The sequence below is a fragment of the Glycine soja genome, chromosome 3 (assembly GCF_004193775.1).
Source record: "Glycine soja cultivar W05 chromosome 3, ASM419377v2, whole genome shotgun sequence".
NCBI classification, from domain to species: Eukaryota; Viridiplantae; Streptophyta; class Magnoliopsida; order Fabales; family Fabaceae; genus Glycine; species Glycine soja.
In genome coordinates, this window is record NC_041004.1 from 45,128,613 (window position 1) to 45,368,872 (window position 240,260).

At 31.3% G+C, this 240,260-nt stretch overlaps 27 protein-coding genes, 4 long non-coding RNA genes, 2 other non-coding genes and 2 pseudogenes across 51 annotated transcripts; 17 read left to right on the top strand and 18 right to left on the bottom strand.

Moving 5' to 3' along the window:
- Window positions 1-7,145: 7,145 nt before the first annotated feature.
- LOC114407537 (transcription factor bHLH149-like) lies at window positions 7,146-8,051 on the bottom strand. Its single transcript, XM_028370671.1, has one exon. The coding sequence runs from the start codon at window positions 7,892-7,894 to the stop codon at window positions 7,310-7,312; it is 585 nt and encodes a 194-aa protein (XP_028226472.1). The 5' UTR covers window positions 7,895-8,051; the 3' UTR covers window positions 7,146-7,309.
- A 7,041-nt stretch (window positions 8,052-15,092) lies between these two features.
- Window positions 15,093-16,723, bottom strand: LOC114407539. Its single transcript, XR_003665654.1, has 2 exons — window positions 16,328-16,723; window positions 15,093-15,425 (listed from the first exon to the last, which is right to left on the bottom strand). It is a non-coding gene; the product is annotated as an uncharacterized LOC114407539 (long non-coding RNA).
- An 843-nt stretch (window positions 16,724-17,566) lies between these two features.
- LOC114407538 (protein SUPPRESSOR OF QUENCHING 1, chloroplastic-like) lies at window positions 17,567-25,373 on the bottom strand. The gene is made up of 14 exons (XM_028370672.1): window positions 24,699-25,373; window positions 24,568-24,624; window positions 24,380-24,474; window positions 23,952-24,051; window positions 22,196-22,254; window positions 21,918-22,042; window positions 21,620-21,689; window positions 20,805-20,892; window positions 20,583-20,661; window positions 20,120-20,180; window positions 19,769-19,844; window positions 19,578-19,688; window positions 19,212-19,307; window positions 17,567-18,964 (listed from the first exon to the last, which is right to left on the bottom strand). The coding sequence occupies exons 1-14, from the start codon at window positions 24,804-24,806 to the stop codon at window positions 18,767-18,769; spliced, it is 1,323 nt and encodes a 440-aa protein (XP_028226473.1). The 5' UTR covers window positions 24,807-25,373; the 3' UTR covers window positions 17,567-18,766.
- Window positions 25,374-27,388: 2,015 nt separating this feature from the next.
- On the top strand, window positions 27,389-31,825 carry LOC114407540 (rab9 effector protein with kelch motifs-like). 3 transcript variants are annotated; one of them, XM_028370673.1, is made up of 9 exons: window positions 27,389-27,776; window positions 28,743-29,270; window positions 29,395-29,460; window positions 29,787-29,953; window positions 30,049-30,205; window positions 30,289-30,385; window positions 30,538-30,878; window positions 31,088-31,192; window positions 31,294-31,825. In XM_028370673.1, the coding sequence occupies exons 1-9, from the start codon at window positions 27,645-27,647 to the stop codon at window positions 31,606-31,608; spliced, it is 1,908 nt and encodes a 635-aa protein (XP_028226474.1). In that variant the 5' UTR covers window positions 27,389-27,644; the 3' UTR covers window positions 31,609-31,825. The 3 variants fall into 3 exon arrangements, with proteins under 3 accessions (XP_028226474.1, XP_028226475.1, XP_028226476.1); XM_028370674.1 differs by having other exon boundaries at window positions 30,292-30,385; XM_028370675.1 differs by having other exon boundaries at window positions 31,152-31,192; window positions 31,294-31,368.
- Window positions 31,826-43,344: 11,519 nt separating this feature from the next.
- LOC114407541 (homeobox protein knotted-1-like 1) lies at window positions 43,345-49,518 on the top strand. 4 transcript variants are annotated; one of them, XM_028370679.1, is made up of 6 exons: window positions 43,345-43,703; window positions 43,947-44,216; window positions 44,367-44,477; window positions 44,733-44,883; window positions 47,841-48,097; window positions 49,052-49,518. In XM_028370679.1, exons 2-6 carry the CDS (start codon window positions 43,965-43,967, stop codon window positions 49,202-49,204), a joined length of 924 nt encoding a protein of 307 aa, XP_028226480.1. In that variant the 5' UTR covers window positions 43,345-43,703; window positions 43,947-43,964; the 3' UTR covers window positions 49,205-49,518. The 4 variants fall into 4 exon arrangements, with proteins under 4 accessions (XP_028226480.1, XP_028226477.1, XP_028226478.1 ...); XM_028370676.1 differs by having other exon boundaries at window positions 43,346-43,703; window positions 43,922-44,216; XM_028370677.1 differs by having other exon boundaries at window positions 43,346-43,585; window positions 43,922-44,216.
- Window positions 49,519-53,691: 4,173 nt separating this feature from the next.
- Window positions 53,692-54,945, bottom strand: LOC114407543 (nicotianamine synthase-like). The gene has a single exon (XM_028370680.1). It carries the CDS (start codon window positions 54,864-54,866, stop codon window positions 53,901-53,903), a length of 966 nt encoding a protein of 321 aa, XP_028226481.1. The 5' UTR covers window positions 54,867-54,945; the 3' UTR covers window positions 53,692-53,900.
- Window positions 54,946-64,410: 9,465 nt separating this feature from the next.
- LOC114407544 lies at window positions 64,411-66,555 on the bottom strand. The gene is made up of 2 exons (XM_028370681.1): window positions 66,344-66,555; window positions 64,411-65,258 (listed from the first exon to the last, which is right to left on the bottom strand). The coding sequence occupies exons 1-2, from the start codon at window positions 66,411-66,413 to the stop codon at window positions 64,672-64,674; spliced, it is 657 nt and encodes a 218-aa protein (XP_028226482.1). The 5' UTR covers window positions 66,414-66,555; the 3' UTR covers window positions 64,411-64,671.
- A 3,692-nt stretch (window positions 66,556-70,247) lies between these two features.
- LOC114407547 (AT-hook motif nuclear-localized protein 17-like) lies at window positions 70,248-71,860 on the bottom strand. The gene has a single exon (XM_028370686.1). It carries the CDS (start codon window positions 71,004-71,006, stop codon window positions 70,494-70,496), a length of 513 nt encoding a protein of 170 aa, XP_028226487.1. The 5' UTR covers window positions 71,007-71,860; the 3' UTR covers window positions 70,248-70,493.
- A 1,781-nt stretch (window positions 71,861-73,641) lies between these two features.
- On the bottom strand, window positions 73,642-75,347 carry LOC114405330 (annotated as a pseudogene).
- A 3,045-nt stretch (window positions 75,348-78,392) lies between these two features.
- On the bottom strand, window positions 78,393-79,838 carry LOC114407545 (AT-hook motif nuclear-localized protein 17-like). Its single transcript, XM_028370683.1, has one exon. It carries the CDS (start codon window positions 79,184-79,186, stop codon window positions 78,623-78,625), a length of 564 nt encoding a protein of 187 aa, XP_028226484.1. The 5' UTR covers window positions 79,187-79,838; the 3' UTR covers window positions 78,393-78,622.
- Window positions 79,839-80,527: 689 nt separating this feature from the next.
- On the bottom strand, window positions 80,528-82,440 carry LOC114407546 (universal stress protein PHOS32-like). Of its 2 annotated transcripts, none has more exons than XM_028370685.1 (4): window positions 81,894-82,440; window positions 81,449-81,555; window positions 81,150-81,268; window positions 80,528-80,903 (listed from the first exon to the last, which is right to left on the bottom strand). In XM_028370685.1, exons 1-4 carry the CDS (start codon window positions 82,099-82,101, stop codon window positions 80,804-80,806), a joined length of 534 nt encoding a protein of 177 aa, XP_028226486.1. In that variant the 5' UTR covers window positions 82,102-82,440; the 3' UTR covers window positions 80,528-80,803. The 2 variants fall into 2 exon arrangements, with proteins under 2 accessions (XP_028226486.1, XP_028226485.1); XM_028370684.1 differs by having other exon boundaries at window positions 81,449-81,570.
- A 2,434-nt stretch (window positions 82,441-84,874) lies between these two features.
- Window positions 84,875-85,459, bottom strand: LOC114405331 (annotated as a pseudogene).
- Window positions 85,460-88,589: 3,130 nt separating this feature from the next.
- On the top strand, window positions 88,590-90,968 carry LOC114407548 (GTP-binding protein SAR1A-like). The gene is made up of 3 exons (XM_028370687.1): window positions 88,590-88,871; window positions 89,445-89,576; window positions 90,502-90,968. Exons 1-3 carry the CDS (start codon window positions 88,743-88,745, stop codon window positions 90,820-90,822), a joined length of 582 nt encoding a protein of 193 aa, XP_028226488.1. The 5' UTR covers window positions 88,590-88,742; the 3' UTR covers window positions 90,823-90,968.
- Window positions 90,969-91,645: 677 nt separating this feature from the next.
- TRNAA-AGC lies at window positions 91,646-91,718 on the top strand. Its single transcript has one exon. It is a non-coding gene; the product is annotated as a tRNA-Ala (tRNA).
- Window positions 91,719-92,789: 1,071 nt separating this feature from the next.
- On the bottom strand, window positions 92,790-97,759 carry LOC114407549 (zinc finger matrin-type protein 2-like). The gene is made up of 10 exons (XM_028370688.1): window positions 97,601-97,759; window positions 97,442-97,522; window positions 97,314-97,341; window positions 97,153-97,235; window positions 96,914-96,946; window positions 95,820-95,898; window positions 95,671-95,723; window positions 95,454-95,514; window positions 94,667-94,746; window positions 92,790-93,217 (listed from the first exon to the last, which is right to left on the bottom strand). Exons 1-10 carry the CDS (start codon window positions 97,619-97,621, stop codon window positions 93,128-93,130), a joined length of 609 nt encoding a protein of 202 aa, XP_028226489.1. The 5' UTR covers window positions 97,622-97,759; the 3' UTR covers window positions 92,790-93,127.
- Window positions 97,760-97,816: 57 nt separating this feature from the next.
- Window positions 97,817-97,888, top strand: TRNAP-CGG. Its single transcript has one exon. It is a non-coding gene; the product is annotated as a tRNA-Pro (tRNA).
- A 4,802-nt stretch (window positions 97,889-102,690) lies between these two features.
- LOC114407550 (probable protein disulfide-isomerase A6) lies at window positions 102,691-106,224 on the top strand. Its single transcript, XM_028370689.1, has 11 exons — window positions 102,691-102,961; window positions 103,061-103,145; window positions 103,234-103,331; window positions 103,464-103,519; window positions 103,968-104,085; window positions 104,200-104,227; window positions 104,343-104,434; window positions 104,533-104,689; window positions 104,770-104,894; window positions 105,050-105,149; window positions 105,902-106,224. Exons 1-11 carry the CDS (start codon window positions 102,798-102,800, stop codon window positions 105,965-105,967), a joined length of 1,089 nt encoding a protein of 362 aa, XP_028226490.1. The 5' UTR covers window positions 102,691-102,797; the 3' UTR covers window positions 105,968-106,224.
- Window positions 106,225-109,280: 3,056 nt separating this feature from the next.
- Window positions 109,281-110,608, bottom strand: LOC114407551. Its single transcript, XM_028370690.1, has one exon. The coding sequence runs from the start codon at window positions 110,441-110,443 to the stop codon at window positions 109,481-109,483; it is 963 nt and encodes a 320-aa protein (XP_028226491.1). The 5' UTR covers window positions 110,444-110,608; the 3' UTR covers window positions 109,281-109,480.
- Window positions 110,609-114,329: 3,721 nt separating this feature from the next.
- LOC114407553 lies at window positions 114,330-118,977 on the bottom strand. The gene is made up of 6 exons (XM_028370691.1): window positions 118,605-118,977; window positions 118,342-118,446; window positions 118,146-118,204; window positions 116,078-117,841; window positions 115,641-115,785; window positions 114,330-115,213 (listed from the first exon to the last, which is right to left on the bottom strand). Exons 2-6 carry the CDS (start codon window positions 118,433-118,435, stop codon window positions 114,537-114,539), a joined length of 2,739 nt encoding a protein of 912 aa, XP_028226492.1. The 5' UTR covers window positions 118,436-118,446; window positions 118,605-118,977; the 3' UTR covers window positions 114,330-114,536.
- A 9,333-nt stretch (window positions 118,978-128,310) lies between these two features.
- On the top strand, window positions 128,311-132,861 carry LOC114407554 (calmodulin-binding protein 60 D-like). 2 transcript variants are annotated; one of them, XM_028370693.1, is made up of 9 exons: window positions 128,311-128,595; window positions 128,680-128,755; window positions 129,315-129,367; window positions 129,683-130,176; window positions 130,334-130,500; window positions 130,648-130,851; window positions 131,027-131,192; window positions 131,729-132,257; window positions 132,614-132,861. In XM_028370693.1, exons 1-8 carry the CDS (start codon window positions 128,513-128,515, stop codon window positions 132,220-132,222), a joined length of 1,737 nt encoding a protein of 578 aa, XP_028226494.1. In that variant the 5' UTR covers window positions 128,311-128,512; the 3' UTR covers window positions 132,223-132,257; window positions 132,614-132,861. The 2 variants fall into 2 exon arrangements, with proteins under 2 accessions (XP_028226494.1, XP_028226493.1); XM_028370692.1 differs by lacking the exon at window positions 132,614-132,861 and having other exon boundaries at window positions 131,729-132,479.
- A 2,823-nt stretch (window positions 132,862-135,684) lies between these two features.
- LOC114407555 (calmodulin-binding protein 60 B-like) lies at window positions 135,685-138,871 on the top strand. 2 transcript variants are annotated; one of them, XM_028370695.1, is made up of 8 exons: window positions 135,685-136,121; window positions 136,203-136,239; window positions 136,377-136,423; window positions 136,517-137,031; window positions 137,099-137,253; window positions 137,380-137,571; window positions 137,672-137,807; window positions 138,170-138,871. In XM_028370695.1, exons 1-8 carry the CDS (start codon window positions 135,994-135,996, stop codon window positions 138,541-138,543), a joined length of 1,584 nt encoding a protein of 527 aa, XP_028226496.1. In that variant the 5' UTR covers window positions 135,685-135,993; the 3' UTR covers window positions 138,544-138,871. The 2 variants fall into 2 exon arrangements, with proteins under 2 accessions (XP_028226496.1, XP_028226497.1); XM_028370696.1 differs by having other exon boundaries at window positions 137,672-137,798.
- Window positions 138,872-139,714: 843 nt separating this feature from the next.
- Window positions 139,715-145,780, top strand: LOC114407556 (calmodulin-binding protein 60 B-like). Of its 8 annotated transcripts, none has more exons than XM_028370701.1 (10): window positions 139,716-139,860; window positions 141,893-142,019; window positions 142,176-142,277; window positions 142,832-142,910; window positions 143,066-143,100; window positions 143,244-143,746; window positions 143,985-144,139; window positions 144,274-144,420; window positions 144,940-145,084; window positions 145,284-145,780. In XM_028370701.1, exons 4-10 carry the CDS (start codon window positions 142,887-142,889, stop codon window positions 145,496-145,498), a joined length of 1,224 nt encoding a protein of 407 aa, XP_028226502.1. In that variant the 5' UTR covers window positions 139,716-139,860; window positions 141,893-142,019; window positions 142,176-142,277; window positions 142,832-142,886; the 3' UTR covers window positions 145,499-145,780. The 8 variants fall into 8 exon arrangements, with proteins under 8 accessions (XP_028226500.1, XP_028226502.1, XP_028226501.1 ...); XM_028370700.1 differs by having other exon boundaries at window positions 141,893-141,991; XM_028370702.1 differs by having other exon boundaries at window positions 141,893-141,991; window positions 142,189-142,277.
- A 931-nt stretch (window positions 145,781-146,711) lies between these two features.
- Window positions 146,712-148,044, top strand: LOC114407557 (chaperone protein DnaJ-like). The gene is made up of 5 exons (XM_028370706.1): window positions 146,712-147,070; window positions 147,178-147,265; window positions 147,361-147,431; window positions 147,512-147,568; window positions 147,645-148,044. The coding sequence occupies exons 1-5, from the start codon at window positions 146,960-146,962 to the stop codon at window positions 147,807-147,809; spliced, it is 492 nt and encodes a 163-aa protein (XP_028226507.1). The 5' UTR covers window positions 146,712-146,959; the 3' UTR covers window positions 147,810-148,044.
- A 2,857-nt stretch (window positions 148,045-150,901) lies between these two features.
- On the top strand, window positions 150,902-156,335 carry LOC114407558 (importin subunit alpha-2-like). The gene is made up of 11 exons (XM_028370707.1): window positions 150,902-151,352; window positions 151,714-151,810; window positions 151,901-151,992; window positions 152,082-152,213; window positions 152,503-152,688; window positions 153,455-153,618; window positions 153,715-153,793; window positions 154,772-154,900; window positions 155,032-155,159; window positions 155,262-155,640; window positions 155,794-156,335. Exons 1-10 carry the CDS (start codon window positions 151,137-151,139, stop codon window positions 155,635-155,637), a joined length of 1,599 nt encoding a protein of 532 aa, XP_028226508.1. The 5' UTR covers window positions 150,902-151,136; the 3' UTR covers window positions 155,638-155,640; window positions 155,794-156,335.
- Window positions 156,336-158,404: 2,069 nt separating this feature from the next.
- Window positions 158,405-159,169, top strand: LOC114405571. Its single transcript, XR_003665270.1, has 3 exons — window positions 158,405-158,602; window positions 158,708-158,828; window positions 158,900-159,169. It is a non-coding gene; the product is annotated as an uncharacterized LOC114405571 (long non-coding RNA).
- A 2,834-nt stretch (window positions 159,170-162,003) lies between these two features.
- LOC114407559 (exonuclease DPD1, chloroplastic/mitochondrial-like) lies at window positions 162,004-166,380 on the top strand. Its single transcript, XM_028370708.1, has 4 exons — window positions 162,004-162,188; window positions 163,290-163,923; window positions 165,697-165,902; window positions 166,014-166,380. Exons 2-4 carry the CDS (start codon window positions 163,355-163,357, stop codon window positions 166,226-166,228), a joined length of 990 nt encoding a protein of 329 aa, XP_028226509.1. The 5' UTR covers window positions 162,004-162,188; window positions 163,290-163,354; the 3' UTR covers window positions 166,229-166,380.
- Window positions 166,381-169,981: 3,601 nt separating this feature from the next.
- LOC114407560 (kinesin-like protein KIN-14G) lies at window positions 169,982-176,485 on the top strand. The gene is made up of 19 exons (XM_028370709.1): window positions 169,982-170,470; window positions 171,066-171,232; window positions 171,342-171,485; window positions 171,638-171,871; window positions 171,959-172,030; window positions 172,253-172,321; window positions 172,428-172,505; window positions 172,620-172,784; window positions 172,875-172,956; window positions 173,050-173,145; window positions 173,251-173,427; window positions 173,526-173,632; window positions 173,714-173,889; window positions 173,999-174,160; window positions 174,327-174,580; window positions 174,669-174,832; window positions 174,922-175,107; window positions 175,405-175,892; window positions 176,018-176,485. The coding sequence occupies exons 1-19, from the start codon at window positions 170,356-170,358 to the stop codon at window positions 176,139-176,141; spliced, it is 3,060 nt and encodes a 1,019-aa protein (XP_028226510.1). The 5' UTR covers window positions 169,982-170,355; the 3' UTR covers window positions 176,142-176,485.
- A 1,736-nt stretch (window positions 176,486-178,221) lies between these two features.
- Window positions 178,222-179,126, bottom strand: LOC114407562. The gene is made up of 2 exons (XR_003665655.1): window positions 178,738-179,126; window positions 178,222-178,663 (listed from the first exon to the last, which is right to left on the bottom strand). It is a non-coding gene; the product is annotated as an uncharacterized LOC114407562 (long non-coding RNA).
- A 274-nt stretch (window positions 179,127-179,400) lies between these two features.
- On the top strand, window positions 179,401-183,100 carry LOC114407561 (probable protein phosphatase 2C 5). The gene is made up of 8 exons (XM_028370710.1): window positions 179,401-179,765; window positions 180,292-180,557; window positions 181,101-181,272; window positions 181,347-181,564; window positions 181,649-181,756; window positions 181,859-181,984; window positions 182,072-182,307; window positions 182,461-183,100. The coding sequence occupies exons 2-8, from the start codon at window positions 180,348-180,350 to the stop codon at window positions 182,669-182,671; spliced, it is 1,281 nt and encodes a 426-aa protein (XP_028226511.1). The 5' UTR covers window positions 179,401-179,765; window positions 180,292-180,347; the 3' UTR covers window positions 182,672-183,100.
- A 6,426-nt stretch (window positions 183,101-189,526) lies between these two features.
- On the bottom strand, window positions 189,527-198,655 carry LOC114407563 (topless-related protein 3-like). The gene is made up of 26 exons (XM_028370711.1): window positions 198,456-198,655; window positions 198,220-198,352; window positions 196,612-196,791; window positions 196,402-196,515; window positions 195,997-196,155; window positions 195,485-195,659; window positions 195,240-195,369; window positions 194,851-194,966; window positions 194,572-194,704; window positions 194,379-194,488; window positions 194,150-194,219; window positions 194,007-194,080; window positions 193,840-193,935; window positions 193,673-193,765; window positions 193,136-193,263; window positions 192,782-193,016; window positions 192,531-192,698; window positions 192,358-192,441; window positions 191,814-191,966; window positions 191,613-191,723; window positions 191,334-191,513; window positions 191,127-191,255; window positions 190,938-191,033; window positions 190,442-190,624; window positions 190,172-190,350; window positions 189,527-190,037 (listed from the first exon to the last, which is right to left on the bottom strand). The coding sequence occupies exons 2-26, from the start codon at window positions 198,297-198,299 to the stop codon at window positions 189,821-189,823; spliced, it is 3,393 nt and encodes a 1,130-aa protein (XP_028226512.1). The 5' UTR covers window positions 198,300-198,352; window positions 198,456-198,655; the 3' UTR covers window positions 189,527-189,820.
- Window positions 198,656-209,037: 10,382 nt separating this feature from the next.
- LOC114407565 (probable protein phosphatase 2C 34) lies at window positions 209,038-212,461 on the bottom strand. Of its 3 annotated transcripts, XM_028370713.1 has the most exons (7): window positions 212,188-212,461; window positions 211,770-211,808; window positions 210,828-211,140; window positions 210,306-210,620; window positions 209,829-209,946; window positions 209,508-209,731; window positions 209,038-209,383 (listed from the first exon to the last, which is right to left on the bottom strand). In XM_028370713.1, exons 3-7 carry the CDS (start codon window positions 211,068-211,070, stop codon window positions 209,168-209,170), a joined length of 1,116 nt encoding a protein of 371 aa, XP_028226514.1. In that variant the 5' UTR covers window positions 211,071-211,140; window positions 211,770-211,808; window positions 212,188-212,461; the 3' UTR covers window positions 209,038-209,167. The 3 variants fall into 3 exon arrangements, with proteins under 3 accessions (XP_028226514.1, XP_028226513.1, XP_028226515.1); XM_028370712.1 differs by lacking the exon at window positions 211,770-211,808 and having other exon boundaries at window positions 212,188-212,460; XM_028370714.1 differs by lacking the exons at window positions 211,770-211,808; window positions 212,188-212,461 and adding an exon at window positions 212,009-212,151.
- A 9,272-nt stretch (window positions 212,462-221,733) lies between these two features.
- LOC114407566 (CST complex subunit TEN1-like) lies at window positions 221,734-225,301 on the bottom strand. Of its 2 annotated transcripts, none has more exons than XM_028370716.1 (4): window positions 224,968-225,301; window positions 224,453-224,804; window positions 222,728-222,880; window positions 221,734-222,580 (listed from the first exon to the last, which is right to left on the bottom strand). In XM_028370716.1, exons 2-4 carry the CDS (start codon window positions 224,605-224,607, stop codon window positions 222,532-222,534), a joined length of 357 nt encoding a protein of 118 aa, XP_028226517.1. In that variant the 5' UTR covers window positions 224,608-224,804; window positions 224,968-225,301; the 3' UTR covers window positions 221,734-222,531. The 2 variants fall into 2 exon arrangements, with proteins under 2 accessions (XP_028226517.1, XP_028226518.1); XM_028370717.1 differs by having other exon boundaries at window positions 224,453-224,559; window positions 224,671-225,301.
- Window positions 225,302-225,765: 464 nt separating this feature from the next.
- Window positions 225,766-228,795, bottom strand: LOC114407567 (cation/H(+) antiporter 15-like). Its single transcript, XM_028370718.1, has 3 exons — window positions 228,351-228,795; window positions 227,235-228,239; window positions 225,766-227,137 (listed from the first exon to the last, which is right to left on the bottom strand). Exons 1-3 carry the CDS (start codon window positions 228,540-228,542, stop codon window positions 225,890-225,892), a joined length of 2,445 nt encoding a protein of 814 aa, XP_028226519.1. The 5' UTR covers window positions 228,543-228,795; the 3' UTR covers window positions 225,766-225,889.
- A 6,291-nt stretch (window positions 228,796-235,086) lies between these two features.
- LOC114407568 (F-box protein PP2-B15-like) lies at window positions 235,087-236,613 on the top strand. Its single transcript, XM_028370719.1, has 3 exons — window positions 235,087-235,652; window positions 235,763-235,881; window positions 236,013-236,613. The coding sequence occupies exons 1-3, from the start codon at window positions 235,365-235,367 to the stop codon at window positions 236,467-236,469; spliced, it is 864 nt and encodes a 287-aa protein (XP_028226520.1). The 5' UTR covers window positions 235,087-235,364; the 3' UTR covers window positions 236,470-236,613.
- A 1,280-nt stretch (window positions 236,614-237,893) lies between these two features.
- LOC114407569 lies at window positions 237,894-238,470 on the top strand. Its single transcript, XR_003665656.1, has 2 exons — window positions 237,894-238,019; window positions 238,218-238,470. It is a non-coding gene; the product is annotated as an uncharacterized LOC114407569 (long non-coding RNA).
- Window positions 238,471-240,260: the final 1,790 nt, after the last annotated feature.

The following is a 240,260-nucleotide window of genomic DNA, read 5'->3' on the forward strand; positions in this document are numbered from 1 at the left end:
AACTTATCCAATGTTGGGACTTCATACAAAAAACTTTGTGATGTAATGATCTCTACTGTTTATTTAATATTATTTAAGTATTATTGCTTCCCTTTTATGTTTATTGTTTGATCAACCATATATATATATGTTATAGTGTTTTAATTGTTGGGAAATGTTTTTAAACTAAGAACTTGAAGTAACTTCTAAGTAACCCATGTCTAAAGATGAAATGGTGTTGGTCAACCTTCTTTCCAAGGGAGCATGAGTGAAATCAATTGACTCAGACTCTTTCACATGAGAGATCATGGTTAAATGAGATTAGTTGATAAAGGTAATAGTTGAAATAACTTTAAATGTTGAAATCAAGAATACTTTTGTATTAATATACATGCATATATACATAGTGTTACATCAAGAGTACTTCTGTTAAAAAAAATCATGCAAATTTTGTCCCTCCTTAATTTAAAAAACATACTTGCATGCATACATTTTTTTTTGTCTCATTGAATTATAGATCTAACATTAAAGTATCATAAAAAAATGACTTAATTAATTAAATTATATATAAAAACAAAATTAAAAATTTTACCAAAATTTAAATTTTTAAAAAATAGAAGACTAAAATTACTAAAAAAAATAGAGGGATCAAAATTAAAATAATTAATACAATTTAGCCTATTAATATATATTTTTATAAAATAAAATTTTAAAATACATTGAAAATGATTATAATATATAAAATTTATAAATTGGAAACTTAAAACTTGTAAAATTATTTTAAAAATTAATTTTTGGAAGTGTTAAAATTTTAATATTTCAAAAAGTATATAAAAGAGGTATATTAGTAAAATTGGGACGTGTAAGTAACAATTGCTTGTATATATTGGTTGGATGGCTGTTAGAGGAGGCCCTTTGCAACGTAGGTTACTGCTTTCTGCAGTTCGCGTTTTATGGAAAGGTTTAGGAATATTTTAAAATATTTCCAAATTATCCTTCCTTCTTCACTCACCTCCATTAACCTCTACCTTGTAACTCCACTCCATCTCAAACCCTCTGCCGCCACAGTTGCTCCCTTTTCCTTTGTCACAGTAGTGGTAGGTAGAAGGCATGGGCCCTGATGCATTCAGTGAAACCATTCATAGGGGAAAAGGCATAGAATGTTTTGGGGTGCGGGTTGGTATCAAAAGTAGTTACATCCATTATTTTGGATTTTTGCTTGATTGCAACATGTTTCTATGTTTACGGTTCTTGACACTCAATAACCAAATCTTAATAAATATATTTAGTTTTTGCCAAAAATAAATAAATAAATTCTTGTCCTAATTCGAAATGGAAAAGGTGCAGTTGCGGTGGTATATATTGTTGTATACAAGCACAGAAAGATAAAAAGGAGGAGAACAAGGGAAAGGAGGTGTGATAAAGGGCATTTTTGTCTGTTTCGATTGTTTTGTTTTCTATGGGGTGCAAGAAGTTAAAAATAGGATGCAGGAAGGAATGACATGCAACGTATTATACCTAAAGTCTACCATTGCATGGACCCGACACTCCTCCAACCCAACTCCTTGCCTTCTAGAAAGTTCAATCCAAAATGCAATAGGGCACAATAGAAAGCAACATCCCTTCCAAGAACATTTTTAAAAGATTTAGAACTAACATTAGCCTTAGCAAGCTGAAACATTCATGCATTAGAATAGATAATGTATTTATATATTTCTAAAGTCCTCATTTTTGGATATATATAATATTGTAAAACACTTAATTAACATTTTTCATTTTTTACATCATTAATCATATCAATTATCTATTTCTCATATTTTCTTTTACTTCTCTGAGTATCTACACTCCTAATGCCGTTGAATATTTTTCCACATTTCTAAGCATGCATATAATTAACAAGTTAAAAAATATTGTTTAATTATCAAATACTCTATTTACTATTTTTTAATAAGCAAAATTTTTCTATTGATTCTAACTAGTAAGTATTTTCTTACTGATTAGTTGATGATATAAACTATCTTTATACCATTTGTAGATTCTAATTAAAAACCTATTTTTTTTATTACTTTGAGTGAAACATGCAGATTTTCAATAATTGTCGAAATAACAAGGGCATTGCCCAGCAGGCCAGCACGAATTAAATCAAACTTCATGCCGACAAGGTTAATTTATAATTTTCATTTTATATTTGGTGGAAGGTAGAGAATGGATGCAACTTTAGCCTGGAGAGTGAAGAGAGAAAGAGTATCACTTCCACATGGTTGGCCCTTCCTTTCTCTAAGTGTCATAGAGACGCAAAGATGAGACTCATAATGTTACAAAAAAGTGGTGGGTTATTCATGCTGAATATACCCTGTGCCGTTTTCCTTCCTCTAAGAGGCCACGTGTGTTAATTCACACTTTTGGCCCAGTCCATTTTTGTATTTGTATTAATTCATTTTTATGGCAACCTTGATTATGTCTCTTGTCTCTTCTTCTTCTTTTATGAAAAAAAAAAAGTTTAGGTGATTTGGGTTCCTAAACCTTTCCAGGATCAAAAGAGGTCTTAAACTCAAAAAACGATTACAAAAATATTTATATATATTATTCACCAATAGCATTCTTCATACTCATGTTTTTATAGAATATAAAATTATTTTTTAGCAACTGAACCAACTTTTATTACTCTTGTCTTTTCTTTTGATCTTGTCATATTTCTCAATTTTCCATCACCAACAAATTGCATGTTTTATGAACACCCATCTTTGTCGAAATAGTTACAGTTTTCCAAAAATAGTTATAAAAAATTAGAAAAAAACACTAATATATATATTTTAGTTTTTGCACAGGTCATTCACATTTGATCAGTCATGCACTAGAATTATTTTTTCCTACGAAAGATTACCATAAGCTGATTTATACAAGGATCGTTAATGCATAATAAGTGAGTACATTTGAATATAAAAAAATTAAAACAATGATAAAAAAAAATGACCAAGCTGCTAGTTCTGTAATTGTGAAAATTAAATTAAAATTAACATAAAAAAGTGAAACGTAAAATCTTATTTCAGCTACAGTTTTTCTAATTGGAAAAAAAGTAATAAGTTGTATGTGGCGGTGCCACTATTGGAATTTTTGCAAAAAATTAATATAAAGTGAGTGTGGACTAAATTGGATCTGTATCGAACATGAAAGGTTTATTATCCAAAAGATTCAGTCAATTTTTATTCAATATCTCTATAGCCAAAGTGTAAGTGAGAAAAATTTCCATAGAAATATTTAACTACATCACCCATACAAATGAAAAACGTAAAAGTGAGGGTATAACAATGAATTAATTAATTTTAAGAATATAATAATAATGATGTGTAAACAAGTAAAATTCTAATTTAACTATCTATATATAACTTATTCATTTCTTCAGCGAAAAAAAAACTTATTCATTTAACAGTTTACATTTTAACCTACACTAGTCCCATCATCTTTAATTAGACAACAAAGATGAAAGAGCTCAATACCCAAATTATGATGTTTTAGGTCCCAAGGCTCTAACATCTTTAATAAGTACTTCACATGCTTACGTAGCCACCATGTGCACCAAATCTGTCTAAAACACAAATCCAGAGTTTGGAACCCATGACACCAATGATGCCGTCAAGGCAAATGCACAAAAAAGTAATGGTCGCATTTTTTGTATGTGTAAAAAAAAATATAATATAATATGCGGCCGCATTTAGTACCATATGTTAAGGAGTTTAATCCTGTATATATGGACATAAAGTAAACCAAATTCTAGAAATGCTGTCAAAGAAACCCGATTTCACATTGTACCTGCATATGTATTTGAGATGAGGCTGCATCTTTATTTGGAAGAAACCATCCTGAACGAAACGAACACTTTGTATATAATATAATTCTATAGACAAGCACACATGTCACGAAATCTCTTTTTTTTTTTTTTATAGCTATAAAGAAATAGTTATCGTAATGTGTCTGTTTTTTATTTTTCTTTTTTTTATCGGCTATTGAAATGTGTCATTATATAAGGTCAAAATGGAGTATAGTCATGGTATATTTAAGTCAAAATACAATAAATATTCTTCCTATTTTTTTCCCTTAACAAAGATTCCATAAAGTAAGGCCGTCGTGTTATATTTTTAGGGCGTCGTTAGAGAATATTTTAAAGACAGTGATCGATAAATATTTAGTCTATTTTATTAAAATTTTAATTTGTAAAAACACATTAAATATTTTTTTTATTTTTATGTAATATGTTACAAAATTGTTAATATTTATTATAATTTTAACGTGTTAACGATAAATTTATATAAATCTTCCTTTACACGATGAAATGAAGGGTTAAAAATGAATCTTGAATTAACAATAAAGGGACGAGAATTTCTCCACAGAAAAATTAGATACACACACTTTGTACCGACTCTGTCCCCCCCTTCTCCTGATTCTCTCCATATCAATTAAAAAAACCCTTAAATGGAAGCACATGGATGCATGTGGAATGTGATGGCTAAGGGAAACGACAAAGAACAAATGAAAACACACAAAGAATGTAATTATGTAGAAAGAACGTGGTCAGTTTACCATATATCAATGTAAGGTATGAAAGGAAATTTATATTTTCATATATATTATTATTAAGTTTATTTAATTTGAATACAACAGCATATATATAACCAAACGTTTAACTAGAAATCAATTGACTTTAAATTATTTCAGTTTAACAAAAGAGATTTAGGATTCAAGTTGAATAGTATTAAAAATAAAAAAACATATATGAATTTGTTGTTGTATATTGGGAGTAATTGGCAAAAGAAAAGGAAGGGTGATGAGTTTGGCACATGGCGTGGGATGTCACTATCCGAAAATTGACAGTTGAATTGTCAAGGTTCCACGCGTGTCATGGCTTAATAAGGAAAAAGGTTTGTTGAGTGGTGCCCTGGTGGGGTAGGCCCCATCCCAATTGTCCAGGATCTGACCCATGTTTGTCTGTTCTAATTAAGGAGATCAATGTGGATGCAAATACAAAAGCCCACTAACTATTCTACTTCTTAAAATGCCACGTTAAACTTTTTTCCTCATTTTCACATACTATCACATGCAACCCAATGTGTTCAATGCCTGTGGGACATCCAAACCACATGGCATGACTTGTGTTTTGTAGTGATAATTCATAGTGTAGTCTTACTCTTAATTAACGATTATGATTTCATAGTGTACTCTCAAAACTACACTGCTCAAGAGATTCAAATACCCCACTTAAACACACCTAGCTAAAAGCACAAAAAGAAGACGACCGAGACATGTTCTCAGCCATGTTTTATTATCATTTTTTGGGGGGGTCCTTATTAGTTGTTGTTATAAGAGCTTTAGCTCAGTAGTCAAGAGGACAGAATAGTAGTAAAGCCTATTTATAAGATCACAATTAAAGCCTTCCTTGTCAGTTAATGACATTTCATCACTTTTGGTCTGACTTGGTAATTTAAACCAAATGCCGTTATTGTTAAGTCCCACCTACAATCTATATATACAACCATTTATCAAAATTAAAAAAAAAAATCTATATATACAACCAAATGAGGAGACGAATTGCGAAGCTGTGATGAGGATGCAGAGGATTACTATTCTATAGTTGAGCCAAGCACTAACGTTTCACTTTATGGATGATTAGTTAACTGTCCATCATCATTATTGTCTCTCAGGTAGGACGCATTGTCCATTTCGATAAATACTTTGGTTGGGAAATTGCTTCAATTGCATCCTTTTATTCACTTTATAATTTTTTTAAAAAGTGTTTTTAATTAAAGTTATTTAAATAACATAAAATCAATGGATTATTAATGACAAAAAATACTGCACTTAAAAACTGTAAGAGAAAAAAAAAATTATATTTTCGAACATAAATTGAAAATCTCACATTAAATTTTGTAAAGGTTGAAAGTTGAAACAAAACACCATCCCTTCTTTCCGTATACTATGGGTTCAGTTGGTTGGTAGTTGATTAAAGATCATGGCGAGCCGAAAGCGAAAGGTCAAGGATTTTTTTTTTTACTACTATCGAATTTGTGATCTATGTTTGTACGTAGCAAGAGATTTATCATGTTATTATTTTAAAAATATTCAATCTTTCCGGATATTACAAGACTTCAAAAACAGTATCAAGTTTTTAATCTGCGAGTAACAGCAATTAAACATTCAGGTTATAATTGGTTTCCGTTTGACTGATGTGAACGTGTATTTGTCTTGTTAAACTTAATTTAGGAATATGTTTATAATTCAGCCTGCAGGAATCTTGTAAGTTTAATTTATATCCAGCACTAAACCAAATTTCATTCATTATTCCCGGTGATGGTGATAGTGGATTACTGATAACATGATTAAAAAAAACAAATTTTAAATGAAAGTTATTAAGACATTAATTTATAAACTAAGTTCATTCAAATTTACGTTTATAAATTTCAATTATGCACTCATTATAACTCGGAGCAAAAAATATTAAAAGTATCATGCTTAAGTTTGCTCCTTTAGAAGGCTGCTATAGATAAATCTGCAGGTCTCACTTGGCTCTACTGAAAAATGAATGTTTCATTTTATAAAAAAAAAAAAGTCTCATTAATCATTAATTATAAGAGAAATGTATAAGGTGAATTATAATCTATATACATCTTCTTTTGATTTATGCACCGAGTAATTTTTTTTAACAAAATCGTAAAACAAAAAATAATAATATCTTCAATGTTTTATTATCAACTAAAGGCAATGTTCGGCATAACTAGTGAAAAAGTTAAAGATTGAAAAATTGAGTTATTAAATTAAAGTATTTAGTCAAATTAGATGTTAAAGTAATTAAAAATGTAAAATGACAAAAAAATCATAATTTATTTTAAAAAGTAACAAAATAAAATATACACAGAATAAAAATAAAAAAAAATAAAAAGCTATAAAAATTAGAAATTAAATAATTAAAAATTATTAAAAATAATTTACTTATCCAACATTATTCAAATAAATTTTTTAATTAGTAAAAAAATTAAAAATTAACTAAAATAACTTACCCAATATAACTATAAGATTTCAGTGTCAAATCTGATAATAACAAGCTTTATTCATCATGAAAAATATTAACGGTACAATTATATGTGTAAACTAATTATAGACCATATCATATCATATGTATAACAATATAGAACATATATTATTGTCTATTATAACTTCTTTAACTGAAATAATAAAAAATGAGGAGAGAAAAAAAAAAAAAAGTGGCGAAGATGGAACTGAAATCTGAAAACCAATATTAACGATATACCAAGAAACACCTAAAAATGAACAACTTGGGTCAACTTAAACCGATCGGATCTGGCGGCGGAGCACCGGTGGGGAGAAGGTCTGCGAGAGCCTTCATGGCTCGCACTTGCATCTCCAACGCTGAAATATAGTCACCGGCTTCTTCTAGAAGCTTCGGGAACGACACCTTCCGGCAACCAGGGATTAACTTTCCGAGAACGCGCGCCTTCTTCTGCACCGCCGGTAACCTTCTCCGAATCTCCGGCGTGGTCTTCTTCATACATTTGTTGGCGGAGCAGTTCTTGACCTTCTTGTGGTGCCTCTGCCTCTGCTTCCTCCACCGGCCGAACGGATTTGCGAGAATGGCGCGGCTCCAGCGAGTTCGGCCTTTGGCAGTGGCGGCGAGGACGCGGTCTGCGGCGGCGCGGACTTGGAGGGCGGCGGTAGGGTTGCTGTTGCGGCGGAGCGCGTGGAGGAGGTTGGAAGAGTAGAGGCGGTGTTCGGTATGGGAAGTCCAGGGAGTGAGAGCTGAGGAGTTTTGGTGTGTGATTTTGCGGCGCTTCTTGTTTTGATTGGAATGTTGCAGCAAAGTAAGGGAATGGAGGTTTGAGTGCAAAGAAAAAGACAAAGACTCCATTATTGGAATGTTTTTGAAAACAGAGAAGATTGATTGATCGCAAATGGGTAGTATGAGGAATGAAGAATGAGAACGAGCCAAGATGATATGATTATCTTGTTGTGAGAGACAATCCACCGCCTTCTTCTGTTACTCACATTTATTGCCTGCTACCCCCTTTTTTCTCTCTCTACTTTTTATTTTATTTTTGCTCCCTAATTATAATTTGTAATTTTGTTTGGTTAAATTAATTAGTACTGGTAACTGGTAAGTTACTAAAATCATTTGGAAAATTATAATTGAATTCAATATATTTAGAAAGCAACTTTAGGTTATATTTGGAGTTATTTTAATTTAGTCTAATGTTTAAAAAGCAACCTGTTTTTTAACTTTTGAATTATATATAATTTTAATTTTGATTTACTTATAAATTTATTCATGTATTATTATTCAATTATATTTTATATATGATTGGCTCATATTATAAATAAAAATAAAAAAGAAAAAAAGCTTACACATTAAACTCTTTAATTATCAAATTTGCACCTCCATGTCTATGTTTCTCTGTTAAGCAAAGACAACTTAATTAATCAGTGATGGATCAGAAAGGGAGGTTTGTTGTAAGGTGAAAAATAGGTACAAGTATAATATCAGTAAGGGGGTATTATTTTTTATTTACAATTAAAATTTTGTCTTGATAACATTTATGAACTTTTAATTGGTGACTTTTTTTGTCGTGGTTATTAAGGTGAATTTATAATTTTTTTATATTGAAAATGATAAAAAAAAAATCTATAATATTCTGCATATTTAGGTGAAGTTTTATCCTTTTTAGAAGACTGTGCTTATTGCAGTATATACGGAGTATAGCTTTTTATCATGAAAATGAAAGATAATAATTGAAATACTAGCACATTTGCATAGGAAGAATAAGATTTGATGTGATAATTTTTTTTTTTTGTGAATTTCACCATTTTCTTGTCATTTTTTTTTGGTGTAAATCATTTTTTTTCTTTCTTGTAAGAAAAAAAAAAGAAAACAATGATTTTTGTGGCCTTTATTATGAATTGAAGTTCGTTTCTATTTATTTACAATTGTATGCTTATTCTTTTCTTTCGTGAAACTAAACAAAAAAGAGATATATTCTTACATTTTTATATAACTATGCCAAACGAAAAGAATAACAACTAATTTACATTTTTTTCAAAAAAAAAATATTCCTATTTTCACTTTTGATTTTCCATCCATCTTACTAGTAAAATATAGCTTGGATATATATGGACAAAATTAACATACAAACATTTGAGAGATAGACTAGTAAATCAAGATAAATATTAATGAATAACACTGTAGTTTTGCTTAAAAAAACACTGTACTTTAAACATTAATTTACGATATATAACAAATTGAGAGGAAGACAGTGACGACACATGCCACCTTGGACGAGGAAAATTTAGGTTTATTTGACTGGACAACTTGCCTCATTAATACATAGGTTTTAAATTGCCCACAGTAACAAATTTAGGTTTGTTTAACAAATATGCCTCATTAAAATATGATATTCTCCTGGAGTCGTAACCAAATGCGATATTTTTCTTCAATTTGAGCACCTTACCCTCTCTTTCTATTCCATTTTGTTGGAGAAACATTAGGATTCAATAGTTTAACTTATTAACTGCAAAACCTAAGTATCTAACCACTATTAGTCTATTATTTGGTACATCTTATGGATAAGATCTCCCATGTTGGGTCAATCATCTTAACTTGCTTGCAAAGAAAGAGGAGAGAGACATTAAGAAAAAGAGAAAAGCTTGGAACATTATTAGACTAGTACTGTTCTAACTTTCGTCTGCTGCAATGTAATATATTAATACTAAATGGATTTGACTCTTTTTTTCATGACGAAAATGGATTTGACTCTATCAAAAGAGAGAAAAATACTTTTGAAGATAAAGTATATTTATAATTGTTAATAAATAATAAAATATTAATAGTTACTATTGTGATAAAATATAACCTTATAATTTATTAAGATATAAATCAATAAATTTTGAATCAACACTTATAACCTTATTTTTACATTAAGAAAGTTTAACTTAATTGATTGAGTGCAATGTGCTTAAGTTATCGTAAAGCTCTAATATGTGAGTTTGATTTCTATAGATAAAAAATGGTATATTTTATTTAAAATATATTCTTATTTTTTTTATTTTGGGTCAAAGATAATAAATATTCTTTAACCCACTAAGTCAAAGAATAATGTTATTTGATATGCGTAATTATCTTTGATTCAATTTTTTTATAAAAAAAATCAAACATAAATTTTTCAGCTAAAGAAATTTAAATAAGTCATTACCCTACGTATAAATATAGCAATCCTTATAGCCCCTCTAACAACCCTTAATATATCCTCATTTTAGCATGTATCTATACTTGGATAATTAAGCAATTATCATGTAATTTTTTAATCCCTATGTCACCTCACAGGTAAATTTTATCTCAAATTGCACCTCAATTACAAGCACACAAATGTATTTTTTACATGGCACATGCCAGGTTTACTGCTTACCCCTTGCGAGTGGGCTTCAAACTAGAAAGTATTCCAATCAAATAGTGCTTGGTCGTTGCCATCTCTTAACCATCGGCGTTTTTACCTTGGGGGGGAGGTTCGAAAAGCCTAATAAAATTGAATCCATGACAAATCAGTGGCATGCGACAAAAGTTATAGAAACTATTATTATAATGTTAAAATTCACTGTGTTTGTTACCTTTACCTGCAAGGATTGGATGCAGTTCACGCCTTGAAATTCAATTTAATTTTTTTGTGAGAAAATTGGACGTTGTTCATGGTTTGGCGGAAAAGGCAGCTAAAGTGGTGGCTTTTGAAGGCATTTAAGACATGGCAATGGTCTATTGGATGAAGAAATGGTGTTGGCATAGATTCATTTGTTCTGTGAATGGGGTCAGACTTGTTTGTTCCTATTCGTGACAATGATTAGAGACAACACACGCATGCGGCTGTTTTCACCCCACTTTCTATCACCTGGGCCTCTCTTTTTGTTTTGTTTTATGTTCTGTTTTTTTTTTTTTGTTACATAAACATTTAAGCTTAATTATAAAAATAATCATCTTATTTGTTTCAACTCATTAAATTGGTTTCTTATAAATTAATTTATCATTTTAATCTTTCATTTTTTTTTTCAAAACTATTTGAATCCTTAATCCCGAGATTGAACAATGACCGTTAATGAATAATATTGACTATCATAATCTTACTAAATATTAATTTTCGTACATCATCTTAACGTTAAATAAGATGATGACACGTGACATTATCCATTCATCGTCAATCTCTAATTTTGGAGTTAAAAACTCAAATAGTTAAATTGAAAAAATACGAAAGAGTAAATTAGTTAATTTAATTATAAATTAATTGATTTAATGAGTTGAGATAAACAGTAGAACTATTTTTGTAATTAAGCTAAACATTTAATATATTGTTATTTGACATCTAAAGAAATAAGAGAAAAAATATATAAACATGATAAAATTTATGATGTGATAATAACAAAAAATACTTAAATGAATGTTTAAAATAATAATATATTTATGTATCGTTACTTTTTATTTATTTATAAGAAAAACATCGGGGAAGCCATGAAGCTGGACTCAACCCCTTCATACGGTGTAGCCAGATTACATTCACATTGCCCGAATCTGTCTTTGCCGTCCGGAGAAGATTGTTCATTTGTTCTGTGCATAAATCATGCATTATTGGTTCACACTATGTTTCGGCGACGACTTCGTTCAATTACTCATTCAACTTTGAGAAAATTATACTGATTACTGAATTATTATTTATTATTAGCTTAAAAAAAATGAAAGAAGCTGACTCAGAAATGGGAAATCAGAAACGAATCTATCCAAATGACATGCAAGATAACTTTGCCTCCTTGAAAGAGACATACTTTACTGTCTATTCTCTTCACTCCACGAGTCAATAAATTTGGTCTTCTTTTTTTGTTGGACAATAAACTTGGTCTCGTACAATGATTTTCGCCATTAACAAAGAAATAAATAACCACAGTATGCTTTCATCATCATAATAAGAGAACTGTGTGAGAATGAGATCGACTGAGATCCCTTTCTCGAAAATCTCACTGCTTAAGAACTCTAGTGCATAATTTAATGTTGCATCCATGTTACAGGATTACTTACATGGTTAAAGTGAGGGACTCACGTGTATAGATATAAATCTAAAGCAAAAAAAAATGTAATTCTTTTTTAGTTATAGTTATGAAGATACCCTTAAAAAATAAAATACCAGGGTCCTATTAAGGAGCTCGTGGTCAAGAAACAAAACCAGATATGCTTTCAAACACCATATTGACTGCTTTCTGTCCCAGAGTAACTCTTGCATTTGAATATTTATCTTAAATTGGATACAAATCTTTTAAAATATATTCCGAGTTTGATTTTATATTGGAGGATTGATTGAATCCAGAATTAATTTTGGACCAATTTTGACATGTTTAGTTCCATGTTAAAAAAAAAGTTTACTCTTAGTTTCAAATAATTTTTTACGGTGGATTCAAAATTTTATATTAAATTTTACTCCTAATTTAATCTTGTAATAAAAATATTTAAACATAAATTATATTACTTTAAAAATAATTTTAAACAAAATTGATTTTACAAAGTCAATTTTGTTAATGTTCATTCAAAAACACCCTTTATGTTTCAACTAAGGCTGCTAAACGTACCTTTTGTGTTTTTTGTGTTTATTACCCACTTGGTGTGATTATCCTTATTGCAAACATATTTTTAAGTGCATGATTGTATTGTCATTTTATGCGTCTAATTTTTTTTTTTTAAATGATCTCCTTTATTACTTGTGAGTTGAAGCTATGAGGGTAGTTCTGTGACAGGTGGAATATTGTTCTGTGGCCGGACAATTTTATAAATACTATCAATAACAAATTTGACTATTCCAATAATCAAATAATTTCACACATACTTCCTAGTTCCTACTAACCATACGCAAAGACACCGCTTCTAATCTCACTTTCTTTTTATCAACGCTTCGAGGAAACTAGAAAAAGAAATATCATAGAAGTAATAAGAACAAAATAAAGAAGTTAATTAGATAGATAAAATAAGGGAAATTAGAAAGATGTTTTTTTTTTACTTATTTAGATGATTAAAATAGAAAATAAAACATATAAAAAACTTTTCAAGATATTAAATTTAAGTAAAAAATAATAAAAAATGTATTCCATTTTTTTCTAAATATAAATAAAATCGTCTATTATTTTTTATATTATAAAATGTATGTGACTTTTAAAACAATTATAAGAAAAGAAAATGATCTCACCCCTCACTTTAGACTCTGTTTGGCTTAAGAGTAAAATAGTGTGAAAAAAAATAGATTGATGAAAATAGAAGTGAATTGAAATAGAAAAAATGTATTGTTTAGATAGTGGAGAAATTTCTACCCACTTGTTTGGATGAGTAAAAAGGAAAATAAAAATAAACAAATAAATCATATAAAAGAACATTTTTGTACTGGCGAAGGATTGACCTTGATAATGTGACCAAAAGTCATAAGTCTTATTAAATAAAGAGATAAACTCTTTAGTCACTAAAACCTATATCAAATTCACTAGATGTTAAAGAATGACTTAGAATCAATACCATTACTTAATGCTAAATATACACGCCAATTTAGATGATAACGTGGAGCATTTTCCTATTTAGTTGTTTTTGCTAGGATGAAATTGTTGAACTAATACGCAACCTTACCATGGTGTGTGTTTTGAAAGTTATGAAATTAATTATTGATACAATTATCAATGCACTACAAAGTTTAACCATTGAACAATTCAAATTTAATAGTCATATTACATGCAAAATGCAAGCAATTATGCGACCAAATGATAAATATATTATCTGTTTAAAACAATATTATATTAGTAATGGTATATTAAGGGGATTGATTGACTAAGAATGTGAGTTATTATAAACTTCCTAACACCATCTTTAATTCCCACAAATAAAAATTTAGTGTAGTATAAAATAATTATAATTATAAAATAATGATAGATAGTTTTTAGATGTGCACCAAGAGTATATTTCTACGTCGACAACCATTGTTGTAGAATTCATAGATGAATTTTATCTGTTAGCAAAGTCCTTTGCATACAAATGACTAACATAATATTCTAAATTAATGATTAAAAAGTCAACTATAAATGATTTTATTTTGTTTAAAAATATTACATTAGTAAAGAATAAAGTAATTTTAAATTAATGAAAACTTCCCATTCAACAATAAACTTCGTCGAAATTTTATCTTGCACAAGATTGTTAATAAATATTTTTTATACTAGATATTTAACTAATGTTTGTGAATAGTTACAAGATGTCCCCATATGTGTTAAGAGAATAGGGTTATGGATGGGATATTCTACGTATTTAATTGTTAACTATTAAGGTGAATTTTCTCTAATAATCTGAATGCCCAGAGTTCCAGACCATTATTATCCAACAAAAATATGTCTTGCGAGATTTCCCCGTCGGTATAGATGATAATCAAGCCTTTGAAATGAACTCACTGAATCGTGCTTTGAAGTTGAACCAAACTACTAGACATTTTGATAGCCAGCGACTGCTTAATTTGGGATTTGGTGAAACTAACACGTTTGACTGTCTTATCTTTAATATTATAATCCATGTTCTACCAACTAAGGCTAACCTGTACACTATTAATTTGATTTGTTAGCAATGTAAGGGCCATTGAAAAAAGAATTAATTAAAGCAGGTTACTCTATGAATCAACAAAGAATTAATTAAAAAATATTGCCGTTATGTGCCACTGAACTGACGTTTTTAAGAGCAAAACAGGTTGGAGAGAAAAAAGAACAAGAAAAATAAATAATTCACAAGACACAATTTTTTTTCTTTTAACAAGTCATTTTCGAAACCACATGCTAAGCATTCGGCATTTGCTTTATATAAAAATATGTTCAATTATTGACCACCAAAGTGACCAAACCATCATAATATGGATAGGGATAGCTATGCACGACTGTTCGACTTGGTAGACAATCCATCCTAGCTTATCCACAAAACAAACATTATAATAATGAATATATGTATCCAATAAAATAAATTATTTAGCATGATTACACAATGATATCTTCAAAGAAGCGAGAAAGGGTAGACAAAAGCCTTAATTTTTGTTAGTTATGAACTTATGATGGATTGTATCAGAAAGAAAGATCATGACTCTCAAGCATTACAATATTACTAGTATATACAGAAAAATAAACAAAAGATGAGCAAGAGAAAGAAGCGGTAGAAGAACCTGGTTTAAGGTGCCACAGACTCAGGGGGTAACTGACAGCAGGAAGTTGCTGGTTGAAGTTTCGGGTTTCACAAAATGTGCAAGAGTGACGTCTGCTTTGGCAGGGTTAGAAACTCCCTCTTCGAAGGGGACCTCAAACAGCAAAGACTGGTACAAACAAACTTCATCTTCCTTGCAATAGTAAACCTGTAAATAGTGAATATAATTTTTTTTACATTCATGCTCGATGGTGGTCCACCATCACCTGAGGCTATATGAGGTGGATTTATAATCATAGCAGTTGAATACATAAAAAGGCTGGCCAAAAATTGAGGTGAAAGTCAGTCATTTTAGAATTAAACCTCCCAACATAAGAGAGAGAGAGAGAGCAACTGCCAAAGTTTCTAGCGATATTTCTAATATTAATTAACATTTTCTTCCTCCTTTTATCACTTGGTGCCATTAAAATAGAAGATCAAAGATCTGACACTTACGGGGGCGCGTTTAGGAATCATAAATCCTGAAAATCATCTATTCATAAATATTCTCATAAAGATTCCTGGGAATAAAATAGTAATAGTGTTTTTACCACAACTTTTAATTATTTATCACATTAAATGATTTAATAAGAATAATGTGATAATAAAACTTATTTTTTAACTCGCTAAAATTAGATTTCCACCTCCACCCATGAGAATATTTTTGTGAGAAAGGTAGCCAAAAAAATTTCCAAGGAAACTTTGTTTCTTGGGAATGTTATTTTTTTTTAAAAAAAACAAACCAAAAATGAAAAACAAACATTCTCAACTTAAGATCCCCAGAAAACTACAAATTTTCCTCGTACTAAATGTCCTCTTAAAAAAAAGGTTTGAAGGCTCGAAGCAAATGTCCAAAAGAGACTTTGTGTAACTCCTCAAGGGAACTCGAGGAATTGACCACAGCAGGGAAATTCTAGAAACCTGGCAACTGCCATCCATACTAAGTGGTGTTAAAATATTGCTCCAAATGGCTTGTATGAGAAATAAACCTAGTGACTCGTCATTTATGTACCAGATTAAACCTGTACAATTATGCACCAAGTGGTATTGGGAGGGAGGTAGAGAACTCACTATGCGGTTGTGGTTGCTGTCAGAAATAAAAAGCCTGTTATTAAGGACGTCAATTGCTAGCTTTCCAGGAAACTTTAATGGAGATGTGTAGGCAAAAACACTAAAATGGGCACTTTTATAAATTATTTATTAAAAATGGGCTCTTTTGCAATTATTTTTGGGGAGGGTCTATTTTTTTTATTGTAAAGAGGCGTCTCCACTGTGCACGTGACACGTGACACAGCAGGTAGCGTCCCTGACGCGGGCGCCTTTGGTAGCGCCCAGGGGTCAGGCACTACTGGTGGCGCCCCTGCTGCAGGCGCTATAGCTAGCGCAGGGCAGCCAGACGCCTGCCCCCCAGCCTCTTCTTCTCACACCCCCCAGTCTCTTCTCACACCCCCACCCCAAAATTTTATATTTTTTATATTCTTTATCAAAAATTTAAATTTTGTTTCATCTTTGTTATTAGTATTATTTGTTATTTTTTTATATTCCCACACCTCCCACCCCAAAATTTCAATAAGATTATTTTTTATACACATTAAATTGTATATTTTTTAATTTGTTTATCAAAAATTTAAATTTTTTTTCATTTTTATTATTAGTATTATTTGTTATTTTTTTATATTTTATTATTCTCTTTTTGAAGTATATATAAGTACATTTTCAATAAAATACATTTTCACCTAAAATACATTTTGAAATCCTAAAATGTTTTAAAATGCTTTTTGATTTGGTCAATTCTTTTTTTATTTGACCATTAAATTACGTTAGAGATCACTTTTGATTTATGTGTCATTAACATTATGGTTATTTATTTTTATTTATTTTAAAAACATTGCACGATAAGATTGAAACGACAAATAAATAACCATAATGTTTATTTGTCGTTTCAATCTTATCGTGCAATGCTTTTAAAATAAATAAAAATAAATAACCATAATATTAATGACACATAAACCAAAAGTGATCTCTAACGTAATTTAATGACTAAATCAAAAAAGAATTGACCAAATCAAAAAGCATTTTAGGATTTCAAAATGTATTTTAGGTGAAAATGTACTTATATATACTTCAAAAAGAGAGAATAATAAAATAACAAATAATACTAATAATAAAAATGAAAAAAATTTAAATTTTTGATAAACAAATTAAAAAATATACAATTTAGAGTGTATAAAAAATAATCTTATTGAAATTTTGGGGTGGAGGGTGTGGGAATATAAAAAAATAACAAATAATACTAATAACAAAGATGAAACAAAATTTAAATTTTTGATAAACAATATAAAAAATATAAAATTTTGGGATGGGGGGTGTGGGAAGAGACTGGGGGTGTGAGAAGAAGAGGCTGGGGGGCAGGCGCTTGGCTGCCCTGCGCTAGCCGTAGCGCCTGCAGCAGGGGTGCCACCAGTAGTGCCTGACCCCTGGACGCTACCAAAGGTGGCCGCGTCAGGGGTGTTACCTGCTGTGCCACGTGTCACGTGCACAGTGGAGACGCCTGTCTGGGGGGCGCTTTGCAATAAAAAAATAGACCCCCAGAAATAATTGCAAAAGAGCCCCTTTTTGATAAATAATTTGTAAAAGTGACCCATTTTGATGTTTTTGCCGAGATGTGTAAAGGCAAGGATCGTTATCTTTCTCCAAACTCAATGAAATTGGCGTATTGTCCAACATGTTCTGTTTTCCGTAAAACTGAAGTGCAGCCTCCACAAAATCATCTAGATCCTTTCCAGAACAGTAACAATGCAAGACTTGTTTTAATCACCATATTGTAAGAGAAAATAATAGCTATAACAACAATAACTACATGTATCAATAGATGTAATTGAGCACTATTCAATAAACAAATTTCAAATCAATAGTGATAGCAATACAAACCTTTAAAAAGATTCGTAAACATATTTATTATTGTCTTGGCATAATATATTTAAAGAAAAAAATAACTTTTAAATTGACAAATAAAAAATTGTATCACTGTAAAGCACAAATAGTTTGAACCTTTTATCTTCATGAATAACTTTTATCACCATAGTTTGTATCACTGTATGCGCAGCTTCATCATGCTATATTTAAACATGATATTTGAATATTATTTAGAACATTAGTCCTTCATTCCAATCCACAAAGCTACATGGTAAGGCAAATGAGTTAAAATAGAAATTCATGGCCCAAAGGCAATAGCTACACTGTGGCTGTGCAATAGATAGTTACAGGCTCCGAAACAAGACCTTTTGTTCAACAGATGGTATTATCATCTGTTAACGAGATAGTTGCATAGAGCTAATTTGTATGACAAATGTAAATATAAATATTTTCATACAGCTATCTAGCATAGTGGCATTTTCCTTTTCATCTACACTAAGTCTCTATGACCAACAGTCACAGTTCTGGCATTACACAAAACTAGTAACAGCAATGCAAAAGTCATAACATGCATGACCTGAGATACATATAATCCTAGAATTTTCTAGCATTATTTAAAAATATCACAATAAAATGCACGAATAGGATATTAAAAGCCGTCACCAGTACCTTCTTATGACCCTCTCCTGCAAGTTGTGCAAGAAGCTTACCGTTGGGGCCAACAAAAGCAAATGTTGGCCATGAGTTTATACCCAACTTCCGCCAAAGATACATGTCTCCATCATTGACAACCTAAAAGGAGGCAACAGAAAAGAATTGATGGAGCATGCTTTATTAAGCAAGAGTTCAAATCATAAAAAATTAAACATCTGATCAAAATGTCAGCAGAATAAACCATCTGATCCAAAACAGTTTTGGTTTTTCATAAACTGAACATCTGACCACAGATCCACAACCATCTTACCAGAGTTAAATTTTTTTCTGAAAAAAGAAAAAACAATACTTTGAAACATTGATTGAATTCCAAATTCAGGCTTACTGGGTGAGAAATGCCATAGCGCAGAACTGCATTGCGAATGGCTTCAGAATCTTTCTCATTATCAAACTTTGCAGAATGAACACCCACAACAACGAACTGAAAAAAGCAGACATCAAAGAATGCATGTTAACCCCTTTTGAGGGTGGGAACAAACCCAATTTTTCAAATAAAATATTAACTGGACAACTGAATGACTTTTCATGGAGAAGGGTGTAGAATAATAAAAAAAATCTAGAAAATTTTAAGCTTTATACCATAAAGTACTTTCTAATTGTATGACAAAATTGTGTAAAGCAGAGCCATACTTTATGCCACATTTGATAACTTAGAACATATAGATATATGAAATTGATGAAAAGAAATTACCGCCATATCTTTGTATTTTTTCTCCAAAACATCTAGGTCTTGCAACACATGCATACAGTTTATACAACAATAAGTCCAGAAATCCAGCAGTACAACTTTTCCTTTCAGATCCTGCCAAAAGATAGAATCAAAATCTAATAAATTATTGCAGATATTTTCATCAGATTATAATTCAGACTTAATAAAAGTACCCTGAGAAACTGAAGTGGAGCCGTATTCAGCCATTCTAGTTTAGACGGAAATTCTGGAACAATCTGAGCATTTCCCCTTGAATAGTGAAAACAAATTGATCATAATATATTAATAATAATAACACCTTCGACAGTGGCTCATGGATGTATCAAGCTTCAATGTTCAATTTATGTTTTTTTTCCAAGGAGGAGGTAATACGAGTTACAATTCTACACACACATGACAATAGAAATTATTCTCTTCAAGTTATTTTGGATAATATTGAGAAAAGTATATATTAATAAAATAAGCATAGGGTTAAAACAATCAGAAAATGGTTAAAAAAATAAATTTATCAAATCATTAATTACCTGCTTTCCAGATCAGATATGTAGTTCTCAAATTGCTGGATCCTATCATCTCTTGAGTTATCTGAGAACAAAAAAAAAATATTCTATGGCTTTAACTTTATCTTAGCATAATTCAAAAATGAAGAAAAAAAGCTAGAGACAACACCAGCATACTTAACCAGACATTTAACTTAACCACTAATCAAGATAAATGGTTTCATCTGTCCTATATAGCAGCTTAAGTTTTCAGGCTGGCTGTTTCTTTGACATGACCACAAAGCTTCAGTCACTTTATGATCCAAAGTTTGAATTTGGCACCCAGAGTAGAAATGAGATAGTTTATCCTTATCTAACATGCAGTTTTAAATTCAGTAGTCCTTTGTATTCGTATTATAGATAGCACCAACAAAGGACGTGAGATAGGAGATGGGAAAATACAAAAAATGGTGAAAGTCTACATAACAGCATAAAATGGTTTTGTTACCTTCTTTCTGCTCCAAGGGTGGCTGGGTAACACCAAAAAACTGATTCCAAACTGCTTTAGGGGAAGCATATTGCATTGCCTGCTGTATAGCAATCAGCTAGTTACACATGATTGACTTGCAAATCAATTTTCTGCCAAAAAGATTAAAATTTGAAGAGCTAAGATTCAACCAAAATTGTATAGTATATACTTTACAGTAAATTTTGTGCAACATCATTGTACCTTCCAGTTGCTTATGGTGAAGAAAAGGCAAGAGATAGCAATTCCCAGACTTCCAAATCTCAGTATATCTTGCCGAGAACCCTGCAACCTGCCCATAAATTATTTCTGCACCCTCATAATAGCAAATCAAACAAGAAGCTCTGCTTGTTGCACGAGCAAAAATACCAGAACAATAAATAATTTCATGGTATGAAGTTACACATATGGGAAAGCTATTATTCATCATACAGGATAATTTCATGGTATAAAATTACACATTGTGAATAAAGGCAAACAGATCTACATTACATAATACTACCTTACAGTAGCAACTTGTTTCAACTTTTACAATCAGTGAACCTTAGACTTATTACTTTTTCATATTATTTCCTTTTTAAATAGGAAAAATATATATTAAGAGCCAATTCCAGTTCAATACAGGAGCTAAAATCAGAAATTGACCTAATCAATCTCCGTTATCACCACTGCACCACCAATAGCCATGCAAACTAAATTTTCTAATTATGCATCAAATGCAGGCACATTATTGATTTACTATTAAATGGTTTAAAAGTTAAAGGAATTGAAGACCATGAAAAATATAAACCCTCAAAAAAGGTTAATAGAAATAGTATTGAATTACAATCTAAGTGTGATTCTCTATAGGTAGTAGTTATCTATCCATCACTATTCATTATCAACAGCATGATAACTTGCTAAAAGCAATGCAAATGATGCTAAGACTGCATACCTTACAAATTTACTTTTGGAAGAAAATCTTTAGATTTCAATAGAGAGAATGAGAACAGAAAAATACCAACATAAAACTGCCTTACCCTCCAGCAAGCACAGTAGATGAAGACTCTGCAAAATTATTTAGTGTTTCAGAGCCCTGCATCCTCTTATCTGCAATGGCATGTCTAATAAAAGAAACAACTTTACAAAATAGAGTAATTAACCTAGTAATAAAGTGTGCATTTCGCAATATGTGAGAAGGATTTGCAATACACGAAGTACTCAGAGCTCAGAGCTCTTAAAAATATGGAACAAAGGTGACTTTACCAATCTACATCATAGGCAACAGAAAATTTAAAGGAAAAGGTAGATTTACAATAAATTCCCAAGACTACATACTATATCCAACAGAGCCACCACTGAGAATATCATCAAGCGAAACACTTCCTATGTTATCTCGGATAAGTGTCGGGCCAGCTGGTTCTAGATTCTCATCTGATAATGTGGTCCTTACAGCTATGCATCTGCAAACAATCATGTAAATATTTTTTATGTCTACATTTGAAATACATAAACATATAGTGATTTTGGAGTCCAGAAATTGGTTTGGGTTGGTAAGTTCAAACAATCATTATTAATCTTCCTTTTTAACACAGGAAACACAAGTCAAAACTTACCTCATTTGTGCAGCTTTGGCAGCTTGCAATCCAGCTAGCGCATCTTCTATAACAATACACTGGGAATACGTAGAAGGAGATTACTTTTTGATGTTTAAGAGAAAATACATCCTTTTACATAAGGATATCAAATTCAATGGTATATTGATCTAAGCTTTGCATTAAAATTTAATAATAGGTGGTGATAGTCATTACTTATGAGAGTAAACTTGGAGTCAACACACTTAGGGAGTGTTTGGTACAAGGAACGTTTTTAGTTTCGTAGGAATATGAAGTTGGGAATGTTTGATTTATTGTTCAAATAATAACATTTGCAATTTGTGTAAAAACAAAAAATTCCCACAAAATTGTTTCCATGGGAAGGTGGGAATCTAACTTTTCCTAGTTGGAAGAAAAATTTTGATGCTGTAAAATGACGTGTTACCCTTTTACGGTAGAAGTGTCACGCTACCCTTATTAGCTCATTTAATACAATTATATTATAATTTTTTTGATTTTGAGGAAACATGTATAAACATTCACAAGAATGCTTGTGACAACCAAACAAATTTTAGTCCCTAGAATTCATGATTCCCAAAATTTGTGATTCCTAATAATCATGACTCAGGCATGAAAAAATTTATCTTCAACCAAACACCCCCTTAGTAACTCTAGATGCATCTTATCTTATGGAAGAAACAATTTTAAGCTATCATGAAAAAAATTCAAGATAACTTTTTGCTTAGAAGCAAATATTAAAGAAGTTTATCACCCAAAAGCAAAGTACCTGCCTCATTCATTTTCTTCTAGGTTCATGCTTTGTTAAGTATTACTGATACTGATTATTGATGGGGAACAAATGGGAATAAATTCAAGAGTACTCCTCTTGGCATGGTACTCCCCTGATAACCCTAGAATACTCCTCGGAGTGCAAAGTACTCATCCAACTTAAATTTCAAATAGAAGAGTGTTAACAACACACTTTTTAACACTCTTATTGGTTGAAATTTATATGGATCCTACTAGTTTGGGAATGAGACCCATCGAATGCGGAATGGGGCTCGCATGAATTTCACCCAATAGGAGAGAATGTGACAAAAAGAAAGTGTGTTACTGGGATTTCTCTTAAAAATATTCTCTTAATAGGGAAATTCAATATTATTCAATAATCAAAGCTACTCAAGGTTTGCAGCAAAGGACTATAGTCAAGAAAGATCAAACATAATAAAGTCCAAATACATTAAGACCTCAAACATAATAAAAGTATAAACTAACCAAGTCCAAAGATAAAATAAACTGACACTTTAAATTAAGATAAAATCCCAAGTAAAAGCCCTAGTTATGATATCTGAAGCCTTAAATAGTAACCAACTATCTGCATATTTTTGTTATCCTAATAATTAACAAACATTGTAACAAAACCAACAAACCCAAAAGCTTAAGTTGTAAGGTGAAAGCACATAAATAGTTTTATATTACATCCTTATCACATCTCCTCTGAGCATGGACGAATGCTAGGGCCAACACATCTTGTGCTAAAATCCAACTTTATTAGAAGCATGGGAGGAAGATGGATCAAACTCTATACTACTTGGTCTTAGAGGCTCCAATACCATGTCATAGACCAACTATCCCAAAAGCTTAAGATTTTAGATGAAGACACGTGATTGGTTTTATATTACATCTTTAAAAATAAAACACCACCACTCTACAAAGTCAATCATCCAAGAAATACAACTTAGGCCTCTAATGATAAGCGCAGTCTAGTAGCATATACCTCATTGGGGGGCACATTCAATATTCTTGATGCAGCTAAGAAAATATCAGGAGCAGGTTTCAAATTCTCAAAAGCATCTGCAGACACAATTGCATCGAACCTAATAAAACAAATGCAATTGTACAATTAAGAACAAATGTATGAGTGCAGGTTGCAATTAAAGTCAAGTTGATGAGTTCAGGCATGAAATGTAAGAACAAATGTATGATGTCTGTACCTCATTTAAATTAATCATCCTACAGATTAGCATATAATATGCAGTGGACTTACAATTCATCTTGGGTTATTGCTTAATACCCTAATGTTGTTATAACTAATTTAAGAAATAAAGTTAAAATTTCCAAAAAAAAAATTATATATATATATATATATATAGGGAGCGTATATCTCCATGCACATTCAACAAATCACTCAGAATGTTGGCTTACATGGATAATGGTAAACCAGCAGCAGCTAGATTGGCATCAACCTTTATACGATCAGCACTAGATGCAACAGCCACTTTAAGGCCTTTGCTTTTACACTGTTATGCAGTACCATGGCCTTTCTTAGTTACTTGATGAAACAGCAAAGCTATCAAAATCAAACCATGTTAATCGTGATTAGTCTTACATACCTGAGAAATGAGTTCAAGAGCACCTGGAAATCCTATTCCAGAATCTGGTTTTGCATACTGAGACAAGTAACAACACTTTAGGCAATATCGAATAGAAGAAATAAAAGTAGCATCAAGAGAAATATAAATACCTTATCCAAATAAATTTCAAAAAACCTTGTTTTTGCAGCTTCTGTGTCAAATCCTTTAATTCCCTTAACTGAAGCAACACCTCCCAAAAAGTTAGCTTCTCCTATCATGTTAAAAAAAAAACAAAATGAATAAAATAAAAGCTTAATAATCAAATTAGCAAGTAGCAACTCAACAAAACAAAATGGTGCCTATCTTCTTAGAGACTTTAATTGATACACTCATACACAGTATGACCTAGTTGATCCATGACATAGAAGCTCAACGAAGTTCTACATTAATTGTCGACGGTGACTTCGACGCCCATCTCGGCGAAAAAATCAACCCCGGCTCTTCTAGAAGGCTCTTCGCTGTTGCAGAGCACGCCTTCCCCCACTCTCCGGATTTTGCGGCGACATTCTTCTCCTGGACGTTCACCGCGCAGGCTTTCACGGCGAATCTCGGCGTCAAAACGAGGCGTTTCGATAGACAATGGAAGAATCGATAAGGAAGGGAAGCAGGTTTGGGTCGTGTTGGATTGGAGGAGAATAAGAAGCGCGTTGAGGTTGAGGCGGTTGGGCGCGATAGTAAAAAATTACGTGTTTCAAATGCCATGCTTATGCAGTCACGTTGCTTCACTCAAGTCATTTTCTGTTTGTCAGTGGCGGGGACGGGGTTTAATTTGTAATTTGCTACCAAAAGCATCCAATGTGTCACCTTATCCACTTATTCACCAAAACATTTATGCATCTTCTGACTCAGCAGTTAGCTCAAAGCCTGCTTCACATGGACACTGTAATTTGAGCAGGAGCAACATAAATGGGCTTATTGGGTATTATCTGTAAGGCCCACTGAGTGATGGAGGCCCACTGCAGTGGAAAATACCAAGACCAGTGCCACTGCTATCCCGTAAACTGTAAACGCGTCGCTTATCAGGTTTTGGAATTAGTGCGTTACCGCCGTCAACCACTGAACCGCGTAATATATCAAGTTTCGCATTTCGTAATGAGTCAACCACATAAAAATACAAACTAATTTATGTTTGTTGTAAATCATAAGAATCATTTTTCTTAAAAGAAACAACTGATTTTATGATAAACTATTCTAAATAATTTATAATTTTAATAAGATTTTTTTTAACTTCTAATAATTTGAAAAACTAAAACAAATATATGAAAAACTAAAAAAAAAAAAGTAACAATTAAGCATTTTCAAAAATAGAAAGTTTTTGTTGAAATTCACAATAGAAATCTATTATTGATGACGTTTTTTTAACATTTGCTTGTTGCCCTTATTTTACTATCATTGACAGAAATAGTGTGTGTCAACTTACCATAATTATGTTTCTTAATTAACATTTGTGTTTATGTTTGAGTCTATAATAAACACTTTAAAATAAAATATAAATTGTCTAATAATTTTAGTTTTATTTTCCATTAATAGTTTTAGTTTAAAAGTCTCTTCGAGTGAAAAATTTTATTCATTTTTCTATATCAATTTGTTCATAATGAAAAGAAGATAAGGATATGCAGTTTAAATGATTGTAATTAGTTTTAAACTTTTTTATTTTCTTAAAAAAAATTCTAAAAAGCGTGACTTAACTTATTCTAAGAAGAAAAAATCGAGTCAAATATTATTTTACTAAAAAAATCATTTTTCTAACGTGTATATTTTTTTGGTTTTTGTTCATGTATTATTTTTTGTGCAATTTTATTTGAAATATAGTTAGACATTAAACATGAATACTTCTCTTATTTATTGAAGATATTTATTGTATTAAAAATAATTTATATTTAATGTATTAATGTGCATCGCGTGTGTATTAAAAACAATATTAAAAATAGGAAACTCCTTTTCATACTTATTTTTCAAAGAGCTAAAAATATTTAATATAATGTATTTGATGTTCTTTAAATATTATTTAAAGAAGCCTATTAGACAAACTGATTTGAATAAGTAAAGTTAAAACAAAATTTTATTAGCAAGTATTCCCTAAATACATCTTAAGAAATAAATAAAAAATAAAAGCATTTAACTCATTAAAACTTTTAAAATATTATTTAATAAGCACGATAAAATACTCATTAACAAAATAAACTCTCTCTCCTCCCAGGTCATGTTCCATGATTTTACATCACTAATAAGTTTAGGTTCGTCAAGCTTATCCAGCCAAGTAAGGCAACACCAATACATTATACATGTTTCTAATACGTCACCCTTGTCTGGTATTTCTACACCATTTATGTGTATTGCTTCCACTGTGTCAAATGGTCAACGTACTTAACGAAAGTCTCCTTCCATTTTATTATTTTTTATTAATATCCATGCCTTGTAAATAAGTATTTGTTTAATGATATTAACTAAAATCACAGTATAAATACATTAAAATTATAATATAAGTATTCTTTTAAGAATCACATGTATTATTCAATAAAATAATAAGACAATTCAATTCGAACTAAATTAAAAAATTACTTTCTAAACTAAAATAATTTTAATTTTTACATTAGTTGATACATGCAATAAGGAATAAAAAAAAAGAATATCAATATAATATGCTTCAACAACTTTTTTTAATTGTAATTATTTAACCAGTTTCATGATAAATCATTTTGGTATTCTCCAATTGAATTTTATTATTGGTTATCTTTTTTGTTGGAATATTATAGAGGAGAATGTAATATAAGAACGTTAATGGTTTGGAAGAGAAAAAAATGTTGTTTTCACTACATCCATCACTTGCTGTTGGTTGCCACAGTGATTTGGACTTGAAAGCGCCCATCTTTTCATGTCTATTGATATTGATTGTTGATACATCACTTGGCTTGTTGATGTCCTCTTTGAATCAATCTCTCTTTCCATGCGACTCTTCGTCCTCGACTGTTTCTTCATCTGTGTCTACCACTGTTTTCAACCCATATGCTTTTTTAAGCACCCACATTCATCACCACTCACCATAGAAAAAAAACATGAGTTCTTCGCTACCTCAAGTTGCCAAGAACAAAGCAATGTGGCTGCATCCTAAGGTTTTGGGTTTTAATCCTCCTGAAAGATGGGGCCACTCTGCTTGCTTCTCCAACGGGCTTATGTATGTCTTTGGGGTATGTATCACTTAACTTTAAATCCCTTTCACTCATAAAACAAAACAAGTTTTTAGTTCCATGTAGTGATTAATAACCATTGGTTACTTTCTTAATCTCCTTGCTGGGTTGTCCTCATTAATGATGTCTGGATAGACACTGCTCCCCACATGTTGTAGCAGAAGTAATTCTTTGGAGCTGTGCCTTCCTGGGGATGCTTTTTCTGTATAGTTATGTCTCTTCATCTCTGGGAATTTTTCTCATTAATTTAGTTAGTCTCTAGTATTAATTAATACTTCTTTCTTTCTCGGGTTCAACGAGTTATTGCTATCCACATATGGCTAAGAACCAAGGCACTTTCTTCTCTGAATTTTAGTTTTTTCCTAATCTCTTTTACCAGCTGTTTTTCTTGGAGACAGTTAACTGAATTCATTTTTCTTACTGTAATTATTGGGACAATACGAGTTTGGGTTATCATCATCTTTCCGCTTTCTTAATATAGCAATATTCACATTTTTTCATTCTTCCCTTCTGGTTTTCTCATCCCTCTTCCTTGCGTAGTAAAACATGCACCTAAAAAGAAACTGTGCTACTTGACTACTTCATTGTCTTGGTAATGTGAGACTTCTTACTTTATTACCTATTATCTTTCTCTTGTCACTTGATAGATATTGCAAAAATTTAAGCACAATTAATCATAAAGACATTAACTTCAACAAAGTTTTGCCTGATTTTTTTGGGTTGAGATAGCTTGACCCATTAAACCTGTTAAGAAAATGCAAGGACATAATTAACATTTCCTTTCTTTTGCTCTATCACTTGCATTTCTATTCAAGCACGTTTTGTCCTGTCACCTTGCCTTGCAAACTGCAAACTAGTGGACAATATGAAATATTTTATATACTTTTACTGATTAAAATTGTGAATTTGGTAAGCTTTAAAGTTTTGTCTTTAAGATAATAAAGTGTTGTGTCTCTACTATTTCAGGGTTGCTGTGGGGGACTGCATTTTTGCGATGTTCTCACATTGGACCTTAACAAAATGGTTTGGAGCAAGCTTACTACCACAGGTGAAAAGCCAGGGCCAAGAGATAGCCATAGTGCTGTTTTTGTGGGGCATAAAATGATAGTGTTTGGTGGCACAAATGGCTTCAAGAAGATGAATCACATTCATGTACTTGATCTCGTTACCAAAGAGTGGGTTCGACCTGAGTGTAAAGGGACTCCTCCTTCTCCACGTGAAAGCCATACTGCCACACTTGTTGGTGATGAAAGAATAGTGATATTTGGTGGTAGTGGAGAAGGTCATGCTAACTATTTAAACGATTTGCATATTCTTGATCTTCGAACCATGAGTTGGACTTCCCCTGAGTTGAAAGGTGATTTTCCTGTCCCTAGGGACAGTCATAGTACCCTTGCAATTGGGAACAAGCTTATTGTGTATGGTGGAGACTCCGGTGATCAGTATCATGGCAACGTTCATATGCTTGATATGACAACAATGACTTGGTCTAAAGTATGATCTCTCCTCCTCCTCTCTATAATTGCCGATATTTTTCTTCGAAATTTGGAGAGGGAAAATGTTATATTTTTCTACTAAAAGGGGTTTAGTAATAGCTTTCTTGGCATTTTAATGACAGTTGTCTATTCAAGGTTCTCCACCAGGAGTCAGGGCAGGTCATGCTGCAGTGAACATTGGAACAAAGGCAAGTTAGTGATATGCATTTTTACTAGACCTTGCTTATTACTAAAGAGTAAATAGTATAGTATAAAGAATTTGTACACTATCATATGATATATTTACTTCAAAACTCCTTTCAGCGATGATTTCTGATTGATTCACATTCTAAAAATTTTCAAATTGTCAACGCATAAAAATTAATCTCCTTACTAAAATTATATGTAGCTCTTCTAAATTTATATACTCATTATATAGAGCCACATCATTTTCTAATTAAGATGCTCAGATTCTTTGTTAATAATTTTTATTAAAAAAGTATTTAGAGGTCTGTGAATTGTGCATGATGTACAGGTCTATATCATTGGAGGAGTTGGAGATAAACGTTACTATAATGACGTTTGGATCTTTGATATCTGCAATTTTACATGGACTCAACTTGATATAGATTTTCACCAGCCACAAGGGCGATTTTCTCATACAGCTGTTGCTGCTGGCATGGATATTGCAATATATGGCGGGTAGGATCCTATCTATGAATTTAGTATTTTTAACCAATGCTACAATGCTCTTCTATCTCTCGTGACAGTTTATTTATTTATTTTTCTGTTTGCAGGTGTGGTGAAGATGAACGTCCTCTCAATGAATTGTTAGTGTTGCAGCTTGGAGCAGAGCATCCAAATGGACGTTACTACATTCCCATGTGCAAACCTTTTGGAACTTATTGGAATCAAGAAAAGAAGATTATCCCAGGAGAAGCAGATACTCACTCGGTACAGAAGTTCATGTAACAATGCCATTATTAATTACCTTGTTTGTTTTCACCAAAAAGTAGAATTGACAGTGAGTTTTGAAGCAGAAAACTTTACTCGTGAGGAATAATGTGGAAACTTTTGGACAAGGAGCTTATGAGGTTGCATCAGAAAAATCGCCACCTTATCACTTTGATTCAGGTGGGTTGAGTTTTATGCCTTATTTGGATAAAGTTCTTAGTAGGTACTCCTATAAGTACTTATTGAGAAGTTATGCAGATAGATCATGCTTCTTTAGGTGTAAATGGAGACTCCAAAAGGGTTGATTGACTGAAAAAAATGATTATGTGTAGATACTTCACGACAGAAGAGGGGGAGAATTGCTGCTGCAAAGGTGTGGGATGTTAAATCAGAGCAAGAAGAAAACTTTCTTACATTGTCCCTTCATTCGTCTCCATGTCAATCCGATCAAGAACAGACACCAAGTCAAAAAGCAAATACATTATTTCCATCTACTTGCCAACACGACAATGGCTCAAATTATAAGAGAACTTTTAAAACTTCACAAGATCTTCATTTCCTACGACATCAACTAAAACAGGAACATTGCCTTAATGTTCATGAGGGTAGAAAAAGAGCTCAACTTCAGGGTGCAGAGCAGAAAACCATGGGGCAAGGATCCATTCAACACCTGGTGAATCCTTTGCCTCAGTCTTAGAATTCCACTCTATCATCTCCACCTGACACATAACCGAGTTTTTTAGTTTATCATATGAGAAATAGTTAATAACATTTATTATGTGTCTAGTATAGATTGATCGTGGTCATGGTGGTATAGGATCATGCAATAATTTCTTATTATTTGAATTTGAAAACTTGCTCATTATTGATTTTTAATACAAGATTGGTGCTGAAGTTGGGGGGAGAGTTGATGAACCCTTTGACTCAGTTTCCCTCTCTCCTGCAGCTGTGAATGGAAGGATTTTCAGGGGAGTCATATTTTCACCCGTAAGCTTCTAAACTTTGGTGCTTTAATTAACATGTCACATTATGATCATATAATTTATATGTTGTGCACATTTTAAGTAACAAAAAAATAAATGCATCAGGGAGCAGGAGTTGTCTCAAAAGTGGCCAATGTCAAACCAAATTGTTCTCTAACAAGTTCTTTTCCTTCTTCCTCTCAAGCATTTTTGAACTCTAATCATGTGGGTAATTCAAGGGCTTCCCAACAAGCACCTATTCGTTTGCGTGCAGAGCCATGTCATGGTTCACGGCAAACCCCAGTGGCATTACCATTTCCAATCATGCGAGGCACTTCAAATGTTGTTTCCAAAGAGCATAAAATCAATAGTGACCTTCAAGGGGGGTTGGTTTTAACACTTGGAGGACCTGCTAGTGCACATCCTCAGGTAAAGCATTGAGGTGGTAAAGAAAATAAAGGTTTATGTAAATTTCGGACATAATCCCTACGTACTTGAGTGGTTATGAATTTCCTGAATCAATCGTTATCTGTATAATATTTGATTTTCGCTTTACAGTGTAATCCTGTCTTCTTCCCTTTGCATGGGAAGATTTTTGTTTGATGATGATGCTTAATAAGATAATTTCCTCCCGATGGGTCAAGTTATCAAGATTCTCTATACATGAGCAAATTAAATATTCAAGAGGATGGATTCATTGAACATGACCTCTCATGTCAAAAAGTAACGTGAAAAGACCTTTAGATATAAAGCCACAAACAAGCATATAGAATTTGGATCCAGTAGGTTTTAATTAATTGGATTCAGAAAGAGGATATATACATATATATATTAGTTTATAGAAAAGATAAACATTTATGTGTTAATTAAATTTCACAAAATTTTGAAACAATTTAACTTTAGCACATGATCACTTACAATGTATCAATCAATATATGGGTGCAGCATGGCCACAACGTGGAGGAATAACTTTCGAAAATACTCAAAATGGGTACTACATTGCATTCTGGCTCCGCTACTTTCTTTCCCTAGTCTATAAGGTACAGTGATTAAACTATTACAGTAAAAGAAGTGCTACGCGTACTTACCACACAAAAGTGTCAGTGTCAACTAAAACAGTTGAAATAACAAGTGGTGGCACTAAGGCTAGGGTCGGAAATATACCAAAAAATATATTTGATACCTAACGTGGTAATTAGTATTACCATAAAATTTGTTATTTTTTCAAGTGGAACTAACCTTAATCACTTCAAATAAGAATTTTGATTTAAATTTTGTAAATAAAAAAACATGTTAAAAGATAAAATTTTACTATAAATGATTCGTGAAGTTATTTTCTGAAAGATTAATTATTGATAAAATTAATAAATATTTTATAATAATGTTACTTATGATGACTTAAAAACCACAAATTTTATGGATCTTACTTTTATCCTTAGTATTATAATTTCATATTTTGTAAACAAATTTGGATTAATAATAAACAATGTTTGTTAAAAGATTAGAGATGTATTATTATTTTCTATAAAAAAAAAAAAGGATGTATTATTATGCCAAGATTTCTCTTGAAGTAACCGTAGAGTGGTGCATTTAGGGTTTGTATGGTAAGAGAAAACGAGAGAAAAAAAGATAAAGTGAAAAGAAAATATGATTAACGAAATATATTTTTTTTTTGTTGGAAAAAAAATGAAAAAAAAAAGTAATTTTTGTACATATAAAAGTTAAAATTTTTCCTTCCTCTCGTTCTCTTTTGAATATTTTGTTCCATCCAAGCACGTGCAAAGTAAGAAGTAGGAAGGGAGTGGTAGTTGTACGAAGGATTTGAAGAGGAAGCGGGCAGGTGAGTGAGTGGGGCACAGTTCACAACAGAAAAATTCGCCCGTGCTTCCCGCGGGACGCTGTCGTTCTGTCTTCCAACGTTGAAATTGGGCCACACTGTCACTAGCCAATGGCTTGGTCTCTGTCACTTGTCTGATCTGTCTGCCACGTCTACCACGTCTACGGATACATACATACACACTACACCACATCAATCATGAAACTTTTTTTGAGTCCATATTAACACTTTTCTCAAAAAAAAAAATAAAATAGATTATGTATAGAAAATGATTGTTTGAATTAAAGTTGGTAAAAAATTTAAAATATTTACATTTATTATCTTTTTGATTTTTAAATCTTTTTCAATTCTAATATAAATTTTGATTGGTTAACTTTTTTGAACTTTTCTTACATAACTTTTAGTTATTATATAATGACTTATCTATGTCATAAACAAAATCTAATAAAATAATTGTGTGACTTTTTTTATAAAATATATTTTAATTCTTTGTTAATTAGTTTGACGCCATCAGTTAATATGAACAAAGGAAGAATTAATAACACAACTTACAAAAGAATTATACTTAATTATCCAATTAGATTTTTTATGATGCGATTACATCATCAATTAAAGCGATTACACAAATGTAAAGACTAAAATCGTGAGGGAGAAAAATTTTATTTACGTACTTTTATCCGTCAAAATTTAAACTAGGGATAAAAAAAAAGAAAATTCAATTTTTTTTAACCTAGTGTATAGAAATTCATTATTATGCATTGAAATTTGTAAAACCAAACTTTAATCCAAACATATCTTATATTATTATTTAATTACAAATTAGTAAGCAAAATATAAATATATTAATTTTTATAATAATTATCAGAGAGGAACAAGAGACAAACTAGGATCAATTAGACTATTTTTTTATTACCCCATCCAAAATCTTGATCGGATCATTTGTTTGAATCCAAACTCGAAGTGTATAAGACGAAACTAAATCAACACTACTTTTAATATAAAATATGATATTATATATAACTAAATTATAAAATAAAAGAAGAATATTTTAATAATTTTGGGTCATATATATATATATATATATATATATATATATATATTACATAATTGAATGAGGTAGGACCATTATTTATTAGTCAAAATATTAAAGTGGTCTATATAAAATTATGGCTAAGAACATATATGTGATGAAAGACTAATTATATAAATATCATTAGTGATATTATAATTTGATGAGGAGACAAATTATAATTATGAAATTTAGGATAATTGATGACGGTTAGTGGTCCAATACGTTATGGTCTTCATTTGTAGAGAGAAGAAGTAAGAGCATATACATATCATGTAGCCTTCTCTCATTTAGTTTTCATCATGGTTTTGAGTATGGGAACACAATGGAGTTTCATTCATCTTTACCCAGTAAATTTCTTTCTACATGGATAGAAAACATGTGGTTAAGATTAATGATTGACTGTTAGAATCAAATTAGGTTGATTGATTGAATCTCTACCTGATAAATATAAATCAAAATATATTTTGGACTAAAATATGTTTTCTTCATTCACAAAAAAAAAATTTGTCCCTAAAGAATTAAAATGTTCATTTTTTGTCCCTAAAAAATGTTTGTTTTTAGTCCTTATAAAAATGAAATATACAATTGTTTGATCTAAAGTTAAATTTGGCTTAATTGAACCTAGTTCCAAGTTAAATAATGATATATTTTAATTTTACATAGACTAAAAACATAAAAAAAATTACAATGAGAAAAAAACATACAATATAAAATTAATATTTTTTTACATAAAGTAAAAATATTTTTTGTATTATATAGATTATATAATGTCACAAAATAATAGAGAATAGTGTGAAATTAATTTCATTTAAAAAATTCAAAATTATATAATATATATATAAATTAATCTATAATATATATTATATATAAATTATATATATATATATATATATATATAAATTAATCTCTAATATATATTATATATATATATATAATTTCCACCCTAGTTTTTTTAACCTATGCTGGTTATTATTAAGTATAGTGGTTAAGAATTACTTAAAGGATATTCCAATGCTAGTTGTATATATTTATTATTCTCAATTTATCTTCAAATACTTTTTCTATTACCATCTATAAAAAAAAATATTATCACTCTTAAAATGTCAGCAACATACTTAATTATTTCAGGAACCTCAATTGCTTTCTTTTATAAACAGTGAGACTAATTTACTCCTAGTAACACAATAGTTATTTGTAAGCATTGAATGTCTTATACAATACAGTAATAGATCGATGATGGGAAAATCAGTTATTGTGGGTCATGGACCAAGTGGCCGACCCAATATCTCCATAACATATATATTTTAATAACTTTAAAAAAATTGCAATTACCTTTATAAATATCGGGAATAAATTAGTGGAGCTGGTAATAACATAGGTCATACGTCACTGGTGAGTAAATAGGGTTTTTAAAAAATTGATATAATATAATAAATGGTTGGCAATAATATAATATAATATATTAATATTATATTTGTTAGATGATAGTGGTGGCAGTGAACGAATGAAAAGGGAGGAGGGGGGAGTCATGAGTCAGGAGTGATTGATTTGAGTGATTGATTGAGTGAGTGAGTGATTCATTGTGAGTTTTTAAGATTGAGGTTGAGTGGGTGAGTGAACATCATAAACAAAAGAAAAGGCCCCAATGAGACCCTGTGCATGAGGAGTGCTTCACTCAAACTCTTGAAAACAAAACAAAACAAAAGAAAAACATAGTTGCAATCATGTTGACAAGACCACCACCCCTCCACTATTCAACTAACTCCGATTATCCACCACTCTTGCTCCGGTCATTTCCCCCGGATTCCCTTTCTTTTTCCTTTTATTATGTATTGCTATTCTTTTTCTATTTTCATATTTCACTTCACACTGATTGGACCTAGGTGCTGTAAACTTTTTCATAGGCTATAACCCAATTGTTCATCTACATATCTAATCTTGAGCCCAGTTGTTACCTATACAAATTCTTATATATGGACTATGTTGCATGGATATGGGCACTGTATTTATATTGAATATCGGTACGGGCAGGGGATACACGATTCAAAAAAAATAATTAAGATGCAAGTATGTTAATATAAATTTTAAAAAATATACATATATAAAAAGCAAAATTTTGTATGAATATGACTACATTGTATAAATGATAAAAAAATAGCAAACAACCATAATTTAAAACATAAAAGGAGATTAAAATTCTTCAACATAATAAAAAGTGTCTCACAGTAAATAGATACTACTATAATACAAAAATGTTATAATCATCGCTAATACATCATACTTCAGTAGTATTTGGTCCAGTTTTTTTTTTCTTCTCCTTAAAAAGAGAGGCTGAGTTAAACACACTTTATGAAAAGAAGTCTTAAAAATATAAAGACCTTGTTTTTTAAAAAGAAATTTTAGAAACAAGGAGATTTTTAAAAAGTTCCTTGGAGTGACTTTTCTCCAGCTTGTGAGGAGCTTTTTTCACGAAGACTCCACTTCGATCCTGATATGCCTCTTTTTATGTTTTTCTTTCTCTAAAACAGATACTACTCATTCTTTCTCAAACATCGTCATTATAAAAGCAATCTTTAACCATCTTAGAGTTGGGCCTATTTCAAAATTTAACTAGCACCACATAATAGGTATTGTATTTTATTCAGGGACTACATATATTTTGATTTTTGTGCATAACCTGCCACTTTCGCTTTCTGTTTTTCCTGTTTCTGCTTTATAAGCTGGATGCAGATTACCTGGATACGTTTCTGTCTGAGGCAGATGAAAAAATCTTGTTTGGTCCACAGTTGATTCTTTATGAGAATCTCATGGTTTTGTTTTGCATTCCAAGGAGTCAGTGTCACTAAATAGGGAGTTATCTTCGTTAAAATCATGCTCATTATATCTAAATGGGTGATTGGAAGTTGGAACCATTTTGAGCAGTTCCTGTGAGAATTTTTTTGTCCTAGTTGGATTTTGTCAAGTAATGCAGCGGTTCGGAACGTGTAATATCTCAGTTTAGTGTTAACATCATGTTCTTTAATTACCCATTAAAATCGACCTAGTGGTGAAAAGTTTGAATATTTTGTACAAGGTATTAGGTTCAAATTTCATTCAAAATCGCCAAATAGAAAAAAATAAAAATAATGTTATTTACTTGCTGCCTTTTCTGAATTGGTGATTGGTGCCCTAGGGCATTTCCCTTGTACTGTGCTTTTGTCATGGTTGAACTTGGTAGTAACAGTTCAAAATGTTTCCGAAAGAAAATAAAAATCGGGTAGCTCGCATGGCACTAGTCATGCATGGCCACTATAATGATGTGTGAGATATCATAGGTTTCCACCTTGTCCCATTCTCTTTCCTTCACTGGATCCATGAGGATTCCTTTGCAGCCACAATAATTAATCAGTACTTTCGTTTTGGTTGGTTATGTAGGATTTTCCATCAAATTTAGTAGCCAAAGTTGATACAAGAAGTGAAGCATCTGTTTCTTACCTATTTTTTAATTATTTGCTTCATGTTATCAGCATTTAACAATTTGATGTATGCATGTATTATGTGATCGAGAAGCATAAGTTGCTGCGAAGTCTGACCATATAAAGTTTTAATGTGTTGAAATCTATGTATGAAGTAAAGTCTCATACCGAATAGGAATAAGAATATTAAACATCATATAACAAAATAATAATCATAAATCTTAATTTTAAAATTTTGGATTAAAGTGTTATATTATATTCTTTTATATCATTGTTAATAGGTTAAAATATAATGTTAGGTTCAATGTAAATTACACAAACATAATTAATGAAAGACAATATAATTTTCTTTGTTTCTAAGAAATTTTCTAATATGAAAAAAAAATTGTGTGGCCGTTATTTTTTTGGTTGGGGCCGGGAGGAAGAGATGCTTGGGGATGTAGAAGTTCTAGTGTAGTTTGTCATTTGATGAATATTTTAATTGGCATTGAATTACACGATGCATACGTTCCATTATTATTTTTAGTATATAATCATGGTAACCAGGTTAAAATGACCTCATAGAAAACACTTAAACCCTTGACTAGTATGTGGACCATGGTGGGTTTTCATTGTTATTCCTATGTTTTTATTTTTAGGTGCTAGAGATAGCTGCTCTAGTGGCACGATGCATGCATAAAGTGTACTTATCCTAAACATCTAACTTTTATGTTATGTTTGGTAGAGGTAAAATAAGTGGGAAAAAACATTTTTTTTTTAAAATAATGTGGATCTTACATCTTTGTCATATTTCTTTAATTCAAATGTTTCTTTAATTTGATTTTCATTCTAGTGCATTTTATGTTACTCTACTAAGCACACGGCTTATCCGCACTCTGTAGTTCTATTTCTTTTTTTGGAGTCCAGCAATTAATTTGTTCTATTTAGAGTTTTTATTGGGCTTGTCCAATAATTCTTGTGATCGTCGGCAGTTGCTCAAAAACAAATGTTGTCGAGTTAAGAGTCCGAAAGATAGGAATAAATCGTGACAATAAGACACTTGATAGAATGAGATAAGCATTTACAATTGACCCTACATCTTTGCCTTAATATAAAAAGGAAAATGTACTTTATTATTTCAGTTTCAAGTAAATCCAACTATTAAATGTGACCCTCTATCCTTATCTCCTTGTAGGATTCAAATGGTGTTGGACACGTCCAAGTAGCTGCATTACCAAAGGACCCATTGCTGGCCATGAAGCTGACAACTGTTAGCCCAGTATTTGACAATTTCCTCAAGGTTGCTTGGTTCAATACTTCCGACTTGATTTCTTTCTAATCACCAACTCATGAAGTCTTAAGCATATGTAAATAAATAGAGTTAAAAGATTAGTTAAAGCAAAATTCAAATTGAAGAAGTCTATTAAAAAAAGTTTAAAGATAAATTGAGATAAACTTAAAATTAATTTAAATGTTTACAAATTAAAATTAATTTAAGAATAAACTGAAATGAAACTAAAATTTAAAATATCTATTTATAACAAGAATAAAGATAAAAAAGGTTGGGTTATTTAATTTTCCATGAAAAAAATATACTAGTTTGTTCAATTTCTATTTTTAATAAATTTAAATAATGGTTATTTAATTATGTAACTGACCTATTTATGAATATGATAGCCTTTAAGATTTAAGAATATAAATAAATTCATATAATAAGTATCTTTTCAAACTAATTAATATTTTTGTATGATGTTAAAATTATAAATAATTTACTGAAGTTGTTAATTGTTTATTGAAAATTTCATTAAAAAATTATTTATGGGAAATTATCATAAACTTAAAACATATACTAATTAAAATGCTTACATGTACAGTTAAATATGCCCTAGAGTTAATAAAAATCAATGATATATTTGTATAAAACAATATAATTAATTTTTACTAACTTTAGGGCATATTTATTATTTCTTATGTGATCACCATAACATAAAGAAAAATATAACATGTACATAGATTTTATATCTTTAAAATTTTAACATTTGATTTTTTTAAACTACATTATTAACTTAATATTTTAGAAATTCATTTGATATTTAGTTCAATCTTCTGAACATTTGTAATACAAATTACTACTCATTAATTATATTTGTCGACGATTGATTCTTAGACTTGAATTCAATTCAGGAGGTTATAATATGCGTGTTTGAAACAGAATAACCCCATATACGTCTTTATTATCTTTTCACGTAGCAGAAGCAATAAAACATCACTTCAGCATTATTTGACGTGGTTTTGTTGAAGGATTCACGTAGGAGATGAGTGTTGAAATACACTGATAATAGAGTGATTCGAAGTTGAACCAAATCTCATTATCCTTGCAATGTTAATTCAAACATAAGAAAAAAATAACATATAACAAATTCTAAATATATGAATATACACACCAAATAAACCAAATATATAAGATGATGTATTCATGAAAACTTAGTGGAGGGGACCTACCCCGTATACCTCATAAACAAGTGATGCCTACCCAAAACAAATTATTGAAAAGATGTCTGTAAAGTCCATAAATAGGGACCTAATAACAACTATTCATCCTGCAAGAGTTGTCTCATTTCCACATTTTCATTAGGCTTTGGACCCACGTCTTCTTGAGTTTGCAATGTTGGTAAAAAACTTAGTGCTGATAAGTAGTGTCGATTTGAATTGTATTTGCAACTGATTTAATTAAAATTTTGATTTTTAAAAAACTAATTTCAATGTTTTAAGTTTGTTTGCGTATTATCAAGTATTTAACATTTAGTGTGTGTTTATTTGTATCTTTGTTTTTTAGAAGAAAGCGTTTTTAATTTAAAATTAGTTTATAAAGCTCATGGGATCTTTTAAAAAAATTAAAATTAAAAATCAATGGTTTTTCTGATGAGCTAAAAAGATAAAGTTGTGAAGAAAGAAAAAAAAACCTCTAAAAAACTACCCTAATGATTTTTCAAAGTTTAAGTAAATACACTCTAAATTAATTAGATGTTCTCATAAAGAATAGTCTTTGTATGAAATTTTTTCATGATTACCATTTACCAACATATTTTTTCCTCACACAAGTATCCTCTTTGGAAGAGAAATGGGGGAGGGATTGTTTGTTTTAAGTTTTAACTTTCATTTCTCTTTACCCGTTGGAACAATCCAGTCCAAAGTGCAGTTGAGAAGTTGATCGACTAATTGCCGTGAAAAACGAGCGAAAATAACGGACTGGCTTGCGTTTGGCTTTGCATAACAGTATTAAAAAAAATCACAATTGTTTTCCAAAAAGTGGGGAACTCTTTGTCGTTGCATTGAATTTATTAGGCGCCTCTTTAGAATCTTTGTACCCCACCATCCTTTTTTATATCCTAAGTAAAACATATAATTGAGCTTTGCGTTCACTGAATATATCTATCTTCAAAAGCACGTAATTAACACCGAACCCGTCTCCTTCAGCTTAACTCAAGTTCTGAAAGAGAGTAGCATGCTTTCAAAACGGATAACTTTTCATATCAGATAGATTTGCCTTTGATTAGCTTTCCGGCATTAATTTCAAGATATCGTCAATTATATGCAAATAGTTACCTACTGAAAAAAAAAAACATTACAATTATTTTGTAAATCACTTAATACAGTCATTTAACCATTTTCCATAATTTATATTTTCTTCAAATATATGTAGAGCTTAATATTTATGTATTAACGATATAAAAATTTTATATCGTAATTCAATTACACATTAGTATTTAAATTATTTTAAGATGATTATTTTAAAAATTAATAAATTTATCATACATGATAAATTATAATTAAATGACTGATAAAATTTAAAACTCAAAATCTTGAGTGTCACTTTGGGCTACTCTAAAATTGTAGGCTGTAAGAAATTAATCGAATTATTCTGGAGTTCGATTTAATTTGCAATGTCAATATATATTGTTATGGTATTTTTCACAGGGTTACAAAAAAATGTGGTTCCCCTTCGTTACTTCTAGAGAGGAGCGTGAGAGACTGGTTTTTAGAGAAAGAGGATCTTCTTTTGTTAGTGTGTATTGTTGTTGTATCCAATAGTTAAAGGATCATTTTGGCGAAAAAAGTTAATTATGTAACCTGGGATGTGTTGGAAATCCATTTCTTTAGATTTATCATGTGCATTGGTTTCAATGTGATATCATATTATAAGATGAGATTTGTTTTTATTTTATTGGGATTAATATTCTTAAGGTGAGGCAACCCGTAGAAAAGTTGCCTCCAAATTGACATTACTATGAAAGAATAATGCTAACTTTTGATATGTTGCAAGCTTAATACAACCCCACAAAAACATACACACACATATATTACTACTTAATACTGTATTAAATTATCAAGTCAATAAAGGAATTTGCTTTTTAAGATAGTTAATATATAATAATGAAGGTTTTTTTTTGTGTAATAACACATTACATTTTTTTGGTACAAATGATGATTATTTTGGACACACTATATTATATATTGACTAACTCGATCATTATGCAATTTTCATGGTATTTCGCACCATTTCATAGGAGAAATATTTTGACGTGAGATTCACATATTTTTTATTCCTCTCCTCACAATATCATCTTAATCAAACAACATCAATTTGTAATATGTTTTATTTCCATCCTTTCATCTCAAATTTTCACCTAAATCAACTCTACCGAAAACAATAATAAGTAAAGAATCATTGTAATGTTTACATATATTTTTAGGTATAAATAACCAGGCTTAATATTTGAAATAAGATTCATAAGTTTGATAAATTTTCTTTACAAATAATTGAAATCATGTGTTGAATGTGCTCAAATAAATGAAAAATTTATTGAGCTTTTTCCTAGTTTACCATGGTGGCAATTTGTTGTTAATAAATTTCATTTGCTATCAGTGAAGAGAATGATATATATAAAAGGATACGTACTTGCCTCATACAAACTTGCATTTATGAGATGCAAAAACATCCATTTCATTATGCGTTTCAAAACCCTAACTTAAATTTCCATAAATTGCTTAACATTTGGTATGAAACAAAACCAAGTTTAAGAAGGACCAAATAAGCACTTAATAAAAGCATTAAAGCTTCAACTTCAATGTTTGATTTATTTTTTCTTTACACTTAGGGTTGTTTGTTTTAGTGAAAGAGAGAAGGATCAGTCGTGGATTGATGGAAAACAATGAAAATATAGATTTTTTACTATTTGGAGTTGTCTAACAACAGGAAAGAAAGAATACACATATGTGGGTCTCATTAAGAAATACCTTTCGTCCAAATTTGGATAAAAAAGGTAGAAAAATAAGTTTTTTTTTTATATGAAGACAAAGTACTTTTATTTATATCACATCGTACATGTCTTATTTAAGATAATTATATCATTCTATAAACAATTTTTTCACTTTCTATGTAACTAAACAATAGAAGAAAAAAATCTCTCTTTTCTTTTCTTTCGTGTTACTTTTCTCTAAATACCACAACTAGAGAGTAAACCCCAACTAAAGTCATTAATACTAGTAAAAAAAAATTCTCAATTTCCTTAGAAAATAAAGAATATAAGCAAAATTTAGTTTTCAAACATGTTGTTATCACATGAAAATGAAATGAAGCAAAATTTGAAGATTAATAAGCGTGCGAAACTTTGTGAATTTATTTTCCTCGTTTGTAATTCTAGGGACCCACGTATTAAAGCTGACCAATGAAAGAAGGTTACGTTGCAGTGAGTCATTTTCTCCGGTGAGAATCTCACTCAGTCACTGAGACAGTGTTCTACACATACGTACGGCCTACACTGACACCACCTACATGATGCATCCACATACCCAAATGACTTGACTTCACACACTTGATCACTGTTCAGCATTCACACTTCACAGTTCACATACAGACACACTCACTTCACTTACAAATTCCCAATCCGACACACCCCCACCTTCCTTTCTCTTTCTTTCATTCTACTGTTCACTCTCTCATCACTTTTATCTGTCCTCTTTTATTTTGTTCCTTTTCCCAGGTCTTCTTGGAAAAGAAAAGTCGTTGTGCAGGTACCTTCATGCTCCAACTACTTCCCCTTGCTTCCTCGTCATTATCATCATCTGTAATTTCGTATTAGCGTACACTACACACACTCCTCTTCCTAGCTGCCTTCACAGCAAAATACTGGTACTATTATTACGTATATTCTTCAAGTTTAAGTAAATTAATTAACATTAATCCTTACACAGGCTTACTCCTATTTGTTTCCTTAGGATATGATCTAATTAAAAACCTCATTATTTTGATTAGAAGTATCATATCAATATTGGAGCTCTGCTTTGTCCTAAAACTTGCTTTCTCTCTCTCTCTCTCTCTCTCTATATATATATATATATATTATATAGGGTGTAATATCCACTATATATACAGACCCCAGTGGAGGAAGTGATGGAAGCAGTTTACAGGTTGAAACCTCTTTTGCCTTGTCTAGAGGAGGAAGTGGTTAGAGTTGGGAACGCTACTACTTCTGAGATGCGTGTTGGATCAACGGCTAATTGTTGTTACCTGCAGCTGGAAGCTCCTCAACAGAATAATGTAACCGAGTCATCATCAGATATGTCAGATCGGATGATCAAGATCCAGATCGCAAATCACCCTCTTTATCCAGATTTACTCTCTGCATATATAGAATGCCAAAAGGTCATATATACTTTATAGAGTTAGTTTTCTTTTTCTTATTGTCTAAATTAAGTTGTAAGAAAAGATGCAAATTATATATAGTAATCCCCTTGTGAATATGAACTGTTGAATACTAATTACTAAATGGTGGTAATTGTTTTGAAAGCTAAGGTTGGAGCACCGCCGGAACTGGCATGCCTTCTTGAAGAAATAGGCCGAGAAAGCCACCGCATGAATGCTCGCCGTGAGATTGTGGAGGGTCCTGAACTTGACCACTTCATGGTATGCATGTTTTAAAATTTCTTTTACTTTTTTGAGTTGCTTCCAAGAAAGTAGAGAGATTGAAAGAAAATGATCAAATCGTGGTGCCAGTTTATTTATTTATTATGATTAATTTCTGGAAATCAGTTAGATGGATATTTGCTTTTCTTTTTCCTTAATATTAATATAGATAGATACATGCACATATGGGTCAGCTAGGAATTCTTGTGCTATTTCTGAAAGAAGATTTGTATTGTTGTTGTTGGTACCTGAAAGGAAACATTCTGCGAAGTTCTTCATAGATACAAGGAGGAGTTGTCCAGGCCCTTCAATGAAGCGACGTTATTTTTGGGTGACATGGAATCACAACTCAGCAACCTTTGTAATGGAACACTAACAAAGTCATCGGATAACAACAACCGCTCCGGTAAACACTCGATTGCCTGCTATTATCAGTGACTAGTGAAGTTAGTCTTTAGATGAAACTCAGGTTCTAAAAACTAACAAAGAGCTACCGTAGGTTTTTTCTCAATTACTCAATATATATATATATATATATATATATATATATATATATATATATATATATATATATATATAAATTCTGGACATGACCCCATTATCTTTCCTTGTTCATAGTTATTATTATTTTTTTCTGAGGTCTGGACCTAGATGGCCCCATTTTGTACGTCAAAGATATAGCAGATTCAGAAATATTTAATTTGAACATCCACCCCCGCTATTCTCCTATTAAATTTAATAGAAATTATATTTATATAATCTTTAAGCAGCTGATTGATGTGATTGAAAGAGTTAAAAGAAAAAAATATATATATAATTACTCTCTATACTTATACAACTTTTACATTTTAATTGATGCGCTTACAAGTAATTAGTTTTACTTCATATTACTCGTTTTAGTGCATATGTACATTCACTTTTTTAAATCAAAATCATTTTAGTTTCTGCTATCCAAATTGTAGAGGATAAAACAGATTAAAAAATGTATATTGCAAGGATTAACCCAAGTTAAAAAGCACCATATGTATAGCAATTCAAAAGATAATTTTTAAATATAGAAACTAAAACATAAAAGTTGTACAAGTATAAGGATCAGATTTAATTAAAAGAAAAGATAATGATGTAAAAACTTTTATTTAACTAGCACATTTATTATTAAATTTTAATTTGAAGAAAAAAAAAAGTTTTAGAGGAGTTTCATTTTACCCATAGGCGTCAATTTAAATAGATAATATCTTCTTAGTGAGATATTGATTTTGGTTCTGGAGATCTTAAGCCAGTGTCTCATTTGAGATTAGATGTTTAAGAATTGAAGGTAGGGAAAATTGCTAAAACAGTCTTCATGAATTAAAAGATTTTAGATTGAGATAAGATATCTTGGTGGTTAATTGAGAGTGTTGAAAAAAAAGTAAAAAGTAAGAAACAATGTAAAGGGTTTTAATGCCTACACGACACGAGTGCAATAATGTTAGAAATTGGATAAGGTATTGGAAGGTTGAAAATGAGATGAGAAGAGTTGTGAATTGGATACGATAGTTTTTTAGGAGTTTTACCGAGATCTACAAGAAAGAACGGAGAATGCAAGATATATAAGCTGACAAAAAAAACCTGTAATATGAAAGGATTGGAAATTCAAGAAGAGAAACAAAAATGTAGCTTATTATAGTAGAATTCAATTTGGAGTGGTAAAAGAAACCCTTAAGTTCAAGGTTTATAAGATATGTATGATGGAGTATCTATTAATGTGATAATTGTTAGAGGAAAGAATAAAGAAAGACTTTTCTACAAGAGTACATATATGTTTGTGTTACTTAGGGCTTAACCATAGATAGTATCAGATATGCTTTCTTGGGATATAAAAAAATATCTATATTTAAATGCATGCCTTTTGCCTATAATATAATTCTGATTGAGGAAATAAGGCAAGAAGTTAGATCCAAACTTGAGTTTTTGACACAAACATTGAATCAAAGGATTTTTACTTGAGTAGGAATAGATGAAGTATATGCATTGCAAAGAAAATGATAGAGAAATTAATAAAGATATAGTCACTCAAGTTGGGTGATTAAACTGGAAAACAACATTAAGGGTTTGTTGTTATTGGAAAGTATTTACTAAACTCAAAGAAAAGTTAGTTTTATCATACCACAAATAGAATATGACCAATTATATATTTTATGTAGTAAATGTTAGACTTTGAAGGGACCAATTAAAAAAAGAGAGTACAAGTAATAAAATTGAGTATATTAAAATGGATATGTGACTACGGATAATAGGATAAAATACAAAATAGTTCTATACCAGAAGAAATTGATGCGACACTTATCAAAGAAAAGATGATAGATGATCTATTAAAGGGATTTTGACACGTGTAAAGAAGGCTACTAGTTAGATATACAAATGAGGACTGTAGATTGCGTGGTTGTTAGTCTCATGAAAAGTAGAAGAAGACCACAGAGGATGTTAGATTTTTTTATTAAAAGGGATCTTATGCAAATAATATTGTTTAGAATTTGGTTTTTAACTAAGTTTAATGATATGGTGTGATGTATAAGATTGACTTCATTTTAAAAATAGTGTACAAATTGATTCTAACTTAATTATAAGAAAATTTTAATTCATTTTATTTTCTCATAAGTATTTATGGAGTAATTTATCGAAGACCGGATCCAAGGGTATTATATGATAGATTGGGTGTAAAATAAGTACATTAGGTATTCTCTCTATATCCATCTATGGATAGATATATAATGAAGTAGTAGGTGTCCACGAAAAGAGAAACGGCATTGTGCTTTCTGTTAGCTTTTTTTTAAGGGCAGCTTAGTCGAGTTGTTGTGTCCTAGCAAAGGAAAGTCAGTCCTAAGAAAACGTATATAGATCCCTATAGTTGAAAACATATATTGAGAACCATCTTAGTCCAATGTCATCACATATATGATGCTACGAGGAAGTAACAAAAAGGAGAAAAAAAGGAAAAACAAAATGTTAAAGCCTGACTTTACCATGTAATAATAATAGGGTTTATATTTCCCTGTATACGATCACTCGATCAGTTACTTTTTTTTTGAACCGCCACTCGATCAGTTACTTTTGTACGTACATGGTGATCTCGTTTACCTAAAGCCTTGCCTTTACTTCAGCAATTTGTTCTCTTCTGAACTACACGGCGTCCCTGTACTTGAGTTGAGGGAAATAACAAGTTTGTCTGTATATGTATGAAATTTCCCTCCAATTAATTAAGCTCCTTAATAACAAGTACTTGTATTTTATGTATGTGTTGGGAACCACTGAAAATCTAATTTTGTGTTAAGTGTCCTTTTTGACATACATACTGAGTTTCCTTTTGGTTTGTATTTTTGTCAGATGAGGTAGCTAGTGGGGCATCAGAAGAGGAATTAAGTTGTGGGGAGATGGAAGCATTTGAAGATCATGTATCTTCTTCTGTAACTTGCCCAAGTGATCAAAGGCTTAAAGAAATGCTCCTTCGCAAATACAGCGGCCATTTTAGCGGTTTGAGAAAGGAATTTCTAAAACGAAGAAAAAAGGGTAAGCTACCAAAGGATGCAAGGATAGCACTCATGGACTGGTGGAACACCCATCATAGATGGCCTTATCCTACGGTAATTGCATTTAATATATATCATGCATAAAGCACACTAATGTGAGATATTTATGTCATAACGAAAACTGTGCTCCTCTTTACTTTCCATCAGTCCAGATTAATTTGTGTGTGTGAGCAAATTATTGATCTTGATTTACGTTTTTTTCTTTCTTTTATAGTAAATTAACACTTTTTTTTATCAACAAATATTAGTTGGTAATTGTTTTTTTTTTGTTAGTGGGGGAATCAAATCAGCTACCTTTTACTACACAACTAATCTTGTAATTCCGTACATTAGCACTTATGGTAATTGTGTGGTAGGATGGGCTCAACTATGCTTGCTACAGAAAATGGGGATGAAATGAAATGATGAGTTTGGGGACATGGTGTTGGAGAATTTGATAGGAGCCTTTTCAGTACTTGTTCATCTGAACCTTGTCTTTTTGTTTACTTACGTTTACCTACCTAACTACGAGATGCCTGAAATTTTGTCTACCGGTCGTGTGCACTTGCAAAGTCACTACTCACTAGTCTATAATTGAGCAAGCATAGTTACTAGGTTTAATTGCTTATTTGATTTTTATATATGTAAAATCTTTATGTAGTCTTTACACTTAAAACAACTTTTTTTTTCATATATTCATTTTAACTCTTTTTATAGCTCCTACACATACATTTTTTAATCTGATTTAGTTCCTACAATTTTAGAAGACAAGGATCGATTAAAACAAATTAAAAGGTACATATACAGAAACTAAAATATTAAGATTGTACGGGTACAGGGACCGGATGAATGATTAGACATGCTATCTACAGCAATGTCTTTTGAAACACTGTTTTTAGCATTGCTATTATTGTTTGAATGAATTTGATGTGGGTATAACAAATTGCACTCTATAACATTTCTATTTAAGCAAAAGACCGATCCAGCCTATTTGATGTGAATGCCTTGAAACTGTTATCAATGATACAGGAAGAGGAGAAAGTGAAGTTGTCAGAAATTACTGGACTGGATCAAAAGCAGATCAATAATTGGTTCATCAATCAGAGAAAACGTCATTGGAAACCAACTGATGACATGCGATCTGCCGTTATGGACGGCATAAGAGGACCTATGTTGTTTTAATTCTGGAAAGTGGTCCTCAACGATCTGATTCTGAACTTGGAATCTTTGCAATTGCAGGAGTAATGTATATGTATTGCATTCCCTGTTATACATGATATACTAAATTTTGGAGTCTGAACTGATGATTGCCAGGTGCGTTTGGCTAATATACTTATCAAATTTGTAGCTATGGTAGTGTAATGCGTCATTGTAGTGCAGCATTTCTGAATCTTTTATTACTTTTTATAACAATGTCATGCTGAAGAAAGAAAAGAATGGATCTTCCTCTAGGTAGCAGCTCTTTCATTATAGTATTTCACAAAAATTATTACTGAGCTTAGTGATTATTAATTCTTGGGGTATAAATGATTTTACATATAGTACAGTAATGCTACTCTTAATTAAAGTTGGGTAGGGTGTAACATGAAGCACTAACAGAGTAATTTGGCTTCGGCCACCTCCGATTCTAATAAAAAATAAGAAAAGCACTAACACACCTAAAACATAAGACGGAAATATACCTTGACGGAACGAATAATTTATACTGATAACAAGATCATAGGTATTTCATGGAAATCTTCTTTACCTTTGGCATTTTAAAAATAGAGGGACTACAAATAGAAGAAAAACTTTATAGGGATTATAAATGATTTTTTGAAAATTTACGACGATCAAAAATATATTTTACAATAATTTTTTTTATTCTTAAATTTCGTTAGTGGAAGAATTTGAAGTCACCATCTATCCCTCATTCCTTCTTCTCCTTCCACCACTTTGTCACCTTATAACCCCTGCTCTGTAATTTGTGTTGATGTACCTGCAAATGAATTGAAATGAAGCGAAAAGAACCAAAGATGATGTTAACGTAAAATATATTTTTGATCGTCATAGATTATGTTTCTGCTTGAGGCACCGCTGCTTTTTGCTAAAGTTTCTTCTTCGCCTTTTATAAAATTGAGTTGAGATTGGAGCATTCTTTGCTGCAAAATATCATTAACTAATTGTATGAAAAATACTAATGATCAATTGATCATATATAGGACAGATGACTACAAGTTTTTTTACATTGAAAGAAATTTTCATTTGACAATTAAAGACTAATTGTTCTGATCAACACGACCCAATTGCTTGCCACGGGTGTCGAATTAATTTCTTTTTTTTTTTTTGTCATCTTCCTCAACTCACTCTTTCAACTCGAAATCTCAACACAAATTTTTCGGCCACCTTCCTTCTTCCTTTTCCACCCCCACTTTCTTCTAGCTACTCTTCTTTAATTTGCCTCATGGAGTTAAAAGGTTGGCTTAATAATAAAAGGAGGAGAGAATGAAAGGTTGTGGATTGATTCTCTCACTAACATACAAAACTAACAATTAACAACTTATATTTATGGATAAAAAAAATGCCTCATTCTCCCATCTCAAAACTCCAACCCTCCATTTTTTTAGATCACTCTCCTTTCCTCTCCCACTTTTTTTTCAGCTACCTTTCTCTATCCCACGCTCCTATCTTAAAATCCTGGTCACCCTCATTTTTTCCACTCCCCCATCTCAAAACTCCAACCTCCAATTTTTTTTTGTCACCCTCCTTTATCCCATTTTCCCATCTAAAAAACTAAGTTCCCATTTATGATTTGAAAATTTTATTTCTTTAATGGTTGCTATTTTTTCATATGATTCATCTTGCTATTCAGATGTTTGGTCACCTTTATCTTAGATTTATATGGTCTTGATTCTTGCACAAAAAGGAAAAAAATTATTTTGTTGGTCATTTTTGTATGGGCTTCGGCCCTTTAGTTTAGAACGGACATGGGATGGAAAAAAAAAAGGAGTTCTCTTTTTTAAAAAAAAAAACAAGAAACAAGTTTTTTCTTTTTGCAACACTTTTGATTTTTATTTCAAACAAATGAAAAGATGAAAGAAACATTAGCAGAATGGGTTGTAGGATAGGTATGGGCTTTCGGCCCTGTAGGTTCAAGTAGAGAAGAAGGGAATTTTTTTATAATATTATTGCTATTTATTATTATGATTATTATTATTATTATTATTTAATTAATTTTATATATATAATTAGAAGAAAAGAATGAACGGACGATTAAACCTTTAAAAAGGGCTTTGGCCATGTTAGACTAACTAGGAGACTGTTTTTTTAATTTAATAGATACAAAGAGTTTGGAAGGATGTGGTCTTTCGGCCCTTTACAAAAAAATCCTGATTTTTTTTAATATTTCATAATACTAACTTTAATAAATATTTTAAACAAATTATGTAATAAAATAAAATATTTTCTAAAATTATTTATATGTATTTTTTTAGTTCTAAAAAATAATAGAAAAATGTATTTTCTTCCATAATAATTAGATGTGATACATTCAATTTTTCTAAGTGTTTAAGAATTTTTGAAATTTTTAATATGTGTTTTTATAGATATTTTTCCAATTTATATACAAAATAATAGTTATTAGATAAATATATAAATAAAAAATTAAAATTATATATATATATATATTACACGAAGATTTATTTTATTTTAAATGGTGTCTGTTTAATGGTTAGTCATATTATTTCACACGGTATCTAATAATAGTCACTTTATTTTAATGTTTCTTTCATGAATGCGCCTACATCATTTCAATTTTTGTCTACTTATGTAAGAATTTATGCTTTGATTTACACGTTTATAACTATAATTTGCATAATACATTATATATCTATTAGAGTGAATCCACACGGCTGTTTAAATGGAACAAAGAAAACAAACATCAAATTGAATGATTTTTCTTTTGTTACAAAATTGAATGAATGAATACATGCAACTCTATTTTAAATAAAACAAAATAGCTCTTTTAATTTAAATGAAACTATATCACTTTTCGTGTTTTGAAAACATGTCACATATTGACACAACCTTGTCATGTCAAAGGTTGACTATATATATGTGAAGTAATGAAACATTTACAATAACTTCAAAACTTATATCTGAATCACTTATCTAATTAATATCTGGAAGCCCTGAGTGGTATATATGTGTTCTTTAAGCATTGACATAAAACATTGCCATCACGCGGCTTGATTTTTTGTTAAAATTAAAAGGGGACCAACTGTGAAAATATCATCAAGATTCACTTTTGAAGTATACCCATATGGACAACTAAACGACCATAGCGTCGTATATTCTAATTTTACTAACTAATAGACCAAGCATATAAAAGGAACTAGATACAAAAAGAATAACTTTCTTAATTGTCTTCTGATAAACTCAAAAGGCATACATGCATGATTAGAACCCAAGAAAAGTCCGGTCTTTCCATTTATGTGGATATTTTTTTATTCTTCGTCAATTTTCCTTTTAATTAACATGACATCATAAGCCATCATTTAGTATTGGACTATCAGAACGGATTGAGTAATCTATGAGATTATAAATTCAAATTGCAATCACCTCACCCCCATCAAAAGAAGAAGAAAAAAAAAGCATTAATTCGTATCTTAATGGAATATATGCCTCGCGAGATAGTTAATGATCAGAGGTACAGTGATGCGAAGATATATATGCTTATATATCGATTCCTCTCTTAGCTTTTCTCATGTCAAACTGGTATCTGAAAATGTCATCATCAACATATATAAGTATTACACCAAAGGCAAACTTTGATTGATCAAATACAGAGAAACGACATATAAGTAGGCATCCTTTAAAAGCAAAGTAATCTTTGATTTTATAGGCAATATCTGCTAATATGCAAGAGAGGAATTGGAGGACTTTCTCTTTTTGAGTGATTGCGATTTAGTGGATAATGAAGTAAAAGCGCTACGAAGGCAGCTTTACTGATATTCAAAAGAGGAAAAATTAGTTAAGAATCTTATATAATTAAGCACTTGTTTGATTCAAAAGTTAGAAAACTAATTTACAAAGTACACGAACCAGTTGGTGTAGACTTGTTCCAGTTTACTAGTTTGGAGTTCTAATCTTGAAAATATAGTTACATTAAATATTTTAAAAGAGTTTTGAATTTTGTTTATGGTAATCTTATTCAATTGATCTCATTCAAAAAAATTCTGGTATTAAAAAAATCATACTTTCAAATAAGAACACACATTCTAACATAAACATGTGATTCAGATTAATTTACAAATACATTTTAATCACATTCAATGATTCAAAATTAATTCGACTAATCTTTAAATTTAACCCAAACCAAGAAAAAGTCGTTGTTGCTATTCCATGACCATCCTTTTAATGTGATTCAGATTAGTTTAAATACGCATTTCAATCTCATTTTTTGATTCAAAATTAACTCAACCAAACTTTAAATCAAACTAACACATAAGCTGCTCTTGTTGCAATTCCATGAACATCCATTATGCCAATCACGATGACGTTACGCATAGTAGCTTGCTTAATGAGAACAATGAATTGAAGACGAGCAAAATAAGTGTACATGAAACCATAAACATGCTATATATGCTAGCATGCATGCCGTTATGGCTTTGCTCGAGGAAGAAACGATCTACAACACATAATAATCTCTTTTCATATTTATTGCAAATTTAAGAACAACATTATGTAAAACACTTAAGTTTTGCTCGATGTGATACAAAACAGTCGGACACAATTAAGTGGAAATATTTATGTAACTATAAGTTGCTACCACATGACCCCAGTAATCTCCCATCTAAAGCAAGACAAGGAGTAGATAAATAAAAGAAAAGCATGCAGTTCACGAGAGTTGCTCCTCAACGGCCAATTCCTCAATCATGTTCCCATGGTTGAGAGGGTTGAAGGCTTGAATCTCGGAACACTTGTTAGGTAGGATCATAGAGCCAACAAGGGCTTGCTGATCAAGAGAGTGCATAGGCACAGGATGATATAATTTACGTGCGATGACAACCGAATTGACGACCTCATCGGAAGGGTGGAACACAGAGAGAACCTCAAAGCCTCGAAGATCACAAGGCTCAACCACAGGGTAGAGAAAAGCCCTTGCCCCATGAGCACTCCTCAGCATAAGAAGTGCCCCAGGGTTCATGTGCTTCCCCAAGTGATCAATGATTCGGTTCTTCCCTTCCTTGTCCATCCCCACAAGTGCTGCCAAGTAAACAACCTCGTACTCCTTCAAAGCGGTCGACACTTCCAATATGTCGTTGGTGTGAAAAAACATGCGCTTGGACAAGTCAGGGTCTGAGGAAACCAAGCGCATGGCGTTGGAATTGGCAGAAGGGTCCATGTCATAGTTGTGGAAAGTGGTGGAAGGTAAGTGGTTCGATGCCAACACAATTGAGGTAAGAGGAAGGGGTCCCGAACCCACGAAGGCAACTTTGGTTGGAACATGGGTGCAGTGTTGGCTAAGGATAGTGAACTCAAGGAGACCAAGTTTGAGGTAGTTGGAATAATAGGGGAAAATATTAAGGTGGTGAAGAGGGTTTTGGTATGAGCCTAGGATGGTTGAGTAGTGGCTCTCTAAATGTCCCTCGGCTTCACCACATAGTTTTATAAGGTGGGATCGAATGTCTTGAACGGTTTTGTTTAGCTTTGTGACTTCGATTGGGCTTGGGGGTATGCATGTCAGGACTAGTTTGGTGAAAAGCATGTCGACATTCTTGCAAGGTTTGAGACTCTCGAGGCTTGAGATTTGTTCATAGATCGAGCACACTTTTTCAATCAACAACTCTTCCTCGCAAACCATGTCGACACTATGAGGTAAATTATGGTATGGGCAGACTCAGTCTCAGGAATAGTTAGCAAACACTTTGCAATGCTCAAAGGAATTCAAGGATCAATATTTATGGCCAACTGTGGGCTCCACTCACTTCAGGCTTTGGAATTATCTTCTTTTTTTTTTATTGTATTTTTCGGATATTGTTATGCGGTGAAATATGTTGCTTCTTCTCCTCCGCTCTATGATTTTTCTTAACATTATCATTCAGATTTTATAGGTCTTGTAAACATGAATTCTAACTTTTTAAAATATTACTGTAACTATTTTGGTGTGAAAAATGTTTATAATAAAAAGTAAGAACATTGAAGCTGTCCAGATTGTAGCCTAGTTTTTTAGTTTTTTTTACTAACATTTAATTGCTAGACTATCCGACAAAATTATGTAATTTTTGTTTAATATTTTTAAGACTTGTGTTATTTTTATACAACAAATTATATAATAATATTATTTTCTCCATCTTTCTTTATCATATCACTCATCACATTTTATACCTCTCTCTCACACACACATTAATGTAGAATTTGTTATACAAATAATAAGATTTATATCTTTAACTGATAAGAGAAAAATTAATGTTTTCGAATATCATGCATGAAGCACCAAAATATGAAACAAGTTCTAACGCCATATACACACGCACTCAAGATCATATGATAAAATTCGAACTCTCTTTTTACTTGGATAATTAACACACCTATAATGTATATTTCAAAAATAAGGCAGTGCTGCAACAACTTATATTATATTCCTCTTGACATTTCCTATAAATTAAGAGGATATGCAAAAGAAAACACACACATGCACACAGAGAGAGTAATGCAAAAAGAAACTATGTATTGTATCAAATGTTGTGTGGACTAACTTTGATAAATTTTTTTGTTCATAAAATAAAAACTATTTAAATCAAATACAAGGATGCTGTTTTGAACTTTTCAATACCAACAGGGATATGGGTATAATGTGAAAAATACAATGCGGGTTCTAAACTAAAATTTTAGAGAAGCTCTAGACTTCGTAAAATTGTTAGTAAACACAGAAAATGTTGATAAGATGGAAAATTAACCTTACGATATAAAAAAGGAAAATAAAAACAACATATATACTATTGTATTTAATTATTACAAATCTCAAACGTTCCATGTCCGGGGGGAAAAACTGTGAAATAAGTTTAGAATTCAATAAGTTCTTCAGTGTATGAAGTTAGCAATGATGATTCATCCAAGACCTCATATCCTAATGGCTTTTCTGAATTCAATAAGTAGTTATATTTATTGTGTATATTTAATTATTTATTTTCTTACAAGCCATAATGAACAACTAATGATAAAGAATTTAAATAATTTATTGGGTAAAATATGTTTGGGTTAAGTAGAATTTGAAAAATATTAATTTTATCTTTATAATCTTTTTATATTAATTTGATTCATAAATAAAAGTTATTTTTTTGTCTTTAATAATAATTACATTAGACGATAATCTGAAGTGACTAATAAACTTACACATATAATTTGATTATAAATAAATATTTTATGATTGTTAAAACACTCAAAAATGAATTAAATAATTTATGACAGTTAAACAATAAAAAAAATACAATTTTTTTCACTCTTTAAGCGATTTTTTCATAATTTTTTGATGAGATTAAAAAAAAATTGAAACAACAGTAAATTCTAGTATCTTTTAAATTCTAGTATCTTTTAAGTATACTTAAAAAGATAGAGAGATAAAATAATTAAATCTATTAATCATGTTAAAGACTAAATTTTTAATGAGAATCAATAAAAAAATGTTTTATTTTTATAGGGATTAAATTAGTATAAAAAATTTATGAGGATGAAATTAATTTTTTAAATTTTAGATGAATATCAAACATATTTTAGCTAGTTTATTTTTTGAAATATTTATATCATTGGCGTGTTGTGTGTCTCTATATATTCATTATTATACAGTGCGCCTAATTTGTACAATTGATTTAATTATTTATTCTAAGAATGTCCGTTTATCACTCCTTTTCTTTTCTAGCTCGCTCGCATCCAGCATGAAAGTATAGGCCGTACACTTGGAAAATGAGCAGTAAATTAGACTGTTGGGATTCAAGAGAATACCATTCATCCAATACTTACAAAAAGGGAATACATTATCATATGATGATTTGCAAGTTGCCGCTCATGCCTATTCAGCATTTTTTTTTAAAGGAAAACACATGTGATCTATGTAAGAAACTTGTGTTTTTAAGTTGAGTCATTTTAGTTAAGTTTATGATTTTAAAAGTAAATATATAATTTATCATGTAATCCTTTTCACAATTATGTCATTTTTCATGAGAAATTATATCTAAACAGTTTAATATTACTCACTGTTAACAAATAATAGATACTCTTATATGTATGGAAAAATGACTTCAAATTAAAAAGTATGGGTATAGAGCTACAGTTTCGATATTTGACCTCAACCTTTGATTCCGAAATGCTTTTGGTTTCACACTGTTACAGTTGCTTTTTGGTTAATTCATTATAAGGAGTCGAGCCCCTAATCAAAGTTTGATCGAGTAGGTTGTCATTTTCATTATAAATTATATTTATGATTTTAAAAGTAAATATATAATTTAACATGTAATCCTTTTCACAATTATGTCATTTCTCATTTGAAATGATATGTAAACAGTTTAATATTACTCACTATTAATAAATAATAGATACTCTTATATGTATGGAAAAATGACTTCAAATTAAAAAGTATGGGTACGGAGCTACAGTTTCGATATTTGACTCAACCTTAGATTCCGAAATGCTTTTGGTTTCACACTGTCACAGTTGCTTTTTGGTTAATTCATTATAAGGAGTCGAGCCCCTAATCAAAGTTTGATCGAGTAGGTTGTCATTTTCACTATAAACATGAAAATACCACTTACGTTAGTTGATTTAATAAGAAATAGATGGTAAGATCTAAGGCGATGAAAAACCATAAAGTGGACAATTAACATAATATATATTATTACTTACTCTCTTTACAATTCCTTTTTATTATTAAGTAAATTGTATATTGTTTATAAAATAGCTAGCTAGAGATCTAGAGTAAGATATATTAAACAAAAATTTAATTTTGCCTATAAAAATTAAAGAGAGAGTAAGATATAGTATAAATAAGAATTTGAATATTCCTCTAAAGTGAAAGCTAGGATGTACTTTACATAATAAAGTGCATTTATAATAATTAGTTATAAAATTAAATACACATAATAAAATTTAAAATAAACTACAATATCATTACACTTTTAAAATGCACTTCTCTCATTTTAGAGAATTCAAATCCATTAAATAAAGATTAAAGTCTCGTTAAAAAAATATCAGATCATTTAATAATAACTTCATTTAAATGAAAAGTCATATCCATTAAATAAATATTAAGCCTCCTTACTAAAAAAATCAAATTATTTACTAATAATAACTTTATATAAATTAAATGTGTAGTTTATCAGCATAATTTCAGTTCACAATACATTAACAATTTTTGGTTATTAAAATATAAATCACTCTTTAATAGATGAACAACTTATTCAGAAAAAAAAATGAACAACTGCTTCTCTCCCCCTTCTTTGTCCAATAAACAAAAACTTAATGCATGCCGAAGTTGATTTTACTTTCATTTGTTATTGATCAATTTTGCCATTGATCATACGCGCGCATCACGTACGCATAAATATTTTATTTAATGCGAGTACTTAAGAAAATCGACTACTTGTACGGAGGAAAATGGGTTCTTAATTTCATATGTAATGCTCATTTTTTTCATAGATTTTTTTTTTTTGGAAAGTCAATATTATAAATTTACTTAAATTTAAATCTCCATCGAGTTTTCAACTACCAAACGTCAACTAAGCAATAATGATCTAGAGCTAGGATTCTCAATTTCAATAGTATTGGAAAGATACAAGGGTAACAGTTTCGTATAATTATCATATACAACTGAACACATCAAAGTATTCTTCTTAATTGTACGTATAGCAAAGTATTGTTGAGGTTATTTAATTTGCTAACAATTAATTCTAAGGTTGATTATTTGGTTAAGTAATTACTATAAAAATATCATTTACTAATGCATAAAAAATGTTAAATATTAAGATTGCTTTTTTTAGTATAATATCACTACTAAAAAAGCGTTCCTTACCAACCCACCAAATCGGTCGCTATATTAGAAAAATCAGTCATTATTTAGATCACAGACAAAAATACTGACCGAAATTATATTATTTGGTTAATATAGATCTGTAATATGTATGTGTGTATATATATATATATATATATATATATATATTAAACTTTCGAAAATAATAAGCTATATATGCAAAGAGAAAAAAAAAATCAGAATATCAGATCATAAGTCTAGTTTTCCCATGCACCAATTTAATTTTCTCTGTTGTAGCTTAAGATTCCATGTGAAGCTGATTCTATAATTTGATGATGTGATTATCATGAAATGAGTACGGAAAACGATCTACTAGTTTTGATTCATGAGCTGTACACTATTTATTCATCAACACTAGATAAAACTTAGAAGTCAGGAAGGTTAATCCTTGAAGATAGGAAAACGACCTAAAAAGTCCTTGACCTAAACTGGGGAGACTTCTTCCAATTAATATATCTACTATCAACGTAAATGATTTCCTTTACAAGATAGCTATATAGAGAAGTTCAAAAACCAGTAAAACACTAAAGCAAAAAGTCGTATGCTAATAATGTCGAGTTAAATTATCTTGGTTGATATGGTTTTTGTTTAACAAAATTAAACAATTGGTATATATATAGAGCATCAATACATCATATATACTGTTCATGTAAATTCATAATACTCATACTATAATAATTTCTTTTCGTTAAATAAAAATTATATTTAATGATAATATTAACATATAACACTTTTTAGTTTGATAACTCTATATATGCCTTTAAATTTCTTGCCTTTTCAGTTTGTCTCTTTGTATCATAATCGAATATTGTGCCTTCTTTCATTTGTTCGACACACGTGTCGTGCTTGACATTCTTTGTTATAATTGTTCGAATTTTCTTTTAATTTATCACTAGATTTTATAAGATGTGTTTAGATAGATAATTTGATCCAACATTGATTTAATAAACCCTTATAAATGAGAGCTTATTTATTAGCTTTAATTATCATAAAGTTTATTGAAATAAGTTTAAAATTGTAGTAAAAACATTACAAATCACTTTTATAAGATAAAAAAATCTTATAAATACTCCCTTAGTCTTATAAAGAATTTGTTGTAGTCTGTTTCTTATACAAGTTTTTTAAATTTGATTTAACTTGCCCTGTGCAAATTATCTCTATATAAACATAGGTAATTTGAATCATTCACCTGTTCCCAAATAGCTAATCAAATTTATTCCCATTCTAGGAACCTTGTTTTGAGTTTATTAGTTTGTGTTCCCTCCAAGATTTTTAGGTTTAATTAACCCTGCCATTAGCTAGATGCCATTACAAAATAAATAAATAAACTTATCCAACACCTTGATATTCGATTTTCATTACGTTTTTTTCCATTTCTGATCATTTTTTTCCCCACTGCTACAGAATTTGTCTTTACAAAAGCTGTAAGGACACAGTATGGGCACTAACAAAATTAAAATATGTGAATCTGATCATGTTGATATTATCATGCAAAGATATTAATATATTAATTTATCATAATTTTGATTCCTCGCCTTTTCCATCTCCATTTGAATGGTTCGAATGAGACGTTTTCATAATTCCCTTTATTTCGTGCAAGCAATTTTCATTAGACGCTTTGCCTTGTACGTTTGAAGATTTCTCTCATACCACCTTCCTTACACGAAATAAACAAATGAGATTTTCTTTTTAAGGGTGAAGAAACATTTTATAATAAATAAAATCCACCTACTGTGTTATTGGAGAGTAAATAATAACATAATTGACGACGTATGTGGTAAATTTTCCTTTATAGATTCCATCTTCCATGTCCACCAGCTACAACACTATTAATCATGGCTTGATACATAATGTGTAATTAGTCATGCATCATCCTTATATTCTTCCCCAACCGTCCATGGGTTTTTGGGACCTCTGTGGCTCTTTTAAATTGAAAGTTGGACTCACTGAGGGAAGTGGCTCCTAAGATATAGACATCAGATTTAGATGTCTGGGGTGGGAATAGACTATCGAGTTTGGGAATGTGCATCAATTAGAGATATGAACCAGCAAAAGCTACTTTTGTTCACCCTATATTCTTTTATTTTTTTTATTTTTTTAGCTACCAAATTGGCCACTTCCACAATCAGATACCAGTAACACTGTAACAGCACCAAATGCGATTACTCGACGCTGAAACTAAAGGGGAATAGTGCAAAGGCACTTTTGCTTTTGCAAGAGGGTGGGGTAGAACATCAAAGAAAATGAAAGCTACAAGAGGGTGTTACTAAAATATAATAATTGACTACACACTCATATTTTTGTATTTTTTAGTTATAAAAACTTTTTTTTTAATTGAAAGTATCTAAAATGTTATAATAACTTGATACTTTTTTTATAAAAAAAAAAGACCAAATAAAGCTATTTTTTAGAAATTAAAAAATCATAATTTGTTATTTTTTTTAGTTTATCTAATAAACTAACTCATCCTAAAACTTAAATATTATTCTTGTTCCTTTGGACTGTGCTTCCTGACTTCACCTAGCTAGCTTTCGGTTGTGCCATTCCAATTCTATTGTTTAGTAAGACAAAGATTGTTTTAAATAATGGCAGGCATGTTGGTTGGCCATAAATGAAGTCAAATATACTTGATAGTTTGTTTTATACAGACACATGTGTGGCAACCACACGGTGGCGTGTGCCAAATAGAACCACGTATCCTAAGAGTGATGCCCTGGCGTAACACTGATGCATTCATATTCGTCTGAAGAATCAGCCACGCAACCTCAAATGACACGTAACCACGACGTTTTTTCATTGATTAATTCGTCTCATGAACTAACCACATAAAATAACACGTATTGTTGATATGAGTGTTTAGTTAGTGATGAAAAGAATTAATTTCTCACAAACAAGACGAACTGAATAAATTTAAAATTGTCTTGTTGGATTGCTGTGGGAATAAACAAATGACACGTAACGACGACAATTAGCAGTAATCTAGTAACTAACGCTATAACTCTAAAGTCAAAGACTTACATCTATGCTTATAGGGATAGAAAATAACCAATTTCATGGAATTATAAGGTCTTACTGATATTTTGCATATATTTTTTTATAATAAATATCTTTTAATCTATAGTCAGAAAGGTTTTTTTTTTTAATTTCATGGCGCGGAGATTGGTATTGTGTTCAAATAAAATCTTTTTCATAGATATGATGACTAATAAAACCCTAACAACATTCTTGAAAGACCTAACTATTCATGAACTGTGCCAAGTTTGTTGGTTATTTTGCATCTATGAACGCATTAACGTGCAGGCGCTGTACCCAGTGTTGACCATTTTCCTGGTCGTAGTAGGAGCGGATGCACGTTGGATGAAGGAGGGGCAGATGTACTGCTCGCCTTAAAACTGAAGAGAATAGTTGTTTTAAGGGCATTCAACCCTATTTCCAACCACTTATTGTTTATGAATTATATTTCATGATATTTACAATATTAGTTTATACTATTTTTTTGTTAGCAAGTGCTTTTTTTGTTTGACATTTTAGCAAACATTTTTTTTGTTTTATCTTGATTGGCGTTTTACAATGCTAATTGACTTTTTTTTTCAATTCCACCCTTAACAATTAATTAATGTATTTTTTAGAAATTAATTAATATAAGAGATAATAAGTATGGTATAATAAAAAATTAGTCAACCATTTTCAGAGAGCATTAATTGTATATTTTTAGCTCTTTTACTACAAACAAACGAGAATGGAGAGAGTAATATTATTTATAAAAGATTTTAAAATAATAATTATTAAATAAAAAAACATTGAATTTGATAAATTAAAGCTGAAAAAAATATTTAGTATTTCATTTTCAATATTAATTGAGTTAATAAAAGCTTTAAAACATTATGAAGTGTTTGCTCAAAGAATAAAATAATATATATCAAATAAAATTGCACATCCACGTGGGTATTCTAACATTAGGGACTAAAAGTATGGTGGAAAATTAATTGAGGATTAAAATTTGTCAAAATTAATATGAGAGACTAAGAATTAAATTCTGAAAAAAGGAGAAGCCAAAAACTTAATTAAATAAATTATTTATTATAAAATATTAAATAGTACACAATAAAATCCTAATTTAACCAATAATCTTGGGGGAAAACAATAATCAACATGCAATTCACAAATATCAAACAAATTACTTCCCCTTTGAAAAAATTAACTCACCTCAGATATCATTACAGACACCATAGTAATTGTATGTCGGATAATAATCTTTTTTTAAAAAAAATAATAATCACATTTCGAAAAATTCTTTAAGGAAGAAAATAATTATTCTCTTTAAAATAAGCTAAATTAAATACGTACTAGTTTCTAAAAGAACCTGACATAGAGCAAGCTTGTGAGTTAACAACATTACTTTAATACTTATTTTCAAGAAATTATTACTCGTGTGTCTTTTGAATTATTTTATTATACGGTTCTAAGAACATATTAAGAAATAATATATAAAATTATGAATAATAATACAAATATTTAATATCTTAAAAATGTAATAAATATGTAATATTTCATATATATATATATAGATAACTTAATGGAAACAAATTATTATTTTAATTTATAATAAACAGTAAAACTAAAAGCCGATAAATTATTGTGTTATTCTCACTAACCAAGGTCGTACTTAATTAAACCATTAATTTACTATGTTTTCGCTAATTATGGTTCTAAAATAATATGATACAATTTGGTAAAAAAAAGAAAGAAAAAAAATAAGTTAAAGTTTAAAAGACCAAATGTAATAGAAAGTTACCAAATTCAATCATTATTTTTAGTTACCAATAAGTATTCTTCAAAACTAATCTTATTTGAATATTAAATTTAAACACATCTCACATAAAAAAATTCAAACAATGATTTGTCATGTTATAAGAAACCTCTCCTTTTAGGCTTTTAATTACTGTACGTACTCAACTCTTGTCTAAGCCAAACCCTACCCATTAATCATAATGAAACATCAAAACAATTTTTTTTCTCTCCAATATAATTATATCTTATTATTCAAGAGAAAAAAAAAAGATGTATGTTCTCTTACATATTATTATCATTTCCTTTACAATTTAATTGAAAAATTAATTAGCAACAAGAATCCCTATATTTGAATTTAAGAAATGTAATGGTGGAAGGTTGACCAAGAAGAGAAAAGGAGAAGCAATGACATGTAACATGTAGGAAAGAAAACCTATGAAGTGAATATGCATTATATGTTTGAAAATTAAGAAGGAAAAAGCATGTTTTATACTTTTCGTTTGGTGAATTAAGAATGTTTTCATATACAACACCTGAGCAGAAACGTTAAAGAAAAACCAATTTATAAACACTTGTAAAATTACATATACATCCAATTAAATGTAAGAAAATGACAAATATCTCAATTGAGTAAACTTACCACTTACATATACTCAATTGAGAATCTTCTTTTGTGTCGTAGCTCTGCTAGATAGTAAATTCAAAATTTATGAACATAACCTCTAGAACTGAACATAAACAGAAGTGTCATGTAAAAAGGAACTTGTAGTTGCTTCAGAATTAATTTTCTTGATGGTTAGCCTAAGTTTCTTGAACTTGGATCACTTCCAAGTGATTGAACAGAATGCAACAAGAAATGCACTCCATTAGCCACATCATAGAGCATTAGCCCTATTCTACCTCCAATCCAACTACCCAAGTGACTCCCAACAAGGTAACCAAATCTCCCAAGCCTTTGCTCCCCAAGGAAGCCTCCAGCATAAGTACCAAACAAAGTGCCACTTCCCCTGAGGAACCCTTCAGTGAGAGTACCACCATAGTAAACAGCTTCAAAAAAATCCCACCCTGAAGAGATGATGGGACCTATAATGCGCCTGGCTTTACGGGAAGCCAATTTTGCTGCCTTGTCACCTTCTTTCTTAGCATATTTTGCTGAAGCACTTTGTGACATTCCCTGCTTCAAAGCATCAACAAGGGCAGACTGCAATGCATCATGCCTTGCTCCTTCAACATGAGCAGCTCTAATATTGTAGAAGTAGAGCTTCACACTTTCCTTCACACTACATGCTAATGTTCCAGAACTCATGTCAAAGCAATTTAGGAATGTAAACTTTCCACTCTGGGATGATGCCTTCTCGCCAACTAGCTGCCTGCATTTTTCAGCTGAAATAGGAGCAAAACTGTATATTGTCATGAGTAATAATAAGCAATAGAAATAAACATTTTTCAGCTTCAGGGTTATGAGCAACAAGCTACCTTAGTATGTATAAGTAATAAGCAGACACTGCTTCTGAAGGGCTTCCACAGTTAAAGATGAAAACAACTGTACTTGAATTGTTAAATTTATAGGAAGGAACAAGTTGCCATATTAGGATCTGGCTGATCTAAGTGAGAAATTTATTTTTAAAGGGTAAAGTAATTTTTGTGAGAAGATTAATTGTTGACATTACATGTACACTTGTAGTTGTATACATATAACAAATCATGAATGCATTGAAATATTAATCGTTGATTTTATCATCAATCACTGAAATTACTTATTTTAATCTTTTACCCTTGTTACTTTAGAGGAGGCAAATCTGCCATCTTCATGATGACATAATAAAAACAAAATATATACACAAAACAAACCATGCTAGAAAAGACAGATTTATGTCCTCAATCAATTGGGAAGTTTAAGTAAGTAAATTTTCCAAATTCAGCACCGAGAAATCCTCTAAGCAATGTTACTAAGATGGGAAATGGGAACAATCATGGTTGTCCCAGAATGATAACAAAACAGCGTATTTGATGGTCAGAGAACTGATTCCTTACTTCACCCAACAATATCTGCAATTAATTTAGATATTTCTAAAAATAAAAAGAACGCGATTATGCAAACTCCCCCAAATTAATGTAATTAATTGATCCCAAAACGTTCACGAAGATAAGTAAGCAATTATTGTTCACTGTTCAATCGAGCCTCATGCGAGATTGCGAGTAATTAGCATTTGAACGATAAAAAGGATCCGAATTTTCTTTCTGGTGGTCCTTCTCTTTCCCTGATTTTCTACGCAACTAAAAAGGGTGGAGATGCAGGAGTTAAATCATGCGATGTCTGCTATATATATGAATTATGAATCTCGTTAATGTCTGTAATTAGATGACATTAATGTCGAATGCTTCAAAAAGAAGGAAAAAGGAAATTGAATTGCAACAGCAATAATAGAATACATTGAATAATAGGCAATGAAAAGTTAGGTAAGCACCTGTAATGCTAAGAGCAATGATGGCAGCGACAAAGGCTAGAAACTGAACCCTCTTCTTCTGGAAATCCATGGCATGGCAATAACGGTAAAAGGGAATCTAACCGAATTATAAATTACTATAAAGTATAAACTATGATGATAAATTAAAGATAAAGAGGCCTTGAAGGCTTCGATGAGAGGGAAGAATCTTAACAAAACATTCTTGGTTTAAGGTTCAGGCAATCACTTATCAGTTGTGAAAATGCACTACATTGATAATAGGCTGTACAATGGCCCAACAGGAGTGTTAAAATGGGCTTATTTTGGGCATCAAAATGGGCTAGTCAATTCAGCGCTGTGCAAGTCGGTGTGGTTTTATTTATTTTTTTAGTTTTAGTTTTTTAAAAATACAAAAATACTCCTTTCATTTTTTTTTATAAAAACAAGCTATTTCCATTAAATTTAGAGATTAAAAAATATATAAAATTAAAATAACAAATATACATTTTTAAAAACTAAAACATGTTTAAACCTTTTACGAATATCACCCACGTGTTTTTTCCCTTATAAAAGTTTTACCTTCATCCTTTTCTTTCAATCAACTTCATCATTTTTATGAACCGCCAAAGGTGATATCATTTTCTCTTCTTTTTTTTTCTTTTAAAATAGTATTTAATTTACATGGTTTTACGGCAATTATTTTTGCTTTATTTGGTATTCAAAACAATTATCCTTAGTATTATTTGTTAGAAATTTGTGGAAAAGAATTTCTCTAAATTTCCTCCAACTGAGACTATACAGTATTGATTGCCACTACTTCAATCGTATGACATTTCCATCCTTAAAGATGTCTTTAGCATAACAGGCTTACCATTGCCAACGAAGAATTTTACTAAGGGCTAAGGATATTTTGTACTCACGTTAGATGTCCATTGAACGTAAGTTACACTTTCCTCCTGTCATGTTGAAAAGTGTGAAACAGAAAAGACAACGCATTCTTATACATACATTGAGTGCATATATGTTTCATGTTTGGATACCATATGAAAACTCCTTCAACACCCACATCCCTAGACACAAATGAAATGAAAAAATAATTAATTCCTTTATATTTTTGAGAAAACGGCCCGTTATGTTGAGAGGTGCACCTTACGGCATATCCAGGGGCACCTTAGCCCCCCTCAATTTTTTCAATTTGTTTTTTTATTGTTAGATAATGCTAAACAAACTAATATTAATTAATTATTTATTTTAAAAAATTAATTAAATATATAAATAACATCATTGGTATGTTCTCATTGTTATTATTATTTTAAAAATTATAAATAATTGTAGTTTGTAACCAAACGATTTTATTAACCTTTTTATCAATGGGTTAAACTTACAAACTATATACAAGATTAACAACTTAATTAAATTTTGAAACACATCAACAAACATTTCATCTTTTTATCATTATTTTTTATATTATATTTGTTTCTCGTCTTTGTTTTTAATTCTTACTATTGTAAGGTTTCATTGTGCTTTCAAACCCGTGTTTAATATAAATCTTAGAAAAATAAATAAGATATCTGTTACACTAAAGATTTGTTATAATTTGTTTTCAATTAAACTTATAGTCTTGATCATGATAAATGTTTTTCTTCTTCTATTTGAAAGTTAATTATTCTTTAATGATGTTGGTTACTATTTTTCTAAAAGACAATTTAATAAGTAACACAATTTATTCTAATTAGGTATATTTTTAGAATATAATTAATAGAAATTTTTGTAAAAAATATATGGTTAACATAAATACATTTTTTATTATAAATTCATTAAAGTTTTCGGTGATATTTTGAATCGGTAATTATCATTTGTAATTTTGGATCTTTAAAAATATGTTTAATATTTTCTATGTAAATTATTAAATATTCCTAATTCATTTTAAAAAATATTCCAATATAAATATTTTTTTTGAGTTTTAATGCTTAATTTTGGCCCCCTGCCATGAAATCCTGATGAATCCGCCCTGAATACGTTCAACGAAACGATTTCTCAAACCCATCAAACTTGTGACATCATATAAACCCCTTTAACGACTAATCCAAGTTTCAAAAAAAAGCACTTGCCGTTAAAGTTGATTTACGGTTAGATTCATGAGTGTAACAACAGAAAAACACAAATTCGTCCATATATTCATGGGCTCTTTATCAGATTTAGATGCTATCTTTTTCTGAGTCATGTGTTGAAACAACAATCGTTCAATCCCTTACCAATAACTGATGTTTCTTATCTTCTCTTTACTGCTCTAAAGTAGTTAAATACATGTTTGCTACGTGCTCTGGTAGCATGTGATCAAATTGCGAAAAAAATAATTCTATTATAATTTTACAATGCAAAATCTTATGTTTGCACAATGGTTATATGATAAAGTGTGAGCAATAAGTTTAAAATTTAATGAAAATGTTTTTTACCTTATAAAAAACATTATTATCGAATTAATGCAAAAAACTTGTTTAATTTCAACACATCTATTTTCAAACAAATCAAATATGTAGGCAAGTATATGAGATGTTGAAAGTCTTTAGATTTGTTTTTTAATAGCATGATATTGATGTGAAAAATTTAATTACTTTTTAGTGAGATTTTCTCTCTTAGTCACATTTTTTTAAGAGAAGAGTCAGATCAATAATTTGTTGATAGATGTCTTTAAATTTATTATAGTAAAAGTTATAATACTAAATAATGTGTAATGATATCTAATAATTTTAAAAGCAATAACATGAGTGAAGTTTGTTTTTAACAATAACATGCAAACATATAACATTACAGATCTTATACAATATAGAATAACACGGCATGTCTCTTTGGAATTAAAAAGTTAAGCAAAATTTATCTTTGATTGAGTCCCATAAAAATCCTAATAGAGAAGTGAGGTGAATGAGAATCCCCTCACAACAATATACTCAAATTTAATGTTTTCAAATCTTTTAAAGGAGACCAAGAGAAAAGGTAGTGTTTAAAAAAAGGAAGAAAAAAGGTATTTGTTGGAATTATGAAATAGAGATAAAATTGATTTACTTGTATAATTTTTTTTGGAGGAATTAAATAATCACAATCCTTGCATAAATATTATTTTTTATTAGCAATTGGCTTAGGTGAATTTTAACCCCTTCTCATCTTATACAATAAAGTTAATTGTGTGGTTATTTTGAGAGAGAAAATTCTTTGCAAATTGGTCAATAAAACAGAAATGAGACTGACAACTTGATATTTGGACCACTTTATAGTTTATCAATGTTTTTAGTTTGAATGATTTCATTACAATAACTTCTTTTACTATATTAAATAAATACTTAACATTAAATGTATTTGTCATTGAATCCAACAAATACGTTTTCTTTTTACCACATGAAATCCAGCTACACGTTACATAAAGAGTTTTAAAAAATCATACAAAATGAAGGGTAGGAGTTAGATTTATTATTGCAATTTGAACATTATATAACTGGGAAAAAAGTCAATAAATATAAGAAAAAAATGAAAACATGTATGGACTTTACATAAATGAATGTGGAAATCAATTTGAATGTGAGAAAATAAAATACCTATTCATCTATATTTTATGCCATGAAATCAACCTGAACTTTTATTTCCTTCTCTTACATTTATCTACACGTCAGCATTTCAGATAGCAAAAAAATATGTCTTCTATTTAGAATCTCAAAACCACACACAAACAAATTGGCACTAGTATCACTACATACATCATAAGCCCAATAATAAAATAAGTTATATCTTTTTAACACACATAGAAAATGAGGGTGTGTTTCAGAACTTATATCATCACCATCATCTAAGACTTCAACAAGATAAATCTAAAACTAATCATACTTTTAGAAATATATAAGACAGACCATAATGAGAATTAAAAAAAAAAAACTAATAAACAACAGTTGAATAAGATTGTTGTGATTTCTTAAACTCATAATCTCTTTTTCTGGTAAAGGTACAAATACATGAAATAGTAAAAGAAAAAACAAAAAAAGAAAAAAAAAAGCAGGTAAATTAAATCAAACAACAATAACTGAACCTAAACATATTCTACTTGTCATCTAGATGACATGCATAAGGTTTCTTGCTACTATCCCTTTCCTCACCAGCACCTTTGATACCAGCCTTGTGATTCTCAAAGTTCTTTGAGAATAGTAACCACCACATTAACATCATCGCCTGCAATAATCTTTCCTCCAACAATTCCAGTAAAGCTTTGACCTAAATTTGAACAAAAGGAAATCCTAAAAGAACAGTTATTATTAATGTATGTTCCGGTGAGGGAAATCAAAGTAAAGGGTCCAAAAACAACGAAAGTAGAAGTGTCAGGAAGAGTTTGGCAGAGAGTGGCTTCCAAGATAGACCCAGATGCACTTTGCACTGTGATGCTAACTTGACATTGGCGCGCAAATTGGACCACGGCCTCAATAACATCAGAATTTTTCGGGACTTGAATGAAGATGGGTTTCAAGGCAAGATCGCTATCTTGGTTAATAACGAGGGGTATTTTTGGCTTGTTCTTGGATCCAAGGGGCCTACCACGACTCTTGTTTGAGGATGGTGGTATTTGGTGAGAGGAAGATTCAATAGCATTATGAAAAGTGTGTTCTTCGGAGGATGGGGGAGTTATAGTACTTGGGTTAACCATTGTTGACGGGTGAGAAAGATGTAGTCAGATCTGAGATGGATAAAGGATGTTGAATGAAGAAAAAATACAAAGACAAAGAAATAGAGAGAGTGTGTTTGTTAATGAGAATGAAGTAGTTTTGTTTTCTAAGAGAGTAGTTCTATTTATTTAAGATAATCGAGATTAGTAGGGTCCACAAGGGAGAGAGAAAAAGTGTGGTCCCACAATTTCAAGGGAAAAAAGTTGTAGAATTATGAGAGGTGGGGTAGTGAGAGGAAGAAGAGGTGGAGGATGAGGGAATCAAGGTACCAAGTTGATATTTGTAATGGTTGAAAGATATTGAAAGTGATATAAAGAGTGAAGGACAAAATGAACAGTGAAGTTTAAGTCAAGTAAGAAATAAGATTGTGGGCCAAGAGGAAGGAGAGGATGCGAATATGGAGGATAGGTGAATTAAGGTGCCTAGTTCAATCATTTTTTAAGCGTGAAATTTAGATGGAAGAAAGATATTAAGAGGCTTATAGAGAATGACAAAAGTGGGAGAAAGAGAAAAATAAAGAAATTGAGGAGAGTATATGAGAAGGAAAAAGGTTTTTATTTTGATGTTCTCTTTGTAGGATAATTTACAATAATCAAAGAAAGTAGTTTCTTTTAATAGAAAAATTGAGGAGATAGCTAGTGTCCAGATTTAAGATTTAAGTAAAAATAAAAAAGACAAGATTATGGGCAACCACATGCCTTATTTGAGGGTTATGATTTCTGGTGAAAAGAAGAACCAATAATGTTATGAAAGACAATGTCATCAAAGGAAAGCGAGAATGGGGAGGAGGAGGAAGATGTAGTGGATAAGGGAATTAAAGTATTAGGTTGAACCATTGTTAAGAGTGAAAAGTTGTTTGAGATTTGATATGGATGAAGAATATTGATAGTTATATACAGAGTGTAGGAAATAGAGAAATACAAAGAAATAAAGAATGAGTAAAGGAGAAGGAAATAGTTTTTGTTTGATTTTTCATTATGGGATAATTTTTTGTGATTAAAGAGATTTTTTTTTCATTATCTAAGAGAATCAAGAAGATAGATGGGCACTATAGGTAAGTGATAAGTGAAAAGAAAATAAATTAAATTGTGAGGCTGTTTATGTATTATGTAACTAATGATTTAAGGCTCTAAGTTTTCCTTTGTTAGAATTTAAGTTTAGGTAAGCTAAAAAAAGTTTAGGATTAGTCAAATGGTATTAAATATGGTTTTAAGCTTTTTCTTGTCATTTACTACATTCATTGTATATCATCAATGAATACTATTAAATATTTTCCACTAAAAATGCTACATGCAATTTCTCTGATTTTTTATTTAAAAATATTTTAATCTATTATATCATTTAATTTTCTTTTACCAAAATATATGTTGTTTGACTTTTTATATTTCTAAACATTTTTTATGTTTTTATACTTATTTATTTAAAATAATTAAAAATAAAATAAATTATTTTTAATGAATAGGAAAAATCCATATTTAACTACACATATAAATATTAAACAGAAAATAATGTGTATATATATATATATATATATGAAAAATACATATTTAATTACACTATTAATACATCCAGTCTTAATTATGAAATTTATGTATGAAAAAGTCTTATTAAGAGAGTTGATTCCACAATATTGTAGTTATTCTCAATTCAAATGTAATGACTTTTTTTAGTAGAATGTCATTACTTCTATAACGAATACCTTAAATTTTAGCCAAAATGAATTATATTTCAGTTCTCTTTTTTAAAAATTTGAAAGAACACTTATCTAAATACCCCATAAATAGAAGATATATCTTACAGAAGAAAATAGCAATAGTGATTAGTAACACTTACGTTCACTAGTATATTTTGATATATTTCTCACAATAGCATGGATTCTAATTGAAAATTCTTAAAAAAAATATTGGTGAATGAAAATTCTTATGTATTAAACATGGAATGGAGCAATAAAATATATCGAATATAAAAGATAGAGAATTTATGTATCTAAAAATATAAAAAAAAATATTATACATGAGTAATGCATAATTTAAAAAAAAATTAATTGAGATTCATAAACCTCAATGACATGTTTTGATTTCTTAAGGATTTTTTCAATTTCTACGTTTATAGTTCGTTGATCTTTCAATATTGAAACCGTAAAAATTAACTAATGCTTGTAGATGCTTTTTTTTAGAGAGAAAGTGCTTGTAGACGCTTGACAAAGATATAAAAGTAAAATATATTAATGGGCAAAACTCATGAATATTTTACACCAATAATGACAAAAAATAAAAATAAAAAAATAATAAATAAAACAGTAAATAATTCATGATGGGATAGTTTATTTTTTATATTATAATCTAATCATAAATTATTATATTTATGATTATATATAACATGTTTATCAACTTTAATAACAACTATCTTAAAATTGTAAATCATCACAAAAAAAAATCTTAAAAGTCGTGTTTATCACAATTTTTTTTAATTGATTCAATGTATAGAAATTAAACTAAAAAAACATAAAAGTGTTAAGTGTTTATCTATCAAACATTATATTTTTAATATTTTTTAAGAACCCAAACAGAGGTATTGGGTGTTGTAAAAAAAAAAAAATAGGTATTGGGTTGGAGATTCTCTAAATGAAACTCTTGACATCACAGAAAACCCTTTAACCACCAACTCAAGTTTACTCGCCACTTGGTCACTTTGTAGATATTTCTAATTTTAAAAGGAAAAAAAAAATAAAGAAATGAAAGGTACCGTCTAGATCTCCCTCAAGAACAGAGTGAGGATCTGAAACCTCATAGTTAGTTCTAAGATCTTTCACCATACGATAAGGTCATCAAAGCCTACCAGAAAAAGGGGGAAGGGGGGATATGTACAATCTCAAAACTACATGGAGAACATAACTAGGAATCTGACTGCCCCATGTTATGTCAGTAAGAGATTGTGTATGTTGTGCATTCAACTGTGCCTGGCGTGCAATCTCCAGTTGGTCTTATCTTTGACTGAAGTAGTACAGCCATCGCTGAAGCCTTATTCTGATGCTGCGGTCTGTTTTTAAATAATACCCAAATTCAAAATCTAATAACACAACACAATCAATAAATGAATAAGTGCTCATATTTCATACCTCTCATTCTGACAAGTTGCAGTTACTCCTGTAGGAATATGAACTATTCTTACAGCACTCTCAGTTGTGTTAACATGTTGGCCACCAGCACGAAATCGTTCAATACGAAGATCAGATTCATTAATTTGTACATGGGTAGATCCATCACCAGGAATTGGAATCACTGCCACAGCAGCAAATGAAGTATGCCGGTGCTTATTACTGTCAAAAGGTGATATGTTTACCAGCCTGTGCACTCCTATTTCTGCTTTGGCATATCCAAATGCAAACTCACCATCTACTTTGATGGTAGCTCGCTGAAAAACAAATAGACCCATATATTCAGAAACTAGCAGTTCCCTTCAATAGAAAATATAACACACGGGAATAAGATTCAAAGGCAAAAACTAGAGGCTCCAAATGGAAACGGAATCCTAATGGTAATTATGTTTGAAGTTTAAATACTATGCAAGTTAAGCAACTTAGAACTTGAAAATCAGAAACAACAGTCACATTAGGGGAGGTAACCATGGGTCGTGCATCCAAGCATGCAATCCTTATGAGGAAAATTTGCAAAATAATTTTTAAGTAACTTATGAAGGATGGTATGAAGAAGAACCTTGATTCCTGTAATCTCACCAGGCATTTCATCCACTACAGTTACTTTATATCCACGTCGCTGTGCCCATAACTTATACATCTACATGACCATTGCAGCCCAGTCCATGCTCTCAATACCCCCAGCCCCAGCTTGAACCTATATTAAATTATAAAGCAGTAAGCTTCAACAGGCAGACACATACATAACCACAGCCCATGTTCACTGCTTTACTAGTTCTGGAAAGGGAAAGTAACAATATATTCCAGTGCAGCATGCCAACATTATGTTCTTAGACCTAGATTGCTGGCTTGTCCATGAATAAAGATTGAAGTACCAATTATGCAATAACAGAAACATTATCTACGGCAATGACCTCAATGTAGCATGAACAAGAATCTTGCTCCCCAGAAAGCAATGCTTCTAGCTCTTTCTCTTTTGCATTTCTTCTCATGTTAAGCAATGCTTTCAATGATTCCTGAAAAGGGAAACAATCAATGCATGATTATCTAACTCTAGAAATCTTGAACAAGATCTACCTCATAATATGTTGAGCCATATCTATTATCTAAGATTTTAATACGATGTTTCCATGTAAGATTATAGCAACAAAACAGTTGAGTACATGCCTAGGAGAAGATGAAGTGAGTCCCCAACGATTCCAAATCCGCATGATTCTCTTCGCGCGCAAGCTTTATCATGTCAATATGCTCAAGCAACTCTTGTTCGAATGCATTTACCTCTTTCATTTTTCCCAGGAGCGAGCCATGCTCTCGGCTTATCTTACCAACACGCACAGGATCATTCCAAAGGTCTTCCTTACTCAAGTGGAATGATAACATATCCAACATCACCTTCAATTTTTCTCACTGCCACCACAAACACATCTTATCAAGTTCTATCAAACAGTGCTAATTAACTAAAGCATGATTAATTAAGAGGGAAAAGACTATTTATTTACCTGTAAGCGCCGTTTGATCAAGTGAATAGATTGAGCTATGGCGCTGGCATGACTTTTCCAATCGCCTTCGTTTGCGTTGAGAATGTTCCAATTATTGGCCAGAATTCCTTGGCCCGTGAGAGCCCATCAGAGGTTGAGGGTTCAGTGCTGGCGGCGGTGGCGGCCTCAGACGTCCAAAACCGAATTTGGAGAGTAGATGCCACTTGAAACCAACCAAGGAAGGGAATGTGAAAAGTGGCGAAAAATTGATGAAAAAACCAGAATGTTAATTATGCGACTCGGACGAGTTTGTGCAGAAACAAGGACAACCCCTTAGTCCTAAGGGATTTTCCTAGGAAACGGGATATGCTCGTGTCGTGTGTGACAAAACAATGCAAGCTTCAGGGTGTAGAATTGAAGACGACCAAAATGCTTACTGCGGCAACCAAACATAGCCGCTTTATTCAGGGAGTTGCTTAACTATTGGCATCACTTTTGTTTCTTACTTTTCTCACTCACAAATCTTTTTTCTAGACTATCCCATGGTATCGCAATCCTTTACCCTCCTCTCCTTTTTAATACCCATCGTACCCGATGGTTTCCTTAAGGGCACGTCTGGTAAAACATAAGTTTTTTCATGTCCAAAAATTATGATTTCGGAAAATTATGAATTCTAAGAATAAACAAATTTTATTTGATTAGTCATGTGAATTTTTAGGTAAATTTTTTAATAATAAAAAAATTACGTAATATTTTTATCGATAATTTTAATTATTTATCATATTAAATTATTTAATATGAGTAATACGATATTTTTATTATAATAAAACAAAAGTTAAATTTTAAAAAATAAGACTCTCACCCTCCTCCACAGGAATATTTTGTAAAAATATAAGTTAAAAACGATTTAGAGGAATCATAGTTACTAATAATATTTTTTTAAAAAAAAAATGCGTACCAAAACTAAATTTTTCAAGTTCAAATTCCATAGAAAGTTAAAATTTTTCTCCTGCCTAACAAGTAACTCCCCCTAAGTGTTGAGTTTCTTCCTAGTCCCTCCATTTTTCTTCCCTCTCGATCAATGGATTTTTCTTTTCGCTTTAGAAGGTAAAGTAAGTATGTAATGTCGATCCACGAGGAAATCAAAAGTTATTACGTACACATACATAAAAATCACGCATGTATTGAAATATCAATCGTTAAATTTCTTACCAATAACCAAAGTTTCTTATTTTCCCTTCACTTGCTTTAAAGTAGTTAAATATATGTTTGTTACCTGCTCCGGTGAGCAAATTCAAAATAAATCTATTATTATTTAACAATTCAAAATCATATGATCAAGTGGTATACATGATCAAGTGTGAGCAATAAATTTAAAATTCAAGGAAAATGTTTTTTACCTTATAAAAAGCATTATTATCGAATTAATGAAAATTCTTGTTTAATTTCAGCACATCTACTTTCAAACAAACCAATATGTAGGCATGCATATGATTTGTTCATTTTGACAAATAGCCAAAAACTTAAGTTAAATACATGAGATGTTGGATGTGTCTAGATTTATTATAGTAAAAGTTATATGTGTGACGATATTTAATGGTTTTAAAAGCAATAACATGAGTGAAGTTTGTTTTTAACAATAATTATGACATTACAAATCTTATGCAAATGTAGAATAACACGGCTTGCTCTTTGGCTTTCAAAAAGTTAAGCAAAAGTTACCTGAATCCCATAAAAATCCCAATAGATAAGTGAGGTGAAAGAGAATCCCCTCACAACAATATACTCAAATTTAATGTTGTCAAATCTTTCAAAGGGGACCAACAGAAAAGGTAGTGTTTAAAAAAAGGAAGAGAAAAAGTATTTGTTGGAATTATGAAACAGATAAAATCGATTTACTTGTATAAATTTTTTTTGGAGGAATTAAATAATTATAAATATTATTTTTCATTAGCAATTGGCTTAGGTGAATTTTAACTCCATTGTCATTTTGAGAGAGAAAATTCTTGGCAAATTTGTCAATAAAACAGAAATGAAACTCACAACTTATATCTGGACCACTTTATAGTTTATCAATCTTTGTAGTTTGAATGACCTTCATTACAATAACTTCTTTTACTATATTAAATAAATACTTAACATTAAATGTATTTGTCATTGAATCCAACAAATACGTTTTCTTTTGACCACATGAAATCCAGCTACACTTTACATAAAGAGTTTACAAAATGAAGGGAAGGACTTATATTTATTTTTGCAATTTGAACATTATATAATTGAAAAAAAGTCAATAAATATAAGAAAAAAAATGAAAACTTGTATCGACTTTACATAGATGAATGTGGAAATCAATTTGAATGGGGGAAAAATAAAATAACCATTCATCCATGTTTTATGCCATAAAATCAACGTGAACTTTGTTATTTCCATCTCTTTCGTTTATCTATATGTTAGCATCTCAGATAGCAAAATAGGACTTTGCATAGAATTTCAAACTCACACGTCAACACTCTCCACACAAAAACAAATTGGCGTCACTGCATACATCATATGTCCAATAATAAAATAAGTTATATCTTTTACCCACACATAGACAATGAGGCTGTGTTTCACAACTTATACCATCACCATCATCCAAGACTTCAAGGACATAAATCTATCTAAAATTAAGCATACTTCTAGGAATATATAAGACAAACCATAATGAGATTTTCTTTTTTTAAAAGAAAAAAGAAACCAATAAACCACCATGGGAGAAGATTCTTGTCATTCCTTGAACTCATAATCTCTTTTTCTCACAGAGGTACAAATACATGAAATATTAAAAGAAAAAAAACAGGTAAATTAAATCAAACAACAATAATTGAACCTAAACATATTCTCATTGTCATCTGGATGACATGCATAAGGTTTCTTGCTATCCCTTTCCTCACCAGCACCTTTGATAACAGCCTTGTGATTCTCAAAGTTCTTTGAGAATAGTAACCACTACAGTAACATCATCGGCTGCTATAACCTTTCCTCCAACAATTCCATTAAAGCTTTGACCTAAATTTGAACAAAAGGAAATCGTAAAAGAACAGTTATGGTCAAGATTAGATGGTGATGATAAAGATGAAGAAGAAGCGGAAAGGTTATTATTAATGTAGGTTCCGGTGAGGGAAATCAAAGTAAAGGGTCCAAAAACAACGAAAGTAGAAGTGTCAGGAAGAGTTTGGCAGAGAGTGGCTTCCAAGATAGACCCAGATGCACATTGCACTGTGATGCTAACTTGACAATGGCGCGCAAATTGGACCACGGCCTCAATAACATCAGAATTTTTCGGGACTTGAATGAAGATGGGTTTCAAGGCAAGATCGCTATCTTGGTTAATAACGAGGGGTATTTTTGGCTTGTTCTTGGATCCAAGGGGCCTACCACAACCTTTGTTTGAGGATGGTGGCATTTGGTGAGAGGAAGATCCAATAGAATTATGAACAGTGTATTCTTCGGAGGATGGGGGAATTATAGTACTTGGGTTAACCATTGTTGAAGGGTAAGAAAGATGTAGTCAGATTTGAGATGGATAAAGGATGTTGAAGGAGATATAAAGAATGCAAAAGAAACAAGGGCAGAGAAATAGAGAGAGCGTTTGTTAATGAGAATGAAACGGTTTTGTTTTTTAAGAGAGTAGTTCTATATTTTTTAAGATAATCGAGATGAGTGGGGTCCACAAGGTTAAAAAGAGAGAAAATGTGGTCCCATCATTTGTCTTATCTAAGGATGACAGTTTCAAGGGGGGAAAAAGGTTATAGTATTATGAGATTATCAAAGTGGGGTTGTGAGAAGAAGAAGAGGCCGAGGATAGGGGAATCAAGGTACAAAGCTCACCATTATTGAGGGTGATATTTGTAATGGATGAAAGGTATTGAAAGTGATATTAAGATTGAAGGACAAAACGAACAACGAAGTAATATAAAGAGAGAGAACGAAAAGCAAATGATTTTGTTTGACGTTCCTTTGTTTGAATACTATGTAGTAATCAAATAGAGTAGTGTGGTTTTCTAAGAATACCGAGGAAATGGATTAGGTCCCCAAGTAAGTTTAAGTCAAGTAAGAAATAAGATTGTGGACCAATTACATGCCTAATTTGAAATGTAGTTTTTGGTGAGAAAAAATGTTTCGATAGTAGTATAAAAGGTGTGATCATTAGATGTAAAATGGTAGAATGAGGTGGAGTATATAGGATATAAGGTAATAAGTTCAACCATTTTGAAAGGTGAGATTTTAAATGGATAATGGATATATTGGAAGTGATATAGAATGTGAAGGATAAGAAACACAAAGACAGTAAATGAGAAGGAAGTGGTTTTGTTTTTATATTTTCTCTGTAGGATAATTTAACTTTCAGTTTTATTTCCAGTTTTATAAAACACGTCCTTGTCAAAACAATAAAAGAGTTTCTTTATTTCCAGTTTTATTTTTGTATTTTTAAGACAATTTTTAGATCTTTCAATTTTACACTGATATATCATAATTCATGCCGTAAAAGAGTTTCTTTATTTATATTTAAAATGACGCTTTAATATTAGAAAGGTAAAACAATAAAATGATACATCATTGTTCTATTGACACAAAACACGTCAGAATATTCTTGGCAAATATTTATATTAATCGGCATTTTCTTTTAATAGTGTTAGTGAATGAAAACATTGGTAAACCTTTCAATTAAAAGATTAGTAACTAAAAAGATTTTCTTCAAAAAAAAAAACTAAAAAGATCAGTTGGACCAAATTAGTAGAAAAGGGGGGTGGGAGGTCAAAATAAATGCCAAAATTATTAACATTTACAATTTTGAAAATCTAATTATGTCAATAAATACCTGAAATACGTACGAGTTAATATGCTTATTTATTTATCTAAAGTTACCTCAATAATTTTCTAACTCAAACTGCATTAGGCTTAGTTTAACTCTATGCACTTGGACATCCACAATTCTCAAAAATCTTCTCTAAGACTGAAAAGAAAGCCTGTACTTCCTGCGTTAATATCAACCACATGACAAGATCCTCCTAGAAGAACTAGCTACGCCATAGGGAAAAACAACACATACCCAAAACAAAATTCTACATAGAAAGCCCAAAAACAGAACAAAAGTGGCAGATCATTTTCCAGCACCAGCAGATGGTTTTGGCTTCTTGACTATCAAAACTGGGCACTTCACGTTCTGTGAGCAGTAATTGCTCACACTTCCAAGGAAAGCCCTGTAACTCAGGTTCCCAAAACATATTTCACTCTACTATTCACACATATATTCTGAAACATAAATAAAATTAAAGAAACAAACTAGGATACTTTGGAATATACTACTAAAATTAATGAAATAATAATCAAATTTAGTAATGGAAAATTATTTTTCCCTTGCTAATTCTGATATCACAAAATTTAAGAGACAAACTCTTAAAAAATTATATGTAAATTAATTATTCTGAGAGTAACTTGGTGCCTACCTCTTTACAACTCCATAGCCGTGGCTACCCATGATTAACAAGTCAGCACCTAACTTTTGAGACATATCACAGATCACATCCCTTGGGTCTCCACTTTCTACCCGCGTTTCCACCATGACCTATTCAAGACTCATAATAAAAGTGAACTAGAACTAGCTAGAGAAAGAGCATGATGATGATAAGAACAAGATAGATAATTGTTGAATCTCGAAGGGCATATAGGTCAAGACAAAACTACGTACACGCTACACTTTATCATCAAAACAAAACAAGTCAAGTGGGACAAATGAGCAACATACGTTTTGGAGATCTTTACACAATTTCTTGGCTTTCTCTAACACGCAATCTGCCACTTCTTGGCTGTACTTCTCGATGGCCGCACTTATGTCCGGCGAAAACAAATATCCTGAAATTAACCATCCTAACACCACCGCTTTAATTCACCAAAACTGAAAGAGAGAGGAATATGTAATACTAACTCTTTTTTTTATATATAAGAAACAAGTTATGGTTTAAAATACACTAAAACTTGATTCATATGAAAACAAGACTTATATTAAAAATTAATTCTTATAAAAAGGACCCGAACAACTAATGTTTTCTACGAGAAATAATGTTGTTTTAGTAAAAATAAGATTACTAAAATGATAAAGTTATCCTTTTGACGATAACCGATTAAAGTAAAATAATTGTGTCAGTTGATCTAATTATAGAAGAACGCAAAAAGAAAGAAAGAAAGAAAACCTGGAGTTTCAGGATCATCTATCCTGCCAGTGGAATCTAAGGGGGAATAAACGGCATGAGGGGGCTTGACGTAAAGAAGGATAAGGGTATCTCTGGAATTTTGGAAAATTACGTTCCTGAGGCTCCAAGAAAGAGCGTACATGCTCTCCTCGCCTTCGTCCACCGCCACCAGGACCCGCCGTTCGAATCTTGCCGTTGCTTCACTCATTTGAAACTGTCACAGGTTGAGTTGTTACTCAACAAGAAACAAAGACAAGTGACTCACGAGCTTTGACCAGTCTAATGGTATATGAGTAACTTTATTTCATCGGAGTAATGATGAAAACTACAAACCAATTCTTGGTCTAACTTTTTTCTTTAATCAATTAAAACTTATGGTTACTTTTAAGATATTATTAACAAAACTGGCAAACATAAATGTGCATTAAAAACTAATTTTTATAATAACTTTATATAAAAATTTTATAGTTTATTAATTTATATATTTTAGTTCATTACTCACTTTGTTTTGGTGCAGAAAAAAATCATTCAATATATATTTCCTCATCTCTCAAAAAAAAAAAAAAAATTGTTGCATACACTTCGTGTATGAGTATCGTTACCCATTTAATAATAGCTTGGGAACTAGCTCGTGGTTTATGGCCAACTTGAGCAGTGAAATATGTTATTTGGTAGAATCTGTTGGCGGTGTCAAGGTTTGCGCTTCTGGTTTTTATTATTTCAACTCGGTGGGCCTTTTGAGATTACTGTTTTAAAAGAGGAAAAAATTAGTATATTATATTATTATATATATATATATATATATATATATATATATATATATATATATTTAATTACACATCTACTTCTTATAATTTTTAAATTTATTAATTTTATTTCTTATAATTAATAAATAAATTTTTTAGTTCGTGAAATTTAATAAGTAAATCTTTTAATTCCTAAAATTTATATTTTAATTTTTAAAAGTTTTATGCTGTTAAATTTTGTTAACTTTATTAATTAAATAATTTTAATGGTAGAAATCTTTTAAGAATTAAAATATAAGTTTTAGGAATTAAAAAATTCACTTATAAACTATATGGATTAAAAAAGATAATTTTAAAAATTATAGAAACTAAATAAATAATTAAATCATATATATATCAATATATTATCACGTAATTAATAGATAATATTATGACTTTAAGTATGAAGTTATGGGTTTAATTCTTGACTTGTGTGTATAGAAATATTCATTAAAAAAGATCAATCAATGAATCTTAATATATCCAAAAATTAGTCTTTAATTTTAGCTAAAAAATACATTGGTTCACACAAAAAAAATATATAAACATTATAACATAATTAACAAGTAATTTTATTTGATTTGGAATTTCAATCTTTAAGTCTAAACGTATGAAAAAACATATTAAAAGAAGTTACCACTTTAAATGAATTTTACTATCTTGAATTATTATTCCTTAATTCTCAACCAAAGAACATTCTAGGTTAAAAAGAACTTATATATTTTTCTTTGACTTAATTATATTTTTTGTTCTCACATATAACATAATTAGTTCCATATTTTGATTGCAAAAATTCATAAACATTTAAAAGTTGAGCAAATATGGCATTGCATGAAAAATATTAATTTTTATTTGCACAAAAATAAATTAAGGTGAATTTACCTTTGGTTCGGTCACCTAAAATTCTCAAGAGATAGGTGAGGTGAATGAGAATCCCCTCACAATAATATGCTCAAATTTAATGTTGTCAGATCTTTATAGGGAGGCCAAAAGGAATATATGGCATTTTAAGACCTATTTATATAACACAGGGTATGGTAGGTCATAAATTAAGAAAACATTAAGAATTGTGAGTTTTTTTTTTAAAATATAGGTATTTGTTGGAATTATGAGGAATAAAACTTATTTTACTTGTACTAAAATTCTTGGAGGAAATAAAAAAAATCATAATGTTTGCATCAAAATTAATTTTTGATTGGTTATTGGCTGGAGTAAACTTAACTCCATAGTTATCTTATCAGAAAAAGTTAATTGTGTGGTTATTTTGAAAGAGAACATCCTTTGTGAATTTATCAATAAAACAAGAATGGAACTCCCAACTTGATATTTGGACCATTTTATAGTTTATTTATATTTGTATCTTGAGTGAATTTTATCAAATAATTTTTTTTATCTTAAAAAATACTTAACATTAAATGTATTTGTCATTGAATGCAACAAATACATTTTCCTTTGACCATATGAAATCCAAGTCCACTCCATTAAAAAGAGTTAACAAATCATACAAAATGAAGGATGCAAAGTTCGATTTTTTTTATTTTGTTTTTGCAATTTAAACACTTTGTAATTGAATATATATATATGATAAAAATATAATAAAAATAAAAAATGAAAATTTATGTACAATACCCATTCATTCATACTTTATCCTTAAAATCAACATGAACTTGTTTCTTCTTTCTCTTTCATTTATCTTCATGTTTAACATTCAACATAGTAAATACTTCATTTGCATGGAATTCGAGAATCACACACTAACACACACTCATTGACACTAACATCACCACTTACAACAAAAGTCAAACAATAAAATAAGTTGCACCTTCAACACAACATATAGATAGTGTGTGTAGTAACTTTTAATTACCATCATCATCATCCAAGATTCCAACTAGATCATTCTAAAAACCACTATGGTTACAAAAATAACTAAAGACAATACATAATAGGAATAACAATAATAAACTAATAAACCATCATTGGAAAAGATCCTTGTCCTCTCTTGAACTCATAATCTTTTTTCTCATAAACGTAAAACTATATGAAATATTTAAAAAACACAAAGAAAAATAAGTAAATTAAAATAAATATCATTAATTAAATCTAGATATTTTCCAAATGCCACTTGGATCACATGCATTATGCTTATCATTATCCTTTTCATCACCACTGTCATTGATATTAGCCTTGTGATTCTCAAAGTTCCTTAAGAATAATAACTACCAGAGTAACATTGTCGACTGCAATAGTCTTCCCTCCAACAATCCCAGTAAAACTTTGACCTAAAATTGAACAAAAATAAATCCTCAAAGAACAATAAAGGTCGAGATTGGATGACGATGATAAAGATGAAGAAGCAACATAATAGTTGTTATTAATGTAAGTGTCAATGAGGAAAATCAAAGTGAAAGGTCCATAAACAATGAAAGTAAAAGAAGTGTCAGGAAGAGTTTGATAGACAATGGCTTTCGAGATAGACCTAAATGCACTTTCCACTTTGATTCTAACTTATCATCGACGAGCAAATTGGGCCACTACCTAAATCACATTAGAGTTTTTAGAGACTTTGATGAAAATGGGTTTTAGGGCAAGCTCATTGTCTTGGTTAATCATGAGGGGTAGTTTTGGTTTGTTCTTAGAGCCTAAAGGCCTATCACGTGTCTTATTTGATGGTGGAAAGTTTTGGTTAAAGGAAGATCCTATATCAATATGAAAGGTGTTATCTCTAGAGGAAGAAAACGAGGCGACAAATAATGGAGTTACAATACTTGGTTCAACCATGGTTGAGGGTGAGAAAGATGTATAAGAGATTTGAGATGGATAAACAATATTGAAGGGTATATAAGGAGTGATGATAAAGACAAAGATGAAGAAATATATATAGTAAGTGTGTGGTTATGTTTTCTAAGAGAATAGTTTTAATTTTTTTTAAAAGGACTGAGATGGACGGGTCCACAACTAAGTTTCAAATAAAAAAACAAAAGTGTGGTTTAATTGTACACATTATTTGAGGATGGCATTTTCAAGGGAAAGAAATATCTGATAGCAATATAAGAGGTGTTGTTGTTAGAGGAAAAAAAAGGTGGATGATAATGGAATCAATGTATCGAGCTCAAACGTTATTAAAGGTGAGACTAGTAATGAATGGAAGATATTGAATTTGATATTTAGAGTGAAGGACAAATAGAAAGTTAAAAATGTGAGGTAACAAAAAGTGAAATATATAAAGAAAATAGAATGATTTTGTTTGATGTCCCTATGAAGAATAATTTACACTAAGCAAAGAGAATAACATGGTTTTCTAAGAGTTATGAGGAAATGGATTGGATCCACAGGTAAGGTTCAAGTCAAGAAACAAATAAAATTGGGGTCCAACTACATGTCTTGTTTAATAGTTGTGGTTTTAGATGAAAGAAAGGACCCAACGGTGGCATGTAAGGCATAGTCATTAGAGGTAAAAGAGAAAGATGAACCCTTGTTAAGGGTGAGAAAGATATGCGATGATGAAGGATATTGAAAATGTTATAGAGAATGAGTGAGTTAGAGAAAGACAAAGAAATTAAGGGAGAGTAAAGGAAAAGGAAAAATGGCTTTGGTTTGGTCCTTTCTTCAATAGATAACATTAAATTTTTTTCCACTAAAAGTGTTTTTTTTTATAAAAAGATTAGAAGTGTTTTTTTTTTATAAAAAAAGACTAAAAGTGTTATGTGGAGTTGTTTCTAATTATTCATTTAAAAAGTATTTTCATTTATTAAATCATTTAATTTTTGTTTACTTTCTTCCTACTACAATCACATATTGTTTGACTTTTTATATTTTAAAACATTTGCTTTTTAATGTTTTTAATTTTTTAAAATAATATTTAATTAAATATAAAAATATTAATTACAAAATAAAAATATACACTATTAATAAATGAAGTCTTTAGTATAAATTTTGTATATTAAAAAGTCTTTTTAAGTGTGTTAACTCCATAATAATATTACAGTATTTTGTAATTCAAATGTGATGACTTTTTTTTAATAGAATACCTTGAATTTTAGCCCAAACAAGTTATAATTCAACTTTTTTTAATAATATTCATTAATGACATAATAATGATGTTGATAATCTAATAACTTGTTAGGTGGTTAAAGTAACTAATGAGATAAGCACATGTATGTGTGTGTGAATGTTGTTAGTTGAATGCAATGATAAAAAATGGTGATGAAAAGAGTTTAGAAAACTTTGATGGATCAAAATTTAAATTTGAGACTAAAAACATAATTTTTTTAAAGAACCAATAATATAGTAAACCCAAATATTAAATATAAAATAAAAGACTAAATATGTTTTTATTCATTGAATAATTTTTTAATTTTGCATTTGATGGTTGATAAACTTTTGACTTTTGGCCTCTAGTTTTTTTTGTTTACATTTCATCCCTACATTATGTTAGTTTTATTAAGTGGTTCCCTAAAATATTTTCAAAATTTTCTTTTTACCCTTGTCGTTGCATGGAGTTAGTTAACTTGACATGTAACCGTTTAATGAAAAACATACCGACAATCATGATAAAATAAACAAATTAGGAATCAAAAGAAAAATTTTAAATATTTAAGAGACCACTTAACAAATTAAATAAATCAAGGACCACAAGTCAAAAAAAATTTTATTAGTGCGCAAATGCAAAATTCAAATTTTTTTCTAAGGATAAACATGTATTTAAGTCAAAATAAATATATATACTAATAATAAATGAAGTATTTAGTAAAAATAATTATATGAAATTTTTTTTAATATATCCTAATAATAGAAAAAAAATGTTCTTAAGAGGATTAATTCTACAATATTGCAATTATTCTTGGTTCAAATGTGAAAAAATTTATGTTTTAGAATGTGATTTTTCTTTAAAGAAAGATAGCCTTGAGCAAACAATTTTTTTTTTATCATTCAAGAATAAAAACAGAGAACGAACAAAAAGAGAGGGTTCCTTTAGCATCAGTAGTAAGCACATAGAGAGGGTTCCTGCCTGGACTCAATCCCAGATTCCCAGTTCTTGAAATCTTCATTCATAGTCGCACCGCAAGTCCGCAATCATGGTGAGCAAACTAAACAATATATTTTTGGTTTTTGTATTTTTAGTTAAACTTATTTTAGTTTCTATAATTTTAAATTGATTAATTTAAGAGTTTAATGTCTGTATGGACTTATGGTATAAAATAATTTTATATTATTATTTAATTATTTTTTTTATCATATATGATGAATTATGATTAAATAATGGTATAAATTTTTTTACACTATTATTATATAATCCTTTTCTCCTAATTTAATTCTTGTAAAAAAAAAAATTAGTTCTTATTCTCATTGATCATTAGTGTGCTTAGACTAAATACACTTATTTTTTAAAATATAAAAACTAGATTGATCAATTTAAAACTACATCAAATAAAACTAACTTTGAACAAAAGTACAATATACTTTACCCTTAAAATATACTTTTAAATTAACTTTAATTATAGCATTTACTTTAAAGCATAACATATATGTATTTGACACAATTTTTGTACGCTTATAATTATGTTATTTCCTTTTTTTATTCATAATAAAAGCATGCAGTATAATATGAAAAAGTCAAATTTATGTGATTTAATTGGATAATGAAATAGCTTATGAAATATTTATTTTATTTATATTTAAAATAATATACTATTTTTAAAAATAATTAATTATATTAAATTGCATGCTAGAATAACATTATTTTATTAAAATATTTTTATTTATTATAATAAAAGTTAAATTCACACATAATTAGTTTTTGGGTGAATTAATAAATAAAAATATCATTAAATAAAATAGTACTCCGATCCGAACCGGGTGAGGTAGTGACGGGTCTGAGACTCGACCCACCTATTAAAATTTGCAAGTTGCAGCAAATAAACGACTCTGATGCGAACGTAACCAGGCTCTGGTTTTGCGGTTAGGGTAGCTCTTTCTACTCAAAACAAAACAAAACATCAATTTCTGTTTCAGTTCGCGGAGATCAATATTTGTCGCTGAGGTCGATCGTCGATAAAAGGCAATGTTTTTGTGGGATTGGTTTTATGGGATTCTAGCGTCGCTTGGCCTGTGGCAGAAGGAGGCCAAGATCTTATTCTTGGGCCTCGATAACGCTGGCAAAACCACCTTGCTTCACATGCTCAAAGATGAGGTTCCTCTTCAATTTCTTTTCCCTTTTTTTTGTTTCCCCAATTGTTTAATATTGTTTTTTCTTTTGGATTCGTTAATAGTGGTGGATCTGCCCTTATTTGCTTTTCATATTCCGACGCTGGTTTTAATCTATACTGCGAACATTATCCGGTTAGTTGGAAAAAATAGAGAAAAAAAGGGTTATTATGTTTTTTATGTCTTTCTGAAAGAAATATAGCAGTGTTACTTAGACACTCGAATGAACATAATTTATTTGCTATTAGATGTGGAGCCCTTTGCTTGTTTTAGCAAGGCATGTTGTTGACATAGACTTGTTCAAGTACTCAGCTTCCTTACATTACCTTGCTCTATGCATAATTGGCTATTGACATTTTTGGTCTATTGCATTCTCATTGGCATCGAACATCTGATTAAATTTGATTGGTTTTTTCTATTTTTGCACTGTGGATTATTTTCTGGTTTTGGCAAGCAAGACATTTTGACCGCAAGTGTGTACTCTTAGTCTATAGTAGGTTCCTGAAATTGCCATGGTCTTGGTGTGATGTTTTTTTTATTATAAGAGTTGTTTTTGCAGAGATTAGTCCAGCATCAGCCTACCCAATATCCTACATCAGAGGAGTTGAGTATTGGGAAGATCAAGTTTAAAGCTTTTGATCTCGGGGGTCATCAGATTGCTCGAAGAGTTTGGAAAGATTACTATGCCCAGGTCTCTCCCTTTTACTTTTTTTCCCTCAACATACTTTTGTGGCATGCATAGACTCAGATAGATTATCTTAGCCACGCATTGCATAGACTCAGATAGATTATCTCTAGATATATTGAGATCTTAGTCTTGCTCCCCAAATGTTTTTTTTTCTCTCTTGTTTACATGGCTAGACATGATTTGGTCTTTAACCGAGCCAAATGGTGTTGTGTGATTCATGTAGCTGTCCTTACATAAGGGATAAGGATTTTTTTGTTGTTGTTGTTTACATAGCTAGATATGCTAATATGTGTTGGTAGTGATAGCAGTTATAGACTGCATGAAGGGTTTCACTTAGAAGCTGTTAGATAAAAAGTAAAAAATTCTTGTGTATAATTGTAAAGTAAAAACTACTCTCTGGTGCAGAATGTTCTAAAAGATTAACATGTATGTGACTAAGAATTTATGCCTTCCTATTTTATATGTACTAGTTGAAAAAGAGGCACTTCATGCCTATATCTTTATTTTAAAAATAGAAAAAAAAGTAATTAAAGAAAGTAGTGGTAGCAGTGTTTTTAGGGGAAGTGACAGTTACATCTTGAAGGTTTAGGAAGGAAATAATAATAGTTATATATATTAAAGGGTAATTTAAGAATAAGAAATGTGCACACCAAAGGAGGTAATTGCCTTTATTAATAGTTATAGATTAAAAAACAATGTTTATTACTTCATGGTGATAGCTTACTGATAGTGCCATTTTCTCTTAAGAGGGCGTGCTAAAGTATCTGATATTCTGATAAAGATATCTGCTTCTGATGACTGGAGCAGTTTCTGATTTAGTATTGTGATATTTTAACTAAACCATTTTTTCTTGACCAAGATCTATTATTATTTTGCTGTTTATTTAATTTTTATGATCATGAATAACTTGAATCCATCTTTGATTCAGGTGGATGCAGTGGTGTACTTGGTTGATGCTTATGACAAGGAAAGATTTGCTGAGTCAAAAAAAGAGCTGGATGCTCTACTCTCTGATGAATCTTTAGCGAATGTCCCTTTCCTTGTCCTTGGGAATAAGATAGATATTCCATATGCTGCCTCTGAAGAAGAACTGCGTTACCATTTGGGCCTGACTAACTTCACCACAGGCAAGGGTAAGGTAAATTTGTCCGACTCAAATGTTCGTCCCATGGAGGTATTCATGTGCAGTATTGTGAAGAAAATGGGTTATGGGGATGGTTTCAAATGGGTTTCCCAGTACATCAAATAGTCCGTTAGCAAGAGATGGCTTGGTATCTGATTTCTAGAGGTTTGTTTTTCTAGTTAAGATTTGGAGGTGTTGTTGGTACGAAATTGCAGTATATTTCAATTTTATTTATATAAAATGACTGGGTTGATTTGTGGTGATTGATGATTTTTTAGGTGAAAATTTGAGGTGGCCCGAATTATTACGCATGCTGAAACTTGTTTTCTACATTTACGTCTGCAACAAAATAAAAGAAGAATTTCTCTTTGCTTAGTATTTGTTTGAGATTTGAGACAAATGATCAAATCAGTGAAGGGCTAGATGCATAAAATGAATGTCAAATTATTGAAAACATTAAAGAGACAACTAATTTTGACTAAATATTTTTACAGGAATAGTTGGAATTAAAAATTACTTATTGCCACATAATTTTTAATTTAGAAGATAGTCAACTAATGCTTTCTTCTTTTGGGTTCGAAAATGTTACGCAACTTTCATTAATAATTTTAGTTGATTTGAAATATTACAGTAGGAAAAAGAGTCCTTCAAATTATCACATTTTTTACGTATTGGAATTATACGTTACTTGCTATTGTTTCGATTTTTGTATATTACTGAGTGAATGAATACATCAGAAGACAACAGCAATACGAGTGTGAAGAAAAAAAATTGATGTAATTTGTATATCTATAATATTAATAATTATTTACTCAAATTTTTTATCTTATTTTTATTTCTGTATTCTTTATCTACATATCATTTATCACATTTTCTAACTATTATTTCTATTTCGATTTATCCCAAAATGTGTTGAATGAATTAAGTTATTGCGCGAGTTAAAATTGAAGGGGATGTAGCTCAGATGGTAGAGCGCTCGCTTAGCATGCGAGAGGTACGGGGATCGATACCCCGCATCTCCAATTTGATTTGCATTTTTTATTCTTCTGAAAAATTCTCTCTCCATTTTTATTCATTGTAAACTGATCTTAGAGGAGATGATTTGAGCTCTATCCCAGCAGGCTCACGGACTCACGGCATAGCAATGGCAATCATAAAACAGAATGTGATGCAAGGGATATAATAGTAATTTTAATTGATTAAATTATTTGAGCTCTATTTTTATTTTGCAATCAATTATTTGCCTTTCATAATTAATTATGTAGTAATTTTAATTGATTAAATTTACTCAGATGACACAATCTGCATCCAATGATGCAAGGGATATAATAGTATTTTACACGTTTATTAAGTTTTCTCCTTCCATTTCACTCAAACCAAATCGTTTTACACTTACTATTATTTTCACTTTATTTCTCCCATTTATCTTAAAGTCAAATAACTCAACATTCTACTTTATTTTCACTCTTTCTTTTTTCTAATTATTTTTCTTATCACAACCAAGCAACGTTAATCTATTCATCCCCATGCCTTTTGTTAATATCCTCACCTTATCTACCATTTCAGTGTCTCTATATAATACGAGAAAAATCTCAATATTAGCATATTTTAGAAAACAATTTCATTATTTTAAAATTAAATAACTAATACCTTATTTGATATCGTATATAATGATACTCATACACTCCAATTAGAGGTGGATTGTAGTGGATGAAAGAGAAAGAGATTGAGGAAGAAAAATAATGAGAAAATGATATATATGAAATGTGATGATGGAGTGAAGGTGAGTAGTAAAACTATAAAAGAATGAGATTACAATTATTCTTATTTCTCATTTTACATTTTGTATACCCACTTTTCAAAAATGTTCTCCAATATCGAAAGGGACAACAAAAGTTGTCTTACTTTTGATGTACAAAAAAAAAATAGAGAATGAGAAGAAATAACCATGGCAAATGCATGTTCCAGTAGGCTGGCAAGAATGTTGAGCATGTGTTAAGCATGCATAATAGAACGATCATTCAGAAGAAAGCCTACTGCAGTCATATTTCTAAATCAAAATGACCATACCCACGAAAAGCTACAGTCCAGTATAGAATTGTATCGAATGTTCATAATTGATTTCCATTAGCTACCGCAAGTTGTCACTTCTCAGAGCATAGTAGAGACTACAAATATCAAGCTTGTATAATACATCAGGTTAGCTATCAGAAGAAATGTACATGAATCAACCGAATCACATGACTGAATATAACGCAATGCACCAGCACCCATACTACTGTTTGAGCAGCCCAACTATTTAACTATTCACCACAGAATAATCTTTAAGCTACACCCAAAATCGGGCTGGAAGATACGAGATTCAGCTTATCATTGCAGAATAATTGTTCCAAAATTTCAAACACAGTTTAATCCCTCATGCAGAATGCAATCATTTCTTGTTGGATGACCGGAAACCTCCAAATCCCATCATGGCAGCAACATCAGGATCAATTTCAGGTTCTTCAACTGCCTTCTCCTTCTGAATCCAAAAATTAAACACGAGTTATTAACTGCGGGGTTGAATTGGATTAGGATTTCAAAATATTTTTAAAAAGTTTTTTTTTTATAAAAAATCTAATGATATTCAATTAAAATTTTTAAATACTATAAATAAGTTATGTGATATTCAATTATGACTTTTAAGATTTTTTTAAGAAAAACAATAAAATTTGACGGTATTTAATTAGGTTTTTTTTTGTAACTTATAAAAAGTCTTTTGGTATTAAAAACATACAAATTTCGATGGATTATTTTTTAAGAAGGATTTTGATTGATTGTTTTTAAGAAGGATTTCGACAAATTTCATTGAACTTTTTAGTATAAAACATTTATTAAACAATCTCACTCAAACTCTTATCTTGCTAGATTTTATTCTTTCTTTTACTATTGATTACTAGATTTTCTTTTCTCTCATCACACATACCCTCTTCTCTCAATATTTTTCAAGATGCTTGTGTGATATATATTTTTCCTCTTTTGGAATAAAAAAATATCAAATATACTCATTCCCTTTGCACTTTTCCCATTATTGTCTAAATTAAATGAATGTTTGTCTTATGTACTAAGACTAACCATGCTTTTCTTACACTAACTATGCCCATCACCTGTTGGATACAATGCTTTTGTTATTGTCACCTTTAATTTCATCATGCACATAATTCAATAACCTTCTAACCAAATTTTCATCCTCATTACTCTCTTCTAGTATATGCTTATTATTGCATCTCATTTAAATATATCATTAGATTTATCCTGAAATAATTGTAGTAATTAAAAAAAACATGAAACCAATGTATAATTTTAAATCTATTGTTCAAATCCAAAAGTGAGAATGAAAATATGCTATTGCAAAAAAGATTAATATAGGAGAGCATTAAGCTAGAATTAATATAGGTATTAAAAGATTAAAAAAATTATATTGATTTTACTTTTTTTTATTCAAACCTCTTCATTTTTTATAATTTCTTTTACTAACTCTTGTAATTATCGATATGTTTTTAAAAATTTAGAGAATCCCTTCAAATATTATAAATCTATAAAGTCATTTCAAATCTCTTAAATTTTTATGATATAAATTTACTAAAATCCAAATTATCATAAAAGTCTTATAAAAAAAACTGATAAATCATAATATTTCTATATAATCTTTAAAATCCATAAGAATTTTTTATGTTAAAATAGTCTTTTCAAATAATTCAATACACCCCCTAAGTTGTGAAAAAAAGAAGCAATCTTTATTTGTTAAAATAACATTAAAAATCATTTTTAGAAAGATGGGTGCAATTATTAACGGTTAAAATAAGTAAATAACATTAGAAAAAATAATAGTACTTGATGGTAGTGGGATATGGTAAAGGGAGAATAGAAAAAAGGTTTATTCTAACCTATTGCCTATTTCTAACTAAAATTAAACTATACACACACTTACCTTTTCTTTTTTCTTTTCTCGACGCAGTCGCTTTCTTTCTTCCTCTTCTTGCTGCTGTTTTAAAATCCGCTCATCAAGATCTGTGAAAAAAAACCAAGTCCATCTTAAACAGTGGCAGGGATGGCAATTTGGGGGTGGGGGGTGTTGGGGCCAGGTTTGGCCCTCCTCATCCCTGCAAAAGGCGAGGTAAGTCCAGGTATAAAAAAGACGGGTTTGAAATTTTAACACCCGTCCCCCGTCCCAGTCCCCATTGAGTTTTATCGGGTTTGGGTATACCCACGGATAACTCACTGTACTCTTTTTTACAATTTTACTTTACTAATATATTTTAATAAATTACATATTAAGTTTTTAATTGTATTTTAATTCATACAATATATAAATATAATGAATAACAAAGAAATGAAACTTAAAAAATTAATAATTCAATTGTATTTTTAGTTAAATATATATTTTTGAGTTTTTTATTTAATTATTTAACTATTAAGCTAATTGATTTATATTTTCAAAAATAATAACAATAAAATCTTTAATATATATTATGTATATATATGTTGTGACAAAAAAATTATCAAAAAAAAAAATGTAATAGTGGTGGGTACGGGTATAATTTGACACCCATCTCCATCCCCACTTAAACAGTTTGGGTAAAAGGGTAATACTCGTACCCATACCCGATCAAAATGGATATTTTCCATCAAAGTTGGGGTGATACCCACGGGTATGGGACTATTTGCCACGCCTAGTGGCGGATCTTGGTGTGGACTTCTCTTATCCAAGGCTTTACCTTGCTCTGTGAAGCTGCCAACATCTTTACGCTTCTTAAGAACTTCAAATCGTTCCTGAACCTGTGTTTCATCTAACGGTTTACTACAGTCATGCAGAGGCACATATAAAAGAATGGAAACAAAATAACACACAAAGGCACAGTCATGCATGCATGCCAAAGGTATTGGATTTATCATTTGACTTCATAAGAAATAGAAGGCAATATTAAGTTGCACCTGTTCGAGAGAAGCACGTTCTACTCGCATAGACATGCCTAAAGCTCTTTGATCTAAGGGACAACATAAGAATGAATATGAGCAAACCAAAAGCAATTAAAGAAATTACACAGAAAAAATCAGAGGAAAATGCCAAAAGGACTACATACGTTTCTTTCCATTAATATGATCCAAGTAGTTTGCAGAGTCCTTTACCACACACTCACAAACTGAGCAGTAGTATCCAGCCTGCAATAAACATAATTAAATCCAAAATTTGTACATGATCTGTGTAACAAAAAGATAATCCAGATAGCAAAAACAAAAACTGTGAAATCATTTAATAAGTCCAATTCCTAGTACTTCTCGATACATATACACAAACTCACACGCCAACAAGGTTGAAAATTTCCTCAAGCCAGAGGCAGTGACGATTATAATTTCTGGGCTCTACCTCTTCCATCTTATTTCATGTGTTGTGTAGTTACTTTAGTTAACCTCTCACTAAAATCAGATACTAATAAGCCCAGTTGGGGTCTCAAAACTAACTAAAGCCATAATTCAACTAAACCTGGGAACTGTGTGCAATTATTGCACCAAAAGGCATTCTCATGGGTCACACGAAAAAGAGTGGAGAACGTTCATGGGTATTGAAATTGACAATGGCATACATTTCTAACAGTGCTATACTATAAATTGCCATCCTTTACTAAGCTCATGGGTCACAGGAAAAAGAGTGGAGAACGTTCATGGGTATTGAAATTGACAATGGCATACATTTCTAACAGTGCTATACTATAAATTGCCATCCTTTACTAAGGAGTGTTCGGTAATGTCTTGGGTCTCCTCTCCTTACTCTCCTGGAAATTAATAGCCAGAATTATGGCAATAGTTAATTTTTAGGAACATATGTTACAACAAAAACAGTTTATACATGGCTAGACATGAATGAAACAGATATTTGAATAACTGTATCACTTGGGGTTGAACATGAATTTGTAAAACTTTGAAATTCATTAAAAGAAGTGCCCCTATGTGTAACTGCATGATTTCATCACTCTCATCCTAAACACTTAATCACACGTAACACACATCCCCGGATAAAACAAATTACGGTCATCCACGGGAATTCGAAATTTGACAAGAAGTCGAAATGAGAAAAGAACAGCATTTTTCTAATCCAAAAAGTGCCTGAATACAATAATGAATAATCAGTGATAACCAGAAATCTAAACAAAATATGAAAAACTTGAAAAACAGGTACCTGCTGACTTAGCGGTGCAACCGGCGTAACAACCTACAAAAGATTGCATGTTATCAGTACGACAGTACAAAAGAATAGCAGAACCATGTGATAAAATTTTGGTACCAGCTGTGGATGTCATGTGACCCCTCATGACCTATTATTACATTCGATGCTTATATATATTTCAGAATCCTATACATGTTTGGCATTCATTTAGAACTACTAGAGCATTGAGCTTAGTGTTCAGAGTGGCATACCTGAGTCTTGCCCAAGCGGGATTCAAGGTCCACTTCATAATCTCTATGTTTCAAGGGCTTCCTCTGCACGGGAGGACCTTTACCTGCACCAATAAGACGATGTTAGTTGTTACTCAAAGCAAACACAATTCCAATTCGATCACGAATTGCGTGACTTTTACCTTTAGGTTTCGCTCGACCTTCTTCCTCCTATTCAAAATCAAACACACACAAGCACAACTAAGCAACCTAAATTATTCAAAAAATCAAAAGCAGAAATGGGCATATAGAAGGAACATTGACAAGGCACCTGTCTCTCGCGCTCCCGTGCTCGTTCCAGATACTCTTCTCGATCAAATTTTCTTCTGAATGTGTTGTCGACCCCAGCGACCTGATTCAAGCTAATCATGTTAATAATTTGAAAAGAAAAAAGAATTCTCCAAAACCATCGACGGAATTCTGCACTTACATTGTTGCTGGTGTTAGACATGGACACGAGCAAAGAAAATATAGGCAAACAAATGTAGAAGCAGTTACGATGATCACCGAAGCTGTTTGATAATTGATTGGAATAAAGGGTACAGTGAGAGGCTAATATGAAACCCTAGTTGAAGGCTTGAGAAGGAGGAAGGATTCACAAATTGTTATCAAGTTTTATATAATACAATTTTTCGTTGAACAAAATGGGTGTTTGGTCTAGTGGTATGATTCTCGCTTCGGGTGCGAGAGGTCGCGAGTTCGATTCTCGCAACACCCCATTTTTCTTACTTTTTTAAAGTGCATCTCATTTGTTAGTCGCAATATTGTTTGGAAATGTCATTTGGTGTGGTGTGGGGGGGTGTGATTTGACTTGTAAAAATTATTTATCAAATTCAGATCAAACCAATCTTTTGTATTTTTTATTTTTATAATTTAAAAAATTCTACTATTAAGTATTAAAAAATGCTTAAAAAATTTATTATTAATGAAACAAAACTTAAATAATAACTAATTCAACCATCAATATTATAAATGAATAACAAAAGTTTTAACAAAGTAAAAGTCTAAAACAATAATTGTTTTTAAGTTGAATAATACTTAAATAATAACCATTCAACTTAAAAGTAAAAATACTACATAATATTTATTTATAAGTTTCAAAGATTGAACTTTACAAAAACACTACCATTTTGACTTAAAATTAGTTCAAACCAAACAACAAAATTAAGTGCAATGTGGTCTGATTCGGATTAAAGTATTTATACAATCTAAAACAAACCAAACCAAATATTTGTGATTTTGTTTGATTTGGTTTCTACAGTTTGAAAATTTTGTTAGTAAGTATTGAAAAATACTTTAAAAACTTGTTATTAATTGGACAAAACCTAAATAATAACTTGTTCAATAATCAAGGATATAAATGAATAACAATTGAACTTAAAGTAAAATAATAATTATTTTCAAGTTGAATAATGCTTCAATAATAATCATTCAACTAACAACAGAACATAATACTTGTTTTTAAGCGGTAACAAGTGAACTAAAAAAAAAAATAGTAAAACAACATTCATAATACTTGTTTTCGGCCATAAGAACTTAGAAAATAGATATCCAACAATAAAACACTAATTGCTATAATAGTTTATAGGGAAGTCACGCTGCTGTTTGGTTTGGTTTGATTTTGGTGTGCCAAATTGTAAATCAAACCAAATTGCATAGATTGAAAAATACCAAAAACAAACCAATGACCATAGATTTTTCAGTTTCTCAAGTCGATTTTTGATTTTGTGCTCGGTTTGGTTCTGTTTTGAACACTCCTAATTACAACAATAGTTTCTAAGGGTGTTTGCGGTTGAGTTTGGTTTGATTCGATTTTTGTTTGTTTTTCGGGGTTTGAAAAATAAAAAAAACCACACCAATGACAATTGATTTTTCCGTGAATTTTAATTTTTTGGTCGATTTTTAGTTATACGCTCAATTTAATTAGGTTTTGAACACCTTTATTTTTAAGGACAAAAAATGTTATGTACCCAAAATAATAATAAAATTATTACATAATTGTCAATTTTACATGATCAGTATGTATGGTTATTAAAAATTTAAAAATAAATATAAAATTTATAATTTAAGAATCCGAGGAAACTAAACTTTTCTCTTCATCAAATGTCCCCTAAATAAAAATCTAGACACTGCATAATATTAATAATTAATAAATTTTTATTACATAAAGATACTATGTTCTATTGATATTTTTAGTGTATACAAATTTGTTGAGTAGCAAATTCAATAAACAAAGTTTCAATTTGCATATAACAACAACGACAAATCTAGAGGGAGTTGTATAGTCATGATAATAGTTAAAGTTAATCAATGTAACATTGTGTAAATTTAATTACGATGACCATAATATTTAAATGGTGAAGGTGATAATTACTCAAATTATATAAAACTAGTTGTATGTTTGTTATAATTATGATAATGATTAAAGTTATTATCATTTAAAAAATAACAGTTTTAATTTTATGTGTAAAAATGATAACTGAAAATTTTGAGTTAATTTGATAGTCAATTTTAGTTAAAAATGATTATAATTTTTTTACTTTACAATTATTTTTAATGAAATAATAAAGAAATTGTTATCTTTACAGTTTTTTTTATTAATAGAAGTAAAAAAAAATAAGATTTCAAGTGCATTGGAAGAAAATTGATGCAAAAATTCGAAGAAAAAGTTAAAAATTGAAGCAGTTATCTTAATGCACAAGACAGGCCTAACACGTCTCCTCGCTTTGCCGTTTGTTCACGTTTAGCGACACAAACAAAACCCACGAAGAAGTTCAAATACGCGCTTAACACGAAAGCATGCTCTAAGCACGAGGTCGCGTGGAAATAAAACTAACTTAAGCCTATAAAAAGAATAGGATGTAAAGGGAAAAGACACCAATCCGTACACGCATACACACCGGGACATAGAGACTTAGATCTCTCTAATGAATACATCCTAAGCCTTATCTCTAATAGGAGAAACCCTCTATCTATATCTATGTTCATTATCCCCTGCTATTCTTTTATCCATCCCTAATATAACTCTTTCTTATTATCTATTTAATGCAATATTGATTCTATTGCTCTTTTTTGTGTTTAATTGTTTATTATAGTCTGACCATCCATATAGTGTTTAGGGAATAATGCATTGAAAAATGATTATTTGCTAAAAATCCAGGAAAGAATATCTAAATGAAATTATTGCTAGAAATATATTGATATTCGTTTAACCTATCTCGTGCATCTCTAATCTTAATGTAATTTATTATTTTTATATTTGCAAAAATTTTTAGAAGAAAATAATAGATAAATTAGGATCTTCATGCGGGAAACGAAAGATAGAGTGTCTTAACATGTGATTAAAAACAGAGATATCATTAGATAAAGGATAAAATTATTAACATTGCATCACAAATAGACATACTAGACCCCAATATATTTGTATTTTGAATTATCTTTTTATCATCACCTTATCTCTTACTTTCTTTTTCATTTAAATTTTGTTATTATAAATTTGGATTTGCATAAATCTAAATACAAACAAAGTTGTTGTGAATTCAACACTTAAACTTTCTACTACTTATTACTTAAGACAATTTGGTACGCTTATAAATGAGTTAAAAAAAATAATACATATTTTATAAAAATATTATTTATTTAAAGTCGGACATTTAAACAATTAAACAATTATAAAAGATGAAGAAAAATATAATTCCCTTTAATAGGTTTATTGATCCGGTCCCTATATAGTAGACAACTTAAATCCTATTTAGATTATGTTCCGTACAACAGACGAAAATGTTTTTTTTGTTTTAAGATGGAAATAAGACTCGTTGATTTTGCAGGAGAGACGAGTGAAAGAGTTCAGTTTGAATGTGGTGTGTTTCATCACAAAAGCTTTTGTCTCGTAATAATAGATATATCATTTTCCCCTTATAAATTGTTTTGTTTTAATTTTTAAAAGTATCACATAACTTTTGAGAATAAGATAGCATTTTAGTTAGTTCATTTAATTATCTCTACTCCACTTCTCACGTATTTTTCTTAAATCAAACAATAAATTATATCATTTTATTTATATTATATTTTTCTCTTCTTAAATTATCTTTCTTTCTATTTTCATTTATTTTATTTTATTTATATTATATTTTTCTCTTCTTAAATTATCTTTCTTTCTATTTTCATTTATTTTATTTCTCTCTTTTAAATCAGCCACTACATTAGAGAGTAGTAAACCCAAAAGGCAAAAATCTTGCCCAAAGTTGACAGGTATGTGTACAACTTTTTTTTTTTTTTTTATTAATAGTAAAATCATTGTCTAAGAACTTACATTGTGTTATGCCATTTTTTGTTTCCTTTTCATGAATTTCGACGTGAATGATTGATGCTACAATTTTTTTTAGTAATGGTAGATATACACTTGGTGTTGTATTAGAGTTTCAGATGCAAGATTTGTCGTTGAAGATAAGATAATATCAAAGATTTACAAATAATTTCATATCACATCCACATATTTTCAGACTTTTGATTTTATTGAACAAAAATTATGTGAAATAAAAAACTTTATTGAACAATGACTTTAAGCTAAACGATATCTTAATTTTCAAATTGTCTTTGAAACATGTATAAAAAAATTGTCTTTGAAACTTTTTTTAACTTTTAAAATAACTTAGAAGTATAAAAAAAGTAAGTAAATTACCACTTTAATAACAATTAATCACAATAGAAATATATTAATGTTTGCATAAGTTTTTTTTAATAAATACTTGTAGAAAAAGAAAATAAGAAAAATTAAAATGAGCTTTTCTCATAAAGTAATATCAGCTCATAAGTTATTTTTAGCTTATAAAAAATATTTTATTTTTTATTCTTATATTCTCTTATAGATATATTTATAGAAAAATTTATTCAAACAATACCTACAACTCTAAATGGACTTTAAACACAATGCAAAAATTATTGTCGGGAAATTTAACTTAATTAGTTAAATAATGTATGTGAATTGTTATTAATTTTTTATATTTAAGTTTGATTCACACGGACAAAAAAAGCTCACTATTATTACTTAAAACCAATTTTTACTTATCCATGTTTCAACTTTTTGAAGGAAAAAATAGTTTATGGCTGGGCCAACTTGATTGGAAGAGGATTAGTTGGAGAAGAAATAGAAATCACATATACTTCTTAGTTGTTTTTTCCCAATACATTTGTAAACAATTAATCCATTTAACTACTTCTGTCAGTTTTAATTATGAAAAATAACTAATAAGACACGAGTGATATTATATAATTTCTTATTCTATAAAATAAATATCAAATCTAAAAATGACTGTATTTAATATCTTGAAAATTAATAATTAATAATTAATAATTAAAATAGTTTACAAGAAAATTTAAAATTGTCTATATTTTAATATAATGTTTTTATTGATTAATTTTTACTAATTATAAAAATATGTAAACTTTATGTCTTTTTAGAAAAACTTAACTCATAATTTTTTGTTTTGGTTAGTAAAAACAAAAACGTTAAAAAGAGTGAGGTAATCCAACAAGAAGAGGGGAAAGCAAGAGTAGTGACAGAGAGAGGCGAGGATCGTTCACATAAAACATCGACAGAGATCGACGAGGAAAAGCTAAGCCTAACAATGTGGAGCTCCAAAACGACATTGATGTTTGGCGTCGCAGCCATTGCTCTGATGATGTTTCTCTCATCTGCTTCAGCGGACGACGTCGTTGCACTCACAGAGGAAACCTTCGAAAACGAGGTTGGCAAGGATCGCGCCGCTCTCGTCGAGTTTTACGCTCCCTGGTACGCGCGAATCGTGATTCTCTCATCTCACGCGCGTCCATTTCATTATTTCCATTACTATGAATTATGAAATGCAAATTATTTTTTTTTTCGTTTCAGGTGTGGACACTGTAAAAGGCTTGCACCGGAGTACGAACAGCTCGGAACGACTTTTAAGAAAACGAAGTCCGTTTTGATTGCCAAGGTTGGTTGGTCACCGTCGTTTTTTTTTAATGAGATTTAATTTATTTTAGGACCAAAAGTATATTTATATTTTTAGGATCTTTTGACAGGTGGATTGTGATGAACAGAAAAGTGTTTGTAGTAAATATGGGGTATCTGGTTACCCTACCATTCAATGGTTTCCTAAGGGATCTCTAGAGCCTAAAAAGTGAGCACTTTCTTTGCTCATTTCCTTTACTTTCACACTTTTTTTTTACCATAGAAAATGTTAGAAATATTCCTGTTCTTAACTTGTAGCTGTTCATTGCATCTGATATCCACATTTGACTGAATTCTCTAGGTATGAAGGTGCACGTACTGCAGAAGCCCTTGCGGCGTTTGTGAACATTGAAGCAGGTGTTTATCTTGTACTTCCTATTTGTATGATGTCAATATGTGTGTTTTAAAACAAGTTTGTGACTTTAGTATATTTTGAATTATTTATTTTAATTTAGTGAGGAGATTTGAAGAGTATCAATAAACATGCATTCCCTGGAATGTTGGACTTATAAATGCTTTTTCAATAATGTTGAAGAGAAGGTTTTATTTTTTTTGTGCTCATGTTGGGAAAGCTAACCTGCATCCCTATGCATCTATTTATAACTAATTGATTTTGGTGCATTCATGCATTTCTTCTTGCTCGTTCTTCAAATTATTATCCAATATCATCACTTTTGAGTCATTTTTACCAAAAATATGTCCTTAGAACTTCTCTAGCATTTTTAGTGTTTCTCACTTCTTCTAACATTTCTTTGCATAATATTAAGTTGATTTGGCATGGACATCAAATATCTTGTTAATGCAGGTACAAATGTGAAGATAGCTTCTGTTCCATCCAGTGTGGTAGTTCTCTCTCCAGATAACTTTGATGAGGTTGTCTTGGATGAAACAAAAGATGTTCTGGTGGAATTCTATGCACCATGGTAAGTATAGATTAAACCATAGAGATCTGTCAAAACTTTATTATATAGTTAGATTTTTTTTTTCATTTTCGTTTTTTTAATATTGTCCTTGATAAATTTAATTGTGTCTTCCAGGTGCGGTCATTGCAAGGCCCTTGCCCCTGTAAGGCTGTTCTTCAGTCCTTGGACTTCTATTATAGCTTATGGTTATTGTAGAGTTTCACCTGTTTGTAACTATGTCAAGGTCTATCCTTTTAGAGTTTATACTGTTTCTTCAGATTTATGAGAAGGTTGCTGCAGCATTTAACCTGGATAAAGATGTAGTTATGGCCAATGTTGATGCTGACAAGTATAAAGATTTGGCTGAGAAGTGAGTACAGTGACATTTTGATTTATCTTCTATTTAAACTAGGTGGATATCATATTTAAGAAATGCATGTGCCTAATTTAGAAAATTTTCCAATACAGATATGGTGTTAGTGGCTATCCTACACTGAAGTTTTTCCCAAAGAGCAACAAAGCTGGTGAAGATTATAATGGTGGCCGTGATTTGGATGATTTTGTAGCATTCATCAATGAGAAATGTGGCACCTACCGTGATGGGAAGGGACAGCTTACTTCTAAGGTTAGTCAAACAACATATGTTTATAGAAACCATAATTATATACTTCATATCTGAATGGTTGAATTATTCTTGCTGTGTAGGCTGGTATAATAGCATCTCTGGATGACTTGGTGAAGGAGTTTGTGAGTGCTGACAGTAATGAGAAGAAGGCAGTATATTCCCGGCTTGAGGAGGAAGTTAAGAAGCTTAAAGGTTCTTCTGCCAGGTTTGAACGGTTTTATGGTTCTGTTATGTTATGGTTTGCTTAGGTTTTATTTTGAATTGTGTTGTGAGGCCCTAACTGTTTACCCACATGTTTATCTTCAATATATAAATATTTATTTGTATGATTTTCTGATATGTCCTTTTTGTTTGTACCAGACATGGCGACCTCTACTTAAAACTTGCTAAGAAGGGTATAGAAAAAGGTGCAGACTATGCAAAGAATGAAATTCAACGTCTTGAGCGCATGCTTGAGAAGGTAATTCATCACATTTTCTTGTTAAATATCATAAATGTATCTGAGACTAATACGATCATAAGATCATTTGAAAAGTGCATATCATCATGTCAGATTTATTGGACTGTGGTTCCACTCCATGGGATGCGAGGTCCCATGTCCACTGACATAAAAACATGAAGCAACCGCCTAAAAAATAATATAGTTGTGTTAATTTCAGTATTTTTCTATTGAATAACATGCAATTTTTTTAATTACAGATCAAACCTTATTATGATTACAAGTTTCTGGTTATGTCATCCTTATGTATTTTGCTCTTTAATTCTGTTGAACCAACAAGAAACTATATACTGCGTAGCAATAAGATGATGATTTTTTTGGTTGAACTTTCTACAACTCACTATATTTTTTAAATAAGATGCTTGGGACCAAAGTCGTTCCTTTAGATTTATGAATATCAAATTAAACATACCAAGCTGGTCTCTTATAGGTACTCAATTTTCTTGATTTCAATTTGTCAAATGCTAATTACATTTTCAATCTACAATGAATGAATGTATCCTTTCATTGTACCGTGCTACTTGTGATGATGTATGCAAATGATGGCACTGTTCTCGTGATTTTTGTTTATTGAAAGGTTTAGTTAAGGGTCTGATGGTTTCATAACATTCTAAGCAATCAATTAGCACAAGTTAAAAAGCTTTCATTTTTCACATAGTAAATTTGGATTACTCGTCCGGTCCATCTTTGAATTTTTCTGTCTTATGATGCAGTCAATCAGCCCAGCAAAAGCAGATGAATTCACTCTCAAGAAGAACATCTTATCTACCTTTGCTTGATCTTCCTGTGATAGAAGAGTCATTTCTTTCAGTTCTGCGGGGATATGTGATTTGTAATTCCTGAGTTTCTAGGTGTTATCACCCTAGTTTTCTTGATGACCATTTCCTATAAATATGCAGTCTTACACGCACATTTTTGCACTGATCATGTACTAAGTCGTAAACTAAAGCAAATGTTCATCTGAGAAATCATACTAAACCTATATTGACTTCAGGTTCAGGTTTAATTTAGAGATTGTTATCGCCTTTTCTTGTCATTTATGATTCCGTTGAGCTGTATTCATTGCAAGCAATGCAGTGTGAAAAGTTTAGTGGATCTCCTTCGATCGGGCAACAATTACAATCCCACATGTACCAAAAACTCTGTATATTTGCCCAAATCTTGTTCGCAACATTTCTTTCTATAAAGAACTACCAATCACGGGGACAAAATTAAGCATGTGTTTGGATTAACTTTCAATTTTACCAAAATCAAGTTGAAGGCTAAAGGAAAAAAAATAGTTACTTCAAGCTTTTCAATTTTTCAAAATGATTTTGAGGGTCAAAATTGATTTTAAGAAGTATATCCAAACACACTGTAAAAACAAGTGGATAGCTCAGTAAAATTTATACTATCTAGTAATAGATGCAGCAACTGTTGAATTTTGTGTTCTTATAATGCAACAACAAATTTTGGCCACCATAGATGTTTCCCTCGGGTGAGTGCGGGCTTCCAATATATAGTTGCATACAATTTGTTATTTATGTCGGGTTAAAAATTACCATTGCAGTTGCATTTGAATTCCATCAAGTTCATGCTGCAATATCTCTCCTAAAAGTTTCAACTAGAGATTGTTGCATTTGCTAAAATTTTGGCAGAATTGATTTTTATAGAATTAATTTTAGATAATCAAAATGTGCATTTAATTCCAGTCACAATTTACATTAAAATGTGGTAAGGTGTGTGAGATTGATTCTCAATGCTAATCAAATGCGTGATTATTCATTTTTGCTGAGTTTCAGAAGTTCCAAAAAAGATTGTTTAAATAAAATGAAAAATAAAATTCTGCAAAAAAAAAAAAAAAAACGCAACAATGACATTTTTATAATACTGGATTCATTTCCTTTTCCCCCACTATTTTTTGGGGCTGGGGAGCTTTGAGGGCTACCTCTCTTATTTGGTTGGTACCATTATCCTCATCATTTTGTCTTTGTTTGCACAAATACAGTAATTACAAGTAAAGTTACGTATATTGGGACATGGCTAGGGCCTAGTAGCACCTGGCCCTGGGGTGAGGAGAAACTCACATGCTGCCCATCTCATCTCATCCAATCCCAAATCCCAATCATAATGAACTAGTATAGTACGGTACCATGTTTTTAGTGATGTTTCTATAAGGTGGAGGCCCCCCACCTTATCATGCTACTATGATATAATTGAAGATCACGCTCCACTTTCCCCTATTGCCTGCATACAGACAAAAAGAGAGCTACTACCATAATCTCGATACAGTCCGTGTTTTGCGACACTAACCCCATTTTTGCCCAAACAAAAAGTTATAATAGGATTTAAATATATATATATATATTTTTAGCCATTATGATTTATTTTAAAACATGAATAAAGACTAAACTATATACACTTTTTAAAAGTATAAGAACTTAAACTAATATTTAAGTGAATTAAAGACAAAAATATTTAAACATTCCCAAATATAAAAAAAGGGAGGTGGGCAAAATAGTAAAATGAGCGTGGAGGCACTGGCAGAATACAAGAATCCTAGGTATGGTACAGGTAAGGCTGGTAGCGGTAGGCCATTCAAAGGAAACGTCAAGATGAACAGATAGGTTTAGGTTTAGGTTATGAACAGTTGTTTAGGTGGGTGGCACGTTTTCTCACCTGGATATTCGACAATGTATAGTAGACGTAACGTTGGACAATGAGAGCATACCGGATTTGGAATAGTACAAAGTTGGCAAAATCAGTGCAATCAGCAAATTAGAACCCATGAAGATTAGATAGGATTTTCATATATTGAATTCAAAACACGAATTCTGATTTAAACACCACCTTAATAACAATTTTGTTAACACGCTAATCTGATCTCAAATAATTAAAAAAATAAATTTTTTTGTTAAAAATATTTAGTAGATAAAAAAGCTTATTTTTAGTAAACAGAAAATACTTTTAAACATTTTCCTCAACTCCTGGACGTAATTAACTCAAAATTGTTCAATATAATAAAAGTTAGACAGGAAAACGTGGTTAGATTTTGCTACAACTATTGGGTTTTGAAGGAACTAAAATTTGAACGTCACTAGCTTATCAAGGACTTTTCAGGAAAAAAAAAAGAAAAAAGAAAAGGAAGCTTATGAAGGACTTGGGCCCGACCTCATTGACTTTCATATCTAAGTTATTGACTACCATGAAAAATCTTCCAATCAGTCAATAATCCTTAGTAGTTAATCTAATAGTAATTGACAGTACTAGCAGTAGGTAAAGTTAACGTTATAACTACAGTTTATCTTCACTCTCACTTTTTCCTACTAATATGTTTGAATAACAAAACTGAGTGCACCAAACATCAGAATGGTAACAAAAAAAAATATATTAATAAATAAAAAACAATATAGAAGCAACTGAAATATATACTACTACATCTGTTAGTGTTTACTCATTATATGGGTTCCATTCTAAGTTATTGGCAATTGATTATGAAATAATCTAAATCTACTTTACGTCCACATCTTAAGAAGCACGTTGTCGCACATAGGTTTGCAACCTCTTATTTTTAACTGAACGCAATAGAATTAGGTCAAATATCATAAGGCCATAATAATTATAGTGTTACATGCAAACACACCTTATATGCCCCCCACCCGAACCAGATAATCCTATATAGAACTAGACAAGGGGCAAACTTGGCCATCTCATCTGTTTGCCCAATTCCGAGTCCCGACAGATACACAATTTACATAAGCAACAAAAAGTTTAGGACACGAAAGATGCCAACAAACACCAAGCATCTTTCCATTGTGGGTCTGCTTAGAGCTAGACTAGAAACATCTTTCAACTGTTCCTCTGTATGTAATCGTCCCCTTTTGTTATATTTTACTTTCAATAAATAAATTCGGAATCCCTTCACGTTATTATTAAATTAAATACTTAATACTAGCTTAGTGTAACGCTTCTCTTTCTCTTGTGATAGATAGATGGCAGAACTACACGCTGTAAGCATATCCTTAGGCCTGATTTAGCCACAAAAATAAAAGAAAATAAAATGCAAGTTGTTTTTCTGAAGTGCTGAGAAGATATCAAAAATAGAAATGGCTGGTGTGAATATAAACTCGATCGAGTGGAGTAGCCTTAAAATACCATTGTACACTGTTTATGAGCATATCTACAAGGACTATAAGGAAGGAAGGAAGATAGAATATATATCGTAAAGCTTCCAAAACGATAGAAGAAACATCAATAACAACAACGATGATATTTTCTATACATTTTTTTTATAATTAAGAGGAAATAAAATTTTAGCTGGAAGAGACAGGGTTTAAGGCTCTAGCAAAGCCACTCATGGCACCATAACCTTTGGAACTAAATCCCAAGCACCCAAGCAAGCCCTGCCTATAAGGCAAAAAGGTTTTTCTTCTCAACTCCTCCGCTTGCGCACGGTTGGCTTTATAATGCAACTCGTGCGGCGACGACGCCGGCACGCGCCTCTTCCCGACGCCGTTAGTGGGCTTTCCGGCGACCTTCTTGGGCTTCTGCGGCCCATTTCCCTTCTTTTCCTTGGCGGCGGGGGAAAAGGAAATAGTGGACCAGAACTTGTTATTACTCCTTCCCTCGCTTTTGCTTCTTAGAAAATCCCTCAAGAAAACCCACCTCTTGGAACTCCTTCCACTTCCGCTCGAAACGGAAGGGGTCACGTTTTCCTTCTTGTCTGTTTTTTCCTCGTTCTCCGTCCACTCTAACGGCGTGTTCCTAAGAGGTGAGAGGGATCTGGTCCTTCTGCGGAGTGACTTGTCTCGCAGCCTCAGATCTCTACCTCGTACCTCGTTTTCTTCTTCCTCTTCTTCTTCTTCTTCGAGGTCCAGCAAGGGAGCTAAGACTTGTGGCCGCTCCAAGTGGGTCGAGAGCTTCATGGGACGGATCTGACCGTTCAAGAACAACTCGTCGGCCGAGCTCATCGAACCCGAACCAGTCAACCCGGACGAACCGAACCGGGCCGAGAACTCAAAATCGCAACAAGAGTTTTTTTCCAAGGAAGACCAAGAGGGTGAGTGTGAGTAAGTGGAAGCGGCGGATATAGTGAAGTGCATTGGACTGGCAGGAGCACTGTAGAAGAAGCCGGCTCCGGCGGCAGAGATGGGTTCCCGGCCGGGACTGGAAGGGGCGCTGACGTAGGGAGTGGAGCAGGTGCTGTCGATGTCTTCGAAGAGGGGAGTGTCTGGGTTTTCGGTTACGCCATAATTGTTCGGGGTTTGGAGCTCCATTATTCTGCTCTCTTGTCCCGAGAGAGAGAGAGAGAGAGAAAGGGGAAGGTGCAAAGCCTGCAACTGCAACTGCAACAAGTGCAGAAAAATTACGATGACAAGAAATAAATACTATAACAATATTAACAGAAGTTGCCCCTTCCACTCTTGTTTTATATCCTTCAATGCCATTGAGGAAAAACTCACTTAATTGATTAGAAATTGAGTAAATACTGTACATACATGGCTTAGGAATTAAGGCTATCAATAACTTGTAAATATTTTTCTCTTACTAATATATTAAGGTGCCTTTTAAAAATAAGATGCATTGATTTTAATGAATTTTTTTTAGTTAGGTGTTAATTAAAAGTCTTATATTTTCTAGTAAAAAAAATATTATGAGTTTCATGTCCGTCACAGTGGAGAATCTTTCAAATGTAATAGTTTAACTATGCACTAGTTTAGGTAAGAAGATTGACATTAGAAAGAGGTCTAAGTCACATACGTGGCATGTAAGGTCCTCTAATCCCTTAGTTTCTTAGTTCTGACTAGGTATTACTATTTTAATACAATAAAATAGTCTTGGATCACTTCAATCCGAGAATAAAAATAATTTATAAACATTTTTAAATATAGCGATTTTAACTTTATACAGTAGACATAAATTAAAAATTATGAAAGTTTAACTTGATTAATTAAATAATTTATGATAATTATTATAAATATATTTATGAGTTATTGTAAACTTTTTTATACTTAAGTTTGATTCCCATGAATAATAAAAAAAGACATAAGGTGAAAATAAAATATAAACTATTATTATACCCGTTAATAATGGAAATTATCTCATTTGGTATATATATTTTTTAAACAATTTTATCTTTCATTAATTTTTTTATAACAACTATCCCATTACTTTTTAGTTTGTTACTTCTTTTTCTTACCTTTTTTTAACTTCTAAATCTTTATTTATTTATTTATTTATTTAAAATGCATAGAGAGACATCAAGTGCTTCTCTTCCCTTAGTTATAATAACTATCTTTTAAAATGGTATTGATAATAATTTTATAATTTTTATTTAATCAATAATCTAAAATTTAGGAAATTATTGTCAATCAAACTACTTTTTAGAATTTTCAGTTCCTGTTTATTTATTTATTGGTATTCCTATTCTCCACGTTAGCTAGCCCATGTTTTTATGTTAAGTGTTTGTTTCTGAGTTTTATTTTTTATTCAACCACTTCTCGTAATTAGCTACTTAGTGCAAACTACAAATAGCTAGATGAGAAGCGAAGTGGAATTTTTAGTTCATTAATTGATTTTGGACTCTAACCAACAACAAATATGTTTATGATGTTGACTTTGATGTTGATGCATCCTCTATTATATATTTTTCTTCTTCTGTGGAGTGAAGTAATATGAATATAAAATAGATCAAAATTGAGATAAGTCAACTCTGCGATTATCATCCTTTCCTGAAGTTGTTCATAAGTGAGGAATTAACAACTACTATTATAGTTGATTTATAAACAGGAAAATTCTCAATTTTATCCGCCAAGATTATATGTATTGACGTATTAGAATTGAAAAAAATATTAATTATTAAATTAGTTCGTTAAAAATTAAATTATTACAACATATACTTCCTAAAGTTAACTCCTTAAAATGAATTTTTTCAAATTAATTCTGGACTTAGAATTGTGCATACATAATTCTGGAATAAGTAATGTATATTTAGGATTACTTTTTCCGAAATTATGCAGAGAATTATGTGTGCATACTTTTGGAATGGACAATCTGAAAGTGTCCAATTTTTATTATTATTTTGGATTATCCAATCTGCAATTTTAACCAGACTTGTAAAAAAAAATATTGAAACTTATCTCGGAACAGTTACTTCAATGCAAAGCAACGTAAAGTGACCCATGGAGATGGAGGACACCTATGATGGCAGAAGCAACTCTGGTGATGGAGGAAAACTGCGGTGGCGGAGGGCCTAGGCTTTCCAGACGTAGGTTCCAATGTTCCATGGAGGACAATAAGGGATATTTGAAAAAAGGAGGTGGAGATAGCAAAATGAGGTGTTGGAAGCATTTGCTCAAATGTGTACTAATTTCATTCACAATTTCTCTTTTCTAAATACTAAGCGTAACAAGCCCAAAAGAAACAAAAATAAACCTCGGACCTTATTGTCCTGTTAACAACTACACCAGCCGAATCCGAATCAAACTTAAACTGTGAAGAAATAAAGGATGGAAGAAACTCAAACAAATGAAATTCCAAAATTTAATTGTATTAGTATGTTTATTATTTTATGTGCAAGCTTTAGATAATTTCAAAATATTGAAGGCACGGCGAGAATGTTAGCTTTCTTGATTTTTTATTTGTCTTATGTATATATTTTTGGTACAAATTTGTTTTTCGTGTATAGTTATTGACTTTCTATGTTTCTAAAATATTAAATTTTAATTTTCAAAAATTGTGTTCATTAACATTTAAATAGAAAATATATTTCAGTAACATTTATTATTATTTATTTATTTATAAATCTTATTATCTTTTAATAAATTTTTATTTAAAATTATAAAATAAAAAAAATATTACATTTTTTTCAAAATTATTAATAAATTTATCAATTAGTTTTTTAAACACAAATAAAATGTCCTTTTCAATTTTGTTTAGAGTTGTATATGTTATAAATTTTTTGAATTTAAATAAATTAGTTTCTTGTGTTTCTCTCCTTTTTTCTCACTAAAGAGAAGAAAAAAGAAATCCAACTATGGTGACTACAACTCGTTCAAGATAATTTAATCTTACTATTTTTCCATTGAGCAATGAGTGGTTTTGAGAAGAGGAAAGCGAGAGATCAAGGTGTATAAGTAACAACGATGTGATCATGATACAACTTGTTGACACAAAGAAATAACGAAGAAGCCACGTGCTATGTTGTTATAGCCTGTTACACATAATTATGGCATACGAGGCTTGTTGACATTGTACATCACACAATGAAACTCATACCAATATACGAGAAAACGTGGATACCCTATTTCCCATCCTCACTCTATTCCACTCAATACAAACATCAAAGTGTAGAAGAACTACTCTCTCTCGCCCAAGAGAAGCCATGTGCCAAGTGCTCCAATTGGTCCATCTACGGTGTCATTTTCGATCAAAATAAAATCGTACCCTTCATATGCTTAATAATGTCTTGAGGCCAAGTGAGCCATGGGCCCATTTGGAAACATGATATGTTGGTTGGTTAGTCCTACTTTAATTTTGTCTTTCACTTGCTGTGGCATTATGTAGAGGGTATAAAGAGAAATAGTTTGTTCACGCCATTCACAATAGGTGTGAAGGAGTGTAAACAAATAGAACTATTCAGAGGAAATTATTAAGTGAATTTGATGTTGCCTAATTCAATTCAGATATTTCCATACATATAAGAATTGGGGAGTATACAACCATAAACTTGAGGCCTAGCAACAAATTATGGCCACAATAACTAGTTAGAAACAAGACCACTTGAATTGAATCCCCAGGTAATTGAAATTACACGCGTTGATATAAAAGAACATAGTACATATAACATGAGAGATGCAGCTTTGATCCCATACTAACACATATCTTGCTCGCTGGAGTACATTCGTTTAAGGTTTAGAATTGATCCATGAATATCATCTTATATTCACAGTCTTTACCATTTATATATAACTAACTCCACTACATTTCCCATGCACCCCACGACATTGTATTTCTTTGTTCTCAAATACTTTGAATCCAGTATCAAACTATCAATCTTTTCAAATAATTAAGAGTGTAAATACTTCAACAAGCCATCTGTACTGTACCTTGTAAAAGGATAGACAATTGAGAAACACACGCAAGTAGCAACTGAAAAGGGAATTCAACTGAAGGGGATTTTTCAATGCAATAACTAGACTCACCATTCAACAGGAATTCAACTGGTCAAAATTTCTAAAAATATTACTGTAAAATGTAAAAACACTGAAGGGGATTTGATCGAATTATGTTCTACGGCCACTTTCGCGTTTCTTTTTAATAATTTCAATGATATACATTGTAAAAAATGGAAGCCACTTAGGGAGGGGTTTAGACAAGTAACAAATCAGAAACCAATTCATTAACCAAATAAGACATAATGTCCCCCTCAACCTCTAAACCCTCTTCAAATGCTTCAACATCAAAGTCAAGCCATTTCCCACATCCAGAGCTCATGTCCTTGGTGACAAGCTCATCCACCATTGTCTCTTCCATGCTTCTAATACCCAGCAACTCCTTGTACAGTTCCTCTGCCATCCAGCTCTTCCTCTGAACTGACATCACCCATCCAGGCCATGCTTTGCACGTTCCAACAAAAGCTTGCTTACATCTCAACTCTAGGAACTCACTCGCACAGTCAAATATAGCCTTCCTTTCAAGCTTAGAGTAATCTTCTCCGAAGTTTTCTGTTCCATAAATCTGATTCTCCAACAGATCAAAGACATTGGGCATTATGAGTGTACTAGTTTGACCCGTGACAAATTCTTCTGCCGTAAACTCTGCATTGCAAAGAATATCATGTACATATTCAAGTACTGTGTTCCTTGATCTTTTAAAATCAACCGAATTTGATGTTCTACTTATTTGTTTGATGGCCATATTTCCACCCCCCAATGGTGAAGAGCTTTGCTCTGACCCTTTCACCTCACTTTCAAGTGATACAGATTCACTTATCTGGGTAAAACTAGATACTTCTTCATCTTGTGTGGAAGAATAAACTGTGCTGCCTGAAAAGAGGAAGGGAAAAAACTGATGTGCATTACAACTTTATAGATAAGTGCATTTATGCTGAGGGAATGCAACAAATTGTTTCTATGACCCAACATTGATGAATGACAAATATATAAATAATTTGTAATACACATTCACAACATAAAGGATGTTTGACATTTTATTCTAAAAATAATAATAATAAAAGACTCCAAAATTATACAGAATATTTCAGAATTGAAGAATAATTCCACACCATCAGCAAAGGTCATTCAAGAGTTACCCACTTCCCCACAAAAAGCAAAAACAATGCCTCAATTCTTTGAAAGCTTGATGAAATTTCTTGCCAAAAAGTAATAGCTAGACAGCATGAGATGTTTTTCTTTTTTTTATTGTAACAAATTTTGCTCACCAGCAGTAAAAAGAAAAAGAATAAAACATTACCATATGCACTGTCTTCACTATCCAAGTAACTTTCGCTGACAAAAGGAGTTTCAAAACCTGCAACAGCAGTGGAATGCCAACAAACTAGATCATTTCCACTTTCACTGTTGCTGCTACAGCTAGGATCTTCACTTACTTCTGATGTCTGCACAAGTGAATGAATACAAAGATAAGCAAATGGATTCTTCTAAGTTCAAAGATTATTGGAAATTGCAAATAACCTAATTTGTAAAATCAGATTCTATAAATTATGCTAGGACCATCTCAAACAAATCACTGGAAATTTGTAATCTGCATCCCAAACACTCCTTTTCTCAACCTCAACATATTCTCTTGACTAATGGATTGCAGGTAGTAAATGAGATGCTATATCAACAATTAATACTTGAACAGAAAACCATAATAGACAAAGCTGAAAACACAATGAAATGAGATACCAGCAGTTGCCGATTCATGTTAAGCACTGGGTCATCACTTGAACAATAATGAGAGTTATGCATGCTATCCAGTTTATCACTAGACAGGTCACTGCAAAAGCTTTTGTCTTGTTCCTTAGGCGTGTTGCTTGACACACTGGGAACTTGATCTTGCACACTAGATCTCAAACCAGTAGAAGACCCTTCTGTGGCCAAGGTACATTGAGGTAAGTTAATTCTAGATGTCAATTCTTGCAGCTTTTTGTCCAACAGGACACTTAAAGCATCACTATCTATCATAGGTTGCCCTGGCGGAGATAATGATAATTTTTTGGGATAAAGATTATCACTATGCCCAATAGAGTTGACATCAATTCTATTTCTGGTTCCCATCACTTGCTCAGTAGAGGATGATGACTCAGGCATACTTCTCCTCAAGGGAGATGTAAATGTAAATGAAATAACATCCTTGCTTTCTTTCATGTTAAATGCATCCTGATCAAAACTTCCATCAGTCGTAAAATTGCATTTAATGGACTTACTTCCAAAATTATTTACTTCATCAGGACCTCTTGCCTCATGAACATCTCTGCTAATCTTTTTCTTCTGGGAAATACTCACTGCTTTGGATCTTGGAAACTGCTTTTGGTTGTCAGTTGCCCTACTGCTTGACCTTTTAGGTTGAATATTTGCAGTTTTAGCACCCTTGTTCATTGTCTTCCTTATTCCAGAAGTTTCTGGAGATGAAGCTCGTGTTGTTGGCTTATTGGAATCTATTGTTGAAGTTAATTTACCCTTGGCAGCCATGCTATTTTGCTTTTGATTATTCTGCCCAAGCACATTGCTATTCCGGCTTGAGCAAGGTCTCTGCTGCATAGCTTTTTGTTTACTTGGTTTCTGGCTCCTTGAGAGTTGATTTGACTTTATGTCATTCTTCTCTCTCTGTTTCATGCATTTCCTATCACCATTTGAAATCAATGTATCTCTACTATGAGCATTGTTTTTGGCTTGTATTGTAAGTGAAACTGATTTTCCTTTACTGGCTGAATGGCAAGAACTATTTTTTTCTAAAACTCTTGAACCCTTGAATGCTGAAGTGCATTTATACAAATTACTGCTCCTCTCACTAAGCTTGCCATTTGCAGGATAGGAATTGCTCAGATTCTCGAGCTTTCCAGGCATGGATATATATTGTGCAGCTTCAAATCTCTCTTTCAAATTGAGAATTCTCAAGGGAACAGATGAAGGCTCGGTTAATGCTGTTCTATTCCTAAAATATGGCCGAGGGCTTGCCTCAATTATCTTAGCAGCTGCCTCCATTACATGAGCTGCATTCTTTGGTGGCAGAATACTAGGACTCTTGATAGGAGACAACAGTTTATTGTGAGTAACTGGAATGGGTTTAGCTGACTTTGGAGGCAACATTTCAGTTTGAAATCTCTTTATTGGAAGGTTTTCCACTTTTCGTGCCCTTGATTCCATGGCTTCCAAAGAAGACTTCTCTGGCTTAAGCAGTGTGTTTATGTAGTCTGCAGGGAAAAAGTCATCCACTGAGTGAAGAGCACCCTCATTACAATGTGAAGCTCCATGAGATTTAGAGCCATACAATGAAGTACAGGAGAGCTCAGTGGCTGCTGCAGCTGGCAATGAATCCAGACCCATGAGTCTCGCTACTAACCCAGGGGCTTTACTCCCACATCCTTCATCACTACAAATTGAGAGGGTACTGTCAAAATCACAACTTTGAATGTTACTTGGACTTGCTCCAATTTCATCCACCTTTTTCTGAAACAATTGCAAGAAAACAAAAAGCAAATTAATATCAAATAATCAAAATACATAAAGGTCCTGTTTGGATAAATTTCTTCACAAGTACTTATACACTTAATTTTTTAGGAGCTTTCTCATCTAACTTCTCCAAAAACTGAGGTGCATAAGTTAATTTAAACTTATTATGAGAAAAGCCCAATTTATTTTTCCTTCTTATTTTCTTCTCCTATAACTACTTACAGAGAAGTTTATCCAAACAGGACATTTAAAGTGTAAAAATTAAAACAAGCAGAGTACAAAAAGTGGAAGAAATTCACACCCTAGTGAGCCGTGACTTCGGTAAGTTCTCCACATTTTCCTTCCCTTGCTTTGAAACCTCTACATTATTGCAACAGAAACATTTAAAATAGGCACATAAGAGAGCAACAAAAGCTCTGAAGAAGAATATTCATTATTTATTCAATAGGAGGACAAGGCAAGCAAGCATTGACAACAAAGATGAACATTAACATTACCAGGATCGTTCCAAACCAACTTCTTTCGAGATTTGGTGTTCCAATCAAAGAAGCTAAGGAAGCTTCCCTTGGAACGTTTTTTCTCCGTCTCCATTTCTCGTTTTTCTATCACAGGCAAAACACAACAACATCACCAACCCACAAAGTGAACAATTTTTTCACAATTAGGTTCTCTCAACGCCAAAACCCAACTCTCTAATCCCACAAACAATAAACATTTTGAATGAAACGAGCGACAAAAGAACAGTTAATCGAAATCTTACCAGACTTCAGAGCCCCATTTTCAAAATGAAAGAGCTCCTTGTTGCACGAGAATCAGAAAGCACAATTGCGTTGAAAGTAACAATTTTTGAGTTATTTTCATAGACCCATTATCCAGTGCACATACTTTTTGGTATTAATAAAACAATTTCTGAAAAGGGGCAACACAACTTTTAGTTGCTCTGCCTCTCTATTCCTCCGAGAAAACAATTAAAGCATGGAAATACAAAGAAGATCTGAGAGTAGAGTGTGAGAGTGAGAGTGAGATACAAGAAAAGTGGGAGAAAAATGAAAAATCTACGATTGTTGAGAGAGCGAAAGGGAGGGGCGTGTCTGTGTTGTGTCACTTGGGTTGGGTCTTCGTGGAGGGATCAAATTAAAAACAAATAATGGAGGGATAAAAAGGTTTTGCTTCGGTTTTTATCCAAGAGAATAATTATGAAATAATTGCCTTTTTTAATTCTCATGAAAACTGATTTTTATTTACGTCTAAAAAAAACTGAAAAGAATAAAATTTTTAAATAAATCAAACCAAACCCTCCGGAGAGTGTACTCCATACAAGTGTATTTCAATTTTCAAAGATAAATAAGTCACCTTCTATCTTATTTAACTAAGTAACTTTTTTGTTTAATTGATAAATAACTTTATTTAATTAATTTGTACTATATTTTTAATTAGGTTAAATTAGTTTTTTGTGTTTTAATTTATTTTTTAGATTCAATTTAGTCCTTTAATTTTTTGGGTTCAATTTGATCTCTAATTTTTTAAATCGATTAAACTTATTCTTTAATTTAAGTCGTAAGAAATTACATTTTATTACAATTCAAGATCATCACTAATTAATTTTAAACTGTTATAAAATATATATATTTTTTTAAAAAAATGATTTGATTTTAAAAATTAAATAACCAAATTAAAAAAAAAATAGAACATCAAATTGAATCGATTTTATAAATTATAAAACTAAATTGAATAAAAAAAAGTTAAAAAATCAAATTGAATCTAAATAGTTACTTAGAAGATAAAAAAACTAATTTATCCTTTTGATTATTCTTTCATAAAATGTTTAAACTTATGAGCTTTTGTTTTTATGTTTATCCTTGTAGTCTTATTAGAATTCTTTATTTATTATTTTATGTTTAAAACTCTTTCATTCTCATTCTCACTAAATATTATTTTTTATAGCATAAATCATCCAAATTATAATATAACTCATTTGTAATATCTCATTCAATTTAATAAAAATATTTAAAAATGAGAATAAAATCAAAACATTATTATCCTAATTTTTAAGAAGATAAATGATATAAAATTATACTTATATATAATTACCAAAATTTGAGTTATGGTGAATTAATTAAACGTATTTTTATACACTTGTACAATTATCATATCAGTTGGTTCAGTCTATGTAGTTTTACCAAGAATTTTAAATTTAATCACCTAATATATAAACTTTTTAACATCTTGCTTTAAATTAATTTTATAATTCGGCTCGAAATATCTGTGGTTTAGATTATTTTTTTGTAATTTTGAATTAATTTTGCCAAACACAATAATATACCCATTGACATCAGCCTATGCCTAATGATGGGGTGGGGTACTAACATAACCTGAGAAACATATTTGATTTATTTATATTTTGAATAATCATTCTTTAAAATGGTTGCAATAAAATGGTAGCATTAGAGGGATTGCATTGCGTGTTATGCCAGTATATTCTTATAACTGCATCTTTATGATTTCGTAAATCTAAGATTAGATTCGTATTTCATATTTAATCTCTGTTGACTACGATATGATCTTATTTAAGTCAATTAAACAGTTGGCAAAGTGCATGTGATCACTCATTTACGAATAATGCTTCTAAAAATGTATGTTTTTTCAGAGATCACGACTGTTCTTCACATGAAATAATTTTGGTCGAGTTAAAGTAGGATTAATATAGATTAAAATTTACTTTTTGAGTATTTAAAAAATACGCTTGTTTTAAAGTAAGAGTATACTTAATTTTCAATTACATTTAGAAGTGTATTGTAATTTTAATTTACTTTATTTAAATTTTAAAATAAAAATATATTTATTTGCTCGCTTTGAATGCTAGCTTGTTTATATAGAACCTTTTTTTGTCCATGTAATTTGTAAAAAAATATTTTAGTTCTTGTACTTACCATCCAATGTTTTTGTTTCTAAACTTTCAATAATTATTCAACTTAAATAATAAATCATTAAACTTAAAAATAAAAATAATATGTAATACTCGCTTTCAAGTTTCAAGGATTAAACTAAAAAAAAAAGTGTTGTCGTTGAACAAACACATAGAAGGCTACAGGAGAGCGTAATGGTGTTGAAGTTTCACATAAGTTTAAAACTACATTGTTGTATATGTATATGTTAATCCTAAAAATTGCACTTATCCCTAGAAAGAAATATATTTTTAAATCAATAAAGAAATTTTCAGTAAATGATTCTATTAACAAATAAATATTTAAAAATGAGACATAGAATACCTTCTTGATTCTGAGTTCTTTTTAAACAAACAAAAAAGTCCACAATTTTCAATTTATTAGATAATTATCTAATACTTAATGCATATAATAAGATGATTTCTTAGACAACTTGATAATAGTGTTTTCGATTTAAAAATTACTTTTATAATAGTTTTGATTTCGATACTAATTCTAAAAGTAACAAGAAGTCGATATTGAAAAAAATGAAAATTAAAAAAAAAATAAAAGGTTTAGAAAGATACACTAAAGTAAAGTAACAAGAATTCATAAAAGATGAAAATTGAATACATAAATGACAACCTTTTGAACCTATAGCCAAATTTCGATGGTAGGTGATAACGACTAAATATGAGTTATTTTTTATAATAAAAATATATTGAAAATATCTTTAAAAATATTTATTTAGCAGTAATTTTTTGCTTAAATATTATGAATTAATATTTTTCTTATTTATGACTTACAAATATAAAAAGAGGAATTGAAAGTAAAAAAGATCCAAAAAATATAAAAAATATGAATAAGGAAAATTTTTAGCATCAGACCCAAAGGAAATTCTTTCTTCTCTTTCATCATTTTCTATTCCACTTTTCCATTCCTTCTCATCCATCAGCTCCTATATCCTCTTTTTTTAGTATAAGGTCCCTTATGGTTATGAGAGGCTAAACCTTTAGTTAGGATCTGACAGACCTAAAAAGTTAAAAGATGGATTGTGCACTTCATATTTATCAATGCAAACAGGAGTTTTCTTTCCTATTATCATTTCTTACTTTTAATTTCATGCATCATTCATTCTTACATCATCTTTGAGGTTAGATGCTCAACAAAGGATAATCCTTAATCGAAATACAAAGAAGGTCTTGATAAAATCATTGCTAGACATAGAGTGATTGCATTATGCTTATGCATCAAAACAAACCTATAGAATTAGAACTTTATGAATTTTATCTATTGATTCTTTGCAAAAATACTTGGGAGATTGATAGGTAAAATAGGTTTGTCATCTTGAGATATCAATGACAAGTATTCTAATAGATATGGATAAGATAAATTCAAAAAATCGAAAATAATACATCTGACGCAAATAAGACATGTTAGGTCCCAACATTATCACCTTTTGAATTTATCTTTATCTTTATCTTTTATTTTTTATCTTTTACATTTCTTTTCTTATCTTTTTTTATCTTCTATTTTTTATCTTTATCTATTGTTTTAATTTCTATTTATCTATTATGAAAATTGTGTGTTTGATTCATTAATTGTGTGTTTGATTTAGTGATAGAAAATTAATCATGATAAATTTTTACCATAAAAGTAACTATTTGTTACTTCTCATTCTCCAAATTATAGTTATTAATTTGGTTTTAAAAAAAAGAAATTATGGTCAGTTGAATTTGTCACAAATCCAAACACGCACATACTAACATTTTTAGACAATTAAATTTGGGCTTGTCCAATATTTTCCTTTGTGGTCGATTTCTTTGTTATCTTTGCTAGGGAGTTTATTGATGACATAACTTTGAAAAATTATATTTGGACACCCTTGAGACGTAGACATTTGGAAGGATAGAAAAAGAAAAAAAATAAATGATGGATATATTTGATAGTATGATGTGATAAGAAACTAAAATAAATAAAGAAAAATGAAGTGCAAACATGATGTTTACTCCTTATAAAACAAAAAGGAGAAGTGCAAGCATGATGTTCACCCCTTACAAAACAAAAAGACCCCACAACAATTACGCCCCCTGCCATAATTCAGCATGTAAAATAATTGGACATCTCATTCCAACCTTTGGTAGCCTATTCCAAAAATTTAGATGGGGCAGGGGCACCAACTAGTCCCAATATAATGTTCCTATAGATGTGCACCACCAATAATTGTATCAACAGAAGATGAAGATGCTATTCCTAGAAGGCCAATAATATCGACAAGCTAAATTTTGACCTATGGAAGGCCAGCAATAAGCTAAAAAAGCTGCCAATAATATCAAGAGAAACTGAGAAAGTAATATACATATGTTTTTCAATATCATCAATGCCCTCGCTTGAAAAATCTCGGGGTCATTGATATTAATTAGTCAGATTAATTTCCTGAAACATCAATATCAATAAAGTACATTAATATTGAATGTCAAAATCAGACAGGTTAAATATATATACATATATCATCATCATCATGAGGTGTAAGGGATCATATTGAAGGAAGAGAAGCTGAAAATTAAGCAAATTAATTGGAAGAGCTAATTCAAAAAGGAGGGAATGTACATAAAGAGAACACATGCATGCATACAAGCAAGAACATGTAAATTTGTATTTCATCATTCGAAACCATATATGGTAGAGTCCACCATATCTCTTAGTAACAAATATAAATGCACAAAGATAAAGAATAATTATCTCCTTCATTTCGTTTCATTACACCTTTACTCAATATGTACGTAGATCCAGTGGAGGACCTACATTGTTTTGAGGGTGTGTACTTACACTTTTTATTTTTTAAAATTCATCAAATTTGTAAATAAAATTTTATATTTTTATATTTTATTTTATTTATTTTTATATAATTGAACCCACTTATTTTATTTTTTATAATTTGCACCCATTGACTTAGGGTCTTGGATTCGCCACTATCCTAGAGGCTGCTAACGATCTTGATGCATTTGATCTTCAACCAGCGAAACCCTTTCTTGACAGAATGCTTGAGTTTGCCTTCCGCTGCGTAAAATTTGTATTTAGCCACTCTACGCCTTCTCTTTCTTTCGGCCTCATTCCACCGCCAAGTGTTCTTTGGCTTGGTCACTGCCATTTGTGGGCCATAACATTCTCGAGATGATGCTAATTCATTGGAATACAAAGCTGATGGAGGAGTAGTGGTGCTCCTGGCAACCCACATGCACATTTTGTTGTTGTTGTTGTTCATGCTCTTCACATTCACCTCGTGTAGATAGGAGCAGGATCGAGCGTAATGGTGTTGGATCCCCTCCATCTCTATATGATGGGTATATAACCTTATATATATTTCTCCCTTCTGATCAATATACTCACACTATATATGTGCCCCTTTTTTTCTTTCTTAAAGAAAATAATGTTTTTGTTTTTCAATTACCTCTTTTCTCTCTCTTCACAAGGAAGAGGGAGGAAGAGAGATATTGAAATTCAAAAACTGCAAGGATGTTTTTATATATATAGGGAAAGTATGAAACAGATCAGGTTGAAGGGTGAAACATCTCTCAAGCCTGGAATGAGCGCGGAAAGGAACGTTTAACGTCATGATTGTCACCAAGTCATGCATGCTATATTTTCTGTTTTAACCTACTTAACCGTAATACGCGCCGACGGTAAATTTTTGCCCTTAATAACCCACCACCCTCCACTAATTATGGAACATATAACCCGTCCACAACTGGCGTATTTTCTACTGTTAGTTTTTTCTTTTCTATTACTCATTTGTATCAATTTAGTATGTTACTGTAATTACGTTTTAATTAATCCTGACACCTAAAAATTACTCGTTAAAAATAATTAGTACTTGAAAAATTGCAAACTTGCTTGAAAAAGCTAGCCATAGTTTGAACGACGGTTCCTCAACATAACTTAATCAAGTCAGAATTCGATAATTAGTGGCAACAAAAAATACATGTAGAAATTAAATTTAAACTAGTAGGAACAAGGACAATAAAAGATCATAATTAATTAAGATCGAATACAAGGATAGCCAGTTGAATGCGTTGAAATTAATTAATTACCTCGTATCACCTGATGGGCAGCATATGCTGTAAATTAATTAAAAGAGCAGTGCTTTGGTTAATGAGCTTTTACGTACAAATGGTAGTGGCCGAGAGGGGAAGTGTGCTTCTCTAAGGAGGAGTGCAAGAGGAAAAAAAATTGCTAGTTAATTTTAATTTCATAAAAAAAATATAAAAAATGACAGATTAATAACTAATAAAAAATGAATTTTAATTTATGAAAAATTCATTTCATTTTTCTTACATGTATTTGTAAAAAAAAACTTATGTATAATTTATAGGCTTCAGATGTCATATTTATTTTGTATTATAAGTCTCATTGCAAGCCCCGTGAAACACTGCGACCTCACGTTATATTGAAACATCACAACAGCTAGGAAAAAAATTGTGCAATGTATGAGAAGCCTTACCCAGTTAAGGAGCTAGTACAAACTACACAGAAAGCCTTAATATTAATTCCAAGCATGTCAATTTGTATCTCGTCCAATAAAACTGCGGCAGCTACAATAAGTACTAAATTCCTCATGAAAAATCATTCAGCCTTTCCTTTCTTCTACGTGCCACCACACAACATTCAACCGCGCCGCTCAATTTGAAAAACTTAAACCCCTGTTGGCTGTTGCTATCCCAGTTTTTAGCCTAGCTTTTTAACACTCTTACCTAACTTTGAATTACACGAATTGTTCCAAATCACAAATTCATTCTCCATAAATCATAATTATCCCTAATATACATGAAAACGTGTGTCACATCTATGATGTATCCGTTTTGCGTCCAAAGATAACCTTACATTAATTAATCTTGACTTTCTAAACGCTATATATGAGACCGTACTAACAATTAAGTGCAACGTTTTTTAAGTGCGAATTCATCGCCACATGGTTCATTATATATCTTCCATGTGAGTGTTACTCATCTTTCACGTCTCTCCCTAATTGACATCCAATTAATCACGAGCAAACTTCACTGGGCATGACAACGGTGTCTATTCTTGTCAATTAAAGCAATTATGAAATCAGTTTAATTAAGTATGCTAAGGAGAATTTTATCAGCTAATTAAGTTCCATTGCCGTACTCTTATATGCACAGTTATGCTGGGAAGAGATTCCGTTTGTTAATTCTGACCTTATAAATCAAGCAGCGAATTAACTCAAAGAAGAGCATGCATGGAGAAATATGATGGAAACCTAATGTTCTGTGAACATCAAAATGGGACAAAAAAAAGTTGTCTTATTTTTCATTTAACATGAGCATGGAGTATTTTGATCATATGAAAAAAAATGAAAGACATAAATAATATATATATATATATATTACTCAGAGGAAAGGTCATTTGTGGTGCAAAGTATTTTCTAGGAAATTAGGATTGGGATAACTAGCTCTCTTGGCCGTGCTTTCCGCATAGGTTTTTCAAGAATTTTGACAATATCAACCGGACACTCTGTTAAAATAAAATAAAATGGCCTAAAGATGTTGAGGTTCATCTTCCGAATAGTAAGAACTACGAAATTTTCAAATATGGGGAGACTTAAACTCAAAATTTCTAGATGTCCTAGTTCGTGTTTGTTTCGTCATTTCTCGATCGAACGTGTTCTCTTTACTCGCAAACATACTAATTAATATCTACGTTGACATTAGAGACCGAAAGCCAAGGGAAATTTCAGTTGAAATGCAGCTGTGTGTTTTCGGAATTTACTTCTTTATTTATTTATTTAATAGTTGACTTAATAATTCACTTGCAACTTTTATAGGAAGAAATAAGGACGTGAATAATCAGCTTAGCTTGGTTTCAAGATTGAAAAGGAATAAATCAATTAAAATATATTTATTCAACTTATTTTGGTTTTATATTTAACTAAATTATAACCTTATAAAAAAATGAGTTTGGTGATTTCGTTTCATATATTTATTTTATTAAAAAAAATCAAATTTGAGATTTTGGTGATTAGTTGGGATAATTATTCCCTTTAAACAAAAAAAAACATCATATTTTGTATAAATAAAATCTTTTTTAGAAGAAAACTTATATGGTTGTATATTACATTGTGCACCTAAATAAATAAATAAATAAATAATTGAACCATTGACCGTGTGGATCGACAAATATTGATTATTTGATCTTAATTAGTAATTTTGAATTTAAGTTTGAAACATATAGTTATGTTTAATATTCAGATGTAGAGTTTGTTGCCCATATTATTTTTATAAGGCTTCAATGGATTTTTTTTAAAAAAAATACTTGTGATTTAGACTAAAAATTAATTTTTTTAAAAATAGAAAAGTTCTGCGTAATGACTAATGAGTCATTAGTTTTTTAATTTAATTTGAATTTTATATTCATTAGATTCATCCAAAGTCTTTTATTTTTTGGTAATGATCCAAAGCCTAAACCCATTACTAGTTAATAAAAAATATTAAAGAAATTTAAGTTTGTGTGATCGTTATTCGTTTGTATTGCGTCTCCTTTAAACGCGTCGCATTGGGATAAAAACGTCACTTATAAGTTATAAGCGTGTCTGGTAGCTAGGAGGGAAAATAATGTCTCTGCATGTTTTTATTTGGATATTCATCCCTACCTTGATCCCATCCCAAATATAACAATCGTTGTCTTAATTAATTTTCCTAATTCATCGTCTCTACACTGCATGGAGCAATGATCGGCGATTTGTCAGTGATGAAGAAAAGAAGAGAAAAAGAATGAGGGAATTGAGAAGTGGGGGGAGTGGGGAAAACTATAGTGTATGGGGAAGGCTGAAAATAAAAATATGAATTAATTATTGTAATTGATATTTAATATTTCTTTAATTATTCATATTTATTATTTTTATAAATAAAAACTCAAAAATGAATTAATTATTTTATTTAAAAAATAATTAAGTTATAATAAAAAATATAAATATGTGGATTTTTTGAAGTTTTTTGTGATTTCTTATTATTAAAGTAAAATTGTGTATAAATTTTTTAACAGTGACATGATAATGTAGAGATCACAAAAAATGTCATAGTAACTAAAGAAAATGATTTGATAAGAAAAAAAAGTGACAGATCAAAATAATAATTTGATTTTGATATAAAATCAGCACAAAATACTAAAAAAGTCAACTGTTTTAGTTTACACGATAATTCATGATAACATGAAAATGTTTTTTTTTTAAGTATTTCCAAAGAAAATTACTCGTCAAAAAAATTATTTTACACTCTTACTCTTAAATATTTATTTTACATATATCCAATAAATTTTTTACCTTGTTAATGGATCTTATTAATATATAAGACGAGGCAATAACATGTTGAAAATCTTATTATTTCTTATTAGAAAAAGTACATGTCTGAATAAACTGTCAGTTTCGCCGTTTTAAGTTCAAGATACTAATATGGTATATATCCAACCGTTTTGTTTTTGTTTGTACTTTCTGGGAATCTTAGGAGGAAATGCGAGCTGGATTGACTTTCTGGGATTAACGTGTCCTATTAGTGCGCTGTACTCGAACGAAGCATCGTTTTTTCTTCCTACACTTAACGTATATATATACACACACACACACGCATTTGTGGCTTGAATTAATTACGCTTGGTTGAGTTATTAAATCATATCTATCATTCAGAGTACATCTAAAAACCTTGAGTTGTTCATTTGCTTTGTAACATTTTGGATGGTATCAAAAAGGCAATCTGGTCAGAGGCACGAAGGCAGGGGCAAAGTTCCAATTCAGGAGCAAAAACAAGCATCAATCAGGTACTTAACTGTTATTTGTATACTTATTTTGGTGTTTCGGGCTGTGATGAGGTCTAAGTTTGATTTTCTGCGCTCTTTATGCAGTGGCCTTAGAAATGTGATCAACGCGCTATGGATGAGTGATAAATCTTCCTATTTGGAAAATTTTCTGCGAAGAGTGGTAAGTGATGATTGAGTCTATTTGCATCTTGGTGATATGATGTTGAGTTTTTTTTTTTTTTTTTTTTTTTTTAATTTCAGTTAGTTTTGACTTTTGAGCATCTTCTACATGTGTGAAAGTACCTATCACTTCACAACCAATCACCAGTTCGAAAGTACTTAGTATACCATTCTTAATGTTCCCCAGGTTTCTGCAATTGCTTAGTGCTCATTGATAAATATATCTGTGATTCTCACACATGGTTTCCTAGTTATGCTTACTATTTGATTTGGAAAGGAAAGAGTAGCATTAGTGATTAGCCAGACTATTTATTCCTTCTGCTCTTTTGCTTTTCATCCTATTTCCCAATTTTGTTTTTTTTTTTGGTTGATTTAGTCCAAGAAGCATTTTGACAGATAGGTACGACATTGATGGCCGTTATATATAAATGGGAAAAACTCTTTTATTTAAATATCTTAAAAAAATTTAAATGATTATGGGAACGGGAAAATTTCAAGTATCCCCTATCATTAATTTTTTTTGAAGCGACAATATTGATTCATTTGTCTTCCTCAAATAGGTAAGAGAGGTGGTGGAACAAAAAATCCAGGACCAAGCTCATCTATTTTCAAGGTTAGTTCTTCATGTTCATTTTCTGTGTTAACAACACACAATTGTTGAATTCATTTCCTATGATTGTGTGTGATTAAAAATTTATCGGAAAGGCTCATAGATCAATCTTATTGTGAAATTATATTGAAAATTTATCCATGGATCTTTTTAAGTCTCATTTTATCCCTCAGTTTATCCTGTAGGAAACTGAGCCTTGGAGGAATTATGTCATGTGGTTAATTTTTTCTTTTCTTGACTTCATCCTGTATTTACTCTCCTCCATTTATTTGAGTAATACTCTTAGTTTACTATTCTTTTTGTCCAAATTTGTTGCAGGGAAAGGGTTGGTGAGGCTGGCATATCCGGAGCCAAACATTTAAAGTTGTGTTTTATTAATAAGCTGCCTGAAACAATTTTTACCCGGTCTAGTATAATAACAAAAGATGAATCATTTCTTCAAATTGCGTTATTTGATGTTAGAACTGAGTCTGTAGTAAATGATGGTCCTCTTTCCTCACTAAAGATAGAGATCTGTGTCCTGGATGGAGAGTTTGGATCTCATGGCTGTGAGGATTGGACTGAAGATGAGTTCAATTCCAATATTTTACGCGAAAGAGAAGGTAAAGAGCCTCTATTGATTGGAGAGAGATTTATTACGCTAAAAGGTGGAGTTGGTTGTATAACTAAAATTGCCTTCTCTGACAACTCGAGATGGCAAAGAAGCAGAAGGTTCAGGATTGGAGTCAAAGCTGTGCAACCAACTTCCAATGGAGAAAAGATTCAGGAGGGTAGAAGTGAACCTTTTGTAGTCAAAGATAACAGAGGAGAGTGTGAGTCTTAATAGATTACTTCTGTTTCTCATTCTCTATTTCCAACCTAAGATATAATTACTGTTTCCATTAAACTTGTATGCGTGGATTTTATTTTTCAGTATAATCTATTTATTCAGTACAACTCCAAAACTGACATGTAATTTTGTCATTTAAGCCTACAAGAAACACTACCCTCCATACTTGAAGTTGAATGATGATATATGGCGTTTGAAGAAAATTGCTAAGGAAGGAAAAATCCACAAGCAGCTCTCTTTGCATGGAATTCACAACGTCAAGGATCTCTTGCGTTTTTACATAACCAACGAACCTTCATTATATGAAGTAAAACATTGTTTCTTTTGCTTTTTCTTTTCTTCTTTTGTGTTATCGCTAGACATTCTTTACTTATTGCGCCCTTCACATAAATACTTAATTAAATCCATGCTTAACATGAGTATATTTATTGAAACTTTTTCTCTTGGGATGTAGACGTTTGGAAATATTCCAAAGAAGTCATGGTTAGTAATCACTGAGCATGCCAAAGCCTGTGAGATAGATGATTACCAGCTTTACAGCTATCACTCAGAAGAACTGCAAGTAGGCCTGCTATTCAATTCCATCTACATCCTTGTGGGAGTGACATTCGATTGGCAAAATTATTATTTACCTGATACTCTCAATCCTAGAGAAAAGGTATGCATTCATAAGTCATAACCTGTTCGTAATTGGCTGTTAGATATATCTTAAAAGAAAAACTTTATGTCACATCTTTGGTTTCTTTAAATCAGTGATTCCTGCCTTATCACTATTTATATATCATATTATACCTGTGGATCAAAAAGTGATCAGGTTCCTTCTTACTTGGCAGCATTTGGTGGAAATAGTGAAGCATCAGGCCTACAAAAATGTGTACGATTTGAAATTGATTGAAGAGACTAAGTTGAACTATTTAAATCTAGCTGCATGTCTAAAAGCAAGGCAGTCTGACACTCAAGATCAAGGTCTGCAACATGTTAATATCTCAACTGCACAAGGTATATGTAATGGTATAACTTTTGGCTATTTCATCATCTCCTATTCTGTATCACTCAGCAAGACTTTGAACTTACAAGGGATCAATCACTATTCACTAAGCAAGGGCTATGGCAGGACAGGTTATGCCATAAGAATCTTTTGTCTTGCAGATATATTAAAACTCGAGGGAGAGTACATAAACAGTCACTGTGCTATATTGCCCAAGTTATTCAAGCACAAAGGCTTTTGTTTCTTTATATACTTGAAGTAGTAATAAACTGGGGATGCATATCCTCACTTATTTTTAATATAGGAGGAAACTCCCAAAATATGAACAAAGACTATGGGAAATTTGGATATATCATGCCCACAATATCGTTATTATTCCTTACACAAACACAACACCCAACTTGATAAATCCATGTCATTCACTACCTTCAAAACTTACCTATTTCTCATGCACGTGACTCTTTGTTATAGCTCTTGTCCACTTTTAGCCAATTGTGCTCTTCCTGTTGAATACTTCTATATAATCTTTTTAATCTGTCTTGTGCAGGTCAATCAGTAACATTTCCAGATTATAGTCAACCATCTATCTCTCCTTCATATACTGATGAAGGAATGCATGACCACCAAGTTTATGCTGATCCACTGCCAGGCATAACAGAGATGTCACAAAACAGTCATCTGTTAGATGAACTTTCCTCTGAAATGTACACTGAAGAGGATAGTTGTGACCTTAATGGATCGCAATTTCCATTCGTGCGAGGTGGTTATTCAACAGAGAATGAAAGCTCAGAGATTCAATTCATAGATGATTGTTCTCCTTACACAACATGGGAGCCAGAAACTGGCATTTTATTTGGTTCTCCTGTTGGAGCAGAATTTAGCAGCTATTCTACTTTCATCAATTCGGATGTGGATATATCAAGTAGTGGCAAAACCAAAGCAGTGTGGTATAAGATTCGTGTTGCTCTCAAATGGGTCATATCAGTGAAAAGGGATGCAGCTGCCAGAAGGAATGGCCATCTATTTTACCATAACTATTAGACTCTGTTTTATGCCCTTTGTGGACTTATTACTAGGTAGGATGTGCCTACAAAATCTAGGATATTAGTTCATGATGTCTTTTATGGTTAGTGTTGGGTTTGTTTTTCTTCAATTTCTACTGCACCAACGAGATGTGTAAAAGGGGGTCCTCCTGTACATCCTAGTGTCGGGTTCTTTATGTATAATTGTGGTTGTTGGCTGTAAAATCAAGTTTCTACATACTGATTAATCGTCGATTCATATTTTATTGAATTTTATTCTCGTGGTTGATAACCGTTAAATAATTATATTTTGATAATAGAAAATAAGGTAAAATTGTCTTTAAAAATATTTAGTAGTTATTTGTGCTTAAATATTAAAGAATTGATGTTTTGTTGGATTTTGGCTGCAGATATAAAAACTGGAGGTGTAACACACAGAAAGGCTAGAAAAATTGAAGAAAAGAAGAAAATCTGAAACAGGCCCAGCCCAATACGCGCTAAGCGTGCCTAAAAAGATCCAAAGTCCACTTCAGCAGCTATAAATGGAGAGCAAGTCTAAGGAAAACAACACACCCCGACAGAACCCTCCTAGGGGTTTCATTCACTCCCTTTGTGTACTCTTCACTATTTATCAATGCAATACCATGTTTTTCTTTCCTATTTTCTTTCTTATTTATCCTGCATAAAGCCTAATTAGGGGTAAGAAATGAATGCTTGAATATGTTCTAAGGGTTATACACTTGGGAAAGGGTAACGCTTAATAAAATAATCAAAGAAAATAAATCATAGGGTTAACATTGTTAGGCATAGAATGGTAACCCAATGTCCATGCTTTAGCAAACATCTAGAATTATAACTTTATACATTTTATCTTTATGCATTTTATCTTGAGTCTTTGCAAAGGCATTTGGGAGATAGACAGGTAAAATAGGCTTGTCATCGTGAGGCATCAGAGGCCAGTAAATGAAGATATGGGTAGGATAGAATCACCTGAATTGGTAAAGAAAAACTCATAAACTCATGCGTCCTAGGCAAACAAGGCAAGTCAGTTCCTAGCACTATTTTATCTTGAATTTATCTTTTTTATCTAAATCTTTTATCTTTCTTATCTTTCACTTTTCTAATCTTTTATCTTTTTCTTTATCTTTTAATTTTATATTTAATTCTTTTATCTTCTAATTTTATCTTTAAATCTTTTATCTTTTCTTTATCTTATCTTCTATCTTTTTCTATTTGTTATTTTAAATTTTGTATCTCTTGCTTGTAAATTGGGAGTTTGCATTAGTCTAAGTACAAACAAAATCCATGTGAATTCGACACTCGGACTTCCAAGTACTTTACTACTTGTTTTGGTACACTTGTCAACGAGTCAACAGTGGTACTTCTTATAGAAATGTTCGGTAGAATATTAAATATGACATTTGAGAATGAGTTTAATGATGATGCATTAGTTTTATCCCATTATCAAATCATAAATTATTATTGAAAATATGAATTTTAAGATCATTAAATAAATTCATACATTTTAAAATCTTATGAGAGATAAAAATGAAAGGGTGAAATAGTAATATTAAGTATGTTTGACAAAGTAAATAGGTTATTATTTTTTTTTCTTTTTTAGAATAACTAGGTTAACTTTTAAAAAAGTTTGTTTAACCAAAACAAAGTTGTTTGATAGAAGTGTTTATTTTACTTAGCGTTAAATCTATTTGTTCTTTGGAAATCAACCAAGTATGATATTAGTTCTTTTTTTAATGGTTTAAGTCTTTTAATTTCTTTTTAAAAAAAAGTTAAAATTGATCTCTCGCGTTGTTACCATTTTTAGTGATGCGGTACCAATGACCAAAATTATAGTTTTTAAGAATATAAGCCCTCATTATATTCTGCATATAAGTTATCTCAAGCTTATACACTTTAAATGTAAGCCCTCATTGTATTCAACATATTATTGATATGGAAATGATATGATTTTGCTACTGTAAAAAAAAAAAAGCACTAATATTAATTTTGACTACATCTTCAAAAACCAAATTATGGTTTTTTTTATAAATGAAGAAACTAAGACTAATTTTAATCAATTCTTCGAGAACCAAAAATTCATTTTACCATCATAATAATAATTACTTATACACTTGTCGTTTTTTTTCTTTTCATGTTGGGCCCATAAACATATTTTTTATATATTAATCACATGCATCATTCATTATATAAGTAATTTTACTCTAATTAAAAATAAATAAATTCTCTTTAGATATTTAACATATTTGTATACATCCAAGACTCAAATTCAAGATGATTGGTTTTACTCAAATAATAATAATAATAATAATAAGAAGAGGAATAGTAATAATAATAATATTGATAATTTTTTAGAAAATAATGCCTTAATCAATTTTAGTCGTTAATGTTTTTTAATTAATTCTTATAAATTTCCAAAATTTTATATCTGTCCCTCTTATATTAGTAAAATATTCATTTCAATCCTTATCTTTGAAGAAAAATAAGTCCGGTTCTCCAATAGAACGAAAAGTGACGAATTAAAATCGTAAAATAAAATTTTATGGAAATCAATATTTTTTGATACGACGTTTTTATGGAAATCAATATTATAAAAAAATAGAAATTAAGAATAAAAACATTAAAAATAAGTATAATAGAAAGACAATAAATCTAACAAAGAAGAAGAAAAATTGAACACGAATTTGTGAAGTTTCAAGACTTTTTCTATGAAATACCAAAGAAGAAAAAATTGAACGCGGTTAACTAATCTCTTTGCAGTTTTCATATCATACCACGCGTGGACGCCGTGTGACCCCAGTTATTATTGCATGGCTATATTTAGTGTAAATGTATAAACTATCTTTTATTTTAAATATATCTCTCATGAGTATTTTTTTTATTATATTATAAATCTCCTTATTTTTTCCTCTTTTTCTCTTTATAATTATTGGATAACACATTGAATATCTATTATATATTTTTCATATATTAATTCATATAGTTATTCTATGAAGAATCGAAGATATTTATAAGGTATCCCAAACATAAATCTAAACAAAACATGGCCTTAATTGCTTTTGCAAGTTATTTTTATTGTATATATTCTCTTTAACTAGTATCTAACCAGTATCAAAAAAGGAAGCTTGTATAATTATGTGATAGTTTTTTACAAGTTACTCTCTCTTGTTTTTTTTTTTTATTATTATAGGAGAATTTTTTGTTAAAGTCCAACGTCATTTTAATTATTCTTTTATCAATTATATATCTATTTATTTTATTATCTTTAATTAATTTATACATATATTTATTATGAAGTGAAAATAAATCTGAATCTCTATAAATATTTTATTAGAATAAAAAAATAATTTATTTTTTATTTCTACAAAATAACATTAAAAACACATAAAAAGAAAGCAAAATAGTATTTATGTTTAAGCTTGAAAAGATTGATTTTAATTTGAAGAAGTTCCGCGAAAATGGCGTGTGAAGATTTTCCTTGAATCTTTTGCTGAATCTGATCACTACCACCGCCCACATATATATACAGCGGTAGCGGCTCATCAGTTTCGTAATTGTTCAATAAAGACAAGTGCGAGAGTTTGAGTGGTTAATTAGTTGTGAACTACTAAGATTCGTTTAGTTGGTTGAGAGTGTTGTTGTTAGTTGTGAATTACTTCAAAGATTCGTTTGGTTGGTTGCGAGTGTTTGTTCTTTATAGGCAAGTGTAGGAGTGTCGTTGTTAGTTGTGAACTAGTACTAAGATTCGTTTGGTTGGTTGCGAGTGGAGTTGATGGCATCTAAAAGGACCTTTGACGACGAGGAAGATCATCAAGGTAATGATGACAGAGATCTTGGACGTCTCGCTAAGAGGAGACATGGCGACCCACAAGAAGCCGAGGCCATGTTCATTGCTTCTCTGTAAGTGTTTATTTTCATGCATGTTCTAGTTGTGTTCATTTCATGCATCTTCATCTCTAAGTTTTTATGGTTAATGTGCAGTATTGCCTCGCACTTGAGACCTGCAATTCAAAAAGAGGTAAGCATAAGCATGCCACGAGTCTCTCTCTCTCTCTCTCTCTCTCTCTCTCTCTCTCTCTATTTAGTATATGTATATCCCATTCCACAACCAAGTTAACTCGATCTATATATGTTGTTTTGTTCCAATGCAACTAGATTAAAGAGGGGCTCCGATCTATGTTCCGGGGTTGCGCATGCCTGTGGTTTGTTTCTCTTTTTCACCATCATATCCTCTATTTTTAATTTATACGTTAATAAATTCATTATAATCAATTTTAATTGTGTTTGGAATTTAGTTCCCCCCGATCATCCATTAACCAACAGGGTGGCGCTTCTACTTCTGGAGGCAGAGCCATGCAATTGTGCTTCGTGAATAAACTGCCTATAGAATTTTTCACCACGTTCAATATCACAGCTGAGGACGGTGGTCCAGTTCAAATTGAGCTGCGTTATGCTGGATCGCAACAACGCGTAGTGACGGAACAAGTTTCTAACATGAAGGTTCAGATCTGTGTCCTAGATGGTGATTTCGGTAAGGACGGAAACGAGGACTGGAGTGCAGATGAATTTAATGCCCAAATTGTGAAACCAAGAGAGGGGAAGGGGCAATTACTGAAAGGAGAGACTGTTATTAAACTTGAAAAGGGGTTTGCTTGTATCAATAACAAGATCGAGTTTACTGATAACTCTATCGGCACAAGAAACAAAAAGTTTCGGTTAGGAGTTAAATTTCTGCAATCTACTTCCGTTAGCGTTAGCGTTAGGGAAGGCAGAAGTGAAGCCTTCAGGGTTAAGGATAAACGAGGAGAGCGTAAGTCCTAAACTTTATTATTATTATTATGTTGGTGCCTGCCCTTACATTTGGTATGTGTTTTCAGCGTACAAGAAACGCGACCGTCCCTCGTTGAATGATGAGGTATGGTGTCTGAAGAATATAAGAAGAAACGGTGATCTTCACAAGGATCTTTTGAAGAATAAAATAAAAACTGTCAAGGATCTTTTGCGCTTGAACACAATCGGTTCATTACGGGAGGTAAAATATACAACAACTTTTTAAACATTCTTGCATTGTGTCTAAAACTAAAACAATGATTCTCTACTTTGGTTCTTAATTTGATTTTTAAATAGTACTGACAAGTAATCTGATTGTGGAAAGTAGAAATTCGGCAAGGTTAAAAAATGGGACGAAATCATCGAACATGCTGAAAAATGTGCAGTTGACGATGATGGGTTCTACATGTATCGCTATGATGCAACCGTTTCCCTTGTCTTGAACTGCATCTATAAGGTTGAGGCGATTTTTTATGGGCAACACTATCGGTCTCTGCAATCTCTGAATTTGGAGGAGCAGGTTTGTAGTTATACATCTTAAATTTAATTAATTTTCCATATATTATATCATAACTGAATCTGAAGGAGACATTACTTCTCTTCTCTTCTCTCACTGGCAGCGTTTGGTGGAAAGAGTTAAGCAGGAAGCATACCAAAATTTGCAGAATCTGGTGCCAATTCCGACGCCACCACCACATGACATAGTGAAGACTTTGACGGGTACACAATACGGTTCACCAGATCAAGGTCAGCAAGGTACTGTGTACCTATATATCGTGCATAAACACTTTTTTTGCGCAACATCCTCGTGCTTATCTAGCATTAAGAGCATTTGCTTCTTCTGTGCCTTTCATTAGCAGTTTAAATGGGGAACAATAATTTACTTGAATATATATTTTCAATCCCTTCACTTGAAAAATGGTTGTTTTGATCTTTTTTCGGAAATGTTTTAGCACTTCTTTCCTAATCAAATCAAAATAAACTAATGACGATTTATATGGTTATTAGATAGACTCCTTGTCTTAGGCTCTTAGCCTTAAAACATTGGTTTGATATGAGTTTGCTTAGTGGTGATTATTGGTCTTATATCATTATATGCTTATGGTATGAATGTGCAGGGCAATCAGAACTTTGGATATCCACCACCTCAACATCAATTGTGCATGAAGCGCCACTAAACTTGTCTGGTGGGTCGCAGGTTGTCCCCGTTGAAACATATAATATTGATGATGGAACCGGATGGGACATTGGTCAATTTGAAAGTTACATTCTTCCTAACCAATTATTGGAGCCAGTTAATCCTTGCTCTTTTCCCTATGGCGATGGAGCAACATCTAGCAATCATTCGTTTTTCCTCAACCCTGCTGTGTATACATCAAGCAAAGGGAAAAGCAAAACAGTTTGGCAGAAGACTCGAAACATTCTCAAATGGGTCATACCTCATGTCACCAAATGGAAGGTGTTCCGACCTCAAATCCTTCAACATTATTAGGTGGACTGTTAAGAAAAGTATTTCAGTTGGTTGAGAAGAAATAATATTTATAAACCGACTCTTAATCTTGATTTCTAAGCTATCGAAAAAGGAGACAAAACTTTTTCTGTATTGAATAATAGTACTCGATTCTTTAAGTTTGGGATTTGTATTTATTCCCTCAATATGTGTTTTTCCAACGCCAGGTGTCAATTTCTTTAATTTAGTATTTATTAGTTTATAAATTACTTGTGTCAATTTATCTGTACCCATTGCCATTAGGCCATGTTAATTCTTTTCTGTAAAATAAAAAATAGCATTAAAAAAGTGTGAAAAGGGAATTTAATGATATTGCTGTTTTTGTTAATTTATTTAAGGATATTTGTTCAGTAAAGTCTGTTTTCGTGTCAGGTTAAAGTAACATTATATCAACCCGCACCGAAACTTAATATATAAAATTTTCATTAAAATATATTTGTTAAATAAAATATAAAATATATTTTTTGTTTACCCTTTTAAATAATTACTAAAAGATATTTAGTATACTCTAACTTACAAAGTTAATGTATATCCTTCTTACACGTATCATCGCACATGATATTAACACTACTTTGTGATTCTTAATCATCTTCCTCCATTAATTTATTCTTTAAGAGTCAATTTTTTATCCCCGTGAAATTGTCACCACTTGATTTTGAATTTGTAACTTGTCGAGTTGTATATTTTTTACTCCCGAAACCAATAACAAAGATCAAGACTTATATTGTGTAATAAAACTCTTTTCTACCCAAGTGCCAACGCAACATTTTCAACTCATTTAGCACTATATTCGAGTCATATAGCGTGACAATTCTAGATAACAGTATAACATTAGCACACATAATTTGTTGCAATTGATTCATATTTGTGATTTTTAACAAATTTTACATTCGCACGTGAAGACCTACAATAACCCTCTTCTCTTGTCTGCGCTTAGAACTGATAATGGGACCATAAGCAAAGTTATAAAAAATAAAAATATAAGAGACCGAGAGTTCAGCCCAACACAGAAGATGAGATAAGAAAAAAATTACAAAATCGGAATAATAAAGAAAGCAGACCAATAAGAAAACAATAAATACTTTAAATAACTTAAGTTGACCGGGCAAGTGAAGCTGCTGAGAGTTTCTTTATATGAGGTCTAAAATTTTCTGCAATTCAAATTCATATTTGCTATCTTCAAAAACCTAAACTCTTGGTTGTTCTTCACTCCATGACCATTGACCAATGGCCACAACTATCCTTAAAATCTCAACTACTACGTACACATAAGGATGGCTCGCAATAACTTCTGCCCAGGTCAGTTGTCATTCCGCTGCATAGTTCAATTCTATTATTTTACACACGCTATATTTTTCATCAATTCTTAATCTTGTCAACAAATCCAATCTTCGCTGTAAACGTTGGCTCTTCTTCAGAGCATTGCACAACTTAATTTAGGTCAACGCTTAGCTTTCCTGTAAAAATAATGAAACTTCAAGGTTTTTAGTCCTTCTGTCTCAACACTTGACATTGCTAGGATGAATCTAAAACCAGTGCTAAATGTTTTTAACAGCGCATCTGCCAATACATTATTTTTTTCTTATTTTTCTTTATGCTTGAAATTGAAGAGAAAAAAATAATAAATTGCTTATTTTTCTCTATCTTTTGGTCAACACATGGACTGTCTTTAATAGCCGGCTGGATCATAGGACATTTATCATGGGCCTACGGACCCTCTCCCAAACATATTTGTGAATTGTGACCCAAAGTAATATTCTCTCAACAACGGAGATTTAACTTTTTAAATTTAATCTAATAGCGTATATAATTATCTTGTCGTGTTATTTCCTAGTCATATATTATGCCTTTAGTTGACTAGTCTATAGGAATTCCTTCACCGTCCCGATTCATAAGATCTTTGTAAAAAATATATAAAATTGTAATCATCTAAAACTTGTTAAGAAAGGTTGAATAAACATTGAAAATGATTACTTTTTACGCGTCCATCCCTTGCATTGATTAGGACTATTCATAGCTAAACAATTTGCAACGATTACTTTTTCTTTAGCGGCCATAGCTAGACTGGAGTATTGCGAATTATGAAATTTTCATTTTTCTTAAAAGTCAAATAGTATTATATATCATAGTAAAGAAAGATATATAATTTGTACAAGAAGTGCAGTTGAAACCACAAAAAGAGGCCATCTCTCTAAAAAAATACAAGTTGGCCTCATCTATGTCAACTATAAACAATCTAAAGGACATAGACACCACGAGGAGAAAAAGAAACCAGGTTTACCACTTGATTTATACAACACCCATTGCCATGACATTGATTTAATGAACAATATAGTATTGTTCACGTCAACCTCTGCATTCCTAAAAATCACATTGTTTCTGTGACACCAAATGGACCAACATGTGTTATGCCAAAGTAGGTGTTTAAACCTCCTTTTCTTTTTCCCTCTTATGTTCATCCCCAGCTGTAAGTATAGTTCTTGAATATTGTTAGGTAATGAAAAAGAATATCCCAGCCAATTCAGAATACCTTGCCAAACTTGCTTGGCAAATGGGCAAAACACAAATAAGTGATTACTTTCCTCTACATGTTGTGAGCATAGCATAAAATCATTGAATTGTTGTATTTCTGATGCACAGACTCGAACATTTCTGCCTACCCTCTCCTTTGCCTCAAAATGACATTAAAATCACCAGTGATTGCACCCAAAGCCTCTTCGTGCCATTAACAATTCTTCCCACATCCTTTTCTTCTATGCTAACTGGCACGGTGCATATATACATACATACATATATATATATATATATATATATATATATATATATATATATATATATATATATATATATATATATATATTCACAAGTATGCACTCAGACCCCTTCTCACACCATTCGAAACAGAGACCCAAATACCCACACCCCTGTACATTTGAGTAAAAGAATATCTTTCTGCCATATACATAGCGATTCCCTCGACAAACCTTCAGCATCTTTATCGATCCCCTCGTGTTCTGATGGACCCCAAATTTCTCTAACCATACTTCTAGACACCCCACTAATCTTTGTTTCCTGAATCAAAGCAGCCTCGACTCCCATCTCAGGTCCACCAATCCCTTACGTGTCTCAATCTTTAATTAAATTATCACTTTACACCATCACTACATACATATACTCATGCTTGCATGAATTATTATTACTGAACAACGAGATTAATTAACTGTGCATAAACTTGACTACTGGAATGAATTTCTTTTAGCCTAATGCATAAGTTACCTTACAAAACGCGTTGTGTTACTGACGTGTCTGCAATTCGTGTATGGAATACAAGGAGAAAGAGAAAGAAGCATGTGAAGGGATGGAAATTTCAATTGAAATGCAGATTACGACGGTATAAGTAGTTCAGTGTTCCTCGAACCTTCCCCTTCAGGTAAAATTCCTCGAATCTTCCCCTTCAGGTAAAATTCCTCGAACCCCGTCCATCAATACTTCAGGAATATAAGCGCTGTTACCCTCACTGCCCTATCATGCATAAAAATTTCCAAAAAGATTAAGTTTTATTGAGTTACTGAATTTGATTGTGTATCTTGTTTTAAAATGGAATATTCAAAAAGACAATCTCAGCAGGAGGGCACTGATGATCAAAAGGGTATTCAAATTCGTGGTCAAGATTCAAAGCGAAGACGTGAAGATTCACAACAATCGGATACCCTCCGGTATTAATTTGTTGTTCTCGATATTGTTTGAGTTATATGTTAAAATTTTCATATACATAATGAATAAATTGATTAAATGGTATGTAGTTGGATTACTTGGGACGCGAACACCAAAAATAATTAATTAAGAACGTTCAATAATGATATCTATATCTTTTGGATGTCATTGTTGTTTGTTAAATTTGAATCTACTTGGATATTTTTGAAAGTTAGATCTCTATATATCGGAGTTTTTTTTTTCTTTTTTTTCTTTCAAATTTGACGGGTAAGTTTGTAGATTAAAAACCTTCATTTTTTGTATCAAATGTTTAAAAAAGTGGAGATCGAACAAATCTAGTTTTTGACATATAAAGTTACAATATTTCATTCATATCTCTTCATGCATGGAAAATCATATCTTTTCAAACCGTACCATTTTATGATAAGTTATAATGATTTCACTCATTGTAGATTTATTCAACTATAATTAAAATACATCATTTAAGTACACTCAGGCAGTTAAGGAATAATATATTTTTAATTAATTGCAAGAATTTTGTGGTTACTTTGTGCAGTATCATTAGTTTAAGGTCTCTAGTTCACATAACGAATGACGACATCGCGCGGTACATGAAAGACTTAGTCCAAAGATTGGTAAGAACCTTCTTCTTTTGAGAAAGAGTACGAATTTGGCAAGGATATTCATCTTAACAACTGGCTTTTAACATGTTTAATTAAGTAGCAACGAATACACACATTATGAACTTTTTGTTTATTGATTCATATTGTATATATTATTCCTTAACTAGGTACGAGAGGAGTTGGCGGAATGCAAACTTCCAAGGTTTGTTTCTCTTTTGTCTGAATTTTCTAAAATTAATTAATTAGTCCTTGAATTTCATCAAAAGCAGAAACAATTAATTGCGTGCCTTATGATTGCTGCCAACTATCTAATTAATACTGATAGGGTTTTAAAATATGTTGCAGACCAATTAATAATAATCAGATTGGAATATCGGGAAGCAAACCCTTTCGACTGGTTTTTAAGAATGAATTGCCTGATACAATTTATACTAACTCCAAGATCAAAGCAAAAGGCAACACTCCTCTTGAGGTTGTTCTTTTTGATATTGAATCTAAGTCTATAGTCGCCGAGGGTTCACTGTCTTCAATCAAGATAGAAATTTGTGTCCTTGATGGTGAGTTCTGTTCAATAAATGGGCGTGAAGATTGGAGCGAAGATGAATTTAATGCCAAAATCGTACGTCAAAGAGACAATAAAGGGCGGTTACTGAAAGGAGATACGATTATTACACTTGAAAATGGAGTTGGTTATATCACCAACCTTGAGTTCACTGACAACTCAAGCTGGAGAAGAACCCGATGCTTCAGCTTAGGAGCCAAGTTGTTGCAATCAAATCTGAAAGACGCAATTAACATCAGGGAAGGTAGAACCAAACCTTTTATTGCCAAGGATTTCAGAGGAGAGAGTAAGAATTCAACACAGTTCTAACCATTTGATTTTACTTTATTTCAATTCGATCATTCTTTTTTTTATTTCTTTTTTCCATATATCAAATCAATTAAACAGTCGTCATTTTAAATCTCCCAACCCATCTTAAATCCGCATATTGTAGTTGATTAATTGTGTTATGCTTCAATTTTGATGATTTAATAAGCTGTAAGCCTTAATCACTGACATGCACGTACGTGATTTGGTCATTTTAGAAAATCAGAAACGCGACACTCCTTCCCTCAATGATGAAACATGGCGTTTGAAACATATATCAAAAAACGTTTATCGGCGGCTGCTTAAGCACGGGATAAAAACAGTTGGGGATCTGTTGAAGGAGAATGAAACCAATCCATCATCTTTGCAAGAGGTACTAAGGAAGAAAACACCTGCCATTCTTGTTATAGTTTCATTTACTTCTATATAATATATATAGCTTAAAAGTATAATTTCAATATTAGTAAAAATTCATCTCTGAATCTTTTGTTCGATCTGCAACGATAGAAATTTGGCAAGATTTCAAAAAAGAAACAGGAAGAAATTATTAAGCTTGCTAAGAAAGCAAAGTATGCCAAGACTTGCGTTGCTGAAGCCACATTTGATGGACAAAATTATCATTCAGAGAAGAATACTCTCATCTCCAACCAGAGGGTATGCTAGCTGCCTAATATTTGTGTATCTTGGAACTAATGCTTGATGTAATATTATTATATCCCTAAATATTTTTCACCTTACTTGTTACACTTATATCATCTTACTAATTTCTTTTCTCTTTCTTTCTTTTTTAGGTTATCATCCATCATATTTATTATTTTCCCTTTTTTTCTTCCTATATCTCTCTCTCTCTAGCTAGCAAATATCTCTGTACTTTTTTTATTTCTCTCTAGTTCTTATTATTCTCTCCATTATTAATTACCTATTTTTTTATCATTTTTTATCTTCATGTTATTGTCTTTTTGATCAGACAGGTTGATTGCATGAGAAAATCCAATTAATTTCCGAATTTAATATTGGTTTGGGTTTATATATCTAAGTGTTGGTTCTACGTCGCTTAGCTGTTTGGAGTGAATTATTTTTTGATTCTTAAATTTAATGATTCATATCTTATCGTAATCTTGGTGTGTATAGTACCTCAACTTACTGTGATCATGAAACTTTTTTCACTGGCAGGAAGCTTACAAAAATTTGAAGGATCCGGTACCAATTGAGACAATAACACATGAGTTAGTGAAAACATTGACACCAGTTAATGCACAATATTACAGTGCTCCAAATCAAGATGTGCAACAGCTTGACTTTTCAATTGCTCAGCAAGGTAATATATATATATATATATATATATATATATATATATCCTGCATAAACACTTCTACTGTACTGTATGTGCAACATGTTCATGCATATGGAGCACTAATTAAGTCCATTTGTTTTGTCTCGGCCTTTTATCAACAATTTAAATGGGAAAGGATGTTTTAATTTACTTGAATACATCTTTATTTTTCTTTTCATTTCAGAAGAAATTTCTAGACTAAACTGGTCAGCAGGGGGGCAGATTGTTGATGGATACATATTATCACAGATTGATGATGAAAACGTAAGTAATTTCTTACCTGAGATAAATTCTGAATTCATCTTTCCCTATGGTGATGAAGCAGAATATTGCAATAGTTCCTCTTTTCCCAACTCCGCGTTGAATATATCAGACAAAGGGAAAAGCAAGATGGTTTGACGTAAGATTCAAATGGGTCACCCTCACACTGCATGCAGCTAAAGGCAAAACTTTTTCGCCGTCAGTATTGACTTGAACTCTCAATTATTTCTGTTCTTAATTAGTTTCAACGTGTAAGGCCACAATCAAGAGACTCAGCAAGGATGAAGGCCGCTATATGTAATTTCTTAATTTCTAATTATGTTGTCAATTTGTTAATAAACTTGAGGAACTTATAACACAGATTTATTATTCGAGTATATATATAATGCTACTGTTGTCATGCCCATATAAGTCATACAATTCCGTTGTCCGAACAATTGAATGTAGTTTTAATTTATTACTGCGGATTCTAAAATTATCAAAAATAACTTTAAACCCGGGAACTGTGTTTAGATGATCTAAATATTTTTTAGTAAATTCATCAGAGGCGGCATCATGCTGCCCTAAGTTGGGTTAGTGACAAATTGTGCATTGAAAACATAGACAAGTAGAGGATCATGATGTGTTTTATTTGCAAGATACCAACAATTCCTTTGGTGAACATCGAAAAGACAATTAAAAATCGTGCGATGAGGTTTACGTCACAACTTTCTCTTTTTTCTTTATCAATTTTATGTTGAAGGACTCACCAAGGAATTCAGAATTATGAAATTAAGAATTGAATGAGAAAGATTAGGAATAAAGTAATTTTTAATAAAATATTAAATTAAAAAATAAAAATATAAAATTTTATAAAATCCTCATATTTAAATTACAAAAAAATAAATTAAATTTGATTGATTGCTATGATTATATAATTCAAGTCATATTTTATGATGAACTTTATATAATATACGTGGGACTTGTTCTTTCTTGCCGAAATGGCATTGAAAAAAAAAGCTGGAATTTAACGGTTCCACGATATATAACCTAGTGCATTTTATCAATGTTGCCGTTTTTAAGAGTATTCATTATCATTAAAAACTGCTTCCATAAAAAAAAGGTAAACATAAATCTAAAATTAATACTAAAAGAGTTATATAGCAGTAAAATTAAAAAAGGTTAACTAAAAATATACGTAGATGGGGAATATTTGCAACCAGTGGGATGTTCTTGGTACATTGAGATACCTAATTCCACAGAGTAATAATTAGATTTGATTTAGTGACACCCGTTCTTCAACAAAATAGGAAATATGAAAAAAGAAGAGTGGCAGGGTGGTGTAATTTCCACTAAGCAGCGCGAAAATATCTTATAGTCCTTCTTTCCCATGGCCAGGCCAAGGCGTCTGGAAGTTTCTTCCCAAATATCTATCTATCTAAGTATTTATCCCCCACGAAACAAAAGGCACCAAGGACTAGATATTTTTTTCTCTCTCCTCTTCGCCGCTAATTAACCCTATTCTCCCCAGCATTCAATTTCTATTAGTATCCAAACCTTGATTGCGTTCTTGGATTTTCTTGTGGGTCGGGGGTTTCTCCTCTCTTTCTCTGCAGTTTGATGGATCGGGAAGGAGGATCCAACGCCGGATCTTGCTACTACTCCGTTCTCGGGATTCGTAGGGATGCCTCCTTCTCTGATATTCGCACTGCCTACCGCAAACTCGCTATGGTAAACTATAACTAAACAACCATACATCACCGTTTCATTCTTTTCCTATTCTTGATTAGTTCCTGAAATTTTTTAAAATTATGTTTGTTTTGCGCCCGGCTGAGAAGAGGTGGCACCCGGACAAGTGGGCTCTGAATCCCGCAACCGCCGGCGAAGCCAAGCGCCGGTTTCAGCAAATCCAAGAAGCCTACTCAGGTTACCTTGCAAATTGCATCATCACTTTAATTAGTATTGTTTTAATTGCTGCAAAATTTGATTAATTAGTAGTGATGTTTTCGATTGGGTAACAGTTCTCTCCGATCAGTCTAAAAGGTCAATGTACGATGCGGGGCTCTACGATCCTTTGGAGGAAGAAGACCAAGTCCGTAAAGTTTTTTCCTTTCATTTTTTTTCAATTACTATTTTTATAAGAAAAAAAAATGTTTTTTTTTTAATGAGCAGGATTTTTGTGACTTCATGCAAGAGATGATCTCGATGATGAACAATGTGAAAGACGAGGTAGTGATTTTGATGATGGGTTTTGTTTTTGGTTTTTGGGAAAGACGTAGGTAAATGTGTTTGATTGTGGTTGTAGGGGGACAGTTTGGAGGACCTACAGAGGATGTTCGTGGATATGGTGGGGGGAGATCATGGCCATGGAATCGGCGTTGACTTGAACCAAGATCGAACGGCTGGAAAGCGAGGACGAGTATATGGATCGAAGGGCAACGCGCCCAAGCGCAGCAACTCTCGCAGTTAGTGCGCCGTACTGAATCCATCTTGTAATTTTCTTTACACATTGGATGATTGAAATGAAAATCCTTTTACTAGATTGGTAATGCTCTTTAGTTATTAGTTATGGAACAATAGATCAAGTGCAACTGTGCAAATTGTGCTTTGCATTCTAATACTGCCCTTTGGGGCTTCTTTTTTTTCCTGCCAAAAATATAGTGATTCAGTTCAGAGGATTAACATTTTCGTGACGCATTTCGATATCCTTGTGTTTTGTGTTCTTCTAATGACACGTGTATGACATGCTAAACTATTGAATTTAAAGTACGGTTGTCGGTCAAAGATAAAAAAGAACATACGGGAATCTTTTGTTTCATTCTAGAAAATAATTATTATAATTTGTTAATTAAATAATAATGTAAAAATTCTTTACATTAATAAGTGTATAATTAATTTTTATAGTAATAATAAAATGTTTAACTCTACGGAAGGGATGTTTATCAACGGTTATATATTTTAGGCTGTTGCTATTATGCTTTTTTTTTTTTTGACAAAGTGCTATTATGCATGTATTGGGCGTGTCTTTCCTGTGAAGATTTATGCAAGTGTACGAGAGTATTAGAAAGGTGGTATCGGGGCCCGTTGTGCACGATTTATAAATAATAAAATCAATTCGTTTGGTACAAGAAAGAGGTTTCTAGTTTTTGTCTGATTGCTTTGGTGCTTATATGTTCTTTGAATGTGTGTTACCCGTTCTTGTTCTATTTTATTGTATACATAAATTGAAAGTTGTACACAATATAGTAATGTGCAAAAGTTTGAAGCCTAAATAATGTCACAACCACTTATTTTATTGCAATTTAAAATACAAAATCTACTTAAGTTAAATATTGCACTATACAATTATTTAGTAATAAATGCAAAATATCCAATCTATTACACATTTCATATAAATTGATTGATTATACTATAATTTTATAACACTTTATTGAAAAATTATCAATACACGTATAATATTTTTTAATAAGTTAACATTTTAACTGGCGCATTGCATATGTTTAATTTTATACAATTAAATCTTGAATGTAGAAATTAAAGTGTGATATAATGCTATTTTTAAATATTGATAATTTACAGTTTGAAGATAAAATAAAAGAAAGTAGATTAAAAGAGATATATATTTTTAAAAATAAATAAATAAAGATGATAGTTTCATAGATTTTTCTTTTAACTAGTTGTGATGGTAATCCAAGGAAGATAAAACAAAAGTGAAAATATATAATTAAGAAAGTGAGAAGGGTGGGAGTCCTATTCGCCCAATTTTATATCGACTTTTTTGTATGTTTTCTGATTTGATTAGATGTTATGAGACATGCCAAAAGGAATACAATCACATTGACAACAACAGCTCAGTATGAACTCTCTCTCATGTTACAGTGTCAACATAAGAAACTAAGTAGACAATTATATTCGATAACTTGATAAAGTAGTTGTTAATGACAAAAATCATTCCCATCTAGCAGTACTAATAAATATTCATTTTTTTTTTGTTCTAGAAAAAAAAAATCCAATTAAATTGAATTGAGCGGTAAGGTGGTTACCTGCGGAGTAGGAAAAGGCAAAAAGCTGAAGGCACCGCACCAATAGCATTGGTTTCTTTTTGGGCCATAATTCAACAGACCAAGTAGGGCAACTGCTTGGGGCATATTTTTTGCTGTTTTTGTTAGCTTCTGTTAGTCTCCTATTTTGAGCGAGCATTTTCTGTCTCCAATAGTGTAAGTGCGTTATTCAAGAGGATAAGGAAAAGTTGGATGATTATTCATTTATGGATTGACAATCCATTTTTTTCTAGATTTTTTTTAAAATTTTTGAATCCACATATGATTAATAATTAAATTTTAAATCTTAAATTTTGGTTTCAATATTTTTTATAACTACCAAATTTAATATATTTAAAAATTTAATTTTAATCATTATCTTAAACTAACAATCTTATCATATTTTAAATTTTAAATTTTGATTTCAATATTTTTTTAACTATCAAATTAAATATATTTTTAAATTTAATTTCATTCATTATCTTAACCTAACAATCTTATCATATTTTAAATTTTAGTTTCATACTTTTTTATAACTAATAGATTTATTGTACAATTAAAAATTATGTTTCAATATTTTTATAACAAACTTTAATTATTTAAAATTTTCATTTAAATATTTTTTGTAACTAACAAATTTAAATTATTTTTAATTATAATTTCAATATTTGTCATAAGTAACAAATTCAATATCTTTTAAATATTTGTTTCGATTTTTTTTAAGTTAAACAAATACAATACAATATAACAATATTGAAAATTAATTGTTTCACCTAATCTTAATTTAAGCCATCTAATATAATTTAATCTTAGTTTTAGCAATCTAATCCAATCTAATCTTAGTAATAACTAATATTTTTTTATAAATAAAATCAACACTTAACATATAAAAGAAAAATTATAAAATTTCACTAACATTATACTACGAAACAATTTAAATAACAATTGACAAATATGTATTTACAATATAAACAAAAATTTCAAAAGAGCAAATTTAGAAGAAAAAAATTGAAAAAAAATTATTCAACAAAAGAACCATATGGATCATCAGTCATTTGTATGAGTCTTGCGATCCATATGAATAAATCATATGGATTGATAATTTATATGAGTTTTTTTAAAAAAATATTATTTTTGTTTGTGATATTACTTCAAACAAGAACATCAAACCAATATCAACAACATTTAGCACACACACGAAGAAGAAGAAGAAGCACCAAGCGAGTGACAACACATGAAAGAGGAAGAAGAAGAACCACAATAACACCCAAAGTGGAGGAAGAAGAATGAGAGAAAAAGAACAAGAAAGACATATGAAAAGTAACTTATATGGATGAATCACTCTTATTTTTTATAAGCAAAAAATAAAATCCTTTTAACTTTATTACTGGATGTTCCAACAAAAATAGAAAACAAAAATAGAAGTATAGTGAGTGCGGAGAAGTCGAGGCCAGACCCTTCCTCACTCGCCCAATACAGAGAACAAGAATATTGTTCAAAGCCGTACGAATACGAAAGCCTTCCTCATCTTTTTTCCCTCATCTTTAAATTCAAAAAATCAGTGGCATTTTCGCAAATACACGCCGATCCAGGTCCACTTCCGCTTCTGTCCCAATTCAATAAACCCTCTTCTCTCTTTTCAAACTCCCAATTCCCAAACAATAAGACCCCCAAACCCTCATTCTCTCCATTGCCATCACAAACCCTACGCTTCGGTTATCTAATCCAAATCCAAATCCAAATCCAAATCCAAGACGATGTCGTATCGACCTTCCGCCAACGCCAGGACCGAGGTTCGTCGGAACCGCTACAAGGTCGCCGTGGACGCCGATGAAGGTCGCCGTCGCCGAGAGGATACCATGGTGGAGATCCGAAAGAGCCGTAGGGAAGAGAGTTTGCAGAAGAAGAGACGCGAGGGTCTCCAATCGCAGCAGATTCCTTCGTCACTTCACTCTACTGTAATAGAGAAGAAGGTCAATTCCGATCATCTTTCATTAACTATTTTCTTTCATTATTTATTTATTTTAAATATTTTCTCTAAATTCAAATTGTTATACCTAAAATCTTCATCTCATTCCACCAACTTAGACAACTGATTAGGTTATAGGACCTATATGGTTTTTGGGTTTATGTTGAAAGGATTATACTATGTATGATATAAAGCTATTCCTTATAGTCGTTTGTGGCGAACTGTGAGATAAAATGTGTTCTCTTTATCACGCTCTGTTCTTGCGTACTCACCTATAAAGTTTGATTGTTATTATGTTGGATTTGCCAGAATTGGAATTAGGTTAAAGCTTATTTAAACGTAATTTGTTTTCTACTTTGCTGCAGTTGGAACACCTTCCAGCCATGGTTACAGGTGTTTTCACCGATGACAATAACATGCAGTTAGAGGCCACAACTCAATTTCGGAAGTTGCTTTCAATTGGTTAGATATTTGTCTATGGCGTTTTCGTTGTTTCTTTTATGGTTCTGAATTTGAAATGATGTTTGATGAACTCCGTTTATGCCCTGCCAGAACGTAGCCCACCAATTGAGGAGGTTATTCAAGCTGGTGTAGTTCCACGCTTTGTTGATTTCTTGATGAGGGAAGATTTTCCACAGCTGCAGGTTTGTTATCTGCCTTGTTTTACTTTATGTAATCAATATATTTATCTTTGCTTATTTATAGCCTTGACTTTGTTTGATTTTTGTTGTAGTTTGAGGCAGCTTGGGCTTTGACAAATATAGCTTCTGGAACATCTGAAAACACTAAGGTGATAATTGATCATGGTGCTGTCCCAATTTTTGTAAAGCTACTTGGTTCTCCCAGTGATGATGTCCGTGAACAGGTACATTTCATGTACCTTGTCATATATTTGTTTATCAATAAAAATTATACACTTAAAATGAGAACAAATTACTTTTTATGTTGTTTGACCCAAAAATGTGTTTGTTTATGTTATATGTTGATTTTGGTGTTGGATGATAATCTATTTGCTGGTATAATGGTATGATGTTTGTATGTTTATTTGTTAACTTTTAGTTGACACTATGCATCAGAAGGATGACAGTACCTAGCAGTTGCAGTTATGTTTCATTTAAAGTTTAACATTTTTTCTGTGTTTTGTGGACAATCAGGCTGTTTGGGCATTAGGAAATGTTGCTGGAGATTCACCTAGATGCCGTGATCTTGTTCTCGGTCATGGAGCTTTGCTTCCTCTATTGGCACAATTGAATGAGCATGCCAAGCTTTCTATGCTAAGAAATGCTACCTGGACACTATCGAATTTCTGCAGGGGGAAACCACAGCCTGCTTTTGATCAGGTATGATGTTATGAATTGCATGATCTTAAATATTAAAGTTTTGGCTCCTTCCTTCATCTTTTTATTCTTCATTTTGCTATAAAATAAAATATCTCTCATGTTTATATATAAATATTAAGAAATTGTAGTGTGCCGTAATTTTTGTTTTCCTTTGTGGCAATTATAGTTGATTAAATTTTATGATTTTATCATTTGCTCATAATGGCCATAATGTTGAAGATTAAAAAATAGAAATTAACAAAGACTAGTGGTGAAGGTAGAAGGGAAGGGGGAGAGAGGTCGCAGGTTTGAATCTCTCTACTACAAAAATTAACAATTAACAATTGCCAATCCCAAAAAAGAATAAAAATTATATAATTGCTTTGCAAGTTGAAACTAAGAGCATGCTTCTTGTACATTACAAAATAGATATTATAAATGATTGTCATCATAAATCAATGTTAATTTCCTACAAACAGGAGTAGCATTAATATCTTTCCCTCCTTGAGCATCATTCATAAGGATAACTTCCATGTGTAATTCATCAAAAGACAATGCTTCTATCTTATTCATTCAGACTTCTATTTCTCTGGCCACATCAAATTTTCTTAACTTTTTTAAAGCTTGAATACTTCATAGGTATGTATTGGTGAAGTATTTAAGAATATTGGTATTCGATACATATCTTGTGCTGATATGTGAAGCAAATGCAAGTTGTTTTTCCCAGTTTAGATTTGCTGGCTCTGTTTTGACTGAGGATTGATTGATTTTTATCCTTTTTTTACAGGTTAAACCTGCACTTCCTGCTCTTGCCAGTCTTATCCAGTCAAATGATGAAGAAGTCCTGACTGATGCTTGTTGGGCACTTTCATATCTTTCTGATGGTACAAATGACAAAATTCAAGGTGTAATTGAAGCTGGTGTTTGTAGCCGGCTTGTTGACCTTCTTTTGTGAGTACTTTGCATACAAATGTGGATGTGTAGAAATATACGTATTCCAGTGTTGTTCTGCTGTCAAATTCTAAATATTATTCTACTCTTCTTCAGGCACCCTTCCCCTTCAGTGCTTATTCCTGCTCTTCGTACTGTTGGAAATATTGTTACAGGAGATGATTTGCAGACACAGGTATTAAGTTCTTCATGGCTCTTTTTTTAACTTCTTAATATACAGGTTACTATATGTCACTAGCTATTCTGTGTTAAGGGAAATCGTAATAGTGATAGTAACCAAAATAGAATAAGAAAGCAACTAAAGATTTTATTGAATTCAATGGAAATAATAGAAAATAGGAGAGATATCTTCTCCAAGGGTTCCCCCTCAAAGGATTTGTCATTTCAGAAAGAGCAAAACCCAACTCTCAAATCCTACAAGATGAATGCCTCTTCCCTTGCATCCTCCTATTTATTTGCCTCACAAATCCCTTCCAACTAATTTACTACAATAATTGTCCTAGCTAACTTCCTAATTCCTGACAAACTGGTATTAATTATGAAACAGAAATGAGGTCAAGGAAGAAATTTCCTTCACAAAGGAGAAAAATAATACTAGAAAGCAAAGAGATATTATAATAGGATAAATGCAGATATATCAATCACCTGATTAAACCCCCCAATTCACTCATCCTGTGCTGCCTCTACTGTCTCCCACCACCCATCCCAACCCATGTTTTCTGTTGTCTCCCATCACTGCACATTTCTCTTCTCTAACACCTTGCTTCTTTCTGCACATTCTGTTATACTCTCCCACTCCCTCTACTGCTTACCCCTTACTCCTGGCTGCCTTCCCTATCCAACCTTGTAATAAAGACAAATAATTTCTCTAGTAATATTTTCTTTGATTCCTTTTAATATGCTCAGTGCCAAAGGGAAATGCTATTGCTAAGATCAGGCAAGAACCTTTTTTCAGATTGGATTGAATAGTTAACCATGCAGAAAATGGATTTTTTCTTGAGTACAATATAGTCAATTCTTTTACTTATTTTTCTTCAGAAGCTATCATTGTGTGGAATCTCTGTATGTTTCTGCTTGGACTAGCTGAATGTGTGTAGACATGCATGTGCACACTTAACACGATATTTGTGTGTTATTGTATTTTCTTGCTTAGGTCATCATTAACCATCAAGCTCTCCCACGTCTTCTGAATATCTTGACTAATAATTATAAAAAAAGCATAAAGAAGGAAGCATGCTGGACCATATCAAACATCACAGCTGGGAACAAAAAGCAGATTCAGGTATAGATTATTTTAGTGGTCTTCATTGTGTTGTATTTGTCCATCAGATGTAGTTAAATTTGATGTGTTATCTTTGCGTTTGAACTTAAAATCTTAAATTGCATTTCTCTTCAATTTCTGACAATCTACAGGATGTAATTGAGGCTAGTATAATTGCTCCTTTAGTCCATTTGCTTCAAAATGCTGAGTTTGATATCAAGAAAGAGGCTGCTTGGGCAATCTCAAATGCTACTTCAGGTGGATCTCATGAACAAATCAAGTATGGAGAGATTCTTGTGCTTAGAATGTTTCCTTGAGATTTTATTGGGGTTATAGTTTTTTTTCTTTGAAGAGGTTTTGAGTCTTTTTCCTTGGTTGACAGGTTCCTGGTAAGTCAAGGGTGTATTAGGCCCTTGTGTGATCTTCTCATATGTCCTGATCCTAGGATTGTGACAGTTTGTTTGGAAGGGCTTGAAAACATCTTGAAGGTAGGAGAAGCTGAGAAAAATGTTAGCAATACTGATGGTGTGAATCTATATGCTCAAATGATTGATGATGCTGAGGGGTTGGAGAAAATTGAAAACCTCCAGAGTCATGATAACACTGAGATTTATGAAAAGGCAGTGAAGATTCTTGAGACATACTGGATGGAGGAAGACGACGAGACTATGCCTCCAGGGGATGCTTCTCAATCAGGGTTCAACTTTGGTGGCACTCAACCACCTGCGGTGCCTTCTGGTGGATTCGACTTTAATTAGAAGGTATCCATGGTTTCCTAAGACAACATTATGCTTTATTTGGCTTTGTTATGTTTTCTCTGCAAATTTTTGGATTTGAAATAGCAATATTTGGCAGTTTGTATTCTTTGCTCTCCTTTATCATGTGGACATTATTTTGGATTTTGTGAACTGCAGGAGTTTTGACTGGTCTATCAGTAAAGTCCTCCAGTTTGACAGTCCAACAGTTTGGGGTCAAGTCAATGTCCTTTGATTGCCCTTGGCTCCTACAAGGTTCAGCCTTGGTAAATAGGGGGTTGCTGGACCAGCGTGGGTTTTTGAAATGGCTGGTTTTACATACACCATGGGGACAGATGGGTTGTGGCTTGATTTCTTAGCCACACAAGAGTTATATATACTAGAGTTTGCTTTCTGCCAAGTGATCATTCCGAATGATTTGGCTTTATAGAGTTGTTGTGATCATTCTGGATGTTTTGACGAAATACCAAATGCTGCTATCTTTTGCTTCATATTAATAGTTACAAGATGGAATTTTTCTTTCACCCTTTCCTTGTAAGTTCTTTTGAAGTTTACCGTAAAGTTCTATTCATTATGTTCTTTAGGTCTCGTTCAGGTTCGTAATGTAATGTTTACTAATCTGGTTTAGGAAAGAAGTCTTACACTTTGTTCTCAGGCATTATATTTGGTTACAGTGTGGGATTTTCTCTTCCACTTCGTTATCTCTTTCATGCATTTTATCATATGCGCTCATTTAGTGTTACGTATGGAACTTATAAAAGGATAGTCACAGACTTTGCTATCAAGAAAAACTGTAAGGTTCAATTTCTAACATCTGGTATTCTTTTGTGTATTTTCTGAAAAGTTTTCCTTGAATAATAATCTCTTGTTGACAACCAAACCAAGAGTTAGCGTGGACTCTTCTTCCATCGTTGACATGACACATTAATATGTATCGAGTCAACCCCTTTAGCACCAGGTGTAGTCAAAATCGTTCTGGACCCGTGCCGTGTTGATTGATTGAAGTATTGAACTAACGACAGAATTTTTACTATCAAACATAAATCACTGGGCAGGTGTTGATAATTTTTCTTCGTAATTTTATTCTGTTCTTTTCTGAAGTGATAAAATCAGCGTTATTTAATAGAATAATTTTTTTAAATAAAATTGATTTTGAAATGTCATAATTTTTATTCGGATATTCTTTAAATCAAATTTTAAACATGCAATTAACAAAATGAGTTTTAATGTCTAAATTCGTTTTTTTTCTATTATAGTTAGCTATTTTGATATATACATTAGCAAATTAAAAATAAATAAAAAAGTAGTAATTTATTCATTTCATGTTGTTTATAATTATATCCAACATACTTAATTATTACTAAGTTGAAACAGATTAGTATAATGATTCGTGCATATATATGTTTTAACCATAAACCTTTGTTTTAGTAATAAGCAAAGCCGGTTAGGAACTAACCCAGATATCTACTTCCTCTTTCAATAACTTTTTAAACTATTGAGATAAGGAAACATAACTAGGGTTTCATTCTAATGACAATATCTAATTTAAGTGGCCTTTATTCTTTTTATGTCTATGTTAATGTGATATTTTTGTTCTATGTATTTTTTTTTAGATAACATTGTTCCAGGCAAATATAATTATTATGAGTGTCAATTTTCATTTAAATATTTACATAATTGCACACCCAAGACTTAAACTTGGGATCTCTAATTAAACTTGAGAAATCCCACACAAATTGATTCACCTATTTAATTCTCTTTGTTGATGGGATATGAAATGGGAAAATACATATACCATGTGACAATGTGAGAGAAGATAAATTATAGAAAATGCAAAATACAAGAGTTAAAAAATGATTGAGTGAAGCAAACATAACTTCTTATTGTTTCAACTCCAACTTGATTTTTCTCAATCGAATTTTTTTGGCACCTAGATGCTTTCACACCAACCAAATATCCATGAAATGTTTTTGACATGTAATATATTACTCTCTACCGTTATAAATGAACAAGTTTTAAGCTTTGTTGTATGTTTAATAATAAAATTTGACATAATAAAAATAATAATTTTACAATCCATTGGAGTTGGCCTATTGTTGAGGAATTGAGGTAAATACAAGACATCACAAGTTCGATTCTTATTGTGGATCGTACAACCAAAGAAATAATAAAATATGACCAATAACTTGTATGTATACATAAATATAATGATGAAAAAGTTTTTTATATAAAAAATATGCTTAACAAAATAAATTTAATCTAAAAATTAGTATAATCAATAAACTATAAAATAATTCAGGAATATATTTTTCCACCAACACAATTTCTCGAGTAGATTTTTATATTTATTGTGTCATGAGAGGCAGAGGCACCATGTCTAGCGACTTCAGCAGCACTGTTACGGCGCCACCGCACCACTTCACGCATTCCAAACATTTCAATTCGGTCTCCGTTGTTCAGCTGAAGTGGATTAGATAATGACAAATGGCAATATTAGCAAAGAAATTGATAAGATATTTTGGTCCCATCCTTTTAGGATTAAATCATCCCATAATAATCGCAAACATCCTCATCCTTTTATGATTAACGAAATCTCATCTCTAAGATATTGTTATACATAATAATGAGGTGTTGCTTTAATGAAATCTACCCAACCAATGAATATCCTTCAATCTAGCTAATTTGTTAAAGTCACACACACGTAGATTATAAGATTATTATTATTCCTAGCACATACAAATACAAGGGTCTTGAAATTTCCATTTTCGCCTGTGGCAGTGTGAGTAGGGGAAGCAGACACGTCACACGGACACGTGGCAGCGCTGCCACTGTATTTTACAAAACAAGAAGGGCATTCCGGTCATTGAGTAGGGTACATTCACATAGTCGGTTGTTGTGCTGTGTCTCCATTTTTCTTTTTTGGTGCATGCGAGCGAGGCTTTGCAAATTTGTTCAAGTATTAGTAACGGTACGGCACTCGTTGCCACTCACTAGTACTATTTCGGTGATTCATTCAGTTAATGGTGTTGGGTTGCTTCATTGATAAATAATAAAATTGTGGTGTTGCTTGCAGATTGATCGAGTGAATAATATTGGAAATGATGGATCTGAATGTGAATGAGAAAAAGAAATGTTGCGCTGATTGCAAAACCACCAAGACACCACTCTGGAGAGGAGGACCAGCTGGACCCAAGGTCCAATTCCAATCAACACCCATAATTTCTACTTAATTTATGTTATGGGCTCAATTATTTTATTTATGCAGACCTTATGCAACGCTTGTGGAATTAGGTATAGGAAGAGAAGGGCTTGTTCGAGGAAGCGAGAGGAGCAGAGGTGGAAGATGTTGGGGGAAGAGGAACAGGCCGCGGTGTGCTTGATGGCCTTGTCCTCTGGTTTTGTTTTCGCTTGATTGCAAAGCATTCCTTAATTTAGTAATCCACGACAATCCTTTTTGATGTCGCATACCTAACCTTGTAAAGGTCAAGCCTCTGTTTATAACATGGTGTTCTTCTCTGTTCTCTTGTTTCCCTAATTCTCTAAGTTCACGGTTATTGTTGCAAGGATCTTTCATCATTTTTGATTATCGATTTGCGGTTTGCACTCGTGTTTCGTTTGCGTTAACCAACAAGGAAAAGGATTTCGCTCTGGGAAACGATAAATTTAAATTAATATTTCAGTTGTTAATGAAACATTAATGAGAAAGAAATCCAAATTAGAGTTACATGGTAGCAATTTACTGGTAGATATTCCTCACGAATACTATTTCGATTACAAAAACAAAACACTTTATTCTTATATTAAGATTAGAGTTAAAACTAGAGTGTTCATATATATGACATTATGTTTAAATTTGAATTGATGCAGATTAATTCCAACCATTTGAGTTGAATATTTTTTAATGTTTGAATCAAATCTGACTTTATGATTTTAAATATGTTGAGTTTTGAATTAAATCATGAATTTTAATGTCTCCATTGACCTATTAAATTATTTTATTTTTGTTTATATATATAATATATACTTTTAAATAAAAAAATCAATTATTGTCATCAAAATTGAAATTTTAGTTCTCATAATTTTACTAACTAACTTTCATGAAATTAGAGTTTTAACTCTCAATTGATTATAAAAAAATTTATTTCACTTCATAATTTGTTTCAAATTATTGTAAATTTAGTGGGAAATTGCATTATTTATTTAATTATTTGAGAATGTTGGAGTTTTTAAATTATGTGATAATAGTTTTAGTAAAATTTATTTCACTTCATAATTTGTTTCAAATTATTGTAAATTTAGTGGGAAATTGCATTACTTATTTAATTATTTGAGAATGTTGGAGTTTTTAAATTATGTGATAATAGTTTTAGTTTTTAGGCTTTGTAGGTGTGATGTTCAAACTTATTTATTATATTTCAATTTTTAAATTATATTTAATATAGTATGTTATCCTATATGAATATGATAATAATAATATAATTTTTCTAATGATATTTTTTTCACTATTTAATTACACATAATAATTATAAGTGATGTATTCCGTATTTCATTTAATAAAAAATTTACTTTATAAAAAAATCTTAAATTTTGAAAAATAACAAACAAATTAAAATATTTTAATCTATTGATTCAATCTAAATCAAATCATTTACAAATAGGTTGATTTGATCTGAGTTTTAATTTTTCTTTCTTAAAAAATTAATTCAAACAAATTTATTAAATTTTGATTAAATTGAATCACAAATTTCTTCAAATTTAATCCAAGTCAACTCAATATATCCTTATTTAAAGTTATTTATTCTTATTCTTATAATTAAAATTTGAAGAAAATTGCTTAATAGTATGAATGTTATCTCACACAAAATGTAAGAAGATTTACATCAATAGTTGTTTTGTGATTTCCATTAATCTTATTTTTCCGTTAAATCTTTAAATATGAATATTTTGTACCATTTAGGAGTACTCAAATTAATTTTTTTGTATTAACTTGCATAATAAAAGTTAACTTTTTTTTATATTATTATTTAATCATAAGTAACATATAACATTTTTTTTTACTTTTATAATAAGTTTTCAAAGTTATAAGAATAATGATATATAATGAAATGATGGAAACAAATTTTTTACACTACTATGACTATTAAACTTAATTTTTCTTATATTGAAATAAAAAGATACAGTAAGTGCTAACAGAAAAATATTTCCTCTTCCCTTGATACAAGCGTTAAAGTATAATCTTGTTGATTCTAATTTTGCTCATAATTGTGGTTAATTATTTATTTGGTAAATATGATTAATAATTATTTATTTTACTTTTTTTGTCTCAATAGCAAAGAGGCAAAAACTCACCCATAAAGAGAGAGGAAAGAAGCAACCAAAGGACAAAACACATATCAGGCCCAAAAGTGTTATTTTCCGCCCAACTAGCTTAATTTTCTGGCTCTGCAGGGTCTGAATCCACTCCTGCGGTCTGGGTTGGGCCTTTTAATGCCCACATTAGGAAGGGGCATGGTAGAAAGTTAGAAAGAAATTTGAAACAGATTTGTTTGTTGTATTTGTAAAGCAACAAACATCAACAACGTATACAACCATCTCAAGCAACGCATATTCTCACATGATTCTTTTTTTGAGGAGAAACGCACATGATTTCTTACCAATAGATCCTATGAGACCTAAACAGTTTTAAAGTATACACATCTTTTACTTAAACCGGAAAGAAAGAGAGAACCACCATACTTGAATTTGCATCCTCCACTTAACTTCATAAATCATAATCACCGGCCTATTTGCTTAGCTACAAACAACGATTATAGCAGTTGGTGGTATTCATGCAATTAAAAAAATCTCTACAATGCACTCAAATATTTCCATTTTTTAATTGCTAGTCAAGGAATGTTAACGAGTGTGTCATGAAAGGAAAGAAAAGTATTCAATAGAAGATAAAATATATTAAAAATATGAAAATTGTTTTTAAGTATGTAATTAAAAGTATTCAATCAAATGTTTTCTTATTATTGTTGTTAATTATTCGTTCCAGGTAACAAATGGTATGAGTTTTGTATCTATTCAAGTTTCAACAATAATATAGTCTCAAGAATTTGAGTAGGCCTAACTAAAGTAAAAATAATTTTTGAATTTTATTTGTTAAAAGAATTTTTTTTTTAAATTTCACATTTATGTTTTAGTTTCTAATAATTTTGACATAATTTTAATAATTTATATTTATTTATAAAGAAATATTTTCTAGCTATTAATTAGTTATTTAATTTAAAAACATAATTTAACATATACAGTGTTTTTTTTTAAAATTTAATTTTACCCTGCATGACACATGACGCAGTCGTAGGATAATATAAAATGAGAGAGAGAGAGAGAGAGAGAGGGAAGTTGAGTGCAGTTAGAGTGAAACAATAGGCGATCCGCAACTTACGTTGTTGTTGAACGGAGCACGCTCCCTCTCTGTCCTAACTCCTAATCTCTCTCGCACACACACAGTAACTATTTATTTCCTCCAAATGCTTTTCTTCTTTAGTTTTAATCACACCCTCTTTCAGGTAACTCATATTCTTTCACCTTTGAATCATTTCCAATCCTTCGCAACCTTTTGGAAAATGTTTATCTTTGTTGAAATTGCTTAGAAAATGTTTCGCAAAACAAATTGGTATTTTATTAAAACGGATGGCATTTTGTATCTACTTATTCGTGGCACTATTGCTCTGTTGTTTGCGATTATGAACCGCAGAAAATGTCTTGCCTTTTTTTGTTTGCTCACTTAAGATATTATTGGATTTTATTAGATAAACAATGTTTGTTTTTATCTGTTATTTTAAGATTGTACGAGGCTGCTTGATTTAATTAATGTATCCCATGATTTCCATCTCATAAACCCTTGTCAAATTGATTGCTCTGTTTGAATAATAGGTTTAATTGATACTATAATGTAAGCTTCCCGACCATTATTTTAGCTAGAGAGTTGAACATTGCTGCAGTTATTTATATCACATAATGAAACGGATTGTTACCTTGCCACATTTCACATGTGGTTCTTACAAGTATGTGTTTTGTTTTATAAACTGATGCTGAATTGCTTTTCGTTTTAAGGCAGAATTGTAATCCTTCTGGACTAATGAATTCATGTGATGATAATGATAAACCCGTGAGAGTTTTTCCCGTGAAATCACTTCAATTCAATTTTTCAGTTCACCTATTTTGTTCTTAAGGAACAACATCTATTTTTTCTGGGGGATTTTGTTGCTGGCCCTTTGTGGGAAAAGCCATATATTATTGTAATGCATTTAGTCCGTGGTGGTTGCTTAGTCAATGTTTTTCCGTAATTCTTTGTTCAGTTTCAAAAAGAATTGGAATTTGATATATAATTGTATATGGGGTTTGAACAGGCTCTAGCTGTCAACTTATCATTCTTAGCATGAAATTATTTTGGATAAATCCATTGGTCCAGCCGCTGAATTTTCCTTTTTAATATGATATGTTTCTTAATCCTTCAAAAGTTTGCAAGATATAACTACCAGCTATATATTTATGACATGCTGTTATTCTGCTTTAACATTATAATATCTGACTTATGTGATAATTGATGGTTCTAGAGTTTTTTCTTAGCTTGTGTTTGACCTTTTTTCTGTTTTATTTACTTTCAGGTTGTAGCTGCTGACTCATTGGATGAAGAATTCTTGATCAAATAACTTGTCATAATTGATTTCAAATGAAGACAGGCTCCATGATTTTTTCATTATTCCATGTACCTAGATGTAGAATACAAAGCTTAGCTAATTGCTGGGGTGAAACCTTCCACGGTTTCAGTACAACTTGTGGAAACAATTCTAGCATCAGGTTGCTTGGTTCTAGAATTTATGGTCTTCAGGGAGGACAGAGAAAGAAATGGACAAGACCTATAACTACAAATACAGAAGGCAAGGGGAGCACCAAATCCAAAAGTATCAAGCATGAGATTTTGAGTGAAACCATTTTAGCAAATGCTACAGCAAATGTAAATAAAACACAGCTAGATCAATCCCAAGAAATTCAGGATTGTGACATACAACAAGAGATTGCTGAGAATAAAGACTTGTCCAGCTATACTGTTATTGTTTTTGATATAGAGACCACAGGGTTTAGCAGAGAGAATGAAAGAATCATTGAAATTGCACTTCGAGATCTTCAGGGTGGCGAGAACAGCACTTTTCAGACTCTTGTAAACCCTCAATGTAAAGTTCCTAATTCACATATTCATGGCATTACTACTCAGATGGTCAACAAACCTGATGTTCCAAGGTAACCTAAACTTTTATAGCTCGTTTATATCTTGGGTCCTTGGATTATGCTTATCTTTGCTACACAAAGTATTCCATCATGTCTTTACAACACAGCCTCATGTTATGTGTAAGATTTTAATTGATTAGACACTAGGAAATGCTAAAAAAAAAGTTTAAATTAACAGAGGGAAAGTCTTAATACCCCAAATGAGATTAGTCTCACACCTAAAGGATGAAACAGTACCTCGGCAAAGATCACCCACACCCCCAAAAGAAACTAGGCAGAATGTTAGGAACCAAGAAACTGAGCCCAAGGGAGGGAAATTAGTTATAGAGAGAGGGAGAGAGGTCTCATATATCTAGAGAGGAGAGATGGTATAGGGTCATGTGTAATAATTTATAGTTTTGGGATCCAAGGGGATATTCGTTGGCTTGGGAGCTTTCGTTTAGCCTTCTTGTTTCTTCCTCATTAGTTTCATTACTTTCATATGCAAATACAGAGTTTACATTTTACTGAAAGGGGTTCCTATCACAGATTGAGAGATGTGCTTTTGTTTTCTTTTAGTTCCCTAGTCTTCTTAGGGTCATAGCATGACCATTTGCGACAACAGTTTTAGTTCTCTAGTTTACTCGGGGAGTTAAAAAGTTAAGCCCTTCAATTTTGATTTGTTATCATACATTTCCTATTTCATGCCTATGATAATTTCATATAAAATAAAAACTTGTAAATTGGATTCCTGTTTAGCAAGCATCCAACTGAAAAAAACAGCTGAAACCTGAAAAACTGGGCTGTACATTGGAGAAGCAGCATACTAAATCATCTCATATTTTTCTTATTGGAAATGCCTTTCATAGGAGTGTGTTTGGGTGGTTATTGGATCATTTCACATTTTTTAAGCCTTTCCTTCCAAGGTCCTATTATTCATCTTCCACTATAAAGTATAAAATGGGTGTAGAATTGTCCTGAAGTTATTCATTTCTACTTATCAGTTCAATCTATAGGGGTTAGTGGCACCTCTATTTTTCTCCTTGTTAAGGTATATGTCTAAAGAGCATGACTGGGCAAGAATCTATGGTTTAAACTGACAGGAGAACTACTGCAGTTGTTGAAGAAGATTTTACTAACCATGTACTAAGGTTGAAGCAGATACCATATGTTTGTTATATATAATGAGTGGATTTTTAGTTTTGGAAATAATCAAGGAAAGTTCACAGTTTTATGTTTGATTTTATGAGGAGTTTGTTGTGTCACATCACATGTTCACTACAACATGAGGATAAAAGGGGTAGAAATATAGTCGTCATGATTCTTAATTGTTGATGGACATAGAATCTATGAACCAACTTGTCTAGGTACCACATTATTTTTTTTTTTTTTGTGAAACTAGGTACCACCTTATGGTCTGTAGATTTACTTCAAAATATTTACATAATTGATGACATGTATAAATGTATTAAATTCTGAATATACTAAATTCTATCCACAAACTAAAAAATGCTTGATTTTGTTATTTTCCAATTAGAAAAGACTTTCACTATCAATAAACACACTGATAAGCGGATGTTGAGTTTCAACAATTTTAACATATTCAGATGCAGTTTTTGAATTTTCTTTCAAGTTTCCAGTTTTATATGTTCTATATGCTATTAATCTGAGTTGTTTACATCATGTTTCCCATGTGATTTTGAACTGATTTCTTATTGACATTGATGATTGAATCTATTGACACTATTAATTGATTTTTCAAGGGTAACTACTGAGTATTTTTGTGCTCTTGTGAATTTTCTGTAGGATGGAGGACCTAATTCCCATTTTATTCCAATACGTTCGAAGTCGTGAGAAGCCTGGGGGAGATGTGTTATTTGTAGCTCACAATGCTCGCTGTTTTGATGTGCCCTTCATCATCAGTGAGTTACGGCGTTATTCCATAAAGATTCCTCCTAATTGGTTGTTTTTGGACACCCTTCCTTTAGCGCGGGAACTAATGAAGTCCGGAGGTCTCTTTCTCTCTCCTCTTCTCTTAACACATATGCATGCACGCACACGCACACACACACAAATACTTATTGTTTCCATGTGAAAACCTTCACTGTTTGCGATGTTAACAGGAACAACACTTTCTTCATCATCCCTAGCTGCCCTTCGTGACCTCTACGGAATTAAGGTGGATGGATCAGCTCACAGGGCTATGGTAGATGTGAACACATTGTCGTTGATTCTTTCCAGGTTGACCTCTGATCTGAAATTGACCCTATCTGACCTTGTCGACAAATCATTCACAGAATCAGATATTATCAACTCTAAGAAGAAGAAGAAGAATTAGACTAGTTTTCTGACTGTATTTTGCATTGATGTTGTGACAAATGAATTATTTTGTAACCAAAAATCGAACTCTAAATTTGGAGTTGAAGTAGAAAAGAAACGTTGTTTGTAATTGCTGACTTATTCTCAATAAAATCTTACTATTATGTAGTATGTACCAAGTTTTGAGCTTTTACTTCACTGTGAGAATTTCTGATTTAGTTTTAGTGGAAAGCATCCCAGTAAAAGCGAAAAAAGGAGGTGAAGACTGAAGAGTTTGTCTGGTAATTTTATAAATACGAGGGAAAAAAGAGATATATTATCAAGGAGTAGTATAAATTTTCTGAAATTTACTTAATTTAAAAAAAAGGTTTCAAATAAAAGAAAGAAGAAAAAAGGGGTAAAAGTTACTTTGGATACGATACATACATACAGTTCTATAAAGAATGAGGGATGAGTATCAAATAAAAAGGAAATGAAGAAATGAATGCTTTCGTTGAAAGTCGAACTTAAACGGGTGCTCTAACCAATTGTTGACAAAAACATTGATTAGGTAATGACTAATATATTCTTTTCGAAGATATTATTAATAATTTTTTATATGGAACTCAGGCTTCTTCCTTAAAAAATATAAAAATAAAAATCAAAGCAGATAATTTTATATAGGTTCTTCAAATTGATGATTATCAAATCAAAGCAAACAAAATAGGTTCTTCAAATTAAAATAACAATGACACCAAAACAGTCAAAACATATTTCATTATTAATTGATGATCCTCAGCCGTTTCAGTAACTTTGTTTTCTTTTCCACACTTAGCCTTAGCCATGCCCCTACTGGTTTGGACTTTGGAGTGTTCAGACCTACCCCTAGATCGAAGATATATGCAACATTTGTAAAACTGCAGGACTTATATAGTCTATATATCCAAATGTTAACTAGTTCATTAATGACTAACAAACTGAAAAAATATTAACAACATATTTTAATTTATCTTGATTTTTAATATATTTTTAAATTCTAATAAATTCTTAACTTATAAAAAAATCAATATATATTTTTAACGAAAATTTCATTTTTATTGATTCTTTTAACTAATATATTATTACTTGTTGGAACTTGAAATGGTGTAATCGGTAGACTTCAAACATGTAGAGAATGTCTTGCCTTTTTTTGTTTGCTCGCTTAAGATATTATTGGATTTTATTAGATAAACAGTGTTACTTTTTATCTGTTATTTTAAGATTGTACGAGGCTGATTGATTTAATTAATGTATCCCATGATTTCCATCTCATAAACCCTTGTCAAATTGATTGCTCTGTTTAAATAATAGGTTTAATTGATACTATAATGTAAGCTTCCCGATCATTATTTTAGCTAGAGAGTTTGAACATTGCTGCAGTTATTTATATCACATAATGAAACGGATTGTTACCTTTGTTACAGTTCACATGTGGTTCTTACAAGTATGTGTTTTGTTTTATAAACTGATGATGGATTGGTTTTCTTTTTAAGGCAGAATTCTAATCCTTCTGGACTAATGAATTCATGTGATGATAATGATAAACCCGTGAGAGTTTTTCCCGTGAAATCACTTCAATTCAATTTTTCAGTTCACCTATTTGTTCTTAAGGAATAACATCTATTTTTTCTGTGGGATTTTGTTGCTGGCCCTTTGTGGAAAAAGCCATATATTATTGTAATGCATTTAGTTCGTGGTGGTTGCTTAGTCAATGTTTTTCGGTAATTCTTTGTTCAGTTTCAAAAAGAATTGGAATTTGATATATAATTGTATATGGGGTTTGAACAGGGTCTAGCTGTCAACTTGTCATTCTTAGCATGAAATTATTTTGGATAAATCCATTGGTCCAGCCGCTGAATTTTCCTTTTTAATATGATATGTTTCTTAATCCTTCAAAAGTTTGAAAGATATAACTACCAGCTATATATTTATGACATGCTGTTATTCTGGATTTAGCATTATAATATCAGACTTATGTGATAATTGATGGTTCTAGAGTTTTTTCTTAGCTTGTGTTTGACCTTTTTTCTGTTTTATTTACTTTTAGGTTGTAGCTGCTGACTCATTGGATGAAGAATTTTTAATTATGGGCTTCCAGTGTGCATCTCGTAAGCTTACCTTCTTTGCAGATGTTTTGTGTGATACTATTTTATGATATATTTAGGTTAAAAATGAAATTGAGAGGAAAAAAAGAAAGCGAGAAGAATAAAGATAAAAGAAAATAGAGTATTCTTTTTAAATGGATAAAATAAAAAATACTCAAATACAGTGGGGTTTGTCATCTCGATCTAAGGTAATAAATTTTAATTTTGTATATATGTATTTAAATTTATCATATTTTTCAATCATTAATTTAAGAGATTTTCAAAATTAATGATAAGTTGTATCTTTTCATAAATACATGTATTTATTCATGAAAATATACAAATATGAAAGGTTGTATCATTTCATAAAAATGTAGTCATTATTTTTGTTTCTATTTATAAGATTAAAATTTGAATTTATCATTATTCTTTTTTATAAGATTTAATTTATAATATTTTTTATATTAATTTTTTAGACAAAAATGTTCCTTATTAAAAAAGAAAAATAATATATTAACAAATAATTAAAAGAAAGATGAATATTAATAATAAGAATAATTTTATAAAAATATAAATTTAAGATAAAATTATTGTTATTAACTAAATTAACTAATTTTTTTAATTTTAATAAATTAGTTAATTTGGTCTCATATAAAGGAAAGGATGAATTATGTTTTTATGAAAAGAAATAACTCTTTGAAGAGTTATATCTTTTCACCAATATAAGATATGTCTTGTCAAAATGTCATATCTCTTTATCAAATGAAATAAATGATTTATAAATAAAATGTATATTGAAAGATATTAATGATATATATATATATATATATATATATATATATATATATATATATTAGTGTAAGTATATTTTATTTTCTAGAATACACCTCTTTACTTTGTAGTAACCCAATCCGACAGAGATAATCTTATAAGTATAGATTAAATATATTACTTGGATTAAAGATTATTGTTACTGATGATCTGTGAAAAAAATTGTGCATTGTTAAACTTTGTTTTTTGTCTGCCAATATAGACCTTGTATAATCAATTGGTACAGTATTTATTGCTAAATATAGTTTCATCTCATGACAAACATGTCAGATAAAAGAAATGGAAAAGGTTCAGTTGTAAGATTCAGAACCTAAATTTTTATCTCATAAAATAAATTTAATTTTGTTATGACAACAAACTAAAGATAAGCACGTCCATCTATACAGAAAATTTCACACTACATACATCAAACAGATTTACAATCGTACTGACATATCTCCCATTCGTAGGTTGAAGGAGGGGACACGAAACCCATAGTTAAAACTAAATTTGTTTTCAGCACTAAATTGTCTCCGTAAAAAGAGAAAGAATGTGAAATAGTTACTTCTGTAAATAGTTTTTAATTAGTTTCTCATTTTATAACTTATTTCAGAAATTCATTTTATTATTTGTCAAAGTTACTCAATCTATTAAAACAGTATTCAATAATAGTTTTATATTCAATTATTTCATTTAAACAATTTTTACAATTTATTTACATAATCTCAGTCTATAATAATATGTTATACCGCCATTAGGATAATCAAAGATAGAAAATAGATAAAGTTTCACAAAATTGAAGAGCATATATAAACTAAAAAGTATTGTCTTTTATCATCCGGTAAATGTAAACAGGAAACTAGAGGGAGAAAGACCAGAGAACCAAGAGAAAGCGAGAGAAAGAATCAAATATTCCGAAGACATTTTCTTTCTCTTTGTTTTCTTCAATTCATTCACATTCTCTTGTGATATTATTCTTCTGCTTCATCTTGAATCTCTTCTCAGATTCACAGTGTCTATAGATTCATTCATTTTTCTCTTCCTTTGAGAATTCAGCTAGACTTTTTTCATTCATAGCTAAGAATTCTATCATTCTCCCCAAGGCTCAGGCTTTTTCATACGAGTTTTGAATTATTTTGTTTTGGTTAATATATAGAATTTCAATTCATTTTCCGGTCTGCCATCAGCTTGGTCTTTTTTTTTTTTTTTTTTTTGAGTTTCTTGAGGCCAAGTTATGGCAACAGAACCAGTTTTAACCTTCTCTCTTGCTTCTGTGGTGGAAGATGTTCTTCAACAACATGATGGTCGATTGGACGTCAACTTGGCATCAAGAAAAGCTGAAGAAGCTTGTATATATCATCCCTTCTCTCCATTCTTTTCTCATCAATTCCATTTTTTTACTTTCAAAATATCATTTTGTAAATTAATCTTTTTTTTTTCTTGGCCAAGAATGTTGGTTTCGAGTTTCAACCTGTAATTGACACTTGTTTGGTTGAAAACTATATTCTTTTGGCTTCAACAAAGGATATTGATTGTTTCTTGAATGATGGAAAGACAAATTTATATAACCAAAAATTGTTGACAAAAGTGATTCAATACTTGGGTGTCTTAACTAAGGTCTGAGATTTGATCGCTGATTTGGACATGGAATGACAATCAGAAATATCACTTTATCCCAAAAATTAATTGATCCGGTGGGAGGAGGAATACACCGTTATAAAATAAAAAAAGAGACAAATTTATAATGGACAAAACTTAGATGCAGTTTCTTAAAGCTTTTAGTGTTGTTCTCAAATCAAACTCCAATTATGATCGAAGAACAACACCAAAAGCACTAAAAGAATTGCATGGAAGATTTGTCCATTAAATAATTGCATGAAACATTGAAAATTTGAACGATCTTCAAGAAAGAATAACATGGATTACGTGTGTCTCGTGTTGCAGCCTTGAGAAGGTATGAAGCCGCCGGTTGGTTGCGGAAGACAGTTGGAGTTGTTGGAGGGAAAGACTTGCCGGCCGAGCCTTCTGAAGAAGACTTCAGGATTGGATTGCGTAGTGGGATTATCCTATGCAATGTTCTTAACAAAATTCAACCTGGAGCAGTGCCAAAGGTAATATTGTATTATATTTATGTATTTGTTTTTTGGCTTTATGTTGTCTTGTCTCCTTAAGTATTTACTTTCCTTTGACATTTATTGGACCTATGCTGTTACTTGTTAGGTAGTTGAAGGCCCCTGTGATTCTGTTATTATTCCTGATGGAGCAGCATTGTCTGTGTATCAATACTTTGAAAATGTAAGGAATTTTCTTGTGGCTGTAGAGGAAATGGGGCTTCCTTCCTTTGAAGCTTCTGATTTGGAACAGGTGATTATTGACAAGACTTAGAACTTTCTATTTAGCACTTTGATGGACTCATTAGATTGAGATCAATGTCATTGAAATTGTTATTATAAAGTAATTGTTTTTTGGCTTTAATATTTTTTTTTTGGTTTTCCTTCCATGTGTGGTATTTACAGGGAGGAAAATCTTCAAGGATAGTGAATTGTGTTTTAGAGCTCAAAGCCCATGCTGAAAGGAAACTTCGAGGAGGAAATGGGTTGTCGAAATATAGCAGGGTTGCGAAGCCACCTACCTCTGGTAAAACACTTTTGAGGAAAAACTCGGAACCATTCATGAAGTCTATGTGGACTATGACATCAGGGGACAGAGATGGTTATATGAGTGATCCCGGGCATGATCTAAGTGAAAGGGTTAGGAGCTTTATTGTTTATAATTTTTTACTTTTTGTCAAGATGGTGAGGCTCATATGGCTAAGCCTTTCGAATTGGTATCTGCAGGGTTCTGTATCTTCCTTAAATTCACTAGTTCGTCAATATTTGTCTGACAAGAAGCCAGAAGAAATTCCCACTGTAAGGCCTATTAATTTTTAAATAGACATATCCCCATCCTCAACTATATACATTAGATTCGGAAGAAACAACTTACTATCCCGAGAAGTATTTTTTTTGAGTGATAATAAAAGTACATTACACTATTATGTATCTAACATCAATTTTCTTCAATGAGATTTTTTCTTTTTTCTTTGGTTTCATACCTCTTTCACTAATTTATGACATCTTTTGTTATAACAGGTAGTCGAATCCCTGTTAAGCAAAGTCATGGAGGAATTTGAGCATCACATGAAAATTCAACATGAAATGGTTTGTGTCTCTCTCTTCTAGCAATGTTCAATTTCATACCTGGAGACAAAATAATTCATATTACTTAACCTTAGTGAGTTTAATGTCAAAATTTTAACTATGGCAGTGGAAGATAACTCAAGAAGATAAGGCACCATCTGGAACAGAATGTTCAATTTCAGAAGCTGCTTCTATTAATGAAAGGGTACAATTCAAATTCCAGAAATACTTCCGTAATGCAAGTGTAAATGAATGTGTTTAGATTGATCATAATCACAATCTCAACTGCTTGACTTTTTTTGTCTGAGGGATTATTTAGTTGGAAGAAAAGGAAGATGAACAGGATGAACAAGATGGGCAAAACATACATGATAACCAAGAGGAAAGTTATGAAGAGAAGTACATTGAGCATGAAGATTCAAGCCGCCAGATTTCGATTTTGAAGCAACAAAATATAGTCGAAACGCAGAATCGAAGCATCCAGGTAATTTTCAACATATACCAAAATCTGATTTTGACATTGTTCAGGAATTAACGAGGTAAACTAACTAATTTGATGTTAACGTTTCTCCAGGAATTGAAAAGCATCGTCCATCAAACAAAATTAGGAATGCAATTCATGCAAAATGAACATCAGAAAGAGATAATTAATCTAAGTAAGTTTAATAACGAAAAAAAAAATCCTCCAAGTCAATATTTGACAAAAAAAAAATCAATTATCTAATCTACTTGCTTTGCAACCATAATAGGTAAGCACCTGCATAGCCTAGCTTCTGCTGCTTCAGGATATCATAAAGTTCTTGACGAAAACCGCAAGCTATACAATCTAGTGCAGGATTTGAAAGGTGAATTCTAATGCTGAAGGGTTTTTATGTTTAAATCTATAGTTTTGCTCCTTGGTTGTTCATGCTCTAAATGAGTGAATGACCAAATTTTTTGCATGTTGGTAGGAAATATTAGGGTGTACTGTAGAGTTCGGCCCTTCTTAGGTGGGCAACCAAGCCATTATAGCTCAGTTGATAACGTGGAAGAGGGAAGTATCTCGATCATAACACCTTCCAAATACGGCAAAGAGGGGAAAAAAACATTTAATTTCAATAGAGCATTTGGTCCTTCTGCAACCCAAGGTTGGTCTTAGACTCTTGGTTTGTCCTTCCTTTAAAACGGTTGCTACTCAGTGTGTTTTCAATTTTCATCATTGTTGATCTTTACGGTTTGCTTGCAGGGGAAGTTTTCGCAGACACACAACCTCTAATTCGTTCGGTTCTGGATGGTTACAATGTCTGCATATTTGCCTATGGTCAAACAGGATCAGGAAAAACATTCACTATGGTAACATATTTAAACAACCTTGTTTATACCCTCTCACTTGTAAACAACTTCATTAGTTAATGCAACTATGTATTGATGCAGTCTGGACCAGATGACCTTAACGAGGAAACTATAGGTGTTAACTACCGTGCGCTGAAAGATCTTTTCTATCTCTCGGAGCAGAGGAAAGACACCATTTCTTATGAAATCTCTGTTCAGATGCTTGAGATTTACAATGAGCAAGTCAGGGACCTACTAACTACAGATGGTGCTAAAAGATATCCTTTCTCTGTAATATAAACTAAAGTAGACTAATAGTGTTATCTAAATGCAATGTTCGATTGTTGATTCTCTTGTCCCTTAATGTAATCCTTAACACCTGCATACATTAGAAATTCGCAACAGTTCCCATAATGGAATCAACGTGCCAGATGCCAGCCTTGTTCCGGTTTCATGCACTTCTGATGTCATAAATTTGATGAACTTGGGACATAAGAATCGCTCTGTTGGTTCTACCGCCATGAATGATCATAGTAGTCGCTCTCACAGGTAATTAATTCCATGATTGTGGTGGTTAGTTTTAGACTTCAACGTATGTACACATTCAAGTACTATTCTAATTTCTAAGTTAATCACAAAACTAGTGCAGTGACCTCACTTATATCATCATATTATTTGGTACTATATTACTAACTAGTATGGTATATTATTCCAGCTGCCTAACAGTTCATGTTCAAGGAAAGAACCTGACATCAGGAAGTACTATTCGTGGTAGTATGCATCTAGTTGACCTGGCAGGAAGTGAAAGAGCTGATAAAACTGAGGCCACAGGGGATAGAATGAAGGAGGCTCAACATATTAACAAGTCACTTTCTGCCTTGGGAGATGTCATTTCTTCCCTTGCCCAAAAGAATGCACATGTTCCTTACAGGAACAGCAAACTTACTCAGCTGCTTCAGGATTCTCTTGGTATGATGTTTCTTAAATGTTTCTTTGACCACAAACTGCATAGGTTTTTCTCCTTTTGGTTATTAGTGAAGTGCTTTCTATATCTCAGGAGGGCAAGCAAAGACTCTCATGTTTGTCCATATAAGTCCGGAGCCAGAAGCTCTGGGAGAAACACTTAGCACACTCAAATTCGCTGAACGAGTCTCCACTGTTGAACTCGGTGCTGCGCGAGTTAATAAAGATAACTTAGATGTGAAAGACCTTAAAGAACAGGTTCTTACATTTATTTATTGTTGTATCGTTGTATCTTAAAATACAGTGTTCAGTGTGTTTGAGTATTTTTGTACTATCATGTTTGCCAGATTGCTAGTTTGAAGGCAGCCTTAGCGAGAAAAGAGGGAGGAGAAGCAGAACACTTCCAACAATTTGTCAATAGTAGCAGCCATGAAATACCCAAATTGAAATCATACGCATCTTCTCCTCCTATGGAACGTAGTTTGATAGGTGGTGCCCGTAAGTTACCAAAAGATGATTCTAGTAGCCTGGATGTAAGTAACATGCTATTTACCTAAATCCCTTCAAATGATCAATTATTAGACGATCCAAATCATATGATGTCAATCAATCTCTACCTAACTTGTAACCAATTTTTCAATTTACGAAAAAGAATTAGTAAGATGTTAGGTGAAGATTGGTTAAGTGGTCCTGTACCACATAACAATTTCTCGGTCAAAGTAATTTGAAAATACACTAGACATGCGTAATGTATGATGTATAATACATTGATACTACTAAGTAATAATATAAATTAATCATTGACATACATGTATAATGTTTTCTTGTAGGGCAAGAAAAATGCTGCATCAAAGTTGAAAAGACGAAGCCTAGATCTCCATGACATGCGTAAGAACTCATCGCCGTGGCCACCTGTTAGAAGTCATGGAAAGGAAGAAGACAAAGAATCAATTTCTGGGGATTGGGTTGATAAAATTTCGATAAACAGAAATGACAGCTTAACTAGTGATGATAGTCTCGTGGGGCAGTGGGAAGCAGAAAGCAAACAATCTTCTCCAATGTCAAGTCCAACCTTTCTCTCAGAGCCTTCTAAAATATGCCTGGACCACTCCTTGCATAGAAAGGATAACCAAGAATTGTTTGATATGTCCACCACATATGAATCTGATGAGCTTGAGATTGCAACTAGTGATTCTGCAGAATCAGACTTACATTGGCCAGCACATATACCTAAACCAATCACCGTTTCAAGCGGACTAGGCATTAAAGCAAGGAAGAAACCAATTAATCTCAGACCAACAAAGAGCCTAGAAGCCAGGTAATTGACCCTCTTAATTAGAGTATATGTTAGTTACTTTATGTTGCATATAAGCTTCTCAAAGATATTAACTATTGTTTTTTTCTTTTTCCTTTTGTCTCTCCTACAACCTTCTATGCAAATAGGAGCATGATCCCATCATTAATTCCTATTCCTGTGCCATCGAGGAAACAACCCACCCTAGTTACTCCAGCAAGAAAAAATCCAGTGTCTATTGATGTGAAGAGAAGGATTGTGAATGCCAAGTGAGAATGCTCTTCCAAGGCTTTCCTGATTTTGTTGCTTCACTACCATCGATAACATTTTTACCTGGCTAAATCAACATTAAAGATATACTACTTGGCATGGATTTTCTTCTTTAAATATTTATGACATCAAATTGATCTTCTAAAGATTAAGAAATACATTAAATTGATTTAAGATTATTGTTATCGAGTTTGACAGAAAAATCATTTTTATGTCGCAACTCTTTAGTACTAGACCAAATTGATGTAAGTGTATATTAAGAGAGCTAAGATAATAGCTTAGTATTTTTTTTCTCCTTTTGTATCTATAATTTTGAGGAGGAATTGAGCAAAAGAGGTTTTTCTACATTTTGTTGGGGCATATATGAAACCAATTGCCTCAGTTCATGTGCTTAAATTGGTTGTCCTCTGGAACATTGCTAATGTGTTTGGATTAATTTCATGGTGATAGATAATCCGTTTTTTTTTTTTTATAATAAAGGTAAAACAAACATCGTTGCTTATATTTTTTTTAAGTATCATCATAATTTTGTGGGATAAAATTGATTCTTATATATTATCTGAACATAGTCTATATTATGTTTGTATGGTGTGAAAAAGGAAAATGATTAAACAATATATGAATTATCGATTAAATTTATCTCATGAATGGTTAAGTGAGAATGTAAATCTATTAAAATTATGATAAATTGGTAATTATAAACTAGAGTTGCTATGAATATCATAATGATATTAGTTAACATTGTTTACTTGTGATTTTTTCACAATGTTAAAAGTTATACTAAAAATGATGTTTTAATTAATTATCAATGTAAATCTAGTATTAAATATTATATTTTGAGTATACTCCCAACTTGGTTCTTGAATATGGTAAACACTGTTATTTTAGACACTAAATTTTAAAAATGGAAAAATAATATCCTTAAGCCTATAACGTGTCATTCAAATTATTCCTTCGTTAAGTTTTTTATTTTAACTTTAACAAAGCATCCCAAGTGGTACAAACATGACACAATTGGTATACTCCACATGACATGTTTGTACAATTCATCTGTATGGACTTTTTGGAAGAATTTAAGGGTAGATGTAAGAAGTTGCAAAACTTTAATTTAGTCCCAGATTTTGATATATGTTATCCTATTGGTCCTTAAATTTGCCATTCGCAGTCATATTAGTCCTTGAATTTCATAATTATTTTTTTAAGAAAATCCTTGAATATGTATTTCTTCCTTCTTCTCTTTTTTCCTGAATTGTATCCTTCACATTAGTCAATACATATTTGTCATTGTCATCACTATATTGTCATAACGGGCTATCACCACCGCAGCCATAAGTACCCATACCACCATCCTGACCAACATTATCAGCACCAACAACATTATTGTCACCGTCATCATTGTCACGACAATCACTATCAATGTCGTCGCAACCACCACCCCCTCCATTATCGATACCACAATCAACACCAATGTCGTCGCAACCACCACCACCACCAATAACGTCACTATCAACTGCCATTGATATCATTATCACCATTAACGTTGTTACCACCACCAACACTATCAATGTCGCCGCCACCACTACTATCAATATTATTGTCACCACCACCACTACCAATAACATCACTTTCGTCACCGCCACCATAACCACCACCACCATTACCTCATTGTCGTTACTTGCTACCACCACCAATATCTATACCACCACCATCCCACCATCGTCATTGTCACCACCAACATTACTACAACCATCACCAACAACGTAGTCACCATCGCCACTAATATCACAAATGTTGTCACCACCACCATTTGTATTGCCGTCACCACCAATGCCACCTCTACCACCATCACCGTCGTCATTGCGACTACAATCTTTATTGTCATTATTGCTATTGACATTACCAACATCATCATTGTCGTTACCATCACACAAGAATACTATTAAACTAATTTTAACATCATATGAAACTTTTAAAATAAGTTTATTTGAAATTAATTCAAAATTAATTTTAAATTATTTTGAAACTAAAACTAAAATCTGTTGTTATTTTTTAAAAATTTAATACTAACAACTAAAAATCACCCTTGACCTTAATGAATTCTTTTTAGTTTCTTTTCCAACTCTAAAATTAATGTGTATTTGTCCATTTGAATTTAAATTGGTAAAGCATCACAACCGTAAGACAGGTGTGGGGAAGTGATACTGTAGTTGGATAGGGTGCTTAACCATAGCACAATAATCAAAAATGGAAAAGAAAAAAAAAATCAAGAACGCCCACTTGAGAAAACCCAAATCTGAACGCATGTCATTCGCCAATGCCCACTTGAGAAAACGTAGATCTGAACGTCCACTTGTCATTCGCGAACGCAGCGGCAACAAAGCCTTTCGCGGTGGCTTGAAAGCTTGGCACGGCGAGGAGTTGGTTTAACGCCGCGCTCGGGAACCTATCGTAGCTACCGACGTTAACCGTGACCATCGACGTCGTCTTCTTCCGCGAATGTTGCTGTCTCTCAGGCGCAATCAGATCTGATTGCAAAACCTCAGATCCGTCAGAACCCATCACAGAAAAAACTCAAGAATCGCCAGATATGGAACCGCACCTTAAGAAACCCATGTTTTCATTCGTTAAATTTGTCATCGCCGTGCTCTTCACGGTGGCTTGAAGGCTGGGGGCCGCGGAGGAGTTGGTTTGGCACGATGCGCGGAACAGTGCGGCGATGTTTGAGAATAAGACAGGCAGCGAGTGAGGGAGAGGGAGAGACGTGTGCGTGGTGGCGTAGAACAGTGATGGTTATGTTGGCTTCTTTTTTTGTTGCAGGTTTCATGGTGGTTGTGGTAGGGAAGGAGACGGGGAAGATGAACGATGACTCAAGGGTATTCTGTGAAGGAGAGAAAAAAAAAAAACCTACTGTGTACACAGTTCTACATACCCTCACGTTTATCTGAAAATCTAACGGTTTAATTGACTCACGTATGTTCAAGTCATTTCAAAATAGTATTTGTACCGTGCTGTCCCATTAGGGGTATCCCACGCAAGAAGCCGTCCAAGTTTAGTGACCAAGTTGAGGTTTACTCATTATACTTTTATAAAAATATATATTTTAAATTTTTTCAAACAACGATTTTAAGAATTTTGTTGCAAATATTAGTTAGGATCATCCAAGTTGAGACAAATTTCAAATTACTTACATAAAATTTCAGCATATTTTAGTCAGTTAACAAAACCAACAAATAATTTCAACATGTAACACGGTGAAAACGAATTTGGGTAATTTATTTATTTATTTTTAAAGGGAAGTTGGGTGTGCAATTGTCAAAAAAACAGGATTACCTCCACCCTTTCGTTCCGCGTGTTACAATTTACAAGGAAGATTAGGACAAAAAGGTCATTATGAGGATTCCTTCCTGTAACCGAAAAACCAAAAAGGACCTCCTTTTTGCGCGTTGTCTCTCTACCAATCAAATCACAGTCACGCAGCAAAGCAACGCTCTCTTTTTCTCCGTCACTGCCACTTCTCTTCTCTAGGGTTTATCGTCATTTGATCTCAACCTCTCTTCCTCCCAAAATGCCGTCTCCACCGCTTCCACAATCGGACCGCTAGTGCCCCTGCTTTTTCCGATGTGCAATGTACTTCATTCTCGCTCCTCAATCTACTGCATTTTCACCTCACTTTAGCTTTTCCTCAATTTTCCATTTCTCGATTCAATTGTTCTATGCTTTGTGTGAATTTTTTTCTCTCTCTTTTGCCCACCTTAATTTTACCTGAATGACGAGTAAATTTCAATAATTCGTTCTTTCTCTTTGAACTACATTATCGTAATCACAATTTAGTTGCACTACATTTCGTAATCACAATTTAGTTGATACATTGGCTCGTAATTAATTCCTTTTGGTGATGATTTTATCTGATTTTGATATTTCACTTTCCATTATTTAAGTAGCTTTGATTTTTTTTTAATTTTTTTTTTGTGTCTGAAACTTAGGCTTTGGTTTGTTTCACGGTAATGCTTATACGATCCGTTCTTCTAGCTTAACTTCATTCTAGATCTTATTTTAGATATAAATAAATAAATCATGTCGATTGATGTGTCACACGTAGATCTAGTAAATGACAGCCAGTCTTTTGGATTTTTATTATTTTTTCTTCGAATAGGTATATTTTGTTCGCTGCTGCGGTTCTGGAAATGTTGAATTCTGAACTGAGATAAGATGAGTAGGATTGAATTATCGAGGGCGAAGTCAGCGCCGGTTCCATTGGGGACTCTGATTGGCCGTGAGCTTCGAAATGGAAAAGTTGAAAAACCTTTTGTGAAGTATGGACAATCTGGATTGGCCAAGAAAGGAGAAGATTACTTTCTGATCAAGACAGATTGCCTCAGGGTTCCTGGGGATGCATCAACGGCTTTTTCTGTCTTTGCGGTATTATTTGTCTTCTTTGATTGCACCTATATTTACATAAGTTGACTAATATCGTTTTATTAGACTTTAGGGAACTGTCTGAAAGAAAATTTGAATATTATTAGGAAATGAGAATATAGCCTAAATCTAAGGTCCTGTGTAGATAAATTTTTTCATGACTTGTAGGAGAAGAAGAAAAGTAGGTAAAATAAATTAAACTTTCCTCTTGAATTAAAATCAACTTATGCAGTTCAAACTTTATAGCAGTTCTTTCAATTAACTTTCTGAGGTTCATAAGTTGATTTTAACTTATAAAAGACTTTTGATTCATTTTGCTTTTTTTTTCTTTCTTTTATAAGTGGTTATGAAGAAATTTATCTAACCAAGGCCTAAGACTGAGTTGGTAGTTGGTTTTGCATGGTGGTTTCTCAGGGTTAGTAGGTTTCCAATGGAAATTGAAGTGCATTATTTTTCTCTTTGTTACATTTCTCAGTGATCAAATGGAGTGCTAATTTATTCCGACAATGGTTATGATGATATTCATAAGGAATTCTTGATTGCCAGGTCTTTGATGGGCATAACGGTATATCAGCTGCTATTTTTGCAAAGGAAAACTTGCTAAGTAATGTTTTGAGTGCAATACCACAAGATATTAGCAGGGATGCTTGGCTTCAGGCTCTTCCTCGTGCTCTGGTTGTTGGTTTTGTGAAGACTGACATAGAGTTTCAGCAAAAGGGTACAAACAAAATATTATTTGCTTGCCTCAGACTTCTGTGCATGATTAAGCTGATGTTTTCATTTCATATGCAGGGGAAACTTCTGGAACAACAGCTACATTTGTTTTGGTTGATGGATGGACTGTCACTGTTGCATCTGTTGGGGATTCCCGCTGCATATCAGATACTCAGGGAGGTGTAGTTTCTCTCTTGACAGTTGATCACAGACTGGAAGAGAATGCAGAAGAGAGGGAGCGTGTTACTGCCAGCGGTGGTGAAGTAGGAAGACTCAATGTATTTGGAGGCAATGAGGTATGATGCAATCACCTTTTGCGCTCATGCTTTCTAATAAAGATTGTTTAAACTTAGTAGTTTTGGTTTGCGTTATGTTTATAGGTTGGGCCTCTTCGCTGCTGGCCAGGTGGATTGTGCCTATCCAGATCAATAGGCGACACGGATGTGGGAGAATTTATTGTGCCAATACCACATGTAAAGCAAGTGAAGGTGAGCTGGTTTTATTATGTTTTTTGTTTGATGACCTGTTTATGTGGAAGCTTTTAGTTCTTAGTTTCTCTGCTTGTAAACATTTGTCTATTGATTTCTCAGCTTTCCAATGTTGGTGGAAGGCTTATTATAGCTTCTGATGGTATTTGGGATGCTTTATCATCCGATATGGCTGCTAAGTCTTGTCGAGGTCTACCTGCAGAGCTTGCTGCAAAACTAGTGGTTAAGGTGATGATTAGTTCTGGCATTCTTCCCATACTAGGAATGAATGTTCAATATTTTGTTCATTCATTGTTTTGTTCGTTATTTTTCCAGGAAGCTCTAAGGTCAAGAGGCCTTAAGGATGATACAACCTGCCTTGTTGTAGATATTATTCCTTCGGACCTCCCTGTATTACCACCGATTCCAAGAAAGAAACATAATATGCTAACTTCGCTTCTATTTTTTGGAAAGAAATCTGAGAACTCTGTGAACAAAGCTACCAATAAGCTTTCTGCAGTTGGTGTTGTGGAGGAGTTATTTGAAGAGGGTTCTGCAATGCTTACCGAAAGGTGAGTTTTGAGCCTTTACCTGCCTGCATGCTATGTCTTGAAATGTAATAGCAACTTAATTGAACAAGTGACTGGAATTTTATTTTTTATTTTTGCATTTGGGTGTATATGCTTGGGAAATTTTTTAAAATTCTGTATTTTCTTAAAATGCAGGCTAGGTAAGGATTTTCCGCTTAATAAAAATTCTGGTATTTTCCGTTGTGCGGTTTGCCAAGTGGACCAACCCCCTGGTGATGATGGTTTATCAGTGAACTCTGGGCCTTTTTTCTCTCCAGCATCTAGTCCATTCCTCTGCACAAACTGTCAGAAGAAGAAAGATGCCATGGAAGGAAAAAGGCCTAGCAGAGCCTCCATTACAGCATAGTAATTATCTAGTATTACAGTAGTAACATAGTAAATATTAGTATAATTTTACCCTGGCAGTGTGAGCATGCTTGATTTTACATTTTCGGTGGTTATTGTCATAGACGTGTAAGAAATGAGGTTGAGAATTGAGGTAGGCTTAGTAGCTGTTTTGGAGGTTGCTGCAAGTTTGACTCTGGCTTGTGCTCAGCTGTAGGACTGGCTGACAGAACAAACAAGAAAGTTGTGTCTGGTAGATAAAAATTCTAGTGGAATCTGCTAACGGCTTGTATTTGTAAGTAAACTGAAGCTTTTGTGGCTGCCTCTCTATCGAGAGTGCTTCAATGCTACAGCCCAAATGCATCTGTATCTTCTAAACTTGTGTTGTTATACAAATACAACTACATGTCTCGAATGTCCCTCCGAATTCGATGAGTAAGATTCTTGTGAACACTGTCTCTCACTAATGAAGTAGGATAAATTACGGATTAACGGTTAACCACGTGGTTGTAAAACAGTGAAAACTTTTAAAAATAATAATAGTACTTGCTTGGAAGTGTTGAGTTTATACTTTACTTTATAGTCTTTGAAGAAAAAATGGAGAAATTTGCTTTATTGATGACCGTACTGTAATTTGATGCCAAGGATCGTTTATTTGGTTACAAAAAGTGTTTTTTTAGGTGTTAAGTTATTTTCTCACAAGTTACTTTCTTCAGTTTTATTTTTTGAATTCGTAGATGTCTCGGAATTAATTTTTGGAAAATATTAAACACATTCCGAAAATTAATTTATTTTTTAAATTCATTTAATGCATTTCAAAAATTAATTTTCAATTTTTTAAATAATAATATTTTTGTTTTGATAAATAACAATACTGTATTTAACAACATAAAAATCTTTATACGTTTTTTTCTCTCACTTGACTATGTATCTTGTTATATTTTAAGACTTGTTTTCTAAGCTACCATATCAAATTAATTTTTTCTCTTTAATCATTTATTCAATTTTTTTCACTTTTTTTAATTAATACTTGAATTTCTTCAATGAAATTTGAAGATAAATTTTGTATTGAATACTTGTTAGTATACATTGAAAATAAAATTGTTAAAATTAATAATTATTGATTATTTTTTGAACATATAAAAAAGACATTATGTATTTTGATTGATTATTAATATAATTTAATATATTGAAACATCAAACTATAAATATTTTCTATAAAAAATTAATAATACATAGTTGTTGGATGTATTTTACTCTTTGTGACTACCCCTCCCTCTCTTTTCTCAGTCTAGGTCTACACTCTAGAAAATATTTTGTGTTTTTTTTACATAAATTAAAATATAATCGATGTAAAAAAATAAAGACTTTATTTAAGATGACATTTTATGTTATTTTAAGTAACAAACATTTATCACATGTAAATAATTTTAAAGTCACTCTATTTTGTACATAGTTTTTTATTATTTATTTTATAAAAGTCACAATTCTTTCTATACCATTTTTCTCTTTTTCATCATATTATTACCAATCACATCTATCATTTTTTTTCTTTTCTCCCTATTTCTGTCATTTTTTCATCCCAATTTTGGGGTGGCCAAATATCAATGCTCGATTCTTATCGTTACACATCTTACCTGTAATGGAGTTTTTATCAAACACAAATGATACGAGGATTGATTCAAATTGGTTACTATCATTTATAAATCTAGACTGTAATACTATTATTATATATTTGTTAAGACAGGTGTTGCATATAACTTTGGTTCGGAATTGAATAAAATGTTCAAAGTATAATCACATGAAATATTTTAGTCAACTATGATTATGAGTGTTTTGATCTATATAATTATAAAATGGCACACCACACCCACTATGTGGTGCAACTTGCCTCTTTAAGGTGCTCCCATTTCCAGAAGTGGCCTCCTAATTAATAATAGTATTTATAACAGTAAAGTTGTAAAGGACAAACTATTAAGTTTCTAAATAGGATATTAGGGCTTTAAAGTTTTAGCTAAGTAGTGTTTTGGTTCACACGTAGAAGATATTGCCGTACCCCCACAGCGTCCTCTTAATATTCTTTAAGAAGAATCTTGGTCGACCACCTGTCGAATCTGTAATCCACTACAGGATCTACCCATAATTTCCCCCATTATATATATAGCACAAATTTGATAAATTAATCCAAAGCTCCAATGAAATTGGCTAATTAAATGAATAAAATTTAAACTCAAATAAGAAGTTGACAGCTAAAGTCATAAAAGTCTTCATGATTAATTAATAGCTATAATGTTAACTAAATCTCGTCTCCATTCACTCACGGGAGGGATGTAGAGTGGAATAAGGGGGACTTTAGCTCTTAACCTTCATCTTTTTAAATTATACTTTCATTATTATTTTTTTATCTGTACTATACTACATAAATTTAAAACAATTAATTTTCTTATTTTTATTAAAATTGTTTGTAATTTTTATCTTTTTTATTTTTCTCATTTATAATTTTGACATTTTATATATTATTATAATTGAGAAAAATACTAATTAGTTTAATTACCTGCAGAATAAAACATGCATGGTAAATAAATAAATTGTACGGAAGTAATATAAAATTGGTGTGAAAAGGGGAAATTATTAAACAATATAAATTATCAGTATATTTATCGCACAAGTGGTTCAGTAAAAATGTCAACTTAAAGAACAAGATACGCATACTCTGTAAGAAAAGTTGTAATGATCGTTCTAGATTAAAAAAAATTAATAATTTAAATGTGTTAGCACATAACACAATTAATATTAAATATTTAGTTTAGGTGATGTTTTGTAAAAGAGATGGAATTAACTCTAAATGCTAATGTTAACAAATTAAGCTCTTTCTCCTAAAAGTGATTAATACAATTTTTTTACGAACTAAGTCCTATAAAATTTTAAGAGTTCATATTAAGTAGATCAAATAAATAAAATTCCATGTAATTTAAAAAATATTTAACATTTCATAAATCAGCTACATTTGATGGTACAAACCATTTTTTATAAATATAAGTAAATGTTAATTATAAAATTACATATTTATGAATATTTAATTTATAAAAAAATTGCATGCATAAACATTAAGGTGTTATATATCACACGATTCAACTGTTGAATCTGCAAATTCTAGAAATTGCCGGCAAATACTATTTGAAGAACAACTCAATGGAGACTGAAGGATATTATCAGAGCAATTAAACAGCATGACTGTGTTTTGTGTAGATATATTGAAGGGCAAGCTTTCATCAAGCAACAAGCCTCCCATAAAGAGATCAGAAGAATAACAAGTGTTTTTCAGTATAGGAGGTGTGCTGATGACAAGCTTGTTAGAACTTGGCTCAATTCTAAGGATCTTATAGTAAGTCCCTGTTGCTGACAAGAACTCTTAAGTTTCCATCATTGCAATAGACTTTGTACCTATAGTCTCCACAATTCGAACAAGCACTAAAGGTTGATGCATTGATTACTAGACCAAGACTAGTTTGTAGAAAGAGTAGAAAGGCTACCATCTTTGTTTGAATATGGAACTAGCTAGGAAGATTTAGTTCACATTTACATAAATTTTCAAACTTACTATTTTTTACAAAAAAAAAAAATCAACATAGTTAATCAAATATATGATGCATCAAATAAAAATAGTGGCTGGAAGGATAAAAGTTATTAGTTTCATTCTTATAATAATTAAGAAGGAAATAAAGAAAGACATGTTGAATTAGGATTTGGAATAATTAATTGTAAGGCTATAAAATTATAATTTTTGTTCCTCTATTTTTTTAAATATAACACTTTAATTTTTTATTTTTCAATTGAGAATTTAATTTTTTATTTTTAAAATTTTAATAATTTTAGTCCCTTATTTTTAAATGAGACATATTGTCTCCCACTTTTAAAAAATTCATAATTTTAGTTATTGCTACCAATTTCAAGAATTAATTCATGTATTATGTAAATATTGATTGACATGTTTATTATTCACTTGATAAATATTTTTTAAAATTCATTAATTGCTAACAATTTTATTAAAAAATAATTAAAAAGTACATAATCAAATCTAAAATTGAAAAAAGAAATTAAAATTATAGAATTTTTAAAAAAGAAGACGAAATGTCTCAATTAAAAAATATGAAGACTAAAATTATGAATTTTTAAAAGTGAGAGACAAAATATCTCAATTAAAAAATACAAAAAATAAAATTATAAATTTAAAAAAATTAAGAAAAAAAATACATTTTAGCCTAATGATAATATAAAATTTGTATGTTTATATATATCTTTCCCGTAATGGAGATTCATCAAACACAATTGATTCACGATCAACTCGGTTAGTATCATTTAGAAACGCAGGCTGTAATATATATATAACATTGAACCTTTCAAGGATAGTTATTAGAAATGTTGCGTATACACTGGTTCCGAATTTAATTAAATGTTTAAATCATAATCACTTGCAAGTACATGAAATATTTTAGTCAATTATGATTGCGAGTGTTTTGAGTTAAATGGCACACCAGACCCACTATGGAGTGCAACTTGCCTCTTTAAGGTGCTCCCATTTCCAGAACTAGTCTTCTAATAATTAGCTGTTTGTAGCAGTACTAAAGTACGAAATGACAAATTGCTTAAGTTTCTAAATTGGATATTAAGGATTTTAAAATTTAGCTAAACAATGTTCTGCTTCTATGTTGAAGACGTACGTGGCCGTACCCCATAGTACTATTGGTGCGTTATCTTCAACAAATATTATCAAGTATCGTCTTATATTCTTTAAGAACGAATCTTGGTCGACCACCTGACAAATCTGTAATCCACTACAGTCTACAGCATTTTTTTAACTCAGATATCTTAACAAGCGTGGAATTTCTTAATGTTAATGTCACAATTTCATTGCGTCCGCTTACACTCTAATTGTAGTAATAGTAAACAATATCTGTTTAACGCAGCTCCTTGTCTGCTTATTGTTACTAATAAAAGTGATTTAGTGCAACCTGTGGTTGGCTTTTATACGGAAAAAAGGATGCTGGGAGTTAAATTGTGTCACGAAAAAAAAAAGTGAAGATGAATTTGAGCCGAAAGAACAAAAACCTACGAAAGGAAATAAGTAGAGAAGAGAGGAAAAAAAATCTTATCTCATGTTCATAATTTTATCATACATAATTAATTCCACGCAAATCCAGCATAATTACCTGTAAAAAATGTTAATTATATTTGTGTCTTCCACTCTAAACAATATCATGCAAATTTCAATTCCACACAAATCCAGCATAATTATCTGTAAGAAATGTTTATTATATTTGTGTGTTCCTCTCTTAAATAGTCCCGTCTTAAAATATAAACAAACACAACAATAAAGAGAAACCAAAGCTGAGAATTCTAGTCCATATTTTCTTTTGTTGCTTATCTTTCTCACTTCATTGCACCTCAATGGCGCTTATGATGAATATGTTCCTTTCGAGCAAAACTATGCTCCTTTATGGGCCCCAGAAAATATACGTATTCTTGACCAAAGTAGAGAAGTTCAGCTTGACTTAGACCAACGTTCAGGTACATTAGTGAATTAATAAATTAATTAACTTCATCAACTAACAATCATTTTCATTTTCACTTTTTCTTAGTATGTATTTAATTTTTTCCCTCCCAGGTTCTGGTTTTCAATCCTTGCAGAAATTTGGTTCTGGTTGGTTTAACATGAGGATTAAGATGCCACAGAAGGATTCCACGGCAGTGATTACGACCTTCTATGTACTTTTCTTATATATATATAAGGATCGACCTTATTTACTGAATACAAACATTTTCACAAAAGGTCAAGGTGGCAGGGAGCAACGAATCTTTCTTTGGTTTGAGGCTCGCTATCTAGAATTCGGCCTCGATGCTTGCCAAAACCAAAACACAAGCGACCAACAAGTAGGCCATTCCTCTGAGTTGTGGTGGAATGCTAAGAAGTATCAGACCCTAAACCCTTTTCAAAAACAGGCCTACGACAATATGCGAAGCAAGTATTTGAATTATGATTATTGTACTAAAATGTTTCACAGTCCTGAGTGTCAGGATAGAACGGTAAACAAGTGCGTGAAATAAACTTTACACATGGGAAATATCGAGAGATGACTTACCCGATCCATAATGCATTCTTGAACAACACTTTGATTTTTACATCAAATTTCTGGCCTGTCTACCTTACTTTAGGAGTATCTTCGACAATGAAGATACAGGTTCTGAGGTGAAGAACTACCTCTCTGTACAATTTTTATTTATCCTTAACTGCTCTTAAACCACCTTTCATAAAGGGCGAGGAGAGGGATAATTTTAATAACCCTAAAATTAACCCCGCTGATTTAATTATCCTTTCATATTTATCAATCATTACATTAAATTATAAGTCCAACACTTTAAATTACAAGGACCATTATAGATTAAAACCAATAATAAAGAATAATGGAATATGGATAATTTCGGATGCTTCTCATGTTCTTATAGTAAATGAGAGCAAGTTTAATATAAAACTATATATTTTAAAAAGGATATAGAAAAAGAGCAAGATTGCTGGTTCAAAAATAAAATAAATGGTGACTTGTATTCCTTTAACCAAATGATTAAGGGTACAAGGAGAATATCCAATAAAAATTAATCAATGCTTCTGACAGATTATTTTGTACTAATACCATGTTCATAAATAAAATAAAAGAAATGCGGGCAAGATTGCACTGTAGTCGTGGTGCTGGGTTTTTCTTTTTTTAAGAAAAAAATGGAACTTATGTGAAACTGGTGCTGTGCAGAGTTCTCGCCCCCCCCCCACCCCCACCACGAAGAAAAGAGGGCAAGATTGCACCGTAGTCAGGATGGGGATATATCACAGGAAGAAATATATAATCGCTCTATGACTAAGGAATTTCATACAACAAAAGTCACGAGAATGGACAGATTCACATTGTTGTACACTACATTGCAGTATAAATAATGTAATCGAGTTGACTAGAACAAATTCAGGTATACAAGACAAGAGCTTACATTTGCCATTTTTATGTCCGAGCTGACCCTGACAAGACCTTGTTTAGGGACAAATTGGGGGGAATCAAAATCTAAAAATCTAAGGTGATCAAATTACAGGTGGAAAGAATATGCTGGTATGGTACAATGAATGTTCTTATCTTTGTGCCTGGTCGGGTGTGAGGTTGCTTGTTATAGATGTTGATGCTGCCCTACCGTTCAATATTCCATTATCCATAGGTGGACTGGTTCCCCACTTACCTTCTGATTCACTAGGCTCTATCACTTTCACGGACCCATCTGTCAATCCAACAGCAAATTGGTTGGGTTCCAGTGGATGAGCCGCAATGGCAACAGGATACGCAGATTGATTCCTGCAATATAGTATACCACAATATGGATCACCAAATGGAAGTAAGACTTCACGATACTACATCCTTAAATAAATGCTCAATGTTTAATACAATAGAGAGTAAAATTGGGTCTGATCTGTTGGGCAGAAACTTACCCGCTTAAAGCTGCTGGAGGTGAAAAGTATGTGGATAGTGCAATACGACATCTTAGTCTCAAGCTGTCAGCATCAAAAACCCCAGTGTTGCCATCGCAAAATGTAGCATATATTAACTGACTGTTGCAGGAATAAGCTGCATATGATATGGGAGCAGCCAGAACATCTTGTGGAACCCACTGCAGCAAGTTGATTTATAAGGATGTCTCAATTTTAATTTTTGACAGCAACAAGCAATAATACCAATACTAGATAGAAAAATCCTCTTACCTGCCTAATGCGATCCATCTTAGAGGCATCATATATTGCCAACTGAGTCTCATGGGCCACCAGTAACCGGATTTGGTCTAAATGGAACTGCACACGAGTGTCACCAACAGGAGCCTTTCCTGCGGGTAGTTGTATAGGAACTGATTTTCTTTTCTCCCATGTATCAATACTCCATACACAAAGCTGTATGGAAATTATTTGAATTAAGTAAATTGTTATGGAAAGACACTATACATTCACGGAAACAAAACAAAAAATTATATTGAACAACAAATTGAGAATTGGCAACTTCCTGTAAAATAATTTCAATAATAGTCTAGAAAATACAAGCAAGCCTATCCTGTTATCCTTTACACTGGGAAGCAAATCTAAGGTAACATTGAATAATTACAAATAATCCAAAGACAGATAACTAACAGAGATCTCCAAAAGAAATTATTATGTATGAGGTTTTCCGAATCACCCTGAATGAAAGGAGAACAGTTAAAAGACATACTTGAGCATCAGCACCAGATGAAACCAGGATGTTAAGACAGGTTGAAAAGGCTAAACCAGTAATTCGCTTTTGATGACCCTTCAATTTAGATTTCACCTAGAAGATACCCCCAAGAGAAAATATGACACAAATTAAAAATAATAGCATTTAAAATGAAAAAAAAAAAAAAGCAGTAAAGATAGTAATCACCTCATCCACTCTAACATTGTATATGTGAATTGTTGAATCCTCCATCCCAATGGCTATGATGTTATTATCTTGAGGGTGGAAAGCTAGAAAGGTAGAGGCGGGTGGTGGTGGCATGAATGTTGTCATTACCTGATAGAAAATAAACCTAAGTATACAGTAAACATTGCGGCTGTATGGAATGTCATGGTTGTATCTCTGGACATGTACCTTGAATGTCATCATGTTAAATAACGAAACCTTTCCACCACATGCAGACATAACATATGAGTCATTCTTTGAGAGTGCAATGCAAGGAACAGCTTCATCAAGGTTGACACCCGCGACATCATTAGTCATAAGAAGACCACTGTTGGGTTGCCAATGCTGTGGAACAACACTGGCAGTTGCCTATAATCATAAAAACTTCAGAATTCTGTTCTCTATTGAAAGGGGAAAAGTAATAACAAGCATATAAAAAAGTAAGGATAAGAGAAGAATTATCATTACCTTCCCATTGGGATTTTGTTCACTACGAGCCCACTTCCACAGCTTCTGAACACCATTTGAACCAAGTGCCAAAACACCAGCACCAGAGTTTGTATATAAAAGTCGAACAACCTATGTATGACTCTTAAGAGTTAAATCAGTTCACAGTACACAAAGTTTACAATAGAAAATGGCAATCTCATTCTCATAAAATCAACAAACCTTGCTGGAAGAATCTGTACTGTCAGGCATGGTAACTAACCGACATTGGACAGCATCCACAATTTCAGACAGCTGCCATGGTTTAGCTCTATCTACTCCATCTTCTACAGTTCTAGGTTTCTCCGCATTTTGACCTGTGGTATCGACTCCATTCTTCGTTGAAAATGGCAAAACCAATCAATGAGTTGTGAACAAGTATTAAGATGCAGTACATAATTCATGACTAATAAAGTGACTTCAAAAAAATTAATTAAACCAAATAATTTCACAAAGAAATACAGACATCAAATAATAAAGATATCCAAAAGATGTTAAGTCCTCCACGGTATGCAAGGGTATGGCATAGTGGAATTAAGATACCAGTAGAAGAAATTAGAAAAATAACAAGTTGATCCAACATGCTTGCGCAAATATTAATAGAAATGAAACATTAGTTGTAATACTTAAATATAAATTTCTAATTGTTAAGCTATGACTAGTATATCATAGTCATCATGCTAGCATCAAAATCAGGCATTCAGAGTTTACAAGGACAGATTCATACAAGAATTGGAGAAGGCCCGACAGGTGAGCTCTTTTCTACTTTACAGTTGACAGGACTAACATTAACAGCAGAAGAGCCAGATGCCTAGATACCATAAACCAAAATGGACAGTATAAATATTTATTTTGATCTAAATATCAAAAAACAAGAAAAAGTGAAGAAAATATCACAACCTTGACTGCAGCAGATTCAATTGGTGACCTCAATGCTTCAAATCCTGGAGTTTCAACTGTTCTCAAGGATCTAAGACCATTAGCATTAGCAAGAATTTTGAATCCCTTGTCTGCAGTAGTAACAGCAAGAAGATTTCCTTCCTTGTTGAATCTCAAGTGTGGAAGGGTCTGAATAGATTCATACAATTATATAAGGAATGTCTTATAAAGTGTAAGCTATATTCCAAAAGACATAAAAAAGTTAACTCCACCTGTAGTCCACCCTCTGCATCAGTGCTTGTTAAAAGATTAATGTTGTCCATATCCCAAAATTTGATTTGGCCATCTTCACCAGCAGCCAAAAATCGATTTTGGGTTGTGTCAAACTGCACAACACCAGTGGATTTCTTTCTGAACCCATTGTATGTTCTCTTAATGGCTCCTTCACTTTCATTCCATTCAACAAGAAATGACTCTCCATCTTTACTAGTTCCGCAAGAAAACAGTCTATAGAAATAATGATAAATAGGAAGACATGTTAATACGGTTTTATTTAATACATCTCAAATTCAATTATCCATTGAACATGAAACTTAAATACTTATCCGCACCCAAATCCTTCTTACCTACTTCCATCAGCACTGTAAAGCATTGTAGTACACCAATGACCTGGGGCATCATAATCAACCCTAGAACCCATATTATCGTATAACCAGGCTTTTATTTTGCCATCAATGGCAGTTGAAAATACAAACTGCAAAATTACAATGACAACATTTAGTAAGATTAAAGGCAGTGTTTATTAATTACTAGAATAATACAATTATCGACAATATGTACTCGTAACTCATGTAAATACAAGGAACACTCTTGGGCTTTCCTAGAACCAAATAAATAATGAAAAAATTAAAAACATGGAATGGATGTTGGCGCTAGAAAGATGGAAAGCAAGATCACAATATGTGGAGAGGGAAGGAAGTAGTTATTCCCGTAATATTCCAATGATCACAATAAAAGAGAAATGTTTGGTTTTATAGTTCAATAAATTAAAAGAACAGATCACTCTGTGCATAGGTAAAATTATAGAGGAACAATCCATCAGATTATAACTTACAAAATCCAAAGAATAAACTCGGAGAAAACATATCATATCATCTTTGTACCTGAATGCTCTCCTTGTGATGAGGACAGATAGAATATACAGCTGCCTCATGCCCCTCAAAGTTAAATAGTTTCCGTCCAGCTATATCCCACACCTATTAAGAGTTTCTTCAGACAAAATAGATATACCATTTACGCATAATCCAAAATCACAAGTAGATTTATGCACCTTTATCAACTTGTCATCTCCACAAGTCACAATACAGAGTTGTTTATTCAGATGAGCAAATGCTAAGTCATTAACTCCACCAATATGGGCATCAACCTGCATCAGCAAGAAAATGTAAATCAAATTGCAATCGCAACTTTGGTTAGTTCTGATAAGAATAATCTCACCTCTATACGCTGAGCCAACTCATTTGATCCAGTGTAGGCATACAAGTGAATCAAATGTTTAGTAAATGCAACACCTACAATAAAGCAACCAGTTAAATATTTTAACTGTGACAGTTTCAAAATGGTTTCAAAACATCACATACCCACAAAATTTCCATCAAGGCTCCATGTGACACGGCTGGCAGAAATAGGTGAATCTTTGACCATAGCTGCCTGTAAAAATTAGAAACTATAAAATTCCAAAGGGTTTGAATTCTCAAGCACCAATGACCACCATAACAATACACTTATTGTCTGGTTAGACCATAACTAAGGGTACTATAGAAAGAGCAGTATAGAAATTAGAAACTTGTTGAAAATGAAAGTAAAAACCTGAAATGGTAATGAACACGCTGAGATATCCCATATCTTGAATGGCTTTGAGACCAACCTGTCTCGAAACCCAAGTTCCCAAAGTGAAATTTCACCATTATTAGAACCAACTGCTCAATGGAAATATGTAGTTATGCTTATGTCAGGATATTAGTAGTGAGATATTACACAATTCAAAAATTATAGAAATTACCGAGAAGTAAGGTTGGGTGAGAAGGATGAAAGTCCATGCTTGTCACAGAGGATCCTTGATGCAATGTCATAGCCACTGTTCTTGGTAAATCATCCAGTGAGCAAGAGGCTTGTCGAGCAGCAGGATATGAAACCTACAACAATATATATTAATCATAGTGACACGAGTCTCAAACCATTACAAAGTCAGGAACCCTATTCAGCTTAGAAGCAAAAAAATCATCGGCATCAAGAATACCCAGATAACGTCTAAATTAAACACAAAAATTATCAAAATTACCTCCTCTACAGAAGGAGCAGGCCGGAGTCTTTTCATTAACTGTTCATGATCAGCATTCTGATAATCTGCCATGCCTGGAGTTGTCGGAGGTGTTCTTGGACGCTTCAAGATAGACACTATTTAAAAAAGGGCAGTAGCTTTTAAGTCATGAAACCCTCTTGCACTTAAATTACTAAATATGTAAGTTTCCAAGCAAAATTTAAGACCATGCTCTCCTGCTTGCTTAGCCAAGTAAATAAAATTTCAGCTGCCAGGACACCAATTACAATAATAATTTTCAAATGACATTAAACAAGTGAAAAAGTCTAGGGTGTCTAACATGTAAAATTTAATAAAATTTATGGTGAGATTTATTGGCAAAAATAAGGTAACCACAGATTTTTTTTAACCTTGATTCTGTGGAACAGGTATTGTTGATGCTGTGACGACAGCTGCTTGGACAGATGATGAAGCTGAGGCATTGGCCATCCAACCAGCCAAAGCATTAGTGTTAGCAGTTGCCGCGGCAGGCGGAAAGGGCTATATGAAACAAATGAAAACAAAATACTAATTAATCAACATGATAAATTAGATTTGTGATTTGTCATTAATTAAAAATATAAGCAACCATTTTATGAAATGCAAGGTATCATACACCATGAGAACCAATTGAAGTATAAGCAGCAGGCTTTGCAACCGCAGCAACAGGAAGATTGACAGGTGTAGGTGCTAGAGGACCATTAGGAGGTGTACATGTGTGGTCAGTGAATAAAGTCTTTATATCCGGATTTGGCCTAGGGTTTTTGCAAAGCTGGTGTTGCCAGTTTAAACTGCATTGATTAGGGAAACACATGGGTTAATAAAAGCAATGACAAGGCATAGCAAGTTAAAAATTAAATTTATTAAACAATAATATAATCAATTAAAACCATATGCAAAAGTCTAAGAGATATAACATTTGTATGTTCAAGAAAGCAAAAGCAACACAATTTGCTTGCATTTTCCATGTAAAAAAGAATCCAATCAACTCTGAAAAAGTGAATGAAAAACACGGCAAAGTCTGGTGAGGAGAGAGAAATAGAATCAATTAAAATCTTTAACTTGCACTTTTTTTGGTATGACAGAAAGAATAAACTGCATATTTATCTTCAACTATAGCATCTATACCTTTGATTGATCAACGTCCGCAATCTTGATGACCTAAGGGTAGGGAAGATAAGTTTATCACGGAAAAGAGGATTTGCCTCTATGAGCTTTTTTAGCTCTATCAACATAATCCCTCGAGCAGTTTTGGTGTCGCCATACTTAGACAGCTGTTCATTCTCCCTGGCATTTGAAATGGAAAGGAAAAACTAAACAGTCTTGCAATAAAAAGTCAACATGACACAGTATGGTAACTTGGTTCTTCACAATCTCCATCCTTCTCTTGTTTCAAGAATTTTAATGAAGATTCAAGAATGTTGGTGTTGACACAAATCAGATTGACTTCAGTTTTTCTCATAAACATAACAGATGGGATACGGCACTAAAGACAATGGTGTATTGTATTAGACTATATGTTCAAGATATTACCTGAAGTTAGTAAGAGTTAACAGCTGGGTGATTTCTTTGTATAGTTCCTCATTGAAGGTGGAGAAAACTTTTAAATCACCCACCAATATCTCAACAGCCTTTGCTTTGTCTTGCCTAAAATAGAAGAGCACCAAAGATAAAACATGTGAAGTACCACCATAAGCACAAAAACAATTAGAAAATCCCAAATAGATTCAAATTAATAGATACCCATCAAGTGCTTCTAGATATTTTTGCTTCCTGATTTCAAAGAATATTTTCATGGAGTATCTATTATCATCAACTTTGGTAAACCCTGTTAAGTACTTCTCAACTTCTTCCCATTCACCAGCCTGTACTTTTTCCTCAAAGTACTTCATATTGAAGAAAAACCCAGATTCTTTCTCAAGCCTGCACCAGAAAGAAACATTTTTAATAAAGAAATAAGCAGCAAAGATAATGAAAAAAATGGGAAATGTTTAGCAAAGGAAGGAAGAGAAAGAGTTTTCAATTAATTTTATTATCATCAGAATTCCAATGCATCTTAGCCTTTCTACACAAAAGGAACTCTCATATTAGTATTACCATTTTAAATATTTACAAGTTCATCTTTCATATTCAAGTAATTCATTGCTCTCCACACATCAGAAAACAAGCTAGTGTAACAGCCAACAAAAGAAGTGCAGTATATATTTGTCTTCTCCTTTTTAGGGTAATTGCACTTGCGACCATGGTTATAGAGACATCGAAAACCTTAATATTGACAACAAATATGCAACCGCAATTGCAGCTGCAATATGAATGCAGAAAACTTTGAAAATGGCAGCCACAATGGTGATTGCAGATCACAATTTAAAACCTAGTTACCCTGTAAATCTGACAGAATGATTGAATCTTAACACAGAATTCAATAGAAGACAAGCAATAGGATTTTTATAATGCAATTGTCAACTAGATAATTCACTGGCTCACGGCTCTGTAATTCATTTATCCACATCCAAATTAAAAGCCTCTTGGATTAAATCATTACAAGGATATCTATTTGCCTTGAGACATAAATTTGAAAACATTCCTCCTCTCATTTCTCTAATTTTTCAGCTCATTTCCAATACAACTCACTATCTAGAACACCAATAGCCGAATGCAAGGTTTTAAAATTGGTCTGCAACAGTGATTGCAGCTGCAATGTCAAGCTTTTGAGGATCCATGCAGCCGTATTAGCTACATTTGTTCGCAATTTTCTCGCAATATTAGAGATCACAATGAAACTGCAACCCCAACTTAAATCCTTGAGTGACACATGTTCCCTTTTCGTGTACCCCGTTTCGTGGGTGTTCCCCCAATTAAAAAGTGACACGTAACCAGTGAAGAGTGTTTCTTTTAACTACATGTCCGTTTTTAATTTGGAAAAACTAGGATAAACCAGAGAAATTATTATATGGTCCAAGACAATCACATCTCTCATAGTCAAAGCTAATCTCCACAAAACACATGGAAAAATTCTGTTAATTATTTCTCATAAATGTCACAGATTAACTGAGACCATAGACATGGGATAATCCCATACCATACAATAATTTCCGAATAAACAGATAGCTAATTTATAATGACACTTGCAATTTAAACAAGCACTCCACCCTTTAACAATAATAACAGTAAAATTTTAACATTTCAAAAGTTTCCCTCCATTTTGTGGCACGAATTGCTTCCTCCTACACATTAAATTTTTATTTTTAACCACAGATAAACCTTGTCAGGTAAAGAGGCAACAGAGATTAGGAAAACAAAATAACATCAAAGAAAAAGAACAAAGGCAAAAGCCAAAGGAGACTTGCTTACTTGTGCACCGACTCCTTGAACTTCTCCTCCTCCAAAAATTGGAGTATCAGAAACACTAATTCTCGGCTCAAAGAAGTCATAGCTGCTCCTCAAATCCGAAAGGCGCCAATAATCTCGATCTTCAAACACCGATCTTCAAACGCAAACACACCAAAGAAAAAAAAAATCAAGCCAAAAGAAAAACAGCACATAACTTAAATTCCAACAAACAAAGACAAATCAGAGAAGCATGAAACCTGAACGCCAAATCTGAAGCCACGGAGTGTTCACAACCTCAAATCCCTCAAGAATTTAGAAGTTCTTGAGGATTGCAGAAGCTTGGAGTTCGAGAATTTCTAGGGTTTGAAAAGCTGCAGATAAGAGGAGGAAAGAGAAAGAGAGGGAATGGAGAAACTCGGTCTCGCTATCTTGATGAGTTGTACAGAGTGGTCTATCTTTTTCTACTGACCCATCAGAGATAAGTACATCTAGTTATTGGATAAGTACGACTACTTATTACAATAAGCTATCATTTCGTCACTGATAGGGCAATACAAAGAGTGTGCGGATTCAAAACTAGTAATTCAAATCTGATGAATATTCTCAACACACGTCCACGGGGTCCCATATTTTCTGTATGGTCGCATTCTCTTTCAAACCATAATAATGCAATTAATTACAACCAACTCTACTTTATCTCTTTGTCTTCTTGAAGTGTATCGCAATAATTTCGAGGCATTGTCTTTTTGACGACATGCAACTCATTCATTCTGAGTGTAAGGACCATTGTCCTTTTGTGACTATTTTTCTATTATTTTTTTCATGTTCCAATTCTTTCATTCTTTATCTCTATGAGCTATCTCTTTTATGAATTAGAAAATCAATCACAAGTCAATCTCATTTTGAAAAATGTCAATACAAGTAAACTTTAATAACATTATTTTAACAATAACACTATTTAAACAATACTTTATTTTAAAAAAATATTTGTGAGAAATATATATATATTAAGTAATAAATCTATTGCAAATCTTGAATAATCATTTTGATTTTATTTATAAAACATAATCAACAATTTTTTTTGTCTTTTATTATAAGACTAAATAAATTTTCAATAATATACAATAATAATATAATATAATTAAATTAAATTAAAAAGAATAAAAAATGTATTATTTGAAACACATAATTATATATAATGTTTTTAAAAAAGTTTTTATAATATTTTTAGTACTTGATATTTTTATTTTTCATCATAAATCAATATTTTTAAATTAATATTTTGTTATTCGCTTGTGAAACCACAATCATGTAAATTTGATATTAATATTATTTTTATTTTTTAATTATAAGATGGGGAAATATTGTTAGATGTGTTCATTTTCTATAATGAAAATAAAGTTATTTTATTATGATTAAATATATATATGTTTGGTTGTGCAAAATTGTGCAGTTTTTTTATATTATATATTTGTTAATGTGCAAAATTAATTATGTATGGTACTATTATAGTAATTATTATAATGATTAGAGTTAGTGTAAAATTGAATGTGTTTTGTATTTTTAAGATTTTATTTCATCTTTTTTGTGCATTAATTATTTTTTTTACTAAAATATCTTAATTTTTTTCCTCTCCTAAAGAGATTGAAAAAGAAAATAGGTTATCAATAATGTTAAAGATAAATTTTAAAATATATTATAATTTAAAATAAATTTAATGTTAATAGTTAAATTAATTAACTTTAATTACGATAAATTAGTCAATTACATCTTATAATTAGAAAAAAAATACACATAATAAAATGATTTGCCTTAGATCTGATTTGTTTTTACACACTAAAATAGATTCACAATAATCACAATTACATTACGAAATTATGTTATGGGGAAGAAAAAGTCCTCCTAATGGAAAATTTAAAATTTAAATTTAAGAAAATGAAGAATATCATTTTTATTTCTAGCAATATTTTTCCCCTTTTTCTTTCTGTTTTCTCTTTTAACGAAATAATTAAATATATTATATATTTTTCCTTTTCATTTTCCTATCTAAACATAATATCAAGAATACCATCTACATTTTTTATTTTTCGAAAACATTGTTTCAAATGAAAACAAACATATTACAACGCTACATTAATTAGCATAAAGAAGAAGAAAAAAGGGGAAAAATGAATAATAAAAAAATAGTTAAACAAATAAAAGAAAAAATGTATTTAAATAAAAAAATCAGTTTTTTATTTAACTTAAATTTTAATTTTCTTACTCACATTATTTTCTTTTCTCTCAAAAAGATAAAGGCATAGTTTGAACTTTTTATTGACTATGTCCTCCTAGAAATAAGATTAAAAGAATGAAGAAATGATGAAAAATTTTCATTCTATTCACTTATCAATGATATTATTAGAATGAGATGGAGAAATTGTTCACATGGAAATCATAAAAAAATAAATTTCTTTCACACGAATAGATATTTTATGCATGAATTTGTGGTGGCTTCTTATGTTTACGACCTTCCGCACAATACCAAAGTTTTTTTAACATTGCTAGATATATCAACAAAGTAGGTAATATGATAATTATGAAATTTGAGATTAATTGATAGTCAATTTTGACTAAGAATGATTACAATTTATTTATTTTACTGTTGTTTTAAATATAATAATGAGGATTTTAATATCATTTTAATTTTTAATCCGTAGGATTAAAAAAAAAGGAAATTACACGTGTTTTAGAGGAAAAATTGATGTAAAAAACTTGAAGAGAGAGTCTTGAAAAAAAAGTTGAGGATTGAGACTCAGTGCGTCTCCTTACTTAACAGTCAGCTCAAGCTTATTACATAAAAGATCCACGAAGGAGTCAAAGGCGTGTTTAGCACGAATCCCGCGCTAAGCGAGCTATTGCCGCCATACTCAATAAGCCCAGACGCTGTCGTGCTCAGTGCATGATCACACCGTCATACCTACTAAGCTCAGAAGGGTGCCCTTAACGCGAGGTCGCATAAATTTTAAGCTATTTTTGGCCTATAAAAGGAATAGGAAGCAAAGGAGAAAAATGCACTGAGACTCATAGCTCTTTATTGAATACACTCAAAGCCTGAACATCTCTAATAGGAAAAACCCTCCTTCTTCTATAGTCATTTTCTCCTTTTCTTCCTTTATCCATCCTTATTCTTTTCTGTGATTTATTATTATTAATCGTGGTTTGACTACCCATGCTAATGTATTACTTAGGAAGGAATGCATTTAAAAATGGTTATTTTCTAGAGAACTAGAAAATGACATCTAAATGAAATCATGTATAGGAATACAGTAATATTTATTTAACCTATTTCATGCATCTTTAATCTTAATGTAATTTACTATTTCATCTTTGCAAAGGAATTTGGAAAAGAAAATAAATAATTAGGCTTTTCATGCGGGAAACCAAAGATAGAGTATCATAATAGATGTCAGTAAAAGTTGAGATAACATTAGATAGAGAAAAAAATATTAACATTGCATCACAAGTAATTTTAGTATGCTAGGTCCCAATATATTTGCATTATCTTTTACTTCTGCCATCTAATTTTTCACGTACAATTACTTATCTCTTCTATTGCTTGAAAATTGGGTTTGCATCAATTTAAGTACAAACAAAGTCTTTATGGACTAACACTCGAACTTCTGTTTTACTTTATTATTTTTGACAATTTGGTACACTTGTCAATGAGTTAACATAACACTAGAAATGTTTTGAGAATGTAAGATAGTCAATTAAGTATTGAATAACAACTTTTAAATTTCAAGTATGTCTCTTCTCTTCCACCGTCTCTTCTCTCTTCCTTCAAATTCAATGGCTTCCACAAAAAGAGATGGTCATCTCTGAAAATCATACCCCTCTATCTCCATGTAGAAGCACCTTCCTAAATTGAATTTGGAAGCCACCCAAAAGCTCCCAATGTTGGTGTATTTCCACGGCTATCATGTTTTGCTTCGAATCACATTTACCTCTTGATGATGTAAAAAGGTGTCTCTTGGGCGAGTTAAGAAATGAATAGAGTTTGCCCCAAGAATTTTGTAGTGATAATCTAAAACATGTCTCTCAGGCGAACAACAACACATATTCTTTGTAACCACAAATAAAAAAATCAGATCTCAAAAAGAGAAGTTCAGATTTAGAATCACATTGTAAAAGACCCGTGTGTTTGTTCGTGAAATTCATCGTCGTCGTGCTCGCACTACCAGGGATCTTTGTGCAACACCATTATCATCACGCCACCACCATCAACGCAATAACATTGTCCTTATAGTGATCCTTGACGGATTAAAAGACCCCTTGGACAAATAGAAAAATGAAATGGCTTGCTCGTTCTGTTCATTGACGAGTTGGAGGCAATCTTAGGTTCAACCACTAGATGGAGTAGTCAGTGTGGAGATTGAAAGTGGAAGAAACAACCAGACCATTTTTAGTCACATGTATTTTTATCACACTTCACCTGAATTATCACTTTAAAAAAATTAATTTTGCTATACTTTTCTACACAATATTTCCTCTACATTGCAACCGTTAATTTTTGTATTTTTATATCAAACAATTTTTTTAGCTTTGACACCGTGCGTGCCCTAGAAAGGTTGTGCATGCTAGAAGTCATCGTGAATTTGTATCCATTTTTTTTGTATTTGTTTCACAAAATCTTTTTACATTATCATAAATATTATTTCAAAGAATATAATGTAGAAATATTATTCCCGAATATTTTAATAAAATGTTTCGCTACATTTTAAATTTCTGAAAATAATTTTTTAAATTTAAAATAATTTAATTAAAAAAGAAGTTTCATGTGAATTAGACAAAATATTATCATTCTCATGAGAATATCACCTTATTACCCCCTTCTCATGGGAATAGAATTATTGGAAAACATGATTAAAAAAAAGAAATTGTAACATTCCCAAAATTTAATAATAATCAGGAATTTTTTTCAAAACTTGAAACAAATATAAAAATCTTATACTTTTATTTTTATATTCCCAAAAATTTGATGAGATTCCTAAAACAATCGATTATCCTATGGTTTATGTTGGCATATAGAATGTATTGATTGTTTAGATTGGACATGTATGAATGATTGTGATTAAGTTTCTGCCTTCTAAGTAAGCATAGAAAAATCAAATAGGAATAAAAGCCAAAATTGTGAACTTTATTTTTAAAATTTAATTGGATTAATTGAGTACAGTGATTTGTAACTGATTAGGAAAACAACATAGTTACTGTTGTAATCAATTTTCTATCGGATTAATCAACTACATCATGTGAAGAAACTTGTTTGTGTAAGGATGTATAGTTATTATTTTAATCGATTACATTTTTAGAAAAAACTCCAGGTCTCGCAAAAACAAAAGGTCCTTTGTTTTAACATGTTACATTATTTTTTGAAGTTACCCATAATTGACTTAAAACAATTAGTCAATTACATGATTGTATTGGTTAAAATTTTATAGTGTATAAACCCACAACTCTCATTTACTAGAACTATATCGACACACTTCTCTTAAGAATTCTAGAACAATATAATAAGCAAGAATCACAACTTTATGAATCTTTGATTCACAATTCAAAACCTCCATGTTTTAGATTATTTAATTGATTTCATTGTGCTTAGTTAGTAGGAATCCACACATGAGGTGATATCTTTCCTTATCTTTTTGTCTTTCATCTTGAGTGGGGTGCTCAGAGAGGCTACGTAGTAGGGTTCTACATAGGTTGGGAAGTTATTGTGTGCTCAAGAACTTAAAGCATTTGTAGAGTTCATTTGCTCTTAGTGTTTGTTTTTAAACATTAATTTGATTAGTTGAAACTCAAACTAAAGTTGTTTGGGTAATTGAATATGTAGATCTTAAAGATGGAACCAATATAAAACATTTGTGCCTTGATCTTTCTATCAATATATCTCTCTTTGTTGAAAGTCTTGGACCTTTTAATTGTGTTGTTAAATTTGATTCATCGTAATTCCTCTTTAATATAAGTGCTAAGGGTCAATTATGGTTTAATATCAACAACTCAATCTTCCTTGTAAGCAGCATGTAAAGTATAGATAGAGGCTACCAAGCCACAAAGAACTGTTCCTTTAATGGTACTTCAACTTTCTTTATTTTTCTTATGAACAATATGCAAGACTTATAAGATTTTGTATTCACTTTTAGAATATTTAGAGGGCAAACAATGTCAAAATCAAGCACCATATAATGGAGGTCGTCATGCGAAAATTTAGGCCTACCCTGATCATCTTAATGGAAACTTAAATTATATATGAGAGAATAAAGACTTTTAGGAGCAAATAGGATACAACTAAATGGCTATCGAAGAAGCCCAAGGACATGTAAGAGGTCTATGGGTCTTAGATTCACAAGGAAGAAATGCAAACCTATATTTGATCCCATTTGAGGTTGTTAAAGGATCGAAAAAGTAAACCTGCAAAGTTGTATTTGTCAATCCTATTCCTATAACTTGCTCTTCATATTGGCATTATCTCACTGGTCTTGGTACCACTATCAATGGCCATAGATCCTTATTGATGGATTCTAATTAAACTATTCTTTTAGGGGATCAAATAGGTGGATTATTCTCCTTTTTACATAGTGGTGTGTTCTACATTTTTCCTTAGCTCTTTATTGTTTGATTTTCACCAAAACTTATCATACAATAGTTGCCTATGTATTCTTTGCCTTTTCTACAATGGAAAAATAATATCGTTGTTACAATGCTCCCCTTGAATGTTAGCCATGTCTTTGTTACTTTTTCAATTTTGCTACTTCCCCATAACGCACGCATAATTTATTTTGGCTCAAAACTCTTTTGCTCCCCTTTAATATAAGTATTACCTGCATTCACAATAAACGAGACTTTTCTTCCCATTTTAAAAATATAAAAAAAACGTTATAAAAGTAATATTCTTAATAAAATTACAGGTCATGTTTAGTAAATGTAATGATAGACAAAACAACACAAATACATATACAAATTAAATAGTAATAGATAATAAAAAAATTATTTTATTAGTTTATATATCATAATTATAATATAGTTGAAAAATATCATTATTGAAAAATTTATTCATCCTGATCTTCTAATATTAATTTTTCTACTAAAAAGACAAAAAACAAAAACATATTACTTAGAGAAAAATGCATTTCCCTTTCTTGAAGATGTGTAAATTATATCCCCCTCCTTTTATTTTATTTTATTTAAATATTAAAATCAATTTTTTTTGAAGAAAAATTAAAAATTTCTTAGAGATCAATATATATTATACTTTAATCCATTTTAATGCAAACAAATATGTTAGTAATTAATGACAAGCAACGATGTAAAAAAGCCTTATAACATCAATATCTTCCTTTCTTTTTTCGACGTTTAAGGTTACGAATAACTAATTTTTAATATTATATTATCATTTTTCAATCAGTAAACAAAAGGTCTTTTTCAAATAATTTATTTTAACTTATGACACAAGTATTTGTGTAATTTCACAAGAGAAGGAAAATATTTTATGATAAGTCAATAAGTTGTTTTCAGCTTATTTCAATAAGCTATTTACTATAACTTACAAAAACAACTTACAATACATATAAACCAATTTAACCTATTTAATTAAGTATGTATGTGTTAGCATATGCTTGTGGGTTAGCAAAAATTTGATTTTAATACGAGTGCGCTAATAAATTATAACTATATTATTATGTGAGTACTACATGTTTATATTTATTCAATAAGCATTTTATTATTTTTTTTCATCCCAAAAAAAAAATATTTTGATATATAATTATATTAAGTTATTAAGGATTTTAAAACTTAACTTAAAATCTCCATTTTATTTTTATAAATCCCAAAGCTAATATATTAAGAATTTTAAAAAATAATTATTAATAATGTTGAACGCTATATAAAAAGAGAAAATCTAACCTTAAAAGGTTTATTTACATTCAAATAAATTCAATTATAACACATTAATTTTTTAAGAGAAAAAAATATAATTTCAGAATCATAAATAATACTATAATTTAAGTATTTTTAAAGAAAAGAAAGAAAATTTTACTAATTACTTAATGTATATAGCCACTTTTGAGTGAACTTAAGGCATCTATAATAAAAAAAAAAAAATCAAAGATCATTTAAAAGGTTCACAACTCCAATAAAATAGTAGTAAATATTTTTACACAAACTTAAAAATTGTTAGAGGATAAAAAAATGAAACATAAGATTTTTTAAAATTAAAATAGATGGTAAAAAATATATAAAAAAAACATGAGTCTCACATTAGATTTATAAAAAAAAAAAAAAAATCCTTTTCCCGTGAATCAAACACAGTTTAAGAGACAGTATCATTACCCACATAATCCTCACCAACCAAATTAAGTGCTAAAAAAGTGTAAAGTAAACAGAGTTGAATCTGTGGTGAATGAAAGTTTGAGTCCATTTGTGGCGTTATTACACTCTGTGGTCTATTCGAGGCTGGATTAATTCCAACATCAACATCTAACCAAACTCATCAAAAGATCCACGTCTCTCCCTTTAATCTTTATACACGGATTCTTCTGCCCCAGAGCTCCACAAATTACAACTACCAAAAAAACCCAATTTCTATACCCAAACAATCTACATTTGCCTGTCTGTTTCCCATTCTAATTCCATCAATCATGCCAAATATTCGCAATTATTAGTAGTATTTTTGAAAATACCTAGGCAACGTGTCGAGTCTTCCAACCAGGCCTTCAGATTAATTTTTTAACCGAGGAAATATTTAAATGTGACGATTTAAGAATTTCAATCATGTTCGTAAAAACAAAAAGAATTTCAATCTTGTAAACATAAATACATAACATAAACACAAAGTAGTAAATAATAGTAGGATAAATGAATTAATGAAGTGCTTAGTTAATAAAATTTTATAACGTCGCTGTATAAGTTTAATCATAAAACTTATTAAAATAAATTAAAAAATTATTGTTATATATCACCAATAAATTTACCAAAATAAATTAAAAATGATTTATAACTATTTGATGCAAAAATAGTGTTATAAAGCTAAAAAGCTTCCCCCCCCCCCCCCCCAAAAAAAATATAGAAACAATTTAATTTTTATGTAGCGTTATAGTATAAAAGTTTTTATCTTATCAATCGATAAAAAAAAAAAAAATCAAGTATCACTCTCCAAGTAGTTATTGGAAAAATTAACAAACCTAATTTTAATACAAAATTTACTTGGAAGACACTACTTTCTAATTACTCCTACATTCATGTAAAAAATTGACGTTTTAAAAATTTCATTGTCTGTTGGAAATAATAATCCATGTACCCAAAAATTACAAAATAGAAATAACAATTCTGATCAGGGGGGAAATTATTCTCATACGATGCACAAGAAGTAAGTTGTGGATCCCATGTACGCATCCTATCCAAAATTTCATCATTTAATTAGAGGGAATTAAATTCATGTAAACATTTCACGTTTCAATATTTGCTAGGCGTACTTCATGTGATGCATTAATTTCTGCCGACAATAATTTGCGAGTTTGAATTTTGAAATGTGAGAAGTTTGGGTTTGTGGTAATTTCAACATAAAGAAGTTCCGTTGTTGATTTTTCTTTTTTTTTTGAAGTAAGATCCGTTATTGATAGATCTATGAAAATGTCAAAATCTTACCCTGTAGCGTGTTTGCTTGACAGTACACGCTAAGTGAGATTGATAATACAAGGATTGATTTTGTTTTATTCATCATTTGTGCCATTTTTTTAATCGTTTGCTCTTTAATGATCTACTTTCCATTGTTAACCAAATTTCTAGAATTGGGTGCATCTCTTTGAACACAACAACTAGCAACTGCCCTTTTTAACCAGTAACAAAACTTTTAATTATTTTTATTGTGACACTTTTTAAAGTAAATTTTGTGATTAAAAATAATTTAAACACATTTTAATTATATTTAAAATTTTAAAATTAATCCTATTAAATTAAATTAATCTGATTTCAAATTACTAAGCCACCTTTTAACCTACTAACCTTCGTCCTTTTTTGCCATTATACAGGCTTCTGTCATAATATGATGGAGTATTGACTTTACATGACTCTATACAGTTGTCCCTCTAACTTGTCCTAGTAAGACTAAATCTATTTCGTAGTTCTTCCATAGTCAACTTATATCAGACTTGTTAATGTCAATTTTGTAAGGTCACCTTAGTTTCAATTTCGTCACGCGTTTCGCATGACGGTAACAAACTGCTACGTTGGCCACATGCATCATGGGTCTAATGGCTTTTTTTGTCAAAACTTCCACTGTATAAAAACATCTCACTCACAATGTATGAATGCATTATTTATTATACTTGTCAAAATTACCACTGTATAAGAGTGTCTCACCTATTATATATGAATTTAATACTTATATATTTTATGAACTCCTCATATTCTTACTAACTTGAACGGTACAGTGTGTTTTGAGAATCAGTTGAATCTTATAACAACGGACTTTCAAATGAAAATTACAACATAGTTATTTTGCACAATTTTTTCATTTGACGTGATTTCAACGTTAATCTAAACACACCCTATTTCTTAACACCATACTCTTCATTCTAGTCCGAGTTTTCCACTTACCAAAAATCACCTTCTGCCGTATTCGTATCCACCTTCAGGTTCAGCACCAAATAAATAGATACTAATCAAATAAGTACATGTTTGCTTTAGCATCACTCAGGTTCATCTCGATCCACATTCCTGCAGAAGCTATTATAGCTTGTGTGTAATTTAGGTTGTTTGACGTGATTTTGATGGTAGATATGATTTACCCAAACAAGCTATAAGTGTAATAACTAAGGAAGAAACAAATTTACCATGCACTTTTAATCAACTTATGTTAATTGGACCAAAGGTACATCAAGCCAACATCATCAAGTATGACATGATCGACCAGCCCATTTTACACGATAATAATCTATTTTAATGTGGCAACCTGGCTAACTTGCCCTGTTGAAAGGGAAGAAGAGTGAAAGAAGAGACAAATAGCTGAAATGTCATCCACGGCAATGCCCCGTCTCTTGCGTTTCCATGCATGCACCGCACACTCCACCAAACGTTTAGCTGCCTTAGCTTTATCTGCTGCTGAAGATACAATATCCACTGCTTCTTTATTAGAGATTACATCCCAAACCTGCATCACAAATTAACCCAATAGAATGCGTTAATGTTGCTAACTATTAATTTCAATCAGAATATGTAATTGTAAGCACACAAAAAAAAGTTGCAATTCAAGTTTTAAGGACAAGGCTCCATACCCCATCAGTGGCTAGCACAACAAACTGGTCTCTACTAGTTATATTTCTGTGTGTTACCTCAGGCACAGAAATAAGACCATGCCCTTTGATGCAGTAGTCACCAAAGGCCCTAGACATGGCTAGTCCCGGAGACTCTTCATCCGGTAACCACACCCTATGCACCCCTGGCTCGTCCTCTAAGCAGAACACACGCCCCTGGCACTGAATTATTCTCTCTGCCTCCTCTGCAATTGAATATGTTACACAACACCACAATGAGAAGCTAAAACAATAATTAGAGATGGACAAAAGAATCATGGAAGCACAGTGAGCAAAACTAACGTGGTAAATTTGGCTTGAAATCGATTGTTAGTTGAACTGGTACCAGACTTCCATCATCTGATGTTGTAGCCAATACAGCACGAGAGTCGCCAACATTTGCTATGACAATGAGTTCACCCTGGCCATCATAGAATATACTAAAGAATTATTTTCAAAGCAACTCCACTAACATTGCTTGGTCTATTATGAATATGAAACTAACTAAGAAAATTGCAACTTGCAAGTAATCATTGAATACTATAAAAATTGGATTGCTTTTAGGATAAAACTTTGATACAATTCCTTAGGTATTTTTATATTGTTTGTCGATCAAAATTGAGGTTTCACCTTGTTAATCTAAGTTGATATTTAATGTAAACCTATATTATGCGAGAAACTCTTTTCTTTTCTTCTCTTTCTTTAATCAAAAAACAACTTTGAAAGCATTTAAAGAATTGTATCTAAGTTCTGTCCTTGATTTTTATATTTTGTTCTTACCTGTCTAACAATTGATAGGGCAGTTGTTCCGCTGTAAAACGAGTCTATCTTGCGATATTGCTCTAGTTCTTGATCAATGGCAGCACAAGTCTTCAAGTAAGAATGCTTCCATATGTTGAATCTGTAATGTTTACTTTTCTCTTCCTCTACATCAATAGCCGGATGATCAATTGAAGTTTGGGCTAATGTCTCCTGCCAGTTGCATAGCAAAGATGGTGGCATTGACTCTCTTATTCTTTTGGCCACAAAGTGACCCCATGGTCCATGCCCATCAAATATCCCACAAAATATCATGTCCTCTTGGCATCCAAATTCCTATATACAAGACCAACACACATCCACTTTCACAATAAACAAAGGGACCACAATGATGTTAACAGTTAAACCACTCACTAACATGTGATTAGGCTTGAATTGAGTTCCATTGAAGTAGGTTATTATTCTTATGACAATTAAAAAAAATTCTTCCCATAACAATATGAAAATGAAAATAAAGATATTTCTGTAGTAATATCTGCATACCTCCCACACCATGCAGCAATCTTGGTTCACTCCTTTCTGGCCTCTTTTGGAGAAAACGGAGGCAAAGTTGTTTGAACCATCGACATGAACAATGCCAGAGCTACACAACATCATGTCATTCTTCTTAGCTTCCTTTGCCATTGCTTCAGCAGCTTCCCTCCCCCCACATTTCCCATTCCTTCTTCCTTTCTTCATTGAAAAAGACCGTGCCAACCCATTGAACATTGAGGAAAAATGCCCCATAATGTGTTTACCTACACGACACTTTTTTCTGGTTTGTTTCCCCGTTAAAGTGTATTATGTAGTGTGGAACCTGCGCATTGAAATTAGATAACGATTACTAACGTATATACACACACATACACGTATGTACGGCACAAAAAGAACGAGGAGCAGGTGAGAATTTCTACAACAGCCCATAGGAAGGAACCGTTTCAATTTTTTTATTTGTATCTTTGCCTTTTCCTACATACTTCCTTATGAAATAAAAATTGAAACTTGAAACAAGTTGGGGATGCCGTGACTGAACATAAGGACAATTTCTGACCGAGAAAGCTTAGAATCTCAGAACTTAATAATTATGACAAATTTAAAACTTAAAACTACAGATTATGCAGAACTAAGAATATTCATTCTCACGTTGAATTCGAGGGATGCTCCTGGGATTAATCGCTGAGCCCAGAGGGATTAAAAATAAAAATATATACGAACACATCAAAGTAAATATGAATAGAGAAAGAGAAAGGAAATAATGTAAGGTTCCTTAATATATAGGTCGCATGACATTCCCACACATTTGTTTATTTAATGATATAGAAAAGCATAGATCACAATCGAATTGTGTATTGGAAACTGAATTGGGACATAAAAGTGAAAATAAAAATTGTTTTTCTTTCTGGGTTGCTTTCTCGTTGGATTCAGTGTCATGTAAAAGAAACATACTGCTCTGTTGAACATCCGAAGCAAATTTAAAGAGAGATTCTGCACATTAATTAAAGAATAATAAGAACTTCAACACCTGAGAAAAACAAAATTTAAAAGACGCATGATATGTCACAGGTCACAACCCATATACACCGGAACATGTTTAAACACCATTTTAAAAGAGGACCAGAATCTGCTTTAACTCTGCAAAATAATTATGAAAGAAGGCAAAACATGTTGAGGACTTTGTCCCACACCTGACATCTCCACAGTCCACCCAAATTCATCAAAGTCAGGACAGAAACAAAACATCTAAGGAAAAAAAGAGAGTAGTTTGTTATTGTTAAGCTTCTGGTTCAATTTGAAAACTCCCCATTTGGTTGTTTTTTTAGTTTTGAAAGAAGAAGAAAGTGAGAAACAGAGAAGAATGAAAGACCTTGGAGTTTGTTGTTGGGAACTAGAGACTAGAGAGGGTGAATCTGAGGGAGTGACCAGAGAAGGAGGTTTGGTGACCGGAACAGGTGGGAAATCCGACAAGGCAAGTTGAGACTTCGAGAAAACAAAGGTGTAGAGAGAAGATCATCATAATAATCCATAATGGACCTTTCTTTTGTTTGGTTCTAGTCTCTTCTTCACTTCCTTTTTATCTATGAGTGACTATGGCCTAAGGAGACGAAAACAAAGACATTTTTACAAACAAACAATTCCAGCTAACTCTGCACATAATTTTGTATTTATGCCTTTGATTTTCTTTCTACGTTAAAATTAAGATATAAAACAATAATGATCAAGTGACAGTTTTTTTTATTTTAGCTTAACCATTAATCTTCAATTTGAATCTAGATATATTTGTCTTAAATATTCGAAAAAATATATATTTTTCATAATGATTGACCTGGCTCAAACAGGACCACTTTACATGATAGAATTGCTTAATAGTATATAACAAAGAAAGAAATTAAAAAAAGACAGCAAAAATTGTGTGATAAGATAATTAACGTCATAAAGAAGAAGAAAAAATTGCGTCTCTAATAATATAACTCTTGTTAACGTGTTTAATTCAGAGAATAAATCTTCCACAGTGATCCATCACCTCTCTCAGCCTCAACCGTCACAGTTATGCAGCCCCTTTTTCTTCCTTTTACCGAAAATGGAACTCTATTAAGCTATGTTCTACACTTCTACTCTGCCCTGATAGTTATTATAAAGGGTGAGGGTAGAAGGTTACCAATTTTATTTTTTTACCCTAAATATACATATGACGATTGAATTGCTATTTTTATTATAGTGTTAAAACAATGTTTTTTTGTTCCCCCAAAAATATCATAATGTTAATTTTTTTAATAAAAGAATATAAATATACATAAAAATCTATAATGTTGTACCAACAAAGTCCTCAATTAGTACACCTGTGATTGTTTTTCTGGACCAGGTACATGTATGTAGGAAATTATTGAGTGAGTTGCCATGTGTTTTTCCCCACATGTAGGAAGATAGGCATAATGCAAATTATTTTGAAACAAAATATGGTTCATATGTATGGACACCCAAACAGTGGGAATCTTTTTGATTATTTAGAAGAAACTCGACCATTTTTATAACGTTTATATCATTGAAATATTCTTATACCATTCAACTGATTCGGGCATTATTATTTTTAATGAATCAAAATCTTACAATATAAGATTCACAGGTAAATGAAGGAATGAAGGATCGATTCGTCGAAATTCTGGACATAGTTGCAGCTAAATTGTTTTCTTATATTAAAAAAAAATAGCTCCCGACCATGAATATATATTTATTCAATCATATTCTACAGCTACGAACTTTAAAATTTTAATTAAAAATAAAGCTGTTTAGTAGATAATACAAAAAGAAGTTGAACTAAGAATAAAATCCTTTTTTATTTGAATGCTATTATTGAGATCAAATTCTGTTAAGTTCCCTCATCCTCCAGGTTTGCGTGCGTAAAAATATGAATTAAAATTAAAGAGTTTTGTCGTGGATGGACTCAGCATCCATGGTTTGCAACGCGCGTAATTAAAAACGATATATAATTTTTAGGTAAACCATTGAAAAGTAGTATATTATAAAGGAACAAGAGTATGTCAGCGATGGCTTAATGTTTGTTAAAATTTTCCTATACGCACACGTCTAGGTTGAATGGCTCCTTATATGGACCAATACCGCCCAAAATCTTAATTTACCATTATCATCTGATTAATTTATATTAATCAACATATAAAAATATATAAAAAGTAGTTGGTATCCGAAGCGGAAAAAATTTAATGGTGACTACTGGGAAGGCCAATCATAGGAAACCATTTCATTAGTAGAAAATGAAATAAATGATTTTAAATCACTACTAAAACAATTATTCTATTGAGTTTGAGTCATGTTGATGATTGCAAAGGCAATAAAAAATAATCGCGCAATTAGATTAGTAAGCTATCTAAATTTGGTCAAGAAAAGAACAGTAGGAAGAGTAATATAGAGTTTTGGACAGTATACTGCATAATCTTCATCCCTATATATGGTTCCAATCCTAATTAGAGTTACTGCCGGAGTAAATATTAAACCTTGTTTATAATTTCGGATTTGGGATCTTCCTTGACAGCAACATGGATATTCGTTGAAAATGAACAAAGCAACACCTTCTCTATTTCTAGGTTTTCCCCTTCCAACAAATTCCTCTATTATATGTCCTGTAGATTGCACAAAGAGGAAGAATATCTCTTTTTTAAATATCATATCTATATGAAAATATTTCCCACTACACTGATGATTAATTTTTATAATTTAAATTTGAATTCTCATTCTCAATTAAATATTAAAGATATTTTATTTTATTAATTTTCTTTTTTATGTCATTTATCCTCGTTATTTGTACTTATTTTATATTTTTGAAAAATAAAGTTTCACTTATTTTTTTTTATTTTTATACATTGAAAAATTCAATTGGTAAGGATATACTAAGATTAAACCAACACGTAATATATTTTTTAGTATAAACTAAAGGTACTGTTTATGAAAAATAATCATGTTTAAATAGAGTAAAATCAAAACTCAAACAATGTAAAATCTGAATTTAGATCAATGGTATATGTATAAGGTATTTACAAAGTTTTGTGAATTAAATAAGTTGTTGGAGGACTTTAAAGTTAATAGCTTTGAATCAATAAAGCTTTATTTTGACAGACACAATTTTCATTACTCACAACCTAATTCTACATGATATAACTAAACATGCAGTGCTGCAGAAGTTAATAACACTTTATTGAGGAGAAAATAAAAAAAAATGATCAAATTTGCATCCCTTACATTCCAAGTAGGGATCAAATTGCAGATATTCTTACACTTTGATAGTATAATTGACAAGAAGTCTATGGAAGACGTCTTTAAGCTAGCTTCAGGAAGAGTGTTAGAATCAATAATTATTATAATAAATTCTTTTTATTTAATTTCAAGACCCATGAAAATTTTAATTAAAATTTATATTAGACTAAATATTTTGTAAATTAGAGAATGACTATTTTTTTTAAAGGTATTTTAGGTTTCTATTTATCTCTTAATTATTTCTCTCTCACTAATTCTGATCATTGGGATAAAATAATATCTCACAACTTCGTACCCAAAATCAAGAATAATTTTTTGATAGAGCGAGCACTTAGAATCAAACCTCTTTTGTTCATGTTAATACCAATGCATTGATTATCCATTAATACACCATGATAGCACTAAACATTTGACAGTTTTGAACATACTAGTATAATCCATGACACAGGTTATATTGGCGTACACGTTTTAACTTTAAACTGGTTAAACCCTTGTTAATTCAATAGTAATTCTTTAATTCATCAGGGAGTAATACTTACCGTCATCTGTCAACGATAATCAATGCAGTGCACGTCGTAACGCATTAATTATTTGATATTTTTAATTTATTATTTGAATCTTCTTTTATATATATATATATATATATATATATATATATATATATATATATATATATATATATATATATATATATATATATATATATATATATATATATATTTTGATTTTAAATGTTGACTAATAATTTGACTTGTATTTTTTATTTCACTATTTTGAATTTTTCTATATATACCCTATGATTTTAATTGTTGACTAATTATTGATTGTTAAATTTTTTATGTTAATTAAATTAGAAAGTTGACTAATAATTTCTTAAAAAATAAAAACTTTAAAAAAATATTTATGAAAGACTAGAACTATAATTTTTGAGATAAGAAACATACTTTTTTACCATTACACCTAAGTATTCATTTAAATATTTAATGTAAAATATAATATTAATATAAGTTTTAAGCGAAAGTAATTCAAAGTTTAAATTTTATTTTTTTTTTAAATTTATTATATTTTTATAATCTTATATATTATCTTTTAAAATATAATATATAACATTAAATTATATTTCCACATAAACTAGAATATGTATGCTTATATAAAATTTATTTTTATTTTATATATTATATTTTTATAATCTTATGTATTCTTATCACACTATTTAAAACTTATTTTATAAAATAAATATGTAATATAAATTTTATTTTTAATATATTTTTTTAACATAAATTATAATTTCATAAAATGATAATATTTTATTATCTTTTTAATATTTATATATGTGATTTAATGACCGTATTTCTTTTACCTATATTAAAATATTATTTTTATTTATTATAATAGTATTTTTATTTATATTTAAATTTATTTAATTAGATACGAAATTTTTCTTAAGAATTAAATTATACAATAAAAATACATAATTAAATAAAATGATAATATTTTCTATTTTTTAAAATATTTATGTATGTAATTTATTAGAGTTATTTTTTTATCTATATTATAATAAATAACATGAATATTTTAATATAGACAAAAAAAATATTATCATTAAATTACAAGTATTGTTTTAAAAGATAAATATAATATATAAAATAAAAATAAAACTTATATATATATATTCTAATTTATGTGATATAGAATTTAATCTTATATATTATATTTTACAAGATAATATATAAGATTATAAAAATATAATAAATTTAAAAAGAATAAAATTTAAATTTTGAATTATTTTTATATAAAATTTATATTAATATTATATTTTATATCAAATATTTAAATGACTACTTAAATATAATGATAAAAAAGTCTATTTTAAAATATAGGAGGACTCAGATAATAAATTAAAAAATACATAAATTAATTTAGTGTAATAACTTAGGAGAACTGATTTTGTAACCAAGTCTTTTTAATTTAACTTTTTTCCGGTTTTGTTATTCTTTATCTTCAAGGTAGTATAGTCAAGGAAATAAAAAATAGTTAATGTGATAAGTACATTTACACCGTCATTTTTAATAAAAGATTATATATTTGAATTTCTTTAAGTTAGGAAAACCAATTTTGTTTAAGCCTACTATTTCTTTTCTTTGCGTAAACATAAACGCATTCTATATAAGTCGTAGTGCAATTAATTATCAATATGCGCCCATGGATTAGGATCAGAACTGAAAAAAAAACGAACTTATTGTAGTATGAACTTTTTCAAAAGGCAGAGTAAGACAATAAAAGTTAGTACCCTTTCCTTAAATATGTTAAAAGCTACGCTTTGCTTCAATTGGAAATCCAATTCCAATTAAGTCCCTCGAGTAAAAAAAACCAGCCAGGAGCTCTGCATCTATCTGCTTCTACGTTTCTGATTTCACACTCAGAATCAGAAACGTGTTTGATACTTTGATTCCCTATCCCGGTTGAATTCACTTTTACTTTTTTGCTGGACAGCACAGAGCATAACTTTTTTATTTTTCCTAACCTAGTTACTAGACATGGCTATTGTGATTCCTCGTGCAGTACAAATTAATGTCAAGGATCCTATGGTTGTTCTTGTTCACCTTCATTCCATTAGGGTACGTGTGTTTTATTAGGTAACAAAAAGACAAACCAAAAGTTCCATACACACAAACATATTAAATTAAAACAAGAACAACAAAACAACACACATTGGCAGGTTTGAGGCTCTGAAGCACAGGACAAGTCATTTAATTAGCATTCGTTTGGGCATTTGGCATGTGAGAGTTTTCCAGTTGTGTCTTGCAATTTGCAGTTAAAAATAGAAATGACCCCACTCAACTATAAGTAAAAAATTGCACCGAATGCTTGTGCTAATTTCTTAGTTATTCTTGACATTGCCCCTCCAAAAAGGTAATGGGACCCCATGCAAAGCAAAATGTGGAAAGCTCGGTGAGTTTTCTAGATCTTGATTCTCATGGTCCCCTCTCATCTACATTCCAGTGAACCAAATGAACTTCTTAAAGGGTAATGATGGTGTTGAAAGTAATATTGCATGTGCATGTAAATTTATAGTTTTGCAACTAAGTTCATTGTTCAACATTATTTATTTGTTATTGAATTAAATCAAGAGCAAAGTTTTCTTATATTACCAAAATTTTCCTAATTCGTAAGTGTAAGATTAATTTTTGCTACTGAGATTGTCCCTCCCTACAAATACTTTTTGGCAAATTTAATCCTCTGATATTTCAAAACCAAACCTTGTTTTGCTTTTTTTTTTTTTTTCTCTTATCGGCAATCTTGTTTTGCTTACCGCTGAAATTACCTCATGTGAGTTTTATAGCAATTATTTTTTCTTTCTATTATAATATTAAGCAGGCAATTGCATGATTATTCTTATATAGTGTAATCATATACTTAAATTATCTCTGCCTTTGTCGCTTTTACCACTTTTTATTGCGGGTCAGATGGTCTGAGTTTTCTAACTAAACAGTTTTTTTTTTTTTTTACAAAAATAAACGCAAGAATATATATGATCTGAAAAAAACATTTCAGACAATATCTCTTTGTGGGTAGTAAGTTCACTTATTTCAGTTATTTGCGTCAGTATATCAAGGAAGATATGGTGGAAGTCCCCGAGATAATCGATATAGTCATATGGGTCAAGCATCCCTGTCGGTACAATTTCTGTGTCTAATCAGTTTTGCTTAGGTGTTGAAATCAAATGAGAGAAATGGCCCAAAAAAATAATAAAAAGAAATAAGAGCATGTAGTAATGCAACACTGTTAAAATATACTTGACTGTTTTTAACTACTATAATATATAGAAAATTCAAAATAATCATTGAATAAACTGAAATAGTGAAACCCACTCATTCATTAATCACTAATGAGATTGCCATTCAGTATTTTCTTTTCTATGAATACACATAATTTCTTTTACTCGACAAAATAGATAACAAACTCACCAGTTCAGAATCAATTACGATGAAGTGTCTGTCAGCAACTCAGCATGTTTGGATTAGATTTTTTTTATAATTAATGCCAAAATAATGTTAAAAGCCAAAACAATAAATAGTTGTTTTTTATTTTTCAAATTTTTTACCATAATTATTTTGAATCTTAGAATCAATTATGATAGGTAACCAAACATGCTATGCTTTTTTTTGGTACCGATGGAGTGTCTGTTTTACGCTCATATAAGCTTAATTTAAATATTTGTAACATTTTGATAAATTGATTATAAATTATTTAATACTTCTAAATTTAATCAAGACATCGATCAGTTCCAGTCAATCCTTAACATCAATTTTGTGGTGAGAGGATAATGTCATGGGTCATAAATCGTGATGAGATGAGCTATCCAATTCTAATCACATTGAGATTTCAGTGTGATTGATCCGCATAGAAAAAGAAAGGGACCGAAAGGAGGGAACTCCAAATCTCCTTTTTAATTAATGCCTTCAATTAAAAAATATTAACTCTATAAAATTTAATTTAAAAACACTTACAATGTTATAAAAAAAATATTGTAACTCAACTACAGATTGTAAGTAATATTATAATTAATTTTTTGACTTTATATAACTATTTTAAAAATTATATCTAATGTAAATTTTAATTGATTAATCATGCAAAAAAAATTCATTAATATTACAGAGAATAATTTGAATTAAATCCCATAATTTTTAAATTAAAGGTTACATTTTTATGTTATTTATTAATTAAAATACAAGGCAGAAATAAGGATTTTTTCATAAAAATTAAACATAATATAAAAAAATTTATAATAATTATACATCTGATGAACTAGATCTCATGGTAAAAAATATGAATTCAAATCCCATACTTGAAGGATCCGCTAAGACAGAGAGACACGTGAAATTGTGAGAATCAGGAATCACGTGTGGGGCGGCGCACCACATAACCAGTGATCACTCACTGTGCTTCTTTTTCTCAATGGGTAGGTAGGTGCGTGCGCACCTGTGCTTCTTTTAGTCTCTTATGATCGTTTAAAGTCTTGATTCATTCCTTTTTTCTTTTGCTAAATTTTGATCCTTCAATTTATTTTATTTTTAGCTTCACTCTATTAGTTCTGTTGAGACTTAACAAATGTCTCCTATGTAAACAAGCTAGCTTTAGAAGTCACGTTTTTCCTCTAAAAACCAACTTCTCCTATTATTTTCTTCTCACAATCCACATAGATGACACCTTCAAAGTAAACGAAAAAAAAAAAATCATCTACCAGCTAGACAATACTCCATTATCCAAAATCTATCATGTACTATCCAGATTCTTCAACAACTTGTGCTCCCTTGTTTTAAACCACGTCAAACCTTAGTTCGTTTCACTGAACGCGTCCCACTCGTTGAAGTTCATCTAAACCCATCGAAGTTTTTTTTTTTATATATAAAAAAATGGGGAAAGAAAAACAACTCATAATAAAACCAACAAAACTTCAATTTTTTTAGTGTTTTTCAAAGACCCCACCAAGTTGCCAAAAACAACTCTTCAAACTCCATATTTTAGTGTTTTTCAAAGACCCCAAGTTGCCAAAACATAGCAAAAAAAGGAAAAGAGAGATTTTTTAAAACCCTTTAGTTCATTTGAAGATTTTTTTTTATTAATTCGAAGTTCTATCAAAACATAAGTAAAGTCTAATCAAAGAAAAAAAATCTTTCAAAAATTAGAATTTTTTTTATGAGTAATAGAGAATTTTGAGTATACCCATTCTACAATTAGATATTTTTCTTTCGCCCGCTCTCTCTCTCTCTCTAGCCCCAACGTGGAACTCCAATAGAGATGTTTGTTCCTACTAGCTAGAGGGTTCAAAAGTGTAAAGAAAAAAAAAAGTATTTGGTGACTAGTGATGTTTCTAGAGAGAAAAATACAAGAGGAGAGATGAAGGAGAAACGTTTTATTTTTTTGTTTCTTTAAATAAGAAGAAAAAAAAGGTTATTTTTGTTGTCTGTATTTTCTTTTATTCATATTTTTGTTGTCTGTATGTAATATGTGTCACGTTCATGTGTTAACACTAATATGAAACTAAAAAAACTAGATGGACGAAATTGTCATAATAGACATTAAATCAAAACTTTAAACATGAGATTACAAGTATAGTTTTACTAATATAAATGTAATACAAGAATATTCATTCTCGCGTGACCATGGACTTTGCGGTGGCCACACGTTTATCCACCATCATATTGCAATTATGTAACATTATTACTAGTGTCAACGATAAAACCAATGCTAATGTTTTAATTTCCTTTATTGGCCTCTGTTTCCATAACAAACAAACAATATCCTATTTATCATCAATTATTCGGCTCTGTGGATGCGGATGCATAGACCCCCCTTTTGCCCAATGTCAAAGACACAGTTCTCTCTTCATTTGCTCTAATTTTCCCCAATGCATTAAATCCAATAAGAACCGTGAACATCATTCTCGGAACATTTACTAACACCATAGTGGGATGACAGGCTCCACATAGTTTGACTAAGAAATTGACGTTAGTTTTACGCTTAAACAAGTGGAGTATTAATATATAGACAGATTGACGTGCTTTGTTAGCACTAAGGACGTACAAATTATCCAAGCGCGTGACCAACAAAGTTCAAAATCAAATAAGTATGGAGTGATATGTGGGGCATAGAACCAACATATATTCCATCATTACAAGATAGATATGCATCTTCATCTGCAAATCATTGCATGTCAACATAAATTTGCAAATTCAACACCCAGAATTTTGTATGGGTGGTGGATAATAATGTGAGAATTTCTTGGTAATTTGTATGTTGAGTTGTGCCTTTTTCACCACAATGCAGCACATGGAAATATGTACGACCATGTAGAATACAAATGCTACAGAGAAGTTGAAATAGTAATGTAACACAAAAAAGAGACAGCTGACATGTATTAAAATATCTTCTATGTTGCCTTAAATATACCACCACCCCTCCCCCTCCCTCACCTAGTTTTTAAGGTTGCAAAACAAGAGATGGTCAAAGTTTGTTGCATAGCTTCACATGAAAAACTAAATGCCCCCGTGAAGCATCCCAGCTAAGCCTAACTCATACCTAACGATCTTTGATGCCATGACCCTTTTGCAGCCAAAAAAAGTGAGAATAAAATAAAATGAAATGACATCGTGAACATTGTTAAGATTCTGTTTACATGATGAGCACTGTAGTCTGCAGAACACCACGCCTTCATGTGAAAAACACATAGAAATGCCTAGGCATTCAGTATCTCTGTATAGCATATTGCTATGAAAATAGTTTACGGAGCAACCTTTCATCTTTCTTTATATTATGAGAATAAAGTATTTTTATATTAGCATGGCGACTTTTGTGTTCAAATACTCCTACGCAGTTGCTGGATTGTTTAAATGATTGGCTTGAAACTGTCTTAAAAACAGCAGGGACTGATGATAAAGATTTAGATCAATCCCATCAACGTTTCTACCAACACGTGCTTGCAAAACTCCCTAACAAGGAACAAAAAACCATGGTTAATCATCTTATTAAGACCATTGTGCATGTTGTGGGTGAATGTGTAATTACAAAGCACTTTATGTGTCTAAGAGAAAACAGGGAGAGGCAAGCCTTTTTACCCATTCTTGACAAGAACATACCTCATTACAGCTTGGATAAGGAGTTCACTAATGAATTGGTAGACAGAGCCAACTTGAAAAGTAAGGTCCCTCAGATGTTTGGTACTAACTTTTAGAATGTCATCACCATCAATAATTGTTGCTAGGCCTGTCTCTATAGAGTATTCGTGCAACCTGTGGAAGGCTACACATAAGTTATTGAATGACACTTCACTGTCATCAGTCATCACTCATAACTGGCAACAGCAAAAGATATATAATAGAGCAATTTAGTCGGACAGAATGCAATCATACAGCTGCTTGTACCAGTGGAGCAGTTATAGGCAATTAGATAAAGCATTTAAATATCACTACAATATGTACGGATGTTTCAATTATTAGGAAGTATTTTACATGGTTTATTACTCTGTTTTTACTGAATTCAGTTTTGATCCCACTAGTTTCAGTTGAAGATACTAGTAGTTCTCAAATTGATGCAATTCCAGTCAGTCTAGTGTTGATTACCATGTCAGCAAAAAATAATGTCACATGACTTATCATCAATTTAATGCCAAGCCAACAAGAAAGGCATCGCATCAATAAAGACCAAGGACTGGGCAAAGTGAACTTAATTGCAACTATTTAAAATCTACAGGTACCATTTATTGCAATAAGAAACAAGAATTAGGAACTAGCAGGGCCAAAACTGAACTTTGGTGAAACTAGAAAAACCAGAAATGTATTTAAACCTATTTTATATGTTAGTAATACTCCTATTATGCAGCTACATGAAGATAAAAGAGACATAATAAATGCCACTCTCAGAGTGACCCATGAATGCAGAGATGATGCATTCTAACAAAATACTAGTAATACTTAGTACAATGCATTATTGCATTAAATTACAATAAACGCAATGATAGAATTTAAAGAAGTGAATCACAAGTCATGACCAAAATGTTTGTGTTCAGGTTTCATAGCTGAAAAGTGAAAACTAATATACACATGATTGTTAACAAGCTAAAACCTTGTTCAAGGTCCAATAGATGACCAAAATGTATTTTATTGTCGATTGTAGATGTGTATTTGATATTGTTGGAAATGATAACAGATGAAAATGAAAATCCAGAGGAACTACATTGAGTACATAACAAATGTTTCTTATATTGAAACTCGTCTCTCCAATCCAATTCTACAGGCCATGATTTTGGGAATCGAGGCAATCTATTCATATTTTTAGCAACTTTGAAATCACTAGCATTCTGAAATGTATAGATCTGAGGCACATAAAGTATGCCAACTACCTCCAAGCTGGTCAAAATATTCAGGCAGTTTAGCATTGTCATGTAACTTCCATCTCTATGATGGACAGTAAATTTACCATGCCCAAACTGCCATCATTCCAGAAATGTCAATGTTGTTGTTCCCTCATACATCCATGGCAAATCCAAAAACCAATTGCTGCTATGCTCACCCTGCTATCATGCCATTTACAATTCTTCCAAGCTCAGTACGGATGGTTAACCGTTAAACTAGAAGTCATATAAATGCATAACCAGATCTATGGATGGTTAAACTAACATAATGCTAGCTGAATCCCTGAAGTGTTTCAACTTTCAACTCATATATTCATTCACCATGATTGGCAACAAAACCCAAAGACGGGGGATTTTAACATTATGCTATATACGAAATTTTCACTACAAAAGTGAAACATCTCACTGAAAGAAAAGTCAGATACAGTGGAATTAGAATGGCAGCACTCACTTTCCAGTTATTCTGAGCGAAGCACCTTGCTCAAAAAAAGGAGATGATGGGCGCAGGTCTTGTAAAGAAACCAATGCACCAGATTTTATTTCCAAAGATGCCATCACCTGAAACCAAATAAAACTTTCACTTTTGCCTGCAATTTGGCAAAGCATAACATATGCAATAATGACATTTCCCAAGCCACAAATTCATGATAATGGTAAGTTTCATATTACTAATGCCTTTGTAGCACATCCTCTAAGCTAGAACTAGAACACAAAACGGCAAAACATTCAGCAATCCGCGGTGGAGATTCGTCAGGATGTGACGGCGCCATAAACGAGCACCAAGCGACGTTATTGTGGAGGGGCTTTTGTCGGAACCGCCGCAGAACACCGTCGTCGAGCCCGTTTAATTAAATCACATGTACATACATAATGCAACACAAAATCAACATCAACCAAACTATTTATTTTCAAGCTGCATTAGTTGTAAACATATTGAATTGTTCTGGCAAGGAGATACGATAGTACTTGTTGATCCAGCAAGCTGATTTCTCCGACTCAGGAACTAGAGAAGCTTTGTCTTTTTCAACCTTAGGATATCAATAACTCCACGTTGCTTCTCTTCATTCAGCACGAACAACTTGAACAAATGAAGCGCTTTCAACGAGACACTCTTGTAGTCTTGTTTTCCCCGAAAGCATTAATCACAACCTTCAATTTGCCAACTTGGCTCACGTAACAGCATATCACACCACCATTAGTAGTCATGTATGATATATTGAAATTTGCTAGATCATAACGGCCGCGCATTCAGGGGACTCGGATGATAAAGTCATTATTTGTTTGAGGTCTTTAATTTGTTGATAGAATGTAACTTAAGTTCTGTGGTGTTATCCTCTTAATTATATATGACGACAATGACCGAGTTGGTAACTATTTACTGTACTCACTAAGGGTGACGTGTGTGGAGTGGTGATCCATTGGAGTATGCCGACTAAATGTGAGTCTCTTACTGTAGACAAGGCTTGTGTAGTGATGTGGGATATTAATTATGTGCTACTTGGTCGATTATAACAAAATTATAAGTTATGTTGTTCTTGTTGGGTACAGTAGGAAGGATCCAACGCATACATTTATAAAACTTTTGAAAATGCACACGTCTTAAAGTATTTTATTGGTTAACTTTAACTTTTCATATGTTAATGTGGTCGATTGGCCCTGCAATGATGCCCAAACAGCTATGTTAGTTTTTGTTCACAATTTTTTTTTATTAGATTACATTCAAAAAGAGCCATGAGATGAACAAATGTAACTGAAAGTCAGCGACATTAATTTTCCATTCAATAGATTCATGTTACAAATTCTAATCTGAAACAAAAACCTGGTATTTTCCAAAAGTTTATTGAATCTTTCAATAATCTACACGTTTGTTCCTTACCAATCTCAATGCTTACTCTGTCTTCACAACAAGTGACTCAAATCCATCGTTATTGGTGCCCTTTTGGTGGAGATTATTTCCAAAAGCCATTCCTCCATACCCATATTGTTGAACAACTAGCAAAGATGAGCGCGAACCAGAATTGTTTGAGGCCAAAATATCCCCTATAACTCCAAGTTCTAAGCATTCACACCATTCTAGCAAATTTGAGAAGACTTTAGAGCTCCTACAATTCCCTTGTCCCACTACGTACAAATCACAACCATTTTTTTCTAGCTCATTGAGGATTGCGGGAATATCTTCACCAGTATGGACATCAATCTCTGAGTAAGATATATAATCCTTATTGTTGACTGCCGTATATCTAAATGAATTTATATAATCGTCATCTAACTCTTTCTGCTTCTCACTATCCATTACAGAAGACAATATCCCTCGTGCTTCAGCATGAATTGAAGAATCTACTTCTGCTGCTTCATCACACAAAAGAATTCGAATCACTGATAGTTTAATTCCTGGATGTCCTGCCATCCTCCATGCAACAGCTAAGGCTTCACGATCATCAGGGCCTCCAACAAAAAGCATAAGAATACGAAGGTTCGTTTTGGGGATTGACCCAAAATCACGATCAACAAATATTCCCACAGAGCAAGGGGCATGCTGCATTACATTTTGGTTTATATCTCTGTACACAACATTGGTTACTTCAAGCGCACCTTCTGAATTTAATTGTTTATGGAATGGAAGGACAATTAAGCTTGTGTGTTTCTCATTTGCTGAGTTGTATATGTCCTCATGAATGGTTGCATAGGATGACACCACATTTAAGGTTTCGATTCTGGCAGCGTCATATGCCTCTCCAAATGCATCAAATGCATTGGCAATGTTTTCTAACTCTGCCTGTGATTTGGTGAGATTTTGTTCTCCGGGTTGGCTACTAGGCTTCTCTATATGTGCAGCAACAAGGGCAGCAGCACGTCCAGTAAGTTCAATAAGGTACATGGCAAAAACATGTATAGGGGTAAGTCTAGTGGCATTAAAAGTTTCAATTATGCTGATCATGCTTGTGGCTTGCCGAGTATTGTGGACACATGCTAGAATTCGAAGCTCCGCATCGACTCTTAGTTTTTGTATAGTCTTTAGCTTATTCTGCTCGAATCTTTTTCTTGGTCTGTAGACCGCATTGATGACAGGAGATACTACTACAGTCATTAGAAGAACAGCTGAAGCCATAACCGCATAGGTAGGTACAGAAAAAATCTGCAATTAACACATTACAAGAACTTGTAAATTATACGAGAATTTTATCGACAAAAAAATTGAGTAATTAAATACAATGTGTTAAATAGATCAATACCGCTCTATCCCAAGCAATGTTTAGCATGATCAGTGCCATGGCACCCTTGGTATTGAGAAGCAAGCCCATGGCTAAACCATCTTTAGTGTGCACACCAAAGAAGAAACTGGCAAATAAAGTGCTTAAAATCTTTAGAGAACACAACAAGAGTATAATCAGTAGTGTTAAGGGCCAATTTCCTTGGAAAACTGAGGATAAGATAAGTCTCATTCCATTGCCAGTGAAGAAGAGTGGTGCCAGAAAGCCTCCAGTAAAATCATCTGAAATAGACATCATCATGTCGGCAAATTTCCCATGAGGTAAAATCAATCCATATACAAAAGCCCCAACAATGCCATGAGCACCAAGAATATCCGTAATGAGTGAACAAGCCAAAACCCCCATCACCACAAAGAGTAATTCGTTATCATCCCACTCATCATTGTCTACCTTGTTATCCATAAACCGTAGAATGATTGGACGTACCACAAAGATGCATACAACAATGAATACTAACGTGCTTAGCACCGTGTAGATAGCTCCTTGACCATTAATTGCAAATGGAACAAGTAAAGTGAAAAGAATCCAACTGTAGGTGTCACTGATCATGGCTGCTGTTAAAGCAGCTTTGCCAAGACCAGTATAAATGAGCTTGAGCTCAGAAAGTGTGTGAGCTATGACAGGAAAACCTGTGACTGTGAGAATTAAAGTCCAAAGTAAATAAGCATTAACTGTACTTTCTTCAAGGGGGAATACTCCATGACTGCCGTAAATTTTTCGGTACAAAGCATATAAGCATGGGCCCATCACCATCGGAAAGACGATCCCGGCAACCGCAATGCTAGCAGCCTTCTTTTTCACTCGTAAAATGGTATCTAAGTTCATCTCCAAACCGCTGAGGAATGCATAAAATATGAGACCAAGGTGGGAAAGAACTTCAACATTTAGGACACCATTTACAGGAAATATGAACTCAAAAATTGGTGTGTATCTCCCAAGTAATGGTGGAGTTAGCAAGAAACCAACCTGCATAATTACATTTGGAATACCCACAAATTATGTTATTATTGGAATGATAGATGAGAAAAATCAAAAACAAAAGAACTTGTTTTGTTGATCTATATTCTATATGCTTACAGAGATTTGTGAAATGAGGCGAGTTTGATGGAGAGGTTTGTAGATAATGAAGAAAATACGAGACAACACAACGACAAAGGCAATTTGGAAAGCGATAATAGGGAGCTCTGTTTTGAGGACTTTATCAGTTTGCCAGATTCGACTAGGATTGGTTATATATACCTCATAACATGCAGGCATCGTATTCGCCATAGCTTCTCTGATATATTGTAACAGAGATGCTACTTTCAATTTTTCTTTCTTCTTTCTCCTTCAAAACCTTTCTAAATTGTTTGCGAATAACAAGACCCCAGATTAAATTGTTGAATCAGTTGTATGTATCATACAAATAAGCCAAAAATACAGGAGAACAAAAGTTCCAGGTATACGTATCTATTTGAGGTAGCACTTACCTTATTATTAGTTGTAATGCCCTTTTGCGCACAAAAAGTAGTTGTATTCCCTATTACTGGCTTATGATGTTATATATCTTCCCCTAATCTAAAGGAACATTGCCAGGAATTTCCATTTCATTATTATTCTATCTAAATCATTACACATGAAATGCAATTGCCATTAGTCAACCCAATATCTGTGGTGTTTCTATATTTGAACGGCATCTAATACTTCCTTTCATATAGACACGCATCCAACTATAACAACCAACAACCTTAACTGTAACATTCAAATTGCAAGATCCTATCAAATACAGTGACATGTCTACAACTAAATGGTTTATCTACCCATAAAAAATGGTTTTACATATACAACCCTCACATACATATTTCATGGAAATATAAGAAAAAAAAGAAGTTTAGATTCATTATAGAATTCAATAAATAAAAACTATTTTCGTATGGTAACAAATAGGTATGACAGTTGTACTTGCTATTGAAGCTGGTAGTGAGCATTCAGAAAATGACACCCCTAGCATAATAATATTAATCGGTTAAAATCATTGTAACAATTTAGATATTTATGATTATATAATGTATTGTTGCGCTTTTTTTTTTCTTTTTTTTTTTTTTGTAATTTAACACTATCTCTACACTTTTTTATGCACTTCCATATCTATTAGACTGTTTGGTTTAAATGAAGGAAGGGGATAAGGAGGGGTTTTAACGGAGGGGGGAGGGAATGTTGTTAAATTTAAAATAATTTATAACATTTATTTTTTAATTAAGCATATAAGTTGAGAAATAAATTATTTTGCGCACGCGCATATATATATACTATTTTTTAATGCAGTTATTAAAATATAGTTTACGAACAATAGTAAATAAAAAAAAGGAATTTATAGATATTTGGTTAAATTAAAAATAATAGATAATTATAATATATATATATATATATATATATAATAGATAAACTTTAGCAATATTACATAATTAAAATATCTTCAACATGATTTAAAATATTATTTTAAAAGAAGTTATAATTTTTATAATAAATACATTTAAAAAATATGAATTATAAACACACAAAAATTCAAGTACATGTTTTACATTGTTTTTACAATAATAAAAAATGACATAAGCATATATATAAATAAATATAAGTGAATAAAATAGTATAAAAACGTTGATTCATTTACATAATAAGCAATAAAAAAATAAAACGCTAGGAATTCCTCTGTTTACTAAACTTGTAGTAAAAAAAGAGAAATTATTGTGTTGTCACAAATCTAACACCTTAATTTTAGACACATCTAATGAGAAATTTATATCTAATTAAATAAAATGGCAACATGTAAAATTAATAAGAAAAAAATAAATTAAAAATAAGGAGAAACCCACATTCTCTTGGTATTAATTAGTTGAGGAAGATGGATGAATATTGAATATTATAAATACTAAGTGGGATCGTGTTCGATAAAAATAGATTGAAACTAATCTACGTAGAACTCAAGTTAAAAACCACCACGGGACATTGATAAAAACCTGCAGGATACATTGATAAAATATATTCGATTTCTAAGACTTTAGCAATGTAGTTTCAGTTAACGCTTTAGGAATTGGGAATGGAAACATAGTACACGAGGAAGAAAGGGGTAATTTTGGGTTAATTTTGTTTAAAGAAAAAACACCTGCTAATCACGTGTTTTTTAAAAACGGAGTTATCAAAATTTAAGGGAGGAGTAGAAGTGCAACTTGAATGAAAATCTCGGAGATTAAGAGAATCATCTTATACTAATCATTTTTTTAAGAGATCCAAATTTGGTTGATGTAATATTAATCAAGTTAATATTTTCAACATCTTGTAGATATTTTAATGAATAAAGTGTCATAATTATTTTTTAAAAATAAACATTTTAAGTCCTACAAATATTTATTTAATATTATTTTTATTTTAAATATTTATAATAAAAAATTAGTCACATAATGAATTACAAAATTATAATAACGTATTAAAAATAAAAATATTACATTATATTTGTTATTATACTTGTCAGTGTCGTCAATAGTTGGTCAATATAAACTTTATCTTGGAAAATTTCTAAATGTCAGATAATTAAAATAATTAAACACTTTCATGACATTATACTTACGTCAAGTATATATGTAAAATTTTCTACAATTATTAAAATAATTATTTAAAGTATATTAATTAATTTAATATTGCTTAATAATATGTTCATTTGTTTATAATTTTATTAATGTTCATTCAGATTCATATTTAAAAATTAAAAATGAAACAAAAAATCATTTAACTAAAAAGTATAATAAATATTATTAATCGATTTTTTAAAATTACTTAAAATTAACTATAAAATTCGTTGTACATTTTTTTAATACTTTTCATTGAACAAAGTTCAAACCCACCCTACTTTTCCGGTTTCACGTGTATCTGGTCCTATACGATTTTAGACCCTTTATTTTTTCGTCTTTCCAAAACTACATCCCGAGCGACCAAGCCCCCCTTAATTCATTTCCTTGTAATGAGATATTTTATTTCAAAGATAAAGTAAAAAAATATTTATGGATTAAAAGTTCAACAGTTGAAATTATAATTAAACGTATGCATATGTATAACAAATGAAAAAAATATATGTGAGTACATCGAACTGCCCGAAACCTTCTTAGCTAGGTTATTTAATTTCATTTCTTTAGTTTCTTTTGTCAAAATTCAAATAGGTACCAACATAAGATAAGACGCTGCAACTTGCAACTTGCAATGTCTCTTTTGGGCTGTCAGCTACCACTGCATGCACTTGGACAATTTCATTTAATAAGGACATTTAGTCAATGAAATTCTAGAAAATAAATTTGGACTAATGATTTGTATATAACCAAAACCTAAAACCAAAAAAAAAATTACAGGAATAAAAATAAAAATATTAATACTATAAAGACCAAAAGTTTAATTTATAAAAAAATAAAAACTAAAACTAAAATTTTAAAAATATAAGAAGTAAAGAAAAAATAAGATATATTATAAGAATTAAACAAAAAAATAAATTTTGTGGACACATGAAGTTCAATTTGTATTCTATATATATATCCAACACGATAAGTCGATAACAAAAAAAACATTAGGGAGAAGAAAGTGTATTCCAGTTTAAGGAGGAGAAAGTCTGTAAGGCTCAATTGTATGGAACTCTATTTTATTCTTCCTGACCAATCTTTTGGAGTTGTTCTGTATATTAATATTAATATATTAATGCATGCCATCAGAACGGGATATAATATGAAAACGAAACAAAAAAAAGAAAAACAAACTAATGAATGAAGTTGATTACTATAAGCATATATAAGCATGGTACTTTAAAATGGGAAACGTATGCATCGCTTTGCGGTTTGAACATTGTCAAAGTTGCATGCTCACTGATAGGTATTTGATTCAAATTAACCCAAGTTCCATTTGACATCCACAACAAGGAAATATTCAACTTCTTAAAAAGTAAACAAAGTCAATGTTTCTTTAGACAAGCACGAATTTTAAATAAGGAAAATATCAGCATAATTTTATTTTATTTTTGCTTCGTAAAATATCAGTATAATTAGTGTTGATTTCAGGTGATTTTCGTTTTTCTACCAAAAAAGTAACATACTAACAAAAATATGAGCCTTTAAATTTGTTCCATTGATATATAGACTCTGTTTAGTACAAATTATATTATTACATAAACAGTGTAAAAATCTCTTATTTATGTAAGATAAAACTAGATGTTTAAAATCCGCATTATAAAAAAAGCGGAATAAACTGAATTCAAAATTTGGGAGTTATACGTAACAAATCCTAAAGAGAGAAATTAGATAATTAATTATAAGATTATGCCTAAAAAATGCATATAAACAGGCCTGTATAGATCGACGAACCTATGCGGACAAGCTTTAAATGTACCGGATTTCCCCGTATATCCAACCCTAATGTATATTCTTGTCATAAAAATAAGATGAGCAACAAATAAAAAGTATTGTGAAAACCTTAAAATAAGTATTTTTTATTTTTTTTAGAACGGATAAGACACAAAAACAAAACAATTATAGACTACTATAATCTATGGAAACAATAACAAACTCCCTTCCCATCAGCTTGTAAACACGTACTCATAATATAATGTAGTAAAAAAGAACACGTACTCATAACAATTAGTGCTTTTTGTAGCAGAACCAATGACTCCACTGCATAGCTTCCATCTTACCCAAAAAACTTGTTAAACATCAATATTTTGTTTGGGAATGAGTGTTTTTCCACCAATGGTATCTTAACTAGCTTAAAAACTGATATCTTCCAAGTTCCAACGCTTTTTTCCCCCTCTTTTTCAATATGGTTCATGAAAATCTTAAAATATAAATTTAGGTCTAATTTAATTTTATAAAATCAGTTTTTAAGGTAAGAATTATCTTTCACTCAAACACTTATATATTTCACTTATATATTTTATTTTAGTATTATTTCTAGTCAAATGAACACTTGAATTTTTTTCAAATACCATTATTCTTTTCTTGAGTTTATGTTGGATCATTTTTGGCATAAAAAGGATACATTTTATTCTTAAGGGGGAGGGGAATGGGCAATTAGAATTTAGAAGCATCAGGACATTCATGAAAAAATTATAACCAAAACAAAAGCATGAAACAAATTTTAACGAAAACAAAGCAAAAACTGGCATTGAAAGGAACTGCTACCTGCTTTTTAGAACATAAAATTGACCAGTATCTGTCTAAAGATGAGAAATATGGAAGAAATTTTATTAAAAGGGTGTAATTTTTGTCGATTTTTTTATTTGGGTCAATTTCAAATTATTATAAAAAATGAATTAAGTTATAAATATTAGGTTTTCTGAGTTAATAGTCGTAATATTTGCTACAAGTTTTTTTTCCCACTTTTTTAACTGAAGTTGTAGAAAAATTTACTTTAATTTTTTTAAAAAATAAAAGAAAAAGAAAATAAAAAATTATAAAAAAATATTTAAAGGTAAAAAAAAACTTCTGACTTTAAAGTTGTAAGATTAAACAAAAACATATATAATTTTGAAGTCGTAAATAAAAAAAAATAAACTAAAGTCATAAAAAATTTTGTGACTTTAATTAAAAAAAATAATAAATTATAATAGATATTATGACTTATGCGACTTATTTCATTTTCGGTGATAATTTGAGTTCGAGTCTCAAATGAAAAAATTGAAAAAAAAATTACACCCTTTTTAAGTAAAAGTCCAAAATATGTCTCTCTCCACCATACTTTTCAAAAAATAATAGAAAAAGAGTATTGTCTCTCTCCCCACCAATACCATAGTGTCGCCTAACTTTAGAATAATCATCCACCAACACAACTATGAATTTGTCTTTCTCAATTTCTCAGTTACCACCACCATAGTGTCATCGACGATGAAAGTGGCTACAACAAGAGGGAGCATGAGAAGGGAGAAGGAAGAAGGAAAGAAAAAAAAAGACAAAAAGAGAGGGGAAAAAGGTCACCAAAAATCATTTCTCATAAACATATTTATGCTTGCAGATTTGGAATGATATTATACGGCCAAGGTCTATACACTATATAAACTAGTAAAAGAATTCTTATTTGTTCTTGTATTGTATTGGAGTGACAGTAGGTACTTTAATGGAAACAAAATAAGTGCACCCAGAAACTTAGATGCATGCAGCCACCATCTGAGGAGTATTACTCACATCATTGACTCTAAAAAAAAACGTGCACGTACACAATTCAAGAAACCGCCACCATCTCCTCAGTTAGAACATTAGTATGGATTTCCAACTACAAGGGAAATTTATATTTATGGAAAAGGAGTAAATTACAGAAAAAAATTTATACGACATCTAAGTTAAAATTATTTTTAAAATATTAAATGTCAGTTTTTTCTTATATTTTACTATAACGATCTTAATTAAAATCTTTAACTTTTAATGACAAAAATAATAGTAATAATAATAGTAATAACGAATGAAGATTAAATAATGGTGATGCAATGTAACGGCCGCAGCAGGAAAGTCATTATTGAATGTTTTGTTAAAATTAAAATTAAATTTACAAATTTTTTATTTCAAAAATAATTTAAGTGTTTTGAAAATTCAGCTCAAATTAACCAATTTATTTAATAAAGAAAATTACATTTAAAAACTAAAAAACCAAAACAGGTCTTAGCGTATGCTGTGAAGTGAGTAGGATTTTCCTATACCTTAAATCCTTAATACCTTATCCATTTTTAGTTCATACCTGAAGGGCCTATGAGTCTCCAACAATTCTTGACTACATATTCCGCAAGTTGTGTGCATAGGACGGCACGACTTGACCACAGCAAACTGTTTCTACCTGCGTTTCCAATTTCCATTTTATCCCTCTCTCTTTTTTTCCTTTTTTGATTTAGAGAAACATTTCATATCCATCTTATTAATCCCTTTAAAAGTTGACCACCATTTAGCAAACCACGTTTTATAACTGGCAACTGCAAAAAAAAATGTACCATGGCTATATAAAGGAAAACCAAAGCTCCTTGTTTACAAACCTTTCATCCCCCGAGAGAGTTTAATAATAAAGAACCAAACATCATCACAGCTAGCTTCAATTTATTTGATGAGCCACATGGCATCGTCTTGCTCCTTCAACATAGAATCGTTGCCCCACGATTGTGTTTCTGAAATCTTGTCACATACATCACCTTTAGAGGCATGCATGGTTTCACTGGTCTCCCCAACCCTTCGCTCATGCGCCAACTCTGACACCGTTTGGAGAAGCTTCTTGCCCTCTGATTACGAGGACATTGTTTCAAGTGCTGTGAATCCCTTCATCCTCAGTTTCTCTTCATACAAGCAACTCTTCCATGCACTTTGCCACCCCCTTCTCATTGACCAGGGCAACAAGGTTCGTACGCCATCTTCTATATCTTTCAATTCATGATTCCATGCCCTTATTTTAATCAAATCATCACTTTTGATATCAATTTTTTAATATCTGATTTCATTATTATACAGAGCTTCAAATTGGAAAAGTCTTCGGGTAAAAAATCTTATATCATATCTGCAAGGGAATTGTCAATAGCATGGAGCAGCGACCCAATGATGTGGAGCTGGAAACCAATCCCTGAATCAAGGTAATTAATTTTCAAGTTTCTACTTAAGTTTACCTTTAATTTTTTTTTTTTAAAAATAATGTAACTTGTGAGATACTCCAAACACGGATGTATTTATTTGAGTTAATTGGGAGAATTTGATTTGGTTGCAGATTCCCAGAGGCGGCTGAGCTGAGAACAGTGAGTTGGTTAGAAATTGAAGGGAAAATCAGAACGCGGATTCTAACGCCAAACACATCATATTCGGCTTATCTGATAATGAATGTTTCACATCGAGCTTATGGGCTTGATTTTGCGCCGTCGGAGGTATCAGTTACGGTTGGAAAGAACGTGCGCAGAGGGAAGGCGTATTTGGGGCATAAAGATGAAAACAAGCGTAAGATGGAGACTCTGTTTTACGGAAACAGAACAGAGGTGTTGAGAAACGCAGCGTTTGACGAGGGGATTGCTTCTCCATCGAAAAGAGAGGATGGATGGATGGAGATTGAGCTCGGGGAATTCTTCAATGGTGAAGGTGATGAAGAGATCAAGATGTGTCTCAGGGAAGTGGGTTATCAATTGAAAGGAGGGCTTGTCCTTGAAGGCATCCAACTCAGACCTAAACCATGATACCAACCAAGATCAGACGTTAATACATTTTTGTACTTAGCTCATAATTTTATAATTTGTGATAAACTTCAAATATATATAAAAACAAATGTGTTAAAAAATTATTCCAAATATATGATATACCACGTGCAAAAGGTTGAACCAGTCTCTTTGCTCCATCCAATCTAATGCTAATCAACTAGTTAAACCCATTCAGTAAAAAGAAAAACTAGTTAAACCCAAAACTATATCATGTTTACTTATTTCTATATCATATTTTTTTTACACTTTCTTATAAAATATTTTAAAAAATGAAATGGAAGTATCATTTTTTTTACCAAGTTAATACATGCTTAGGTTAAAACTTATAAACATAACTTTGAATTAAACTCAAGTTTGCAAATTGAATTTGTAAAAGTAAGTCAAGTTTTATTTCTACAAAATTCAGTTTTTAGACAAAAAATCAACATATCTTTAGATGATGCGTTTGGGCTTTTCCGTTGGCCATGATGTGTTGCTGAGATGGAGGATAGAATTATTTGCTTTTTCAAATTTTCTTTTGTATATTACTACAAGGAGATGCGTGCGTTTTCGTCCATTTATTTTATTTGAAGCTCCCATTTCCAAATTGTTTTGGGAAAGAGAAATGAATGATGCATCAAATTCGTTCCTTTTGGGAGATTTGGACCCCGGTGATCTCCAGTTCAATTAATTACATGTCATGAAGTTTCGAATTTATTGGTCACATTTTTTGGAGTGTATATATAAAATGTGTTGTAAATCAGTATTCCAACAAATTAATTGTATAAATTAATGATAGTAGAATTTTAAGTTTGAAAATATTGATTAAGAAATAAAAAAAATCACAAATTGCGCTGAGGATATATTTAAAATTATGACAAAATGTATTCATAAATATTTTTAATTTCTCAATTTACCAAACAGAACATAATTCTAAACGTCAAAGTTAATCAGTGTTTCATTAAAATTAAAATATATTGATTTCCGTGTCCGTGAGATTCACTTTCAATTCAACTTCCAAATTAAAGAATGGTTCTAAATTCTAATTTCTCGGGTGTGCTCATGTCCGGGTTCCATGTTGACATAATTGTTCAGAGTCAAAAAATAATGTCGTCATATTAGCGATATGATTCATTGGACCGTGCATGTCCCACAGAGTATTGTTAAATTATATATATATATATATATATATATATATATATATATATATATATATAGATAGATAGCAGAACTTGGTCATTGTGTAAGCAACTGTAGTTTTGATTTGGTAGTCCTCCAATAAACTTTCTCTTCACAATATGGAACTTTTACCCTACGATTGTTTTGCACACATTTTATCATTCACGTCCACTCAGGACGTGTGCAGGTCCTCTCTAGTCTCCTCCATTGTGCAGTCAATGGCAGATTCAGATGCTGTCTGGGAGAAGTTTTTGCCATTGAATCATCAAGAAATTGTTTCAAGGTTGGTGCCCCCCTCATTGCTGTGTTCCTCTAAGAAAGAATTGTTTGTCAAGTTATGTAAACCACGACCAATTGACGACGGTAACAAGGTAAAATTTTATAATGTCTTTTTAATTTTTCATGTTTGCTGTTTATCAAAGGACTTGAATAGTCACTTTCTTAGGAAACTTGTTGAAAAGCAAAAAATCACTTTTGGAATGGAGAATTTATAATTATTAACTTCTTAAATTTACATTCTAAAATGTGAAACCAAACACCCTGTCTTATTGTCTCGCATTGTTTTAAAGCATGATTGCAAATTATGAAGGCTCAAAGCAAAATCACAAATTGGTCGAATATGTACTCTGTCTTGAAGAATTTACAGAACCTACCAACACCTTGTACATTTGCTACATTCTTCAAAAATGGCAGTCATGATCATGCAAGACGTTGCTAGTCCACAGAAGTACATCAGAATAAAACTTTAATAGATTGGAAACAGGGTGGCTTTTGAAAAAGTTGCAATTGCAAATTGGAAAAAATATACGAACGTATGCTTAATGCCAATTGTCTTTTACTTATGATAATGATGGATAAAATGAACGAATTGCATCCTACCCCACTACACACACAATACAGGGACCCTTTTACTTGCAACTTCCATTTGGCTTGACTATGCTAATTAATAATTATGGCCAGTTGGCCACTAGCATTGGAAGGGGCCCTGTGGGGACTTTTTTCCTTTCTTTTTTAAACAGTGGAAAGTATTTTAAAATTATAAATCTCTAAATCTAAATGGTTCATCGCTTTTAAGTAGAGAAATGTTTGTAGAAGAAATGCATACTTAAAATAATTGAGAAATTCAAAACCCAAACCTTAAATTTATATTTGAATATGACTATTTTAAAACAGCATTCACATTTTGAAAAATAACTGTTGCTTCACTGAATGATGTGACAACAATTATCAATTCATATTTTATTTTTGTATTTAATGTTTTTTTAATTCTAAAAAATCCATTCTGAGAATACTTCCCATTATTTTACAAATTCTTAATAATTCTTGAAAAAATAACAATCACACAAGATCTTCTTTGGAAAAAAAAATATCTCTATTAAAAAAGTGTAAATTTGTTTACATACCGATCAAGTGAGATATTAACAAATAAGGATATTATTAATGAAAATAATTAATGTTTTCTTAATTGTGTAAAAGGACAATTACTCTGAGATATAATAAGGCATAATATTAGGAGACATGGGTGTGAAAAAATGGTTTGGAGAAAAATCAAATAGAACTGTTTAAACCGATTCATTTTAAATCTAAATAGTCGTTCATTTCAGGAATTTGATTTAAAACTGAAATGGTTTTAAAAAAATCAGCTATGAATCGAATTGTTTTTGAACTTTTTATTTTATGAAAAAATTGATTCAGGTGAAAATCAATTAGGTTAAGCGAAGGAGTTTTGTAAAAGCAATTGGATTAAACAAATTACTTTTGTACAACAATGCAATTCATTTTTTCAAACGGGTTCGTTTCGATTCGGTTATAAACCAATTCGCTGGAACTAGTTTTTTTGCACGCACCTACTTGGAAAGTAGTATTGTATTAACAAATCAATGCAACACTAACATTTGCAGGATAAACGACATAGAGAGAATGCATGAAATTGTAAAAATTGCTACTAAATACCGTTGTTGTTAGCTTAAGGTTGATTGTGTATCCTCAGGCGGGGGACGAATATGAATTCTCTAAAATCCAAATAATGAATTCATATTTGTGTCACTGTCGGTGGATGTCCAAATCACCTTCTAAGTTGAATTTAGGCTTTCTTTATAATTATAAGGTTGTAGAAAATAAACTTAAATTGTTAAGAAAAATATACATTGTTATGATAAAGAAAAAAAAATTATAGACATGGAAGATCAAAAGTTATAGGTATTCAGAAGAAGAAAAAACTATTGATCCAAAAAACAATTTTTTGGGTTCAAGTCAAACAACAATAAAAAGAGATTCAAGCCATACTCTAATATACGTGAGTAATAATATTACCATAATCACGAATTCATCACCATTTCAATGAAAGCGAGAACTCTCTCTGATGGATCCATACAATAAGGTAAGAGCATTTAGTTTTAGAGCAACCTGCGACGGTTATGATAGTACTCACGGAAACAGATGTTATCAATTGAGAAAACAACAGGCAAAATATGTTACCTCTTGAGCGCAAGGCAACTTTCAATTACATGGGGAAACAGCTCCTTGTGTTGGTCCTGGAAACCCATAAAAGGCCCAAGGTTTGTGTATCATCCTAATTCTCAAATAAATTTGATTTTTTTTCTTTAACAATT

Bases quoted from the DNA above. Each gene is read 5' to 3' on its own strand.
- LOC114407556 (XM_028370697.1), top strand. From the start codon at position 142,159: ATGGAATATTCAAAAAGACAATCTCAGCAGGAGGGCACTGATGATCAA. The intron at 143,101-143,243 runs GTTTGTTTCTCT...AATATGTTGCAG, and splicing joins GCGGAATGCAAACTTCCAAG to ACCAATTAATAATAATCAGA. The intron at 144,421-144,939 runs GTATGCTAGCTG...TTTCACTGGCAG, and splicing joins CTCTCATCTCCAACCAGAGG to GAAGCTTACAAAAATTTGAA.
- LOC114407550 (XM_028370689.1), top strand. From the start codon at position 102,798: ATGTGGAGCTCCAAAACGACATTGATGTTTGGCGTCGCAGCCATTGCT. The intron at 103,146-103,233 runs GTTGGTTGGTCA...ATCTTTTGACAG, and splicing joins AGTCCGTTTTGATTGCCAAG to GTGGATTGTGATGAACAGAA. The intron at 104,086-104,199 runs GTAAGTATAGAT...TGTGTCTTCCAG, and splicing joins GTGGAATTCTATGCACCATG to GTGCGGTCATTGCAAGGCCC.
- LOC114407567 (XM_028370718.1), bottom strand. From the start codon at position 228,542: ATGGCGAATACGATGCCTGCATGTTATGAGGTATATATAACCAATCCT. The intron at 228,240-228,350 runs GTAAGCATATAG...GTAATTATGCAG, and splicing joins GCCTCATTTCACAAATCTCT to GTTGGTTTCTTGCTAACTCC. The intron at 227,138-227,234 runs GTATTGATCTAT...TGTTAATTGCAG, and splicing joins ACATTGCTTGGGATAGAGCG to ATTTTTTCTGTACCTACCTA.
- LOC114407551 (XM_028370690.1), bottom strand. From the start codon at position 110,443: ATGGAGCTCCAAACCCCGAACAATTATGGCGTAACCGAAAACCCAGAC.
- LOC114407548 (XM_028370687.1), top strand. From the start codon at position 88,743: ATGTTTTTGTGGGATTGGTTTTATGGGATTCTAGCGTCGCTTGGCCTG. The intron at 88,872-89,444 runs GTTCCTCTTCAA...TTGTTTTTGCAG, and splicing joins TTCACATGCTCAAAGATGAG to AGATTAGTCCAGCATCAGCC. The intron at 89,577-90,501 runs GTCTCTCCCTTT...TCTTTGATTCAG, and splicing joins GGAAAGATTACTATGCCCAG to GTGGATGCAGTGGTGTACTT.
- LOC114407553 (XM_028370691.1), bottom strand. From the start codon at position 118,435: ATGGAGACGGAGAAAAAACGTTCCAAGGGAAGCTTCCTTAGCTTCTTT. The intron at 117,842-118,145 runs GTGTGAATTTCT...CAATTGTTTCAG, and splicing joins CGAAGTCACGGCTCACTAGG to AAAAAGGTGGATGAAATTGG. The intron at 115,214-115,640 runs GTAATGTTTTAT...TCCTCTTTTCAG, and splicing joins TAGTGAAGACAGTGCATATG to GCAGCACAGTTTATTCTTCC.
- LOC114407560 (XM_028370709.1), top strand. From the start codon at position 170,356: ATGGCAACAGAACCAGTTTTAACCTTCTCTCTTGCTTCTGTGGTGGAA. The intron at 172,031-172,252 runs GTAAGGCCTATT...TTGTTATAACAG, and splicing joins AGCCAGAAGAAATTCCCACT to GTAGTCGAATCCCTGTTAAG. The intron at 173,146-173,250 runs GTGAATTCTAAT...GCATGTTGGTAG, and splicing joins TCTAGTGCAGGATTTGAAAG to GAAATATTAGGGTGTACTGT.
- LOC114407545 (XM_028370683.1), bottom strand. From the start codon at position 79,186: ATGGTTAACCCAAGTACTATAATTCCCCCATCCTCCGAAGAATACACT.
- LOC114407541 (XM_028370679.1), top strand. From the start codon at position 43,965: ATGGAAGCAGTTTACAGGTTGAAACCTCTTTTGCCTTGTCTAGAGGAG. The intron at 44,884-47,840 runs GTAAACACTCGA...TATTTTTGTCAG, and splicing joins GGATAACAACAACCGCTCCG to ATGAGGTAGCTAGTGGGGCA. The intron at 48,098-49,051 runs GTAATTGCATTT...TCAATGATACAG, and splicing joins ATAGATGGCCTTATCCTACG to GAAGAGGAGAAAGTGAAGTT.
- LOC114407566 (XM_028370716.1), bottom strand. From the start codon at position 224,607: ATGCTTTGCCAAATTGCAGGCAAAAGTGAAAGTTTTATTTGGTTTCAG. The intron at 222,881-224,452 runs GTGAGTGCTGCC...AGCCTTCCACAG, and splicing joins TCGCTCAGAATAACTGGAAA to GTTGCACGAATACTCTATAG. The intron at 222,581-222,727 runs GTATGTTCTTGT...GTTCCTTGTTAG, and splicing joins CTTATCCAAGCTGTAATGAG to GGAGTTTTGCAAGCACGTGT.
- LOC114407561 (XM_028370710.1), top strand. From the start codon at position 180,348: ATGAGTAGGATTGAATTATCGAGGGCGAAGTCAGCGCCGGTTCCATTG. The intron at 181,565-181,648 runs GTATGATGCAAT...TTATGTTTATAG, and splicing joins ATGTATTTGGAGGCAATGAG to GTTGGGCCTCTTCGCTGCTG. The intron at 181,985-182,071 runs GTGATGATTAGT...TTATTTTTCCAG, and splicing joins CTGCAAAACTAGTGGTTAAG to GAAGCTCTAAGGTCAAGAGG.
- LOC114407557 (XM_028370706.1), top strand. From the start codon at position 146,960: ATGGATCGGGAAGGAGGATCCAACGCCGGATCTTGCTACTACTCCGTT. The intron at 147,266-147,360 runs GTTACCTTGCAA...ATTGGGTAACAG, and splicing joins AATCCAAGAAGCCTACTCAG to TTCTCTCCGATCAGTCTAAA. The intron at 147,432-147,511 runs GTCCGTAAAGTT...TTTAATGAGCAG, and splicing joins CTTTGGAGGAAGAAGACCAA to GATTTTTGTGACTTCATGCA.
- LOC114407543 (XM_028370680.1), bottom strand. From the start codon at position 54,866: ATGGTTTGCGAGGAAGAGTTGTTGATTGAAAAAGTGTGCTCGATCTAT.
- LOC114407558 (XM_028370707.1), top strand. From the start codon at position 151,137: ATGTCGTATCGACCTTCCGCCAACGCCAGGACCGAGGTTCGTCGGAAC. The intron at 151,811-151,900 runs GTTAGATATTTG...ATGCCCTGCCAG, and splicing joins TCGGAAGTTGCTTTCAATTG to AACGTAGCCCACCAATTGAG. The intron at 153,619-153,714 runs GTGAGTACTTTG...ACTCTTCTTCAG, and splicing joins CGGCTTGTTGACCTTCTTTT to GCACCCTTCCCCTTCAGTGC.
- LOC114407547 (XM_028370686.1), bottom strand. From the start codon at position 71,006: ATGGTTAACCCAAGTACTATAACTCCCCCATCCTCCGAAGAACACACT.
- LOC114407563 (XM_028370711.1), bottom strand. From the start codon at position 198,299: ATGACTTCTTTGAGCCGAGAATTAGTGTTTCTGATACTCCAATTTTTG. The intron at 196,792-198,219 runs GTAAGCAAGTCT...TTTCTGGTGCAG, and splicing joins TTCAAGGAGTCGGTGCACAA to GCTTGAGAAAGAATCTGGGT. The intron at 194,705-194,850 runs GTAATTTTGATA...ATATTGTTGTAG, and splicing joins CTGCTCCTTCTGTAGAGGAG to GTTTCATATCCTGCTGCTCG.
- LOC114407544 (XM_028370681.1), bottom strand. From the start codon at position 66,413: ATGGATTTCCAGAAGAAGAGGGTTCAGTTTCTAGCCTTTGTCGCTGCC. The intron at 65,259-66,343 runs GTGCTTACCTAA...CTCCTATTTCAG, and splicing joins CATTGCTCTTAGCATTACAG to CTGAAAAATGCAGGCAGCTA.
- LOC114407555 (XM_028370695.1), top strand. From the start codon at position 135,994: ATGGCATCTAAAAGGACCTTTGACGACGAGGAAGATCATCAAGGTAAT. The intron at 137,254-137,379 runs GTAAAATATACA...TGTGGAAAGTAG, and splicing joins CAATCGGTTCATTACGGGAG to AAATTCGGCAAGGTTAAAAA. The intron at 137,808-138,169 runs GTACTGTGTACC...ATGAATGTGCAG, and splicing joins ACCAGATCAAGGTCAGCAAG to GGCAATCAGAACTTTGGATA.
- LOC114407537 (XM_028370671.1), bottom strand. From the start codon at position 7,894: ATGGAGTCTTTGTCTTTTTCTTTGCACTCAAACCTCCATTCCCTTACT.
- LOC114407546 (XM_028370684.1), bottom strand. From the start codon at position 82,101: ATGAGTGAAGCAACGGCAAGATTCGAACGGCGGGTCCTGGTGGCGGTG. The intron at 81,571-81,893 runs GTTTTCTTTCTT...CGGTGGTGTTAG, and splicing joins AGATGATCCTGAAACTCCAG to GATGGTTAATTTCAGGATAT. The intron at 81,269-81,448 runs GTATGTTGCTCA...AGTCTTGAATAG, and splicing joins TGTGTAAAGATCTCCAAAAC to GTCATGGTGGAAACGCGGGT.
- LOC114407554 (XM_028370693.1), top strand. From the start codon at position 128,513: ATGGTATCAAAAAGGCAATCTGGTCAGAGGCACGAAGGCAGGGGCAAA. The intron at 130,501-130,647 runs GTAAAACATTGT...CTTGGGATGTAG, and splicing joins ACGAACCTTCATTATATGAA to ACGTTTGGAAATATTCCAAA. The intron at 130,852-131,026 runs GTATGCATTCAT...CTTACTTGGCAG, and splicing joins CTCTCAATCCTAGAGAAAAG to CATTTGGTGGAAATAGTGAA.
- LOC114407538 (XM_028370672.1), bottom strand. From the start codon at position 24,806: ATGATAGGAGAAGCTAACTTTTTGGGAGGTGTTGCTTCAGTTAAGGGA. The intron at 20,893-21,619 runs GTAAGGCAGTTT...ATTTATGGGCAG, and splicing joins TCTACTGTGCTTGCTGGAGG to GTTGCAGGGTTCTCGGCAAG. The intron at 18,965-19,211 runs GTAAGCCTGAAT...GCCTCCTTTTAG, and splicing joins GCTATGGCATTTCTCACCCA to GTTGTCAATGATGGAGACAT.
- LOC114407549 (XM_028370688.1), bottom strand. From the start codon at position 97,621: ATGTCTAACACCAGCAACAAT. The intron at 97,342-97,441 runs GTGCCTTGTCAA...GATTTTGAATAG, and splicing joins CACGGGAGCGCGAGAGACAG to GAGGAAGAAGGTCGAGCGAA. The intron at 96,947-97,152 runs GTATGCCACTCT...AATCTTTTGTAG, and splicing joins CCCGCTTGGGCAAGACTCAG to GTTGTTACGCCGGTTGCACC.
- LOC114407559 (XM_028370708.1), top strand. From the start codon at position 163,355: ATGAAGACAGGCTCCATGATTTTTTCATTATTCCATGTACCTAGATGT. The intron at 163,924-165,696 runs GTAACCTAAACT...AATTTTCTGTAG, and splicing joins AACAAACCTGATGTTCCAAG to GATGGAGGACCTAATTCCCA. The intron at 165,903-166,013 runs GTCTCTTTCTCT...CGATGTTAACAG, and splicing joins GGAACTAATGAAGTCCGGAG to GAACAACACTTTCTTCATCA.
- LOC114407540 (XM_028370673.1), top strand. From the start codon at position 27,645: ATGAGTTCTTCGCTACCTCAAGTTGCCAAGAACAAAGCAATGTGGCTG. The intron at 27,777-28,742 runs GTATGTATCACT...CTACTATTTCAG, and splicing joins GGCTTATGTATGTCTTTGGG to GGTTGCTGTGGGGGACTGCA. The intron at 30,879-31,087 runs GTGAATCCTTTG...TTTTAATACAAG, and splicing joins AAGGATCCATTCAACACCTG to ATTGGTGCTGAAGTTGGGGG.
- LOC114407565 (XM_028370713.1), bottom strand. From the start codon at position 211,070: ATGGGGCATTTTTCCTCAATGTTCAATGGGTTGGCACGGTCTTTTTCA. The intron at 209,732-209,828 runs GTTAGTTTTGCT...ATTCAATTGCAG, and splicing joins TTTCAAGCCAAATTTACCAC to AGGAGGCAGAGAGAATAATT. The intron at 209,384-209,507 runs GTATGGAGCCTT...TTTGTGATGCAG, and splicing joins TTGTGCTAGCCACTGATGGG to GTTTGGGATGTAATCTCTAA.
- LOC114407568 (XM_028370719.1), top strand. From the start codon at position 235,365: ATGAGCCACATGGCATCGTCTTGCTCCTTCAACATAGAATCGTTGCCC. The intron at 235,653-235,762 runs GTTCGTACGCCA...ATTATTATACAG, and splicing joins TCATTGACCAGGGCAACAAG to AGCTTCAAATTGGAAAAGTC. The intron at 235,882-236,012 runs GTAATTAATTTT...ATTTGGTTGCAG, and splicing joins AAACCAATCCCTGAATCAAG to ATTCCCAGAGGCGGCTGAGC.